General features: G+C 41.4%; 4 protein-coding genes and 1 long non-coding RNA gene across 13 annotated transcripts; 3 read left to right on the top strand and 2 right to left on the bottom strand.

The window, feature by feature from the left end:
- Window positions 1-1,981: 1,981 nt before the first annotated feature.
- Window positions 1,982-34,115, bottom strand: FRZB (frizzled related protein). 2 transcript variants are annotated; one of them, XM_030581068.1, is made up of 6 exons: window positions 33,191-34,113; window positions 18,375-18,422; window positions 10,209-10,274; window positions 7,580-7,784; window positions 7,227-7,290; window positions 1,982-3,357 (listed from the first exon to the last, which is right to left on the bottom strand). In XM_030581068.1, the coding sequence occupies exons 1-6, from the start codon at window positions 33,648-33,650 to the stop codon at window positions 3,247-3,249; spliced, it is 954 nt and encodes a 317-aa protein (XP_030436928.1). In that variant the 5' UTR covers window positions 33,651-34,113; the 3' UTR covers window positions 1,982-3,246. The 2 variants fall into 2 exon arrangements, with proteins under 2 accessions (XP_030436928.1, XP_030436929.1); XM_030581069.1 differs by lacking the exon at window positions 18,375-18,422 and having other exon boundaries at window positions 33,191-34,115.
- A 21,830-nt stretch (window positions 34,116-55,945) lies between these two features.
- On the bottom strand, window positions 55,946-180,435 carry NCKAP1 (NCK associated protein 1). 4 transcript variants are annotated; one of them, XM_030579635.1, is made up of 32 exons: window positions 180,258-180,435; window positions 159,894-159,911; window positions 158,611-158,721; window positions 141,750-141,842; window positions 141,451-141,507; window positions 138,160-138,302; window positions 137,981-138,071; window positions 135,843-135,980; window positions 134,757-134,805; window positions 133,020-133,176; window positions 131,365-131,421; window positions 120,674-120,770; window positions 120,381-120,487; window positions 117,365-117,497; window positions 112,212-112,293; window positions 110,938-110,996; window positions 103,782-103,927; window positions 99,910-100,042; window positions 96,227-96,346; window positions 91,129-91,268; window positions 89,675-89,806; window positions 85,719-85,937; window positions 85,167-85,297; window positions 84,649-84,746; window positions 76,111-76,204; window positions 74,741-74,823; window positions 74,161-74,241; window positions 66,453-66,546; window positions 64,899-65,015; window positions 61,266-61,375; window positions 57,498-57,587; window positions 55,946-56,888 (listed from the first exon to the last, which is right to left on the bottom strand). In XM_030579635.1, exons 1-32 carry the CDS (start codon window positions 180,363-180,365, stop codon window positions 56,772-56,774), a joined length of 3,405 nt encoding a protein of 1,134 aa, XP_030435495.1. In that variant the 5' UTR covers window positions 180,366-180,435; the 3' UTR covers window positions 55,946-56,771. The 4 variants fall into 4 exon arrangements, with proteins under 4 accessions (XP_030435495.1, XP_030435496.1, XP_030435497.1 ...); XM_030579636.1 differs by having other exon boundaries at window positions 141,750-141,836; XM_030579637.1 differs by lacking the exon at window positions 159,894-159,911.
- A 31,402-nt stretch (window positions 180,436-211,837) lies between these two features.
- DUSP19 (dual specificity phosphatase 19) lies at window positions 211,838-216,933 on the top strand. Its single transcript, XM_030580881.1, has 4 exons — window positions 211,838-212,270; window positions 212,738-212,784; window positions 214,501-214,653; window positions 216,201-216,933. The coding sequence occupies exons 1-4, from the start codon at window positions 212,045-212,047 to the stop codon at window positions 216,420-216,422; spliced, it is 648 nt and encodes a 215-aa protein (XP_030436741.1). The 5' UTR covers window positions 211,838-212,044; the 3' UTR covers window positions 216,423-216,933.
- A 4,576-nt stretch (window positions 216,934-221,509) lies between these two features.
- NUP35 (nucleoporin 35) lies at window positions 221,510-234,535 on the top strand. Of its 5 annotated transcripts, none has more exons than XM_030580026.1 (9): window positions 221,514-221,661; window positions 222,569-222,739; window positions 227,714-227,841; window positions 229,717-229,777; window positions 230,433-230,574; window positions 231,142-231,211; window positions 231,306-231,434; window positions 233,208-233,372; window positions 233,842-234,535. In XM_030580026.1, the coding sequence occupies exons 1-9, from the start codon at window positions 221,628-221,630 to the stop codon at window positions 233,917-233,919; spliced, it is 978 nt and encodes a 325-aa protein (XP_030435886.1). In that variant the 5' UTR covers window positions 221,514-221,627; the 3' UTR covers window positions 233,920-234,535. The 5 variants fall into 5 exon arrangements, with proteins under 5 accessions (XP_030435888.1, XP_030435886.1, XP_030435885.1 ...); XM_030580025.1 differs by having other exon boundaries at window positions 221,515-221,661; window positions 230,430-230,574; XM_030580027.1 differs by lacking the exon at window positions 221,514-221,661 and adding an exon at window positions 221,861-222,302 and having other exon boundaries at window positions 230,430-230,574.
- Window positions 234,536-237,219: 2,684 nt separating this feature from the next.
- Window positions 237,220-238,651, top strand: LOC115659614. The gene is made up of 2 exons (XR_004002609.1): window positions 237,220-237,647; window positions 238,592-238,651. It is a non-coding gene; the product is annotated as an uncharacterized LOC115659614 (long non-coding RNA).
- The last annotated feature ends 49,707 nt before the right edge of the window (window positions 238,652-288,358 follow it).

The raw sequence follows: 288,358 nt of genomic DNA, 5'->3' as shown, positions 1-288,358 counted from the left end.
TGGGGCAGAGGTTCTGGGGGACGGTCAGGAGACAGGGGAAGGGTAGGAGTCCCGGGGGGCCTGTCAGGGGTGTGGATAGGGGTCAGAGCAGTCAGGGGATAAGGAGCAGGGGGTTAGGAAATGGGAGGGGTCAGATAGGGGCCAGGCTGTTTGGGGAGGCACAGCTTTCTCTACCTGGTCCTCCATACAGTTTTGCAACCCCAATGTGGCCCTTGGGCCAAAAAAGTTTGCCCAACCCTGCACTGGCTCAGTGGTTCTCAAACTAGGGCCGCCGCTTGCCAGGGACTTTCCCTGAACAGGCCGGGCAGCTGGCTGCCCTTCCTCCAGCCCTCATTGGCCTAGAGCGGCAAACAGCAGCCAGTCGAAGCTGTGATCGGCTGAACCTGTGGACACGGCAGGTAAATAAACTGGCCTGGCCCACCAGGGGCTTTCCCTGAACAAGTGGCAGCCCTAGTTTGAGAACCAGTGATCTAGGTAATACTTAGTTCTGCCTCAGTGCATGGGACTAGACTAGATGTCCTACCAAAGTCCCTTCCAGTCCTATGATCCCATGATTACTCTTGAAAGAGGAGGCTTTGACCTCCTTCAAAATGAAGGAGTGGGGAGGGCAAGAAGGGAAGAGATCAAGCAAATCAAAGTGCCACTTGTATTTTAGTGATGGAATTCTGAGGACACAGAGGCAGAGTGTAGGGATTTCCATGCCATATGTGAGAAGTCACCCTATACCTCTAGGCTCATTCCATGAACTCCACTGAATAGCCATTGCATAATAGTAGGGCGGGTTGAACATTTTCCTTCTAAACTTTGACTAAACAAGTTTTTCATTAAAAGTGCCTGCTTTCCAAAGAGAATTTACATTTTGCATTAAAACCAAAATATTTTGATTTGGAAATGCTGCCACAGTGCCTCCCATGGGAGCTGTAGTTGGTTGTCTCACATCCTCCCATTCTGCGATGGGCTGGATTTAATTCTCCTATATTGCACCAACCAGAGAGCCCAAGCTATGGAGAAGAAAGGGAGCATCAACCATATAAACTACAACTCCCAAGAAGCATCAACGTAGCAGTTCTGAATTGAAATATTTTGATTTTCAGTAGAAACATTTTGGTATTCAAATTTCCACCCAAACACGAACTCTGGAGGGAGAGGAGGCATTTTTCAACCAACTCTAATAGTATTGAAATCTGCTACCTTGGCACACAAAGGCGGCTTTATATCTAGAGCTGTAGTCAGGACATTTTTGACAAAATGGTTCCACTGAAAAATGCTAACTGGTGAAAACCGAAACTGCTCAGCTTCAGACTTCACTAATCTCAACTCACAAAAATTAAAAAAAAAGAGTTGGGAGAAGCTTTGAAGTTGTGTAAATATTTCATTTTGACAATTTCAAAATGGAAAATTCTAGTTTTCCAATTTAAACTGATCTTTCATTTTGAAATGTAGCTAATTAACCTAAAAAAGGAAGATAAAGGATTGAAATCAGCATATAGACATCATATATTTCAACTGACCCAAAGAGAAGCTTCCCCCCCTCCTAACCCTCACCATCTCCTGGGTATTGAGATTTCCACTTTATCCTAATTTTAGCCAAATAGTCAAGGGATGACGCAAGTTTCCTGGCCAGCTCTATTCGCATCCCATTGCTAATCTCCAGTGACATCCAGTCCCCATCTGTAGTGTTACTTTGTTTTGTATCTTTTAAAATACTTTGTCTCTGTGTTGGCACATTATCTAGCACAATGGAGCTCTAAGCTTAACCTTTGGTTACTAGTGAAAACATTACATTATTAGAAAATATTTCTAAAGTGTTCATATCTTTACTGCTTTATTCGCATTTCAATTCAGTAATGTTTAACTACCTAAACTCAGTGGTGGTGTTTCCTGTGGATCAACAGCAACCAGGAGATACTGTATATGGGTGTCCTGGGAAAAGAAATCTGGTACTTACAACTAAAAATGCAGTAATAGTTTGCATCATAAATGTTTTATTTTCTGTACACTATAGCACAGAAGCTTAGTATTCTACTTACATCATTATACTTTTTTAAAAAAATGATTTCAAATTGTTGGCACTGACTAAAAAATTCTATTGAAGGAAGAAAATGAAGGGTTTTTTTTTTGCGCGCTGGCATACACTGTGGACGATAATAAATCATGGATTTTAAACATTCATTTGGTGCAAAAGTCAGGATAAGGTCTCTGACAACTATAATTTTTATTAAACATATTTTACTGAGCATTAAACACTGCTGTTTATGTAGGCACAGAAATAAGAATAACACCACAAAATCAAAACGATAAAGTGCAGACCTATTCTGAGAAGCAGGCCTGGTAAGTCAGTCTACTCCTACGATGGGGGGGAAGGGGAGGAGGGGGAAGGAACTGCCATTACGAGAGCAAGTATATTGTAAATTATGTTGTAAGTTAACAGAACTATACATTTCCCACAAGGATTAAAGCATTTAAGAAGTCCCATGTGTTTTTGTTGTGACAGATGTAAGTTAAGAGTTAACCTTACATAGTGGCTTATTTAAGAGTAAGCAAACTGAAGGGTTGTGCTGATTAGACCACCACTTTTAACATTAATCTCTTCCTTAATGCTGATTAGTTGTTTTTTTGTTGTTGTTGTTAGATAACTGTAGAGCTAAGTATTTAAACTGGTTTTCATCAGTCAAAATTTCCCTTACCACTTTGCTGCTGCTAACAATTAATTTTGCTCTTCAGTGTCTTTCCAGAAGTGCCATATAATTCTTAATTTATGTGTAGATATAGTCATTATATTTCAGATTAAAACTTATACATTAAAATAACCCAGTTGCTGCAGCCATGATCAAGCATGTGAGAAAAAGGGACAGGAGCAGAGAAGCTGGGTTAAAGTCAATTTTTTTTTTTTAAAAGGGCCTGGTCTCGCCAGATTCCATTCCTATGTTGAAGTCTCTCTCTAAGAACCGTGGCCCCACTGATAAAACCACCACCCTGTCTTAACTTCAGTAAATGTGTCCTCCTATTTTTACCTCATAAGGGCAGTTTTCTGCAGTTATTACTGAGATGATATATATAAATTTTCAGGATTTACACCCCCCCTTCAAAAAAAGGCAGAAAATGAGGGAAAATAACTAATTAGCTACAACATGATTTTGTAGTAAACAATAGAATATAACGTGCAATAGTGCAATTTCTCCCTTGCTGCTCCAACAATGCAAGTCTTAATATATAGTCCATTGATTTTTACATAGCTTTTCACATTTAGTTGCGTGTTTGTCGTGGATTACTGTTCTTGCCAGACTTTTGAGCAGAATCACTTTGTCCAGGCTCATTTTTTCCCTTTCCAGGGTGACGGAGTTTCTGATCCCAGCGCTGTACAATATAAGCAAACAAAACTAATAAATGGCAGAAAAAAATTTAACTACAGCTGCATGTGTTTCAGAATACCCTAACTCAGATATTTTTACAAAACTAGTTCACAAGTTACACTCAAATGCTGCAAAGTACTGGTAATATTTCTAAAAGATGCTGTTACCCCCACCAGAAGAGGAAAATGCCAGAGACTTTATAAAATAATAGTGAATGTGACTTAGATTATGAACAGAAGTAAGGAGTTCTGCCCCAGAGTGCAGAGCATAGTGACAGGAATGTGGCTTCCTAAATGTGTAACTACATAATATTACAGTATGAAATCTACAAATTACAGGGTAAAACAGGTCCTTGTTCTCATAGTCTAATGAACATATTTCTTAAACCTTTGTTTCTTTAACTGTTTTTTGGTAGAGATGTGCCATTTTAAAGGCTCAAATGTTAGCTACTTACTAAGGCTGTGATTCTGCAAGCTGATTTGTACAAACCCTCTTTACTTTAGCAGGGCTCGGTAGTAAGTAGTCAACCTACATGACTCAGCCTGGAGGATAAGGATCCAATCCTAAGAGGTGTTGAGCACTCAACTCTCAGAGAAGTAGTTGGAAGTTGAGGGCACTCAGCACCTCACAGGATCATGCCTTCAAATGCATAGCATGTTATTTACACAGACAGGAGATGAGTGACATTATACACACAGACCTAAGTTATGAATGCCAGGGTAGATTATGGTCAAAACATAGACTTTGAAAAAGTTATTTTACCAAAATGAATGATTTAAAATGTTAATGCATTTTTCTTTCAGTGAAAACAAGCTTGGTTCCCCCCCCGCCAAGATTGGACCTAAACATTCCCCTCCACAGGCTTGCAACCCAACCACTGCAGTGCTGAAAATCAGAGAGTGACTATAAACTATAGTAAAACTGTGTCCGTGTCCAAGCTGAAAGAAATACAAGTAGTAATCAAACACCACTGTGAAAAGCACATTAGATTTTAATATCTTATATTTAACTTTACTTATGAAACTAGCTTCATCAAACTCAAAGCCATGCTTGTGCTCAGCAGCCTAAGAACAAAACTTACGCACATTATTTATTTGCAGGGTTATTGTCCTCAGGTCTTACTAGAAACATGAGTAAGGATCTTTTTCAGTTCTTAGGGGGTTTTTAAACTAGTGTGTGGGTTTTTTGGTTTGTTTTTTTTTAAACAACTTGACAGTTGACTTGAACTGCTGGTTGCCTAAGAGATCATATTAACATGGAAATGAATGATCAGACACCATGATACAATGACAAGCAAACGTAGCTTATGTTTTTTGTTTTTTTTTAAATGTAAGTAAAGCCACCGGTGGACCATTTTAGGAAACCATGATAGAAAAGCAATCAAGTGATTCATAGAGCAGAGCTGGCATGAGGGAACTGTGTGTGGTGTAACAGATGGTAATGAAACTACCAGGGATGTAACAGTCACCAGTAACTGAAGTTACACTAATATCAGGAAACCAGAATTAAAGTACCAGAGAACAACATGAATTATCACATGTTCTCTGGCACTGGAGTAGAGGAGGATCTACCAGATGAGAATTTAAAACAAGTCATCCCGTCTAATAAAAGGCATATGGATGACAGCTAGATACAGAAGAATTTCAATTTGTATAAAAAAGTAGGATTTTCTCTGCAATGATCACTAAAACTGAAGAAAATAAGGGGAAACAGACAGACCAGAGATAGACAGCTGCAGCGGCCCAGGAGCCAGCAAACAGAGTTGTAAACAGGGGAGTTTGAGTGGGACTTCTGTTGGAGGAGAAGGTATTTGTAGCTATTTGTATTTGTACCTGTGGAGGCTGGTAGGGGCAGTGTGCTGGGAGAGAAGCTGAGCTCTGATTAGGGGGCAGGGCTTCTCTGACTAGGGGTCCTATAAAAGGTAGCCAGCCAGTCAGGCAGCAGCACAGACAGCTGCAGTGGTCCAGGAGCCAGCAAACAGAGCTGTAAACAGGAGAGTTTACAGAGGGAGTTTGGGGGAAGACTAAGAGGCAGGCAGAGGAACACACAGGCTACTGAAGGGGAGTGTGCAGTGTTCTAGCAGTGTCTTCATGCTTGTTGGGGGTTTGTTTTGCTGTGGGTGGTGGTGTTTTGGGTTGGTCTGCGTTTCCCAGATTTACAGAATTTAGATGGGAAGCCTATGACAGATACAGAGGCAGCAGTTGTAGTGACCCAAGCAGTGGAAGACACAATGAAGATGACTGGATGTGGAAGCTGCAGCATGTACATGATCCTGGATGGGGCACCTGCAAAGAGTTTTGTCTCCATAAAGTACCGCCTGATAGAGCTGATGGAAGAAAAGATCCGAGGACTATATATATCAGAGGAATAAATACCAGGGGGGGAGAGGAATAAGCTCAGTACCAATGTGGACACAAGAACAAATGGGTATAAACTGGACACTAGGAAGTTAGACTTGAAATTAGATGAAGGTTTCTAACCATCAGAGGACTGAAGTTCTGGCACAGCCTTCCAAGGGGAGTAGTGGGGGGAAAAAAGACATATCTGGCTTCAAGACTAAGCTTGGTAAGTTTATGGAGGGGATGGTATAATGGGATAGCCTAATCGTGGCAGTTAATTCGTCTTTGATTACTGGCGGTAAATATGCCCAATGGCTTGTGGCGAGATGTTAGATGGGATGGGATCTGAGTTACTACAGAGAATTCTTTCCTGGGTGTCTGGCTGGTGAGTCTTGCCCACATGCTCAGGGTTTAGCTGATCACCATATTTGGGGTTGGAAAGCAATTTTCCTCCAGGGCAGATTGGCAGAAGCCCTGAGGGGTTTTCGCCTTTCTCTGAAATATGGGACATGGGTCACTTGCTGGAAGGTTCTCTGAACCTTGAAGTCTTTAAACCATGATTTGAAGACTTGAATGGCTCAGACACAGGTTTGATACAGGAGTGGGTGGGTGAGATTCTGTGGGCTGCATTGTGCAGGAGGTCAGACTAGATGATCATAATGGTCCCTTCTGACCTTAAAGTCTATGATTCTATAACACACATATGCAAAAAGATGTGAGGAACTTTATTTATGTCAAATCAACATGTTGGAGAAATTGTTTTTAAAATAAATGCTTTCCATGTAAAAAGTGATGTTTTGTAATGGTGCCAAGGTCACTAAAACCATTTGAGGTCTGATGGGTGTCATATATGAAAGATAAAGCTCAGGGGCCAAAGTCTGTGTGGATGCTTAGCTTGCCCAATCAATCATTCCAAGAATTACAAGATATTAGGGCGAAGCATACATCATTTTTGTGTCTGCTCCAGTTCCTTCCTATTTCTCTACTTTCTTTCAGATAGGAACTCCCACACTTTTATTCCTCCCATGTTCTTTTTCTTCCTAACATATGTCAAATGTTTCCTTAGAGGAAGAGCTAAATCTAGGAGCAAGACCAAGTCTGCACAATTTAGATGAGAACTGTATTTAAACATTTAAAATCTGAGACACACAAGTCTGTAAATGAGGTAAGGCGGTGGCTTGTGAAACCACATTCTGTCCTTGGCTGTGTGTAGATGGTTCCCACTGAACTGAATAAAAGTGCATGTATGCATCTAAACGCAGAATTTGGCTGTAGAGCTTAATACAGATCCTGCTGACTGAAATAAATGATTCAGGTTTTAATCACTGCTAGACTTGTATAAACCTGGAGGAACTCCATTGATTTCAGTTATGTTACTCCAAATTTACCTGTGTGTAATGGAATCAGAATCTGACATGTTAACTTTCATGGGTGTAGAATTGGGCCTCATGTATTTTCTCTCCTTTCTTAAAGGCGAGATACAAACACTGTTTCCAATGTCAATTGTTACTAAGATCATGAAACATTGTCTTACCTTTACTTTTTTACCAAGACGATCCTTCCACTTCTCAGCTATGGAGCCTTCTACCAAGAGTAACCTACACATTTCAGATAAGCTAGTTATTTTATTATTGAGGAATGTGTATGCTGTACATAGCAATATACACAACGCTAAAGGGATCTGCTAAGGGGGAGAAGAGAGAGAACCTCATGGCACTCAGCAGTGACAAGACCAGGTAACTCAAAAGCATTGCTCATGAGTTCTGAAGAAAATTCTGCCCAATTTTCTTCAGAGGGAACAACGGTGGCTTCAAAATGAGGTCTCATGGGTGGGTGAGTAGAGCAGGGAAAGTAATTCTTTAAAGAACACTTTAAAGAATAAATTACCTGGAGCGTTCCTCATCTTCATAACCCATTATAATGTATTCTTCATTGGCACTGAGGGGTGGGCATAGACAGCCAGAGTTTGTGTAAAGGTTAACAGTGTCCTTAGGAATATTCACCAAGGAAGATTTTAGTATCTCCTTTACTTCAACAACTGCGGTGACATCATGACATTTAGTCTTCACCTCCTTCACTTTAGCCCGAATGACTGCGGAAAAGTAACAGAGTAGTTAACAGCAGCAAATAATGTAGGTCACCCGCATGCCATCCTTTATGACCTGGTGGATTAGTCTTTTGTGTGCTCCTTTATCAAAACCTCAGCTGAACTCCATCTAGATTTTACCCAGAGATTCCTCTCTTCCCTTATTTCTTCACCTTCTCTTCTATCAAGAGTAACATATATATTTCAGGTAGCTCAGTGTATAGAATAGCAATGTAGGTGCTCTGTGCAGGGAATAATTTAGCAATGGGCATTCCACCTTACTTTCTCTGGGATATAATTTTTTAGCTTTTTTCTTTTATTCCCTCTGTGTTTTTTAAATATGTAGTTCATACTTCATATTATTTCCTCTTTGTTCATTCATCTAATGCTACCACAACTTTTTTCTTATTTAGGTTTAGTACAGACTCTTAATTTGGCACCCAAAGCCTTTCACAAAATGGAAAATATACTTGAAAGCTTTATTGTATCACTATCCCTATTGGATGACAGGATCTTCCCTTTTCTCTTCTTCCTCAAGTGACCCAGCACCAATTTGCTCTGTTTTCCATGAACGCCAACGCTCCTGATCTTTACCTGATGACCTGTCTAATTGTTTCTTCTCTGATCCTATCATTCTCCCATGAATTGCATACTAGGGAAAGTTGCCTTCCAAGGGCAGCAATTTTTCAGGTCTCTCATGGCAACCAATGAGCTGACACTGCATGCAAATCCACAGCTCATACTTCAGGGAGTACTACATCTTGCCCTATTTTGAAATCATAGAATCTTTCTCCATTTTACATCCAAATTCCTCAGATTCTTAATCTCTTATAACTAGTGCCCCCCCCCCAAAAAAAGGCAAAATGGAAGAGATGTAATGAAAAATAGAGAAAATCCATTAACCCATCCCCACTCTCTCTCTCACTCACAGGTTTTCCACCCACAGATATGCTCAGCATTCTCTCAGCTAAGTTAAACACAACTATTCAACAACTCACAGGAGTTATACAGAGGAAAATTTTTACCCAAACTTTCTTAAATTAATCCACTTTCTTAAGACTTTACCACAAAAGCCTACTTTACTTTGGTACTCTTTCTACTGTGTTTCCAGAGGTCTTTACATTCTAAAGAGAGGAATGGTATAACAGAATATAAAGAGAGCCTGTGGTAAGTCATCTTCATTCTCTCCAACACAGCCCCCAAACTGTAGCTGTAGCACACTCAGTGAATCTCTGCCACAGGCAGCTTGCAGTATCTACTGGACAATACTCACACCAACCACCATGACATATAAAACCGCTAAATGAGGCAGAAAATCATAACCCTGCTGCTTTTCAATGAATATGAGAGTTCATTAATATAATTTAATAGGATTTATTTTATTGCCAAATTAGTGGATGCCATTTGTATACATATATGTACTTAAGAACATTGGTTTAACAATAAAATTGTATTCACTATGTCCTGGTCATGTAAACCCTTTTCATGAATTCAGTGAAACTAAGAGTAGCTACTCACATGAGTAACAGGTTGCAGATAAACATATTAAGACTTCAAGGGTCCAGTTCTGCATTTCTGACTCCTATACGTAATCCTTACTTATGCAAGAAATCTTGTTGACTTCATCAGGTTTATTTGTATAAGAAAGACTTGTCTGAATAAAGGCTGCTGAGTTGGACCCAGAGGATATTTGAAGAATAGAGAAATCTGGACAGTTCAGGACATAGTCTGAACACACAGGTGTTACTGACATAACTTGGCCTACAGGAGCCTCATTACTGGCAATGATATAGGAGAAGGAAAGAACCTAACTTCAATGTCAGATCCCAGGATGAGTTTGGGGGGATGATACTTAGTAAAAACATCTTTTTGTTTGTAAACTGAGCTAGAAATCAGAGAGAGATGAAAGACAGAATCCCACAATGTCATTTTTACCCAGTCATTTTTAAGCCTAGAGATGTTTTTCAATCTATAAACACTTAGCATTTTCCTGGAGCCAATGAAGTGGCACATCTCATACCTGACTAGAATTTAGGGTGAAACACAGCAACATTGTACAATGACATACACTGGGCTTGCATGTTAATGTTTAAATATTGGTTTTTTTTAAAAACGGTTTACAGAACATTTTAATCTCAAAAGCTACTACTGACCCACCCTTGCCTCATCCTTCTATGAGTGAATCAAGTTTTGATCTTAAAACATGAAGTAAAAAAAAGTTCTCTTTTTGTAGGTACTGCTAATGAATTAAATCAATACAATCAAGCCGAGCAGCTTCCTTAGTACAAATGAGTGTGAAATGATGACATGCTTAGGCCATAGCCCATCATTGTGGAATTTTTTCCTGTTGCATTACTAAATTTAGAGTTCCCTGAAAAACTTAATTTATTCCTTTAAAGGTTTGATATCTAGCCATGCAGCTGTCCTTACCATAGTTATAATTGTTCCGAAGATAGGTCTTCTGGGTAGCTTTAATAGGTTTGCATTTGCAACGCTCTGCAAAAGAGAAAACCTTTGCTTTAGAAGAACAAAGAATTGATTCAAAGACAAACTCTCCCATCCCCCCCAAACCCCCACCCCAACTGCCTTTAAAAACAATCAGAGATTGATGGCAATAAATAATTTATACATACATTCAGGTTTGATTAAAAACCGTAGGATATTATTAATCTCCTCCACACAAACACAGTGAAACTGAGCATCACATTGCTGATTTGAAGAAATTTACAAAAAGATCAAAGTGGAGCCTAAAGAAAATCAGAATTTCTGTCCTGCAGGAAATTCTGATGTTTCAACATTGATTTTCATCCCAAATCTGAATAAATAGTTGAAATAGCAATACTCTTAGGAAAGAAAATATTTTAAAAATTGGAAGTGGCAAAATGCTTTGTTTTGAGCCTGTTCAATGTTAAACAGTATTTTCCTATTGTGGCACATTACCTCAGGGAACTGTAGTTCAGGAATCACATGGCCTTGTTCTTCCCTGTGGATCAGACTCCCTACCCAAACTACACCTCTGCAGTCATGGGACTTCCATGATGCACCACTGAGCCAGTCAGATGAAAAACTGTATTGTATCATGGGAGATGATGTCTGGTGAGGGAGCCGAGCCCATAGGAGAGAATGGAGGGTGGAATTATAGCTCCCATGAGGCAATGCACCCCACTAGGGAAATGAAATTTAATATTGAACAGACTTGAAACTATACATTTCAGCCAGTTCAACAAACCAACTCAAAATGAGATGTTTCATTTTGATTTCCCCAACAGAAAACTGAAAATTTTTGCAGAAACTGCATTTCCTATCAAGAGATCATTTTGATGGAAAATTCCCAATCAATCAACTGTCAATCAGACTAAATTCTGCTTTCAGTTATACTACATCAAACCCAGAATAAATGCACCAGCAAAACTGAGGGCAAGTTGTAGATTCCCTATGGCAGCTCTCTATAGAAGAGTACAAATGTGAAATAACAAGCACGGCCAGCACATTTGTTACGGGAACACAATCCCTTTAAGCTCGGGCTAATGACATTTGTAGTCTCCAGACCAGGCACATCATTAAGAAATATCAGATGACTTAGCATCATGTGACTTCCTAGCGGCTACTGTATAAAGGAATGCTTCTGGCAAAGTCTTGTGAAGGCTGGTTCTGTGGCCATGTAATATGAGGCCTAGTAGATGTCCAGGAAGGCTACCCAGGGGAAAAGTCAGTCTTCTCACCCACCATCTTGATGAAAGGTCTTGTCTGGATGTTGCAAGTGTCTTGTATTATGTTGATCCTGGTTTGAAATCTCCTTGAAGTTAATAAAGCCAGCTGGGACTGAACTATCAATTGGGCTTTATTTTACCTTCCTTAGTTGGCACGTCTGCCCACTCACTGGCCTACACACGCTACAAAGGACTGAACTAGGATCAGAGATTTTTGACTAGTGCTCAGACAATTCTAATCACTGAAATGTTTGCATTTGATCTTTTTATTCTAACATGTACTAAAAAGAATCTTCTCAAATAGGTACCCTAAAGAAATATATGGCTAAAATATAATCAATCTCACTTCCCATCCCACACCAGAAAGGCAAAACAAAGAGCAAATTAAGGTGCTGATCCAGCAAACCTTACTCATATGGATGAGACAGACATGATATTTTGTATGTATATACTATAAATATTGGTATGAACAAGGCAATCAGCTTTGTTTGGATACTCTTCCATTTAAAATCTGTGTTTTACTTGTCTCAGTATGATCATGATATCTAATGTGAGTTTTTGACACTGACTTTTGTGAGAGCAGTTCCTATGTTTCTACTTCATTCAGGGAAAGAATAAGGGAAGGCTCTTGTAAGTAAATTAACATTTGAAAATTGCATGAATTATAATAAGTAATTGTGGAGTGCTAACTATAACAAATAACTACCCTATGCACTACTGCAGATCATTGGCTTGGGATGGGAGATGTGAGGATGACTTTTTTTTTGGCAAGAACCCTGGGGAAGGGCTCTTTGTAATCACTCCCCTCTCTAGATACCCAGCAAAAAGGAAGGTATAATTCAGCTCATAGAGAATATGCAGAACCCTGTGTACAATAATGAATATGTGGCCACATAATTGCCCTTTTGTCTGAATTTGCTACACAACTGTGCTCTAGAATCTAAGCTTTCATTATCACAGTGAGGTTACTAGCCCTTCTGGTTGCAAAGATAATTCAAAATATAAACCCATGCAGCGCTGTCTGCCTGAGTTTGCAGAAAGCTGGAAACAATAATACAGATGGGTATACTTCATTCATTTCAAATAGGTTGCTAACTCAGTCTGGAGCATTTACTCACAATTTTGCTATCTGAAGAGTTAACTATTGATCATTTTAGCAGAAAAAAATCAAGCTACTTCATTATTTTGGATGTAGTGGAAGTTATTGAGACTTGGTAGAGTGGAGCAGCTGATTGCTGTTGACAGTTGTTGGGGTAAACACCTCCACTCCACACACACCCCACCAAATTTACAGTACCATCCAGAGCCATACTCAGAGGCAGCTCCCTGCTGGCTCCTGCCACCCCCATCCAGCCTCTCCCCTCCCAGCTCTGCTGTGCCCAATAGAGAATTTCTCCCATTATGTTTGCTAAGCACACAACATTCTACTACTATTCAGAAATACATAAAGAACATCCTATGAAGTAACAACTGCATCAGTATTCTTACTAGAAACATCATGGTCCAAAAATAGGCATATCCTGTTATTGATCTGTTTTGGGGTTCTAGCTGAAGCAGCACATGATTCACAGATTAGAAGTCAAATTAGGAACAGAACCCAGGTGCCTGGACTCTCACACTCATGCTTTAAACATCTGACACTGCCTCCCAAGTCATGTATGCATCCTTCAATATTAAAAACAGTAAAACCCAACACAGCTGATTTATATACACTTAAGATCTAAAACAACAGTGCCCATTTCAGATATTTCAGTATAATCTGAAAAGAACAGTTCCAAAAAATAAACTTGTATTTTTGTGCTTTGAAAAAATTAGGAAACTATTGTGTTATTTATTGGGGTTCTCAGTTTATCATTTACTTTGGCTTCAATGTATCCTTATTGTTAAAAACAGAAAATAGTGTATACAGGAAAAAAGAACATTTCAAAAGGAAGACTGTTTCTCTTGAATTTCAAAATGCATCCTCAGAAATCTATGTATACACAGAGAGAGAGAGAGAGAATACTACAGAGTTGAGCTTTTCTATGTTACTGTTTTAAAATAAGGCAGAAAAGAGAAGTAATTTTTGGTTTTCATTAAGCCTATGTGAATTCATGGACACTTAGGCCAAATTATGGCTCATTTTGTGAACAGCCTCAAAACAGGTGCTTATAAAGGGACTAGTTCTGTAACCCTTATTCACGCTAGTTTCACATTTCAAATCAAAACAGAGCCAGACCTGTATCCAGGAGAGTTACCTTAACAACAGACTATGTCAATCCCTTAAAATTCCCCTTCTCTGCAGAACTTTATTCCACCACACTGGCAAAACAGAAGGTGATTGAAATTGACAGCAATGCCACCTATGGGTTTACACTCCTAAAACAATGACAATCTCAGAAACTGCTTTAATCCAAGGAAAATAGTTTACTGTTATTGTCCTAGAATATAATCAATGGGCTTCTCCCTGATCTCACTGAATGAATCTAATAACACTTATCAGCACTTTCAATTTGTAGATTTCAGAGAGTTTTACAAAAGAGGGTCCATTAGTATCCTCTTTAGAAATGGAGAAGCTGAGGCACAGAGAACTTAAGTGACTTGTTAGGCCAGTTATGAAGTTATCAGTAGAGTCTGAATGAGAACCCAGGTCTCCTGACTCCTATTATGGTGCCCTATCCACTGGATCATGTTGCCTTCACGGGGAAAATGATGTGTGTATAAAAAGACTTGATTGATTTGATGTCTCTTGCAGGGATGAACCTATCTGAGAGGAAAGGTCAAAAGCAAGCACACGCACACACACACACACACACACACACACACACACCCTGGAGGAGAACCTAGAAGAATTATGCTATTGAAAGGTAAAATGTCTCTTAGATTCTAGGGGAGCATGGAGGGTGTGAAGCAGTAGGGAGCAGGGTGGATTGACCTAGGAATGTCATTTAGTTTTACTAGGACTGTCTGCATGGAGGATGGGAGAGCAGCGGATGACTTTAGGTGAGAGACAGTACCTGAGCCTGTAACCTGAGCCAGGAAGAGGGGTGAGGCGAGTCAACACCTTTGCGGGGAAACTGGACAAAGGGAGAGGGAGAGAGGAGGAGGGAGAGAGAGCCTGCTGAAAGGGTTTTTGGTTTCAGTTTTGGGCTGGCTGGGAAGAGGCAGGGAACCCCAAGTCTGGGGTCTAAGATCCTTGCCCCCCAGAGGGACCTGGCTGAGCGGTCCTGTTTGTACCTACAAGCCCTGCTTGGGACTGTGTTCCTGTTGTCTAATAAACCTTCTGTTTTACTAGCTGGCTGAGAGCCACGGTAAATCGCAGGAAGTGGAGGATGCAGGGCCATGACTTCCCCACATTCCATGACAGAGGGAAACACCCCTTTCTATACATGTGTAACTGCAATAGAGAGTTATCCCCCATCTTATTGTGCAGGAGTATGGGACGTGACCCTGCCCACACTCTATCTAGCCATTCTCCTCTGGAGCTGCTAGAGCTACTGACAATGCTCCACCTACCTTCCCTCTAATACCTAGGGCACTGGGAACCAAATGGCAGCTAGACCCCTAACTCCACTGGGAAAGCAATGAAACATTCAATTTTTAAGAAAAAGTCAGTGGGAGTTAGGAGACTATGTGCCATTTGTGCCTTTGAAAATGTTCCCCTACAAATATATAGGGGCTTTTAAAAATAAAAATATATAAAATATGTCACTCCCATAAAACCTGGTTGTATTAATGATTAATATAAGTACTCAAAGCTGGCAAAAGTTTCGCTGAAAAAATAATAAAATCTGGAGAAACTTCTAAGCAACTTTAAGAGCATCTGATGAAATAGACAAGAATGTAGTTTCTAGCCAAGGAAGGGGAAAAGAATTATTTACATGCAGACTTGGAGGCAAGATTTTGCCAGTTGACTTTGCCAGGGATAAGAGCTGCTTTGAGTAGATTTAACACGCTGACATTACTTACAGGCAACAATATACAACTATTTGCAATATCCTTTATCATCATACAGAATGTCCAGTCCTGAATTTTTTAAAACACTTCATCGTAATACAACTTACAAAGGGTCTATTTACAATGGTGAAAGGACAAAAGCTGTTTTACTGAAATATAAACAAAGCAAATATTAAAAAATAATGATCTTTTCTCATGGGATTAAATTATATTTGTCAACTGAAAAAAATACTATATTGAGACTCAAAATGTGATTCTACACTAAAAAAATATTCAGCTTATTCTTCAGAGCTGCTCCCTGGGTGTTTTCACAATCATATCTGCTTTCTTTAGTAATGTATATTTTTATTGCTTTTCACTCCTATTAGTCCAACAGTGCCAACACAGCTAAAATAATTTAAACTGGACTCTCTTTTTTCTTGCCACATCACAACAAAACTGTTTAAATTCCAAGCAGTTAAATTTGAGTGACCACAATGAAGACAATGCGATTGGCATTGAAGCAATTCAGGGCCAGCAAAATATTTCATTACTGATGGTGCAACATGACGAGGAAAGTAAACAGTTTGACCTTCAGATCCCACAAGTTTGCAAGACTCATTATTTTTTAAAAAAAAAATCTTTTTACTTATAAACTGAGCATATCTGGTATGAAAATCAGTGAGATGCAACAAACATGCATAATATAATGTTCTTTTAACAGTAATTGGTAAGCACAAAACTGCATTTAGACTATGCAAAGATCATTTTTGCTTGGTTTAGAGTTAAGTGAAAAAAATTTACATTAGGGCATCTACAGTTATTCACTTAAATCCAGATTTAGGTGTTTAAAGCAACCTGATTATTATAGCCTTTAAGGTCAGAAGGGACCATTATGATCATCTAGTCTGATCTCCTGCACAATGCAGGCCACAGAATCTCACCCACCCACTCCTGTAACAAACCCCTAACCAATGTCTGAGTTACTGAAGTCCTCAAATTGTGGTTTGAAGACCTCAAGCTGCAGAGAATCCGCCAGCAAGTGGCCCGTGCCCCATGCTGTAGAGGAAGGCGAAAAACCTCCAGGGCCTCTGCCAATCTTCCCTGGAGGAAAATTCCTTCCCGACCCCAAATATGGTTAAACCCTGAGCTTTTGGGCAAGACTCACCAGCCAGCACCCAGAAAAGAATTCTCTTTAGTAACTCAGATCCCACCCCATCTAACATCCCATCACAGACCACTGGGCATACTTACCTGCTTATAAGCACCTCTTACAAAAATGCAGTTAGTAACTTAAATGTGGGTTTAGCTGCCTAACTTTAGATGCCCGAGTCTGAACCTTTTGGCCGTTGTGATTTGACCAGCAGCCAACAAGAAGTTATTGGCAAAAATAGTAATAGAATCCAGGAGCTCTGACTGTCACTCCCTAGCTTTAATTCTCAGGCAATACTTCCATATCAGATCTATCCATATGGGGCAATTCAATTTTTGTTTTCCTTGTATTACCTAAGAATGGTGGTCAACTTAAAGGGATTAAATCAGTTCTGACACAAAAACAAGACAATGGGAGGCTCAGTGGAGTGAAAATTCATGGATTCATAGTGTGAAATCCTGATACTATTAAAGTCGTTGGGAGTTTTTCTCTTGACTTCAGTGGGGTCAGTATTTCACCCATAAGTTTTAAGGCCAGAAGGGACCATTATGATCAGCTCATCTGACCTACAGAGTAATGTCAAAAATGGTGGTTGCTAGTAGATTTAATTAAACTTAATAGAAGAAAATTACACAGAAAAATTATTTGCAGTGATTTGTAATGTATTTTGCTGTAAAGTAAAACAAAACAAATTTTCCTTTCCTTTCTTAACAAAGCCCAAACAGGCTACTAAAGATTAACCCCATTTGACTGAAATTAATAAATCAATTAATAAAATAAGATGCATTAAAACAACAAGAACAAGAACTTTTTAGATCTTTGCTACAACTCTAGAAATTTCTGAAGCAAAGAACAAAATTAAAGTTTACAATATTTACAGGTCAGAAGGGATCATCATGATCATCTAGTCTGACCTCCACGTACCCGTGACTAATTCAAATTACAAGTTACTCAGGTATATGCTTTATATACTGTACAAGAAAAATTCTACCACTTCGCTCTACAGTTTCAAGGTCTGAAAAGCGAAACTGCTGGCATTTCAGCAGAGTGCTATATACACTGGGCCTGATTCACTACTGTTTCACTCCAGTAAATTAATAGCAGTCCTCCAACATAAAACTGGACACAGTAGTGAATTGGACCCTATATCATACAAAGAAACATCAGAGTAATTTGTAAGGAATCTGATTCACTAGAGATCTGCATGCTGAACAATGCACACTGGGTCTAACATATGTGGCACTGTTGATTTTTCTTTCCAATGCCAAAATGTGAAGAGAAGTGTTGTCCATTGCATTAGCATGCTGTAATGTAATATGTCATTCACCTGTTCAAGACAATGATTCGAAGTAACAAACGTACTTCTGCACACTGAATTTCCAGCTTGTGTGAAAAAATAATTAGTAGGAAGATGACTTCCAGAGTTGCAGGATCTGAGCAGCAAACCAAATCATATTTCTATAGTATGGAATGACACAATGAAAGTGGAAAGCACAGTAAGGGCTCAGTCCTAATACAGACAAGACCTCCCCTGAAATCAGTAAAGTCCTTTTGACCTAAAGGAAGTTTTGCCTGGATAAAAGCATCAGAATCAGCCCCTAGAAAAGTACTCAAAGTGAAATTCACCACCTAAATCCAACTTTCATCCACCTTGAATGTCTTATTGCACATGTAACTCTCATAGCAAACATTCAGTGTACAAAAAAATTGAGACAACACAACAATATATGCATCATTAAATACTGGTCTTATTTAAAAGTTAAAAGAATTTGAAAGAAGATAACTTATTAAAAAAGTTATATATAAAAATGTACTCACCATTGCCGGAGCCTCTACAGTTGCCATTATTAGAATCCATAGGGAAATCTGGTATGGATTCGTAAAATATGTAAAGAAATGTTAGTATTTTTAATATTGATTATTTCAATACAGCCACATTAAAATTGCTTAATTTTTCTCTAATATTTAGTATATTAAAATGTAAGACCCTATTAATGAAATAGAGGTTGCATCGTTTTAGAGTCCTCTCCTGTTCCTATTGAAGTCAGTCTGAATTTTGTCTTTTAGCAGGCATCTAATGTTACATGCTGAAGTGTCCTCTACATTATTTATAGTTCACAATAGAAACTGTCAAATTTCCATTGGTGACGGTGCACAGAGTAGCAGGATCTATACAAGAATGGAAATACGTGTCAATTCAGACATGAGTTTGGGGCAATTCTGAAATGTACATATACTGCTTCTCTACTCAGTTGGATGCCTGAGGACAATTCAACTTTGATTTCCTCAGTAACAAAAAACAAACCAACCACAATCCTGTCACTGAAGGGAAAGCCAAGATAAGCGTTTCAGTTTTCTCCCCTTAAAAATGTTCTGATTATTTTGTGAGAGAGATAAGGAATAGGGGGTAAGGGGGAGGTCATGATGCCCAATTTCCAAAGAACTGCATTTGGGGACATTCTAAATTGAGAATATGTGCCAAATTAATATTCTTATTTTCAAATCTATTATTTTTAAACACTACCAAAGTTTACATGATTTATATGCATGTCTTGTTAATAAAAATATATTAGCTGTTGCATATCATTCTCTACAAAGAAGAAAAACTGAAGGAATATATATATATACACATAGCAACAGACAGACACCCAATCTTGCAATTGGATCAATGTGGTTCTGCTTGCACGGAGCCCCATGGAAGTTGATGAGGCTCAGTATGGTGCAAGGGTCCCATTATGTGAATTCAACTGCAATATCAGGGCCATACGTTTTATTTACAAATGACATGTGCATGTTTGTGTGCACATGCGCATGTGCCTAAATATGGATTTAAGAGCCTAACTTTAGGCACCCATTTTAAAAAAAGTCTTGGATGTATCTATCTATCTATCTTATTTCCTTAACGTATATTTATACCTTGTACAGCATGCAATATACCTTATATAGATGGATAAAAGACATGTAGGATGAATGTAGATTTTCAAATATCACTGGTTTATTTCACTAAAATAGTAAACTTGGCAAACCTGAGACTTCAGCATCACATATCTGTATCAGCGTAGTATGCATAAGGGTAATGTCCTAGCATTCCAGGGCAGAATCCTCTTCTTAACAATGGCCAAAAACGGTTTGCCGCATACAGAAGTACTGACCCCTACATAATGCATTTAACTTTACAGTATTGCAATAGGGAAGAAATTTCTTCCTGATGTTAGCTTATTCTTCAACTACAACTTATGCTGGGAAGCACAGTACTTGTCATTTTTATGTTAACCAGTAACATTTCAGCTACTATTCTTATTCATCTTATCTGAGACTTTTCTTGAATCTTGCTAGGCTGTTCACTTCAAATAGCATCTAGAGGTGTAAACTCTACAGATTATACATGGCTTTTTAAAAAGTGTTTCCTATTATCCAATTTAATTGTGTTTTTAATTTTATGAAGTATTTCTTAACCTTTTATTATAGGACAGGATAAAAGGTATAATCCATATAGCCTTCTTCAAGTTTGTTATTTTCTTATATTGAGCTATCATATTTCCTCTTATTTTTCACCTTTCCAAACTCCAGTACATAGTCTGGGACCTAGCTCTGTTTTCTTATTCAGTACGTTGAATCGTGGCCTCTCTTTGACCTGTGGCAGTTGTTTCTGCCTCTCCTATTGTTACTACCAGTCTGATACTCCCCCCAGCAATTTCCATTACTAGAAGTCTTGTGAATTCTTAAAAAAGAAAAATCTACAAAATGCCCATAAACTGGATCTTTCTTACACATTCACAGCAGCCTGAACTATTGCTTACCCCTGTAACCTCTGTCGGTTTTTCCAGCCCTGCAGACTTGTCTGTTTCATAATGGGTAACAAGGGAACAGAAACAGACTCAAAAAGAGGGACGGAGAGAAGGAAAAGGAGAGAGACAGAATCTAGCCAGCAAAGAAAGTAAAAAAGAAACATCATGGGCAGCATTTTTCATATCTTCGTTCCCAAGGAGCGGGTATGGAAGAAAAAATAAGCAGCACTAAAATACACTCTCCAAAGAAAAGAAATGAAGATTTCCTTAAACCAACCAAAGCCCCAGCTCCAACGTCGCCTGAACGTTCGGGTGCTTGCATTTCACATTGAGATCTGCATCTGAATTTTTAGGTTGAGCCCATCTCCACATTAAAAACATTTTTTAGTATAGTGATCATGAGAAAGGCTTATATGCAGTGACACCTCTGGATTACAAACACTTCCACTTCCTTCAGTCTTTTTAAATGAACATGGAAGAACCCCTCTTAAAAGTTAAATTGCACTCAAAAAACAAATTCCAGAGAATTTTATTATTAATCATTTACACAGCACAGTAAATTCATATGACACTAGTTTAGATTCTGCCACTGGATCTGCTCTAGCACCCCCCTGCAGCTGAGCAAAGTGCCATTGACATCAGTGGTGTTATAAGTAGGATAAATTTCATAATGGGAATATTTTTCAATAGCTTTAGGACCAAATGCACAGCTGGGGTATATCAGTTTTGTTCCAATGTAGTTAGTAGAGCTACACCAGTTTACACAAGCTGAGAATCTGGCCTTATTATCCAGTAATATATAAAAAGCTTTGGGACTGAGAAACAGTTATGCATGATGTGTATAGCAATCCTAACACAAACCCCAAAACACACATAAATGAAAAATTAAGCCACCTAACACCTCCACCCACAGTACACCTTAGCATGATCACACCTTTCATACCCTGCCATCTCAACTCAGCTCCATTTTCAGCATGCTCTCATTTACCAGTTCATTTTTCTCCTCCCCCAGTGCTAGTAGTTATGGATGTTTGTTGTGCTGGCAGAGGTTAATTTGGGAAAGGGTTACGTGTAGAAAGGCAATTATAGGGGGTGATGTAAAAGTCTGGCAACCCTAATGGGCAGAGTTAAGATTGTAGTGTATGGTCTTACTATTACCACACACCGTAGATGTGTGTCTATGGGAGGAGGAGAAGAGGATATACAGTATATTATTAGGTGGCTTAACTTTTCATTTCCTTGTTTTGATGAGTTTGAGAGAGGCACGTCATGTGTGTAGCAACCTTAACTGCTTCACAAGGAAGATTTGTATGTATTCATCTCAATTTATTTCATGCTTATTTAGGGGTGGGCATTGGATAAGTGGGGGGATGACATGTGGGGCTTAAAGTACAGTGGGAGAACATTTGATCCCTTCTCTCTTGTAGAATACATTCTGACACAACAGTCTAGCTTCTCATAAAGAAGGCTTTATGTGCTCCCGGTCCTCATCCAATAGGTTTGCATGCAGCTCTCCCACCTCTCCGTCAACCAGTCACACTTGAAAATGCCCAGCACTTCCCCATGCCCAGTCAGTCAGACTTCTGTGCACCCAGCATTCCCTGTCAATCAAGCTTTAGTACACCCATCCCCAATAATCAGGTTTCTGTGTAACCTGACCCAATCTATTTAGTTTGCACCTAGCATCCATTAAGTTTACGTGCACTGTGCACAAACTTTTACTCATAATGCAAATAATGGTTTAAAACATTTGTTAAAAAGAACCAAAATAAACAAATAAAAACACTCTCCCTGTGGCCCTCAGGATCTACCTCTCTACCAAGTTCTGTCCAGACAATTGTGTACAGAAATTTCTGACAAGGAGAAACAGCAGGCCTGCCAAGGGAAAAATTTAGCACAAGCCCAAATTCAAAGGCTATTAACAAATTTGTTATGAAACACCAAACAAAAACTGCATCAAAAATTCAAAGGCCTAAAAATTAACTCTCTGTGAAATTTCACATCAATCTGCTATCAACTTTTAGAGAAAAACAAGAATTGATGCCCCATTAAGGCCATTTTAGAACACAAGCCAGTAGGCGCCTCCATAAGATAATATAGCAATAAACAGAACCATGTCTTGAAATAACATTTGATAGTAAATGATGATCATATGAGTTCCAAAGGAAAAGTGTAATCTCATTTATGTTCGAGATATGCAAAGCACAGACAAATCACAAATCTTCTCTGAACAAATGCAGACTCTTATCACTGCCAGAAACCGACAATGCTATGCTTTTAAAAACAATGGCCTTGTTATAAGGATCCCTGATCTTTCCTACAGCGCATTCCACCAAATCTATTTTCAGAGGAAAACTGTAAAAATAATTGGAAAAAAAGTATAACAAAATGCAACAATTCAAGGGCCAAAGAGTGGGAGGAAAGGTTTGAAAAGGGGAGACGGACAGAGGTGATTTGGTAGAAAACTTTGTTGTGAATAAACAACCTGTTATGGCTACAGGAAATCCAAGAATAATGTGATCCTGATTATTACTGCAATTAAAATGACATTGAGCAGCCTTACAGAAGCCATTTCAGGAACTCTGCTGGAAACAGCAAAGTCAAACTGAGGGGTTGTTGTCTGAGGACTTTCTTCAGTTCCTTTGAGAAGATGGGAACATTCCTCAGCACTGCTGACTAAGAAATCTTTCAATGTGAATTAATTTAGTTTTAATTATCTACTTCAGATATTTATTGTTCTTTAATGTATCTTCTTTAACTGCAAAATATTTGCATTGTACAAGTATTTTAGGATAGGGCATTATGTCATCTCTGAACTAAAAATGACAAAACAACTTTCAAGGTAACAGAAGATCTGTCCTTAGATTCACACAGTGAATCCTGACACCGGTATTCTGCTTAGATCTTCCACTGCATCAATGACAGCTTTGTGTGTTAAGATCCAACAGCAGTATCCAACAGCAGAATTTTGCATTTCATATGAAAATTAAAAATTTCTAGCTTTATTCACTTAAAATGATCACAGCCTGAGGTGGTACTTAACTCCACAAATCTTGACTTTGCACATAGATTATCAATACATACACCACAAAAACCATTTTTCCTACAGTTCATGCTATAGATATATTAAAGAGAGGCACTATACGGTCACCAGCAGCAACAATGTTAGTAAGGTTTAGAATTCTCTCTTCTTTAGCTCACAACTTTCTCAAAATGTCTCTTGTAAGGCTGGAAATACACATGTTCAGCTTACAAGTGAATATTTTTTCTGAAACTAAGAAAATGGTTTACTTGCATTTTTTATGCAGAGGACTAAAAAATGACAACTTTAAAATGACAAATCTGGCATGCACACAGTCTTCCCTTAGAAATGTGTGGTTTGTTACATGCAAATGACTGCCCTAACTTATACACTTGTACAATTTCACTGAAGTCCAAGGAGCTGTGCAAAGTATGTTCTGAGCTGTATTTGACCTTAAGTCTGGAAACAATTGGATTGGAAATAACAGAGCTAATAACATTTGCAAATAGTTATAATGAGCACGAACAGTTAATGCTTTTACTTATGTTTTAAGTGCTGCTAGTGCCAGGGTGGTGGAACAATTTTTGTAGTGGGGGTGCTGCTGCGGGAACCGTGGATGTGGTGTTTGTTGTTACTACTTCTAGCCAGGGGGTGCAGCAGCACCACTGCTGCTAGATACATATCATTGTGTGTTTACACATCTAGAGAGACAGAGAGGAGAGAAGGAAGACTTAACTGAAGCTAGTGTTTCTCCACCTAGCCAGTGAGACACAAAATATGTTTTACTCTGACCACAGAATCTCTAAAATAAAAAATAAAAAGGAGGAAGGGGAGGCACAATACAGCAAAGAATCTCAGACTTCCAATCAGGTGCCCCATAGTAAAGTGATCCTAGCATTTGTTTTACTTGCTTTACCTTCTGTGGTTGTGTTTCCTTCCCTCCTCCCCCCACCCAATCTCACCAAGGGCACCACACACCTTCAAGCCATGTTTTTATTTCCTTGTAATACTGGGTGTCCATTCTACATTGCTCCTCTTACAAGCTAAATGGACAAAGTTTTATCAGCTTGGGGAAGCCTTTCCTTTGATCTACTCTCTGGTCTACTCTCCTCTCCAAATGCAGAAATTCACATGTACCTTGACACTGCTCAGGAGTCCACTGATGTGATAGGCAATACATGGACCACCATTTAGGGGAATGGCTTCAGCTTCCATATGGAAACGAAGTAGAGTATCACTGGAGAATATGTTATGAATGCTACAAGAATGCTCCAATATAATTTAAGGACCTTGCCCCTTCATGATAGATGCAAGTAAAGCCAAGAATTAAATATATTATTTCTCTGAAATATTCAAAGCAATCAACCTATTCTCATCACATATAATCAAGGCAACTGTTTTGACTGAAGCATAATTCAAGACTCGGCAAAGAAAATATCCAGATCTACGAAGTTACACTTCCATGTCCTGCAGGTGCACCATGACACAGAATTTTTCTTTTTTAACAACTACGTTCCTGTCACTTCACATGAACATATCCCATTTTATAAATTGGACGTTTCCAGAGATAAATGTTCAGCTAGCCTAAACCAACTCTCTTATTTTGCAAGTGCCCCTTTCTATCTGCTGTTGTTTTATTGTTACTATTTGTTCAGAAAAGCATCCCTATTCGGGACTTCAGCACTGTCTTACATAGGGATAGATATAAGCACATCCTTAGGTATTTTCTTCAGTCAGGTCTTTAGCACTGACAGCATATTTGATGCTGCACTGTATACAAAAATAAAGACAATTCCTGCCTTCAAGCCGTTGGAATCTAAAAGCATGACACACAGGTGGCAGGTCACACTGAGTAACACTCACATCTTGCAGGCTTTGCAGAATAAGTGAGTTTTAAAAGGGACTTAAATGAACAGAGAGTGACTGTTTAGTAAACTGAAGTGAGACGAGCATTCGACTAGCAGGAAGTCAACGTGGAACAACACAGAGACAACAACGGGTGGAGGAAGCAAATGGGGTAACAAGACTGGCATGAATGGTTGAGCCACCTGTGCACACAATAGCAATTTAGCACATATAAAATGGTGTACCCCCACATCTGTGGGTAAAAATCGCTTACATGCGCAAAAGCTGGCGACAAAAATCAAAGGCCAGAGATGCAAATTTGGACCTTAGCACTCTCTGTTCCGACAACTGGAATGCAAACATGTTGAAAATATCATTTTCTTCTCCTTCCAGGATTGTCTTGATTTGGTTGATCCTGAAGACTAATCAAAGATATACAATTTCATACTGGCCTCCAGAGTCAGCTATAAACATTGATGTATTTAAAGTTACAGTATCTTCTAAATGCAGACTTGGAGACTCTCTTTTACAACAGTATAAAGGAATGGCACAAATTTAAGGGCCAAATTTTGGCTCATCTGCTCAGAGCTTACACAGAGCTTAGCCAGAGACCCTCTGCTCTGTGGCTGCCCATCTTGCTCCTTCCGTATGGAGAGTGGACTCCATCCTCTCCACTGACTCATAAGAACGGCCATACTGGGTCAGACCAAAGGTCCATCTAGCCCAGTATCCTGTCTTCTGATAGTGGCCAATACCGGCTGCTTCAGATGGAATGAATAGAACAGGAAATCATCACGTAATCCATCCGCCGTCGCGTAATCCCAGCTTCTGGCAAACAGAGGCTAGGGACACCATTGCTGCCCAACTCATATTCTCCCCAGATAATATCCCACGGTGTAGAGCGTAGTAAATAAGATCAGGATAGTGGTCTAGGATTTGAATCAAATCAAACTCATATGAGGTTTGCAGGGAGTAATATCAGAGGGGGTGGCGCCGCCTCCCCTGATATCCCCATTTAAGAGTGGATTCTCCCAGATGGGTGACTGCTGAGGAAACAGTGAGGGGGCTGAGTGATCCCCTTTCAGCCTCCTAATTCCATTTGTACAGGTGTGTTCTGCTCTGACTGGTCTGTTAAACCCTTGACTTACCTCTCTCCCTTCAGAAAAGGAGGCAATAGCTGTTAATGGCAGAGGATGGGAGTGGCACAGAGTAACTGAGATTCCCCTTCACAGCAGTCACAAGGCTGAGTGAATGGTACAGTAGTGGACATATCATTCCTTCCACAAGTAGGGGGCTTTGGAGTAACAGTAGAGAAAAGACACAGACAGCTCCTTCCAGGGCCGCCCAGAGGATTCAGGGGGCCTGGGGCAAAGTGGGGGAGCTGCAGTGCTTGTACTCACCCAGCGGCGGCGGCGGGGCCTTCAGTTGCTCCACATCTTCGGCAGCACTGAAGGGCCTCCGTCGCTGAAATGCTGCCGAAGACCTGGACTGCCACCGGGCCAGGGCTCATGGGTCCCCTGCGGGGCACGGGGAAAATTGCCCCACTTGCTCCCTCCCAGGCAGCCCTGGCTCCTTCCAGGGAAGTGGACTTTAAATCAGTCTGACATCATAGCCTGGATATGAAAGACAGAAGCCCTAAGCAGGGTCATGGTAGGAATCGCAACAGCCTCTCCCACGCAGCAACTAAGGATGGGCTTTTGGCTAGGGTGTTGCCCCAGCTCTCACCCAAGCTGGCCTCTTTATCTTTTGTACCCGTCACCGTCCAGTAGATTTCGTAGTTGGGTGTCTGGTTATATTTCAAGCTCTGGTAACACAGGCTCATGGGAACTCAAATGGACCAAAGGAGTTGGGCTTTGCCTTATGGGAGAACCCTGTACCGAGCAGGGAGCTAGACAAGATGATTTAATAGGGCTCTTTCAATCTTTAATTTTACAGTTCTCCTTAAAATGGCCACTAGAATGTGTTTACTGGAATGAAAAAATAGGTGGGAAAGACAGACCTGCCAGACCAGTGTTAAAGAAAAGCCTCTCTGTTCTTCACAGAGTGGAGAAATGATCAAATGACAGTTCACTCATGGAAAAATTTGGACCCTATTAGGGTGACAAGCTTAGAAAAGTCCCCAGTGATATACTACGTAAACGATACTGGCACAAGCCCAAGATGCTATGCCCATTTATGTAGTGGTCAGTTAGACCTGATTTATCTAACTTGTTAATTAGGGCCACTCCCCTGACCTTTTGGGACACAGACACTCACTGATTTACATACTTGACCACTGACGACATGTGCAACATAATCTCTGTGAGGAAGAATGTGCATTTTTCAGAATCTGTATCAAGATGCTGCACTTCATCAACTGTAGTTCAAACTATGCAAAAAAGTGCAGGTCTGGGAGAATGGAGCCCAGATTTAACTCTCTTCTGGTGAAGATGTTGGGTGCTAATTAGTGTGCACAGTTTTCCTGTACGTAAACTGCTTTGTATTATGCATTTTTCCTCCCTTTGTCCTATTATAATTATAAACCTGATGCAAGAACATCAGTCTCCTGAAAGCAAAGAATAAGAAATATTTTCTCAAGATAAACAGAAAACCAGTCCAGTTCTTTTACCCAGCCAGAGCCAGATGAAGAGTTCACCCTAGCAATCTAACAACTTGATCTGACTGCCAATCCACATGCACAAAAATGAGTAAAGAAACAAAATTTTATTTTAATTAAAAATACTATTTGCTATGTTGTGGATTAACTGGGAGAAACTCTGTGAACTGAGATTTTCTACAACGGGATAGAATATAAAGTTATTTCACACTGTGAGTCCATATACTGTAAATTGTTCACTAGGGAGGTGGTATGGTCTGGTGAGCAGAGAAAAGGAATTGGGCTCAGGGGCTCTATTCCTGACTCTACCACTAACTATGAGCTTGGTTATGTCATTTAACAACCCCATCCTTAATTTGCCCTTTTACAACAGAATGGACTGAATAATGCTTACCTTTGTCAGTCAAAGTTTAGAAAGAAATCTGTGATCCCTGGACAAAAGATGTGATAAAAGTGCAAAGAACTATTACTTTGTGGGTGATATTTTCATTTTGAATGATGAAAACCTTTTCAGTAAAAAATGTGAATTTACACATCCATTGACTGTGCATTTCACCAACAATATTAGCTGCAGAAAGTGCATTCTTAAGAGGAAAAAACTTAGGAGAAATGCCTTGTATACAAATCATTAACTAGTCTGTTCTTTGTATTAGTGATGTTTTCTACTGGGGTACAATCCTCTAATAGGATGATACCAGTTTTCTTCTGACCTTTTCTTAGATTAGAAATATTTCATTATATTTTTTAAAGGAGAGGATTTAGTATTCCTCAGAAGAATACCTTCAGTCCAATGGATAGTATGCTGGTTTAATTTTTAAATCCCAGAAATCAGAACATCATCAGGTTTCCAGACAGTGAAGTGTTCATGGATTTCACACTGGAATCATTCAAAGCGGTTATTGTGCTGCTGTGGTCCTCAGCAATAGGTAACTCGGGGGCAATTTTAGAGAAACCTCCTCCCTTCAGTTTTGAATGCCACTGCTTTCAAATATCTGTTGACTTGCCAAGCCTCATTCAGTTTGGATCCATTTTTTAAAGCAGTTTTGAAAGTATCTCAATGCTGCTAAGGAAAGAGTCTGTAAATATGCTTCAGAATGAGACATTCACAAACCTATTCCTAATTTTGGAATTCAAAACCAGCCTCAGTGAAATCCTCCTGCAGGTCTGCAGAGAATCAGCAACAACAGATCTATAGACAGACACGTGGAGTTAGAGGTGGGGTACAATTACAGAGGAAGGACAGGTTAGAAACGTATGAGGGAAAGGGTTAGTTATGGAAGTATAAGGAACAGAGTTAGCTTGAGGTATCGGTTAAGAGTTGTAGAGGGGGATCTCAGAGTTAGAAGGGGTGGAAATGGTAATTTGAAATGTTGAAGAGGAGTTAGATTGGTATGGAAATAAAAAAATATACGGGTAGGGGAAAGAAATGATGGAAGGGAAAGGTTAAATGGGCACACGAAGAGAAGCATGCAATGGAATAGGGTATAAGATGAGACTGGAAATGGAGAAAGCATTGGAGGAGGAATTATGGGGTTTGGTTTATATGGAGTGGAATGAAAGGTAAGGGTCAACAGAACGATGACAACAGTAATGAGTTACATACTGCACCTTTCATCCAAAGCACTTTGCTATGGATCAGAATCAGAGGTGACATCAATGGTGGTATAAGTGAATCAACAAATTGGTGTAAGCTGGTGTAACTTACACATCAAAGGGGCTGAAAGATGGGGCTGCCACAGAATGAGCAACTAACAGAAGAGTGTAAGTAGGTGTAAGATAAAGCACAGGTGCAAGCCTGCTCGATCTTAAAACTTCCTTTTCTCACTACACCATCCTCTTCTGCCAACTTTGGCATGTAAGTCAAACCACTTACCAATAGTTAACTTACACCATCACCTATGGTATCTCCAAGCGTGATCAGCGATATGTATTTCTCTCTGATGAGATGAACACTGAGATATTGATCATTTTGTAAATATGCAGGATTCTAGTGCCAGAGCCTTGACCAAATTCCAGTCCTAGCCAAATCCCCAAATTACATATTGCCTAATTTGGCTTATCTCAGCTCTTTCAATCGGAAATAAATGGGTTTCTTTCTCCATTGCTTGTCCTAGTACATTGTATTGCTGTGCAATGTTTAACAGGCTCCATGTTCCATCCCAGAGGCAGCAGCTCAGGGATGGCTGAAGTTGTATCTTTTTGTATTAAAAAAGCCAGCGCCCAGCCAATGAGAGCTTTGCAGTGTTCTGGCAGCACAAAGCAGTTGGAAAGCCAGCTTAACCAGCTATGTAGGGATTCTCCTGCAGTAAGAGGAACACCTAGATGGCAGTGAAACAACCACCAACACTACCTTTACAGCTCCAAGCATGGCCAATGAAAGGGAATGGGGCCAGAGAGCTGCTGTGCTCCAGAAGCCTCCAGTGATCTCCTGGGAGGCCACTACAGCCAGATACAACTTAGAGCATCTCTGAGGCTACTCTAATTTGAACTGGGGGCCAAACTGACCCTCATCTAACCCCAGGACCAGGAGACATACATGTTATCATGTAGCCATCTTTACCACACTCATCCTTCAGTTACATTGCCTGCAACCCTAATAGCTGAGGTTCTGGCCCAGTATCTATGCATGCCGTAAAACTAGTAATATTTATTATAAGTTTATCTTAAATATGCAACAATTATTTTCTGCCGCTCTTCCCCCAGCTGCTATTGCACATGTCCTTGTGCTACTGCTGGCACGGGAACAGGCAGGGGCAACTGCTTGTCCTACCTCGAGCCTCACTCCTCCTGGGGCCATCACAATCTCTCTCATGTTGACACCGCCACGGAAATAGAGGCACCGCCACCTTGCTCCCATCAGCACAACCTAGCTTGCAGCATGAAGTTCAACAAGCACACATGTGCAGCTACTCGTCTATGCAAAATAAAGCGAGTGCAGCCTATTCCGGAAGGACACATGGTTTTAGTGAGTGGAGGGCATGAGGAACTGTATACACAGTATTGGGTACATTTATAGTGTGGCAACAGCCCTACTATAGTACAGTTATATTTACAAAATACTAAAGCTGAGCTAAAATATGGGAAATTGTTTCCATTTTACAGGATTTCATTTTTTCAACAGTTTTTACAAAAAAATTAAGCTACTTTTTGAACAGAGAATGTTTCTGAATCTGTTGTTGAAAGTATTCATTTACCAAAGACCCATTTTTCAATAAACTAGAAATGCTGATTGTCCACAATGGCATTGATAAAAATTTTGACTGAAAAATGTCAATTAAAAAAAAAATCACAAGAAGTTAAAAATTTCAAAAAAGTAAGAATTTCTTATGGAATTTTTCAGTTTTGGAAAAAGGCCATTTCAACAACAAATGTCACTAAAAAATCTCAATCAGCTCCACACAAATGCTAAACAAGAGTAAAAAGTCAGAGGTAAACTATTTCACACAAAAGAGCATAAAGATACTATCAGAAGGGTGTAGAGTTGGATGGAGGTGAGGGTTAGATGAGAGGTAAGTTTAGCCTATGGTAGGAGACAACAGGAGTTGAGGGCAAGAGCTGGGTTTGGAAATGGGAGACAGGATCCGAGTGACAAGTTTAGAATTGGAGGAACAGGTGGCAGGGGAGGGTTATGTTCAACCACACATGGAAGGCTGAAAGAATTGGGTTTATTTAGTTTGGAAAAGAGAAGACTGAGAGGGGACATGATAGCAGTTTTCAGGTATCTAAAAGGGTGTCATCAGGAGGAGGAAAAAACTTGTTCACCTTAGCCACTAATGATAGAACAAGAAGCAATGGGCTTAAACTGCAGCAGGGGAGATTTAGGTTGGACATTAGGAAAAAGTTCCTAACTGTCAGGATAGTTAAACACTGGAATAAATTGCCTAGGGAGGTTGTGGAATCTCCATCTCTGGAGATATTTAAGAGTAGGTTAGATAAATGTCTATCAGGGATGGTCTAGACAGTATTTGGTCCTGCCATGAGGGCAGGGGACTGGACTCGATGACCTCTCGAGGTCCCTTCCAGTCCTAGAGTCTATGAGTCTATGGATGCAGTGTCCAGCCTGTTAGAAATAACATTACTGCAGGGCACTATTGTCCATTGTCTCTGCACCTTTATATGCAAGCATCACCTACCCACTCTCAGATGTCACCAGCATCCATGGAGTGAGATGGGAAGGCAAGGGGAGCAGAGGGGGAGAAGGGACTAGATAGGGGAAGGAGGGACAGAGATAGGTTTGGGAAGAGAGTGAGATGCTACAAAGGGAAGCGGAGAAAGGGAGGAGAGTGAGATTCAGGTGTAGGAAAAAGGTCAAAGGGGAGAAGAAGAGGGATAGCAGATGGAGCTGGCTGGGGGCCCATGAACCTAGGGTTGACTGAAGATTAGAGGTGATCTCCTTAACTATCAGCAAGGCATGAGGGCTGGGAGTTGGAACCAGAAGAGGATCACAAGCAGGGTGGGCTGGAGTTGACTGGGATCAGAAAGGATGAGAACCGGGGACTGGATTCACAGTGTGCTGGGCACATGCAGGGGGGGACAAAGAGGGTTCTGGGCTGGATTCACAGGGATGAGGGCATGGGGGGAGTGCAGAGACGGGTGCGGCAGGGCTCCCGGGGGTGCGAGCAGAGAAGGGAGCAGAGAGAAGTGCAGGATGGGCTCCTGGGGGTGATGGCAGAGAGGGGAACAGAGGGGGTGTGGGCTGGGCTCCTGGGGGAGATGGCAGAGCAGGAGCAGAGGGGGTGCGGGCTAGGCTCCCGGGGTGCCGCAGGGAGGGGAGCAGGGAGAGAGGCGGGCTGGGCTCCCGGGGTGCCGCAGGGAGGAGAGCAGGGAGAGAGTCGGGCTGGGCTCCCGGGGTGCCGCAGGGAGGGGAGCAGGGAGAGAGGCGGGCTGGGCTCCCGGGGCGCCGCAGGGAGGGGACCAGGGAGAGAGGCGGGCTGGGCTCCCGGGGCGCCGCAGGGAGGGGAGCAGGGAGAGAGGCGGGCTGGGCTCCCGGGGCGCCGCAGGGAGGGGAGCAGGGAGAGAGGCGGGCTGGGCTCCCGGGGCGCCGCAGGGAGGGGAGCAGGGAGAGAGGCGGGCTGGGCTCCCGGGGCGCCGCAGGGAGGGGAGCAGGGAGAGAGGCGGGCTGGGCTCCCGGGGCGCCGCAGGGAGGGGAGCAGGGAGAGAGGCGGGCTAGACTCCCCGGAGTGCCGGCGGGGCGGGGAGCAGAGGGCGGCCGGGCTGGGCTCCCCGGAGTGCCGGCGGGGCGGGGAGCAGAGGGCGGCCGGGCTGCGCTCCCGGGGTGCCAGCGGGGCGGGGAGCAGAGGGCGGCCGGGCTGCGCTCCCCGGAGTGCCGGCGGGGCGGGGAGCAGAGGGCGGCCGGGCTGCGCTCCCGGGGTGCTGCACTCACCGGCTCCCTCAGCGGTCACGATGGCCTCTGGGGAGATGCAGACGCCGCGGTCGTAGACTGGCAGCTCCTCGCAGGCCAGGCTCTCGGGCCAGGCGTGGCGGTACTTGATGAGGACGGGCTCGCAGCCGGCCCGGGCCCGCTCGCACACCGACTTGCAGGGCTTGATGGGCTCGTGCTGGAAGTCGATGGTGCAGATGGGCGCGTACATGGCGCAGAGGAAGAAGAGCAGGTCGGGGCTGCAGTGGGTGCCCAGCAGCCCCTCGAACTGCTCGATGGCCAGGATGGCGTTGGCCTGGGTGCTGTGGTGCAGGTGGTTGGGCATCTTGGTCATGTTCCAGGGCAGGGACTTGCACAGGGGGATGCGGACCGGCTCGCAGGCGGCGCCCTGGGCCCCGGGCACCCTGCTCAGCGAGAGCCCGGTCAGGGCCAGGAGGAGCGCGGCGGAGCCGCAGCACAACATGGTCCCGCCGGGCTCGGGGGTCGGGACCTCACACGCGCGCTCCCCGGACCTGGCGGAGTCGCCTCTTCGCTCCCTGCCCCTCGCCACAGCGGCTCCGGCTGCCCACCTGCCCCGGGCAGGCGCTAGGGGTCGCGGCGGGATCGGAGCAAGGCGCAGGGGTTGGGGGGGATCGAGGGGAGCTGCCTGGGTGCGCCCCGCTCCTGCCGGCGCCGAGCACGAGGGAGGGCCCGTGGGCGCAGCCCCGGCAAAGTTTGGCCAGGGCGGAGAAGCGCTTGGGACTCGCCGGGCCCCGCTCTGCAGGCTGGAGGGACGGGCCGGCTTTGCAATACGGGCTCCGTCTGAGCCCAGCTCCTTTTCCCTTTCCCACCTCCTGGCCAGAGAGCCCCAGCTCCTCCTCCTGGCCCTCCTTAACCCCGCTCCTCTGGGCGGCGGCGGAGAGGAGGGGGGCCGAGCTGACCTGAGGCTGCATTAACTTCCATCAGTATAAGACACCGCTTGTCCCGTCCCCGCACCCCCCGCCTCCTGTTTATCCCTTGGGAAGGTTGCGAGCTCTCAGTTTTCGCTGCAGCAAGGCAGAGGGGGGAAGCCAAATCAAGCTAGTTCTTGTAAAGCGACTGGAAAGTGCGGGCGCCGAGCCAACCCTGACAGAACCTCTTGAACCAGACCTGTAAGAGCTCACAGACCCACAAACTCTTAAATCCGAAAGGAGCAGCATGATCGTCTGACCTCGTGCACATTGCAGGCCTCAGAACCTCGCCCACCCGGACCCCTAGGCTCTGGCTGAGTTGCTGAAGTCCTGAGATCCTGGTTTCAAGCTTGCACGCTCCAGATCTAAACTTTAGAAACACACCTCTCCTCCCACCCTACAACGGAGGTAAAGAAGAGTCTCTTTCAGACACTCCACTGGACACAAGGAGGCGGGTTTTTCCTTCCCGAGTGTCTCTGTTCTGGTGTAAACAATCACGTCTGGGGCTTTCTTTTCAAACATAAGAGGTAGAGTTTCTGATCTGCCTTGCTGCACGGGAGCCGATACCTTTGTGAATTGCAGCCCTTGCCAGGAGGGCTGCATTCATTCTGTCACTGCCCACCCCTCTCCGGAGCCAGAGTCCTGCGGCAAACTTTCCCCACAGTAGCAGAACGTGGTTCTTTCTGTCCTTCAGTCCAGATGAAGTTAATCTAAAAGAGAAAATAGAAAGGCGATCCATCCCCTAGCAGCTTGCTCTCTCCAACTAATGTAACCTCCTGTTCAGGGCATAGTCTAAAATGACGTGACCTACAGAGGCACCTTCCCCTCTGCATTGGGGGGAGACAGAGAGAAACGGGCTTAAATTACCAGAGAAAAAGAGAATTCCCTCAAAGGGGCAACCAAGCCCCAAACATAACAGGAAATCACCTTTGCTCTGCACCATTAAAATGTGCCTTTGTTTCAACGCAGTCATTTCTCACAGCTGATCATTTTTTAGCCAGACCTATCCCTTTGGCTCCCACCCCCTCCCCCACCACACAGAGTGGGCTATCTGTTTCTAGCCCTGGATTTGACTTGAAGGCAAGATGTTTAAAAATGTAACATTCACTTGCTGTTTATATGGCTTTGTTATTGCTGAAATAATTCTGGACAATGGCACCATAAACATTTTTTTCCCCAAAGAAAAGTTTGTTAATTTGAGAACAAAGAATAACAGACTCTAAACTTGGATTAATTCAGTTGAAACACAGAGTGGCTTATTTTGGTGTAACTGTTTAGTATTTTTAACAACAAATAAATTAGGCATGAGAAATATTAGCACTAAATTATGTTGGAAAAAAGAAAATAGAGCCATGCTGAGATAAATACTCCCCTTCTGAATAGTAAATTGGGAGGTAGCTATATTCAAGCTAGAATGGATTTGGGACTCTCATTAGCAGAACTGTTCTGAGATGGAAGATGAGGACCTTCACACAGCCTACACTATTAAGTGGGAAACCACAACTATCATCATCAAACCAGCGACTGAACGCTGCCTGCCAACCTCCTGGTCAAAAGAGCAACAAAATAAGTCTGTCTTTTCAAGGCCAATGTACTAGGGAGATCAGACCTGGGTTAAAGATCTGCCAGGACTCATGGTCCAAGAGTGATTATCTGGAGAAAATATGAAGACAATCAACATCGATGTCCTCACTCTCCAGGAGACCCATATTGCAAACAAAGAAAAAGCCAATTGTTACAAAATCAATGGCTATAAACTCATAGCCAGCAATTACCAGCCAAAATAAGGGCTGGCAATTTACATAAAGTGGGAGATCCACCAATATCTGAGCAACGTCAAGGGCAAATCCCCCCTCCATCTCTCAGTCTGCAGGATGCCACATACAGCAGCATGGATTTGAGGAGACCACACAGAAGATGCACATCCTCTCTGCAGAGTGCATGCTTTCATATGGATGCCCTACACAGTTGCAGGAGACTAGGCGGGTCAGCTCCTGAAGATCTGCCCACCCATGCCCTCCCCATCCTGTTACAACATACACTAGTGAACAAAGTGTTAAACATGTTGGTACTGAAAGGAGACAAGAGTAGCCATGTTTAACATCTTGGTTAACCCTAGGGTGGATCATAGGATTAAACATGATGAGCTGACATAGAATCGTAGGACTGGAAGGAATCTTGAGAGGTCTTCTAGTCCAGTCTCCTGCATTCAAGGCAGGACTTACTATTACCTTGATCAGTGGTGAGCCACATGTGGGTAATCAGAGTAATCTGATTGTGGGCCATGAGACATTTTGCTGACATTGACCATCCGCAGGCCCAGCCTGCGACAGCTTCCAGTGGCCGCAGTTCACCATTCCCAGCCAATGGGAGCTGCGGGAAGTGGGTTGCCCACCTCTGACCTAAATCATCCCTGACAGGTGTTTGTCTAACCTGCTCTTTAAAATCTCCAATGATGGAGATTCCACAACTTCCCTAGGCAATTTATTCTAGTGCTTAACCACTCTGACCATTAGGAAGTTTTTCCTAGTGTTCAACCTAAACTGACCCTCCTGAAATTTCAGATCATTGCTTCTTGTTCTATCCTCAGAGGTTAAGAACAATTTTCCCCCTCCTCCTCGAACAACCTTTTATGTACATGAAAACTGTTATGTCTCCCCTCAAGCTGATCTTCTCCAGACAAAACAAACCCAATTTTTTCAGTCTTCGCTCATAGGTCATTTTTGTTGCTGTTCTTTGGACCTTCTCCAATTTATTTGTATCTTTCCTGAAACATGGCACCCAGAACTGGACACAATACTCTAGTTGAGGCCTAATGAGTGCCGAGTAGAGCAGAAGAATTACATATTGTGTCTTACTTACAACACTCCTGCTAATACATCCCAGAATCATGTTTGCTTTTTTTGCAACTGCATTACACTGTTGACTCATATTTAGCTTGTGATTCACTATGATCACCCAACCTCATCTCCATTTTTGCAGTACTCCTTCCTAGGCAGTCATTTCCCATTTTTACATGAGTGCTTCAATATGAGCATGTTCAGTTAGTGCTTCATGATCTGCACTGGCTACCTATGAATTTCCAGGTGGGATTTAAGGAATTGGTATGGAGCTATACATCTAAGGAATAATAGAACTGTTATCACACTAAGTCATTTCCTAGAGTATACAAGCCTTTAGTGGAGCTGAGGCCAAAGTAGGTTTGTTCTTAGAGTGGTTTATATAGAAATTAAGGGAAAAGTTGGATTATTATATCCTGCAAAATTTTGGGTAATCTACAGTGATGCAAAATATATCTTGTAGACCCAAACTGCCCTCAGTTACACTAGTGCAACCTCATTGAAATCAGTGAGCTCACACTGCCATGAGGACAGAATTCAGCTGTAAGTTGTCTGATAATGTTCAGAGCTGTGTGGATGTCTGAATAAGTTGATTAGGACATACAGATGTAACAGCAGTAGTGCAGATTTGACAAGAATGTGAAAAGGGATTGATTTCTTTATTCTTCTTCTCATAGCCATACCAAAGCGAGGCTAGGAAAGAAACTGCCTCTAGCTGGCTGGAATTAATTTGTTCCCTTGTTTAACTTTCTCCCCTTTCACTTCCCCACCCTCTTCTACCTCTCTCTCTCTCAGTAGTCAGTCGGCCAGTAACTGGATTAAAAACCAAGGTCAGAGTCATGGTGTTTATCTTAGTTATTAGAACTGTAAATTAGCAAAATCTCATGCTTTTAAAATAGATTATTAAAAAAAGTTTATAGACTGTTGCCCTTTCACATAAATATTTTACTGAGTAAGTGGTAAGAGAGGTTGAGTAATATGTGATCAGAAACAGAAAGTTATGATGCAAACTATTAGTGGGACAGTAGGAATTACTGGTGTGTTTACTTGTGCCTTAGTGTAACTGTTTATAGTGCATCATATGCACTAAAATGTTTTCAACAGTAAAAAAAAGTTTAGACAATTAGAAAGTGAGAAATGTCTTGTAAAAATACTTCACAGCTACAAAAATTTACTACATAGCTATAGCTTGTCTAAGAACTGACTAAAGGTTGGATGTAATAATAGTTTATAAATATCTGAAGGTGAACACCAAAAAGGGAAAGGAGTTCTTTTTTATAATTAACTGGAATACAACTAGGAGCAATGGGATGAAATCAAGAAAGGAAAAATTTAGACTGGATATCAGGAAAAAAACATGCAACAGTGAAATCTTTTAGTCAGTGGAATACTTATCCAAGGGAAGGGATGAAGATCCAGTTACCTAATTGATCAAAACACCCCCCCTGTTTAACATTCTACAGTAGGATGACCAGGTGCTAACATGACAATACCAGGTGTTTTCTACCTTTAGATTCAGATTCTATGATCAATCTTGTAAACATTAGCTAGTGAAGGTGTTTTGATAGCAATCATGGTTTTCTGTTATATTCTTTTGATTATTTTAGTAATACGAGACCCAGGTACCTTGGTAACGGGCTACTATTTCTAAAGAGCTAAACACATTTTGTGTGAAGCTCTAGCTAAGGAAAACATCCAATACGATATTTTTGCTTTTAGAAATCTGTCTGCTAAAACCAATTGTCCATTCCAACCATTTCTGTTTTACTCCATGTAGTATTTTCTATATCCATGTGTACACAGACCCAGACTGTTAATAAGAAAAGGTCATGTTGAGATCAACAGCATGTATTCAGAACAGGTTTTCACTTTCCTGAGCCTTTCTGTAATGATCTTAGTATTACTTACAATTTAATTTACTTATGTATCCAGAAAAAAACAGAATATTTTATACAGCTGTTACTAAAACCATAAAATCATTGACTTACAGAGTCATAAAAAGGGGATTTATTGTACATTTCCTGTTCCAGCCAAGGTTTTGTTACAGCTCCCTCAGGTAGATAAAGCACAGGAGACTATTAACTTACTTTAATAAACTTTCAACTTCTCTTTGGACAACTTACAAATAGAAAGGAATAAGAAAAGGTTCTTTTCATATAATCTTTTTCAGACCTGTAATTTTTCATACTGTTCGTTATTAACCATCCTGAGCCTTCTGGGTCTTTAATATGAAAAATCTGAAGCTGTGATGCATATTTTGCTCATATCTATCTCCCTGAGAAGTCAGGAAGAACGTGTTTTGCCCTAGAACTCCATATCCTTTGTTACTAGTGAAATTAATATTATGGATTTGGAAACATGCCCAGCTACATTTAGCTCTATACATAATTGACAAACATTGAAAAGGCTCATTGACATCAGCAACAGTTCTGTGCACCACAAGAGTGTAGAACATGCTGGTAAAGAGTCTATTTTAGCCTATTCTAGGTATGTGGCATACATGCACACACGTACATGTCGAATTTGGCAGGCTGAGAGTGTAAGGTGCTTGCGACTTTCCCAGATTTTGCAGCCACGTATGGATTTTAGCTCTTGGTAGGGTTTGCCAGCTGTAATGCAGCTTTTCAACATGGGCACAGCTATCTGTTTTGGTTTGCCTGTGTAAATTGACAGGCAGAGTCTTTATGTGGCAGGTATGCTTTTTTGGCATTTGGTCACACAGAAGAAACTTTCATCAAAGAATAAGAAGCTTGACAAATGGACAATAGAACTGCTTTGACAACTGGCCCGACTTTATCCCAAACACAGCTGCTAGGGACCCAGTAACTTCACTATTGTGTCTCAACATTGTTATAGAATTGCTCCATTTTACACTGTAACTGGAATTTATTAAGGCCCAGATTTTTAAAGGTATTTAGGCATTACAGTGCTCTGCGCTGCAATGCCTAATAACGTAGGAGCTTACGTCTCATTTTCAAAAGTGATTTAGGCACTTAGGAGCCTAAATCCCATTGACTGATACTGGAATCTGGGGTTTAGTCTCCAGGCCACATCAGTGTCTTGTTAAATACAGTTTTCAGTGTGGCAACTGACAACTGATGGTGCTTCCACCGTTTCACCTGGGAGAACATTCCATAAATTGACAGAGAAGTTGTTAAATTCTGTTTGTGATTCTGACACCATCCAAATTTTCAGCCATGACCTAAAACCCGTCACATTTTTCTCCCACTACTTTATAGCTCAGAACCTTTGCATTGTTTCAGGTTAAAAAAAAACGCTATAGAAGTTCCTGTATTATTGTAAATGGTAATTTGAGGTATGGTAGGATTACGCAAATTTAATTGGCCAAAAGATGTATTTACATTCAGGGCAGACATTTTTAATTTCACACTTAAGTGTATCAGAACTTATTTATATGTTCATGCTGAAAGTCTAATATGAACAGAACATTTCCCAGTGCAATCTACATTGATGCCAAAGTAGTTATATTCAGTTTACATTTGGATCATTATCTTTGCAACCACAAGGTCTAGAAATGTGAATGAAAAAATTTCAAATGTTGGTGCCTAAAATTAGATGCCTAAAAAAACAGCCTGATTTTGAGAGGAGATGAGCACCTGCAATGAAGTCTTTATATGAATGCCTAGACCCTGATTCTGCAAACACAAGCCTGTATGTAACTTTATTTATATGAGTAGCACCAATTAGTTCAGTAGGACTGCTAAGGTGAGTAAAATAACACATGTTTAAACATTTGCTGAATCAGGACTTCAGTCTGTGAAAAATTTTGTGTCCTACCAAAAACATCTTTGGGTCCTAACTGCAAGGTTGGGTACCATGGGAAGCCAACAGAGTTGAGAGACTGGAAGATTTTCCTGATATTCTAAATGTTCCCATTTTTAAGTTCCTACCATTACTCTCCAATAGTTCATTGGTCTGTTCTAATATGGCAGTTCTTCAGTGCAAAGTCAGAGACGGGCAATCCACAATCCCTAACTGTATTTACTACAGTCTAATTAGTGTCATCAACACAATTCCTGCTCTGATAACTTGACTGAGGTACATGAACCCCTAAGGGCTCCGTTGGAATCTGATTCACATTTACAATTTAAATACTTTAGGATCTGCATCTCCATTGAAGGGATAGAGACAAAAGGGGACAAAGTTCAGGGTTTCCTAAGCTTTTTTCCTTAGGGGGAATAGAAGACAGTTGCCTCAGTGATTAACACATGATGAAACAATTTCCTTTAACAATATAACCAAATACAGAGTTAATTAACAATGTTAAAAAAAACCAGCTTTTATGTCATTCCAATAAACCCAGACAGATAAAAGCCAAGCAGTAGATTAGAATTCACACAGATCTGCAGCACATCAAAGAGTCACATTAGTGAGGTGGCATTCAATTAGTTGAAACGTTTTCAGTTGCATAACTAATGTTTATTGTTGTCTTGAGTTGGGACCCATCCGGGCTAGCTGAGGGCAGTCCTCCCGAGAGCAAGAGTAAATTGGCTGCATGTTTTAAAGTAAACGAAGTTCTGTAATCTCAAGTGACCCATCCTAAGGACCGGAGAGTTCTGTTTAATGAGAGCTAGAGCAGGTGCCTTTCCCAAACTGCTCTAAAACAGAGTTCACAGACCTTGTAGAGCCTCTGACTCTGAACACTAAGGAGGGGGGTTTTCAAAAGCACCTGCATGATTTACAAACAGAAATCACCATGAAAGTCAAATTATTTACATGCTTTTGAAAATGTCACCCTAAAGGGCAACAAAGTTCAGTGGAAGCCTTCTTCTGTGGTTGCCCTTTCCTGGGGGTCCTGACCAAAGGATTGCTGCTCAGGTTATTTCCCTTCAGAGAACTACTCCCATCTCCTTTGCATCTGGTCAGGGTAATGAGCCATCTGCCTCAGTAGCCGCATCTTTAGCAGGAAAAAGATGCATTTTAGCTAATGCATGATAACTAACATAGGTTAAAATCCTATGGTAGACAAGGCATGAGTATGTATTAACTGGTCAAGGTAAATCCTAGGCTCCCCACTAGGTTTACCTCAACTAGATAACACATATTAAATACACTAAAACTTGCCTTGTCTCCACTAGGATTTCAACATGTTAGCTAGCACATGTAAAAATACACCTTTCCTGCAAGTGTAAGTAAGCTCAGAGAGTCCAGCAGAACCTACTTAACCCTTTGTCAGCATTATCAACCCCTGCTTGCTAACAGGACAGGGATTTTAAGGCAAAGATGGCCAGCTTGTATGGTTATGTCTTGTGCAACTTTTCCACATGTGCCCTCTGTAGAACTCATTTCAGATTAAACCCATACCCAAACCCACTGCAGGCCATTACTAAGACTTATTCCCTACCCAATGGCAGGGCCAAATTCCACCCTCATTTGCACCAGCACCACCCCATTATCAGAGCAGAGCAGCATTTTATGCCAGATCAATCCAATTTCTAAAATCAGATATGATACAGTTAAATTTTACTATAGGGGCATGATCTTGCAAAGTGCTATGCACCCTCAAGTCCTGTCGACTTTATTGGGAGCTGATAGCTCAGCACTCACAGGCTCAAGCATTGTCTCTAAATATGAGCACACATCGTTCACATATGTTCGGTAAGTATTTGTTCACGTACTTCGCTCTTTTCAATCTCTACAAAGAGCCTTACTTACATGTACTACAAAAATCTTATAATTTTCTCAATCTCCCTGTCTCTCTCTCTGAGACAGACAGACAGACAGACACACACACATAAATATAGTCCCTCCCTTTTGGCCAGTAAATGCTTAATAGCAGAATCCTCTAGTAAGGTCTCTTATTACCAAGACTCTATTACTTCCATAAAGTGTATTATGAAGTTTATAAATATAGACTACACAACAGTTTGTTAAAATTAGAATTATATAAAAATAACTACATTAAAAGAACATTAAGTATGCAGAGTCAAGTTCCCCAAAGTTAGGAAATGCCAGAATTAAGATGGCTTGTGCAACCTTAATTTGCCCCCATTGTGCATATGCATTATGATACAATCCTAAATGACACTGTCACATACCATTTTTTCCACAAGGCCCCCGTTTCATTCAGTGCACCGGATGGATGTTGCTCCCTGAACCTGTACTGAGTATGAAATTATTGATGGGTTTCCACTCATTCATGTGGATTAACAAAGCCCTTCCTTTTGCAGTTTATTTATTGATAGAGAAAACAGTGAGGAAGGGATGTAAATTCAAGGAGGGTCACAAAAATTAGATGCACACAGTGATTGTGTACAACAACTGATGATAAAGACTATTACCCAGTTAAAAAAACTACTAGCTATATACAACTGGGACTATTCCAAAACATATTTTAAATATCAATCTAAAAATAAGATCCTTGTCTCTTTAAATTCTTCATTCCTGTAGAGTTTTGTCCCTGTTCACTGGCTCTCCCAGGTTATTGCATGAGTCTACAATGTTCAGTATATCTGGTGATTTACAATTACTCTTTGGGCCATGGCTGGTGCTTGTAACAAAAATGGGTTTCTAAAGGTAAATTTGAGACCTTTATAACTTTAAGGTCTTGGGCCCCAATCCCGTACACACTTAAAAGCTTGCAGAATAAAGCTCAGACCCAGGAAATTATTTAAAATCATGTTTACCTTTTACCTAATTTTCTCACAATGTAATAATTATTTTGTATCTAAAACTATAATGCAAACAATTTGATGAGGAGTTTGCTGATTGCTGCCAAGTGCACTCTCTTACTTTACTGATATATAAACAAACCTCCTTGGTTCAGTTAAAAACAAAAAATGCAAAATTCAGTTGGCATGTTTTTCCGCATCTATTTCCAATTATTACAAACGTAGATAATTTTCTGATCATCCCTGACATTTCTGTTACAAGATCTATAAATCTAACCTCCGGACAATTTTTTTCCTCAGTCTAATTTTTTCCACAGTTAAATACTGTATATAGAACATTGCTTGCTTGTTTATTTTCCTCCCTGCAACCACAGGCTTGTTTACGAAAATTGGAAACAACCATTTTTAGCAGAAGAGCCAGCAAGCATACATACAAATATTTGCAAATCTAATGGATGGGAATAAATTTTATCAAGATTCGTGACTTAAAACTACTTATCTATATAATTAATCTACACACTAAAACCTAACCTAACATACAATGATTCAAGTCTCTGTCCTCAATACTGTCAATCATCGTTATGCTGGAGTCATTAGGATAAAGCTTTATACAAATATATTTTACCAAGCTGTAAAATACCACCACAGGATTTTTGATGACTACTTTTCCTTGACTGCCTTCTCCCTGTGGTTTTGTCTGCCTCCCACCTCAGCTCCAGGCTTCTGGTAACTGCCAGTGCTCTCAATGCCCCCGATTCTACTTGGTTCAAATAATTTATACTGTAATATAACAGTTACTTGGCAGTGCTAGTCGTTTTTTATTTTACTTTGCCTCCTAGTTTAGGATTTGATACATCAGCAGCCTGCAGACACAGGAGTAGTTCATTTCAGTTAAATTAACACTGAGGTACAAGTACCTAACCATAAAATTATGATCTGAAGATTGGTGCTTGGACTGCTTTCAGTTCCAATCTCACCTGTCCAAGATGAGTTTTCTAGCAAATGGTCAGAATGGAGAAACTTATAACTTGTGCAGTAGATCGTCAAAAATACCTTAAGGATATTGGTAGGTGATTTCTCTTTTCTTCATTAAACATAAGAACGATCACACTGGGTCAGCCCAAAGGTCCATCTTGCCCAGTATCCTCTCTTCTGACAGTGGCCAATGCCAGGTGCCCCAGAGGGAATGAACAGAACAGATAATCATCAAGTGATCCATCCCGTCACCCATTCCCAGATTCTGGCAGAGGCTGGGGCCTCTAATAGCCACTGATGGTCCTATCCTCCATGAATTTATCTAGTTCTTTTTTGAATCATTAGTGGTTTGGCCTTTACAACATCCTCTGGCAAAGAGTTCCACAGATTAACTTTGCGTTGTGAAGAAATACTTCCTTTTGTTTGTTTTAAACCTGCTGCCTATTAATTTTATTTGGTGACCACTAGTTCGTGTGTTATGAGAAGGAGTAAATAACACTTCTTTATTTACTTTCTCCACAGCAATCATGATTAATCCTTCTGCAGAAATTTACATTTTTGGATTATTCTAACCTGGTGCTTAATTGGAGTGTCCAAGGAACTCAATTAGAAAGAGATCTGGTGACCATCTTACCAAACTCTGGGTCTGATCCTCAGTTCATGTGGATCAAATGCTTCATTGAAGTCAAAGGAGATACACACCCACTTACACCTACTGAAGACATGGTTTTCAGTATCAAATGAATTATGACTCAACGTTATACTAATCAAAAAACATGAGACAAGCTTCAAATGGCTATTATACAAACTTAGGCTGCTATAATCTTTGTATTGGAAGGCAAACTAGCATACTGCTGTGACAATGCAGGTTCAGATACCCCAAAGGGCAAACAGAAGGTTCAAGCCTTGAGAATGAGCAATAAAAGTAATGGCTTGTAATACTGCATGCTAAAGATATATTGAGTAAGCTCTTATATGAAGGCTTGTAATGTTCTCCACTCAATAGTCATTATGAGCTATGTATACAGCAGTGATAATCAGGCGTCAGTTGTTCAGGACACAACTTAGTGATCAACATTACCGGAAAGTGCCACAGTAATGTGAATTCATGGTTTAATTTATACATATTCATAAAATTTCTCACAGCAAAATGACTGACCAAGTGTTCTACAATTGGTTAATAACATAGCAAAAGCATCCAAATTGGATAATAATGTAGCTTAGTTAATAGTTAAATCACACAGTGTTTTAATATGTGCTGCAAAGAGCTGCAGAGATACATTAAAGAACCACTTGCAGCTCCTGAGCTTCAGCTTGAGTCACTGGTATACACATTATGATTATGAATCTATGTATTTGTGTGTATAGAAAACTGGGCTCATAACCTGTACCACAACTTCAGCTACACCTCACAGCAGGATGGTGAGCAGTCAAACAGGGAGAGGCACCTCCCAAGTCAGCTGTTCACATGAAAGGAACTTCAAGTAAATATTCATTGTCCAATCCAGGAAAAGATCATGATGGACCATTACAGTTAACAGAAAAACATTGAGACATCCCAGCTATCAAGAGGGATTCCCCCCCCATTTAATAAACATTAGTCACAATGAGACGGGGGGGGGGCGGAGGTAAGTCTTTTAAAAACAGGCTTGAGATGAAGGTTTTTATCCAGTACTTGAGGGACAGTCTTGAGGCAGGTGGCTGTTTGTGAAACTTCGATCACTCCAATAGCGAGGAGGGGGTGCACTGAGAAACTGTTTTAAGGCAATAACTTGTATTAGAAAAGGAATTTTATCTATTATAAAAACATGATGCCTGAGATTGCATCTTTATGTGCATTTACTATGTAATTTCTACCTCTGCTTTCCATGTTTCATCTTTGAATCTCTGGTTTTTCTATTAAAAAATTTTGCCTATATTTTTCCCAAGCAGATCTCTGGTGTGCAAACTGTGGTGTGTGTCCTCCAAAGTGAACTGATAATGGGGGGCTGGTTTCATGCCAACCAGAGCGGAACAGTCTGAGGCCATGGCTACACTTACAGTTTTGCAGCGCTGGGAGTTACAGCTGTGTTCGTACAGCTGTGTAGGACCAGCGCTGCAGTGTGGCCACATTTGCAGCACTTGCAGCGCTGTTGGGAGTGGTGCATTGTGGGCAGCTATCCCACAGAGCACCTCGTCCCATTTTGGCGCTGTGGCTTGTGGGAAGGGGAAGGAACGGTGCGGGTCTTTCCGCTTCCTGTTCCAACGCCCCGTGGTGCTTTGCTACACATTCCGAGCATTTTGGCAGCATTGTGAGTCTGCAGCGCGATTTCGGAGATTTCTGTTACAAATGGAGCCTGAGCTGCTGAGGACCTTGCTGATGAATGTTGCCAGCACATCACGCATGGCAGTGGAGCTATTCCTTCAGCTGCAAAGTGACAGTGAGGAGTCAGACGATGATATTGAAACGCCTGACGCTCAAGACACTCAATTGCTTGTGGCAGTAACAACGTGCTCAGCACCGTGGAACGGCGCCTTTGGGCTCGGGAAACCAGCACTCAGTGGTGGGATCACATCGTCCTGCAAGCCTGGGATGACGAGCAGTGGCTGCAGAACTTTAGGATGAGAAAAGCCACTTTCATGGCACTGTGTGCTGAGCTCGCCCCTACCCTGCGGTGCAGGGACACGAGATTGAGAGCTGCCCTGCCAGTGGAGAAGCGGGTGGCTATTGCAATCTGGAAGCTGGCAACTCCAGACAGCTACCGATCGGTGGCGAACCAGTTTGGAGTGGGAAAGTCCACCGTTGGAATGGTGCTGATGCAAGTTTGCACAGCCATTAATCGCACCCTGCTAAGAAAAACTGTGACTCTGGGGAACGTGCAGGACATTGTGGATGGCTTTGCAGAAATGGGTTTCCCTAACTGTGGAGGGGCAATAGATGGGACGCATATTCCTATTCTGTCACCACCCCACCTGGCATCAGAGTACGTTAATCGCAAGGGGTATTTCTCCGTGGTTCTGCAAGCGCTTGTGGATCACCGTGGGAGTTTCACTGACATTTACTCAGGATGGCCTGGAAAGGTGAATGATGCACGCATCTTTCGGAACAGTGCCCTGTTCAGGAGGCTGAGGGCCGGGACTTTTTTCCCAGACCGCAAGATCACAGTAGGGGATGTCGAAATGCCCACTGTGATCCTTGGAGACCCCGCTTACCCCCTAATGCCATGGCTCATGAAACCGTATACAGGGAAGCTTGACAGGAGCAAGGACCGGTTCAACTACAGGCTGAGCCGGTGCAGAATGACTGTGGAGTGTGCTTTTGGCCGTTTGAAAGCCCGCTGGAGGTGTCTTTATGGGAAGCTAGATTTGGGGGAAAGCAGCATCTCCGCTATTATATCCGCATGCTGTACCCTCCATAATATTTGTGAAGGGAAGGGTGAAAGATTCAGTGAGGAATGGACCTCCGAGGTTCGACGCCTAGAAGATGAATTTGCACAGCCAGAGAGCAGGGCTACTAGAGAGGCCCAGGAAAGGGCTTCAAGGATTAGGGATGCCTTAAGGGAGCAATTTGATGCTGAGAGCCAACAGTAATGTTTGGTGCCTTTGCTGTGCTCCTTTCTACCTTGGGGTACAATATTTACCACTTCCTGCAATAATAAAACGTATTGTAAAAGCCATAAAATCCTTTATTCAAAGTACAGTACATAAAAGGCCAGGGGGGTTAGGGTGGTGGACTGTACATTCAGAGGTTTGAATATGTCCTGTTTGGATTACTGTTCAATGTCTGCTGCACATCAGGATTACTATGCTGCAGGGTAATGGGGGTGGAGTGCACAGGGTAAGAATTGTAGTTATCTGGGCTGGTAGGTGATCGTACAGGTGTTGGGGGCAGCTGGGGGTAATAAGAAACTGGCTGCTGGAGAAAGGTGTTTTGTGCAAATACTGGGGAACAAGAAAGAGAGCTTTGGGAGGGGTGTGGGTTACCACGGTACAGATCTGCCTGCATGGCTACAAGAGACTCGAAAGACTGAGTTTGGCGAGCCAGGAGGTTTATCATCTGCTTTGAGGTTTTTTTGGTAGCCAATTCCTTTCTCCTGCTGTTTGCCTCCACTCATACATTTTCTCTCTCCATTCCTGCGTCTTCCTACTTTCTCTGTTGTAGTGAATCATAACTGCTTTGATCAATTCTTCTTTTGATTTTCGCGGATTTTTTCTCAAGTTCTGCAAGCGACGTGAGGCCGGTTATCCGGCTGCATTAGTCAAGGTCACTAAAAACAACATAGATAGAAACATGTAATACACAGAGGCTACATTGTTTATTATCACACAGTGAAGGAGTTTTTAGACTTTTTGTAGCATCCTTCCCACATACCTAACATAACACAGAGAGGCCAGGGAAGCGAAGGCATGGCGAGCAATGGGGTGAGTGTTTCTGCCCCAACTGCACCTTGGAGGGGGAGTTGACCGATGGGTCACTGGGGTTTATCTGCACTGGGTACAGGAGGTAGCTGGTGTCCTGCACAGGGGACAGTAGTGAACAGGAAGGTGGCAAGCTGCTGGGGTGGAGGGGGGCGGTCCGCGTAACTGCCGGCCTGCTGGTGAGTGGGTGGGGGAAACGCACAGCTGTGCTGGCTGCCTGCTGGGAAGGGGGGGGGAGAGACTGGAGCGCACCGCGGGGCTGGCTGCCTGCTGGGAAGGGGGGGGGGGGAAGACCGGAGCGCACCGCGGGGCTGGCTGCCTGCTGGGAAGGGGGGGAAGACCGGAGCGCACCGCGGGGCTGCCTGCCTGCTGGGAAGGGTGGGGAAAAACCGGAGCGCACCGCGGGGCTGGCTGCCTGCTTGGAAGGGTGGAGGGGAAGACCGGAGCGCACCATGGGGCTGGCTGCCTGCTGAGAAGGGGGGGGGGAGACCGGAGGGCACCGCGGGGCTGGCTGCCTGCCTGCTGGGAAGGGGGGGGGAGAGACCGGAGGGCACCGCGGGGCTGGCTACGTGCTGGGAAGGGGGGCGGAGACCGGAGGGCACCGTGGGGCTGCCTGCCTGCTGGGAAGGGGGAAGGAAGACCGGAACGCACCGCGGGGCTGGCTACGTGCTGGAAGGGGGTGGGGAGACCGGAACGCACCGCGGGGCTGGGGGAGGACCGCGAACCTGGCGCCCTGCACTCAAGTATCCCTAAATTCTCAACAGGGTTTCCTACTGCCAGATATATCACTGCTGCGTGTTACCCGGGAAGAGAGGGAGGGTCTTCTACAGCAATGTGGATTCCGCCCTGGCCCCTATGCAGCCTGCCTGTGTGCAGCCATGGTCCCCCCACCCCTCGCTGCACAGTGGATCGGATGAGTTAGCCTGACCGGGACAAGGACCACGGTGGCTCTCCCGATAACCTTGAGAAAGCAAATTGCGCGCGCTCTGGCTGCAACTTTTCAAGAGATTACCGAGGCAGATTACAGAGACGTGATAGAGCAAATCAATGGGCTATTCCACGTTTAGGCATGCATGCAGGCAGCCATAACCCAAACCGTCCTCTCCCAAAACATAAAAATCTGCTTACCCCGAGCACGCTCCTCAGCTTCTTACTCACCAGCAACCAGCTGCTGCGACTGGCTAGCCTCCTCCTGGCTTGAGAAGAGCTCCTGGCTGCATGCCTCCTGGGACTCCGGGGTGTCTCCCTCCACCACAGTAGCCTCACTGTCGGCTTCCTCTACACCCTCCCCCACTTCTCCCTGCTCTGAACTCTCCATTGTGGTCCTCGGATTGGCAGTGGGGTCACACCCAAGTATGGCATCCAGCTCCTTGTAAAAACGGCAGGTTGTGGGGGCAGCTCCTAAGCGGTGATTTCCCTCACGGGCTTTGCAGTAAGCACTCCTCAGCTCTTTTATTTTGACCCTGCACTGCAACGCGTCCCGTTCATGGCCCCTTCTCAGCAAGGACTGCGATATCTGCCCATAGGTATCATAATTTCTCCAGCTGGAGCGCAGCTGTGCTTGCACAGCTTCCTCACCCCAAACACTGATGAGGTCCTGCAGCTCGGAATTGTTCCATGCTGGGGCTCGTTTGGGGCATGGAGGCATGGTCGCTGATTGATTGAATGATTGATTGCACTCCACACCTGGCTGAGCAAACAGGAAGGGGATTTTTAAAATTCCCGGGGCATTTAAAGGTGGGGTCAGCTGAGCCCAGGGCAGTGGAGTGTGCATGATTACCAGAGAGGCTTATAAGGTATGCTGGGATACCTCCTTATACCACGGAGGTCAATAAAAGCACTGGTGGGCGTCCACACTTGCTGACCAGCGCTGGATCACCAGCGCTGGAATCCCTACACCCGAGGCTCGACCGGGTGTACAGCCAGCGCTGCAACCAGGGAGTTGCAGAGCTGGCTGTGCTTTGCAAGTGTGGCCACATCCTAAGTTGCAGCACTGTAACCCCCTCACCAGCGCTGCAACTCTCTTGTGTAGCCATGGCTAGAGTGTCTCATACTTAAGAACTCTGGGAGGATGAATTTGGGAAAATGATTAAGTAAATTAAACTTCTGACATGATGCCAAATACCCTTTAATTAATCCCGATTGATAAAGGCAGATGGTTGTGTGGAGGGTATCACTAAACATGGCTGACAGCAACTTGCATTTCAAGGAGAGAAATTGAACTGTGTTCCAATCAGGATAAGCCACTTTCATGTTTCTGGGTGATGACAGTAACTAGATCCATATTAACATCTCACAGAGTTGCCTACTTGGTCTTGACAAGCACAGCTCCCAACCATTATACCTCAGAAATGTGTGTTCTCAGCTCTTTTCTCATATGTAAACCTAAAACACTGGAAAAAAACTCTTTCCCACTTATGGCATGAAAACTATAAATCTTCTCCATTAGGACTGCAGATGCAATTGCTAAGTCAAGGAGAGGCAATCTAGACTAATTCTCCAAAAAGTGCTGTAAGATATCTTCACACCAAAGTGGTGCCTAGCTAAGGAGCACCATAATGAGATGGATCCAAACCTTGTGGACATCTGGATCCTTCCTAGCTACTCCTATCTTCCACCACGGAGCCTTCCACGATCTCACCTTTCAAACACACGCTATTCCTCACACACAAGTTTTCCTAGGTTTCTCTTTCTTAATTCTCATGTCAAGCTGGCATAAGGTATATTTACAGTACACACTGCAAGATGGCAGACACACCTTTGAAAAACTGACATTCATGTCTTTCCTCTTCTCGCTTTTCCATGGCTATGTAAACACACATTATGTGTTACTTTACTTCTGCTGAAGAAATTAAATGTATGTTTTAAAATAACATTGCTATACACAAGCAGAGCTAAACAGGCTACCCTGTTCTCTGCTCTTCACCCTGGCTTCCCATAGATTACTGGCTCAAGTTCAAGGTCTCAGTACCTGAGTACCTATCCTACACAGTTCTCCACTTGCCTAAGCCATGCCTTCAAATCTACACTATTTTTAGCAGTGTAATGTCCTGCTGCCTCCTAGCTGCTGGACCCTTTCCCCTCTGCAGGAAAAGGTGGGCATGGGGTGGGGGGGGGAAGGGATGGTTCCAGCCCTGGCAGTGGAGAAAGGCTCTGCAAGCTAGAGCCTTTCACCACTGAGGAAAAAACTCCAGCAGCTCTCCATTGCTAAAGCCTTTCCCCACTGCAGGTAACAATCCTGGCAAGGGGAAAGTCTTAGTGAAAGCCCCTGACAGCCGGGAGTTGCTGTGAAGCCTTTCCCCGCTGCCTCACCTCCTGCCAGTGCCTTTCACTGACACATGCAGCTACACACTGCAGCAGGGGTGAAGCCTGCTTTTCAGTGTGGCATGCAGCTACACGTACCCTACATGCTGCCAAAAGTGGTGTGTAGAGTAGATGTAGACTAACACAAGGGTAAAGCTAGCCTGTGGTACTCTGAACTGCCTTCTCTAACAAACACTTAGCAACATGTATATATATAAAATACCCTACCAAACAAAACACTACACTGCATGCACAATTCTCCCCTTGGAGGAGAAGAAAGAACTAACTACATGAGGCAGATGTTACTAATATCGCTAAATAAATGATTGGAAAGCACTTAGATACTATGAGGTTGAGGGCAGTATAAGAACTTCTGTAATACCTAACTTCTGGAGCACTTTTCATCCATAGATCTCGGAGGAAATAAAATTATCCCCCTTTTACAATTGGGGAACCTGAGGCACAGGAAAAAAAGTGACTCACCCAGGATCATTCAGCAAATCAGTGGCAGAGCAGGAAATGAAATCTAAGTCTCCTGGATTCAAGTGCAGTATGCTATCCACAGGGCCAGAGAGACTAGGCTAAAACAGCTTCAGCACTGGACACGATTCCTGTACCTGTATGAGTCACACCACCCTCCACTTCCTTAAACGTGGTTCAGTAAGCAAAAGGTACGTGGTTGGAATAGAAGAGTGACAAAAGATTTTATAGAAAAGTGATTAGGGAGTATATTTTCTGTTCAAAAATCATAACTGCTCCCATAGTCCTGCCTATTCAGAAATAACAAGCAGTAAAGACCCATAGGGAGGAATGAAGTACAAGGGTAATTAGAACAAAACAGTCTTACTGCTTTAAAAAGCCTGCCAAAGGAATCACCATGGCAGATCATTTATTAAGTGTAATAGACATGAATTCTAGCACAGAAAAATTGTTGGGGCTTTACAGACCTGTCTCCTTAGATGTAGCTTGTAACCCTCTTCCCCCCACCCCACAGGATGCACCTGGGGTTCTTGAGTGTGCCTTCTGGAACAGTCTGGTTACAGGCCACGTAAAAGTCGCTGATGCAGCATTTAATCCCCCTTGCCAGAGAATACTTTGGAGATTTAGCCCCTTTGCACTGAGTAAAAAACACAAACAGAAAGCCTCACAGCTGCTGTGCAATTCAGCTGCATTCATATTGCTGACTTCGTGCCACAATTTGTTAAAGAATGTTGTTTGCATTGAAAGAGCAATTTACTTTGTTTATAAAAGGACGTGGAGTTAGAGTAAGTCTTGTGAGCCATACACGACAGTTTGTGTGTAGACAGTTCACGTTGCACACACGATTGTTACAAATGCTTTGAGACAAATAAGTTGCAATTATGGATTCAAATGTGATTGTAACAGCTTGAAGCACCAGAACTCATTTATTCGATGTGGCTATTCTGTTTTTAGAAATTTGGTTGGGGGAATAATCAATTAGAATTTATGTAGTTCTTGCACAGAGTATTTGGTGTAGGAGACACATCTGGTTGGCTCAAAGACTAGAGTGCTAGACCATCCTACAGTAATTCTTGTAGTGTTGGAATACTTGGTCTCCTGGGGTTGAAGCCTCTTTCTTTACATCAAAGGTTAAACCTGTGGCAAAAAGATTTTTTTAGATGAAGAGCATTTGGATGAAAATCACATTTTCTGCAACAGCCTAAATCATCTCTTTCAGCCAACATTCTCCTTTCAATTTCCAAACTATCAAGTTGAACTACTCTGTTTCTTGAAACAGGAGTCATCTTTGGCTATGTTCATGTCCGAGTGGTGGAAATAATGGCCTTTTTATTGCCACTATCTAGAATTTCTTTGGTGGCTTGGCCCATCGTGATGTAATGACGATAACTGATTACGTTTCCTTCCTTATTTTCAGAATCATCCTCCCCAATGTTACGGTAGGTCTAACTAATAATATGGTAAGGTCTTTTGAATGTATTTTCTTTGTTAGAAAGAGGTTGTTGCTGTGTTCCTTCGTGGTACTTTGCTTCACTTGATGTCTGTTCAGCACATTCCTTGTATTCTGTTGAAGTATTCAGGGTGCGGTGATGGGATGATGCTCCTTCATGCCCGAGACCTCTTTCCTTCGCATTGTGAAGTTCAGAGGGCAGGGGAGTATGTTTTCAGTGTTAACTTGTTCTCAGCAGTGTTTGGGAGAGTGATCTCACATGGATTGAGCCTTCCAGTCTTGAACTAATAATGCTACCTTGCTGAGGCAGTGTGGTGAGGGAGTGCTCCATCAAGAGTCACAGACAAGGTGTAAACACCAGAATACTGCCCTGAGGGTCAGATGTTGGCATGTCTAACACAGAAAGCAAGCTTGTTACCTGCCAAATAAAATTAAAATTTTCAATAATTTGATGTCTGAGTGTTTACAGCTGGCAGGTGTGTCGGAGAGCCATTATAAAGGGTGTGGCCAAACCAGGTATGATTTCCTGGCAGTAAAATTCAGCTACCTCTGGTTACACTGGAGAAGGGACATGTGCACTAATTAGGACTAGCGAATGTTAGGATTTAAAATACCATCGACAAAGATAAGTTGCCAAAAGACCAGTAGAGAATTGGCTAATAAACATCAAAGCAACCATTAAACATGCAAAGCTTCCCCCACCCCCCATACACAGCTGTGCTACTTCCTTAGCAGATTTTGACAGCAAAGCTCGAGACATGCAGGACCTGTTGTCAATTGGAAGATGGGAGCCCTTTTGCCACAAACATACTGCACTTCAACCAAGAGCTATTTTAATTAATATTAGGACAGAATTTTGACATCTTAAAACTAGGGTACTGAACTAATAAGCCGCATCAGATCTCCCATCTAACTTCTTCATAAACCAATTAACTTATCTATGTAATGATACTGTATAAGCAATATAAAAAGCAACATTTTTATTTCCCTAGTTTTAAAAATAGATTGAATAAGTAATTAATATGGATGTAATGTGCTACTCATTATTTCTATTTCATCCCACTGGCTTATTCTCCTCTGGACAGAGGAAACCATTATAACCGATGAGCACAGAACAGCTCTTTTATCACAGAAAAAGTTAGCAGTGTGTATATAAGTTGCATCCAAGAACAGGGGCCCTATACAATGTCCAGAGTCAGTGCTGTTGAGAACCACAATCTTTAAGGCACTGATCAAAAAGCAAACCATCTGGAAAACCAAATGAGCCAACTCTATCCTGCATGCCAATTTGCATGACTGACAAAAACAGATCTATTATATGTCTGTCTTGTTCAGTAATGTTTGATGTCACGGTTTTAGCAGCATTCTCTCAGATTCTACAATTATTTTAAATTTTTACTCTTTAGAAGGGCATTTTTTCCCCTATAGGTGCAACTGGTGTTGGTATGCAGAGATACACTTTTCTTGTTGTATCTTATAAAATGAAAAGTTGAAAGTCAGTGACATTCAACTGAGGTTTCATGTGTTTTTTTAAATTCCTTCCTCTAACGTTTTCATAAATTATCTACTCTACTGCAGAGCTCTACACAAAGCTGAATATTAAAAAGTCTTCACTTGGAAGGTTTAAGGGCTGATATTTAATCAATTGAGATTGGGAAAGCAATGCACAAGATCAGTGTTAAAACGTTAATGTGCTAGGATAAATTAATATTTTAATTGTAATTTTACATTAAAAATAATTCACCAGCATGTAATACAGTCTAGTGTTTATTGTATGTTATGGAAGTTACACTTGAATTTCAAAAATTTAAAACATATAAAAAGTGGTTAAGGGGTAACATTTTTTATCAACATCTGATAAATGTGTAAGAATGTTTATTATACAGCAGGGTACAATGGTAGTGTTAATGCCAACAGGGCACCAGGGAAGTTAGTCTAAAAATTTTTTCCACTTTGCTTTATACAAACAACACCACTTGCTGTTGCTTAAGAATATCGGGAGAGGATTGCTGTCTAAGGATAAGCAGTCCTATAACATTTTTAATGTTATATAGTGTCATAGTACTTAGTTTAGTGAATGTTTCAAAATAAAAAAAAGTAGAAATGCTGTAATTACTTCACAGAAATGCACATCCAATTCTTGTTTTCAATAAGAACAATAGGTACAGATTATAACTTTCCCTATATGAAATAATTTACACACAGATGAAAACTAGAACACTATCTAAAATAATCACTAAATCCATTTTTCTTCTTGGAAATAAACAAGCAATTATGGTTTTGCATGATCAAATATCAAAAACATATAGCAGAAGTAGTGTTTTTCTTTTAGAGATAACCGATACTCTAAAAATAAAAAAAAAAGTAGTATTTTCCATGAATGTGCAACCTAAAATCAATCAAGCTCATATTGTAGTACAACCATATTAAGAAACCACTGATCAGAAATACAACCTTATGGAAGAAAGTTTATAATCCACAAAACTGTTTGTCAGGCCATAAAGTAAAATAGCTCCACAGTTTACAGGTAAAACTGAGGCAACATAGATGCGTGCTATGTCTTTAGTAAGTAGATATTTATGCAGAGGATGTGACACTTTGTTTGTAGACAGCATGGTATGCGTTTCTCAGCAAGACATAAGGGAAACAAGACTCCAAAAGATCCATTGTCAGGAATGGAGACTCTTGCACAATCTGAAAAATACCAAAAACGTATCAAGATTCTCTAATGTTCAAAAATAAACTATCAGTTGATGAGAACCATCTACACTATTTGATTACTATCAGCCTGCACCACAACAGCATTTATATTTCTTAGGCTTAAAAAGGAAAAGGCAAATACTGCAGCATGTTCATCCCACAAAGTCCTTTCAAGTACAAAGTATAAGCAAACAGATACGAAGCTTTTCAAAGCTAGCTGCAAATACTTCAAACAGGCTTGTGACACTAAAAGAAATGCTCAGAGCAGACTGTCTCATGGGTTATCCTCACTGTTTAATTTGCACTAATTTAATGTGACATCAATATAAAGCCGTATCCACTAATCAATCGTGAAAGTTACTTGAATATTGCTTTAACTTTTTCTGGCATTTCTAGGCAACACAGAGAAAGATAATACTCAACAGTAAAGTACTTGTGGGGAGGGACGGGAGGAAAAAAATAATCAAAAGAACTTCAGTTCTTAATGTCATTCTATTGTCATGATGTCAAAAAGTATTTCTATTGGTTGATGAGTTACAACAGCAAGTGTGTCTGTCAAAAAGGCCTTTGTTGTTAGGAGTAACAATGAGCATGAGAACTTACCATGTCTAGCAGTAAATAAACAGATTCTCTGTTCCTTGTAGTAGTTTTGTCTGTCTCTTGACCAATTTTCAGTAGACTAGATGATGCAAGCTACAAAAAAAAATATTGAAAAATAAACATTTTAAAATATATCATATTTTTGTGCTCTATTTTAAGTTGATCAGTTTTTGCTACTTTTGTTACATTTCTTTTAACTACCCTCCCTAACCAGTGTAGTTATTAATACAACATAATACATAACGGAAAGGAAATACCATGACTGTATTACAAACGCGCTTTCTGCATACTGTGTTTTGCTCTGCAAGTCATGTGCATTTTTTGTACAAATTGAAGTAGTTTATCATTAGCAGTGTTTGACATGTATATTTGAGGAGAGAAAAAACAAGGTTATTATTGCACAGAATTTCTGGGTGAAATCTTGGCTTTCACAAAATCAGCAGTTTTGTCACTGACCAACTTTTTCCTTCCAATATGTATGCAAGTTTATGTACTCTTCTTGCATAATCAATACAAATAAATTTTTTAAAATTTATCATTCCATATCAAGGTCATGATGTGGTGGAGAGAAAAAAAAATCAAATGCTCAAACTCCAATACTACATATAAATTAAAGAAATGCATACATTATTATTTTATGACAACTGCCGGTTAAAGTGTAGGCAAACTAAAAGACTTGTTTCAGTGATAAAGGCCCAGATACAGCAAAAATGAAAGCACCTGCTTAAGTCTTTGCAGGATCAGGGTCACAGACTTCAGTAAAATATTTTGATCACAAATGAACTGCTAATTTTATTTTCATGAACTGTAGAATACACAAATAAGAAATAAAATTCGTTCAACTTCCAGAAGCAGAATTTTCAAGATATAGTACATGGAAATGAAGCAGCAGCCCCATGTCTAATACCTGTTCATAAATCTAAGTTTCTGAGTTGGGAATTTTCACTTTAAAATATTCTTGAAGACTGAATCACCATCTCTTACCAAAAAAGAGGTTAATACATTTGCCAAAAGAAAAAAAGTCTATTTTTAATCTAAGGTGATAGTATTCACATTTCAAAAAATCTTTTAGAACATTCCCATATTTAATTTCAATTGTTAAGAGCAATTAGGTTATCTAGTACATTCCTTTATCAGAAGATAATTATTTCCCACAGTATATTTTCTTGAGCTCCAGGCCTTCTCAGGCTAATCGTGGAAAAAAAAAATTCTTTAAAGATAAGAATTTGGAAGACACCAAGTTGAATAAAATAAGGTCAGTGACTACACTACTTTAATTACAGCCTGAACAGTCAAAGAAAACAGGTGTACCTTCTAGATCACATGACCAAAAATGAAATTCTTGTAGGAAAAATGTTTTTATATCACATGAAACTGCACTGCTTTCCTTTGCTTGTCAAGCATATACAACTTGACATAACTATTTTTCTTTTCATCTTTTGCTACCAGCAGCTGCAGCAGACCATATCAACTCATGAGGTCAATGGATTAAGATGCTTTTTTTCTTCCACAAAGTAACAATGTATTACCAGAAGTGAGACATTTTTTTACAAAAAGTACTGCTCATTATACCTCTCCAACTGTTAAAGATAAAGACAGATTCCCACCTCCCCAAATTCACACAAAAATATGTTTAATTTGCCCAAGTAAAGCTGTCATTTCTGACCACATTTCTTAAAGCTGGTAATCCAAAAACAAAGGCACTCAAAATCACTGGCTATTTTTGAAAATTGAGACCAGACTATCTACTTGGCAGTCTGTCATTTTAACCTTATGTACCTCGGAAGTGCCGAGAGCCAATTTTCAAGATGAATTTCTATTTTGAAAACACAGTGAAATATGCTAAAACTCATACCAAAAAAATCCCAAAACCATAAACCACAGATACATGTATTTGACAAGTTACAAAGATCTGATCCTAAAGCAGATACATGTTGGAGACAGATTTTAGAGCATGATGGCAAGTCAGGTCATTCTGGATTAATCTAGATATACAAAGCCAAAACATTACATATCACAGATAAGACCTGGACTTCCAATTCACCCTGAAGACACCACTAATTCTCTTACACAAGTTTTCTTGGCTCTCTAGAGCTCTATACTCCACCTAATGGTTACTGCACAAACAGAACTTCAGCGTCAAAAGAACAATCCAAAAGATACACCAAGTCAGCTAAGGTTACTTGTTATGACAGACTAACATATAATAAACTGAAAGTACAATATATCTTGTGGAAAATCTCTCAGAGCTTCAGAAGGATAAACTCTGCTTCCAATCTTGCATTACAATCTAGAAGATCATGTACACTCTCTCTCTCTACACACACACACACACACACACACCCCACTACAAAAATGCTACATGAGTTTCAGGCTCAAGTTTAACTTTCATGTAATGGCATATTATCTGACCGATGTTTAACCACGTCTTGCAAAATCACACATTTAATCTATACACATTTAAGTCTGTACTATTCATTTGTAGTCTGTGTATCAAAATTAAAACAATTTATAACAAGTTTAAATATAAATGAGAGTCAAATAGGTAGCTCCTTAAAATTACATTTTCAATCTGAATTTTGAAAGTATCTGTAGACCACTAAATCAGAGATTAATTTCTAAAGAATAAAGTACAACTATATACTCCTGACACAAAGTTTAATAAAAAAGGTTAGATCTTCAAGAAATACTTGACTAAGAAAGCTGGGCAAATAACTGATTTTTTGGTTTGGCCAGCAAAAAAAGAGTCAACAAATTGGAAACGCCCATTTCAGGATCAGCAAACGTACCCACGTATATCTGAGTCCCTTTATAACCTTTGGCCCAGAGGTTATGGCCTATGCCCAGGATGTGGATCTCCCAGGTTTGAATCCCCACTCTAGAGCATGGACTTGAAGTTAGATCTCTCCCTCAGCTATTGTCTATTCTAGAGCAAGTTACTCTCAATCTGTCCTGCTGAAACTGTTCCACATTGTACACATTTTTAAACAGTCACTGGCCAAAGAGAGAGTGTGATGATGATTCTATTGCCTAGTTATTAAGGCACTCACCTGGGAAGTAAGAGATGTAGATTCAAATCCCTCCTCTCAATCAGGCAAAAAGATGATTAGCCTATAGCCTGGTAGTTAGGATGCTCACCTGGGAGGCAGGAAATCTGATTTCAAGTCCCTGCTCCAGAGTGGAGATTCAAACCAGGGTCTCCCACATCCCAGTGCCTACGCACATGACTAAAGTTAATGGGGGGAAGGGGTGGCAGGGTGCAAGCACACACTCACTTTGCTGACTCTGGAAAACATTTTTCGGCACATAAACCATTCACTCAAAAAATTTCACCCAGCTCTAATGATTAACCAACTGATTGTGTCCCTATATCAGATTTTCTCCAAATGAAAATGAAAACATGAAAACGCTACTGTGAATAATTTAGCCTTATTCTCTTTAGCTTAAGACCAAAGGGAAAATAACTACCAATACTAAGCAAAGTACATATATACTGTTACATAAGAAGCAAACAGAAATTGCAGATCAATTGAAGTCACTTCTATTAAAATCTTTATAAATATTACAATGAAGATTACTGTAGCACTCTGTTCTATGCATGGGGAATACCACAGTAATATCTGTTTGCAAAGGCAAAATGTTGAAGATTTTAATAGTGACCACTGTACATCTAAAAGGCAAGTCTGAATTGCAACAAATGTTTAGGGTTTTGGTTTGGTTTTTTAGTCTGATTTTTGTAGCAGTCAACTCTGGTTATCAAACTGTACATACAGCCAAAAATTCTTTAAGACGGTCTTCAATGCTTCCCTTGTGGATGGTAAATAAAGCTGCAGCAATCTGGTTGATAGCTTTTGCCAGACAATGTATGTTGTTGCAGTGCCCTAAACAAAAACACACAGACACGTTATTACTTTAGCAACGCTCCTCAAAACCAAATGATTCTTTGAATGTTTTAGCCAACAGGAACATAATTCATAACTGCAACAGGGTCTAGGTTTTGCAGTGAACTAACTTGAAATCTGCTAGCAATTGTGAGAGTGCTTTGGACCTCAAGGCCACATTCAGTTAAGAGCTTATAAAGGAAACATGTTTAGAATTAATACAATGAAATACACTATTTTACTCCCATGTTGCAGGTAAGCCACATATAGCATACTAAAAATAACAGACATTTATTACAACAAAGGTTCACCTTATGCTGCCATTGTAAGGGTCATTAAAAATCACAAGGTGAGATATTTCAGTATTTAAATATTACATGGATTGAACTTGAAATCATACAGGTAATGAAAAATTCAAATCCTTCCCTCCTAAGGGCTATGATTATCACCATGCTTGGGAAAGATCTCAGAGACTCTTGGAATGAAGGGAACAGCCATGTATTGGAAAAATACTTAAGTTTCTGCAAAAATGAAAGATTTTGTAACTAGTTGGGCATATGGGTATGTACACACGGTGTCTTTCAGGTTCAATGAGCACAGGATTATTCATTTTCCATGTGGTAGTTGTGGAGCAAAGGAGATCCCTTGGATAAAGCAGGGGAAGGACCTTCATTTTCAATCTGGATTTTACACACATCTGGAGAGGAGACCAGTCCAGGATAGGGTGTAAAACAGTCTGTCCTCTAAAACTTTGTCAATAATTCTCTGATGGGTGAACACTAGTAACAGCTTTTGGTGTGAACAGTTTGCATGTCAAGACCGAGAGAGATTGCTTTTTCTCTGACTGGAGGGAAATATGTGAAGAGGCATTGTGGTAGACAGGGAAGGAGAATCTGACTGTGAAACTGGCATGAATGATCTCTGCTCATCTGTCAGCAGGTGACTGGTCCAAGTTTTAAGGAAAAATTAATCTCTGGCAATTAGTTTGAAATTTGGCTAACTGTCAAGATCTCAGTCTTCTGTTAGCAGGAGCAAATATGAAGGTTACTTTGGGTCTGGCTCTCTGCCAGGAGACACAGAAGGAGCCCTTGGTCTCGAATAAACAAACGGGAGGCACTCAGATATGGCAAGAATATCTTGAAGTCTGTATTTTTGAGATAACATTTTCCCTCTCTTTTGCTTGGCTTGGGAACTGAAGCTAGTTCAAATCTAAACTTTTTAGAGGGCCATATCCAGGATTTTGCCAGAGCTGAATGGCACTAAAACGTGCACAGCACAAATGAGACTGAATCTCTAGCTTACATCCAAAGCCAAATGCTATACTTCAGGATTGTAGAACACAGACGGGGAAAAAAAGTGATAAAAGGGACAAAAGCCGTATAAAAAGGGTTAAGTGTCCTGCTTTTAGTTTTGACTAACTCAGATGTAATCACCCAAGAAAAGGAAGCCCTGTATATCCAAGGCAGGCTATGGAGACAGAGTCCTCTCTTCAAGGATTGCTTGTCCACTAGGTAAAGGAGATTTGCCCCCCTGACAAAAATAAACCTCTTTTTTGTTCAGTCTTGAGACTGAGGCAACCAACCGAGCCTATAGCAAATTCGATGTGTTTATTCTTCTGATGTTGTACAGTCAGTGACAAGTCCTGATATAGATTATTTTGTGCTCTGGGTAGGATCACTTAAAGGGTCTGGGAAAGTTAATGCACTTCCACCTTTCCCCATTTTAAAGGGTTCCTCTTAGGGTCATCACCTTTGCCTGACTCCTCCTCAGAGCTGCTAAATGGAAGAGTCAGACTGCCATTGGAAGAGAAACTGGTGACAGAGGGTATTTTCTAATGCAATATATTTATCAAAATATAAACAAGTCCTGTTCATCTTCAAGAGAAGTGATCAAAACTACATATGAGCCACTCCACTGCAGTAAGACTTGGACTGCAGCTGAGAGAGTCAGGCCTGTCACCATGACTCAGTTCCCTTCTCTAGTTCTTGAGCTGTCTCTTCTCTTTTAGTACACTTTCTGGTCCTGTCTCCTCCCTGTCCCCCTGAACATTTAATCTGGGAAAAGTTTCCAGCCCTTACTGGTTTTGAAAAAAGTGTCCCAAAATGGAAAGCAATGCACTTCTGGCTTTCCAAATCTGCAGATAGCCTGAACTAATAGTTCTGAGGGTTACGAATTGTTCCCCCTATTCATCTAAGTAAAATGTTCACATTTAAATTTGTCATTAGGTACACCTAATTTCTGTTCATTACAGATAATGCCAGAAAAGATGCATGTATGTGCAGAGCTCAGACTATTACTCTACACTTACTATCTAAAAGTTACAGCGTACAAACCTATGCACCTTGACGATTAAAGAAAATATGTCTCCATCAAGGAAGTTCACATTGTTGAATTAAACAGAAGCTTGAAATATAAATTTCCACAAAAAAATGTGCACACATAATAATACATGGCAATTGCAATCTTAGTCTGCAGACTTAATTGTTGTATGCACAAGTGGCCAGCTATGCACACAAAGATTTGAAACACGGGATCTCGTGCATCTAAAATTATTACACACTATGTTTTCTTTAATTTGATATTCAAAACTTTAGAAATTTTGGCTTTTCCCTTGCTGCTTCTACTAATTCTGGGAAACCTGGGGAAGGAAACGATTGATACGCTAGATGTCCTATGTTAACTAAGCCTTGTCCTGTGCAGGATACGGTGCAGATTCTGGTAAAGACCAATAAAGAAAACTCTGTGGATCAAGTGAATGGACACAGACTCCAGGTATTCCTATCTGGACCATGGTACACAGCACTGAAGAAAAGTTTGAACTGTTGAAAAGTGATGTGTGTGTGTGTTGGAGCAGTTTTGACAATCTTTTCTGTTAAACTTAGTTGTGTGTGAAAGAGCTAAACATTTTTTTGTGTGGATTACAAACAAAGAATTTCCTTGAGGCAAAGATCTTTTCTTTTAATAGGAAAGGAAAGTAGCAAAAGATTCCTTAGAAGATGATTCTACTTACAATTCATTCTTTCTAGATTTAAAAAAAAATATTCTTCTTCTTAGTAGCTGAGATATTAAACTATTAAGTCATATGAATAGGCACAAATCCAGAGTAGTAGTAATAAATTAACAGTTACTAAAACAACACATATGCTAATCAATTTAAATTCTTAGACTAATCAAAGTGGAAAATATGTTTTAGGTTATCTGCTGTGTGCGTCAGTTAAACATTAACTCCTAAAGTGCATATTCTAGGACTATGTCTAGTCTTCAAAATTTCAAGTGGACTATATTAATTTTTAATAATCATATTTCAAAATAAGATTAAGGTAAATTATTTTAAAAATCGTGATTTAGATTCAGTTCAACCTGTTAGATCCATCCACCATAAAGCATATGATAATAAAATATAACTAAATTCTGCTACTTCGAAGTGCAAATATTTGAGAAAAAACACTTAAGATTCATAATTGAGATATTTGAATAAGAAAATATTCATACTGAAAATTTACCACCACCAAATGAACAGTACCTTCGATGGCAGGGCTATATTGAGACATCACGTTACTGGCCAAAGTTGGCAAGGAGACTGCCACAAAGACCATGAGAAGGCAGGCGATTTTATATTCTTCTTCTGGACTAATGTTTTCTGAAAAGAAGAAGAAATGCCTTAAATTTAAAAGCTAATCTGGGATTTATCCAATGGCAACCGAGCAGAAAGTTGCCTTTTTGGGTCTGTCATGATTCATGTCACATTTTCTATATTATTATTGCGGCCACTTATAATGGGATTGTAAAGTTTAAAAAGTCAAGTAGTGAATTACAGTATCTAGCACACTATTAATGGTCAGCATGTATTAACTAATTGATGATAGTAAGTCACTCCACCCAACTGCAGAAATAGATGGGAATGAAAATACAAGACCCCAACACCAAAAGGAATGAGTAAAATAAAATGCTATGTCCTGTTTATACAATTTAACTTCATCATAGTTACTAGAATATGTTGTTGCTAGAACTATCAAGGGACGAGATATCAGAATCACACAAATGTTAAATAATATTTACTAATGACATTTTAAAAAGCCATTCAGGTAGTTTGAACCCAATATGTGATTTACTATTAAAATAACAGGGACAAATGTCTTCAGGAACTTAAATGTGTTTTCCACCCCTACTGAGAAAATGGAAAAAAGTAACTTTAGGTAGGATCTCTAATGGTTCATGCTTTATAGACATCCAGCCAATAGCAAGAACAAAGCAAATAAAAGAAATATTGATAGATTTGTGTTACCACTGTTTCATCAGCTTTTTCTTGTGTACGGAATAATCAAAGTGTTTGATAAGAAACAGTGAACAAAATGAATATCTGCCAATTAGCTTTAAGAATTCCATTTATTTTTACCCCTCTAAATGGATACTGTCAGTCAAAAAAAATTGGAAAACTGAAGGATTTGCAATGGCTCTTTAAAATATATGTCGTAGAATCTGAAATTGTCCCAACATGCCTTGGATGCTTTCACAGGCATAGCTGAAAATGTTTTTGTCTGCCTTCATGTTAATGTTTGCATAAAACACAACCTTCATATACTTCACAATATTGGTTTGTTAACTACTTTGTAAAATCAAACTGACATTTTAAACATTAAAAGTAGAGAGGAATGGATTTAATAGTTACTGTGCATCAGAAAATAGACTATTTGCCTTCTGTTATCCTCAACATAACCCAATATTTTCCTTTCCTTAAACGAATCCAGTTTTTTCCCCAAAGGCATTACATTCATCCACGTTTCACTTATTATCCATTTCTACAGCAGTTTCCCCAATGCAGCTGGCTCACAAAACTCGTCTACATATCAGTGCATTTTATGCAGCACGGATAGCAAATGCTTAAGTTCCAAAGGAAAATTCACCTGGCAATGTATGTGGCTCATCTGAGGCAATACAGAAGAGCCAATAATCCACCTACAGCTCTTTGCCTACTGCTGCAAACATCTGCACACGTTTCTAGATTATTTTTTTTTACATCAAAAAGAGTCAAAGTGCATTCCTAACTATACTTTTTAAAGATTATATGATTTGTTACCTGATTTTTGGGAAGACAGTGCTACAACCAATGCAGGATCAATTTCACATGGCAATCCAGCAGCAGATGACAGCTCATATACATTCATTGCCACCTGAGACACAATATAGCAATTATTACAGGGTGAAAAACACTAAATGTTTCCTAAAAATCTCATTTCTGAACACAGCTGTACTGAAATGTTTAAACTGCAGAGTTTGAGAACACTAGGGAATTTCAGTCTCTGAAATATGATAAAGAACCTTTGGATTTGTATTATGTCTAACCTAAACTGAACAGCTGGTTCAGTACTTGGTGTGCTAGGAGGTTATCATGTCTTGCTGTCAAGACAAATGAAGGTTTTGTAACTTTCCTCAACTACCTCCAGCACACACATCTTAGCATCCAGTTAGCTCTTCTAACGGAAAAGAAAGATGCAGAAAGTAAAACTAACAAAGATGTAAGCAATCAGATCAGAAGTGTCAAACAATGCTTTAAAAAGTATTTTAAGGTAAATATAGCCAATTAAGACCATATGTTGATACAGTGTTGCAAATTAAATGCACAAGAGTAAGGAAAAAGTTAATGCCCCTATAATAATAATGTTAAATTAGGTGAACATTTTCAAAGTGACAAAAGATTTTGGGTGCTCAACCTAAGACATCTTAAAACGGTCCTCATTTTCAGAGGATGGATATACAGAACTTTCTGAAAAATTAAGTCCACGTAGGGTGTCTCAAGTTAGGAACTCACAATTCACTAGTTACTTTTGAAAAATCTTAGCCGTAGAATGTTGTACATCCTATGTATTTTATATTAAAACCAGTGATTCCCGATTTTGTTTTTGTTGAAAACCTCCTGTGGGACAGACTGACAGGTAAACACCCAGATTCCATACTCTTTTACATCATGTTCTGAAATATTTGCCTTTTTTCCTGTTCACTCTCGCTCTTGTTCTTTAATATCCCTTTAAAAGTAGATTTACTACCCTTCACACCCCTTGTACAATAGCTAATTTTTAATCATTAAGAGCATTAGTAAGACTTAAAAAGGATTAGACTGTTAGATGCTTAATGAGAATATTCACAGTTAAATTTAGCATTAAAAAAACATTTTTTTCCCCCTCAGAAAGACAAGTTTTCATTCTTCTGGCTTAAGCCAAACAATAGCCAACATGGGAAAAACTCTCCCTCTGGGCTGGCTACTCCATAAAGACCCACTACAGAGTTCCTGGCACCCTACTCTGAAGCATCTGGTACTAGTTTTAGGCCACTGGATCAGATTGGCTTCTGGTCTGATCCACTATGAAAGTCTCCAGTCTCCCAGGAGAGATTGCATATTTTTGTTAGAAGCTCAACCACTTCATTTTCAGGTTCTTTCCGAACTCCTGCAAGTAAACCATCCTGTTCTTATTAGTTTATTCCCCTCATTTATCTACCTGTTCCAGCACCACCTCTTGTGATATTTCAACGTCTGGAAGTACCTCATCATTATTTTCTAAAACGAGAAAGCATCTTCCTAACATGCTCTGTTGTGAAGGTTGATACAAAAATCATTTAGCTTCATTGCAATTTCCCTCATCTTTTTTTTAATTGCCCGTCTACTCTGGTAGTTGAGTAGGCCAACCACTTTTCTCAGGAGCTTCCTGCTTTTAATATCTGTTTAAAGCATTTCATATTGTTTTTAAGTCATTCAATATTTGCTCTTCTAATTCCCTTCTAGCCTTCCTAATTTTTAACCTTACATATTACATGCCATAGTAGTTTATGTTCCTTTTATTGGCTTCAAGCGGACTGCATCTCCATTTTCTCACAGATACTTCTGGTTTGAATAACCTCTATAACCTTGACATAAAACCATGCTATTTTTTCCTTGCCTTCCTTTTTGTTGCTGTTTATTGGTATACATATCTTTTGACATTTCTGTTGTAAGACTTTTTAAAAAAAAAACACATCTGGTGCTGTAAGGCTTGACATCACAGGGTTAACTTATAGTTTATTAGACTTGTACAGTTTGAAGAAAGATGATAAAGTGGCACAAATATCTTTCGTTACAAGCTGGTATATTAATAAAGTACAAGTGTTTGGCAAAGTTACCCTATAAAGTGGCCACTTTTTATAGTGCTCCTTAAATCTTAAACACACTTAAGCTCTAAAGCTTAATGTTTATCTTTACCCTCAATTGATCCTAGTTTGGTTAGATAAACAATACTTGGTGCTTCTTCAGCTAACAGACACAGGGTTCGGCATTAAGTTTTCTACTACAGGGAACTCCAATAAATCATATACTTTCCCTTACACATCTCATTCCTATATGAATAAGAGAGAAAACCACACCCAGCTTATTCTTCTAATGCTGAAATGTCTATGGCTGAAGATACAATTAATAGAGTACATCATTTATAAGCACCTAGAGGATAATACGGTTAATTAGGAAAAGCCAACTTTGATTTCTCAAAAACAAATCATGCCAAACCAATCTAATTTTCTTCTTTGACAGGATTACTGGCCTACCAGATTGGAGAGGGGGTGGGGAGAGAGAAAATTTGATTTTTAGTGAGGCTTTTGTTACAATCCCACGACACTCCCTCAGTAAACTAGCAAAATGCAGTCTAGATGAAATCGCTACAAGGTGGGTGTACAACTGGTTGAAAGACCAAACTCAGAGTAGTTATCAATGGTCTGCTGTCAAACTGGGATGGCACATCTAGTGGAGTTCCACAGGTGAAATTCAATAAAAATAAGTGCAAAATACTTCACGTCAGGAAAAATGAAATGCACTACTACGCAATGTGAAGTAACTGGTTAGTGGTAACTGTTGAAAAGGATCTGGGGGTTATTACAAATTGAATGAGTCTACAATAGGATACAGTTACAAAGATGACCAATATTCTAGGGCATATGTAAGACACGACACAACTGTCCTGCTGTACTTGGCATCGGTGAGGCCTCAGCTGAAGTACTGTGTCCAATTCTGGGTGCTCCGCTTTAGGAAAGATGTGGACAAACTTGACAGAGCCCAGAAGAGAGCAGGTTTAGAAAAACTGACCTCTGAGGAAATGTTACAACTGGACATGTTTGCTATTGAGAAAAGAAGACTGACGGGAAACCTGATAAGTGTCTTCAAATATGTTAATGGCTGTTATAAAGAGAATGATTATCAATTGCTCTCCATGTCCACTGAAGGTAGGACAAGAAGAAATGGGCTTAATCTGCAGCAAGGGAGATTTAGGTTAGATAGTAGGAAAAACTTGCTAACTATAAAAGATAGTTAAGCTCTGGAATAGGCTTCCAAGGGAGACTATGGAATCCCCGTAATTCAGTGGTTTCCAAATTTTTCAGGGTTGCCCCCCATCCAATACTTCTGTCCGCACTCCTACCTAGCCAGGGTGGGACCAGGGACAGTCCTGGAGTTGAGAGGGGGACATGGACGGGGTAAGGCAGCCAAGGCTGGGGACACAACTGGGGATGGGGTTGGCATCCAGGGGCAGGGCCAGAAGCGGAGCTTGGTTGTGGTTCCTTCCCTGCCCGCCCCCCCAATGGGGGCTGGCCTAGGCCCAAGCTGTGCCCCCCTGCAAACAGTCTTCTGCACTCCCTTTGAGGGGCACACCTCACACCCTTTGCTATATTCAAGAAAGGCATATGTTGTACATACCCTTTTCTGAAGGGTCAAATGGAAAAAACAGTTACTAATCTTTCCGTAACTGTTGTTCTTCAGGATGTGTTGCAAAGGTGTATGTGAGCTCCAGTGTGCAGTTTCTGAGTTTTATCCTTAGCAGTATTTGTCGGGGCTGCAGGAGTGCCCTCTGCTGTCTTTCATACTGTGTGCAGGCATATAGCAGTTTCCCCTGATCCTCCTCAGTTCCTTCCTACTGGACAGACTGATAGAGAGGACATGTAACACATCTCTAAGAACAACAATAATGGAAAGGTTAGTAAGTGTTTCTTATTCTTCGAGTGATTGCACATTCATGCCACTGAAGGTGATTCACAAGCAATCCAAACTGGAGACAGGCTTGGATCTATTTGAATAGGGATCGAAGGATCATTCATCCAAAGCTGACATCATCTTTAAACTGGTGGGAGATTGAGTAGTGAGAGGCAAACATATGACATGACGACCAAGCTGCCACTTTGCAAATGTCTAATACAGCTTGTGAGCCAAAAAGGCCGGCAAACCTGCTTTGAAGCTAGTTGAATGACCCAACAGTATCCGGAGGCATCACGTTAGTCAACTGGTAACTTAACCAAATTCAACTGGATACCAAGATGAGCTCCTTTGACTCAGGATACTTGGCAGCCTTTCATGCTATCCACAAACATGATAAACAGCTGTGTTGAAGACCTAAAAGGTTTAGTCTGGTTCAGATAAAAAGATGAAGTTCTTCTAACGTCTCTACAGCATGAAGCCTCTCCTCACCTTTATGACCAAGTTTTGGAGAAAACGGCTAGTAAAAAGATTACTTGGTTAATCTGAAGACTGGAAACCATCTTAGTAGGAAACCTTGGGTGTGGACGAAGGTAAACTTTGTGTAGAAAACTGTAGATGGAGGATCTGATATTAATGCCCTCAATTCCCCCAATCTCCTGGCTAATGTAACAGCCATAAAAAAATGCCACTTTCCTAGAGCAATAGGGAGCAGGTCGCTAGAGGCTCAAAGGAGGGAGTCATCAACTTTGCTAAGACTAGATACAAGCTCCATGGGGGAACAGGATCCTGCACCTATGGAAACAGTCTGGAGAGACCAGAGGATTGCAACCATGAAGACTGTTGCATAGTGATGGTTAGGCTATGTAGCGAGCCTGCATAGCTGTTCTAGAAACAACTTACACTCTTCCACTATAGCCTGAAATTATTGTTTAATATCATCTGGGAGCTCTCTCTTAAACATCAAAATTGTATCCCACAGGGTAAAACTGTAGCGCCTCAACAGAGCTTGCTGGTTCACGGTACAAAGCCATAACCTCCTGTGGAATAAAGTTTCCTTCTGAACAAGTCAAGTTTCTTAGCCTCCTGGGGGTTTTTTTTGGTTTGCTTTTTTGGGGGGGAGGTCTGAAGGGGGAACCGTGCCTGGTGACCCTGCCCCAGCCCACTTTCATTTGCTGCAGATACCACCATGAAGCCAGGACGAGGGATGACTGTAAAAATGTTCAAATCCCTGAGAGGGTACACAGTACATTCTCTCCATTCTTTTTGCAGTAGGTGGCAGGGACAATGGGGTCTGCCAAAGAACCTTAGCAGGATCTACAATAGCCTTGTTAATAGGCAGAGCTATCCTTAATGGAACCACTGATGTTAAAATGTCCACAGGCCCAAGGGACTTTTACTGGACATCCTCTGGATGGATGTCCAAAGCCAAAGCCATCTTTCTCAACAACTCCTGCTGGACTTTGTAGTCATCCAGCGGTGGGAAAATTGGTTCCACCACAACAGCTTCATGAGGGGATAAGGAAGAAGATATCAATGGCTCTTGGGGTTGATTCTTTTCCAACTCTTCTTGGGGTAGCTCTTGAGAAGGGTCCTGTCCTTGCCTGGTGCTGGGGCCAGTACACAGGGTGGGCTGCTTACAACATCTTGTCAACCAGCCAAGGAAGCAGGCTGGGAAGGAGATGTGGGGGTTCCCCCTCAATCAGGAGTATCCCCCACAAGTTCCATAAAGGCTGCTGATATGGCCTTGGCCCCCAACTGTGCACAGACCAAGGGTCCTTGCAGTATGCACCCTGCTGGAATTGAAGTTGAAAGCAGGGCGGGTAGGCACTGCCCACAGGTTACTGGACATATCCAGGCTGAGACACATATGAATGCACTTCAGAATCTGAAGAAGAATCTGATTCTTCAGACCATGGAGGAGCTGCCCCCATCAGTACCAGTGAGGTAGAATCAGATTCTGGAGAAGAGGATACCTGTGAGATCACCTGCAGCTTTCCCTCGACAGTATCATTTTAATCTGTATGGCTCCACAATGGTGTAGTGCTGAAGCGGTGACCATTAGTGCTGATGCCAAGAGAATCTTAAAGTGCCAGGGAAGATAGTACCAAGAGATTCAACAACTTTCTCACAGCCACAAACTCCTCAGGCATAGATGGTATCAGGAAAGCATTCTGATTTTGTGGCACCGGAATCTGAGGCAACAATGATGAACCTGGCACATCAGGAGTCGTCGTCACCTGGCCTGAATTAGGCTTTGGAGTCAACAAATTCCCATTTTGAGGCTTGCTCTGCAAAGTTTCTTCTTTCTGAGTGCACCTCCAAGTCCTTGGTAGGGCTCAAACCTCTTCATCTCCAATCTTGAGGTGCCCAGTACAGAGTGCTTAGATGACCTGCGGTACTTCTTGGCACTGGTGAAACCATCTCTCAATTCTGCCAAAGCTGAAGGAGCACTGTTGATCGATGCAGAAGTGCTTGATACCCAGACTGAAGAAGGTAGTTCCGATGGAAGATAGAAAGTACTTAAATTTAGCTGACCTATCCTTTTAGGATCAGGGCTTAAACCCCCTACAGATACTGCACCTGTCACTAATGTGAGCCTTCTCCAAGCACTTAAGGCAGCCAGGGTGCAGGACACTAACCAGCATTGGTATGCCACAAGAGTGGTAGGACCTGAAGCTCAGAGAACGAGGCATAACTGACATCAGTGCCCAGGTGGGAAGTGGTGTCAAACAATCTTTTTTTCTTCTTTTAAAAGAAACACAGTGGAATGGACACGTGCAATCACTCAAAATAAAAGCATCTCTTATACCAGGGCAGTCCATATGTACTTCAAATCTGGTATGCGGCCTCTCACAATAGGCCTTATCAGATCCTTAAGGGGAGAATATCCCCTATAACGAGGAGTCAGTTGTGCAATGTGGTAAATTTGAGGGATCGTTACCCTGCTCATGCCTTGAAGTATGAGAGTTAATTGTGCCTGTTATAGAAAACAAATACAAGTATCTTTGGTCAAGATTATCCAGCTCCTTTTTACAGCTAGCTAGAGTATCAGACTTATCCCCTTGTCCTTGTACAATAAATTAGCATAAAAAGCAGGGATTTATCAGTTTTCACTATACCCTACATGCTCTCGTACACATAATCCCATTAAGTTCAAGCCATTTTTTATCTCTTCCCGGGGGCTTTTCAATTACAGCTACATTTTTAAAGTGAGGAAACCAAGCTAAATGTAGTTCTCCAAATGATGCCATATCATTCGCAAATATCACAATAGGCTTTGTATTTTTTTATCCTTTTAAATAGATCAAACATCCTACTTGCTTTGACATTCCCCCAGTTTGTGGCAGCAATCTTCAAACTGTTGACAACTTCAGAGGTTCCTATCAACTCTAAATTCAGACTATTTTACTAATGTATTTATGCATTTTCCCTTTGGCTTCAATCCCCTAATGTGTTTAAACCCAAAAGAAGTTTCTGCCTTTTACTAGGCAAAAGAACTTTGTGTCATCAACAAGTTGCATCAACAAATCATTAATAAAACAGAAATGGTCCTTTTTCTGCTGCTTAACCAATTTAAATTCTTGATGAAACTTGCTTTTTAACCCTTTGTTATATATTTCCATAAAAGTCTTAGTGTTCTAAGTTTTTTATAATAAGGGTCACATATAAGAGGTTACATAAACACAATAGCCTAAATTCACAGTATATTCGTTTCTGGATTTTTCACATCAAGTATTAATGATTTTGCCCAATATTTTTAGTAAGCCATAAAAATGACTCTCTCAATCAAAAACATTACCTTCATGTCAGTCTCCCTTGGAATGTGATCCTTAAAGTCTTCAATTGAACTTACAAGGAAAGGAATGTGGTAGGATAAGACCTAAGAGACAAACAAATATGTAACTAGAAAATTCTTTCAATAAAAATAATCTTAAACACTAACTTATTACTGGATTTACTCTACTTTGTCATGAGTTACTATTTTATGCGTATCAGATAGTTTAATCTATGAGAGACTTGGAAGCATAATACATTCAAAACTGAGCGTAGCATTGACCAAGCGGATAAGCACTTTTAGACATTATTAAAGTTGAAAAACACATGCTGACACACTGTCAAAACTATCTTACAGATTCTAACATTGTCAGCAAAATGGTTTTGAACAGTACTCAATGAATGCTCTGTAAATGCCTATTTCATCTTGCAGAACTGGGAATCTTGGGTTCAGTATGTTTCTGCATATACTCATTTTATCCACAAGGCAACTTATTTTAAGTTTGGTTTTATTTTTAAAACACAAGACACTTGAATGCTGAGACATTTAAATACAACGTTAATTCATCTTAACATCATGCAGAATAAATTTAGTTATTTCTTACATCTCTAAGTGCTTCCTGTGCCAATGAGCGAAAAGACAAGATTACGCCAATAATGGTCATCCTCTTCAGAACACTGTCAACAGCTGAATTAGAAGAAAAATAGTGAACTAGAACAGCATTTCTTAAACTTGAAGTACTGACCCAAAATGGAGGTCACAAGGCTATTGTAAGGGGATCGCAAGATCACCTTTTCCTTGCTTTCAGAGCTGGGCAGCCGGACAGCGGTGGCTGCTGGCCGGGTACTCAGCTCTGCAGGTAGTAGCACAGAAATAAGGGTGGCAATACCATACCATTCCACCCCTGCTTCTGCACTGTTGCTAGTGGTGGCACTGCCTTCAGAGCTGGAGAGTCGAGGCTGCTGGTTGGGCACCCAGCTCTGAAGGCAAAGCTACCGCCAACAGCAGCACAGAAGTAAAAGTGGCATGGTATAGTTACTTAGCTCTGCAGGGATCCGGACTGATGTCATGAAAGCTATGTCCAGTACCAAAAGGGAAAGGGGATCATCACGCTGTGAAACATTTTCAAAGGGCGGCCCAGCAAAAAAAGTCTAAGAACCCCTGAACTAGAATATATCCCAAGATTTACAAAACAAGCCTTTTCAAACATTCTACCCCAAATTAACAGCAGCAGAAAAATATAGAAACAACTTTAAAGTATGTGACATTCGAACAAAGGCAAAAAAAAATCACAACAACTAAAATATTCCTGACAATTGTTTTTCGTATGCAGCTGATATTTGTATTTGGCAATAAATGTATAAACTCCTGTTGACTACTTCAAAAGAATGAGCTTTTTACACACAGATGTCAAAGTCTGGATGTAAGCACTCCTCTCTGCATAGTTTACAATGTCTCTGTTTAATACTTACTTTTAAACACTCCTGTTTTTCTCAAGAATGCAGCAATATACCATGATGGAATCATATTTGAAACAGGTGCATCCACATAACACTATTCAATTTCTGCTCTGCATGCATGTACTTCTACATGCCTGTACTCTGAAGAATTATATTTATGGCTATTAAAAGTGGACAACAAGATCTGTTTCATCCCAATGCACGACAGCCCCTATCTTTGGCAGAAAGGCATCATATTTTTGCACACACCCCCACCCCAGCTTTTCATTGTTATATTCAAGTGTCTATGCACTAATTTACACTGAAATCTCATTTTGTTTATACATGAACAGTCTGGATAAGTTTTTAAATTTAATCAGTTCACATACATTATGAGTCAACTCTAGTGAATGAAATGTACATTTCAATGTTCATGTATATTAAATTCAGAGAGGATAGTTTTCACAATGTTTTATTTATGCAGACAACTGCAGGGACAAAAAGAAAAAGAAAAACAATATTGCTAGTTACCCACATGATAATCTTTTGAAGAGTGCTGCCATCTGGTCTGGTTTGTCAAAGCTGGTCCTCATTTGTGTTAGCACTTCAACATTCTCCACCACAAGTTTCTAAAGAGAAGCAAGACCTCAGGTCAGCCGTAAATCTCAGCGTGTTAAAAAGATAGGTGCATGCTTTAGGACATTTCAATCTAGCAAGCAGGAAATCAAGCTCATGAAATCCAGATGTTCTGCTATATTTCTTCTGAAAGAACTACAGGATTATTCTGGTAAATGCTGATTGTACACCAAATAAAGCTCTGAATGACCAAGAGAGGAAGAAAAACTGCTGATGGGAATGCAGTTTATATTTTCAGAAGTATGTGCAATTTCACAATCTTAGACTAAAACTTAACAAAATAAACCTTGTATAAATATAATTAGTATAAAACATCTTTAACGCCAATAATATTCTTACTCATATCTCAATAGCTTTTTTCGTAAAGCAGCCCACTCTCTTGCTCTTTTTCACTAGATGTATGCTTGGGTGACGGTTGGATTGCAGTGAATTTAGGAAGCCTCCTTAACTGGAAAGCAGTACCTCTCTCAAAATTTGATTGCTTCACATTTTAGTGTAAAACAAGAGAGGTTTTATTTTTTTAAATAATCTGGTCCTCATAAATTATTCAAATATTAAATATCAGCGCAGCTTTCCTAAGATTATTTTCTTTGACTCCAATCACAAAAAGAGAGTATTAAAGAACAAGGAATAAGAAATTGTTTATTTAAATCCATGCAATTTAGTCTTAAGCAGTAAGTCAACTTTAAAAGAAAGCCAGAATTCTTCTGCATGTCAAACACAGTTTGGCTGAAACAATATGTAAAGGAAGTGTTTCTCTTTGATCCTTAAATAAACACACATGAGCTAGAGATTTCCGTAGCAAGTATGTAAGTGTAATAATTATTCTCCAAATATATAAATTACAAGGGATTTGAAAAACTGTGAAGCTGCATAACCATAGCTATAAAGTTGAACTTCTTGGATCCAACAAGGAATGTTTTGTACCACCTGGTAAGGCACCTATGCTACCTCAAGTCCTCCAACCACAAGCAAGAAGTGGTTATTTTACTCTTATAAAAAGGGAACCTACAGTACACGAATGATAATCCATTCAAATGTTTATCTTTAGAGATAGAACTATTGTCTTGAATATTAATTGAGCTTCTTACGGAGAGGTCAACCTTCATGTAGCTCTGCATACTACTAAGTGGAGGAGAGATTATGCCTACTTCTCCCTAGACATCACTCTCTAAGGCCATGGCTACACTTACAGTTCTGTAGCGCTGGTAGTTACAGCTGTGTTCGTAGGGCCAGCGCTGCAGCGTGGCCACATTTGCAGCACTTGCAGCGCTGTTGGGAGTGGTGCATTGTGGGCAGCTATCCCACAGAGCACCTCGTCCCATTTTGGCGCTGTGGCTTGTGGGAAGGGGAAGAAAGTGTGCGGGTCTTTCTGCTTCCTGTTCCAACGCCCCGTGGTGCTTTGCTACACATTCCGAGCAGTTTGGCGGCATTGTGAGTCTGCAGCGCGATTTCGGAGATTTCTGTTACAAATGGAGCCTGAGCTGCTGAGGACCTTGCTGATGAATGTTGCCAGCACATCATGCATGGCAGTGGAGCTATTCCTTCAGCTGCAAAGTGACAGTGAGGAGTCAGACGATGATATTGAAACGCCTGACGCTCAAGACACTCAATTGCTTGTGGCAGTAACAGACGTGCTCAGCACCGTGGAACGGCGCCTTTGGGCTCGGGAAACCAGCACTCAGTGGTGGGATCACATCGTCCTGCAAGCCTGGGATGACGAGCAGTGGCTGCAGAAGTTTCGGATGAGAAAAGCCACTTTCATGGGACTGTGTGCTGAGCTCGCTCCTACCCTGCGGCGCAGGGACACGAGATTGAGAGCTGCCCTGCCAGTGGAGAAGCGGGTGGCTATTGCAATCTGGAAGCTGGCAACTCCAGACAGCTACCGATCGGTGGCGAACCAGTTTGGAGTGGGAAAGTCCACCGTTGGAATGGTGCTGATGCAAGTTTGCACAGCCATTAATCGCACCCTGCTAAGAAAAACTGTGACTCTGGGGAACGTGCAGGACATAGTGGATGGCTTTGCAGAAATGGATTTCCCTAACTGTGGAGGGGCAGTAGATGGGACGCATATTCCTATTCTGTCACCACCCCACCTGGCATCAGAGTACGTTAATCGCAAGGGGTATTTCTCCGTGGTTCTGCAAGCGCTTGTGGATCACCGTGGGCATTTCACTGACATTTACTCAGCGTGGCCTGGAAAGGTGCATGATGCACGCATCTTTCGGAACAGTGCCCTGTTCAGGAGGCTGAGGGCCGGGACTTTTTTCCCAGACCGCAAGATCACAGTAGGGGATGTCGAAATGCCCACTGTGATCCTTGGAGACCCCGCTTACCCCTTAATGCCATGGCTCATGAAACCGTATACAGGGAAGCTTGACAGGAGCAAGGACCGGTTCAACTACAGGCTGAGCCGGTGCAGAATGACTGTGGAGTGTGCTTTTGGCCGTTTGAAAGCCCGCTGGAGGTGTCTTTATGGAAAGCTAGATTTGGGGGAAAGCAGCATCTCCGCTATTATATTCGCGTGCTGTACCCTCCATAATATTTGTGAAGGGAAGGGTGAAAGATTCAGTGAGGAATGGACCTCCGAGGTTCGACGCCTAGAGGATGAATTTGCACAGCCAGAGAGCAGGACTACTAGAGAGGCCCAGGAAAGGGCTTCAAGGATTAGGGACGCCTTAAGGGAGCAATTTGATGCTGAGAGCCAACAGTAATCTTTGGTGCCTTTGCTGTGCTCCTTTCTACCTTGGGGTACAATATTTACCACTTCCTGCAATAATAAAATGTATTGTAAAAGCCATAAAATCCTTTATTCAAAATACAGTACATAAAAGGCCAGGGGGGTTAGGGTGGTGGACTGTACATTCAGAGGTTTGAATATGTCCTGTTTGGATTACTGTTCAATGTCTGCTGCACTTCAGGATTACTATTCTGCAGAGTAATGGGGGTGGAGTGCACAGGGTAAGGATTGTAGTTATCTGGGCTGGTAGGTGATCGTACAGGTGTTGGGGGCAGCTGGGGGTAATAAGAAACTGGCTGCTGGAGAAAGGTGTTTTGTGCAAATACTGGGGAACAAGAAAGAGAGCTTTGGGAGGGGTGTGGGTTACCACGGTACAGATCTGCCTGCATGGCTACGAGAGACTCGAAAGAGTCAGTTTGGCGAGCCAGGAGGCTTATCATCTGCTTTGAGGTTTTTTTGGTAGCCAATTCCTTTCTCCTGCTTTCTGTTTGCCTTCTCTCATACATTTTCTCTCTCCATTCCTGCGTCTTCGTACTTTCTCTGTTGTAGTGATTCATAACTGCTTTGATCAACTCCTCTTTTGATTTTCGTGGATTTTTTCTTAAGTTCTGCAAGCGACGTGAGGCCGGTTATCCGGCTGCATTAGTCAAGGTCACTAAAAACAACATAGATAGAAACATGTAATACGCAGAGGGTACATTGTTTATTATCACACAGTGAAGGAGTTTTTAGACTTTTTGTAGCATCATTCCCACATACCTAACATAACACAGAGAGGCCAGGGAAGCGAAGGCATGGCGAGAAATGGGGTGAGTGTTTCTGCCCCGACTTCACCTGGGAGGGGGAACTGATTGATGGCTCACTGGGGTTTTTCTGCACTGGGTACAGGAGGTAGCTGGTGTCCTGCACAGGGGACAGTAGTGAACAGGTAGGTGGCGAGCTGCTGGCGGGAGGGGGGGTGGGTCCGCGTAACTGCCGGCCTGCTGGTGAGGGTGGGGGAACGCACCGCGGGGCTGGCTGCCTGCTGGAAAGGGGGGGGGGGAGACCAGAGCGCACCGCGGGGCTGGCTACCTGCTGGAAAGGGGTGTGGGGAGACCGGAGCGCACCGCGAGGCTGGCTGCCTGCTGGAAAGGTGGGGGGGGGAGAGACCGGAGCGCACCGCAGGGCTGGCTGCCTGCTGGAAAGGGGGGTGGGGGGAGAGACTGGAGCGCACCGCAGGGCTGCCTGCCTGCTGGGAAGGGGGGTGGGAGACCGGAACGCACCGCGGTGCTGGCTATGTGCTGGAAGGCTGTGGGGAGACTGGAATGCACCGCGGGGCTGGGGGAGGACCGCGAACCTGGCGCCCTGCATTCAAGTATCCCTAAATTCTCAACAAGGTTTCCTACTGCCAGATATATCACTGCTGCGTGTTACCTGGGAAGAGAGGGAGGGTCTTCTACAGCAATGTGGATTCCGCCCTGGCCCCAATGCAGCCTGCCTGTGTGCAGCCATGGTCCCCCCACCCCTCGCTGCACAGTGGATCGGATGAGTTAGCCTGACTGGGACAAGGACCACGGTGGTTCTCCCTATAAACTTGCGAAAGCACATTGCCCACGCTCTGGCTGCAACTTTTCAAGAGATTACCGAGGCAGATTACAGAGACGTGATAGAGCAAATCAATGGGCTATTCCACGTTTAGGCATGCATGTAGGCAGCCATAACCCAAACCGTCCTCTCCCAAAACATAAAAATCAGCTTACCCCGAGCACGCTGCTCAGCTTCTTCCTCACCAGCAACTTCCAGCTGCTGCGACTGGCTAGCCTCTTCCTGGCTTGAGAAGAGCTCCTGGCTGCATGCCTCCTGGGACTCCGGGGTGTCTCCCTCCACCACAGTAGCCTGACTCTCGGCTTCCTCTACACCCTCCCCCACGTCTCCTTGCTCTGAACTCTCCATCGTGCTCCTAGGATTGGCAGTGGGGTCACACCCAAGTATGGCATCCAGCTCCTTGTAAAAACGGCAGGTTGTGGGGGCAGCTCCTGAGCGGCGATTTCCCTCACGGGCTTTGCAATAGGCACTGCGCAGCTCCTTAATTTTTACCCTGCACTGCAATGCGTCCCGTTCATGGCCCCTTCTCAGCAAGGACTGTGATATCTGCCCATAGGTATCAATTTCTCCTTCTGGAGCGCAGCTGTGCTTGCACAGCTTCCTCACCCCAAACACTGATGAGGTCCTGCAACTCGGAACTGTTCCATGCTGGGACTCGTCTGGGGCATGGAGGCATGGTCGCTGATTGATTGATTGCACTCCACACCTGGCTGAGCAAACAGGAAGGGGATTTTTAAAATTCCCGGGGCATTTAAAGGTGGGGTTAGCTGAGCCCAGGGCAGTGGAGTGTGCATGATTACCAGAGAGGCTTATAAGGTATGCTGTGATACCTCCTTATACCACGGAGGTCAATAAAAGCGCTGGTGGGCGTCCACACTTGCTGACCAGCGCTGGATCACCAGTGCTGGAATCCCTACACCCGAGGCTCGACCGGGTGTACAGCCAGCACTGCAATCAGGGAGTTGGAGCGCTGGCCGTGATTTGCAAGTGTGGCCACATCCTAAGTTGCAGCGCTGTAACCCCCTCAGCAGCACTGCAACTCTCTAGTGTAGCCATGGCCTAACTCTTTAAGAGTTCATTTGGTGCCTTATGCCCCTGAAAATACGGCCAATGCTGGAACATACATAAGGAAGATGTAAGAAGAAAACAGGACACGCTTTGGATTGGAAGATAATAAGCAGTCTCAGAATAGCCAATATGGAATACAAGTGTCCTATTGCAGCAGACTTCTGCCAATACAGATCAGCTACTAAGCAGCAGTAAGCCACAGCCTAAAACATGAAGGAAAAAATGATACCTCATTAACAAGAGTACATATAACTATAAAAACCTTGACTTTTCATCTGTACTCTAAAGAGAAGAGATGGACTCCATGATCCTACAACCAAAGCAGGCTCATGAAGAGATTACAAGTTGTATCCAAGCACATTTGGGGAAGGGGATGTAAGGCTCAAGTAGTGACTTTTGCAAACATCTTTACAAGAGGCCTTATAAGTCTTCAACAGATGTAGTAGACAGAGTGAAACATTAATTAGTAAGCATGGAAATTCAACAACAGATTAAAATAATAATATGAACACAAACGAGACACAAATACCATAGTATTACTCTATGTAACTTGACAAAATTGTTTCCCACCCCCTAACTACCTGGCAAAGTTGTTCCACTGCAGACTTCAACTAGCACCAACGACTGGGTACTACAAACCTCAAGGTGTTTGTGAAAGTCATGCCCCCATGCCCTCAGGCCTGCCTAGGGATTTGAGCTCCCCTCCTCCACACTGAAGGCAGGAGAAATAACAGAAGGGAACCTACAAGCTGTGAGAGACTGAGGCATACTCCTTAACCATGCAATGCTGTGCCCAGGACCAATGTTCAAATAGCTGACGGGTTAGGGACCTCAAATGGACCCCTTATAATCTACCAACTGCATTGTAACCGCCGAAGTTGCAACAATTGGAATGTAAATCCCCTAAACCACCCTGGAGGTCTTTCAGACAGAAGGTGAAAACCCATACAGGTCGTTTTCCAATTCTGCCATCTGGGTAAAATCCCATAATTGGCAATCTGCCTACCCCTAGGCATCACAAGAGATTTAGTATCTCAATTCAAGGATGGGAACGTTAAGTCTGAAACAGAGCTCAAAATGGCTACTCAGCTAGGCAACAAGCAGTAGCCACTTCAGTTCCTCAGATAGGAACTAATATGTTGCCAACTTCACTGCCCATTGTAACAGCAATGGCTCCAATGCCCTGAGCCAACATGAGATAACCTACCCTCTTCCCCAAGCCATGCATCATGAAGAAGAGAAAAGAAAACAAGTACCCCCCCACATGCTGAAGTATAGTTTGAATCAGTGGCATCCCAGCACACCAGGTGACACCCCAGGGGGCTCAACCAGTCATACATACTGTTTAGGGAAATGGGAAAGCTTGCAATATCTCTGCTTAACTTCATATTTTCAAGGGTATCATACACCCTGACAATTCAATGTCATTGAAATTCACTTAAAGGAAGGAAAATGCGTATGGGTGGGGCTGGAGAGACAATGTATATAGATGTGCACACACTTTAAAAGGGTTATGGTATTCTAAAAGGATTTTTTCAAGAACAAATGTAACTGGAAAACAAGAATTCTCAAAGAATTTAAGCTGTCTGTTTTTAAAAACAGTAAGACAGCATCCATCATCAGGCAGTATGTTCCAAATAAATGCAAACCCATCATTAACTGCAATGGGAAAAAAAACTGAGTGGGACTCAATATGGCTACTAACTTGCTACTAAGTCCATAAATTACAATATTAGAGGGGTCAATAACAAGAATAGCACAGATTTTATAGCCCACAGTCTATTTGCATAAACAGGCTACTGTCTGGCAAAAATACCGGAATAATCTTATTAGATATTTTAAAATGTTCACCTAACAATAGTTAGTATAAATATGTATTAAATGTACTTTTCCACTCTTAGTGTTAATGTATGTCAATTTGGTTTCATATGTAGGAAACTCCTTGCATACCTACTTATAGTGTTAATTTCCATTCAACTTTTGCAGAGCACCACACTAGATTTATTGCCTTTGTATCAGTAGCAGATGCACCCTCCCTTTTTAATAGGTGCACTCCTCTTTCTCCTCTTTGCTTTGCTGGGGGCGGAAGCCCCAACCACCCGCAGCAGTACATCTGCCCTGGCACTGCAATTCTAACACTAGTTGTGGAAGGGAGGGCCGGAGGAAGGAGAGTGTGCTGGAGAACAAAGCCCACCACACATTCACTCCTGCAGCACTGGGTCCTGTCCCAAAGGGTTGGACCTAGCTCCCTGCTCTAGGCATAATGACAAGGCGCATAGGGTTGCAGTGCTGCTCAGGTTTGGCCTGGCAGCCTGGGTGCCAGGTCACAACACCAGGAGCGGGGAGCCAGGCCCAGACCCTTGGGACAGGTGCTATTACTGCAAGGGTTTCTGTGGATGCAATTACTCCCATGAATCCTGATTAAAGCTGCCCCGGCTTTGTAAAGTAAAATGGTAATAGTAGGTCTAATTTTGTTTAGAACAGAATCTTTCAAGTTGTACTTGAGTACACTGGACTACTGGGTCTTAACGTTCAGTTGGAAAACACTGTAATAATGCAGTCCCAAAGCACTCAAACTATTCAAATCCCTGAGGACAACGTGAATTTGAACAGGTATTTCATCAGCTTGAACAAAGTTCAGAATCTATTTTAAAGGAAAACCATTCAAACTGGAAAGGATAATTTTGTCCAAAAATTAAGAGAGCTTAAAATAGCAAAACAGAAAATAAAGCCTATTTGAAATTAAGTGCAATCAAAGTGAGCAAGATATGCTAATATAGTAGCAGATTCTTAATGTTAATTTAAAGGAAAGGGCTCTTAGAAATCAGGTGTTTTGGACGCAGTCCAACCATTGAGAGAATATGATACAGAGATATGCTCAAGTGTACTATGTGTTCATAGATGACAGATACGAATGAGAAAAAAATATCCATATGTTTTCAGTTTTAGTGTGGTATGGTAATACTCAGTGAATAACACGCAAAGCATAGCTCTTAAGCACTATAAATAAAATGTGCATAGGGAAAAAAATCAAAACATAATTACCTTAAGTTCAGCAACCTGTGAGGAAATGTGCCACATAAGACTTTCACTTAAGAACTTCATGCCATATGGTCCAAGTAGTTCTGAGAGGGCCCTCATTTCTAAAGGAAGAAAAAACAATTGTCTTTATGTTGACATTTATTTTGCAGTGATTTAACAACCATAACACATGTAGCAATACCATTCTATCAAAGCAATCTCAAAACTGGATACAGAGTAAAGCTTAAGTTGTAACAGTGGGGTATAAGTTCACCTACTGCATTTACTTACAACAAATCACATATACATAGCCAGTAATTGTTTCAGCAAGAACAAGAAAAATATTGGTACTTTTTCCCCTGGGTAGCATAACACAAAAACAGCAAGAAGAGAACACAAGAAAGGCAAAATTCTTCTGTATATTACAATATTTCTCTAAAAACAGCACTGGTATTCCACAATCTCTCTAAAAGTCTTAGTCTCAAGCACATGAAAAACAGCCCTCACAAGGAATATCTAGAACCATGTCATAAAAAGTGTACCTGATATGTCAGAGTATTCTTCAGCATTAAACGTCAACTCATTTTCTGTGGGCAAGTTCACAAATGCCTTCATTGCTGGGAAATATGCTATATGCCCATTGCTGACTTGCCTTAGCAAGGTTTCCAAATACCTTAGCAGGAAAAAAAATTTAATGTAAAAATATTAGTTCGATGAGAATTATACCATGCTACTCATAACATTAAAAAAGTTTCACTGATCTGCAAGGGTGAAATTCATCATTGTGGAGAAGGACAGCATAAGGTCTACACACCACTTAAATTCCTTTTCAATGGTTTAACTGTGCACAGACCTGTCTTGCCCTCTGCAACAAGAAGAAGAATTTCACCTTCAGTGAGTTTTTGGACTCTTTTTTAAACACCTATTGGTAGAAACAGTAAATCTGTCTTGTTTGAAACTTGCAAATTTGCAAGTGTTCATGCCATACACAATTCCAATTTCCTGATGCAAGCTATTCAGTTTAATTAGATTTTAAGTGTATTTAAACGTAAAACAAATTGCTCACAATAGATGTTAATATGTTAAATTCTTACCAATTTGTGTACAGACTGGTAATAGTTGGCTCCCCGTGACTATCCAAATGCTGGGTTTGCTGAAGAAGAACATTGTTAAATACTCTTGTTATGTCAATCTGCACATAATTTTCTATTGACTGGAGTACTGTCATGTAGGCTCTTACACTCGTTAACAGCTCTGAAGGTTTTGCAATCTCTTGTGTTGCTTGATTATACATAGTCATTCCAACAATTGACCTTTTAAAGAGAAAAGAGTTACCTTTGTACATTAATGAAGTTAAGCAGTATTTAATTCTTCCTGGTTGTATAACGGATTGGGTATTCAAACTTTTAGATAAATATCTCAATGAGATTTAAAATATGATAGCAGCACTTTTCAAAGAGAAATCAGCAGGAATACTGACTCATAATCCATGTTCTCAGATAAAATTGCATGGGAATTCTTAACACAAACACTTAGTGAACAGTATGAAGACACCCAGGGAAGTATGATCTACAATCAAGTGAATGACCCATGAACTAGAAGATTTAAACTACAAGCAATTTGGTCAAGAAAACACTCCTAAAATACATTTGCATGAGAGAAACTAGCTGTAATTATCTACCACAAACACATACTTGGGCTTAAAAGGAAACACCAGCCAGTTAATCTATAACCATTCTCAGGAGCACCATTTAGGACAAATTCTTTGTACAAAGGTACTGTTATAGTTTATGACCATTTCTATATATTTTTAAAGGGTTTAAAATAAAATTTATCATTAAAATAAGCACAAAAGGAAATTTAACAACAAAACTGAAAGTAAAAGAATTAACTCATGCTGGGGCCTCAGATCAGCTTGTGATCTAATTTACATGCACTGCAAAACAAAGAAGACAACCAAGCATATCAAGAACGGACAATTTAATTTCCTGAATCAAAACATAATATATTATGTTAGAAATGGAGTCCTAGTAAATAATCTAGCCCATTCTGTGCAAGTGCCGTACTCTTCTCAAGACTAGAACATATCTATAATTAGTCTGTCAAATCTAATTTTAATTGTCTTGTTTAATGGATCTTCTACTACTGCTCTTGGAAAATTATTACCACATCTCATTGTTACGAAGTTTTTCCTGATATTCATTTTTAAAAATGGATTAAAAGATACCACTTCTACATAAGAAGTGTCAGCCTACTGGGCTCCCCTCAACCGTGTTAGCATTCATTATTTTAGTGCTAAGCATTTGTCAGTGGTGTCATGGAGTGTGGGGGAGACAAGGTCCTGCATCCCTGGCTTCCTGCAATTCATCATGACTCTCAGCCAGCCAGAAAAACAGAAGGTTTATTTAGACGACAGGAACAGGGTCCAAGACAGGTCTTGCAGGTATATACAACAGGACTCCTCAGTTAGGTCCATCTTGGGGGGCAGGGAGGCCAGAGCCCCATCTGGGCTCCCCTCCATTTCCCCAGCCAGTTCCAAACAAACTCCCTCCAGCCATCTCACTCAGCCTCCCACTGGCTTCTCCCTCACCCTTTGTCCAGTTTCCCGGGCTGAGGTGTCACCTGACCTCCAACCCCCATCCTGGTTCTCATGGAAAGTCTCCCATCCCCAATGCAGACAGTCCCAGAAAAACTCCCTTGCAACCTTCCCAGGTCAATACTCCCCATCCAGTATTCAAAGAACATATTAAGAACATTCCCAGTTCGTCACATCTGGACTCTGCATAAGCATTTCTTGGTTATACAATTTTAGCCACAAAAGTGATTTTTATTTCCTACTAAAATGTCTGAAAAACACATGACACTTAAATAGTGCCTTCCATACGTAGATCTCAGAGTGCTTTATATAAGCCAAGTAATCACTACTAAGGAAGCAATTTTGCCTCGGATTCTGTGAGTTCTTCTGGGGCAGGTCTGCAGCAGCTGTCATCCCAGGGCTTTCAGAAGAGCAGCGGGTAAGGGGGGGGTGGGTGAGGGAGGGGAGGAAAAGGGGGGAGCACACCAGAATGGACTGTAAATTCGTGGGCTTTTGTGAATTTTTGTTTATTGCCTGCAACCTGACCCTGATTTTTTACTAAAAATACCTGTGACAGAACTTAATCTTAATCATTAGCCCTAATTTACAGACAGGAAAACTGCAGTAAAACTTGATTTGTCCAAATTCACACAATAAGTTAACAATACTAGGCATGAACCATGTATCAGACTAATTCAGAGACCCATGCTGAATCCTCTAGAGGACAACTGCCCGCTTAGACTCTGATCCTGAAAGATCCTGAGCATTCTCCACTCCTATTAATTTTAGTGGGCATAAAATGTACTCAGTACCTCAAAGAACTAGGCTTTTATACAGTAAATAGGGTCAAAGAGCTTGAGAAGTAATTCAGTATTTTGGTAATCATTTTGGACTCAATGATTATAATTACACACTCAAGTTTGTGCTCATGGTGATATACATTATGAAGGCAGGACAAGAAGAGCTGGACATGAAATGATTGTTTTAGCAGAACTGAAGTTTGTTTAAAACCAAATGTAATTTTTTTTGTTTGTTTTGAAGAAAGTGACATTTATTGTTGAAATGCTTTACTATTTATTTTTACAAGTTTGCCTCTGATGCCATCTTTCTTTTTTAAACCTATTTCAGGAAGTGCTACTTTACAAAATAAAGCTGGCATAGCAATATAAGCAATAGTTCAATCACAAAAAGAAATATACAAGCTTAAAGTAGTAAAAACTAACATGTTTATATAGGATAGGAAATCAACCCTTTGAATAAAAGATAAATTGCAGAACTCTGGAAGAAATACCACTTAACATCAGAAATAGAAAAAAAATTAAGACATTGCAGTCTCTGAATAGCAAATCCCATTCCTAGTTTGGGGCTACCCTGAGTACCCCCTCAAAACCATCACTCAGCATTTTTGTGGACTTGCTACCCACCCCTAAGGCAAAAAATAAAATTACAGAGAGCACTGTGGTTTAGGGACTTAAACCCAGGACTTCATGAAAAGTCAACAATTTTTACCCTTTTTATGTCACCATCACTTCTCAGTGTATCAAGAGAACATTCTAGACAAAAGTCTAGATCATGTCCTGATCACTAGAGACAGAGCCGACCAGAGGAGGGGGCAAGTGGGGAAATTTGACCCGGGAGCCCTGGCGAGGGTCTTCGGCAGCATTTTGGCGGTGGGGGGCCCTTCAGTGCTGCCGAAGACCCGGACTACCGCCAGGTGAGTACAAGCGCCGCAGCTCCTCCGCTTTGTCCCAGACCCCTGAATCCTCCGGGTGGTCCTGACTAGAGACTCCCTAAAAATCTTATGTGAAATACAGAAGATATAGTTCGAATCTCTACCAAAGCTGACTGTCAGCATGATCAACAGGGATGGCTTTTACAATGAGAAATTCTCACAAGAGGTTGAAATTTACCTTTCATTACACCCACTTACTACAGGGAAAAGTCAAGCCAAGAACTCACCTAGTAGTGCATCAAGCAACCATTACACCAGCCCACAACACTTTTTATTTTAAAGCAAATATGTTAAAAAGTTTCCTTTTAGGTTCCTTGCCAGGTCCTGAGTTCATATTTCTAAGTCCCCACCTCCAAACACTGGTAAAATCCAACACCGGAAACAAGGTTCAGCACTACAGGGATGTGGCAATGTGAAGAGAATCTCTGTAGTATTAGGATTTGTAGTCATGGACTCCTATGAAGAATATGAAACTAGTACTCAGAATCTGGGAGGTAAGTAGAAGAAATTTATTTTCAAATATTTTGTTCTAAATATAATTTCAATTTAAAAAATGTTGTATGCCTACATATTTATTCTAATTGATCTGCAATCTTGGTTCTTAGAATTTGCTATTTTAAAGCTTTGCAGTTCATGTTTAAAAATAGTCTTGTGAAATAGATACACACCGTATTTTTAACGTTAGAACAAAAAATGATTTATTTTCCTTGGTTAAGTAAAAATTTAATTTTGCAGTCTCTTACTTGGTAAAACGGATTTCCAGGTGAGATGTTAAGTACTCCCTTGGGGTAAATGTATGTTCCCAGACAACCATGTTTGGTACGTAATTGATTGAGAAGCAGAGCTCGGAAAGTGCAGTGTGCAGTTTGTCCAGGCTTAAAAAAAATTGACATACAAATTACATAAGAAATTACAAAACTATTTCAAAGAAACACAAGCACACATTATTATTGGGGAGTGTTGCTGACAATGTTTACGTAAGTAAGATCAACTAGTTCTGTCCTTTAAAAATAAGTTAGAAGTGTGCAGTAATCATATGAGGAAGCTTTTCACACCTAGTTAGTTAATTTAAAATCAGATTTTGGGAGAAAACTGACTAATGCAGGATGCTACGGTTCTGTGTTGCTTTATACTGTGCAGAACAAAAGAAAGACTGTTGCACAGTTCACCAAAATGAAAAACTTCTTTAGGGGGTTGCTTAACTTATGTTTTGTAATCCAACAATCACTTCAAGAAACTACATGTCGTAACCTCTGAAAGTTATTAAAAAATTCTTAAGATTAAAACTAACTAATTTCACAAATTCTAAGGGAGCCTTTTCTCTCAACCACTCCACTCACGCTAGCCATCTGATGCCCCACTGCTGACTGTGGCAGCAAGCTTTCCTTCACAAAGTGCACGCACATACTCAGCATTTCCAACTGTAATGGTAAGCAATGGTAAATGCTTCTCAAACTTTTTAAAAGTATTTAACACTATTATAAATACTGGAGGCAAGGTGGGGTTTGGGATGGAGGCTGCCAGCTTGTGACTTCCCATGTAATAACCTCGCGACCCCCTGAGGGGTCCCGACTCCCAGTCTGAGAACCCCTGCACTACTACTTCCTTTCCATCATTTCCCCTCATCCTGGTGTTTTTGTCCCCTTTACCATATGCACTCTTCTCCTGCTGTGTTCCTATCACATTGCTTTTCTAATAATTTTCAACCCCCCCGTGGCAGCTACTATTCAGAGAAGATTCCCTGACAGATGGGGGTGCAAAGGATGGAAGGAGACTAACAATCTTGTAGGCACCTCAGCTCACTTTATTTAGTGCTTCATCAAATCAGATGGTACTTTGGTGGCAATGTGCAACTGACACTGCTCTCCTGCCCCACAGGCTAGCCAAAATTCTGAGTGGGACAGAACCACCAGGTGGGATTGTGCTGCCCAGGAGAGAGAATGCTGAAGGGGTAGATTAAAGGATGTGTAAACCCCACCTTCTCCACACAGCCAATGGGGAAGGGAGGAGAGAGACCGACCCCCACCGCTTTATTTACATGGCTGTAAATTTACTCAAAAGATAAAATGAAAATTCCATTAGTACTGGTCCTAAAATTAACCATGTAAATCAACACAAAGAAAACATCCATGTTTAAACAAAAGGATTGGGGAGAATGCAGGAGGAGGAGGAAGAAATAGCAAGAGAACATGCTTACTTGGTCACCACCAATCTGTTTTTCCTCATGCTTTCTACTCCCGGTTTCTCCCTCTCCGGTTCCCCTTTCTTTCCAGTCTGTTTTTTTGACTTTTTGTTCACTGCTTGACTGATTGTTTTGGCACAATGCTTTGGCAGTAGCTAAAAGAGGATGGAAAAAAATCTTAGCTACTATTAGATTAAAAATAAAGTTATGGTTCAGGTGGAGTATTCATCACAAAGAAATCCACACTGTACATGTTTAGGAAAGTTCTCCACCCCATCCTCATTCACTTTCAAGATATGCCCAAAAGGAAAACTGATTAGGAATACAGCTATGAAAATGATCTCAGAGTGTCTGAACACTTAGAGAAATAAATAGAAGAGAATAAATGCCAGGGAGTAATTTGATAATATATATTTAAAAAACTGTGTGTATTTATATAAAGAGGTGGGAAAATAACTTGTTTTAGTTCGCTAGCATTTCTGAAAAAAAATTCAAGTCGGGTCAAACAAAATGAAAATTAAAAAACAATGAATCTGAAAGTCAGCAAAAAGTTCATTTCTGGTGAACAAAATATTTTGTTTGGCCTGGGCCAGATTCACAAAACAGTTAAAGGAGGAGGTGGTGATGGTGGTGCCACGTCCCTTATAATGTACAGCCCGGTGCTTAGGGCACTTACCCACATTACCCCCCACCCACTTCTGCCTAGAGAAGGACTCTGAAGTTGGGTCTCCCACCACCCAGGACAGCGAGTTTAAGTCCCAGAAAAAGTATGTTTTGGCTTATCAAATTCATGAATAGTTTCAGGTTGACCAAAGCTATGCTTTTCAGTGAATAAATTATTAGTCAAAAAAATGTCACCCAGCTCTACTGGTATATAGATGTGCACACAACCACAAGTTTCTTGATGGGCTCTGTAGATTTCTCAGATGTATTATGAACTATTAACCCATGTTAAATAAACAGCAGATAGTACACACACACATATACATACAATGAAGTGACTTTTCAAAACACTTAGCACAGGACTGTGGAAAATGTTAGGTTGTAACCAACCTGTAATATAGCATAATCTTATTCCTAGTAGATTTCAACACCGAAGATCAGATATTTGCTTTTCATGTTCTCCATCACCACCAAAACCCTCTTCACCAAAGTGCCAACCTTATCTTTCCCACATAAGGCATCTCTTCCTAACCAAATCTTTGACCAAAGCTCTTCTTTCTTCCTATACTTCTTAAATATAGCCCTTCAGAATTACTTGCCAAATTCCGATCCTCACAATCTTAAAGCACCTTCCTTCCCCAATCAACAAAGCAACAGTCTGACAATCCTTCCATACCTAAACCTGTCCCTGATCTTGACACCCCTAAGTCCATATTACATACAAAAGTTGCAATATTGGTCTCTAGTCTGGTGAATTACTTAAAGCTTAAACTGCTATCCATTCAAAGATGTGTTGTCAGTCAAGTTCTTGGAAATAAAGGCGTGACATGGTTTTAGTGTCAATTATGCCATTATTCCTGTTCTTAATGGTGATTTTTTAAACAAACTTTCCTTCTCATAGACTCATAGGTCAGAAGGGACCAATCTGATCATCTAGTCTGACCTCCTGCACAAGGCAGGCCACAGAACCCCACCCATCCAATTTTATAACAACCCCTATCGCAGGACCGAGTTATTAAAATCCTCAAAATTGGTTTGAAGACCTCAAGCTGCAGAGAAACCACCAGCAAGCGACCCGTGCCCCACGCTGCAGGGGAAAAACCTCCAGGGCCCCTGCCAATCCGCCCTGGAGGAAAATTCCTTCCCGACCCCAAATATGGCGATCAGCTAAACCCTGAGCATGTGGGCAAGACTCACCAGCCAGCACCCAAGAAGGAATTCTCTGCAGTAACTCAGTTCCCATTCCATCCAACATCTCCACGCAGACCATTGAGCAGACCTATCTGGTGGTAATCCAAGATCAATTGCCCAAATTAACAATCCTATCATAACATCCCCTCCATATACTTATCAAGCTTTGTCTTAAAGCCAGGAAAATCTTTTGCCCCCACTACTTCTCTCGGAAGGCTGTTCCAGAACTTCACTCCCCTAATGGTTAGAAACCTTCGTCTAATTTCAAGTCTAAACTTCCTAATATCCAGTTTATACCCATTCGTCCTCGTGCCTACATTAGTACTAAACTTAAATAATTCCTCTCCCTCCCTAACGTTAACCCCCCTGATATATTTATATAGAGCAAGCATATCCCCCCGTAGCCTTCTTTTGGCCAGGCTAAACAAGCCAAGCTCTTTGAGTCTCCTTTCATAAGGCAGTTTTTCCATTCCTCGGATCATCCTTGTAGCCCGTCTCTGAACCTGTTCCAGTTTGAATTCATCCTTCTTGAACATGGGACACCAGAACTGCACACAGTATTCCAGATGGGGTCTCACCAACGCCTTGTATAACGGTACTAACACCTCCTTATCCTTGCAGGAAATACCCCGCCTGATGCATCCCAAAATCGCATTTGCTTTTTTAACAGCCGTATCACATTGGCGACTCATAGTCATCCTGCTATCAACCAGTACCCCAAGGTCCTTCTCCTCCTCCGTCGCTTCCAACTGATGCGCCCCCAACGTATATCCAAAATTCTTATTATTAATTCCTAAATGCATAACCTTGCACTTTTCACTGTTGTATTTCATCCTATTTCTATTACTCCAGTTTACAAGGTGGTTCAGATCTTCCTGAATAGTATCCCTGTCCTTCTCCGTGTTAGCAATACCCCCAGCTTCGTGTCATCCGCAAACTTTATTAGCACATTCCCGCTCTTTGTGCCAAGGTCAGTAACAAAAAGGTTAAATAAGATCGGTCCCAAAACCGATCCTTGAGGGACTCCACTAGTGACCTCCTTCCAGCCTGACAATTCACCTTTCAATACGACCCTCTGGAGTCTCCCCTTTAACCAGTTCCTTATCCACCTTACAACTTTCATATTCATTCCCATCTTTTCCAATTTGACTAACAGTTCCCCGTGCGGAACCGTGTCGAACGCCTTACTGAAATCTAGGTAAATTATATCTACCGCATTTCCTTTATCTAAGTAATCCGTCATCTTCTCAAAGAAGGAGATCAGATTGGTTTGACACGATCTACCTTTACTAAATCCGTGTTGCAATTCGTCCCAATTACCATTGACCTCTATGTCCTTAACTACTTTCTCCCTTAAAATTTTTTCCAAGACCTTGCATACTACAGACGTCAAGCTAACAGGCCTATAATTACCCGGATCACTTTTATTCCCTTTCTTAAAAATAGGAACTACATTAGCAATCCTCCAGTGATACGGCACAACCCCCGAGTTTATCGATTGCTTAAAAATTCTCGCTAACGGGCTCGCAATTTCACGCGCCAGTTCCTTTAATATCCTTGGATGGAGATTGTCCGGGCCCTCCGACTTCGTCCCATCGAGCTGTTCAAGTACGGCCTCTACCTCAGTTGCGGTAATATCCACTTCCATATCCACATTCCCGTTTATCATCCCTCCATCATCGCAAGGTTCCTCACTAGTCTTATTAAAAACTGAAGCAAAGTACTTGTTTAGATGTTGGGCCATGCCTAGGTTATCCTTAACCTCCATTCCATCCTCAGTGTATAGCGGCCCCACTTCTTCTTTCTTTGTTTTCTTCTTATTTATGTGGCTGTAGAACCTTTTACTATTGGTTTTGATTCCCTTTGCAAGGTCCAGTTCAATGCGGCTTTTAGCCTTCCTCACTTTATCCCTACATGTTCTGACCTCACCAAGGTAGCTTTCCTTACTGATCCTGCCTTTCTTCCACTCCCTGTAAGCTTTCTGCTTTTGTCTAATCCCCTCTCTGAGTTGCTTGCTCATCCAGTTCGGCCTACAACTCCTGCCCATGGTTTTTTTCCCCTTTCTTGGGATGCAGGCTTCCGACAGTCTCCGCAGCTGCGACTTAAAGTAATTCCAGGCCTCCTCCGCATTTAAATCCACTAATTCCTCCGTCCAATCCACTTCCCATTACTCATTGCCTCCCAAACCTCCATCGTTGATCCCCATCTTCGGAAAGCTTCTCTGCAACTTTTACTATTAACGCTCTTTTTCTCCACCACCACAATCAACAAAGACCACACAACAGCCTTTTAAGCAACACCAATCCTATTGTGACAGCATAAGTCCTCTTCTTGCATAAAACACAGTTTATAAATAGGGCCCTACCAAATTCACCGCTGTGAAAAATGCATCACAGACCGTGAAATCTGCTCTTGTGTGTACTTTTACCCTATTCTATACAGACTTCATGGGGGGAGACCAGCATTTCTCAAATGGGGGTCCCGACCCAAAAGGGAGTCACAAGGTTATTGTAGGGGGGTTATGATGTTGCCACCTTTACTTCTGCACTGCCTTCAGAGCTGGGTGGCTGGAAAGCGGTGGCTGCTGGCCAAGTGCCCAGCTCTAAAGGCAGTGCCCTGCCAGCAGCAGCACAGAAGTAAGGGTGGCAATACCCTGCCATGACATCTTTACTTCTGCGTTGCTACCTTCAGAGCTGGGCAGCCAGACATTGGTGGTTGCTGGCCAAGGACCCAGTTCTGAAAGCAGCAGTGCAAAAGTAAGGGTAGCAATACCATACCATGCCATCCTTACTTCTGTGCCTCTGCTGGTTGCAGCGCTGCCTTCAGAGCTGGGCTCCCAGCCAGCAGCTGCTGCTCTCTGGATGCCCTGCTCTGAAAGCAGCACCACTGCCACCAGCAGCGCAGAAATAAGAGTGGCAATACAGTGACACCCACCCACACAAAATAACCCTGCAACACCCCCCCACAACCCCGTTTTCGGGCAGGACCCCTAGTTACAACACTGAAATTTCAGACTTAAATATACGAAATCATGAAATGTACAATTTTTAAAATTCTATGGCTGTGAAACTGAACAAAATGGACTGCGAATTGGCAGGGCTTAATTCAAAACTTAAGCATAAATCATAGCTTAAAAATTAATGGTGGATAATATTTATTTTAAATCCAACATTTACAGTGTACGTGGAATTGAACTAAAAGCTTCTCAGAACTGTCTCAAATGAATAAAACATATTTCTAACAAAAAATTAATTCTCACCTGGTCACTCAGCGTACACTGTTCTGTGCAAATATCTGTGATAAGATTTCGAGCCTGCTTAGCCATTTCATCCAAGAACATGTTACACAAGGAAAGACTGCGATCTCCAATGTGATGTCGCTATCAAAAAAGAAAATAGAAAAAAAAATGGTTTTCCAAATTTCTGCCAATCCTATAATATACCTGTAACAAGTCTATGTTCTGCAAATAGGGGAGTTAGGACAAAATTCCTGGTCTTTTAGCTCCAAAAATAAAACTTCCATCATTTGAGCTAAGGGGAGATATTCCCTAGCTACTGCAATAGTAACATAACCCTTATCTTCTTCTCAACCAGCTAGCCAATAGAGGGCAGTGACTCCTATGTATGCACACATACCACCAGTATATTACATACGGCTGTAGTACAAAACAATTATTTTGGGTGTGGTTAATAAAGGAGACTAGTCAAAGAAAAATTCTCTATATCTTCTTTCCCTCGTCCATCACAAAAAAGCAAACAAAAAAACCAATCAAGTTAAAGAAAGTGTTTTTAAGCAGCTAATTTAAATGTTAGCACCTCCTTAACCGAAAGGCTGGATATTACAAACCAAAACACAAAAATCTCAAACATTTCCAAAGGGCATGCAAAAACATGAAAAAATTGAGTAACTTCCTAGAATTGTTCTCTTCTTTTGCATTTTGTTACTTTTCGTTCACATCCAACAGCAAAGAGTTTTATTTTATTTTAAGCATTTTCAGTACTGTGCAAATCACTAGAATAATCAATGATTGGTGGGAAACAACCCATGTCTGGTTGTTAAAGCTGAAAAATAAACCAGGAGTAGCTGACATATAAGATATACTGGAAGAAAAAAGAATGTGAAAAGCTTTACTCCGATACTTCCTGTGGTAGACAGATTATGCTCTCTGAATTATCAATGCTATTGAAGCCAGGAGAGAAGGCACCCAATTAAAATACTCTGTGACTATTTATTTAAAATACAACCATAGTTTAAACTGGGCTAGGTCACACATGTTTACAGACAAATATGCACAATAACATACCTCTGAAGTAGGTCAACTGTGACTAGGGAGCCCTATAAAATGTATTTAAACTGTCTAATCTCCAATATTTGTTAAAAACAAATGAAAATTCCAGCATGGGCAATGATGGATCCAATACTTATCTGAGATACCGCATGTTCAGAGCTTAAAGTTACTGTCAACATTCAGGCATGCAGAAACACATGTAACCCACTGATATTTCTTCCCAGATACATACACCATTCTTCAATAGTTGCTGAACACTGTCAAAGCCAGTGAGACATGGGCTATCAACGTTGCCAATGCCAGTGGAACTGCACTGCTAACAGTGGGTATTTTTTGTCAAAATTCCCAAAGTGCAGAGTAAACTTTAATTTAAATGCTCCTGTCCCTCCTTCATACATCAAAGCAGCACATATGCCCTCTCCTCTCATTACTTTTTGCGGATCACCTTTAAGTGATTAGCCTCAGAATCACTGCAGTCTAGTGGATTAGTCAAGGATATGCACATCATAAGTCCTTAGTCCTTATATTTCTGGCACAGATTAGCTGGGTATGCTTGAGAAAGTCACTCGATTTCCCTCATCTGTAATATGTGGATAATGATATTAATCTACTCTACAAATATTTAGTTAGGCCTCTGAACACCACTGTAAAGTTAACAATGTCAGCCACAAGAGAGATGAGAGGTGTTCTGGGTTCCCAGACCTGTGCTGCTTATGCTAGATCATGTGACCTGCTGGGATGCTGGGGAAGTAGGGAGTGAACCACCACCACCACAGCACTTGGTAGGCCTGGTGAACGTTTACAGTCTGTACAAGTTTGGAGTGCACTAAAGTACTGCACAGTGGCTTCAACATTTGAAATAGTTGTATATTAAAACAGAAAGATAAACCTACTCTGCTTGTACATCCCAAACACACATTTTAAACCACAGATCAAACAAAATCTTACTGCACATCTAAAGAAACTTACAATATTCACAACTTTAAAACTAGTAAACCAATTCACACCTCTCCCTAGGCTTCAGAGCCCAAGCCACAACATTTACATAGCTATTTTTAGCACTGTAGCAATACTCCAAGTCTGTAGACCCCCAGCTCTCAGCCTCACTGCCATGGGATCCTGCTTGCTGTGTACGCTTAGTTTCACTCAAGACACTGAACAGATCCACCATGCAGCTCTGCTGTATGCAGCTTGCGGGATTTAGCATATTTGGTTTTTGCTCAGCACAGCTCTAGCATTATGCCTCAATGAAAACCCTTCTTTCACTAGTCATTTTTACTTTTTAACACTTACACTACCATTCATTATACAGTATAATAAAGATTAATTTTTCAAATTGGAAATTGTGACCAAAATACACAATTAATGCACTAAATTCAAGCTGTGTGTTAGCCGTAGCAGCATTTTCTCGCTACAGCTAAATTTACAATAACTACTGTAGAGCAGACAGCAACTGAATCTCTTCACTGTTCCTATAAATTGTTCTGAAAGACACTTCTTGTCTTGAACGGAAATTTCCCTGGAAACTTTTTTGTGGTTCTCCAATGTAAATAAAGTTTGCAGCTGTTTAAAGCTGAGTGAAAAGAGGAAAGAATGGTATAGATATACTGGGAGAAGGAGTTTAATGTTTAAATAAGGGAAATCCAAACCATGCATATTTCAATAAATCTCTTTTATTCATTTAAGTGTTTTCAGATTAGTTCTGAGCAGTACTAAGGAATACTTCTACTGGCCCCAAACAAAGATTCATCCCTGGTGTAATTCCAAAGTCAATGAAATTATACCAAGTCTATTGAAGGATATATTTCATTATAGCATGAAAATGTAAACAATTCTGTGGGAATAATCCTTGTTTTTCTTTATCATTCTATAAAGGTAGGTCACAGTGTAATGAATACTTGCATAATACTATAGCTCAGAGTCAGTGCCTTACAAATATTGTTCAGATAAACTGTTATAATTTATAACATAAGGCACAGACATCAGCTTGTTGTTTCCTTTTTCATTATATGGATACAAGTTTTTAAATGTTTACAAACCATTTATAAGAACAGTCTTTACATTTTAAATGCACATATGGCACCAATTAGCATCCATAACCAGATACAATTGATATATCAGGAACTAAGCCGATTAACCTACGCACTTCAGTCCATTCCCCTCACCACAAACCAAAACAAAATATTTTTAGATGAATACTTAACTTTAAATATTTTATTTTACCAAAACTTAAGTTATTTAAGAGAACTTTACAGAAGCTGATAGGACAATGTAGTGAAGAGATCTCAGTATTACTCAAAACTCCACCATTAACCCACTGAATAACCCAAGGAAAGTCATTTAACCCCTGCACCTTAGTTTAGTTTCCTTTTAGTTGAAATGGTAATAATAATGCTTATATATCTTGGTAAAGGAGGGATAACATAACTGCTAATTATTAATAAACCAACATGTGATCAACATCAGTAATATGCTGCTTTATTCCCATTCACTCTGAATCTCTGTAAGCTAACAATGGTATTCCAGATGCATCATTTCGGTGATGTATCCGTGCGGTGTACTTTAAGCATTAATTAGCTGCAAATATTTTCAACAAGGCAGTATAGATAATTAAAATCTCACAAGAACATCCACATGAAGTATTTTGAAATTACCTCTTCTGGACACAGCTCATGGGTGCAACTCATAAAGTGGGTGCAAAGCAGCGGGAATGCAATTGAATACCTCGATTGAGAAGGTAGCTCCAAACACTGCTGAAACATCTTCTCAAAAGCACGACTATAAAAACTGTTTAGAAATGGAAGTTAAAATTTAATATTAATGTAACCTGATGGCTACCTTTCAGCAAACAAATATTGTAAACACTGCCAGAGGCTGTAATGCGGTCTTCATTTACTCAGATTAACTCTAATGATTACAGTTAGACTTCTACCAAAACATAGTTCATCTGCCAGGTAAGAGTGTGTGTGCGCGCACACAGAGACACCAGAAATGTCACTGCAAGGCTTTACAGCTATGTACACCTCTACCCCGATAAAACGCGGTCCTCGGGAGACTAAAAAATCTCACCACATTATAGGTGAGACCAGGTTATATCAAATTTGCTTTGGCCCCCCGGTCCTTGTTCCATGACCCCCCCTCCCTAATTACCCCCAGGGGAGGTGGCAGAGTGAAGCAGGCTGGGGCCGCGTCGCTCCACTTCCTGCCGCCGGTGAATGCGGGGGGCATCCTTGCCCCAACCTCCTCACACTCACCAGCGGTGGGAAGCGGAGCAGCCCAGCCCCAGCCAGATCCACTCCGCCAGCTCCCAGTCATGGCGCTGCACTTCCCGCTGGGCAGGTGAGTGCAAGATCTTTCCCCAGCTGCCCTCCAGTGACACGGCTAAGGCCCAGGCAAGGAAAGCGGAGCAGGCTGAGGCCATGTCGCTCTGCTTCCCACTGCAGGTGAGTGCGGAGAGGTTGGGGAAAGGATGCCCCTGTACTCACCTGCAGCAGGAAGTGGAGCGCTGCAGCTGGGAGCTGGCAGAGTGGAGCGGGCTGGGGCCGGGTTGCTCCGCTTCCACCGCTGCAGGTGAATGCGGGGGGATCCCTTCCCCCAAGCCCTCTTCCCCGAGTGACACGGCTGGAGCCGGGGCGAGGGAAGCAGAGCAGGCTGCTCCCAGCCCCCCACTAATCCCCCGAGCCACTCTGGGACTGTGAGGCCCCCAAAAGTGCCCTTCCACAGCTCCTGCCCCCCCCCCAGACTCCAGGAGGGGAGGGGGCCCTAATCGCCCCTGAGACTCTCTGCCCCTTATTAAACCCCTCGGCCCGGCACCCTTAACATGCTGCTCAGAGCAGCGTGTCAGAGCTTTACCGCCTTGTATGCGAACCCACCTTATATCAGGTCGCGTTATATCAGGGTAGAAGTGTATTCAGTCTGTACTTCTCAGCTATGAAATACTGTATGATTTTTAATGCACCAAACAGCTTTTTTTTTTGTTGTTCTGAGATGTACAACCCTACAGTTGGCCATAGTGGTTTGAGCATTGGCCTGCTAAACCCAGGGTTGTGAGTTCAATCCTTGAGGAGGCCACTTAGGGATCTGGGGCAAAAATCGGTCCCGCTAGTGAAGGTAGGGGGCTGGACTTGATGACCTTTCGAGGTCCCTTCCAGTTCTAGGAGATTAGTATATCTCCAATTATTTTTTTTATTACATATTACTTGCTTATGCCCAGTTTACAAAGTATTCTAGATTACTCTGTAAAAGTGACCTCCTCTCTTCATTTACCATTCCGCAACATGTCATCTGAAAAATTTATCTGTAGTGCTTTTATGTCTTCTCACAGGTCATAGATAAAAATATGAAATAGTGCCAGGGCCAAGAAGCGATTCCTGAGACACCCCATTAGGAAACACCCTGTTCAATGATTCCCTGTTTTAATTACATTGAGACCTATCAGGCTAGCCATTTTTTAATCCATTTAAATGTGCCATGTTGATTCTGTGATCAAGCATAGTACTCTCTTACATCATATCCCTCAAAATTGCTATAATTTTCCTCACTGTCTGTAGAATCGACTAAAAATTATTTTATTTCCAGAGATATTCTTGTTTAGTTTTTATTGTCCCATTAATGTAGTGTCCCATCAAATAAAATGTCTTTGTTAACAGAGTGATTCAGAAGTGCATAATATTAACCTAATTTGGTCCTCAAGGCATTAAACTAACAAAAAGGAATGGTGAAAAGAGTTTAGCACGAAATTTCTAGATGTCAAGAACTAAATTAAGCTACGCACATGAAAAGACGAAATTCTATACACCAATGCTAGGAGTTTTGGTAATAAACTAGAAGAACTGTTCAACTATGAGCATAAAGTCAATCTAGTTAATAACTGAAACCTGGCAGAAAGATTTGCAAGACTGGAATGTTAAAAATAAATTGTTATGACCTATTTAGGAAGGACTAACTGGGCAAAAGAGGAGGGGAATATAGCATTGTCTGTTACTGGTGCTAGCTAGATTTAAGCTAATACAAGTATGCCTACTCGTGTTACAATCACACCTCCACTTGCAGTGAAGACATACTCTCAAGGAGTTCACTCTAGTTGATCAAGTCATCCTTTAATATTATCTTTGATAAAAGTCTATAAGTACTTAAATAGGGAATGGAAATTTGGTAACAGAGGGTTTTTCAAGCTAGCCAACAAAGTACAAGATCTAATGGCTAACTGCTGAAGTTCGATAAATTCAGACTAGAAACAAGAGACACATTTTTAGTAGTGAAGGTAGTTAACCAATGGAACAACTTGCCACTGGTTGTACTGGATTCTCCACTGCTGGATATTTTAAAATCTGGAGGAGATTTTCTCAAACATATGCTCTAGTTGAAGCACAGCTATTGGGCTTAAAGCAGAGATTAATTCACAGAAGTTCTATGGCCTGTGTTATGCAGGTCAGACTAGAAAATGACTTATGGTTCCTTTCATTCCTAAAATCTATAAAGCATTTCTAATGTAACGTTTGCTATTGAATCAAAACTTTGCTTCAACTTCAGTGCTAATTCTAGGAACTTTGGCTTTTTGGGGTGGGGGATACAAAAATAAATACTGAACATAGCTATTGCTAATTAACACTTTGTGAATAAAAGAATTGCTGAATGACGTGCAAGGTTTGAAGCACCAGTTCAAGTCCAAGTTTTGGACACCTGATAAAATGTATTCTTTACCAGGCACTTGACTCCAGACTGATTTTATAGCGGAGAAAACATGCCTTGTTTTCCCCTTCTCTTGAACATCACCCCCCAGATTTGCTCCAGTTAGCTCCCAATGGACCTGGAGGGTAAAATTGAGTCCTGAAGTTGAAACTGTTAAGGCAGGAATAAAAGTGATTTACAGTCTTCTATTTGGCTCCCATAATGCAGAAGCAAGCACTCTCTCTCAATTAAAACAGGGTGAAATATAATTTACAATCTGTAGCTGGTGAAAAGCCTTTTTCCAACTTACATATACTACTGTTCTGAACAAAGGATTTTGTTTTTAAATACTATAAAGTATTATGGGGTTAAATACAGCTTACTTTGGGAGGAGAGGGTATTTTTATTTTAGCTGACACAGATTGATGAATTTTATATAGTTTAATATATTTATTAGCCAGGACCCTTATGATAAATGTACTGCAAATGTATAAATAAGTAAATAAAAAGTAGAGTTATTGCCTGCTTATCAGCTTTGTTTGAGAAACTTACATGTTGAAGGGCAAACTCCATATCAGCTAGGAAAATGATGGATAATCACGGAGACTGCTATTGTCCTTTGAATGAATCAAAGCATACGCCTGCTATATGGATTTTCAATGAGGAACGAACACACACACACACACAAAATCACTGCTGTAGAAAGTTACTGTAAACAGAAAATCAGGAACTATCATCCACTCTCGCATTGCTGGATCTTCCTAGATGATATGCTGTTTAAAAACTGCACATGTAAGAGGCTTAAAGTAACCAAAGTTATAAAGACAAAGCTTCTAGAGCCAAATTAATGACATACCAAAATATAGAAAGGTCTGATGTTTCCACCAACATCTCCACCAAGGAATCTACCATTTTTGTGTGGAAAATAATTGTATTCATCATCTTTCCAAGTTCTCTGTGGTCTGCAAGACTAAGTGAAGCCTTAGACACACTGGTGTAGGCCTGTAAGAACATAATAGAATAAGGACAATAGTTTAATAACATTAAGATTCTTATATTTATAATTAACTCAGTCAGAGTTAATGTGGATATGTAGTTGCATATAAGTTATTAATGCTTCTTTAAACTTCTCTTCAGTCCAGTGTAATTTTAAAGAGTGGCTGAACCATGTATATGACCTATGCTTTTTAAAAATATCAAAGCTTGGAGTAAACACCTGTTTTCATCCTCCATCCCATTTTTTTTTTAAATTTAGAACCCACAACACTTTACAATCAAATTTCCATATTAAGGTGTTGTCATACCATACCTTCAAACAGGAAATCATGGCATGACAGGAACACTGGGGTAAGTTTCTGGACCAAAGCGGTACTCTCACAGCAGAGGAAAGAGTGTTCCCACATAGCCACTGCTAAGATACTTTTGGCTACAAGACTGTACGCATCTACTTCTCTGCCTCTTCCCTTAACAAATCAGATTTGTTGGAGAGGAGAGTCTAGACTGTGAGAAGATATCAAGTTGCATAGGAAAAAGAGCATGGGCCAAGAAATATGGAAGCGGGGTGTGCATAGAAACCAAGAGTGAATTGGATGTAGCTGCACAGGTATGTTTGGGGGGGGGGGGGAGAAAAGGTTCGATAGGGTAGAGATCAAGTGCAGGAAAGTTCTCTGTGGGGAAAGTTCTGTGTGTGTGTGTGTGTGTGTGTGGGAGAGGTCTGGATGCAAGGGTGTTGGGTGGATGGGGGCCAAGCTCCCCATAGTGACTTTCCTCTCTGCAGCTAAGAAGTGATGGAGGCAGGAAGCAGGGGAGGGATGTGGTGCTTCATGCAGCCACGGAGGTTCCTGGGGGTGGGTCTGACCCAGACCCAGCTGTCCCAGAGAAAGAAGAAATCCTGTCCTCTCCCTCACCCCCCAGCAGCTGAACCAGGCGCAGAATTCCAATTCCCACAGGAGTAATTCACTGTCACTCACTTGGGCTGTACGATGCAGACGCTTGGGAAGCAGTTAAGCCGCCTGCCTCTCCTAGGTCACAGCTTTCCTGCTCTCCCCTAACACAGCCCAAGAGGGAGAAACTGACCTGCTATCAGAGAACGCCTGGCTGACCCCTCCCTCCAACATTCCTCTATGCCTCCCATTAGAATGAGAGGGTGCAGGGGCAAACAGCAACTCCAGGTGCTCTGTGCCTGCTGGTCAGTTTCCCCACATGGGTTGTGTGGTGAGTCAACAGGAGCTGCTCCATGCCCTCCCCTTACAAAGCCCACGTGGGCACAGTGACCAGGAAGCACAGAATGCCTTGTGTCTTTGCTCGCCCTGCCTCCTCCACTTTCCTTCATGAGGAGAAAGCAGACTATGGGAGAAATCTGGGCACCGCCTCTCCTCACGCATCACCTCTGAGATGTATCCAGTACGAGGGATGCCCCTCTATGTCCACCCCCCGTTCCCCAATCATTACCCATGGGTAGGTGAGAGACTATAGCATGGCCAATTGGTTCAAGATAGGCTTTGTCTTTACTGCAAGAAGGAAAAAAAAAAGTGTGCGTTATAGCATAACTAACGTACATTAGCTATCACACAGTAAATTCCTAGTAGACATAAGATATTGATGGTAGTTCATTAACTGAAATATGAGTGCTTGTAATGACTGGAACCAATCCCTGGGCAGATATATTTTTTTCTGATCTGGAGTTGATCTGGGCTCCTGCTAACTACCATCAGCAATGGCATGAGTGATTTTTTCCTAGCTTATTAGGTGGCCCAGCCAGATGTACAGGGATACAGCATATTCAAGGCTCATTGGTGCCTCCTGCTGTAATCCGCTTCTGATTAGCCAGTCATCCAAGTATGGGTAGACATGGACGGAATGATGAAGGCAAGTGTTACTATCCTGAATCTGAGGAGGCATATCTATCTATATATCTGTCTATATATAGATATATCTGTTCAGTCTTCTGAGTCTAGGATAAGATGAAGATTCCCTTTCTTCTCTGGAATAAGGAATTACCAGGAATAAAACCCTCTCCTCCTATATTACTCTACACAGGAGCTGTAGAAGAGTTTGCAAAGTATTGCACTTTTTAAATTTTTTTTTTTTTTTTTTTTTTTTTTTTTTTTTAAGGCTTGTGAGAGGTCCCTGAAGAGGGATTGGAAAGTGAGGTGAGTAGAGCTAGGAGGGTATACTAATGGATGGGATAACAATAGGTGATGATATCCAACATCCATTTGTCTGAGGTGACACTGGGCCTAGCCTGATGGAATGAGGCATGGTAGCTCCCAAAGAGTTATATTCGGCAAACAATCCTGATAGTTATCATCTCTTTCTTAATTCAAATCATTTTAATAGGTTATAGTAAATTCACACAGATTGTCAATTACAAATTTAATTTTAAAGAAGTTTATTTTTAAAAATAAACCCATATTTAATTTAAAATTTAAAAACATTCAATTTAATATTTTTTAAATAATCGAGTTTTATTCCCCCTGAACCAGAAAAATCGCCAACTGTGGCCATTAACCAGGAGGATAAGTCCGGCCTGTGTTGGGCAGGGTTTAAACCCTGATAGTTTGCAGTCTGCCATGGTGGGAAGCCCAAGGCATCTATCCCTGCTATAAATACTGAAAACTGAATGAAGAGGATGGGAGGTTTTTTGGGGGGCAGGGGGAGGGGAGAAAAAGATGAAATTTACAGATCGAAAACAAGGAGGGTGAAGATAAATTTGCTTCAGCAAATAGTTTGGAAACTGCTGAGTCTGAAGCTCCGTAGGAGTAGTAGGTCAAATGTTTGCTGGGTTTTGTCTCATCGCCGCAGGTGGTAAGATACTAAGGGAGGAGTTGCAGTCAAATTGCCCTTTATGCCTTTGCACGAGAAGACACAGGTTGCATGCACGGCCCTGATGGACACCGCAATTCAAAATAGCCCACTTCGCACACATCAAGTACATGTACACCTACAGTGGGTAGGGTGACCAGATATCCCGATATTATAGGGACAGTCCCGATTTTTGGGTCTTTTTTTATATTGGCTCCTATTACTCCCCACCCTCTGTCCTGATTTTTCACATTTGCCATCTGGTCACCCTAACAGTGGGATCCAAACTAACACGATTGGTTCATCTACCACACTAAGAATCGGAAACGAGAAGACTTTGACAGACCAAGAACCTCTTTCCTACTAACTATACATGTTCTCTTGCAGATGTAGGGAGAGGAGTAGATAAGAGGAACAGCTGGACCGAAATCTTCCAGCAGTCCCTGACTGAAGCTGTTCAAAAAATCAGAGGCTCAACCTCACTTCCTGCTGCATGCCTGCATAAGCCGGCAGCTACCTGGGCTCTGCAAAACCCATCTCTTGCAAGTAATAAGAATCTGAACAACGCCCATTTGAAAGCCTGCTTATTAGTAGAAGCAGAGGGAACATCTCAGCCAAAATCGTATCTCAGCTTAGTCTTTGGACCGTGTTTTGTTAATTCCGGGAGCTCTGCTATTTCCAGATGTTATTAGCATATCACCTGCAGGTCCTGCCTTCAATCAAGAAGTGGACGTAGGAGCTAGAAATGCAACAGTGGATCAAAGCATTAATACCAAGATCGGTCTGTGCTAAACAGAAGTACCTGCCCTGAAGAAATTACAATCTAAAGGCAGTAATGAATATGACAGCACAACACAACATAGAATGCTTTATGGCATAATAGCTTCCAAAGATTCTGAAAGAGCAGAAGGAAGAATCCAGACACACATTTTATTGCAAAGCCACTCCAGGTGCATGTGGTACTGTGAGATGAGGAAACTGTGAAATCAGCCAAGAAGCTTGAAGGGGCAGGTAGGAAGAGATGGAAGCAGAAATGTACGGATGGGTGGAGGCATGAACAGCTTTGAAGATGCAAAAAAGCAGCTTGACTCTGCAAAGACTGAAGAGGGTAGGAGACAATCATCCTCTCCTGCATCTCCAGCTATTAAATAAATCTTACAGTTTTAAATCCCAGTTAGGATTCTACTGTAAGTTTCCTATTTTAAAAAAAAGCATAGGTGGGCCAAGACAAGGCTAATTTACCCAAAATTTAACTTGATAAATTTTCCTGTATTTCTCTGTTGTTTCTATCTAATTCTTGATGTATAGTTTTTAAACAACTACTTCAATTCACTTCTTAAAAACAAAAAGACATAGTACTCATGAACAGCCTTCTAACAACATATCAGTGATTGATGGATGAAAAACAAATGGGTGGCAAAAAATACTTCAGTTTTGTGCTTCTAAGTGGTAGCTATAATCAGAATTTTTTAAAAAGGTTTAAAAGCTTTAACAAATGTCATGTACTGTCCTTTTTAACATGCTAGCAGTGATAGCCCAACTCTGTTGAAGTGAATGGCAGAACTCCCAGGAAGTTCAGTGGGGCCAAGATTTCAACTTAGATATTTTATGGAAAATTTGATATGTAGTGGCTTTAGGAAAAATCTGCTTATCTAATCACCATACCCAACAAAATCTCTTGAATCACTCTTTTCTGCTTTCCATTTTAACTCTATATATGTAGTCTAATCTTAGTACAGTAAAATAAGAAACGGTAAATCCAGCTTTGTTTTTGCTATTGTAATAAAGTACACAACAATTACTATAACTAAGATGAGAGAAACATTAATTTTCTTTATTTTTCAGTTTCCTTAGTTTGTGCAGCCCACAGCAATTTTTGGATCATAAGCTGCGTGTTTGTATGTATTTTCACACAGTAATTGGAGAGACAGACACCTGTAAAATGTAGACAAATTATTAAATAAAAATTGACATGGAAATTCAGGAAAAGATGTAGTAACAATCTAACTTTTGTTTTTAAACTAGACATTACTAAATTTCAAGTTGCCAGTGGCCCTCTTGAGCACAGTTATTCTTTTTTCATATCAGTAAAGGGTAAGTTACAAAGCAGAATTTACAGTATGCCTGTATGAAATTCATTTACAGAAAAGTGCTGAAAAAATGCAAGGCAAGAACTATTTGTCATCAATGGCTCACAAGTTATTACAACTTATATTAGCTTCAATTTATATTTAAAAATAAATTGCACCCTTCCATTTAATGCACTACAGGATAAGAGTCTGATATGTAATGGCATTCAGATTTATGCTTAATTTTAACTAATAACGAAATCTAGGTTCCCCCACCTCCGCAAACCAATTTTTGTTGAAAGTTAATTTTTTTTAAATAGATGTTTTCTTATTTCTATCACAACAAAGATCGTTCATTTGAGGATTTAATACCTCAGATTTGGCTACTAATGTTCTCTGTTGAAGAGACCTTCCAGTTCTTTTTAAAACAAATATTGCTGCAGCTCCCTGCAATTACCAATAAAAATGTGTTTTTCTGCTACTGTTTCAGATGTTACATGCGAGTAAGGTAACTTAAGAATTTCAGTCACATTACATGTGTAGCCAAAGATTTCCTGGGTGCATGTGTTCAATTTGTGAAAAACAGTTACATGAAAAGGGAGATCATGTTTTTCCAATCCTGTTTTTACAGCTTCTTTGCACAGCTGAGGAAAACCAGGCTCTTTATGGTATCTTAAAAATACTTTCCCAGAAAGACGATTGGCCTGCCAATTGACAATCTGGAATTTTGCTCAGGAAAGCTTGCTTGAGTATTCTTTGCAATAAAACACTCAAGAACAGGCGGTTTGGAATATTATTCTCAATATTTGGAGGTCCACAGTGATTTTGCTAAAAACTCATGTCTATGCCAAATTTCATTTTACCTATCTAAATATTCTTCCATGTCAACAATACACAGTATTTTTTGCTTTCTCGCTTAAATGGTTGTGTGGTATTGCAATGTGATGCTTAAACAGATGTCACATTTCAGGGAAGGGAAAGCTCTACCTATAAAAAGTCTGTATTTCAAATTTACATTTTTAAAAGTACTTTGAGGTCTACTACAATTATGGGTGTGATAAAAGACAATGAAAAGTGCGGCCATACATTGGCAAGTGACTATGAAAAACAGCAATCATTCAACAGATTTGCTTCACTGTGTGTATTCAGAATTGCATCTACTTACTCTACAAACAAAAAAGTTTTAATTACTTTTTAATCCTGTTAGCACTGCAGAGCCAATATTACTGGCATTCAGAGTGCTGTATTCTATTTTGGTTCAAGCACCAGATTTGTTAATGAAGTTCTAATGGTAGGGCTAAATTCTGCCATTAGTTACATCTGTGCAGACTCATGTAAGAGAAAAATTGTACAAGTGTTAAGAAGATCAGAACATAGCTTGAGGAATCTGTATCACTGGTGATAATGCAAGAGCCAGAAAGCCACAACTTTCAGATCCAGGGTTGAATTTCTAGTGCTGATATTTATGTGAAAACCAATACGATAGTACGAGCTATGCCATTTATACTGATTATCTCAAATGCAATCAATGAGCAATGCAATGGAACATAATACAGTTATATACACTGGCACCTTGTTAATATAGCTGGCCACACTACAGCGTTAAGTATTTAGACACTTGAGCGTTCATTTTTTAATTCTTAGTTAAAAACCTTAAGATTTTCTTTCTGATCTGTAATAAATTCAAAGCTAGAGTAGAAATTTCCTGCCTGGAAAAGGCTTATTCCATTTGTGAAGCACCGTGTAATGTAATTAAATGTAAAGTAACAGTTTTACCAGATAGAAATACATTGCATTATTTTCTTACACTATAAAAAAAAGTCTATCAATTCCTTTGGTTGAATCAAATACCAGTGTACCGTGTGGTGTATTCAGGTGTCAGTACCATGTTGTGTTCGGTATATTTGATTTCTAAACAGTATTAACTGTATTAGGTATTTACAAAGACACAGAAAATATAAAAAGAATTAAAATAAAATAAACCAATGGATTATCCTCTTAAATTTTATTTATATTAAGTTGTCCTCCTTTGAATATCTGTCACACATTTGCAAGATAAACACAGTTAAATAGGCAATAATTTAAAAACAAATGATTCCTTACAACATACCTGCAAAAGTACACACATTTAAAACTTACCTGCAATCTAAACCAATCTAATCTCATTCCTCTGAAGTCAAACACCTCCCCATCTTCAACTGCATCAGAAAAAAAATACAGACTGTAAAATAAAATCTTTAAAGAGTAAATATGAACACAAAAATTCACTCGCATTTTTTTAAGGACAATTTTAACAACAAGGCTCTTAGTGACCACTTTCTTTAGGAGAATAAGGTTAGATTTGGTCTGATAATTTACTAAAAATTATTCCAATCCAGCATATATGATCATGGGAATAAAATTGCCTTTGAGTGGATAAAGCATTTATCTGTATGAGTTATGAATAAACACTCACTTTAAATGAAAAAAAGTGCAACTACTACAAGAAAAACCACAACAGTTTTGTCACAGCTGCAGCTGCAAAGGCTTGTGTGTCTATCCTAAGCCTGGTAAATGTATAAGGACAACACAGCTGCTTTGCAGACCTCTTCCTCACAGCTTAACAGGTGAAGTTGCCTCTCAAGGAATGGACTCTGGTCCCCTCATTGTAAGAAAAGCAGTAATACAATACACGGTTACCCTAGATTGTGTGCACCGACAATGGTAACTAAAGATTAAACTGAAGGAGTCCCTTAGGTTAACAACATGCCTACCAGAAACTGAATTTATTGTAGTCTAATTTGACATACCACTACATGAAATTTGACATACCACCATATGACATTGCCCTGACATGCCCACTGGGCAATAAAGATGTTCTGCCCACTGTGCCTTTTACAGAGAAGACAAAGTAATTTTTAATACTTTCAACATTCTATTATCCCACCATTTTTCTTCCTCCTCTTTCACTTAATCACTTTGATGCTCTGTTGTGGCATTCCAAATTCTGTTCACTGAAACCAGTGGAACACCATGACATAATGTATGTGCAGCAGCAATGAAAGCGCATTTTGTCTGATGTAAGTGTTTCACTCCTGCTTAAGATTCCAGGTACACTCTTTCCCATTTACCATGTGTCAGCAACAGCAATGTGAAACTTACTTGAATACTAATTTCTGAAAATCATGGAGCAGGATTCCTTCCAGCAAATTTCCCTTTGCTGAATGTGCACTGATGTATCAAGCAGACGGGTTTATATAAGACAACAGAAAGCAAACAGGAGGAAGTAGAATGGAGAGAAGCAGCCATCATGCAGAATGGAATTAAGAGAAAAATATCTCTGATCCTAAAACACCAGAAAGCCTGAGCTTCAAGGTAACAGAGATTGAGCTTCAGTTGACTTTTGCTTGAGCTCTTCATCTGAACAGCCTTACCTTGTTTCACACTCAGAGAAGTCATAGTGTTTACAAAGGAGGACATGATGATTGACTCATCTTCAGGGCACACTGAAAGATTCTAAAACAATGGAAACACATCAATTGCTTCACAGAAACAATATCAAGAATAATCAAACCCACAAATTTAGTAAATACACACCAGAGTGTTTTTTTTAAAACTTATTTTTAAAAAGTTAACTTTAAGAACAAGAAAACAATCTCTCTAGAGGCAGCCTTAACAGGAGACTGGTGAAAGTGGTTCTGGAACCAGTAAACTGGAACTAGTAAACTTTTCCAAGTTGTCCTCAGCTAGTGATGAGAAAAAAAAAATATTACAACCCCTATGTAGCTGCAAAGGGATTACGCAATGCTTTAGTAAAGAGTGCACTGTTATGAGCTTTCTAGGTAAAAAGCCTCCACACTCTCCAGCCTAGTCATTCATGCAATAGTCACTACACATTTTTCTGTTCCTAGTATTTTGCTGATCTAGATGGCCACCTGAGCTCTCTGCATGCAAAAGTCAGACGAGACAAGCTGCAAGACAGACTATTAAACACATGATCACACTAGCTCACCACCTTGCTTCCCATTAAATCCCACTTCAACTATGATTTCCACATCTAACAGTTCATAAATTGACAGTTAGATGGGATTTATACCAGTAGTTTTCAACCTGGAGGTCCACAGACTACATCTAAGACTTCCAAAGGGGTCCACACCTCCATTTGAAATTTTGTTGGGGCCCGGAAACAAAAAAAGGTAAAAAACCACTGATTTATACCATTTGGAAGATGAGATATGACATTTTCAGACAATATAAAAAGTATTGTTTCACAGAGATAGCAGTTGTTGTAAACGCTAAGACCATATTGCAATGGAAGACTACTAAACCACAATAGTAATTTTATATAGTTCTGATTAGGGTCAATATTCTTGGGTTTTCTTCCAGACCTGGAGTTTCAAAAGATACTGGATCTCACCACTTAATGATTTCAACCTATCCCTCTGTTTCTAGTACTAAAAGTAGTTAGCCTCAGGACTCAACCTGCTATTATGATCATTTCCTCATTTCATGGCTCATCTTAATGTACATTTGTACAAGGAGCTCAAATGTCATTTACTGCGTCTAGGATATCATCTCTCACTGATCACTGATGCCAAATTCAGAAAAATGTAATCTATACCATCACTCTGGAGCATGCAGATGTGAAGAAATAAGGGTACAACTTTTATAGTCATAACTTTTCCAGATAGAGAAGGATGATCTGATGACAGGTGGAATATACATAAGCAGCAAAAAGCAGGTATTTAATTGCTAGAAGCAAATAAATCATTCCAAATCAGTAACTCCAAGTATTCCCTTAGTTTTAAATAACACAATATAAAAAAAAAATTAAAATGTAAATGAGAGTTATTTTTATTGTTTTACAGTATTAAGTTCAATAATTAAAAGAGAATTTACAACACATTCAACCTAACTATAAACCTACAATCTAACACACACTAAGTAACAATCTAATTAAATAAGGCCATGTCTACATCTAAAATTTTGCAGCGCTGGTTGTTACAGCTGTATTAGTACAGCTGTATAGGGCCAGCGCTGCAGAGTGGCCACACTTACAGCAACCAGCGCTGCAAGTCGTGTTAGATGTGGCCACACTGCAGGGCTGTTGGGCGGCTTCAAGGGGGGTTCCGGGAACGCGAGAGCAAACCGGGAAAGGAGACCAGCTTCGCCGCGGTTTGCTCTCGCGTTCCCAGAGCCACCCAGCAAACCGCTGGGAAGGAGACCTGCTTGCTCGGGGTTCCGGGAACGAGAGAGCAAACCGGGAAAGGAGACCAGCTTCGCCGCGGTTTGCTCTCGCGTTCCCGGAGCCACCCAGCAAACCGCAGGGAAGGAAACCTGCTTGCTCGGGGTTCCGGGAACGAGAGAGCAAACCGGGAAAGGAGACCAGCTTCGCCGCGGTTTGCTCTCGCGTTCCCGGAGCCACCCAGCAAACCGCAGGGAAGGAGACCTGCTTGCTCGGGGTTCCGGGAACGAGAGAGCAAACCGGGAAAGGAGACCAGCTTCGCCGCGGTTTGCTCTCGCGTTCCCGGAGCCACCCAGCAAACCGCAGGGAAGGAGACCTGCTTGCTCGGGGTTCCGGGAAGAGAGAGCAAACCGGGAAAGGAGACCAGCTTGATTACCAGAGGCTTCCTCCTTCCTCGGAGGTCAAGAAAAGCGCTGGTAAGTGTCTACATTGGATTACCAGCGCTGGATCACCAGCGCTGGATCTTCTACACCCAAGACAAAACGGGAGTACGGCCAGCGCTGCAAACAGGGAGTTGCAGCGCTGGTGATGCCCTGCAGATGTGTACACCTTCAAAGTTGCAGCGCTGTAACTCCCTCACCAGCGCTGCAACTTTCTGATGTAGACAAGCCCTAAGAAATGAATGTATTCATGTGGACGGAAGTACAGATTAGCAAAATGTGAGCTCCATCTACTGGTCACACAAGAGTCTAGTCTAAATACAGTAGATCACCATTACATACCTTTGTCATGTTCTAGGTGAAGAAAATAATTTGACTAATATTGTATTAATCATATTAATTTCCAATTTCTTTGAGCTTTAAAAACAAAACAATTTTCATGTGATACCAATTTTATTCCTGGCAAGTTATTTTACATAAACCCAAAACTCGTTCTGCTTTGCCTTTTGCTTTGGAAATATCATTTGCTGAATGTTATCAGCATATTTAATACTATCCAAAAGAGACAGGGTCCTAGCTTTCAAGAATCACATAGTGAAGTCTGATGCTGAGTTCTGTTGCTTCGTCTCCCCATGCCCTTGGCAATGATGAGTGAAAGTCACTTTCCAAATATAAACACACACTATATATATATAGTCAGTGGCTTCTTTGATCTGAGTTTGGAGCCATCCATGCTCTACTACTCTGGTTTGCAGGCATGGCCACTCGTATTTTAGGTATAGCTACTCTGACAAAATAAATGGAATTTTCTTGTCATATGTCTGCATTCTCTGCCCTACTGGCTTGTCTTTACAGGCAAGAGATATGACACTAGTGAAGAACCTCATCTCCAGTTACATTTACTTCAACAAACTCCTTTTGAGCAGATGGGAGAACTTGAGGCACCTGCCTTGAAGCACTGAACCTCTTTGTTTCTACCCTTTCAGGAGCTAGTGAAGACAGGGACTTGACTTGGGAGATGATGTGCCCAGGTGCTATATCATCAAATTTGGAGAAACCTTCAACCTAATGGGCTGAGCACAATCACATCCAGTAGGGATGAGAAACAGATCTCTCTCAGATAAGGCATTATCAGCATCTTGGAACACACATTTATCCTCAGATTGGCCAGGCTTCTTATCTATGAAACCGTGCAAGGTGTATGTAAAAGTCCTTCCCTATGAAATAGCAAAGATATCCATGGATCTCAATGTCCATCTCCATGGTACAGGGCAGTCTCTCGTGTAAAAAAACAGCAATAAGTAGAGGTATTGCAAAGAGGTCCATATATTGAAGGTGGCTCCAACACCCCCTTGAGATGGGAAGGAATCAGTGAAGTTTGTGAGCATGTTCTCCTTTGCAGTCAGAAATTTCTTTTGAGACATCTGCAGTTCCACACCTAAAATTTCCCAACAAAGATGACAAAATGTCTCTCCTTTCTCTCTGAAGTAGAACATTGGTATGACACTCAGAACCCACTGAAGTCAATCGGAGTTTTGCTCTTGATATAGATGGGGCCAGGATTTCACTATACTTGAACTGTAACCACATTTTAGAATACCGGGTCTGTTAGTGTCCAAAGAATATACAAGATCTTTTTGGGGAACGGTTTCGTGAAGAGGGATTACTAGTGACATAAGCACTGAATCCCTCTGCCTGTACTTTCCACTTCATAGTGAGTGCTTCCATATTTACAAAAACTGTGAACTCCTTTCCTCCTGCTGCAAAATGACCCTCAAGCTAATACAAAAGCATAACATCAGGCCCTTGATCAAAAAAACCCCAACCACCTCTCACTAATCCTTATCACCTCATCTCTTTTGTGAGGGGAAGCTGAATAGAGAAGATTGCGGCAAAGCAACTTGTAACAATACCTACAGTCCCAGATTTCCTTCACATTGGCCAATCTAGTGGTAGGCGTGTGAGTGAGAGTCCACCAGCATAATTTGCAAGCTTCTTGCTGATAATGGACAAGAACCAAGAATTCACAAAGATTATCAGATCTGTCAACTGTCTTTGATACTGCTGATCATGAAATGTTGCTAGCGTAGTTATGGTACCTATTGGTGGGTGGATGGATGGATGCAAGCTTATAAGGGGAGCCAGAGGGCTCCAGTCAGTCAGCCTCTCCCTTCTATTCAGCATATTTGTGAAGTAGTATGGGCCAAGGTGTCTCCATTATGCTGATAAACTACATCTTATGACTACTCTCAGGGCAGCAATTGAGGGCACTGTGCTGCTTCCCGGAGATCTTATAAAGAAGAAATATCACAAAAGAAAAAAAGACTATCTTAGTGCTACTAGAGGCATCAAGCTTTATTGCTCTGTGTGGACAAATAAATACATATAAACATTTTAAAGTGAGATCAGAAGCAATAAGGCACAAAAGAATATTATTCCTGAGGAAAACTGTCAAGGGAACTGTTGAGAAATGCTGAAAATACAGCTGAAAAACCTAAAGTATTTGCATAGTCTAGATCCTGTCAGTTCCTTTTTCACATTGACAGAAGCAGGAATGTACTATGCACTGGCGAAATGGTTCAACAGTTTTACAACTCTGAAGCTACAGGCGTTCTTGCCAGTCAGTTGGCGAAAGAACACAGCCAGGAATCTTAACCTATTTCAGTTTGTACCTTTGGGAGAATACAGATTTTTTTCACCAAATGCAACAGAATTTACATTTTTTTTTTACATTAACAACGTAATCAAAGTCCAATCTCTATAGCACGAAGCTGAACCATGAACTAATTTGGTTTGTTTTATTTTGCAATATTTATTATTTAAACAGCACAAATGCAGCAATCAAAGTTTTATACAAAGTGAGATGCTTTTCTAAATACCACATCAGAGGCAACAGCTAAACAAGCTCTTTGGCAAACCTGCACACGTGTTTATATAAACAAATGAACAAACAACCTCTCACCTGCACAAGTTCATTTAAGACCACAGCATCAAAACCTGAGAGATACTGCACATAATATCTCTGCATCACCGGTCCATATTTTCGCACATGAGCTCTGAGCTCTTCCATGTAGAATATCAGTTCAGCTATGTGCCTTAGGAAGAAAAAAAAAAGGAGAAGTTTACAAATACAAAAACATACCCTTCGTGAAAGAAGTTAAGATAGATCCCTCTCCACTAGAAACACTTGTCTACAAAGGATTTAGAATAGTTTATTGGCTTTCAGCTTTCACTGTTTTCTTTTAAAAAACATTATTTACTAGAGTCTTTCAGTGAGCAGGGAAAACCAAGAAACTATTGGTCTCACCTTATAGATCAGAGTTTCTGTAAGAAGGCACACCAAGAGGCCAAACGGTAAAAAACATGAAGCTCTGGCCCCAAAGGAATGCTTTTAGATCAAACTCTATTTTCCAAAGAAGCTCTCCCTCTCCCACTAGTACCCCAATTTAAATGTCCATATGGTTTCAGAGTAGCAGCCTTGTTAGTCTTATCTACAAAAAGAACAGGAGTACTTGTGGCACCTTAGAGACGAACAAATTTATTTGAGCATAAATTTATTAGTCTCTGAGCTGCCACAAGTACTCCTGTTCTTTTAATCAAATTGATTAATTCTGTGAAATACAACTTAAACAATAATTACAATGGTGAGGCTTTCATACTGGAAGTTCTCCCTACTAAAAAATAAATCTGTTTACAAGATAAGATCAAAGTTTCCTTATCTGCTGGATGCTCACTGGACTGGAAACAGGCTATGCCTAGCCGTTCCCACAAGTGATACTATACAATGAAGGAGCAGCACCATCTCAGGGCCTGTCTACACTTGAAACACTACAACAGCACAGTTGTAGCACCGCAGATGCACCACTGTAGCGCTTCATTATAGAGATTCATTACAGCAATGGGAGGGGTTCTCTCATGAGCGTAGTTAATTCACCCTCCCCAAAAGGCAGTAGGTAAGTCAATGGAAAAATTCTTCTGTCAACCTAGCACTGTCTACCCCTGAAAATTAGATGTCTTATCCGTCACTCAATGTTCCCGAAGTGATGGACCTGGATAGACTTAATTTTTTAGCACAGACCTAGCCTTAGACTATGGCTCCCAGTATTGTCTGAAAATCGTATCTGTTAATGTGCTAAACATTCACTTAATAATTTCAAATGAAGCGGTGAACTGATTGCCAGGTAGTTACTTGGTAGATTTAATCCATAGAGATTTTCTGTTCTACCCAAAAGACAGTGATTTTTCTGGTGGAAGGTGTCTGGACACCCAAAAGGAGCTTAGTATACTACTTTAATACATATGATGGAGTCACTCTGCTAGGATATGAAGGCCTCTCCTCACACTTGGAGCTACTGAACAGAACAAAAAAAAACTCTTGACCTGCAGAAGCCATATCGCGAAGTAACTAGTTAAAATTCTAAACTAGGACCTTAAAATTCTAGACTAAATCTAGGTTATGGCACATATGAGTAAGATAAACACAAGGTATGTTAATGGTAATTTTTCTGGTTCTAGGAAAACTACTGTCCAGCCTGTAAATAAAGTTAGGGATTATCCAACAGCCACCTTATTGAGGGAGCATTAGGAAACTCCCCACACTCCTTTCCGAGGTAACGATCACTACGAATGGTTACCTAAAACAAGTAAATGGACACACAGATTTGAGAAAAGGAACGTGAGTCCATTCAGCACTGTAATTAATCTCCATGCAAGAATTACCCAGCATGGGCTTTAAAACAGGTTCTCCACTGCCCTCAGATCTGCATAGTGAGGGGTGCCACACACAATGGACAACATCCACAGAAGGGCCTCTGATGGCTCCTCAAACGCTGAGTGCAAAGGGTTTTTGCATACCACAGATGGCACAGGATTAAGTTGTACACACCAAGGTAATTTCTCCTAGGTAAGGTAATAAAATTAAGGTGGATACCCTTCTTGATATTAGCACTGAAGAGATCTGACAGCCAATATTGTTAGGAGTTTTCTTTTCATAAACCAATCCTTTACATGTAGTTTTTCTAGTATTATACAGAGTCAGCATATAAAATTTGTTGAAAGAAAAATATTAGGATTAACAGCAAATGGTGCCAGCATGGTGTAGTTAGGATCAGATTTTGTCCAGTTTTCTCTCTCAAAACCTATGGAATCAAGTGTATGGGATGTCTCAGCTGACTCTCCCCAGTGGATGGAGAATAGATCACTGGTTGAATCACAGGGTTTCCTATTCCAGTTGTAGAGCACAGAAAGCTCAATCTTCATTGGTGTGAAGAGATTCATGGTTAGCTTGCTCTACTGACAGCAGACCTTCAAGGAACTTAACATTCAGTTTTTACTCTTGTGGGAGAATAGATTCACAGTGTAGCTAGTCCACTTGAAGACTGAGAGAAGTTCCTGGATTGGCTACTAAAGGAAGCTGGCGCTGTTCCCCCACAGTCCGCCAGAATCATTTCTTTATCCAGGTATCCTGCGGCCACCTTGCTTGTTTATATATGGCACTTTGTACAACTGGATTAGTGCTATCTGATTTAACATTAGTCACTTGAACTTCTCCATAGGATTGGGGTATTAGTAATTTTACAATGCAAGGTAAATTTAAAACTAGTTTATATCCATATAATTTTCTGTTACATTGCTTCAACAAAAAGTATAAGCAGCTGGTTTACATAAACCAAGGCTAGTCAAAAATTTTCCATCTGAACTGTTTCCAAGATAAATTGGGGTTTTGACTAAATTTTTCATGAAAAGTGTCAGCTTTTTGCACAAAAGTTTTAAGTTATCATCAAAAAGTTCCAGTTTTTGGCTAAAATTTCAAGTTTTAGTATTTCAATGAAAAGTTGAAATTTCCACTTTTCTGAACAGCCCTAATTCATGCATACAGCCACAATGATTCCTGCACAGGTCATCTTACATTCAAATATATTTTCCCTGTTAATTCTGCATAAAAATTTGAAGTACCACACTAAATATCATTAACCTACTTATCTATGAAGTCATCTGCACTCTTTTTAGGCATGTTATCTGCATGACGAAGAAGCCAAATAATTTCATCACGAGCAAATGATAACGCCATAAATACAAAAAGTGCCTGGAAGAGAAAAAATATGAATTAGTTCCTAAAATAAACACCTTATATATGTTTACCTTTTTACCAGATTTTGCCTTTTTTAAAGTAGCATTTTTTCCAAGATATGTTAAAAATTAGCTTATTGTAAGAAGTTTGAAAGAAAATGTAATAGACTATATACCCATCAAAAATAACTACTGCAATTACCTTGGGACCTAACAAGCCTGGCTGATCGGACAGGACAGTAGCTAGTTCTTTCAGTGCAGATCGTAAAAACTTGCGTCTTTCTCTATGCATTGATCCACTGTATTAAAAAAAACGAAGATTGAAATTCATTAGTTATCAATATCTACTCTGAGTCACTATAAAAATGGGTTTGGGGAAAGAATTTTATTTTTAAATTAAGCGTCTTGGTCTTAAAATTTACAGTTCATATTTCATCAACTTCAAAGACAATTCAGTAACTGAAAGAACACAGGTCAGAATAAAAATGTCCCCTCAATTACTAACACTTTAAATCACTGAGAAGTTTATTAACAATCTACTCTTCACAACTCACACTTGTCAATTTGTATTTCATTCAGGTTTCTACCTAGTTACTTTGAGTTCTCATGCATTAGCATAGCAATGCTCTATTGTGGAGATTCCAAAAAATGCTGGGGGAAATGCATAAATTTAAAAAATTGTCCCTTGGAAATTGGAACATTTATTTTTGTTAAATAAATCTAGATTTGGGGTATAAACTACCTGCCATGGTTTTCTTGATGATGTATTATTTATAAAGTCTTACACCCCCACTGAATTTTGTGCTTCACGGAAAAATAGCAGGAAATTATTTTCAGGTATTTGGGTCTTAAAATGAAAAAAAAAAAAAAAAGTTGAGTTTTTAGAAGTCTAATTTGCCATTAAAAGCCAAACCTGTAGATGGCTATTAGGATAACCAGTGTACGGGTCTTAAGTATGATATGCTCCTATGTATCGGAATGGTCGTGGGGAACATCTAATTTTCGGCTAACCCAAGGTTCAGATAAACTGAGTGGTATTTTGAGGTAGATTTTAGCTACAGACTAGGAGGCAGAAAAGGTCAAAGCACAGCTAAGAGTAGAAGGCTCAAAGAATCACTCGGGGTGCTGCTTTACTCAATTGGCTTCTATTGTTGCCCTTCTGGGCTATGAGCCAATGGCAGCACTCTGTCCCTCCCCCCACACGTACCCCACACCTGCTCTGTGACTATCTGGGTCCTCAGGCTGCCTCTGATCATCTGTGGCTGGACATGGACCCACAGAGACTCCCATCCGCTCTGTTCTTAGGAGAGGTGCCCCTGGTTGTAGGGTTTCATGGCGTATTCCTCAAAGAGAGGAAGAGGGTATAAAATAAGACCTATATATGACCTCTCCTCACAGTAGCAGGACTGTTTGAAAGACAGAGAACCATCATTGAACTAGGGGGGAGTGGTCCTAACTGGAAGGCTTTCCAGTTAGTATGGACTGCTGAAAGTTTTGGGTGAGAGAAATCCTTTTGCTTTCTATTATTATTTAGATTACTAACGTTTAGGAAATAGCCTGAGTGTTTATCTTTTGTAACCAATTCTGACTTTTATTCCTTTACTATTTATCACTTAAAATCTCTCTCTAGTTAATAAACTTCTTTTATTATTTTTGTGTTTTGATTTAAGGGTTTGAAGAATCTCTACTCAGGTTAAAAAAGCTGGTACATAATCATTCCCTTTGATGAAATGATGGACTTTTAATGAGATTACTCTGTTTGGGAGTGGAGGGGTCCTGAGCAGTGTAAGAGACACATTCCTGGCATGCAAGGCTGGGGTATTTGTGGGCGTTGCCTTGTTCATGAGTAGCTGGGAGAACACTGACATAACTCTGCTAATGGCTGTGTGTGAGCAGAGCCTTGAGAGGTTGCTTGTCACTAGCAAAGCAGTGTAAAAGGCACCCGGGGCTACAGGGAACATAGTGGTTTAACAGTCCAGATTGTACCCTGGGGAATGTCACAGCAGTACCAGGGCAAATGCCTTACAGAAGTCTAAGAATATTACCTTATCAACCAAACTTGAAATCTCCTTAAAAAAATCATCAAGTTAGTTTCACAGGATATATTTTCCTCATCTCCAAGCTGACTGACATTTATTATATTACTCTCTTAAATATTTATTAATCAGCTCCTGTGTCAGCCACTCAATTATCTTGCCTGGGATCAATGTCAGGCTGATAGGCATAAAATTAAAGAGGTCATCCTGTTTACTCTTTTTAACTATTGACACAAAATTGCTTTCTTATAGTCTTCTGAAACATCCCCAGGTCTCCAAGACTTAATGAAAATCAACATTAATGGTCCAGTGTGCTCCTCAGACAGCTTTTTAAAAAGAAAAGGAAAAAAACCAACCAACCAAAAAAACCCAAAACATTCTTGGATGCAAATTGCCTTGACCAGCTGATGCTACTTCAGTAGCTGCTGTTTAACATTATCCTAAGAAACTAGTGAAATGGAAAGAGTTATATGATTAGATTATCTCATCTCCCCCACCCCAATATAGAACAGAAATATTTAACATCCGTGTTTTTTGTAGTATTAGTAATAATTTTACTATTTCTATCTTGTAATAGACCAATACTATTGTTAGGATTATTTTTGTTCTTAATACACTTTAAAAACTCCTTTTTGCCCTTAACTCAACTGGCCACAGATTGCTCGTGTCTCTTTGCTTCTCTTATCAATTTTCTACAGTTCTTACAATCTGATTTATATTCATTACTATCAACTTCACCCTTCTTCCATGTGTGTCTGTCTGTCTCTCTCTTTCTTTCTCACACACACGTTTTATAGCTGCCTTCATTTCTGCTCTAAACCACCTTTTTTTTTTAACCAATATGGCTTTCCTCTTGAATTCTGGCTTTTTGGACATCTATGAAAGTGTTCTTAAAAATATCTAATTCCTTCAGGCAGAGCTATGCAGTGCAAACAGGCTGAGGTGCACTGGAGAGCTGGGGGCGGAGGGTGAAGGATGACTGGGATGCCAGAAGGTTATGACGCATTAGCTGAGTGAGAGGCTGGGGAGAACTGGCACAGGTGAGGGGCAGAGCGTTGAGGTGCACTGGTTAACATGGGGGGTGCAAACGGTAGGGTACACTAGCAGAGCTGTGGAGTACAGGAAGATAGGGGTGCAATGACACAGCTGGAGGGTGCAGGAAGATGGGGTACCCTGGCCAAGCTAGGGGCTGCTGTACATGTCTCCCGACACCCCATCCTCTCTCACCTCCACTATCATCCATCCACATTTATTTCCCTCTCCATATGACCTCAACACCACTCCCCCATATTTCCCTACACCTCTACCCCCTCAACACCTCTCCACTCCCAAGAAGCAATCATGTATATTTCCCTCCAAATAGTTTGCCTATATTCCCCCCAAAACAAAACTGCCACCCACGACTCTCAAATTACAGTAACTCGAAGCCAAATCCTTTTGTATTAGATGGGGGCTTGTGATTAATTTATCTTTAGACGTGTTAACTAAAGGGTGAGATCACAGCAACCAAGAGGTCTGTGATTCATCCAGTTATTAGTACCTCTCTTTTTAACAGTACAAGGCACCTGATGCTTTTGGGGAGAGAGGAAGGGAGGGGAGATGTAACACTGGAACCCCTCCGTCAAATAACCCCAAATTTGAATCACTAATACTATCATGAGCCACCATGAGGCACATCAAATTTCACAGCAATCTGAGTAGCCATTTGGATTTTAGACCACTTACAAGAGTTGAGTTTAAAACATAAAATTGTGGGAATGGAAACTCTCTAGCTATTTTTTGGCATTGGTGTGTGTATGTATTGCATAAAATATACATTTTCTTAAATACAGTTTTCCATTTGGGTCCCCCAAATATAGAATGAGTGTCATGCACTACCCGGGGTAAAACATTACAGATTGAGACTATTTTGACCCACATCACATCTCCAGTGCTAGGCCCCAAAGAAATAAAAAATTAAATGGCTAGTATTTTCCAGGAATTATATCTTCAGGACTCCTGGCTCAAATGGCTCCAAATTTGGATCACAAACTTTACCTTGCACCTCCTGAGGTACACCAAATTTCTCAGAAATCCAGCTAAAACAAGTCAGTTTTAAAGGACTCAGAAAGGTCCATCTCTGAACATGTCATGACACAACCTTAACTATAGTAGTGCTCCTGTGCCACTGTTAAGTTTCTACACAGCTACAACTATTCAAAAATTAAAGGAGACGGTTACTCACCTTTGTAACTGTTGTTCTTCGAGATGTGTTGCTCATATCCATTCCAGTTAGGTGTGTGCGCGCTGCGTGCACGTTCGTCGGAAGATTTTTACCCTAGCAACTCCCAGTGGGTCGGCTGGGTCACCCCCTGGAGTGGTGACACCATGGCGCCGGATATATACTCCTGCCGACCCGACCGCTCCTCAGTTCCTTCTTGCCGGTTACTCCGACAGTGGGGAAGGAGGGCGTGTTTGGAATGGATATGAGCAACACATCTCGAAGAACAACAGTTACAAAGGTGAGTAACCGTCTTCTCTTCCTCGAGTGCTTGCTCATATCCATTCCAGTTAGGTGATTCCCAAGCCTTACCTAGGCGGTGGGGTCAGAGTGAGATGTCGCAGAGTGTAACACTGCGGAGCCAAAGGCTGTGTCATCTCTGGACTGCTGAGCCAGGGCATAGTGAGAGGCGAAGGTATGCACAGAGGACCAGGTAGCTGCACAACATATCTCATGGATGGGCATGTGAGCCAGGAAAGCAGCAGATGAGGCTTGAGCCCTGGTAGTGTGCAGTGAGGTGGCTCGACGGAATGTGAGCCAAGTCGTAACAGGTGCGGATGCACGATGTTACCCAGGATGAAATCCTCTGTGAGGAAATGGGAAGGCCCTTCATGCACTCTGCTACCGCGACGAAGAGTTGGGGGGGTTCTGCGGAAGGGCTTTATCCGCTCGATATAAAAAGCGAGCGCTCTATGGACATCAAGGGAGTGCAGCTGTTGCTCCCTGCGCGATGATTGTGGCTTCGGGAAGAAGACCCGAAAGAAGATCTCCTGGTTAATATGGAAGGCCGATACCACTTTGGGGAGAAAGGCCGGGTGTGGTCGCAACTGCACTTTGTCTTTGTGGAAGACAGTAATACGGAGGGTCAGCTATGAGAGCCTGGAGCTCAGAAACTCGTCTAGCCAATGTGATGGCTACAAGGAAAGTGGTTTTCCAGGAGAAGTAGAGAAGGGAGCAAGTTGCTAATGGCTCGAATGGAGCCGACATAAGTCTGGTAAGAACCAGATTGAGGTCCCAGGTTGGGGTGGGGCGGCGTACTTGGGGGTATAGGCGCTCCAAGCCCTTGAGGAATCGAGGTATCATAGGATGTGAAAACATGGAGCGGCCATTCTCCCCTGGGTGGAAGGTAGAGATGGCTGCCAAGTGCACCGTCAAAGAAGATACCGCTAGGCCCTATTGTTTAAGGGACCAGAGGTAGTCCAAGATGGTGGGGATGGGGATCTCAGTGGGAAGGACGTTGTGCTCTGCATACCAGCATGTGAAATGCTTCCACTTGGCCAGATACGTTGCTCTAGCGGAAGGTTTCCTGCTACCCAGGAGTACTTGTTGCACTGGGGTAGAGCAACGCAACTCAGACTGGGTCAACCACTCAGGAGCCATGCCATGAGATGGAGGGACTGTAGGTCTGGGTGACGCAGTTTGCCGTGGTCCTGAGTTATCAGGTCCAGGTGCAGAGGTAGTGGGATAGGGTCCGCTACTGACAGGTCTAGCAACATGCTGTACTAGTGCTGCCTGGGCCACGCTGGAGCGATCATGATCAAGTGGGCTCTGTCTCTGCGTACTTTCAGTAGGACCCTGTGGACAAGCAGGAACGGTGGAAAGGCATATAGCAGGCGAATCGTCCACAGTATGAGGAAAGCATCCGCTATCGAACCCTGTGAGAGGCCTTGAAAGGAACAGAACATTTGGCATTTCCTGTTCTCGCGGGATGCGAAGAGGTCTACAGGGGGAAATCCCCATTTCCAGAAGACTGAAAGAATAACGTCAGGCGAAGCGACCACCCGTGGGAAAGGAAGGATCTGCTGAGGCGATCCACCAGAGTGTTCCGAACCCCCAGGAGAAAGGACGCTATGAGGTCTATAGAGTGGGCTATGCAAAAGTCCCAGAGTCGTAAGGCCTCATGGCAAAGGGTCGAGGACCTTGTCCCACCCTGTTTGTTTATATAATACATGGCTGTCATGTTGTCGGTGAATACTGACACACAACGGCCTTGCAAGTGCTGTTGGAACGCCTGGCAAGCAAGGCAAACTGCTCTCATCTCCCAGACATTGATGTGCAAGGCCAGTTCCTGAGATGACCAAAGGCCTTGCGTGCGTAGATGTCCGAGGTGAGCACCCCAGCCGAGAGATGACACGTCCATCGTCAGGGACATAGAGGGCTGGGGCGGATGGAACAGCAGCCCTGCACACACCGGGGGGGCTCAGCCACCATTCGAGGGAGCCTAGGATGCTCAGGGGAATAGTGACAATCATGTCTATGGCATCCCTGCCTGGTCGGTACACTGAGTTCAGCCACGATTGGAGGGGATGGAGGCGCAGTCTGGCGTATTTCGTCACAAACGTGCAGGCCGCCATGTGACCCAGGAGACTGAGGCAAGTGCGTACCGAAGTCAACGGGGCGGCTTGCAGACTCTGGATGATCACCTCCATTGCATGGAACCGGCGCAGCGGTAAGCAGGCCCTGGCGATGGTTGGAGTCCAGGGTGGCACCAATGAAGTCTATCCTCTGAGTGGGAATCAGAGTGGATTTTTCTGCATTGATCATTAGGCCTAGATGTAGAAAAAGGTCCTTGACAATGCCAAAGTGATGGATCACCTGTGCCTCGGAGGTTCCTCAGATGAGACAGTAGTCTAGATACGGAAAAACATGTACCCGACGGCGGCAGAGGTGAGCGGCAACTACAGCCATGCATTTCGTGAATACTCTTCAGGCCGTAGAGAGGCTGAATGGTAGGACAGCAAACTGAAAATGTTGGCAGTTCACTACAAATCGGAGGAATCTCCTGTGAGGTGGGTAGATGGCGATGTGAAAATGAGCATCTTTCATGTCAAGGGTGGCATACCAGTCTCCAGGGATGGGATGATGGTCCCCAGGGATACCATATGGAACTTTAACTTTTATCATGTATTTGCTGAGTTCTCGCAGGTCCAGGATAGGTCGAAGACCCCCTTTTGCCTTGGGGATTACGAAGTATCGGAAATAAAACCCCATGCCCCATTCGTGTTTTGGTACCTCCTCTATGGCTCCTTTGGCGAGGAGCATTTGCACCTCCTGGAGGAGGAGTTGCTCGTGAAGGGGTCCCTGAAGAGGGACGAAGAAGGGGGGTGGAAGAGGAGGCGTAAAAATAAATTGGAGGTGATACCCAAATTCCAGCATGCATAAGACCCAGCGACCTGATATTAGTCGGGACCACGCAAGGAGGAAAAGGGAGAGGCGGTTGGAGAAAGGAGGGAACGGATCGTTTGATGATACTCATATGACACCCTCGGGTGCACCTTCAAAAGGAGGGTTTCTGCCCTGTGGCAGGTTTGGGGGACCTTGGTTCTGGCCCCCTTGGTCGCCTGCCTGCCTCCGGCGACTGGTTCTATCCTGCCTTCTAGCAAAGTCCTGTCTCTGTCTGGGCTGAGGGTAAGAGCGGTGTGGCTGGGGGCGGAACTGCCTGCGCTGAGTCACTGGAGTATGCATGCCCAGCGAGCGCATAATCACCCTGTTGTCTTTTAGGCTTTGGAGCCTAGGGTCTGTTTTATCTGAAAACAGGCCTTGCCCTTCAAAGGGGAGGTCCTGGATTGTATGTTCGAGCTCCGGGGGAAGGCCTGAGACTTGCAGCTATGAGATATGCCTCATAGTCACCCCGGAGGCTAGAGTCCTCGCCGCTGAGTCCGCTGCGTCCAGGGAAGCCTGGAGGGACTTTCTAGTCACCCTTTTTCCCTCGTCTAGGATGGCCACAAATTCCTGTTGGGAGTCCTGCGGGAGCAACTCCTTGAATTTGTCCACCGCCGCCCAGGTATTATAATTATAGCGGCTAAGGAGGGCTTGTTGATTAGCCACGCGGAGTTGGAGCGCCCCTGCGGAATAGACTTTGTGCCCCAGTAAGTCCATGCGCCTCGCGTCTTTTGATTTCGGGGCTGGGGCCTGCTGGCCATGGCGTTCCCTCTTGTTGACCGACTGGACAACTAGGGAGCAATGAGGGGGATGGACGTACAAATATTCGTAGCCCTTGGAGGGCACCATATATTTACGTTTCACTCTGCGCACAGCAGGTGGGACAGAGGCCGGAGACTTCCAGATTGTGTTGGCATTGGCCTGGATTGTCCGTATAAAGGGAGGGCCACTCTCGTGGGGACATCCGATGTTAAGATGTCCACTACTGGGTCCTCTACCTCCGGGACCTCCTTGACTGGCAAGTTCATGTTCTGCGCAACACGCCTGAGGAGATCCTGGTGGGCCCTCAGGTCGACTGGTGGAGGGCCTACCGCCGACGTTCCGGCCACTGCCTTGTCAGGGGAGGAGGATGAGGAGATACCCAGGACAAGCAGGTCAGTTGAGGGCTCCTCCTGGTGGACAGCCTCTGTCTCCCTAGGGATCTGGGAGTCCTGTGGCTGGACTGACACCTCCTCCGAAACAGAAGGAGGAGGGTGGCTAATAGTGGCTTCCGGCACCCAGTGTTCTGATGTGGCAGAACGCAATGGGCCATAAAATGCTCACTGTTGAGGTCCGTGATCCTGAGCCTGGGGCTCGTGGAATAGCGCGGTGGGCACATCCATGTCCCTGTCTTGGGCATACGCACTGTCTGCCTGAGAAGACACAGAGGGGTGCCGGGACGGCCAGGGAGGAGCTGAGAGGCCGTGGTAAGGGTCTCTCTGTCTCTCCGTCGGTGATCTCCTCGGCACTGAGGATCGGTACCTGGAGTCATACCGGTGCCTAGAACAGGACCACAACCGGCACGGTGCCGGGAGGTCGACCTGGATCTTGAAGGTCTACGATATGAACGGCTGCGAGAGTCGCGGTGCTGGGAGCGGTACCGAGAGTACCGTGGAGGCCGAGACATTGATCTGTGCCACGAGTACGACCGGTACAGGACAGGACAGATTGTCGAGATTGTGATCGTCTATAAGATCACAAACAGCGCCGGGACCTGGATTGTGATCGGTGCTGGTCAGCCGGGCCAACTGAAGGAGGTCTCATTATAGCTGGCTTGCCTCTAGAGTGTAGTACCCACACCGGTGGTGCCAGGGGTTGAGGCAGGACAGACTCCTCATGGCAATAAGGTCCCTAGCTGCGGAGAATGTCTCCGGCGTAGAGGGGACCGAAAGCTCAACCACAAGCCTCGGCGGGGAGCTCTCAGGGACCGGACTCGATGGCCCTCGCGGGACTGGAGTTGACGGTACTGCAGTAGTCAGTGCCCCGGCAGGTGCAGGTGCCAGGCGGTCCGACCGAGGCTGCATCTGTGGCGCCGAGGGGACAGAGGCAGCGGAAGACTTCAACCTCTTCTGCTTCAGCGAGAGAGATCGGTGCCGAGCAGCTCCCTGTGCCGGAGAAGGCCGGTGCCGCGGTGTCTTCGCAGTACCGGGACGGTCCGGTGCCAGAGGAGCGCTGCTATGCTCCGCGCTCGGTGCCGAGGACAGAGGGTTCAAAGCGGCCTCCATGAGGAGAGTCTTTAGGCGAAAGTCTCTGTCTTTCTTTGTCCTCGGTTTAAATGCCTTGCAAATATGGCACTTATCTGTAATGTACGATTCCCCAAAGCACTTGAGACGCGTCGTGGGGATTGCTTGTGGGCATCGGCTTATGACAGGCCGAGCACAGTTTAAACCCCAGTGAACCGGACATGGGCCCCGACACCGGGTGCGGGGAAAGGGCTAATGCCCAAACCCCACTAAACTATATACACTATCTAAGAACTAACTAACTATAACTATAGATAAACCAACTATATACAACAAGATAGCGAAGAAACAAGGAGTAGCTAGGGAAGTGGAGGACAGCTAAGCCGCGCTCCACTGTTCCAACAACTGACATGGGCGGTAAGAAGGAACTGAGGAGTGGTCAGGTCGGCAGGGGTATATATCTGGCACCATAGCGGCACCTCTCCAGGGGGCGACCCAGCCAACCCACCGGGGGTTGCTAGGGTAAAAATCTTCCGACGAATGTGCACGCGGCGCGCACACACCTAACTGGAATGGATATGAGCAAGCACTCGAAGAAGAACTTCACGTTCCATGTTTTATTTACAATAGTTTTACTCTTGAAGAAGCTTGATGAAATAATGAATACAAATATACCTCTACCCCGATATAATGCCACCCGATAGAACACGAATTTGGATATAACGCAGTAAAGCAGCACTCCGGTGGGGATGGGGCTGCACGCTCCAGCGGATCAAATCAAGTTCGATATAACGCGGTTTCCACCTATAACGCGGTAAGATTTTTTGGCTCCCGAGGACAGCATTATACCGAGGTAGAGGTGTATATTTTGATCTGACTTAATATGAAGATGAAAAACTCAATTCTGAATTTAGGAAAACTTCATGCACAAAAATGTCAATTTAAAGACTTTGTTCAAGTAAGGGTTTGGTTTGTTTGTTTTTAAACAGCAGTACACAAGAAGATACCGCTCTCAAGCAGGAAAAAGAAAACAAGGCCAAGAACAATAAGCTTAGTATGACAGGATAGCTCAGTATAAAGTTCCATTTAAATGCACTCATGATATAAAAAAATTCCAGTTAAGACTGTTGTTGGTTTTAAGCTTTTTACAAAAGTAAGCAGTACTCAAGTCTGAAAAATCACAGCATACTGTGGTTTTATATAAGATACTTACGCATGTGATACAGCAGCTTCTTTGCACTCTCTAATGTCATTAATCCGTTTATTGTAGCTGTGAGAAAAATAAGATGAAATGTCAACAATTATTGGTAACAGCCTTAGAAAGAGCTAGGGCCCTATACTTTCTGTAGTTTCACAGCAAAGGGAATTTGCCTTTAGCAAACAGCCCCTGGATAAAGACTACCTTGCTCTGGTTAAATGAGATGAGCCACTGGACAGGAACAGGAAATACCTATCCTTGATCGAGATCTCAATTTCCTGTGTTTCTACATATTTTATATTTATATTTTTTACACTTGATTATTTGACAGACCTTTAGAAATCATTAAAATGTATCGTGATGCTTCCTTCCTCACTGCGAAATACTGAATTTCAATATTTTAGTGGTTGATCTTGCAAAAACTGTTGCAGATAGCTGTAGCTTTCAGATAACACAGATTCTTCTTCCTCTACCCCTTCCCCCCCACACCACCACCAGAATCTCTCCCGTTTATTAATATGGATAAGGCATGGTGATCGTGACCCTCTGACACCTTTTGAAAACCCACAGAATACAGTTACATTAACTCTTGCTGCTTGACAGATCAGCTGCCAAATCATGTCTGAATTGACATGAAAATAAAGAACACAAAACTCAGAATAGGAATCCTTCAGTTCATGCACTGAAAAGAAGCAGTCTATGATTTACGCTAAGGCTATGGCTACACTACAAAGTTTACAGCAGCAGTTCAGATGCTCTAAGCCAATGAGAGAGCTCTCCTGTTGACCTACTCCTATTAGCAGCAGTAGCTATATTGGGGGCAGCTTTCCCAAGGTCAGAGTAATATGCATCGCTAAGGGGGGTGGCATATTCACCCTTCTGAGTAACACAGTTTATACCGACTTGAGCTGTAGTGTAGCCTAAATGTTGTAAATACTGAAAATCTGCATGCAGAACTTTCATCTAACAGGTAGATGCATAATTTTCTAACCAACTGTTCAAGCAATCGTACGTTTAAACAAAATCCCTGGAACACACTTCTCAGTTTTGATCCAGCCCTCTAGAGATGTATGTACAAGGACTAAAAGCAATCCACAAACAAGTGCTCAATTTAGGAACTAAAGCACAGTTGGAGGACCGGAGGGGCTTTTGTTTTGTTTTTTTCATTGCTAATACCTCTGAAAGATGAGTACCTATGGCAAAAAATATATGGAACAAATTATCAAAAAATATCAAAAAGTGTATATATATGTTTTCAAAAAGTGCCTTTTTTATACAAAATAGCTCTACATTTCATTGTATTTTCAATACTACTAACATGATCTTAAAATACATGTAGCTTTCTAAACAATGAAGGATTAGAAAAATACATTCTGAAAAAAAGGAATGTTTCTATTTCAAGACTTCCAAACATGTCCAAGTCATGAAAAAACTTACAAGCTCTGACATAAAAGAGTTAATTTTTTACCATAAAGATGATAATGAAACAGACATGAGAATCTAACCTCCTACTTCCCCTCCAACAGTATTTCCGTATTCTAAAACCATTAATCAAAGCTGTAATATAATTCTCATCTTGACACAGCACAGGGCTAGAATAACAATTTCTAACTCCATTATTAGCAATGAAGACAGTTTGCTATCACAATACATTCATGAAAATACCATACCCTCTTATGTTCACAAACAAGTCTTCTGCAGCTTTGTGAATATGGAAAACTTCATCTCGAAATAGAGACAGGCAAGAACTGCTTTGAAGAGCGAGTTTCCAAAGGTTCAAAGCTGTAGCATCACTATTCAGGATTCCATGGCACAAAATAAACCCAACTTCAAAAGAAAATTCAAGATGGATGTAAAATATCACAGAGCAGAAATACAAAGACAACATGAGAACCTGAACTACTGAATGGACTACTGTGGCCAACTGCCAAACCAATAGTTTTTAAATATACTGATTTCATGTATAGTTGTATGTGTGACATCGTCTACCCAGTTGTCAGCTCAGGACAGGGCTGCAGGCTAATTCACACATATGCTAAAAGAAATCAAAGGAGTGTCAAAAGATATTGTAGTGTAATCAGACCAATTCACTTGTGTAAATAGTTTATTTCAAAAGAAACGTTAATGGTATTGCCTTCACTTATTTATAATCTGTTGATTGCTATCCTATTATACTATGTATACTCATGTAACTAATTAACCCTACATCAAAAGTGTGTTAGTGTAAAGATGAAAATGTACTTAATGTGTAAACTTCATGCAAACTAATGAAGGATTGTTGTTTGCTATTACTAACATTTCCACTCACATATAACCCTGGAACTAAAGTTACTCCTCAGAGAAACCTTGTAAAATGTTAATGAAGGACTTAATGGCTGTAACAGGAAATGCTAATTCCAAAGCAAGGAGCCAGGCAGTAAGTAAAAACACTTGTCAGAGTGTTATCTGAGGAAAGAAAATACAAATACTGATTCAGAGGAATGATTCTTCATCTCTGGACTGCTTGGATTCTAACAGAGTAAAATATCTGGATAAGACGACAAAGATCCCCAGTTATTCTGGGTAACCCTGGAAGACTTTTGGGAAATCAGCAGATTACTACATCTCTGCTATCATTTTGGATTTACAAACTTTGTAATGTATTTTTCCTGCTTTAAACTATCAATAACTCATTTCTTTTCTTAGCTAATAAATCTTAAATTAGTTTACTAGAGAATTGGCTGCCAGCATGGTCTTTGATGTGACATCCAGAGTACCAAACTGATCTGGGGTAAGTGATTGATCCTTTGGGATTGGGAGTAACCTGATGTGGTGTGATTTTTAGTTTATGTGACCATTATTCACTAAGTCCGGTTTGTCTGGGTGGCAAGATGGGCAGGGGAGCTTAAGGGGATTGTCTGTGACTCCACAGTAAGACTGATATAGTGCTCAAGGAGTTCACATTTGTTGCGGGTTTGGTGAAATCTAATTATAGAATATACCACCAGTTTGGGGTGTTGGTCCTGTTTTCTGACAGTCTGACCTTAGATTGGCACTCTCAGTTGTGAGCCACTCTAGATAGTGTGACAGTATATGCACCTTATTTTCTAGTACAGCAATGAATAATCAAAATGTCATTGGTATGAATTAATTAATGGTACTGCTTAAATTATTATTAATAATAACTCAAACACAAATTATGGTCACAAAATCTGAAACTCAAAATTCAAGTGTAATATATGATATAAACTAATTTTTTGAAGACATACAAAAGCACGATATACTGTATAAGTGAAAGGATCTACAGGGTCTAGTCAAGCCACATTCTACAGAATACAACTGCTTTAGTACAGCATTCTGAAAAGTTAATAGTCACTTTATAGAAGTAAAACAATTAAAAAGGCACAATCTCTTAAAGCTGTACTTACAAATAATCCATTTTTCCATTGCATCCAAAGAGAGGTATTCACATGGCATCTATTTGAAAGAATAATTTGTAATAAACTAATGATACATAGTAAAAAAAATTTCTAATGAATACATTTTACAGAATATAGCTTTTTACACAACAGCAACAATTTAATAAGCTTTTCCTCACAAAGCCTGTCAGGACATATTACCCTAATATCAAGAACAAAGAAGATTGCTTATGTTTACTAAACTGCTTTTAGCTTAGCTGATGCTTAAGCATCAATAGTCTTATATACTTTAGAGAGACTGAACTCTTTTCAAGTACAAAAAGCCTACTCAGTCTAAAATCAGTTTCTAATTCCTGGTGAGTTTGACATACACTTATTTATGTCGCCAGTCTCTTGAGCAAAATGATAAACAATTGTCAATTTTTTATAATCTCAAAAAACCACACACAATTTAGTAAATTAAATTTCCAGCGCACAAGATAATGTGGAAAATTAAACGAAGCTACGCAGAACCTTTTATAAGAATATCTAACTAATATTTCTAAGGTAAGATTTTCAACAGTGACTAGTAACTTTGGGTGACTATTTTTGAGTGCTCAACTTGACACCTAGAAGGGGGCTGATTTTTTTTTTTAAACAAATTACTAAATGTGCACCCAAAAACGTAAGCATCCGAAGTCACGTCTCACTTTTGAAAAAAATCTTGAGCCTGAAGTCCCGTCTGTTTCCCTATCAACATGCTAAATACTACACAGAATTCTATCTCCTGCCCTCCCCATCCAATACAATCCACAATATTTTCCCTCAGAGGATAATTACCAAGAACTGGGGATAGAGGTATGTGTTAATACAAAGGATATCTTACAATTAAATAGGTAATTAATTCCATTCTGCACTGCAGGTATAAATACTCAAGTGTTACCAAAGTGATTATTGGTTCAAAAATGGCCCAGAAAAACTGAATTCTAGACAGCGAATTAAACAGTTAAATCTAGTAATATGTAATCCTAGATCAAATATATATATACACACAATTAAATTATTTCACAGAAACTCATTTAATACTACTGTATTACTCAAGGTAAAATGTCGTACTGTGTCTGACTGTGCAGGATTAAGCATTGTACTCGGGGCACTGATGAGGCTCAATAGTTGTGCATTCCTCCACTGGTCAGCTGACAGATTTCTGCGGGGATAGACCATCTGGAGTGAAATTAGAGCATCTGAAAGGGACTAGGAAGTAAGAAAAATATTTAGTTAGAAGAACTCTGCAAGACAAAATGCTTTAATTTAGCAAATAGCCAATATATGTACTTCATTTGAAGTCTTCTTGTACAGTAATAATATCTAGACACAATTGTTAGAAACTATTCTACCTCATTAGCACAGTATTCTGTTCCAATAGCAATCAGCCAAATAGTTGCTATTTTCAGCAGTTAAATAGCTAATGACTAACACTGGCATTCAAGCCTTGATGTAATCTAGCATAAAAACTAACTAATCTCTAACAATTTGATACTATATGTCCATTCTTGCAATAATCACAATTGTCTACTAAAATATTTGAGGCTAAATACTACACTAAGCCTTGAATTAAACTAAAGCCAGTTGTTGCTCACACAGAAAAAACAAGATACTCTTTTTTTAATAATGGAAAACTAGTAAACTATTTTAAAAATACACTGCTACCTCGATATAACGCGACCCGCTATAACAGAAATTCGGATATAATGCAGTAAAGCAGTGCTCTGGGGGTGGAGGACAGGGTTGGGGGAGGGAAGGAATGTGCACTCCGGTGGATCAGAGCAAGTTCAATATAATGTGGTTTCACCTATAACATGGTAAGATTTTTTGGCTCCCGAGGACAGCGTTATACCGAGGTAGAGGTGTACAAGGAATCAGGGTACATGACATTAAAATAAAATGAAAAGACAAGGGCAGAAGATTTTTATTTTATATATACTCGATCATAAGCCCGTTCATTTATAAGCCGACCCCACCCCAAGATGGATAACTAAAAATGGAAAATTTTTATGACCCGTTCATAAGCCAACCCTATAACTCAGAGGTCAGCAAACTTTGGCTCCCGGGCCATCAGGATAAGCCACTGGTAGTCCAAGATGGTTTGTTTACCTCGAGCATCTGTAGGCAGAGAGGTAAATCTAAGTAAACAAAAGTGTCTTGGTGTGCCAGCTGCTCACCCTGACAGGCCGGGACAGCAACTGGTGGGGAAATTTTTTTTGGGGGGGAAGGGGAGCTGGAGGTCCAGGAAGTAACCCGTGACTACCCCCCACATGACCTCACCCACCTCTAACCCAGGACCCCCAGACTCTCCCCCATCCCATCCCTTCCCACCTTATCTGCAGAGGGTCAGGGGAGGATGTCTCTGGCCTGGCTAGAGCTGCTCCAGCAGGCTGGGCAGCGTGGCAGCAGCCTGCTCCAGTGGGCTGGGCCAGGCCAGGCGGCACGGCCACAGCATGTTCCAGCGGGCTGGGCCAGGTGACATAGCCACAGCATGCTTCAGCGGGCCGGGCGGCCACAGCCTGCTCTAGGGGCCAGGGGGAAGAGCAGCATGGCCAGAAGGGGAGAGAGACTCTGGCCTCACCTCTTCCCTTCTGGCTCTGCTGGCTGTGCTGCTTCTCCTTGTTCCCTCTCTATACCCATTCATAAGCCGACCCCCTTCTCTAGTGCTTCCCTTTTTCACTTAAAAGATTCCCCTTATGAACAAGTATATACGGTAATCCATGAGTGAATAAAAATGAAATTGGACGCATCAAGTTGTTCATTAGTTCACCTATGCAGCCAGTTACACTGGTCCTGCCAGCCAATTATCCCCCCATAGATTAAGCTCACTTTTTCCATCTCATCTAAAAAAAAATTAATAATAAATTCTATGGTCTTACTGTGAAGATGTCTGAAGGCAGCACATTGGGGTACTAAACCTGAATGGGGCCTCTAGGCTACCATACTACAAATGAACAGTAAGTTGTTTTTATCTATTACACAGTCAAAAAGCATAACCAGTTTTGGTTTAGTTTTACTTCTGTGAGGCAGAGGGGCGATTTGGCAAAGCTTATAAATTGTCTGTCTCTGTTCCTATAACTGCTAAAACAACAATTTAATTTCGTAGTTTTTTTTTTAATAGTAGTCTTATAACCTGTACATTTGCTTTCACATATATGCTTCTTTCAAGCAGCAATGACTATAAACCTGTGAAAAGTATTCAAACATACCTTGCTGTGAGGTACAAATTCCTCCATCATCTTCTTTAAAGGATTCTCATAATCCACAATCATCTGTCCAAGACGTGGATATTCTCTATCACTAAAAAGCGCAATAAATAATTTACCCCACTGCAGACAAAATCATGTAAAAAATACTATTTGTTAAAAAATATAAAATGGCTTTTTACCTTGCTCCATGCGTCATTTCATGAGCATAATTGTACAATCCAATGATTGCCTTCCTTTCCTCAATTCGAGACAGCAGTATCATTAGTGTTGTGTAGGTTATAATCAAATCTAGGTAGTTCTTTGTTAAATCAAAGTTTACAGTCTAGAGATAAAGTACAAACGGTTACAGGTTTTTTCCCCATTCTGAAGACCTTCAGTAGCAAAAATATTAATATATATACACACATTGGTGAAAAAAGCCTAAATCATACTCAAGAATTATCATCAATTAATTTTTTATGCCAAAATGGAAGGTCTTATTTTTCTTGAACACTTATGCACAAGCTTAATTCAAGCACTTAAATCACTGGGACAAGTCAAAATGCTTGAAGATAAGCATACGTTTTTGCAGCATCAGGGTGTTAGTGAATACCTGTTAAATGCTGTGTAAGGAAAGAAAAAACCTGGAAATAATTTTTCTCTGAAATTACAAAACAATCAAAATGTGAATGTGTTTTGTCTATAAAACTTTATTGCATTTTAAAAGATGGCCTGCAAAGGACAAAAATTGGGCTACTACCATTTTGATTCTTAATGACATATAAAGATCCCCTGAAGGGGTTCATCTGTGCCTCTTTGTTACATTATATATCCAAATTTGCCAGACCTAAAAGACTAATGACTATCGAAACAGTGAAATGACATTATAAAGGTCAAGAATGAAAGCCAAAATTAAGAACAGCCATACTGGGTCAGACCAATGGTCGACCTAGCCCATATCCTGTCTTCTGACAGCAATGAGTGCCAGAAGTTTCAGAGGGAATGAACAGAACATGCAATTTCACCTGATCATCCCCTGTTGTCCTGTCCCAGCTTCTGACAGCTGGTGGCTTAGGGACGCCCAGAGTATGGGAGTGTGTCCCTGACCTAACAGCCATCAATGGACCTATCCTCCATTAACTTCTCTAATTCTTTTTTTAACCCACTTATACTTCGGACATTCACAACATGCCGTGGCAATGAGTTCCACAGGCTGACTGTGCATTGTGTGAAGATGCACTTCCTAATGTTTGTTTTAAACCTGCTGCCTATTAATTTTAACAGGTGACTGCTAGTTCTCACATTATGTGAAGGGGTAAAATAACACTTCCCTATTCACTTTCTCCAGACCATTCATGATTTTATAGGCCTCTATCATTCCCCCTTCCCCCTAGTTGTCTCTTTTCCAAACTGAACAGTCCCATTTTTTTAAATCCACATCACTAATAATTTTTGCTGGCCCTTTCTGTACCTTTTCCTATTGTAATATATCTTTTTTGAGATGTGGCAACCAGAACAGTGTGCAGTACTCAAGGTGTGGCCGTACCATGGATTGATATAGTGACATTATGATGTTTTTGTCTTATTATCTACCTTAATGGTTCCTAATATTCTGTTAGGTTTTTTGACCGCTGCTGCATATTGAGCAGACGTTTACAGAAAACTATCCACAATAATGCCCAGATCTCTTTATTGAGTGGTAACAGCTAATTTAGATGCCATCATTTTGTATGTATAGTTGGGATTCTTTTTTCCAGTGTGCATTATTTTGCACTGATCAACACTGAATATCATCTCCCTTTTTGTTTCCCAGCCATTCAGTTTTGTGAGATTCCTTGGCAACGCTTCATAGTCAACTTTGGATTTAATTATTTTGAGTAATGTTGTATCATTTGGAAATTATGCCATCTCACAATTTACCCTCTTTTCCATATTATTTACGAATATGTTGATCAGTGCAGATTCTTGATGGACCCCTCTATATACTGCTCACCATTGTGAAAACTGATCATGTATATTCCTACCCTTTGCTTCCCATCTTTTAATAAGTTACTGATCCATGAGGGGACATTCTGGCTTATTCCATGACTGCTTGCTTTGCTTAAGAGCCTTTGGTGAGGGATTTTATCAAAGCTTTCTGAAAGTCCAAGTAGACTATACTCACTGGATTACCCTTGTTCTCATGCTGGTTGACAGCCTCAAATAATTCTAATTGACTGGTGAGGCAGAAGCCAAAAGGGAAATGGGTTTTCTTTTTTTAGCTTTTTCTACACTGGAATTTTAGCCACTAGTGTAGCTGCACTGGTGTACAGTAACTCCTCACTTAAAAGTCATCCCAGTTAACGTTGTTACGTTGCTAACCAATCACAGAACATGCTCGTTTAAAAGTTGTACAATGCTCCCTTATAACGTCCTTTGGCAGCTGCCTGCTTTGCTCACTGCTTGCAGGAAGAGCAGCCCGTTGCAGTTAGCTGGTGGGGGCTTGGAACCAGGGTGGACCAGCAGCCCTCTTATCTGCTCCCCATTCCCAGCCAGCAGGCTATCAATTGCCCCATCTTCCATAGGATGGTAGTGGGGGAGGACACAACAGGACTCAGGAAGCTTCCTGGCAGCAGCTGCCGCCTCAACTTACTGATCTACTTAAAAAGGCAATATACTTAGAGTGCGGACAGCATACTTAAAGGGGCAATGCGCATCTCTCTCTCACACACAGGATGTGCGTGTGTGTGTGTGTGTGTGTGTGTATGTGCGTGCGTGCGTGCGAGGCTGTCTCCCCTCCCTCCATTCATGCTGACTTGCAGAGTGTGAGGCTACATTAACAACGAGTTAACCCTTAAGGGCTCAGCCAATTGCTAGTTCATCTTTTAGCAGTAAGGCATTCCCTGGAAAATATCCCACCCACTTCATGACCTCAAACAAGCTTCACAATCATCATTCCTGTGTACCAGTATTAAACTGTTTAAAAAACTTATACTGTGTGTGTGCAGCTCTAAGCCTTCAGCTGACAATTAACCAAGTATTCCTCCACAGCAGACAATGAACTTGTAGAATCAGTGCGACAAGAGATACGCAGCTGTGTATCATTAGTGGCTGACAATACTGTAGCCACTACTCAAAAGTGGTCTTGTTAAAAAGTAAGCTAGTCTTAAACACCTTAGCAGTTAAGTTGTGGGCATAATAAAGATCCATGATTTACAATAAAATTAGCCTGACTAGGTCATACACAAGTCTACAATCATAAAACCATGCTATAAATATCTAGCAAAATTTTTGTTAATATATCAATTTTCTAGCTTTTGTAACTATTCTAAAGCATATAAAATTCTGAAAAGTTATAGTTATACTTGTAAATGTATGGAAATGGTGAAGGATTTTGCAGAAACTGAGTGAACGCAAAAATAGTTCTTTTTTTCTATATGTAATTACCATTTTTAGTTTCTAATGGTATTTGAAAGCTTATTTAAAATATTTTGTAAAAATCAGAAACTTACAATATCAAAGAAGACTTGGCAAACATCAATAGTATTCAGCAGCTCACAAACATGGTCCTTACAAAAGAAAAATCCTTTATTTTAGTTTAGAAATCTTAAACAATTATGTCAATATATATTGCCAAAGAAATCGAACACATTTTGAGTCCATTATACACAAAACTAGAAAAGCAGCTATTTCATTATACATGATACACTACTGCAAAAATAGGTTTGATAAGAGACCTATTTGATAGGACACATAATTTACTGCAAAATCAATCCTAATAGTGATCCGAGTTGCATTTGCCAAGCCCTACCTTAAATTCCATAACATCAACAAATGTGAAGTAATACAAAGCCAGATTCTTCAGAATCTCTGATTTTTCCTTCTGTAGCTGAGCAAGCTGTTGCTGTAAAAGAAAACACAAATGTATGTATACTGTTCTCACCAGATTATTAACAAAACTAGCTAGAAAAAAATGACACCAATAAAATATCTGTGAGGCGCAGATGAACCACTAAGCTTGCTATGCAAGAAAATGCTTTTTTTTTCTATGACTGAGGTTCTTTTGCATTTGTTAGGTATTTTTTGTACACAGACAGAGTAATATAAAACACTTAAGACTGACCACTTTAATCGCCACTGGCTATCATTAGTTTTAAGATTAAAGCCAAATTAGTACACATTAGTACTGAAGTCATTGTTTAGTGCAGCTTGAGACAAAATTGGGAAATGTTAAGAAGTGTTAACACACGTATAATTAACAAAGGCACAACAGTACATGAGCACATGTCAGTATGACAAAAATAATGACAGATTACTTGAGGTGGGAGAAAAGGTGGCAGAATTTACAAGTTTTACTACAGAAAAAACAATTTGCTTTTAAATTCTGAACTTACCAAAAAGAATATCCAGGCAAAGCCACGTTAAGCATGCAAAATAAAATGTAGATACAAACATAAAATACAGTAACGGTTCTTTGACTAGTTCCATATAAAACACAATACATTAAAACAAAAGCAACAAAAAAAACCCAAAGAAATGAAAAAGAAGCAAAACACTAGCATTAGACACTGGCGGATAAATGGAAGAGGCAAATGTGAATACAAGGGCATAAAAGTAATTCTCATTAACTGTTTTTTTTTAATTGAGACAATGACAGCTAGTTGTATTTTCACAGAATTTTTTTTAAATGATTTTTAGGCTTGTCAAAATTAACTCTAGTAATGATCATAATAACTGTAGCTCACAAGTATAACAAAAAACTTGTTGTCAGTTACTTAGCAGATGCTCTGTTCACCCATATTACAGCCTCTCATAGCATTTCTGGGTCCAGTTATGTTATGACATCAGAATTCCAATTAATCATAGTTTAAGTTGTGACTTGAATTTTAAATACACCGAAGCAGTCTTGAGACTCAAAAAAAAAAAAAAAAAAAAAAAAAAAACCAAAAACCCTCAAAAAATCCATAATATTTGAAAATAAAGATAGCTTAAATTACCTTTTAAGGTAACCCACCACGATTATATTTTCCTCCTTGGTGTAAACTAATCTTTAAAAGGGAGGGGGAAGATCACTTCAAGATTGACTAATACATCTTGAACTGATATAGAGAATGAGAATTTAACACCCTCACTACTTTTACTCTTATTTAGATGAACATTTTGCGCAGCCAGACTAGAGAAGACCATCTACTCATTCCACAAAGGTGCACACTACTCCACTTACTGACACGTACACATTGTATGGTACAGTCCCCCACATATATCTGGCAATTTATTTTTGAACTTTGCTTCACCGAAGATAAGTCTCTTTTCTCTGCATTTTAAAGTGAGGCACTGGTCATTAGCCACAAGATTCCCATTACAGCCAGTACGAATTTTTATCCATGTTTCCTCCTATCAACTACTTCAAGGCCTAAACTCCCAATCCTGAAAGACTTTTGCACATACTCAAATTTAAGCTCATGCACAAGCTTTAGCCTGTAAGGCCTGAGCCTGCAATGTTTGCCCAAGGTGGTTTTTCAATTTCTTTTATATCACCCACTCAAATATTAGACAAAGAATAGCTACTACAAATAACCAATTTTTTATGTGACTGGCATATTGTATGTCTATCTTTTGTCCTTGCTGTTCTTTTCAATTTCATGAGACTGATGTGTGACAGAATCAGTTTCCCAAGCACACACCTGAAGAGAAGTGTTCTCCTTCAATCCTCAGCTTGAATTCTCTGTTTACTTCTCACACAAATACTCAAAACCATCCCAGCCTCATGTTTAAAAGGTAGATGAGCACCAGCAATCATCATTCATTCAGTTTCACAAGCTCATGTGGGTCTCCTCATTTCTCCATTAAAAATGTAACCATAAATTCTGATGGCTTAGCTCAGCCATCTTCTCCAAAGAAACAACCCCTTAGGATTTTCAGCACTGCTTTCGTAGGCCACAGTTGTCATAACATGAAAATCCCATATCAAAGTTAGGTGGTTTTATTCCTCCTTCTGACATGACAATTTTTTTAAATAGCTAACTTGATTTTTAAAAACCTCCCTTTTTAATAAAGTGTACAAATGACTGAACCAAAAAAAAGATTATTTGTTGTTTTTGTTGTTGCTTTAACTATCGCAAAATACATGTCTGAGTGGATATGCTTGAGAAGTCACTTCATCTCATTTCAATGACCGTAAGCTACATGAATCTCGACTAGGAAAGTTGCGATTCAGAAATAAGTGTACTCTATACGTTGCACCAACAATTGCATTCTCCCCTCCTCGGAGGGTGTGGGGGGGAGGATAGAGTCAGACAGATTGGAAAACAGATCCAATCATCCAAAACAGATCCAAATTGGCTCCAAGGGACAGTACTGGGCCCAGTGCTATCTAACATACTCATAAATGATCTGGGAAAAGGGGCAAACAGTGAAGTGGCAAAATTTGCAGACGATATAAAAGTTACGTTCCAGGTAGACTGTGAAGAGCTACAAAAAGGATCTCTCAAAACTGGGTGACTAGGCAACAAAATGGCAGATGAAATTCAATATTGATAAATGCAAAGTAATGCACATTGGAAACATAATCCCAACTATATGTAGAAAATGATGGGGTCTAAATTAGCTGTTACAACTCAAGAAAGATCTTGGAGTCATTGTGGATAGTTCTCTGAAAACATCCACTCAATGTGCAGCAGCCGTCAAAAAAGCGAACAGACTGTTGAGAATCATTAAGAAAGGGATAGATAATAAGACAGAAAATATCATATTGCCTCTATATAAATCCATGAATACTGTGTGCAGATGTGATCTCAAAAAGATGCATTGGAATTGGAAAAGATTCAAAAAAGGGCAACAAAAATGATTTGGGTGTATGGAACAGCTGCCGTCTGAGGAGAGATTAATAAAACTGGAACTTTTCAGCTTGGAAAGAGATGACAAAGGGGGGAACATGACAGAGGTCTAAAAATCATGACTGGTGTAGAGAACGTAAGTAAGGAAGTGTTATTTATACCTTCTCTTAACACGACAGGGGGTCACCAAATGAAATTAATAGGCAGCAGGTTTCAAACAAACAAAAGGAAGTATTTTTCCACACAATGCACAGTCAACCAGTGGAACTCCATGCCAGAGGATGTTGTGAAGGCCAAGACTATAACAGGGTTTATAAAGAAAAACAAAACAACAACAACAACAAAACTAGATAACTCCTAGGATAGGTCCATCAATGGCTATTAGCCAGGATGGGCAGGGATGGGGTCTATTTGCCAGAAGCAGGGAATGGGCGACAGGGAATGGATCACTTGATGATTGATTACCTGTTCTGTTCATTCCCTTTGGGGTACCTGGCATCGGCCACTGTTGGAAGACAGGATACTAGGCTAGATGGACCTTTGGTCTGACCCAGTATGGCTGTTCTTATGTTCTTAAAAAGAACCTGATCTCTCATACTGACCAACTTTGTGAAGCATTAAAGATAGTTATTTAAAAGGAACTTAAGTTGCATATCATGTATCACATTGCATTACCAAAAACAAAAACACCTAAAGAAAGTCAAATTAAAATATATATTCGATATCAAACCAAATACTTTTCAATGCAGAATTTAATGTACAAGTAGAACACACCTCATCTAATTAAAAAAATCGGTACTAAATCCAAAACAGCATAATTTTACTCAGCACATTTTCAATACCAAAGAGAGGGAAGATTATAATAATTATGCTTAATAGGGATGACACACAAAATATAACAGTTCTGTTGTAATAACAGTGATTTTTATTTTTATAACATACAGATACATATATGAAAGAGAGAGAGAACGACCTCGAGCGAGCATGCTTTTGCTGCAATTCCATCAGATCTCAAACTAAGCAAGGTTCAAAGCTACGAAGGTATACATAGGTGTTACTGCAAGTGGCACTGGTGATTCAGCAATTACTTTTCCCTCTAACTCTACTGAGGAAATATGCCAGTACTGTGTAAAGAAGCCAAGATTAAGTACAGCTGGAGGTATTATGGGGATGAGACAAACTATGGGAATCTCCAGAGTTATTGGAAATCCCATAATGCTTTTTTGCATAAGAAGAGAAGCTGGGGGCTGTTACATTCCGCACACATAATTCCTTCTTCAGAACAGCTCTAAATTGTCATGGAAGCATTTTCATTCCAGCACTGGTTTCATTTCAGCAACACAAAGATGACTAATATGCCCTAGGACCCTTTGGGATGCTCTAGGCTATACTTAAAGCAGGATATTAAAAAGCACAAGATGCCAAGAAATATGTACTCTAAATCACCTAGAATACAGTGGTGGTAATTTTAATTTTCAAAACAGAAGATTGAAAACAGCTAAAAAACAAAGCTGATATTATGCAGCGTCTTAGTCATTTACTTGGGTTTTCAGCACTCAGGAATGTGGGTGTAGTTCTTTCCACACCCGTGCAACAAAGTTTTTCCACTACTAATTTCTAAGCAGTTGCTGAAGAGCAATATTTAATGCCATCTTCAGTGTCAGTTTTGTACTTTGCAAATATAGTTGATTTGCATAAACCCATAATGCTCATTTAGGAAGCTTTAAATATTTCTACTTTCCAATAAATAGTGTAGTCGTACAGAGTTTGGAGAGCAGAAACAGAATAAGTTCAAAACTTCAGAAAGAACAATTCCAATTACAGATAATCATAATGGCTTCTTGACTGAAACACTACAAAACATTATATTTCAAAATATTTTAAAATAGTTCAAAATATATAAACCAGGAGAGAAAGTATTCTTGAGGAACAGAGAGCATGTGAAGTAAGAGACTATACTAGGGTTCAATAGTAAGAAGAAAAATGCAAGGATTTTAGTACAGAAGTTTTAACACAAAAAAAAAAAATTAAGAAAAAGTCACCTGCATCGGTTACCTAAAGTCTTCATCTGATCTACAATCGTGTTGGAGGAAGAGCTTTGAAGCAGTTAGCCACTGGCACTGATTTTAATGCTATCAAAGTAAGGTCAATGGTGAAAGTTTTTGGGAACAGCATCCTTTAGAAGCTATTCACGATTTGATTGTCCACCTAGAAGTCTGATGGAACATTTGTGCTCCTTGATTATGGAACTTTGTTCTACACTAGGAACTTCTTTTCGTGATAGTGTGATTCGTCTTCATATGCTACATGACTAGCTAATCATAAGAAAACATTTTCCTGACATCTCTTTTCCTTCCTCTCACTTCAAGAAAGTAACTAATCCAGGATACAAAAAAAACCATACTCTTCCTCTCCAAAATGCTTTGTCAGGGCACTAGATCAGCTGGACTGCTCCTACTAAGTCTCCATGGTCAAATTAATAGTTTTAAAATCCAGAAGGGATCATTATGATTATCTACTCTGACCTCCTGCATAACAGGCCACAGAACCTCTCTCAGGAATTTCTGCAGGAAGACCATAACTTATGTTTATTATCTGCATTTCTGCAGCACTCAGAAACCCTAGTCACGGACCTGGTCCCCAGCGCGCTAGATCCTGTACAAAAACAGAAGAGACTGTTCCTGCCTCAAAGAACTTAAAATCTGAGTATAAGACAAAAGACAACAGACTGATACAGACAGAAAGACAAGTAAGTACAAGGAATTAATGAGACAATATTGGTCAGCATGACAGACAAAGGTCTAAACACAACAACAACTGAACCATTTTTCAGTTTTTTAGTGGTATCATGGTAAAGGAGACTTTTAAGGAAAAATTTCAAAGATGACAATAAGGTAACTTAGCGGATGTTTACAGAGACCTCCAAGCCTGGGGGGTGGGGGGAAGCATTAAGGTACTTGTCTGAAGATTTAACAAGCAGGCAATGAAGGCTGACATCATGAACCAATCTGAGGCAGGAGCCAATATTTTGACAGTGAACCAGAAATGACTGGTAAAGTTGGCCATGAAAAGCCAGGACGGGCCTTGAAAATGAATAAAAGCAGCTCATGTTTCGTGTGAAAGAGAAGGGGAGGACAGTGAAGGGATGCAAAGAACAGGGTGACAAGATCAAAGCACCAGGCAGGTATTTCTTAGAAAGATCAGTCTTGATTCAAAGACTTCAAGTGAAGTCCTGAATACCACATCCTGAGTAATTTGCTCCAATGTTTATTTACCCTCATGTTAAAAGTTTGTGCCTTTTTCTAGTTTGAATTTATCTAGCTTTAGCTCCCAACTATTTGAACTTGCTATGCCTCTTTCTGCTACAATAAGCAGCCATCTACTATCAGAAATCCTTCTCATGTAAGTGTGACAGATATGACCAACACAGGCATATATTTTAGACTATTGCATCGACTTTATAAATGTTATCTTCACCTCTGTGAGTCAGACTGAATTGCAACTCCATGAGGGAGATTTGCTGAACTATAATCAGTAAGAGGCAATTACTGCAAACCCTGGGACCACTATAAAACTCTAATGAGGTACCACCATTTGGAGATCTGTGCATGTATTAGGTAAGACTGAGCCTGAGGGGAGTAAGAAAGGCTTTTGATATAAAGGGCCAGCCTAAACTGCGTAGGCTTTTGATCAGAAAACTGACATGAACCTTTAACCAGGAGTGTACACGCTGCTAAGGGTTTGAAGGACTTTGACACCTACCAGATCCCCAACATGGAAGATGGGTGACCTCTTGTAAGTTTAATATGTGTTTTTACTTTGTTTTATTATATGATTTCTGTAATGCTTTGGTCCTTAAATAAATTTGCTCTGTTTCTGAAAGCTGTTGGTAAGCCACTATCATTGTCCCTGGAAAAACAGTGAAAACGCAGGTACTGAGCTAGGTCAGACCTGTTGGGAAATACATAGTGCATAGCAAGAGAAAGAGCAGGCTAAATCCCCAGTCTGAAGAGAGAGCGTCATGGGACTTTGCTCATATAGGCACCAGCTTGATACTTGAAACCTGAAGGGGGCAACGCCTGAGCAGACCACCGCGGAGTCAAAGGTGCAGTTACCCCAAAACTGTGACAGTATGACTTAGACACCACAATTCAAGTTACCTCTTAATGTCTGCAAACTTTTTAGTTTATCCAAGAGCTTTCTTAAGGCTCTCACTTAAGTCAAAAATACAAAAGACACTTAATGAAGTAAAGGACATAGAGAAAGTATGCAGAAGATATTTTCAATGAAGGCCCCATAGCTCCCAAGTTCTCCCCAGTCAATGCAAAACTTCTATTCAACCAAACCTGTTTAGGAACCATCAAATTAGTGGGGGTAAGATGGTATGCTCATGTTTTAGACATGTATCTCTGGATACCTGAACAGTTAGAATTACAAATGTTGGATTATGCAGTGTAGTCATCACCATGTAGGTCCCAGGATATTAGAGAGAAGGTAGGTTAGGTAGTATCTTTTACTGGACCACAGTGTCTGGAGTGGCTCACAACCATGAGTGCCTACCTCTGGGCAGACATCTCAACCCCTGGTGGTATGTTCCATAACTAGATTTCACCAAGCCAGTGACAGATGTGAACTCTTGGATCACTGTAACAATCTTACCATGGAATCACAGTCCCCTTAGATTCTCCTCCATCCTGCCACCCAGACAAGCTGGACTAAGTGATAAATGTGATTTTTGGTGTAAATGGCCATTTAAGTACAATAAGAAATGTATTTACTAACTACACTGAAATAAGTTTCAGCGGTAGCAAGAACTCTACTATTCAACTGCAAAGGCATAATGAACATTATAAGCACATTCTACTCCCAACAGTGACGGGCAATCTAGATAGCTGGCACCTACGCAGAAATTAGTTCAGGTATCCAAGACTGATGCATCTTCTTAGTACTGCACAGGAAGAGCATTACAAGTCATGGGTGGTGGTAGGATAACAATCATGTCACCTTAACCTGCAGCAAATTCCCTTTATGAGGGAATTGCTGCAACAATGGACTTTGGAATATCAATTTCAATTCAGTACCAAATTAGCACTACAATCTACATAAGTCTGTCCAAGCATAAGAGACAGAAACTATTTAGTTACATGTCTGAGGAAGGAATGATATGCCCCAAGGCAGGGCTTCATCCTGGAAAAGGAGTTTTATCCCATGATCATTCCTGATCCAGTAGCAATTTATGTAGTATAATGCCAAGCTCTTTGCAGTTATAAGGCTGCAATGATCAGTCTGGGAAAGAGGGTTTCTTACAGCTGTGAGAGATACAATACTCCACAGAAAATGGGGAAAGAAAAGCAAGTTTTTGGTAAACTTAATGTTAATCCTTTTGACATTTCAAACTGGAATTGCTTCTTTCCTAGAGAGCAGCCTGCCCCAGCCTTTATGTTGTGTGTACATATTGATTATTGTATTGTTTCCTCATGAGCAAGCAACTTCTCTTAAACACATAAAACAAAAACAACCACCACCAAAAAAAACAAACAAAAAACAAACACACACACACACTTTTTGGAATTTGCCAGTATGTGAAGCAGCTAGGTAAATTACACTCTGAGCCTCTCACCCATAACCCATTTTTTTAAATGATATTTGAATTACCACTATAATATGCTCAAGTACTAAAAAATTTCATCAATTTCAAATTTCCCTTTATGCATTGTGTTGCCTTCAGGGAATCTTAGCAGTAAATCTGAAAAGCAAATGAAGGGCTGCAGTGATATATATTATTCAGGTAAGTACTTTGTACAAGAAAGATGTGTTTATTAAAAGTATCTATATCTCAAGAAGTTCAGTTAACATAATGGCAACTTGGCAACTATACAATGTTGTTTTAAGTACTGCATTGAACATGGAAGCATGTAAGTGGTTTATCAGTACAGTGTGATAAAGTCTTCAAAAAATCCGGTTTCTGTAAAATCTGAATAATCCCATAGTGTAGACACACCCTAAGTTAGATCTCTGGATGTCTTATGCTAGGGCCTTGGCCTTTTGTCTCAGGATGATCATTGCTATCAAACTAGTAGGTCATGAAATGGAATAGAGAGAAGAGAATCACCTAGCTCAGTAGTTCTCAACCAGGGTTATGCATACTCCTGGGGGTAAGCAGAGTTCTTCGGGGGAACATCAACTCATCTAGATATTTACAACAGGCTACATAAAAAGCACTAGCAAAGTCAGTACAAACTAAAATTTCATAAAGACAATGACATGTTTGTACTGTTCTATATACACTATACACTGAAATGTAGGTACAATATTTATATTCCAATTGATTTATTTTATAATTATTTGTTAAAAATGAGAACCAAAGCAATTTTTCAGTAGTACTATGCTGTGACACCTTTGCATTTTTATGTCTGATTGTGTAAGCAAGTAGTTTTTAAGTGATGTGAAACCTGAGGGGTAGACAAGACAAATCAGACTTCTGAAAGAGGTACAGTAGTCTGGAAAGGTTGAGAGCCACTGAACCTAGCTGCCTGAACAACAACATGCACTGAGAACTACAATGGAAGGAAAATTAGTAGTGGTGACAAAGAAAGTGTGACATCTTTCAATATTTTCTATCTATTGTCAGAAATGGGCCTGTTCAAGGCACGGGGTCATTATTCATTATTAACAACTATAGTTTAATTATTTCATTATTATTACAGTGTAACAAGAACATGATAAAAAATGAATGATATACATCAGTAATAGTCAGCATATTGAAATCCTGCTTACTTATTCAGGTCAGCATTTAACAGGTTTCAGGAACACTACATCTCAACTGTTTTAAATTACTGAATCAATTAAAATAATTAAATTTAAAGTTAAATGTAAAGCTTATCTAATACATGGCAAATACCATTTTGAAGAAGAGAAAATATAGCAATATTTTTAGCACCCACTCACACATCCTGAAATAATATATACACACACAGACACAGAAACAGACACACACTATCCTCATCAGGTTATATTCCACACATTTCAAGAAAGTGGCCCTATCCCATTCAGGCAGAAAATCTGTTCTTGCTTGGCCTTGAATCTTAAAAGACTTTACCCTGTGGTTCTGGTAAGCCCTGCCTCCTCTAACCTTCTTATGTAACACAGTAAACAGAGGAACAGCAGAAGCAAGCTGTGAAACATTGCCTTCTAGGAAGTTAGGTGTGTGCCAAGAACAATGCCAAAGGGGGTGAGACAGACATTAACTTAATTTTCCAGTCATGCAAGATAGCTGAAAAGACATATGCTCACAGCTATTCAAACCCATAGGAACCATTGAAAATTACACAGGTATTTCTATCCTGGGCATTTCTAATGCATCAATTAATTAAAAGCTGTGTAACAGTTTACTAAGCTGCTCGCTTCACTAGTTACTAGCTAAAATCTCAATGCGTACTAAAATAAGGACACACTTTCTCTATAAAAGACTTCCCAACATAGTCAATAGGAAACTGTTACCCACTTTGAGATCTCTTCAGTTTCCTCAATTTGAGAAACAATGTGAAAGATGTCAGTAATTATAAGGATCTCCCCTATGGAGTTTAGCAGAACGGCATGGAGATTGGATCCATTACACACAATCAGATGCAGAATTAAAAGGGATATCCTTGGAGGTAGGAGGATCATTCAGATCCCACCTTGACTCCACAATAACTTGGGGAGAAGTTGTCAAAAGGAAGCTAAGCTTCAGTAGGTTCATTTTCCAATGTCATCAGTTTGGTGGCAGGTCTTCAACCAGCACTAAGGAAGTAAAGAGGATAGGTAAAAACAGAGCCATAAACTGCTATACTTTTTATTTTTTTGGTGGGGAAGGGGAGGAGGTATAAAAATATACAGAGCTAACTTTAAAAAAAATCTCCCTCATTTAAACTCCCAAGTTGTTGAGTGCTGAGCTCTTTTGAAAGTCTGGCCCAAAAAGACTAAGCCCCACTACAGTGGAATTTTGCTACTGAATTCAATGCAGTCAGGATTTCACCTGAAGGTCTATCTAGTCCAATTAATTTTTTTAATATTTGTAATTCCAATCAAGACACAGGAAAACAGAAAAATTGAATTTTATTCAATCAGAAAATGGCATTAGTTATCAGCTTGATATATAACAGCAGTTAAAGTAAGAAAGATAGGCTTGTTTATAAAAGAGACTACTGTGACACCTGATAGCATTACTCCAATACATGATGATAAAAATCATAATGACGAGTTATGGCTCTAACATCTAGAGACTCAAGAGTATGAATCTGCTTGTTCAGATCAAATGCAACAAGTAAGGTTCCCAATCCTACATCAGGTCCTGTATAACTGTCATTCTTGCATGGCTTTGGCATGGTACAGAAATTACTGCTTTAGGTTCTCTCTCACATATCAGTAACCGGGCAGTCATTTGAAGCTTCTCACCACCAGAACACCTTACCTATATTTCCACTAGGAAACAAGTGTCATATATGCAGGCTAGCCTAACTACCCACTGCTAAAGTTTGTAGTGCATCATTACTGCCAGTCTTAAAAGGGACATAAACTAGGTCTGTAGTTTTAAAAAAATAAGTTAAAACTACACATATATTACACATACCTCAGACTCCCTCTCCCAGTTAATGTTTTTAAATCATATTTCTTTTATCTATTGCTGTGTAAAATGCCAATAGGAATGTGTCTATAAAGGCAAAATTATTAGACTACTTAAAGGTGCTGTCAAATGCACAAAATGTGGGAATAAAAAATAATTCTCACTAATCTTTCTTATAGTCTGTTATATATATATAAAAGATGAAAGGTGTTCAGGCAGAAGAACAATTTTATAATTGGCATTTCCTTTTTAAAAGCATGCCCAATGAGCATTGATTTTTCAGCAAACTAACTATAGCTTCCAAATGTTGTCCAAGCCTGTCCAAGGATTTTGACTCATATCTATCTCCTAGTTCCAAGTAGGTGTCAGCTTGCTTAAAAAAAATGAAGACTACTGTGTACTCAGCTACTAAATATCATCTACCACCCCTTTCTGTAATCTCTCCGTAATGAATGTCATGCCAGGCAGGGTACAGGTGTATTGCTATTCTCACCACCTTGCTAGTCTCACCAGTAATCTTGGTGAAATATGCCCTAGTAGAGAGATCCAAAAATAGAATTTCAGAAGCACTGGAATAAAATCTTTCCCTAATCATCCTCACTTGGTTACAGGTTATCACTTCTTCAGATGAGGAAGGAGGGTTAAGTTGCTTATAGTTTTTTGCCATTTCCCATATTCTCTTTTTGTGAATGTGAAACACCTCAGAAAAATCCCAGCCTAGAGGGTTTATAAAGCTGGCATTTTAATTTCTGTACCAACCACTGTTATTAATTTCTATACCAACATATTGATTTCTGTACCAACCACATGATAATGCAAAGACTTTTCATACTAGATATGTCATGCTCAATTTCATTGGCAGATTGATATCAAACTATTCTAAAAAGTAGAAAGCAAAGTGATGAGAACATCAAGACGTATGTCTAACGCAGTAAACCATAAAAAAGTTATAGAAATGAGAAAGAATGGGTGGTGATGTTTGTGATTGATGAGAGTATGGCTAAAGGGTAGAAACAAATGTCACTGGATTCTTAAGAAGGGAGCATGCGGAGTTATGTATTGGGGGGGAGGGGTCTTTGGTTTGTTATAATCTAGAATTATTTTGGAAGATAGGCAGGGCACCTGGTAGTTTGGATCTTCAGAAAACCTGCTGTCACATTTTATTTTTTGACTTTCATAATACTGGATTAATTAGGCTTTTCTCCCCCTCATTCTAATTGTAGTAAATATAAAGTTGTTAATCCATACTGAAATGTGTGATTAGCATTTAGTGATATCTGACAGCGCATGAATTATTTGACACAGCCTGTAAAAGTTTAAGGAAGTGGTAGGAAACCAGCGAATGAATAAAGAAGAGTCCGAATAAAAATTTAAACGTTGTCAACAATCAAATTGAAAAATAAAGATTGACAATCATTTCAGAGGCTGCAAAAATTTAGTCTAGTATTCTTCAAGACATTCCCATCAATAAAATTCTGTCTAGTGAGATTCAAGAGCAGAACACTGAATGAGACATTTTCAACACTGCTAACTTTATCAAAACTTTGCAATGACGACAATTTAAGTCAGATTCCAGGCTTTCCAGCAGCTCTTCAGAAACCTTGTCTGTTCATCTTTGACACCAAAAAATGGCAAAGATAATTCAGAGACTATGCCATTAAAAACAACTGAAAGACAGACAAACTTGAGCTGCAACCTTCTTATTCTATCCTTGCCTTCAATATAGCACACAGCGAGGAATTTATAACGCAATGATTGCAGCATTTCCCCTTGGCTCCACTAATCTAGAAAGATTTTAACTCTCGTATCCACTCGATCCTGCAAGTGAAGAAAGAGCAACAACTAATTAAAAGACGCAGCAACACTGAAGTGAGGTGACTGGCTGAATATGAAAAACGCCAAGGAAAGAGTGTTTCCACTTACTGCTATTAATTCTATGTGTAAAAAGAAAGGCACAGAATACTGTGACCAAATAGCTGAAGATGCTAGAGACACATGCAAAGAAGAGAAAGATGATCTTTTCCATTGTATAAGAGAAGGTCAAAAAGTGAGTACGGGTTCCTATATTTCAAGCATTTCAAAGTGAAGATCTAGATTTCTATACCTAAAGCATGTTTCTAAAGGAGGCTGTGTCACAGTTTACTGCATCAAGATGGTGGGAAAAAACTGAATTCAGAATCATGAGTTTTAAGACCCCATACTGCTGTCCAACCACAGTTCAGCATCAATTGAGTATTTTTAGTACACTTCAACTGACTTGGTTAAAACTTTACATACATTATGGTAGGTACTAAAATGAAAACAAGTTGGTAAGTGATTAATATCTTAGGGCAGACAGAAAAAGTGGTAGGCCTTACTAGTTACTGGACTGAGACTATCAAATTCTTAAATTTTACTGAGAATTATATGCTATTATTTTGAATTAAGGGTGAAGAATAAACAGTGAATCAAATTATATGATGATTCAAGATTCATACTGTATTTGTTTAATGAAATTTGTGGGTTTTTCAATTTCTCATTTTGTCTTTAATCTGAATTATGGGAATGGGTGGGTGTGGTTCTGTGGCCTGCAATGTGCAAGAGGTCACACTAGATGATCATGATGGTCTATTCTGGCCTTAAAGTCTAGGAGTCTAAAAGTGTTTTTTTCCCCCTCAGATTGTGAAAACAAAACTGCCAACATGAACTGCATGCTCATGATTTTCTGACTACACAAACTTACTACTATTGTCTGTAAGCAGATGAAATTGCCAGCTGAGTATCAAATTCAAAGGTCCGGATGCATTGCACTGAACAGTGGCAATTGCTACGCTTGAAACTGGAAAAATTCAAGTCTCTATGAAAAGCTGGTAGGAACTCTTGTTACATATGTTAAGATTACTTAACTGTTGTCCCTCTAGTAATGCTCAATAGAATTTTACTTGATGACTCTTCTGTGCCAGTGAACTCCTTGTCCCTTGTGAGTCTTTGAACATCTGCTTCCTTAGCAGAGAACCTCGTCAGTGTGCTCTGCTACTGTAACGTCCACTGGAACTTGAATTGGGAGGAGGAAGAGGAAGGAGGGAAACCTGGCCCCTTCCTGCTTCCCACTGAGTCAGATATTCTTAAATTTTAAAGAGGTTTCATTTGTGAACCAAAAAATAGTTCCTTCAAAATAAGGGGTGCATTGCATCCAACATGGAAACTTGATTTTGGCCTCCTTAGGTCCGTGTCTTTGTGGTAAAAACCTCCTTTCTGCAACTCTGAAGTTTCTGTATCACATAGATGCTAAATATCAATTAAAAACTCACTTCACACTCTCCAAAATTAATTTTAGGTAGGTAACTACTTGGTGTTCTGATCACAGAGGCAGAACTTCTGAAGATAAGAAAAAGTGCAAACTACTGCGAGAACAGGTTAAATGTCCTTAAGCACTAGAATACAGATTAATCTTTAGAAGATGTAAGGAGGGTATATTGTAAATAATGCAATTTTATTTCAGGGATAATGAGAAAAGGATGCAGAATTTACTCTCTCCATATACAGCCAGGATGATATAATGACCTCATCCTAAAATAATTACAGATTGTCACAAAATGGAAAGTCAACAAACTCAAGTTTTTTACAAAACTGTGCTTATTAAAATATTTCAGCCAGCCCTAATCTACATATTCGATCTTCAGAGAACCAACTTCTTGAGTGTATAACATTATCTAAAATCTAATTCAAATATACCCAGGTATGACAATCCACACAGGCTATTTGCAAGAGTGTTTTAACTGAAGTTCATTTCTTGTGCTCAATACCTAGCAATGTGCCATTTTATTTTTAATAGGAGATGAGCTGTAATAAAACGTTGAGAATTATAGAGGTTTCACTGGACCTGGTTTAAGAAAAGTGTAGGTATATTTTTTCTTTTTACATAAGTCTAAGACAGATGTTTTCATATATGTTACTGAAAGACAAAAATTCAATACATGAAGATAAGCAATCTTAAGAATGGTAAACAATGCAAACATATTCAAGAATACAAAAGAATTCATTGCTGTGCTTAAATAAAAAAGTTTACTTATTTAAAAAGAAAATACACTTTTATAGGCTTTTGTTGGCTTTGCTAGAGATACTACTTGGGACCACTAGGAGCTATTGTTAGCACAAACCATAAAAAGAAAGAACTAGATGCAGCTTAAGGCTGCCAAAATGGAAACTGCGGAAACAGAAGAATGCTCTAAGTGAGCCTAAATAATTGCCTTGAAAATGGGAGTTCTCAAGCAGTCATGCAAATCGTTGCATGCATGAAACATGCAAACCCATTACCTACCTCCCTTTCCTCTTCTGGAAAGAAAAATAAGCATGTAAAGAAATCTTCCCCTTCACTTTACAATTCTAAACAGTAACAGAGCAACTAATGTGTGTAGATCTTTCTGCTCCTAACAGAAATCACAGCAATCATACATTAGTCTCTCTAAAAGGTTACAAGCTAAATTCAGCAATGCTGGTAGAGTGATCTAAAATATACTTGCTTGTATCAGCAAGCTCACTGTATGTAAAGCTGGAGGGGAAGAACCCTTCCTCTGGAAGAAAACTAGGGTTCCTGCTGTTGCACTCAATAAGGATTTTTACTGAGTGTGTCGAAGCATCTTTAATCCACACAGGGACTCTCCATATACATTCTACTAGCATGAGTATCTGTGCAGAGCAACTAAACTGTCTTAACTCCCATCTATCTGAGTTGTCTCAGTTATGCTGGCCAGTTCTCTCATATAAGTAAGGCCCGATTTAGTCACGGGTACATTTAGTAAAAATCATGGACAGATCACGGGCAATAAACAAAAATTCACGTCTCGCGACCTGTCAATGATTTTTGTTAAAAGTACCTGTGACTAAATCTTGGAGGGGGTGGGGGAAAGAGTGTCACCTGGGGACCGCTGCTGAGGGCTGCCGACAGCAGCTGCTCTGGCCACACTGGTGGACTTGGGCAGTCCCCAGGGATGGCAAGTCTATTGCAATAAAAAAAAACCCTAGAAATACAGATTAATATATTCTTGTCTTTCCCTGCTTAGACAAACATAAATGCATTGTCACACTAGTTGGACCAACAGTCCATCTAGATAGGTAATCTGTCTCCAATAGACATCAACAACAAATCCTTGAGAAGAATGTGTAAAACCGCTACAAAGCAGAGTTATGCATCAAATGCAACAGGTTTTTTAAGCAGATTGCATATTTACAGAGTCATTTGGGTTACTTACATTGTTGTTGCGTGTTTCTACAGCTGGAAACTTTCTGACTATGAATTTGACAGCAGATTCCAGGTTTTTGTCGATAAGATAGGATGGTTTTGCCTTGGGGTCCCCACATGCCTACAAAAAAAAAAAAGTGAACTAAAAATACATTCATTCATCTGGCTAAAATTAAGTAATTGTAGCAAGTCTCCAGTCAGAAACTAGAAAGACTTATTGGGTTTTAGTGAGCAGGTGATAAAATGAGTAGGCAAAGTGCAGGGATTGTCATAGCTGGAATATGCAATGGGAGACAGTACAGAGATGCTCTTCTACTGAAAAAAATGCATGGAAGTTTCAAAGCAGTTAGTGCAGAACAGCAGTGAGGGGAAAAGCTCAATCCTAAAAGAAGAAAAAGATATTTTACTTCTATTCGTGGTTTGAGGTAGGGTTGTATTCATCTGACGCTAAAACTGTTGGAAAATCCAATCATATAATCATCCATAGAGGAGAGTGCTGGGCATATTAAATGATTAGTGTATCCTATGTGAAGAAAAATAGGAAACAACCTGTATTTAAGTTTTTCTCCTTCATTGTATTCTGCAAGACCATTCTCCCTCCTGAAATTAAGCTACCAATATTTGCCTCATCTAAAGAAAAGGACTATTTCCAATAGCATGTTAAATCTACTCTGATTGTAAATTAAATTTTAATTGTTCCCCTGACTCTAAGCAAAATTACAGTACTGCTGCGGGCTGTACTTTAAAAACAGTACTTCAAGCAATTATACAAAATATGATATAATACATGGTTCTTAAATGAAAATGTTAACTCTGAAGTAACTGATTTGGCCACATCAGCAGTACAGAGTTCTCTGGGCAACCAACCAATCAATCATCTTCATCAGATGACGGTGATCCTTGCAAACCTAAGAGAAAGTTTCTTTAGAAACTTACTATTATGAACTTCAGTGACAAACTGCATAGACCACTGAGCAATGCTGTACTGTTTAAGTGTGTGAGAAGTATAATTAAAGGAGTGTTATCTACAAGACAAAACATTGTGCTCAAACTGTACTTCCATTCAAATATTTAGTTTCGTATTTCCCATAGGAATTAATATAATATCTGTATCTCATGCAAACTAAATCACATGCTATATGCTTCTACACAGGATAGTGACCTAGGATGATAGCTCATTTTAATACTTTTTTATATTGATTTCTATGGCTGTCGTGGATTATAGAGACAGAAGTCATGGAGTATGAGACTGATCTGAAAGCGGGCAGAGGGAAGGTGAAAAGCTTTGCAAACCTTCCAAACTTGTCCTTGCTGGGAAAGCATTGTAACAGAGAGAGAAAAAATTACACATAAACAAAATATTCTCAAACTCTGGCATTATTACTTTTAAATGAATTAATGCACTTATCTATATTCAACAAATTAAGGTTATGGCTATATTTAACATACTTTCTGCTGGACTGCCATTCTAAATATACACAAACTATTACATTTAGTTATTACAATTAGACTGCTGTACAACAATGTTCCGAGTGCAATACATGTTGCATCACGTCAGTTCCCCCTTTTCAAACCCAGTTTGAGGAGTAAGTGGGGTTAACAAGAGACAGCACATGCAGCTATAAAAAACTGGAAAAAGACTGTCAGTGAATTTTACATACCTGAAAAAGAAACGGTAGCCAAGAATGAAAAAAAAAGTCGTCATAGTATAATTCTAAAATTCTTGCTCATATTACATAGACTTTCTGGAAAACCACAGACTATGCAAATATATATACACCTGAGCACCACAGCTGCTAGTTGTCCTGTGGAGAACAAATTCAATACTAACCTTCCTTGAACTGTCACCTCTCTACAATACTTCAAAAAGTAGTTACAATAAAAATAAAAAAGTGAATGCACACATTTTTAATTAGGAACAATAATTCTTGCTTCAATAGTCTCACAAGCAAGCACTATAAATTGAAATTATTTAAGCATATAGAGAATCAGTCCATACTGTACACTTCCTTTAGTTTTAAAGTTATTTTTCCATTTTCAATAAAGTGAAAGCTATTGCATTATTGTATGCAAAAGAGTCAAGAAAGTAAAAAATTTAAGCTTTCAAATTTAGGATTCAAAACCTTAGAGGTTGTCATGGGTTCACCTGCATCTCCATGGAAAATCATCTCAGTTTAATTTATAATCATTTCACATTCATATTCTTTCCTCTCTGAAGGCAGGGCCAGAGACTAAGAGCCTTTTCTTCAGCTACTGGCTGAGATCTCAAACCAAAATTATAAAATATACAATACTAGTGTCAATTTGATAGATTCAGAAAGAAAAAATGTGTAGTCCTTTTACTTAGTGGCGTAACCTGAAAGTAACCTCAAAATTTCTCCCTATGTATACACTGCAGCTTAATCACATAATTTAGGGCCTGAACCAAAGCCCACCTAAAGTCAATGTCACAACTCCCACTTACACCAATGGGCTTTGGATCGTACCATTAGCCTTTTAAAAATTGTTGTTGGAACCGTGAGGCAGAGAAAGATAAAAACATTTTGTAACCCAGCTAGCAAGTATTTATATGTTGGTTGATCATCAAAATATGAACTGTAAGCTTTTTTTGGAAACATTTTGCTTAGAATTTTCAATATTAAATCTGTGGTTAGATACTCAAAAAACTTTTCAAATCTGAATAATTCCTTTGAAGACTAACAACAATTTTTTTTAAAAGTGCTTCAATTTCAAAGTTTTCCACATTTTCTTTCCAAAAGCTTGCCTTCACGTTCTGAAGAGAGCTACATGGGGTCTCTGGTTACGATGAGACACAGAATCTGTGATGTTCAGGAGAGGGTAGAACACAGCAGTTTTGAGAGCATTTCTACTACACCACATGCTTGCTGAACACTTCAATGAGTAACATGATATTTTACTCCCTACCTCCTTTTCCAATATTCCAGGGATCCACCTGAATGTCCACCTAAGAGCCCTAGCATTTGATTTGGAGTTAGGAGACTGACTACTCCTTAGGTAGCTGGCATAGCAGCCTAACTGCAGTGCATCAACACTTAGCTGGCTTAGGGCCCATCTAGTGTCTGTACCAGCAGCAATTCCTCAGAAGCCTACCAGAAGGAAAGGGGAAGTATCAGGGAAGATTTCTAGGCCAGCTGGTGGGGAAGCAGCTCTTATTTTGGATGGAAATCAAGAGTAACAGCAGATGCATTGGCCAAGAAGGGATCAATACCAGCCAACAGTTCAGCCTAGACATCCTCTATATATCAGTGAAGTTAGCATGTATGTAAACTCCACTGATACTGCAGCTCACACACAACTTGTGGGGACTGTGTATCGAGTCAGAAGATGCACTAGCTTCTTTACTATTGCCTCCTTCCTCAGAGCTAGGGCTTTCAGGAAGTTTATACGGAGAGCTGCCTTTTCCTGTCCACATGAACAAATTGTTCTAGGGCATTTCCAGGTTCATCAGTCTCCCTGAGATGGAGCCCTTGGATGAGGTAGCACGGTGAATATCCTGTAATTCCCAGCACTGTTCTAGCAAGCAGTAATGTAAGATATAAAGCTATCTTTAAAGTTACTCTGCGCCTGTTCTACATTTCACAGGTTCTTGCTCCAAAGTCCTCACCACTAAGGAATCCTCAAAGACCTAGTTTCAGTCACAAGGAACAGGAAACAAGTTTAGTTTCTGGAAAGAAAATAGAGATACAAAACTTAGATTAAAAAAAATTGTACTAGAAGAGTGTTGGACTACACAGTTTTAGCAAGTGATTTTTGGAGCGTAGCCACATTTTAGAAGATCATATGAAAGCAGGCAAAAGATATGGAATCTTCAAGTAGCTTCCACAGTGCATCTAGATTAATGGTGTCATGTGTGTCACTTTAATCTAATACCAAGTTCACTACAAACAGTTTTAATTTAAACATACTTTCACATACACTATTTCTTACTCCTGTAGTGAGAAAAATAGATACCATTTTCTTCTAATACGAGACAGGTTCGAGTCAGTAAGCTTTCATACTGAAAACTGAGTTCTATGTGAAGTATTACATACAGCGAGACCTCAACCTGCAGGGAAAGAGGCCTGAAAACAGAAAACTTCTGACTACTTTTCCCAAATCATCATAAAACTGAAGTTTCCTCAAGATTAGAGCACCGATTCAACATTTCAGAACTTATGTTTACCTATGTCAACCCTTCTGTTTAGGTGATCAGTACTGTCATTGATAAAATCTGCAAGATGAATACAGAGATACAGATAAACAGAACTTGGCTTAATTGGGTAACAATACATCCAGAAGATATAAAAAGTAACCAATACTGTAATACCTCGGATTCATATATTTCTAAAACTGAAGTTTTTATTTAGACCTAATCAAAGACTAATGTTCACCCGTTCAAGGAAATGCAGTGCACCAGACTAAAGGAGTGTGTCAATGCTTAAAGCAACAGGATCCATCTCCCTTTATCATATACTTTTCCTTCCTTTCTTCCATGCATCATGATCATTGCTCAGTAACTGATCTACTAATCCTGCTTTCATTCAGAAACAGTTTTCACAGGATGACATAACAACCACCACTCTTCCACTGGGCGAAAGCAAAGTCTCAGCACAGTTCCCAGACCATTGTTGGCAGATGGAGCAAGGAACCAAGCTTGGTTACCAGGCCAGCTAATACTACACCAACATCTCTTTCACCCATGTGTGTGACACCGCATGCAACTTCATTTCTGTACCCTTCCCACACTAGACCTCTTGTGACACTCCCGGAGTTGTCAAAGGACTGCATGTATGCAGCTCATGCCCAGAACATTCACTCTACTACCCAGAAAAAAAGAGTGAAACTGAGAAGTCCTATGCTAGTGTCCTCTGCTGCTGCTACTGAGGAGTCAGTAGCAGAATTAACAGTATAATATTATCTGGGTGGGGTAGTAAAGAGAGAAAAGACAGGGATGATGAAACAACACTCAGAATAAAAGTCCAAGTAAATAGTGGGTAGTGTTTGTTGGCTAATACAAGTGCAGCGTTAAGAACCAACTTTAACCCCTCTTTTCCCCACTGCAGCAACCAGGGACACTATGGTGCAGTGTATGCCCAGTCTGAGACAATTTGCCTCACTTTGCACTCTAGAATTCACCTTAGGTGAACTAAAAAAGCAACATTAATAGATTTCAGTAGGAGTAAGGGTTAGTCTGCTTAACAGTAACCGCAACACCACACAGACATCTTTTCTCCCCCTAACTACTCAAAAGAGGGAAATCGAAAGTAAGAGAAGAAAGGTTCTGAGACAGATAAAAACAACTGGATAAAGAGAAGTGAAAAAAGTGAACAACTTTAGAAGAAAAGTAAGATTTTTAGATACCAGTCAAATAAAAGTTGGATGTAAAATTTTTTAATCACCCATTTGACTGTGTGGTGTATGGTGCTGAGAATATAGTCCAATAAAAATCAAACATTTTGCTATTAAATCAAAAGCACTTGATTTTTTTTTTTAAAGATTCAGTATCTTTAGATGCTCTTCAGGCTTGATATCTGGCTAGATGCAGATGCCCCATTCTTAACTAAGTGGGTTGATATAATTATGTATTTTTGTTTCTGATCTATGGCCACAGAATGCAATGGTGACTTTCCAACACTTCCAAAAAATTAAATCAAGACCTTAAAAAAAAAAAATTTACAACTAAAGCAGCATTCCTGGAATACATCATTCAGAAGCTATGAGCTTCCAGCTGCTTCAGAGCTAGAATACTATGCTCAAGGAATCTTCTCCAAGTCATTTCCAAATTCTCTTCTATGCTACTTGACAGATGTAACATAATTATGCTGGGAAAGATGATGCAACAGAAGTATCAAGATCAATACATGGAACTGCTATTTTAGAAATAAAGTCTCATTAAATAATAGAGACATTAGATTCCTATCACGTTACAGAGCATGTGTTTCCTCAGCATCTATACTAGGATGGTAGCTTGCTACAGTTCGTGTCCTCACCTTAAGATAAAGATTTTTCCCCATAATGAAACAACATCAAACACAAATCTGGAACAGAGTCAAAAATTATATCAAAGGATTTTAGTTGCTACATTTTCATTCCTAGCTAATGTGTGCTTATGAAAGTAAAAGCAGATAATTTTAATTTGATGTCAGATAGTCTGACCAAGATCTATATAAGCACAATTTGTCAAATGGAGTTTGTTTTAGTGAATAAAGAGACACCGTCAAGTCTTTTTAAAATGTGTTTCCTTATTTGTTAAGAAAAGCTTAGACAGTTTTGAAGAACTTACAGTAATAAAAGGAATCAAGTAACATGGAATAAGGTATCTCAGTCTGGATAAGGAAAACAATCTAGGCAGTTTCACTTTCTGGTTCACATTCACTAGGACAATACTGCAATATTTGGGTAGCAACACTGCAAGGACATATCCAGGGAAAGGCTCTTTTGTCTGGTATAATTACACCATTACAATAAGAGTTAATTTGGTTACAGCAAAACACAAAACCTAGTGTATTTTACTCTACTGAAAAGATCAACCAAATTACTGTGTGTGGCCATACAGGTCACACAATCAGGTCATAATCAGACAAGATCAAAGGAGCTCACATATAAAAGACACTATCAGTCTTTAAGATATGGCTACATGGTCTAGTGCAGACGCGGGCAAAGTACAGCCCGTGGGACCGTCCTGCCCGGCCCTTGAGCTCATGTACAGGAAGGCTCGCCCTGGCTCCTCTCCTCCTGTCCCCCCCTCCTCTACAGCCTCAGTGCGAAGCAACACCAGCGCGGGAGGGGGCTGCACTGCGGGGGCAGGGGAGAGAAGGAAGGGAGGCTCACCTGCTGACTCAGGGGAGCAGGTGGGGTGCAGGTGGCGGGAGCTCAGCGAACGCAGGCGGAGGACTCAGAGGAACACCAGGCAGCCACGCAGCCAGCTAGAGAGAAGCGGCACTTTGAAGAGGAAAACATCGCTTCTCTCCGGCTGCCCCTGCTCCTCCTGAGTCCTGCGCCCATGTTTGCAGGGCCGCATTCTGAAAGGGGCTGGGGTGGGTGGATGGGGGGGGGGTACCAGGGCAGCTGTAAGGAGGCAGGGGTGTGAATAGGAGTTGGGGCAATCAGGGAGCAAGGGGGTTGGATGGGGGTGGGGTCCCAGGAGGGGGTGGTCAGAGTACAAGGAGTAGGGGTGGTTGGATGGGTCGGAGGTTCTAGGGGGCAGTCAGAGGGTGGGAAGTGGGACAGGACAGACAGTGTTAGGGGAGGCAGAGTCTTCCCTACCCAACCCTCCACACACTTTGGAATCTCGATGTGGCCCTCAGGTCAAAAAGTTTGCCCTAGTCTAGTGGATCAAGTATTGAATTGGAATCAGGAGACCTAGAGTTATTCCCATTTTATCCTGCTTTCCTGAAGACATGTCAAGTCTCACTCACCGGATGTGAGACTCACTCATTAGCATGCTCTCTCTCATACACACCTTCTTAAGATTATCTCACTCATTTTGAGTAAATATATAAAGATATAAAATACTTTTACTCAGGTGCTGAAAGAGACAACAATACATCTGGGGCCTCAGGCATGGGGCTTAGAGCTTGGAAAGCAGCTTGTGTACTGTCGTAAGCATGGAGACTACCAGTTTGTGTTCTACATGCGCGCAAGAGGAGACAGGAGGCTACAAAGAGAGAGAGAGAGAGAGAGAGAGAGAGTGTGTGTGTGTGTGTGTGTGTGAATGAGAGAGAGAGAGAAAATACCTGACGGTCAAAAAAATATGAGTTCACCCACAAAACAAGCAGGATCTGATCGAAAGTTTGCAGGTTCTGAAAAATATAGTTCAAAATTTAAATCACAGTGGACAAATTCATGGCCATTGTCCCGGCAGCACACCAGACTTAAAAAAAAAAAAAAAAAAAAAAAAAAGTACTACTTTTGTCTGTCCAGGGTTGCCAGGCCTGTTTTAGTTTTATATGATTCAAATGCATGAGAAGAGAGTGTTCAGTCTTGTTCTAAAGAGTAAGACACCATTCAGACCAAACCTCTGACTAGATGCGACACAGTTCTCTATTATCCAAGTCAAGCTGGAAAATCCTAAGCCATGTTTCAAGTTTGAGCCACCAAAAGTAGTCATATAAACCACAAAGGGAGCCATATGCAACATAAAAAGCACATGAATAAAATGTGAAAGGTAATTAGACATTAAAAGAAATGTGGAACCTGAATCCTTTATCTACGGTTTGTTAGTTTCAAATTAAATAAAGTCAATTTAATTATTTTTACAGTCATTTAATGTATTATTGTATTTAATTTTAATTATTTAATTTTAATTTATTTTGGAATCTGATTACGTTTTGCTGTAAATGTAATATGAGCAATCATATACAAACCTAATATTTGTACTGTAGAGTGTTTTTCAAATGGATGATCATTACGACAAGGCAACAGGCAAAATAAACAGTGTATTGATAAGAGGTTTTTTTGTTAGGTTTATATAAGAAGGGTTTAGTTTTGAATATTTCTCTTTTTGTTCCAATCAATAATTGTTTTTATGAAAATCCACTGGTTTGCATTGCTTACAGAATTTTCACATGCCTTAGTAGTCCCCAAACTTTTTACCTTGCACCCTCCTTGCCCCTGTCTACACACCCCTTCCTGAGACAAGGTGGGGAGCAGGGCCACGGCTCCAGGAGATAGGGGGATGCGGACGAGGGTAAGGGGCCCAAGGCTGGGGCCACAGCTGGGGATGGGGCCGGGGTCAGGGCCAAGGCCAGGAATGGAGCTAGGTGGCACTCCCTCACCACCCTCAATGGGGGCTGACCTAGGCCCCAGCTACATCCCCCCAATGTTCCTCCACACCACCTCCCAGAGGAGTGCACCGCACAGCCTGCCCTAATATGAATTAGGACATTTAAGGGTTTTGTATGCAATAGTAACCAGTGTACATATTAAACTATTAAACAGCTGGTTGGATTGAAAACCTGGACTATTGGATGTCGCCAGTGATCAAAGATGAGAGTCCATGTCTTAAGCAATTATCTAACACATGACCAGGAAAGTCTCACCCCTTTGGCTTTGACTCTCACCCTTTGGAGCTGTACATCTCACTCTTAAGGACCGCCAACCCTTGGCATCTCTGGATCTGCTGTGCGACCCTAAGCAGACCACTCACCCCCTATGAATCTGTCTCCCCCTCTTCCCCTACCTTGCTAATTTAGATTGTAAATGTAAGCATCTCAGGGCACAGCCCAACACTTAATATGTTTGTTCAGTCTCTAGCACAGACTCTAAATCTAGGTTGGAGCCTCTAGTTGATACCCTAACAAATAACATTTTACAAAGAAAAACACTGAGTTTTAAAATATTCCAGTGCAATTTGAGAAAAATGCATAATTGTGAACAAGGAAATAAATGCACAGAGGATACATCAGAGCAAGGGTATAGCAAATTTATATTATGTTGTTTCTACAAGTCAGAAATACTTTTTTTACCCTACTACCCCCTTCTCCTCCTTTCAGCTACCTTAGTCCAGCCCATTCCCCTTGCTCCAAATGATGTAGAAGGGAAACATCCCCAAACTTTGTATTAGTAATAAAGGTGCAACTTTCGGCTGGCCAGAAGACAGTTGGAAATTACATCATTATACACTTCTATTCTCCAACAGAACCTACACATCTGTGAATGTTCCTGAACTAAAGGGTCATGCTTAGAAGCACAGCACGTTCTCACTCCTACATAAACCACCAAAACACATTCTCTCTTTTCTTTCTGAATGCAATTTTAAAGGAAAATATTGCTATTGACCGTAACTACACTGATCCCCAAAAAACTAAATTTAGCTTTTGATCAGATAAGTAATTATTTCATATATAAAGAAATCACAACAATGCATGGAGTAATTTGCACTCCAAAATAACGAACTATACATACGTTATTGTATTTTTAGTGACAACAGAATACTTGCCATCCACTGAGGCTGCCTTTATAAAAAAAGCTTCAGTTGCTAGAGAAATCACTTGTGTAAGATAAACAGGAACTAAGCCCTATGTTTAAAATGATGTAAAAATGGCATAAAATGACAGAAATTATTAAAATGTGAAAGTAAAGAATTGGACTGACACAGTATCACTCTGCATTTAGGATCTGTAGCCTGTGTCAGAACCAGTAGATTAACCACATGTTGATTTAACCCAGGGATTGGCAATCTTTGGCACGCAGCCTACCGGGGTAAGCCCCTGATGGGCCATGCTGGTTTGTTTACCTGCCGTGTCTGGGAGCCAATCGCGGCTCCCAATGGAAATTTAGGTGCATAGAGACTTTTGGTGACCCCAGAGTTAGGTGGCAGTTGAGTAGTGGTTTTCAGGATCTCAGTGCCACCTAAATACTGGACTTTAGCATGTAAGTCCTTTTGTGGATCTAGCTCTTCGTATTCTTCCTCTGCTAGCTGCTGCATACACAAGGATGCCCACAATCCAAAACTCAGCCACAGTGTCATATTTCTTGACTGCCAGCCTTAATAGTTTCCCTTTAAATAAATCTATTGAGTCCAAGTGCCCAGGTAAATCAACTTTATGCACAAATCAGTTAAATCCATATGCCAAATGCCAAACAAACTAAGGGCTGAAAAAAAGAGAATCTTAAAAAATTGCCCTGCAAAATCCCCCACCCAATGAAACTTCACAGAGGTGTCCTGGTGTAAATGAACTACCTTTGGAAAAAGTAGTTAGATTCTATAACAGCTGGCATGAAGATTACTAAATATCTATGGACGCTATCTAGGAGGATAGAACTGTTCACCATGTCAAAAGCTACACTGACAAAGAAAGAGCAATGAGCAGAAAGGAACACTCATCAGATGGAGAACTGAAGTTTGTGACCGCAGTGAAAGCCAGACTGGGAATTCATTGAAACTATTAGCGCAGGGCTAAGCAATCTATGGCACGTGTGCCGAAGGTGGCACATGAGCTGACCTGGCCACCGGTCTGGGGGGAGTGTCTGCATTTTAATTTAATTTTAAATGAAGCTTCTTAAACATTTAAAAAAACTTATTTACGTAACATACAACAATAGTTTAGTTATATATTATAGACTTACAGAAAGAGATCTTCTAAAAATGTTAACATGTATTACTGGCATGCCAAACCTTAAATCAGAGTGAATAAATGAAGACTCGGCACACCACTTCTGAAAGGTTGCCAACCCCTGTATTAGTGCAAGACATGACCAGAGGAGTTAGTTTCTCAGGCATTTATAAGAATATAAAAATGGCCACACTGGGTCAAACCAAAGACCCATCTAGCCCAGTATCCTGTCTGCCAACAGTGCCAGTGCCAAGTGCCCCAGAGGGAATGAAAAGAACAGGTAATCATCAAGTGATCCACCCCTGACGCTCATTCCCAGCTTCTGGCAAACAGAAGCTAGGGACACCAACCCTGCCCATCCTGGCTAGTAGCCATTGATGGACCTATTCTCCATTAATTTATCTAGTTCTTTTTTGAACCCTGTTATCACAACATCCTCTGGCAAGAGTTCCACAGGTTGACTGTGTGTGATGTGAAGAAATATTTTTATTTAGTAATTGCATTAAATTTCTATGACATTCCTCAAAATTTGCAATTAAACTACACAATGCTAATTACAAGATACCCTAATAAGAGATGTAGATGTACAGTATTGCAAAACATCCATACGGCTTTCCAAAATTTAGGGTATGTTTTTAGTAATTGCATTAAATTTCTATGACATTCCTCAAAATTTGCAACTAAACTACACAATGCTAATTACAAGATACCCTAATAAGAGATGTAGAAACTCCTGAGCCATTGCTATCTGCTGTGTGGTAAATTCACTTGCCACACAAGAAAATCATGGGCAGCGTTTTTACAATATGGAGGGGAAAAAAACAAACAGTTCAGTCAAACTTCTGTAAGTTGCCTTTTATGTATGAGTGGCCTGAAAGTGACTAATTTAAAAGTTAGGCAAAAAGGTAATTCAGAGATAGAGTTGCATCATCACCTCTGAATTTCCCTAGGTTTGTCAGTTACTTAACCTTTGTTTGCCATTTATTTAAAGCTAATTATCAGTTAATGTCTAATTTTGAAAAAGTCAAAACCCTGAAGGGGAGGGGGAGAGGGAAAAACAGCTATTCTATTGAAAAGCTATACTGGACGTTCAACGTATAAAGAAACTCTGTACACTATAAATGAACAAATTAAGATTAAAAAGTGATTGCCTTAACATCGCTGGTGAAGGCTGCCGCAGCTGACTCATTCTCTTAAATTTTCCATACTGTGTGGAAGTCTACAGTTGATTAATCAACAGGCTTGTTTGCTAAAAAGCTGACGTGAATGAGGGCTTTCATGCGAGAACTAAACAAGTTGCTGTGAAAAGTAGTCTGTAGTATATCGGCAAATTATTTCTCACAGTAAAGCTTTGAATGCTTTGATGTTTCTTAAAAGCTTTGACAAACTTCCTCCTACAAAAGCACATGCTTAATTCTGTGTCACAGAAGTTCCATGAGTTATTTGTATTGTGTACAATCAAAAGTTCCACCAACTAACCTACAGATACAAACATGCCAAGGGACTCTGTTATACAGTTATTCCCTTCACCTAGTTACAATTTTTAGCATGGACTAAACCCCTCCATTCTGTAACTGGATCAGGTACATAAGATCAAGCTTTGGACTTCCTTAGTGAAGTCACTGAAGGCCTTGCAACGAGGATAGGTGTCATCCATGTGACAAATTTTAATGTTTTAACAGGCTCAGACAGCAATTTGTAGCGTAGGCAGGTTCAACTCTTCAAAATATTTCCTGAATACTAAAATTAAATCTACCACCTGTCATTTCTGATGCAGCAATTGAAGTCCAACCTAATGTCTTCTAGAACTAGACTAAGACAGAGCATGTGTTTCCCAGGCACAGACACTTACAGCAATGGCATTTTTGTGTCAAGAATGGCTACAAAATCAGACACTTTACACTTAATTCTAAATCTAATACAGCCCATCACAGAAACCTAATACATTTTATATGGTTAACTCTGAAAAGTTGTAATGTTTGTAAATATCACAACTGATCAAATAGAAAAGGTTGATTCTACTAATTAAGTATGAGGGCAGTGTGACAGGTAATGTGAAGAAAAAATAATGGGCTTAAATTGCCACAAAATTTCAACATCTTAATTTAAGTGTCTTGTGATCTGCCCAAGAAGCAAAAAAGTTGTTAAAACTTTCTCTTTCGTTCCCAAAACATAGACCAGCTCTTTTGGGATGATTTTCAATTTAACGTGTAAATCAAAAGAGGCGCATTAGCCTCTTCAGCTGCACCTGATCATCCTTTGTACATTAAAATAAACTTATCTTTACAGTAACAAATTAGTCACCTTTGTAGAATCACATGACAGACTGAATAATGAACAGGGTGTGGAAATGAATAGGCAATCTGCAGTTTTGTAATAACAGGATTTCAAAGTTCTCCTCAATATTTCTAAAACCCATAGCTGAATATTCAAATGAATCCTGAAGCACTGCTTGCTGTGGCCCTACTCCAGATATAACACTCCTGTTCCCAGCCTGAGGCCTTGTCTACACTTACCAGAGGATCGACACTGTGGCGATCGATGGATCGGCGGTCGATTTAGCGGGTCTCTAGATCTCCACCTGATCAAGACAAGTAAGGGGAGTCAATGGGAGAGTGTTTTCCATCAATGTTGCACAGTGTGGACCCCGTGATAAGTAGAGCTAAGCTACGTCTATTTGAGTTAAGCTATTCACATAGCTCAAATTACGTAGCTTAGACTGACTTTTGCCTTTAGTGTAGGAAAGGCAGTCACAGCCCAAGGGCTGGGAATGAATTTTCTGAAGGCAGTATTACAGCTGTCTTCTGTAGTACCTATGCTGACTGAAACCCTTCTCCAGCCAGAATTGGGGATTTCAGGGACTCTGTCCTTATATCAAGTGTAAAGGGGCTGGAGCAGAAGTGAGAACTTCACTCACTGTCTGCAATGGTGTTCCTCCTTAGAGACTATTCCTCCTTCAGCACCATTTTTATGCTATATATTACTCTTCTGAAATAATGTGTACCTGTAATTATGGCAAAAGTTAAATAAGTGAAAAAGCACTCACCTGACTTATGAGTAAGTGCTGGAAATTTGACAAGTGGTACTATATCTGTTAATATAATTAAAAAGCAAAGCTTTAACAACCCTGATTTTGAGATTGCAAAATGGAGGATGTAATTTGCTACACAAGGCTTTAAGCTCTGATTTCACAATAAGCTCTATATGGGATGTCTCTTCACCTCCATGCAGCTCACTGTGGGATCAGGAGCCAAGTCATCAGTTTAGAAAGCTAAAAGTAGTCTTAAGTTAGAACTAATATGTAAAACAATTTGTTCTTTGTCGATCCTAAGGCTTAGTTTGGTTATGCTTTTCACATTCAATATTCCTATTAGGTAAATACATTTTAATACTATTATGATCTGCTATTTTGTACATTAAACTACATATCTTACTTTATTTTCCAAGATGGCCCTTACCGACCTACAAGGAAATTTAACAGAAGTTAAGCAGATACCAATATTTCAACTCCTACTACTGATCAGTTGTAATAATTAGGCCTATAAGTTTACTCCACTTATGAGTCTAACTGTGGAAAGTGGTTAAAATGTGTAAACTGTCACAATAACTATAACAAATGTGGATGGGAAAAGGGGCAAAGTGAAGACAAAGACTAAATTAGTCTAAAAAACAAGAAGACCTAGTGATCTAACTCAAGGACTGAGTTAAGTCCATGCCTGGCACATAGGAGAAGTGTGGGACCAGAACTCAATGAACCAAAATTAGTGTGATGGAAATTAGGCCTAATTGGTGAACAAAACCAGGAGGGAAAGGGCTATTCCAGTGGTTCTCAACCAGGGGTATGCAGAGGTCTTCTAGGGGGTACATCAATTCATCTAGATATTTGCCTAGTTTTACAACAGGCTACATAAAAAGCACTAGCGAAGTCAGTAAAACTAAAATGTCATACAATCTCTTGTTTATACGGCACTGTTGTAAGTACAATATTTATATTCCAATTGATTTATTTTAGAATGATACGGTAAATCAGAAAGTGAGCAATTCTTCAGTATAGTGCACTGTGACACTTATGTATATTTGTGTCTGATTTTGTAAGCAAGTAGTTTTTAAGTGAGGTGAAAACTTGAGGTATGCAAGACAAATCAGACTCCTGAAAGGGGTACAGTAGCCTAGAAAAGTAAAGAGCCACTGGGCTATTTCACCTACCACTCCCTTTTTGGGTCCTTAACATAAAAGACTTTGGAGAACAGTTGGCTACAGCAACGCTGGCTGATTTGAAGACAAAAGAAGGGGAAGGAGGCAAGGTTCATCATCATGGCTGCCATTCCCATCATCTCCTGGAACCCCAAACCTTTTTTGCCCTAACCCTGAGAGATGTCCTGACCAGAGATGAGGCCGCCACCATTGCCGCCACCACCACCTGGAATGGGAGTCTGTGTCACATATATCCCACCATGTGTCCCTCTCTTTTCCTACCTCGTTTCTTTTCTTTCCTATTTCTCTCCTTTTTTCTTCCATCTAATAGAGAGTCTGGCTACACCAGTCAAGACTGTATATTTTGCAACATTAATGTAAGTCTGTGACCAGAACAGCAGCTAAATGCAATGCCTTAACCAGACCAGTGTTGGTAAAACTTTGCCAGGTCTCAGAGTGGTGGTTAAGAACATGTGCAGTGCCTGTGTTTTTCCAACAGCAAGGCTGCAAGTGAAAGTAACACCAGGGACAGAAATTTCATTTTATGTCTTTGCTGTTTTTTTCCTTCCCCTTCTGTGTAGGTCTGTCATTTTTCTCCTAGGAAATGGGATCGGACTTCAGGAACCACATCTCCATTTCATCTCAACTAACTTCTTCCCTTTTCCCCAAAAAGGACAGCTACTACCATCTTCAATACCATGGAACAAAGGATGTCATTAAAATGAGAACCCTATTTAATACCTTGCATTTTAAATGCTTTAACTGTTTTTTTCTTTTCCTGTATCTTTAATAAATGGTTTAAAAGATTTTAAATGACACATTTGCCATGTTACCAAACAGAATGAAGTCACTATGTACCAAATGCCGAGCCTTGTTTAAAACGGTTTAATTTTGGAAAGCTACAAGGTCATGTAACAGCTTTAACCTGTGCCCATTTTTTCCTTCTAAGTTAAATACAACATCTTCTGACAACATCTTAAGAAGAATTTTGCAAATTCTGTACACAGACACAAAAGCTCTGCTTTGGAATTGGATATTGAAAGCACAATGACAAGAAATGCAATTAAAATATTAAAAATACTGATTTCTGATTCCTTATTTTTGGAGTATTATTCTGTGACCTTAACTGTATTATGTTGCTCTGACATTCATTAAAATAATTTATTCAAAAACCATAAGAACTTTAACACCAACACTGGCTTCCATCATAAATTCCAGTCTTGGTTTAGTTAGCTATTCCAGGTATTTAAAATTCACCATTGAATCTTGTAGCAAATACTACCTGGCAACCACACACTTTTAAAAAAAAAAAGAAAAAAAAAGTCTCTAAAAAGAAATACCCCCACTGAAAAGAATTGTTCCTGTGTCACTGCTACCTAGAAACGTAGGAGCATTAACAGAGAAATTTACAGTCTAATCATTTATCTTTGCTGCTCTTACTAGAGGCAAAGTCACAAGCAGGACAGCTTTTACTTGTGAAGCATGCTTTCAGTAGAACAGAGGTTGGGGGAGAGCATGAAGAAAAGTTACTCACCTACAAGCATAGTAGCTAAGGAAGTTCTGTGTGAAAAGCATCATCATCAATATAATTCTTTGAAGAGCTGAAGAAAGAGGCAGGCTCAAATGATGGAAAGGAACAAGGGAAGAGAGAAAGTGTAGAGGCAGCATATTCAAACTCAAAATTGAGATTGGTCTCAATATCAAGAAGGGTTGGGACCACTGTGCAGACAACTGCGATCCTGTAGAAACCCACTCCTGGTACAGACCAGACATAAAACAGATGGTCCACTAGCAACACACTAGCAGTGTCTTACTGCAACATACACCACTTTACTAACCACTCTTCATACTACCCACGCCCTGAGCTCTCACCATAGGGGGGAGTGAACCATTCACCTGGTACTCTTCCTTACTTCATGGCATTCTTGTCCCCAAATCACTGTTGCTAATCAGAATCCTGTGGGCAGTAGTGAAACCAATGGGGATTACATTAGCTTAACTCTGCTGCTGGAGAGAACTATGAACAGAAGAAGAAGACAGATCTTTTCAGTGCCACAAGATTGGAGAAAGTAGAGTAGTAGACAGTGTACTGGCAGCAGAGAAGGGGAAGAAGAATAGTCTAGTGGATCCTACAACCACTGCTTCTGTGCAAACTCATTTAAGAGCATTAAGATTTCCAGATAACAAATCAATTAAAACTGTTCACTCATATGCAGTATTAAAAAAAATAAGAACATTAGCAAGAAAGATGAATGATAATCAAGTTTTGCGTAAAGCACATGCTGTGTATTACATCTAAAAACACTGAAGAACCTGTGACCTTCTTCATTTATTAAAGTTTGTGCTATTCAAGATAGACAATATCAGTTCAAGTTGTTAAATTTAATGAATTCCAAAAAACAATGTAACAGCAGGAAGTTTCTGCAGACCGGAACTGAAGAGCAATCAACATAAAAACTGAGATGTTTACATACAAAGATGAAGCACAAACTCAGGTTTTAACCATTCCTGATAACTTCTAAAATTACTTTGGTGCGAATATTTTGTTTAGCGCACTTAAAAAGGCAAGAAATTTCTTAACCATCTTTTAAACATCCGTATTCTCTAAACAATGATTACAGCAATTTCTCAGTCAGTCTTATCACTTGATCTACTATCACTTCCTCTTATTAAAACCATCTTAACCATTTCCTTTAACCACAGTACCACATACTGACTAGTAACACCTAGTAATTTGAATTTCCAATTCTCCTCTTCAATAGTTAAAGGGAGTTTCAAAACTAAAAACACTAAGATTCTTTCCTCCTGCAGAGTTCTCTGAAAATTCAGCAAGTTTCAGTTTGGTTTCAGACACAGTCTCCTCTTTGAGGAGAGGTTTGCAGTCACAAAGAGCTTAGGGCATGTGCACTTCAAGCCCAAGATTCATGGGAAACTCTAGGCCCAACCCTATGGAAGCCCCCCCATCTCACTGAGACACCATGTTGCCATTCAGTTACCACAGTGATGAATGCTGTTTAAAAATAAAATGAAATAAAAAAAAAAAACAGTTATGTAGAAAAACAAGCAGCTACATGAACTCCCACATAGATTTCCATCTGGGACTCTACAGTAACTCCTCACTTAAAGTCATCCCGCTTAACGTTGTTACGTTGCTGATCAGTTAGGGAACATACTCATTTAAAGTTGTGCAATGCTCCACTCTTACCTTGTTTGGCTGCCTGCTTTCTCCACAGCTGGCAGCCTCCCTACATCTCCCCCACCCCACCCTCATGCCTCCCGCCCGCCGGCAGACCCCACGGATCAGCACCTTCCCCCCTCCTCTCCCTGCCCACGGCAAACAGCTGGTATTTTGGAGGCAGGAGAGAGGGGGAAGGAGGAGGAGGAGCAAGGACTCAGCACACAGGGTCCCCCTCCTTCCTGAATGCCGCAAGCCAGCTGATTGCCCAGGGCAAGAGGCGACGGTGGGGGAGCCTGAGCCAAGTCCTCGCTCCTCCCCACTCTCTCCTGCTTCCTAAGCGCCGCAAGCCAGCTGACTGCCCTGGGCAGGAGGGAAGGGGGAGGAGCAAGGACTCAATGTGCCTCCTCCCTCCCTCCTGAACGCAGCAATCAGCTGGCTTGCAGCGTTTAGAAGGGAGGGGAGGAGCCAGGATGCAGCATGTGAAGTAAAAGGGGGGGGAGAAGAGGTGAGTTAAGAGTGGAGGCTTGGTGCTTGCAGAGAAGGGCAAGCTGCCCTAGAACCTTACCCCCCTGTTTACATTAATTCTTATGGGGAAATTGGATTCACTTAACATCGTTTCACTTAAAGTCTCATTTTTCAGGACCATAACTACAATGCTAAGTGAGGAGTTACTGTACCAACTTTGCAGTGGAGCACGCAACATAGAGCTGAACTACCTACATACTCCTAAACTATCTAATGTTTGAACATGGGATATCTGCAGGCATGACGGAAGTCCTGTCCTCCCTAAAGGTGCATCAGCACTGGGAATTTTGGACACAATGGGCAGTTAAGCACTTTTACCATCATGTCATCTGGAGCAGATGCAACTTTAGAGCCTTGAAGGGCGAGTATCTTATCCCCAAAAGGGCCAAGTAGACCCAGCCCCAGTGAGTCACTGTTGGTGACTAAAGCCAGACCTACCCTTAACACTTTTGCCTGCATAGATATTATTTTCAGGTTGAATTTTTTTTTTTTTTAGTAAGACAACATATGTATATGGGCAAAAGCCTTGACTTAACACAGATAGTTATAACAGTGCAAAAAAAAGTGCTTACCTGTATAATGTATCTCACTCACCAAATCAGCATAAAATATACTGTTAAAAGATTATTGCCAATATAACTGTCTACACTAGGAGGGTTTTGCCAGTATACCTACACCTGCAAGTTTTTAGACTTCATAGAAGTGTAGATAAGAAAGATTTAATAAGTATCTTGAAGTCATTTTCCCTGAACACAAGGTTTCTCTGTTTTACTATAACTTTATATTGTTATATTTATACTGCTATTAAACTGAAACATCAGAGAGAACAGCCTGGTCACTTCCCAATACACAAAACTGTAAGCTAAGAGCACCTTTATATAGATATACGTGCTCTTAGCTTACAGTTTTGTATATTGGGACGTGACCAGTGTGTTCTCTCTGATGTTTTAAGTGAAAATCTGCTCCCAAATGGACAAACTAAATAAGTCCTAAATAAGCATGTCCAACACAGCCTTTTTGCACCAGTTTAACTAAATCAGTTACAAAAAAAAAACAAAATCCCACAGCTTCAGCAAAACTGATATTCTCACATTACAAAGCTATTAGAAAGCTACTGTGGCACATTACAATTTAACAATGTACACAATATAACTTCTGAAGTAAAAATGCTTCCTATAATGTAGAAGCTATCTGACAAGAAGTGTGTTGCAGCTCATAGTTTAACCAGGAATCATTCAGTTCAGTTACTCAGTACTTGTTAAATCCTTCAGTGTGATTCTTTTTTCATGTATCAAACCCGAAGTATTTTTTAAATAATGAGTGCAAAATCTGAGTGTGCAGAATTACAAACTCATAGAATAGCTTGGGGAATGTAAGGCCTCAATCCTGCACACATTTGCACATCCTCAGAATATAAAGACTAAATCAAATGAAGTGCAATCAAACTATGCCTTCTAGAATACACTAATTAGATAAAGCAGAACAGAATAGGAGTCGTAGTAAAATCTTAGTTAACCAAAATTCACCCTTTCAACTGGATTCATTAGAAAGCTCAAGTTCTACCTAGTGTCAGTCTGTCATTGTTGAAGAAATTAAGCTAACAACAAATTTAGAATATGTCAACAAGAACTCAGTGCAACTAATAGCTGACTAAAAATGGTCACTAATTAGTCGATAAATACAAAAAAACCTTGCTTCAAAACTAAACAAGGTAGAACTAAATTTGAGAAACCTTTCTGAAGAGGGAGTGGCGATTTTTCCCTACATGATAAATCATAACATATGTTTACTTCCTGAACCTCTGAACCATTTTCCTTCATCAAACACACTATTTTCTTTCCTTTATTTTTCTAATAAAAGTAAAACCAACGTGGAGACTAGCTGTTACTAGTCTTTTAGCAAGGAGAACTCAAAACATCTGTTACAGCTGAAACCAGCAGCAATCTTTCTAAACAACCACCTGACCTGCCTCAAACTTGTTGAGATCAAAGTATATTACTTTTAATGAGCCCCTTTCTCTTAGGCAGCCGGGAACCTTTGGCAGGTTGGGCTGGGAAGCTGACCCATACTCTGCCTGGTGTCATGACTCACAAGCAAAAAAAACCTGAGGGGAAATGCCTGCTTTACACCCTGTTGGGCTCTTCCCAAGAAGTGCCGTGGTCAGACGGGAGACAATCAATTCATTTCTCGGTGCGGGCGGCTCGCTGCCCGCTTCCCTTGGGATTGTGGGTGGTCTCCCAAACCTGCCCCCACTTTTGTACCTCCTGGGGAAGAAACACCCACTCCTGGACTCCACAGTTCTGCCCGATCGGCCTCCATCCTGGCGGCGGCCCCGGGGAGCGGAGGGGTCCCTCCCCGCGGCGATCTCACCCCAGTGCCTAGGCCGACGCCAGACGGGAAGTTTTCCCAACGCGACCCCGCTTCCCTCGCAGGAAGCCCCGACCCCGCAGCCCCCGCCCAGCGCCGCAGCCGCGGGCCGAGCCTGTGCGGGGACCGGAGCTCTCGCCGCTCAGGAAAGCTCCATTGGGGAGCGGCTGCGCCCCGGGCCCCGCAGCTAGGCCGCGGCGGAGCCGCCAGGGTCCCGCTGCAGGAGCAGCGGCGGCCAGATCAGGCGCAGGAGGGAGGCGGCGGGGGCCGCCAGGGCCCAGGAATGATCGCGGCGGCCGTGATTCCGCCCGGCTCCCCGCCGCGGGGCCCCCGCACCTTCTTGATGTTGTAGAGCCGGGTGAGCATGCCGATGCCCCGGTCGTTGAGGATGGTCAGCTTCTCCGCCAGCTTCTGCTGACTGGGCTGCAGCACCGAGCGCGACATCCTGCTGCTGCCGCCGCCGCCCCGCGCTCCCGGCCCAGGCTCCGCCGCCACCTCCCTGCCAAGCTCCGCTCACAGCGCCTCCATCGCCCGCCGGCCCCCGCGCTGCCCCTCCGCCCGGCCTCGCTCGCAGGCTCCGCTAGGCGTGGTGGCGGCGGCGGTTCTGCCCGCTGCCCACCGCCAGGCCGGGCTCTGCCTCCGCATCACATGACGCGTCTCTCTCTGCCGCCCCCAGTGGCCACCAGGAGGAGACGCGGCCGCCTGGACAGGGCGGGATAGGCTGGTCTTGCTTAGCCGGAGTCCTGCTCCGTGCTCCCCGTCCAGCCCAGCGCTTGACAGGCCCGATTAACTTTTTGTGGGCCAGGCTTCAAACATATCTGTGGGCCCCCATGGGGAATGATTATAAAATACAGGAGAGCTACACAGCAGGAGTTGTCTTTGACACAGCACACAGCTGCACAGTTTTATTTACAGGTTTAAATTGCAGATGAAGGTGGCTGCCATTAGGGTACCAGAAATGGTAGCCCTAGGGCAAAAGAAATACTTGTGCGCATAAAATCAGGGGCGGCTCCAGGCCCCAGCACGCCAAGCGTTGGGTGGCATGCCTGCAGACGGTCTGCTGGTCCCGCGGTTCCAGTGGCCCTCCCGCAGGCATGCCTGTGGAGGGTCGGCTGGTCCTGCGGCTTCGGTGGCACGCTTGCAGGAGGTCCACCGGAGCTGTGGGACCGGCGACTGGCAGAGCACCCTCCCCCCCAGCATGCCGCCATACTTGGGACATCAAAATGCCTAGAGCCGCCCCTCCATAAAATAAATTGCTAATCCTTCCCTCCAGGCCAGTGTTGCCCACAGGGATTGAAATTAGGGAAGGGAAATGTTCAAAAATACTGGGGGGGAGGAGGGAGGACCAATGAGAGGTGAGACTATTAGGGTGAAGGGGACTGTATGGCACTCCAGTAAAAACTGAAAAATGTTTCATGACCATTTTATTAGATTTAACTTGTTTTTAAATCATCACACAAATTAAAGCTGGCTACACAAGCCTACTATGAAGAACTATATCTACATCCTTCTTGGTTTCTTGTTATAATTTTAAACAATGCTGTTAATGAACTTCTCAAATGCAGTGCATTCATTTTTGGTGGCTTCTCATCTGGTACTTCCAGGCCTTCATGATAGGCTCATGATCGTGCAGAAGGTAACTTCTTTCAGAACCCAAAATTCTATTCAATGAGGACAAAGAATGCTCAACTGTAGCTGTTGTGAGTGGGACTAGAAAGAGATGAATTCCTACTTTTTTCATCCCAGGAAACAGCACAAAAATTGGGTTGAACCACTAGTGAGGATAAAGAAGTTGAAGTCAAATCTTAATTTGTTCATCGTATGGTATTCCACTTTGTGTTCGAATTCTCTGTTAAGGTGACCAGACAGCAAATGTGAAAAATCGGGATGGGGTAATAGGAGCCTATATAAGAAAAACCAAAAATTGGGACTGTCCCTATAAAATCGGGACATTTGGTCACCCTCTGGTAATGCCTCACTCTGCTCAACTTGGCATTTTATAAAACAACCATCTGTAAAAGCTATGTAGAGATTGATAGAATCCATAAGTTGCTGTTGTAGAGAATCAAGTCTGTGTACTTTACTTTTTCAGCTGGCTTAACAAACACTTCTTGTCCTCTTTATTTAAGGAGTCAATATAAGTGCCCTAAATAGTCAACTTCTGAAGTCTTTGCTTCTTCCAGTACGTTTTCAATGAATATCTCTCTGATTGATCCAAGTGTAGCTTCCATTTCTGGACAGAGATCTACTACTGTTGTAGCAGATGCCCGGATGGCATTGTTTAATGACCCAAGTGGTTTCAACAGTAGACTTACAAGAGATATTGGTGATTGTCTTCTCTGAACTTAGTGGCAAAAGTAGTCCAACAGCCTCACTACTTAGATCCGTCCCATCTCGGTAGATACCTTCCAAAACCAATAATAATGGTGGTTGTAATTTTAAGACAACAGCCAAGGATCGCTCATGAGAAAGTCATCAGGTTTTCCCAGGTTGGACTAATTTGAACTTCAGTCCCAGTTAGGGTGACCAGACAGCAAGTGTGAAAAATCGGGACAGCGATTGGGGGGTAATAGGAGCCTGTATAAGAAAAAGACCCAAAAATCAGGACTGTCCCTATAAAATCAGGACATCTGGTCACCCTAGTTCCAGTGTACCTTCTATATTTTACAAGACGTTCAGTCCTTTTGGACTCTTGCTGAAAAAAGAGTATAATAAAGACATTAAATGTAGAGCTTTTTAAATCTCTTTTGAAGATTCTGTAGCTCATACTAGTGCTAGTTGGAGTAGATGGCCTCTGCAGTGTGTATAGGAGAGCTTAGAGTTACACTTTTCTTTGATAAAACCTTGTACTCCACTATGTCTTCCAGAGAAGTTTGCAGCTCCATCAAACGCACAAGCAGCCATCTGTTTGGAGTCCAATTGAGAAACATTTAACTCTTCTAAGACATGGGTTGTCAGAGATGCAGCCGATCTGTCTTCTATAAACTGAACATCTAGAAATTCATCTACTGGCCTACCACTGACCTCAAGATAATGTATGCAGTGACTTAATACTAGACACCCATTTACATTGGTTCATTCATCAGCCATATATGCACATTTTCTGAATGCGGTGAGAGAGTTCTTCAGTTTTTCAACTGCTGAGTCTTTCACTGTTGCACTGCCTGCTTCCTAGCAGTCAGTTGAGTGTCTTGCAGAAAAATAGTGAGCGTTTGCTGATCTTGGTCTGAACCAGGGTCCAACTTCAGGATTAACAAATGATAATGCACTTCACATTGGCCTCCAATTTATAGTGTGTGGTATCTCTTTCTTAAAGAGAAAGTATGATGTGACAGTCATGTTTGTTTGAATAAACTGTCTTGTATCTCCAGCATTTTTAACAGCCTCATTAAGTACTTCTAAAATTGGCTTTGACAATGACTGGCTTATATGGCTTTCTGCATGTCAGTGCAGTCCAGAGGATTGGTGTTTTGCAGCCTTTTCACATAGTTCGTCAGCATTGGCTTTGCTGATCAGTCTGGCAAACCAAGCTCCTCCACTTGTACTATATAAATCCATGATATGCTCTAGGGTGACCAGATGAGAGACATGAAATATCGGGACATGAGGAGGGCGGGGGTTGGGGGGTCGCTGCTGCCGGAGCATAGGAAAAATTGGTGGGGACTGAGTACCCACCAGCAGCTCCCCACCCCACTCTCCACCATACCAGCTCACCTCCGCCTCCCCTGAGCGGGCTGCCGCCTCCTGTTTCTCCCCCCTCCCTCCCAGCGCTTGCATCGCTATACAGCTGATTCGCGCAAGCCTGGGAGGGAGGGAGAGGGAGGAGGAATGGGGCATACTTGGGGAACAGGCGGGACCAGGGCTGGGATTTGGGGAAGGATCCAGTGAGGCAGGGAGGGGGCAGAGTCGGGGTGGGGCCAAGGCTGAGTTGGGGGCATGAGCCCCTTCTGCCTGTGTGCAGAGTGCAAAGTATTGGGACAATTCGCGTCCTGACTGAACATCGGTCAGGATGTGGGACAAACAAGTAAATATCGGGACAGTCCCGATAAAATCAGGACATCTGGTCACCCTAGATATGCTCACATCTTGAATACTGCAAGCAGTTCTAGTCACTCCATCTCAAAAAAGACATATTGGAGTTGGAAAAGGTACAGAGAAGGGCAACTAAAATGATTAGGGATATGGAACAGCTTCCATATGAGGAGAGATTAAAAAGACTGGGACTTCTCAGCTTGGAAAAGAGAGGACAAAGATGGGATATGATAGAGGTCTATACAATCTTAACTGACATGGAAAAAGTGAGTAAGCTCCTTCACATAAGAACTAGGTTCACCCAATGAAATTAATAGGCAGCAACAAAACAAACAAAAGGAAGTACTTCTTCACACAACATACACTCAACCTGTAGAACTTTTTGCCAGGGGATGTTGTGAAGGCCAAAACAATAACAGGGTTCAAAAAAGAACTAGATAAGTTCATGGAGGATATGTCCATCAATGGCTATTAGCCAGGATGGGCAGGTATGCAACACCATCCTCGGAGAGCCTTTGCTTGCCAGAAACTGGGAGTGGACAACAGGGGATGGATCACTTGATAATTGCCCTTTTCTGTTAATTCTCTTTGAACCACCTGGCATTGGCCCAGGGCTGCCCAGAGGAACAAAAGGAAATGTGTTTAAGAAAGAATAAAGATTCAAACAAAAAAACAGTGTGAGAAATGGGAACAAATGGTTACATATAAAACAAAATCATAACATGCATTCTCGAGTTTGAACTTAATTAACAAGTTCTCCTCCTATCCAGAGAATTCTATTGCACACAAAGTTCTTTCAGCCAAGTCTGGCTGAGATCCCATTTTCATGAAGGAAGCCCACTGTCAGTTTACTTCCTAGGTAAAGGATGGCAGGGTGTCTGCAGAATTTTAAAATACTGTGTGCAGAATTTTTAAATTTTTTGGTTCAAAATTTCCCCAGGAGCAAATGCAATATGATCCACTATAGAGGTAGGTGCATGGAGGAGTTTGTCTCAAGACACGCTATCTTCGGGTGACCTTTTTTTGACTACATACCGATAAAATATATTTTTGTGTGTGTGCGTGTATACACTGTGATAGACCCAGGCCAGTTGGGAACAGCAAAGTAGTAGAAGGGAGATATACTGGCTACTGGATAAGCAGTTTTTTGTTCCCTGAGTGACCAGAGCAGGGGCTGCTCCAGGCTAATGAGAACACCTGACTCCAATTAACCTGCTAAGAGTCATTTGAGGCTGTTAAGCACCTGACTCTTAATTAAGGCCCCTCTGATGCTGTAAAAGGGCTCACTCCAGTCAGGCCAAAGAGAGCCAGGGGAGAGGAAGTGTGTGTGAGGAACTGGGAGCAAGAGGCATGCAAGAAGCTGAGAGTGAGTAGGCATACTGCTGGAGGACTGAGAAGTACAAGTATTATCAGACATCAGGAGGAAGGTCTGGTGGTGAGGACAAAAGGTGGTGTTGGGAGGAGGCCATGGGGAAGTAGCCCAGGGAGTTGTAGCTGTCACACAACTGTACCAGGAGGCACTCTAGACAGCTGCAGTCCACAGGGCCATAGGCTGGAATCCGGAGTAGAGGGCAGGTCCAGGTTCCCCCCAAACTTCCCAACTCCTGATCAAACACAGGAGGAATTAACTTGAACTGTGAATTCTACCAGAGGGGAAGGTCTCTGGGCTGTTTCCCAAGCCACAGGGTAAATCTGTGAGGTGAGCAAATCTGCCAATAAGCTCAGGACCCACCAAGGTAGAGGAGGAACTTTGTCACAACACACACACACACTAGAGATGTAAATAGTGCTTAAAAAAGCGACCATTAAAACTATTAAAATTTAGGGCTGTCAATTAATTGCAGTTAACTCACACGATTAACTCCAAAAAATTAACTGTGATTAAAAAAATTGATTCCAATTAACTCACATTCTTAAACAATAGAATACCAATGGAAATTTATTAAATATTTGTGGATGTTTTTCTACATTTTCCAATATATTGATTTCTATACAACACAGAATACAAAGTGCTCACTCAAAAACAAAACAATGTAAAACTTTAGAGCCTACAAGTTCATTCAGTCCTACTTCTAGTTCGGCCAATCGCTAAGACAAACAAGTTTGTTTATACTTACAGGAGACACTGCTGCCTGCCTCTTATTTACAATGTCACCTGAAAGTGAAAATAGCCATTCTCATGGAACTTTTGTAGCCGGTGTTGCAAGGTATTTACATGCCTGATACACTAAACATTCATATGTCCCTTCATGCTTCATGCCACCATTCTGGACAATAATGCTTCCATGCAGATGATGTTTGTTAAAAACAAACAAACAGTGTGTTAATTAAATTTGTGAATGAACTCCTTGGAAGAGAATTGTTTGTCCCCTGCTCTGTTTTACCAACATTTGCCATATATTTCATGTTATAGCAGGCTTGGATGATGACCCAGCACATGTTGTTTGATTTACAAACACTGTCACCACAGATCTGACAAAATGCAAAGATGGTACCAATGTGAGATTTCTAAAAATAGCTACCAATCGCTATCAACAGCACTCGACCCAAGGTTACAGAATCTGAAGTGCCATCCAAAATCTCAGAGGGACGAGGTGTGGAGCATGCTTTCAGAAGTCTTAAAAGAGCACCATTCAGATGTGGACGCTACAGAATCTGAACCACCAAAAAAAAATACCAACCTTCTGCTAGTGTCATCTAACTCAAATGATGAAAATGAACATGCTTCGGTCCACTCTACTTTGGATCGTTATCGAGCAGAACCTGTCATTAGCATGGATGCATATCCTCCGGCATGGTGGTTGAAGCATAAAGGGACATATGAATCTTTAGCGCATCTGGCATGTAAATATCTTGCAACACCAGCTACAACAGTGCCATGTGAATGCCTATTGTCACTTTCAGGTGAAACTGTAAACGAGAAGTGGGCACCATTATCTCCTGCAAATGTAACCAAACTTTTTTGTCTGAGCGATTGGCTGAATTAGGACTGAGTGGACTTGTAGGCTCTAAAGTTTTACATTGTTTTATTTTTAAATGCAGGTTTTTTTGTACATAATTCAACATTTGTAAATTCAACTTTCATGATAAAGAGATTGCACTACAGTACTTGTATAAAGTGAATTGAAAAATACTATTTCTTTTATCATTTTTACAGTGCAAATATTTGTAATCCAAAATAAATATAAAGTGAGCACTGTACACTTTGTGTTCTGTGTTGTAATTGAAATCAATATATTTGAAAATGTAGAAAAACATCCAAAATATTTATATATATGGGATTTTATTGTTTAACAGTGCGATTAATCACAATTCATTTTTTTAAACACACGATTAATCACCATTACTTTTTTAATTGCTTGACAGCCCTATTAAAATTGTATCAGTTAAATGTTTAATAGTTAACAAGTTCACAATGAATCTACCACACATATATATTTTCTTTGTCAAGTGCCCTTATTAACAACAAAAACAGCCTGTCTTATGTGTAAGACCCACCTTTTTTGTTTAAATTTTTACATAATATCCCTGAGCCATCCAAAACCACAAAAGGTCCGATTAAAATTTCAATTCTACAGCTGATTTTTGTTAAGAAAAATTAACATATTTACATGCTCTGGTGTCAGTCTTATGCGCAGCCGATTAACAGTAAGGCCAATGTTGAAAAACACACATTCTGCAGGCACAGACATTCCTGGAATGCATTGGTAACTCTTTACCAGTTTTCCAAGCCCTGAAAAATACTTTCCACCTTTCCAATGGACTGTATTCCAATGAAGAACAAGGCTGCCTAAAGCCATTTCCCAGTTCATTTTTTACTGGATTCTCCTATTTGGTATAATCTTCACCTAAAAGCATCACTACAGCACTCTTCTCATTTTCACGCATTTTTTTCAGCTCTGTCAGCTCATCCAGGTCAGCACTTCTCGATTCAGCCCTGGCACTCAGAGGTTCTTCTATTTCTAACATCGATGCAAGTTGCAGAAGCTTTGTTTTAGCAGCGATCTGGACAACAGGTGAAAGAAACTGCATGTGTTTATGGTGTGGCTCTAACAAGGAGGCAATAAGTGCAGGTTTGGCAGGATCGTTGGATTTCATGCGATAATCTAGAGAGTAATGAACAGTAGCCTTGAAATCAGTAACTTTTCCATTTTTGACAGGAGCTTTGCTTCTGAGATGAGTTTGGAGAAGACTGTTGCAAATTGCATAAATATTTGAAATTGACACTGACTGTTCAGCAGACATGGCAGTTGTAGCACATTTTAAAGTGGAAAATAGCGGCAAGATGTCCTCTATTAATTGCCAGTGCTCAGCTTGCAGCTGAAGTGCTTGGGCATCAGATTGTTTTGTTACTGAGCTATCTGAAAGCACAGCTGTTACAGCCCACTTTTGCTCACTGAGTCTTTTGAAAATGTCATATACCGAATTCCAGCATGTTTTACATGACTGGATCAGACGGTGTCGCTTGTACATGACTGGATCAGACGGTGTCGGTGAAGCTGTGTTTGTTTTCTTTCGAGCGCCTTTGCAGCCACGGTGCTGTGGTGAAAGTGTGCAAATAGTCTACTTGCAGCTGCAACAGCACGATCCACACTACTTGAAGAAAACCCATCATTTATGGCTAGCTGAAAAGTATGGGCAAAACCATTGACAGATTCCCATGTAACATACCTTGAGGTGTTGGTGAGCACAATGTTGTTTGCATTATCATGTACGCACAGCAAGACACGGCCTGCTAGACCCCATCTTTCCACTGTAGCATTTAATTTTTCAGTAAGGTTTTCCACTGTATGTTGTTCTACCATACTTTCAGTTTGTAGAACTGCGGATCGAAGCTCCCAATTTTCAATATAATGGCAAGGGACAGTCATGTACCGTTCTGTAGTTAATGATGTCCAGCAATCAGTGGTGAAAGCTACTTTAATGGCATTTTCCAATTTTTCCCAGGCTGACTTCACACAGTCTTCATAGCACTTCTCTAGTTGTGAGGCTATAGTCTGTCTCATAGGCACATGGTATTCAGGTTCTACAAAACTCATCAATGCATGAAAACTTGTGCCCTCAACAATACTTACAGGCAGCATATCTGTAGTGATCAAGGTGCTCAACAACTCCATTAGTTTTTCATCATGTTGCGTGTTGTATTTTCTTGAATTGCCAGAAACAAATGCTGTCAGCGTTGTTTGATTTTTGCCTTCTTTTTCACAGAGGGATGTTTCAGCTTCAGATGGTTCAGCATTGCTCCGGTGCTGTTTGTTAATTAACCCAGAGTAAGTATTAATACCTGGGGCGGGGGCAAACAGCTAAGCATATCTCTCTATCAGTGTTATAGAGGGTGAACAATTTATGAGTTTACCCTTTATAATACCTCAGCTCTGTATTACTGTTTACATTTAACGGTGTCTTCTGTTATTTTTGTGAAATGATTCCAGGCATTACTTTTTTTTGATTGCTCCATCTTCACTATGGAACAGTAGTTACCAAAATCGGGATAACCTACATTATGTTGTTTGAAGGTTTATCACTACCAAAGTGTGATGTCAGTTGCTGACTCCTAACAATGCGGAACCTAGTTCCACATACATTATGAAATAGTATTGCTGCGGTGTTTTTAATGTGCACGTTAGGCATTTAAATGGTAACTGAATGCATTACCGGTAAGACTAACGTTTATTGGTTAACCAGTTAACATTTTACATACCTAATACATGGAAAATATGTGAAGCGTTATATATTTTACATTGATCATCAAGACAGATAGCTGTCTAATCTAATCTAATCTAATCTAATCTAATCTAATCTATCACAACAATTATGATGACCAATGTAACATAGGCTTTCAGAAGGAATCTTATATGACGTCTTTTGGTGAACCTATGAGGTCCCTGTACTTCTATATACCTCCATGCCTTCTGCTAGATGTTATCAAGACATGCTTGGGTCACTGTGACGGGTTGGATCACAGAAACCCCCTTGGGAACTGACAACTGATATGCCAAGACTACTTCTGCTTCTGCTTTCCCTGCCAGCTTGAGATTCCAGCACCCCTTCTTACTGAGCCAGACACTCCAGTCTGTTCCACTACAGACTCGGGGTCTGAACCATGTGCCCCAAAGCTGAAGACTTAACTGAAAGCAACTTACAGAAGTATTCCTGTCTTTAACACTCAGATGCTCTACTCCTAATGGGGTCTAAACCCCAAATAAATCCATTTTACCCTGTATAAAGCTGATTCCCAGAATCTATTAATGCAATTATTGTTGCCAGGGTTACCATCCTGAATCACTGTTAGAGGACAAAGGTGTTCAAAGTCCTGAGATCCAGAATTGGTCTCCACTTTCTTCTTTTCCTGGGAACCAGGAAGTATTTGGAATAGAACGTTTTTCCAATGAAATCAAGTGGAACAAGTTTGATGGCCCCTAAAAGCAGGAGATATTCTATCTCCTGACTTAAGAGAGCCCAGTGAGAAGGTCCGTAAAAAGAATGGTGTGGTGGAGTGGGAGGGAAGGCTGCAGGTGAACTGGATTGAATAGCCTGTCGAAACCACCTCTAGGATTCATCTGTCCAAGGTGAGAAGCTCCCAGTAACTCAGGAAATTGGAGAGTCTCCCTAGGGTGGGTGAAAGATGCAGCAAATGATCCAGAGCAGAGAGCGATTTGTGACCTTCAACCAAAATGATTGCTTAAAAGAAGTGGACAACTGGGAGGTCACTGTAGATTACGATCCCTTCTTAGGAAATGTGGATCTCTTGCTTGGTGTTTCAGTCAGTTTCAGGGAGATCTGGCAGTGAAAAGGGTGAGAGACAATCATGGATTAATGCCTGGCCCATGGGGAGCCCCCACAGAAGTGCCAGAACCTGTGTAGAAGCGGGGGGCCCACTGGTGCCAGAATTATGGCCCTGCCCCTTGCTTCTTCTCTTCTGCCCGAGGCCCTGCCCCCTGGCCAGGTTAGAAGCCAGAGCTGGGCTGTGGTAAGGGCCGCTCATGGAGCCTAGGCCACTGTGGGCAGCCATGGGTCCTCCAATGGTCCTGAGTGGGTGCCTGAGAGCAGCCTCCAGTCCATGTCCCCACCCTGGTCCTCCATAGAGTTTTGTAAGGCCAGAGGATTGCAAAGGCCAGAGAATTGCAGATATGATGCTTGATGCATGAGTACAGCAGTTACCAGAGAGTGCAAAGCTGTGTTCACCTCATCAGGAGAAGCCTGAAGAGAATCCTTTGCAATCATCTGGCCTTCTGCAATGAGAACTTAAATCTGCTTCCTCTGGACTTGAAGCATACGTTCAAAAAAAAATTTTTTTGTGTAATTTGTAAATTCATATTTTGCCATCAAGGCTGATAGTTGGCTACTCTGAATGGTAGAGCAGCTGAAGAAAAGCTTTTGTGGCAACCAAGTCCAGAAACTTAAGGTCTCTGTTGGAGAGGGTTGATCTAGAACAGGGGTAGGCAACCTATGGCACGCGTGGCAAAGGTGGCACGCAAGGTGATTTTCAGCAGCACTCACAGTGCCTGGGTCCTGGCCACCCATCCGGGCAGCTCTGCACTTTAATTTAATTTTAGAAGAAGCTTCTTAAATATTTTAAAAACCTTATTTACTTTACATACAATAGTTTAGTTATATATTATAGACTTATAGAAAGAGACCTTCTAAAAACATTAAAATGTATAACTGGCACGTGAAACCTTAAATTAGAGTGAATAAATGAAGACTCGGCACATCACTTCTGGAAGGTTGCCGACCCTTGATCTAGAATGATATTGTCTATTTCTCTTATTGACAGCATCAACAACCAAGGAGTTAGGGACAGGAGAAAAGTTACTCTGAACCCCTGGCCAGACACAGTACTTCTTATCAGTCTATTTACATGTGGTGGTATGGTTACTAGCGCTTGCTGTACAATTCAGGCTGGTGGCAATAGAACATCATTAGAGTGTGTCAGAAATATAAAGGGAAGGGTAACAACCTTCCTGTATACAGTACTATAAAATCTCTCCTGGCCAGAGGCACAAAATCCTATAAAAGGGTTAAGAAGCTCAGGTAACCTAGCTGGCACCTGACCAAAAGGACCAATAAGGGGACAAGATACTTTCAAATCTGGGTGAGGGGGGAGGCTTTGTTTTATCTGTTCTTTGTCTGTCTGTTCTGTGTGCTTCCCATAGACCAAGAAAGCAAGCAATCCAACTCCATTAGGATTAGTAAGTACTAGAAAAGGAATGAGTTAGCTTACTTTTATTTTGGCTTGTGGTTTTCTCTGTGCTGAGAGGGAGGTGTATTACTTTTGTAACTTTAAAGTTTTGCCCAGTGGAAAATCCTGTGTTTTGAATCTGACTGCCCTGTGAGATTACCTTCCATTCTAATTTCACAGAGGTGCTTCTTTTAACTTTTCTCTTTCTAATCAAGTCCTTTTTTTTAAATCTGATTGGTTTTTTTTAGCGGTCTAAAAAAGCCGAAGCTTGGTTTGTGCTCATCTTGTTTATTCTCAAGCCTCTCCAGGAAAGGGGGTGTAGGGCTTGGGGGAATATTAAGGGAAAGTAGGAACTCCAAGTGATCCTTTCCCTGAGTTTTGTCTAATCATTTGGTGGTGGCAGTGTTACCTAATCCAAGGTACAAGGGAGAATTTGTGCCTTGGGGAGTTTTTAACCTAAGCTGGTAGAAATAAGCTTAGGGGATCTTTCATACGGGTCCCCACGTCTGTACCCTAGAGTTCAGAGTGGGTAGGGAACCCAGACAGTGTGCAAGACAGTCTCGTCCTGTGGGGAGATATGTAAGATATCCAGCAGGGAGTGTTGAGGATCTTGTATTTCCTTTGATGGAATCCGCAAGGCCTCTGCTATCCTTTTCATGAGGTCTTGAAAGCCTTGAACTGAAAGATGGCAGAGGAGACATGTAGTGCAGTGGCAGTTCTCCTTTCCCTCTGGGTCAGAGGGAGGCCATACTACCTCACTATGTCACCAGGGTCACTGCCTAATATCAGGGACAATTAGCAAGTCAGATGCTTGTGGTCTGTCCTCTCTGTGGGGTGGAGCACCAAACAGTCTATGGTCTCTCTCTGGTGTGGAGCACCAAACAGTCTATGGGCCCTCAGGCGGGGGCAGAGCAAACAAGCAGCCTGCCGTCTTAGTGTTGGCAGATGGCAGACAATGCAGGTCTTTGGGCCCATGGTAGGGAGACTGCCACCGTAAGGGAGGGGTTGACAGCATGGGGTAGGAAGACCTCGGCCCACTCTACTCCACCAAGTCGCAGCCTAGGGCCCTAACCGTAGCAGAGTGTTCCACCACTGGGTCAGCAGGGATCTGCCTTAAACACGCTGACCTGACTTCAGGCAACAATGAAACCACCCACTGTTTGGTACCTCGGCTCCATGGGTGTCTGCTGGCTCACTGAGGTAGATTGCCAGCAGCAGTCTCAACAGCTCTTCTGTGGTCTTGACTTGGCAGCAGAGTCAGAGGCCTGCAGCGAGCAAGGTAAATCTGCCTCCTTCCCTGGCTGGGCTCCAACTGAGCTGGAGGGGCTCCACCTTTTATACTTCCTGTCCTGCCTCTCGATTTCTGGTGGGAGAGGTGAGCCGGCCTGATTCTGCCCATCCGGGCATAGAGTGTGGTATCTCCAGCTCCGGCTCAGAGGGAGGCCACACTGCCTCACTATAGGACATAACTGCCTCATCTGGTCTTCAGGTTTCGTATGTGTTACATATCAATACCTAGTATCAGAGGGGTAGCCGTGTTAGTCTGGATCTGTAAAAGCAGCAAAGAGTTCTGTGGCACCTTATAGACTAACAGATGTATTGGATGCATCCAACAAAGTGGGTATTCACCCATGAAAGCTCATGCTCCAATATGTCTGTTAGTCTATAAGGTGCCACAGAACTCTTTGCTGCTTATATCAATAGCTAGATTGTTCAGCCATCTGACTGCTGCATCATGCTCATCTGGTAAAAAGAAAATTCTGTTAGATGGTCTCCTTTATTTCAAGCTCCTGTTCTTCTGGAAGCTGTTATTGAGGAAGACAGTCTCTACGTGTCATTGGCTGCTGGTCCTGATGGGTGGTCTTATACGAGGGCACCCTATAGAATGGGTCACCATAAGGGGCCCAATGTTTCCCAAAAGCCCATTGTGGTGGTACATAAGGGAAAGGGGCAAGAATCCAGGAGTGCTCCTTCCAAGACTGATGGTCAGTTATCTACTGAAGGGGAAATACGTTGTCTACATGTCCCCTGGAAATATGTTGAGGGAGGAATGCAGAAAGATGGTGGCATCTTGGACAGCAGCTTTGGACTCTGAGGAAATGTCCCTTCTTGTGTCGCGCAATGGAGCTACAGGTGTCAGTACAAGGGATCATCAGCCCAGAGGGGCTGGCAACCATGTCAGGACCAGCATCTGAGTCTTGATTTGAGGATAAGCTGGTTCCAGAGGGTATATTGGTACCAGTAAAAAAATCCCTCTTGAAACCCCTTAGCAGAGAGAATTTGGGCTCTTCCATGATACAAAGATTCTAATAGGAGAAGAATCTGGTCAGAATTGATGAATGTGAGTACTGTTCCTAAGGGGTAAGTATGTCTAGTGGTACTAGGGATGGTACTTATGGGTGATCAGTATGCTCTTTTCTGGAACCCTAAATAAAATGGTACCAAAGATGACTTATTTGAGGAGTCCTTGATCTTTGGAGCATCTGTGCATTTAGGGGCTCCGATTCCAGTAATGATGAAAGTGTCACACAGGGCTGCTTGCAAAGAGACTTTTCAATACACAGTGCACTGGAAGTCTTTCTAATCCGTTCTCCTCCAACTCCAGGGAGACCAAAGTTAATGAGCAAATCCTGAAGATATACAATATTGCTATTTACCAAGATGGTATCCTCTTGCAGCCTTTGTGAGAGTGGAAAGGAATCACTAGCTCAATGAGTGGCCTCAAGAAAGTTGCATTGCCAGGCAATGTGTGTGCCAAAATAGAGCACTGCCTTTGCCTTCAATTCTCTTTTATAACACCTCTAGATTAGAACAAAGTGCACTAAAAAATAAACAAATGTTCCCAGTAACTGGTTTGAAGACAAAGTAGTAACAATGCTCAGGAGATAACTAAAAATGACTTGCAATCTCTATGAATTTTGGAATGCCTCTGTCTCCTGATTTTGGCAATTTACAGTATTATTTTAGGTGTACCTAAAATCTCAGTGCACTGCTACAGCTATAACCTAAAATACATTTTTCTACTGCTTTTTCTGTTTCTGACACTGCTGCTATAATAAGCATGCCTGCTATAGAATGTGACTGATTTTTAACCCCCATAGTGCCAACATGTTGAGTGGGAAGTGGGTGAGGGGGAGCCACAGTGGACTGGGGCTGCACATGTGGCTGGCTGATGGTGGTGGGATTTGATACTTTAGAAAATAATACCATGCTAAGGCTCCAGCATAGACACCATTTTTAGTACACTGGGTGGGAAGTGTTAAAAACTGAGCAGATGTCAGAAGAGAGCTGGTACCCAGAAAAAATTGTTTAAATAGGGAGATTTACATTGTATTATAGCACAGTGCATAAGACTTAATGGTAGAGTTCCCTGCTGTGGCATTTTCTGGCTGGCTGTTGGCAGACCTTTCCTTCACATTATTTTCAATATGGCTGTATGTAGGGGGCTTTCGGGTAATCTCAAATCTACAGTTCATGGCTGCCCAGAAAAATCTCCTCCTGGTCAGATCCAATACATGGATTCTAATGTACTTGTTGTCATTGTGTCTGGGATGCTTTTTAGAAAACTACAAGGAGTCCTTGTGGCACCTTAAAGACTGACAAATTTATTTGGGCATAAGCTTTTGTGGGCTAAAACCCACTTCATCAGATGCAAAAATTCAGTCCAGATGCTCATAGTATGGACAGGTAGTGAGAGCATTACTGGATGTCCGGTTCTTGTTCCTTGCCTTCAGGTACTTCAGCTGGAGACAATTCAGGTATGAAGCAATGCAATGTGGAATAGCAGTGGGAGGACTAGTAGAATCAGAATAGTTAGGAATGCATTCATACAAACTCACTGCAAAGTAGAATTACTTCTCTTCCAAAGAAGATTAATTACTGTGACATAATGCCAAATAATTCTATTTTTAAAAAATTGTGTGTTCACGCAAGGAACTTTAATGTGAAAAAACTAAAGTTAATTGAATGTAACACTACAGTACAGATAAGTCCTTAGATGCTGTGGTCATCTCCTGGTTTTTTCTGCAATGATATTGTGGGAGTTATCTAGCTGCCCACTTTCACTCTTCTCATTCATTGTATTATCAGCTAATCTGGGCTTCTCCTCATTGACTTTTATTTGAGTCTCCAGTTTCCTCTTTGGTTATTCTGTGTGTGCCTCAGTTCTCCTCCACAGTCTCTCCAGTTTCCCACTTTGTCTAGGAACCTTCATAAAGTAATTCTTCAGTCAGTACCAGTTGCTCACAGTCAGTTATATCCATGATAAACTGCAAGTCAGTGTTTTGTGTATATTAATAGTTATATCAAGTCTTTGGAAAGTTCCTTCTTACCATCCAGATATTTTTTCTGCCAATAGATTCTATTCTGCTTGTAACTTAAGGCCTAATTTAAATGTCAGATAACTTCTTATTTTCAGGAATCTTGGAAAGGGCCATTGGCTGCGTCCCATGTTTTTGTAATAAAACTTTTTTAAAATGCTAACAATGGCTAAACTTTAACATCTTTAATGCTACAGAAGCTGTGCATGATCAATGGTAAGGGTAAGCTTCCTTTTAAATATATATAAATAAAGCATATAAGACATATGCTTTATCATTTTTATCTATTTTCCTGTTTGTAGGAAAGTCATAACATCAGGGGAGTGGCAGGATATCAGCAGCAAGAACAAAAACCATTGTATCTTAATCAGTTTTACGGAAATAACAGGTTTTCGAACCGATTCTCCTGGTGTTTTGACAGAGCACTTTCATAGAATATAATGACATTTTAATGTAGCAAGAGGAAAAACACCAGTTCACTCTTCCATATAGGAAATGGTAATTATGATCTAATTGTATTATGTAGTCAAGAACTGACCTGAGATATAACAAAAACAACTTCCTGGCATTTAGACTGCTGTCTTTGTTATAGCTGGGTGGTCAGTTACCAGTGTGTATCTATGTCACAGGTGCACAGGCTCGGTGCTCTGGAACAGCTCTGAATGAAGTTCAGACAGGCCTGTCCTGTAGTGTGTCTCCCCTCAGGGCACACTCTCATTACAGCAAACCTCCTTGGCTTCAGTACCTTGAGGGTCTGACCTCAGAGCAGTCAGCACCCTTTTTTCACACCGTGAGTTTCTAACAGTGAGTCTATCTGAATAGGACACCTGGAGAAGACTTACATGTCCCCGGCCATAGGAACCATAAACCTCCAATTTCATAGTCAGCAGTGAGCCAGTGTTGTAAAACAGAAGGATATATTAGTAATCTGGAACATAGCTAGACCAGTTCTTGTTAGCACAGAAAGTAGGAACATTCAGCAAAGCCCATCTTGAAGGGGGATCCAGAGCCCTAGGCTCTTTCCCTTGAGTCCCAAACTAAGGGCTTGGCTACACTGGCACTTTACAGCGCTGCAACTTTTGCCCTCAGGGGTGTGAAAAAAACACCCTCCTGAGCGCTGCAAGATACAGCGCTGTAAAGCCTCAGTGTAATCAGTGCCGCAGCGCTGGGAGCGCGGCTCCCAGCGCTGCAAGCTACACCCATAAGGGATGTGGTTTACGTGCAGTGCTGGGAGAGCTCTCTCCCAGCGCTGGTGCTCCGACCACACTTACACTTCAAAGCGCTGCTGTGGCAGTGCTTTGAAATTCCAAGTGTAGCCATACCCTAAAAGACTGACTAGCCTTCAGCAGCCCACCCTCAGTCATGCCCTGTTAGCCTTCCTCCATCCTTTGTCTCTTTCCCAGGGCTTGGCTACACTGGAGAGTTGCAGCGCTGGTGGTGGGTTTACAGCGCTGCAACTTAGTAACTGTCCACACCTGCAAGGCACATCAAGCGCTGCAACTCCCTGGCTGCAGCGCTGGCTGTACACCTGGTCTGCTTGGGGTGTAACAATTGCAGCGCTGGTGATGCAGCGCTGCTCATCAAGTGTGGCCACCAAAAGCGCTGTTATTGACCTCCAGGGTATTAGGAGGTATCCCAGAATGCCTGCTCACAACAAACCGGAAGAGTGGCTGAACTCCGAGCTCCCCCAAACTGCTTATTTAAAAAAAAAACACAGCTCCTGTTTGCTGAGTGAGCAGAGGCAGGCAGGGGAATTGCTTTGGAATGTTCACAGCTGTTTGCTTGAAGAGAGAAACGGCACGCTCACACGGCAGAGGGGGAGGGGGAAGTCCGTGTTGAGCAGCTGCTTATGTGGTCTGAAGGCTATTTAGGAGTGCACAATTTGCATTTAGTGAATAAGAGAGGGGTGGGGGAAGGGGTCAAAACTTTTAAAATGATTCAAGGTAGGTGCTGTGTGTCTTCCAGTCCTTAGAACTTGCAAGGCAGGGAGCTGAGAACAGTGTCAGCTCCAAAAATCCACTCTCTCTGTCTCCCCCACACTCCCTGTCACACTCCACCCCACCCCCCTCTTTTGAAAAGCACATTGCAGCCACTTGAATGCTGGGATAGCTGCCCATAATGCACCACTCCCAACAGCGCTGCAAATGTGGCCACACTGCAGCGCCGGTAGCTGTCAGTGTGGCCACACTGCAGCGCTTTCCCTACACAGCTGTATGAAGACAGCTGTAACTCCCAGCGCTGTACAACTGTAAGTGTAGCCATACCCCCAGACAAACAGGTCATCTGGTCTTCACCTTTTTCTTTTCTCCAGCTCTCAGCTGGCTGGCTTTTGCAGAGGAGCCCTGGCCATCAGTTGCCAGGATACAGTGTCCAGTTATTATCTGTGCGCAGGCAGCTAGAGGCAGTCAGATCGGCCCTGTAGGGTCTCTGCAATGATCATACACCCTTGTTCCACTGTGACACTGTACCCCATATTCTTCACAGTGATACTATTATGATATGATATGAGTATGACACAATTATGATGTATTTTGATGCAAGATGAGTCGTGAGGTGTAATTGAAAAAGATATGATTTGCTAAATATGATTTTCCTATTTGTATGCATGTATCACTTTTGTGTCTGAAGTTATGAATGTTAACTATGTAACTGTATTTCAAATGTAGTTACACCTGGGTAACACCCACTAGACAAGATGCTTTCATTCTAGATAGTGGATGGGGAAGAGCCTATGCAAGGCAATGGGCCATTAAGAAAAAACAATAGGCCTTAGGAGAAGCTTATCTCTCACCTGGTGAGCCTTCCTGAGAATGCTACAGACAGCCTCCAAGTAATGGCCAAGGCCACCCAGAGGATTCAGGGGGCCTGGTGCAAAGCAATTTCAGGGGTTCCTTCCATAAAAAAAAAGTTGCAATACTATAGAATACTGTATTCTCATGGGGGTGCCTGCGGGGCCCGAGGCCTGGGGCAAATTGCCCCACTTGTCCCGTCCCCCCCTCAGGCGGCCCTGATAATGGCTGCTAATGTGATGAGACCACATGTCTCTAGACTCCATCTTGGGATGTCAGTATTTTTCCACAGACTGGAGTGGGAACCAAGCTTTTGGAACAAAGGGTCCCTAGCATATACAAAAGCTGTATAAGGTAAGGAGTGACTTTATCTGGGATTCTTCACTATCCACACAGCGAGACTCCTGGAAACACCCAAGGAACAAAGACTGAACTGGGGGAAGTGCTGAACCCAGGCTAAAGAGATTTTTAGCCTGTGAATGAAATACCTGGGATTCCAAGTTGTAAAGCAAGTGCAGCTTTCCCCTTAAGAATCTGCAGCCTGCTTGTATCTCTTAGGGTGAGAATCTCCTATCATAGCCAATCTATTTAGTATATTAAGCTTACTTTGCATTTTTTTATTTATTTGCTAGGTAATCTGCTTTGATCCGTTTGTCACCTGGTCACTGTGAGGGTGGCAGTCAGGCAGCCTTCAGCGGCGTTTCTGTGGAGGTCCGCTGGTCCCATGGTTTCGGCGGCAATTCGGCGGCAGGTATGATGAAGGCGCAGGACTGGCAGATCACGTGCAGAAATGCCGCCGAATTTGCGTGACCAGCGAACCTCCTGCAGAAACACCGCCGAAGGCTGTCTGACTGCCATGCTTGGGGCGGCAAAAAACATAGATTTTAAGTGATTATAAGTGACAGCCAGGGGCGGCTCTATCTTTTGTAGATAATAAACTTGGTTTTGCTTTATCTAAACCAGTGAGTTGGAGTGAAGTGTGTGGGAATCATAACTCAGGAGCAAAGGCTGTTACATATGCCTCTCCACATTGAGCCGGCGAATTGAGGGGGCGAATTTTATGAGCTTACGCAGTACAGTTCCCTGTACACTGCAAGATGGTATAATTTTGGGTTTACACTCAAGAGGGGTGCATGCCTGAGGAACTGAGAGTTGCCTTAGCTGTAGCCTTCCTATGCTGGTCAGAGAGCCTGCATGTAACTGCAGCTGGGTGTGTCCCTATCTGTATGTATGCTGGTGAAAGTGCAGGCTGGAGGGCTTTGCAGCTTGTCACAACAGTAGAGTGTGAGAGGGAGCCCAGGCTGGTGGGTCAAGGGGCTCAGAGTGGTACCCCAGTTCCAGGTGGCACCCTGGAGGGACACCCATCACACTCACCACCTAAATACTTGTGCGATACACAGGGGAAACTGAGGCACACACAGTATTCATGCAAAGCATTAAGAAAATTCCCACTTTGGCACAGTCTACAAATGTTACATCAATGACATGGTTCAGCTAAAAGTACTTTTCAAAACTAAATGTGTGTTACAAATACTGTGAAGGGGATGCTCACCCGCTGAATGCCTCTTTGCTGCTGGGTGTGCTGTTGCAGTCCTTTTCCTGCTCTTGGAACTTCTGTAAGTTGTTGATCTTGCTTCCTTCATCTTTAATGGCTCAGCCATCATACGGTCAAAATCAACCTCTTCTGGAGTAGCAAAGAGTCTAACAAATGAATAGTCTACCTGCCCTCACTAAGATCTTCATCCCTGACTCTGTGTTATTTAAATTCAGCCTTTCACTTGGACTTCCAGACAAGCCCTGTGCCCTTCTTTGGGTTTACATCACTTTAGCTGTGGCCTGAGAAGAGCCCGAGCCCACCTCTTACTCTGGGGTCCAGCCCAGGGGCACTATAAACAGCAGCTTAATTCAGTTTCTTGTTGCTACTTTCCTGGGCCCCTTTATCTTCATCCTTATTCCTGGGCCAATGGTCTCAGGTACCTCTCTTCCTGCTAATTTAGCTAGGCAAGTGCAGCCAGAGATAAACTATGGCTAAGCCTCACACTCCTTTGGCCAAAGAGGGAGCACCCATCCAGACTCTTCTGGTCCCAGCCAGGGACTGTATTGCTAAGGCCCTGCAACTCCGTTTATCTGGGCCTTCTGGGCTCTGATTGGGTGTTGCTAGCCCTTTTAGCCCTTGGAGTACCAGGTCTGTTTAGTTTCCAAGATGGCTGCTCCAGAAAGGCCTCTCTAGGCAGGCTTGGAGGACTAATTTTTCCTGTTCCTTTTGTCCCACATTGCTGATTACTAGGGTCAGACGTAGTAGGATTGTTGGGCTTTCTCTAGGAAATGGCAGAGACCAGGTACATGCAGTCACAAATACAAAACTGCAAGCCTAAAGAAACACCCCCAAAATGGCAGAATGCCTTTTTTTTTAATCCTTTTCCAAAAAGGCAGATCACAGTATACAAATACACACACTCTATTTTGTTAAGCCCCTGCTATTGTAAGGGTAGGACCCTTTAAAGTCACGATTATACTAGGATTATACAAAAACATTCAACCCACTTCTGCCTATGCTGATAGCCTTAGTGTATCTAGTCCAAGTTGGTGGTGACTGACAGTTATCATCATCTGAAAGCTGCTTGGTGGCCTCGTGTTAGTTTCTGTTAAGTTTTTAGAGGACAAGCGACCACTGCACAAAAGCATCACCAACAATGTCCACTATGTTGGCAGGATTGGCAGAGAAGCCAAGGATGAGCATGGAGGGTGACCTATCCTCTCACTGACAGAGCTGGTCCTTCCAGGGCAAGTCAGCACAGGCAAGCATTTACTATCATATTATTATTATTATTTTATTATTATTAACATAGCTCCATAAATGTAGATATGTGTACAAAGACAGGATCCTTACCTTGAAGAGCTTATAATCTAACTGCAGCTAACCATGCTGTACCTGTTTTGTGGTTCTATGGAGGATTTCAAGTTTCATAACGATCAAGCTAGCACTTTTCACAACCACAAAATCTACATTGTTGTGGCTGTGCATGTTGTTTTGCTTGTTTTTTTCAAATTGGGACCTGCATGTACAAAATTGCTGTCCATTTATCCTTAGACGTCCAGCGCTGGATCCTCACTGCACCAAGCCAATGCTTGGCAAAGCCTGGGTGGGGGGAGCAGAAATCATCTTTCCACCTCTCCTAGTCTCACGGTTGACTGGCACTAGTTAGAGATGCCACAGAGCCATTCTAACCTACAGTAGCTGGATCGAATTTCCTAGAGACGATTCTGCTAGCACAGGATCACCAGAGAACAGTATACTCCAGTTCAATCCCTTCAACCTCTGTAATAGTCCTCTTCCCACATTGGAACATCTCGTACATGGATGTGGTGAGAGTGGGGAGAAATGGGTCACTTAGAACTAACTACACATGCTTTGGACAACCAAGGAATTTCCCTATTTCTGAGGAATCCTCAGCTGTTTCTCTAAGGTAGCTTTAAGTCCCATTGCACCATTGGAATGGCCCAAAAGAGTCTTAGCCAAAGCCAGTGAACAGGCCTCTATTGTCTAACTTACTCCAAATTTAAAAGGAACTGCTGCCAATGGATGCTACTGGGGCAGAGCCTGCCTTAGCCCCACCAACTGGGAGCCGCCCAAAGTAAGCAGGGCCAGGGGGCTACGCGCGCTGCCCCCTCCGCGAGCCACTCCCGGAAGTGGCCAGCATGTTCCGGGGCAGGGTGGGGGGCTAGGGGGCTCTGTGTGCTGCCCCTGCCTGCAGGACTGTCCCCACAGCTCCCATTGGCTGTATTTCCCGGCCAATGAGAGCTGCAGAGTCAGCGCTCGGGGTGCAGGCAGTGCATGGAGACCTCTACCCCTCCAGAGGCCGCAGGAATGTGCTGGCTGCTTCTGGTAGTGGCACGGGGAAAGGGCAGGCAGGGAGCCTGCCTTAGCCCTACTGCACCACCGGATTTTTAGCAGCCTGAAATCTCCCAGATTGGCTTCAATAGCCTCTGGGAGATAGAGCCCGATTCCAATAGACTCCCGGCAAAACCTGGAGGGTTGGCAACCCTACCCACAAGTAATGACTATAAGTGTTCAGGACCTCTGGTTTAGGTCACTTCATATCTCACTGGTAAGATAGAACCTACAGCAGCAGTTAGAACCTACAGTTTCCCACCTTATTCCTCAGCAACGTATTGGAGAGGACATCTACTAAGTCTCCAGCACTGCTTCCTGCAGCATCCCATTCAAGTGTTGCCAGATTCAAACCTACTACAGCATCAATGATGTTGATCAGGGCCAATGCAAGGATGTTTCGTGTCCTAGGCGAAACTTCCACCTTGCACCCTCCCCCGTCCCCCCTCTACCCTGAGGCGCCCCTCCTGTGGCAGCTACCCATCCCCTATCCTCCGCCCTGAGGTACGCCCCCGGCCCCAGCTCACCCCTGCTCCGCCTCCACCCCGAGCATGCCGTCGCCGCTTCACTTCTCTCGCCCTCCAGGCTTGCTGCGCCAATCAGCTTAGGTGCCGCAAGCCTGGGAGGTGGGAGAAGTGAAGCAGCCACAGCGTGCTCAGGGAGGAGGTAGGGCAGGGGTGGGCTGGGGCGGGGAGTTCCCTTGCGTGCCGCCCCCCGAACCCTTACTTGTTGCAGGCGGCCCTCCCTGCGCTCCCCTGCCCCAGCTCCCTCCGCCTAAATGCCGGTGGCGACCGGGGCGGCCGAAGGTCCGGCCACTGCGGTCGCTGCTGAAGAAAATGCCACCCCCCAAATCCTAGTGCCCTAGGCGACCGCCTAGGTCACCTAAATGGTTGCACCAGCCCTGAAGCTGATGTGCTCCACACAGCACAGAGAACTGTAGTACTAGAGCTGAAAACAGGCTCGCATCCTTAATAGGTATAGTTCTATTAATAGCTCATCCTCATTACGAGTAATAACTCAACCTGGAGCTGATCAGTTCTGTGAACGAAGACAAACATGAACTTGATTACGAGGAAACTTTAAACCAGGGGTAGGCAACCTATGCTGCGTGTGCTGAAGGTGGTATGTGAGCTGATTTTCAATGGCACTCGCACTGCCCATGTCCTGGCCACTGATCTGGAGGGCTCTGCATTTTAATTTAATTTTAAATGAAGCTTCTTAAACATTTTAAAAACTTTATTTACTTTACATACAACAATAGTTTAGTTACATAGTATAGACTTACAGAAAGAGACCTTCTAAAAATGTTAACATGTATTACTGGCACGCAAAACCTTAAATCAGAGTGAATAAACGAAAACTCGGCACACCACTTCTGAAAGGTTGCCGACCCCTGCTTTAAATAATTATATCCTACTCTAAGTTTCTATTTTACTAAGATTTACTTCTTAATAATTCTAACATAATTTTTGCTTATTTTACATGCTTTATTATTTACTTTTAAACACAGTATTTTGTGTAAAAAGAAAAAAGCTAGTTCGCCATGCACAGTTTGTTTTTTTTCCTCATACATCATCTTTGTTAGTCAAGAATCTTAGATAACCTTTCTCTCCAATAAGCTGCAGAAACTATTGCTATTGGTAATCTAACTACTGTAATTATACTGCAGAGAGACTGAGTTTCTAATTTTAAAAAGTGCTGATATTCTAGTGGTTTATTCCCTGGAGGAATGTTATATGATTGCATACATGGGTATATAAAGTAGAGCACTAGATACTGAAGAACTAAATTTAATGCTGCTTTCATAAATTTAATTGAACAGCTGATTTTTGTGCATCAAAATTCACAGTTAGATAAAAAGCAACGTGTGAAATGGTAATACATATTTATTATTTTTTTAAAGAAACTAAAATAATTAATTATGAGATTTATACCATTTTGTTTTTAACTGTTACCAGTGGATGATCTTCTGAAACTGATTCTTTCTGCTGGATCTAGAGTTTTCAGAAACCTTTCATCTTTGGCCTTACTATTTGTAAAGTTCAGTTTTTATTTGGAAAGACAATTGAATAGTCTTGTATAATTTACAAAATTGATGGCCTGCAGGTGTAACACTGTGAAAAATTGTGTGTGTTATTTATAATATATTGGGTGTGAAGGAGTTGCTGGGGGTTCTATCCTGTTAGACTAATGGAACCTGAGACCTCAGGATCAGCATCTGTACACCTGCTCCTTCCCCCAGTGGAAAAATGGTAAAGAAATTCTGTGAGTTGAATCACATGGTGTCTCCACTCTCTGATATGGGTCATTCCTGTACAGGGAGGATGGGATCATACATGACCTAACAGACCCAACCTGCGAGATCTTAGCTTTTCCATTCATGAGACACAGATTGTCTGATATAGAAGTCTAGTACCCAGTCATCAGCTGGTTCTGTGTATAGTGTTCAGAAAAATACCAGTGTAAAGCTAAAATATTTTACTTCATCTTTGACCCACGTCATGAACTGAACCCAGGACTGGAGCTGTTGAAAGGCTGTGCCTTCTCACTTCACAGAACTTTATAAGTATTTATTATGATGCATAAACTTTTACAGTATTAGCAAAAATAAAAGACCAAATTCTAAAATCCTTTCTTAGGCCCTAGGCAAAACTCTCATTGAAATCACTGACTTTTGTGAGAGCCAGGACTTAACAATTTGACTCATTATATATGTCATTGTACACAGATCACTGTTCTTATGGTGGATGTAGGTGTTCTGATCACCATCTGTCACATCACCTGATTTTCTTCAAATGTCTCATGTGCTTTGACAACTTTATTAACTTTATGGAAATCTTGCTTTCATAGATTCATTCATAGATTCATAGACTTAAGGTCAGAAGGGACCATTATGGTCATCTAGTCTGACCTCCTGCACAATGCAGGCCACACAATCTCACCCACCCACTCCTGTAACAAACCCCTAATCTATGTCTGAGTTACTGAAGTCCTCAAATTGTGGTTTAAAGACCTCAAGGTGCAGAGAATCCTCTAGCAAGTGTCCCGTGCCTCAGGCTGCAGAGGAAGGCGTAAAACCTCCAGGGCCTCTGCTAACCTTCCCTGGAGGAAAATTTCTTCCTGACCCCAAATATGGCAGTCAATTAAACCCTGAGCATGTGGGCAAGATTCACCAACCAGCAGCCAGGAAAGAATTCTCTGTAGTAACTCAGATCCCACCCCATCTAACATCCCATCACAGACCACTGGGCATATTTACCTGCTCATAATCAAAGATCAATTAATTGCTAAAATAAGGCTTTCCCATTATACCGTCCCCTCCATAAACTTATCAAGCTTAGTCTTGAAGCCAGATATGTCTTTTGCCCCCACTACTCCCCTTGGAAGGCTGTTCCAGAACTTCACTCCTCTAATGGTTTAAACCTTTCCAAACACCCTCAATCGCACTTGAAATGTTTCTGCATACAATGGTGCCCACAACAATGCACATATTACACATGGTGCATGTCTAATGTATGCACATTGGCAAGGGGGAGAGTCACTCAGGGGGTGGAGGGTGGGAAGCAGTTTGCCTTGGGCCCTTCAAACCAAGTGGTTCTGCGACCTTGTGCTCTAGGTCACAGTGCCACTCAATGAAATTTGACCCAGTGGCCCCTCCATCACACCAAAGGGCCAAACCTGAATGACATCATGCTAAGTTAAAGTGACAGTGGAGAAACAGATACAGGAACTGCTCCCCAGCCCCAAGAGGATGTACTGGTGCTCACTTACCTGTGGTGAGATGAAAGTATCTAGCAGAACACAGAGACCGTGTCATTGGAGCATTTAGAAATAAACTAGTGTACTGTGGGAGGTGGTGAAAGAAGACCAAAATGATTAGATTGTATTTTTTTCTGGGAAGGGCTCTGTACAGCACTGAACATGTTGTCAGCACTCAGTAAGGGCCTGATCCAAAACACATTGAAGTTGATGGGAGCCTTTTAATTGATTTTGATGGGCAAAATGTAGGGCTGGAAGGGACCTCAACAGGTCATCAAATCCAGTCCTTTGTGCTGAGGCAGGATCAAGCAACCCTAGATCATCCCTGAAAGGTGTTGGTGTAACCTGTTCTTAAAAACCTCCAACAACAGGGATTCAACAAGCTCCCTTTGAAGTGTATTCTGGTGCTTATCTATCCTTATAGTTAGCAAGTTTCCAATATCTAACCTAAATCTCCCTTGCTGCAGAGTAAGCTGATTACTTCTTGTCCTACCTTCTGTGGACATGGAGAACACCTGATCACCATCCCTTATAACAGCACTTAACGTATTTGAAGATGATTATCAGGTCCCCCATCAGAGTCTTCTTTTCTCAAGACTAAACATACCATACCATACATGTGGTTGTAGGACCTATTTAGTCTTAATCCACTCCTTCCACTTCCCTAAAGACACATAAAAGGATTTTCCATGGGGAATGGTTCACTCTCAGGACCTATAACAAGAGATAAGATTTCAAATAGGCAAACCATCAGTTAGGCTTTGATTCTCCTCTTGTCTTCAATGGAGTTACACTGTCATAGTGAGAGGAGAATCAGCTCTTTAATTCTGTGTGTATAGAAAACTTTAATCATCTACCATATTGATTCTTCAGACTGCATAGCTAGCTTTTTCAAGTCAGCTACTTGGAAAGTCCCATGATGATCTTCTTTATTCTACTTTTACATCACTATAGCTCTATTAACTTTATGGGAGTTACTTCTGATTCACACCAGTGTGAGATAAGAATCATGTGCAGAGTCTCTGTCTACAAGAATTTACAATCCAAGGCTCAGATTCTGCCCCCTTTATTCATACTGATGAGATACTATTCATAATGAGTAAAGGCAGGAGAATTTGGCCCTAAATGAAGACATGGATCACAGGAGGAGATGAAAACCACAGGGAAGAGCTGAGGGAGGGAAGTATCAGCGTGATAATAATAAGATCATATGGTCATCTAGAGAAGTTTTATTTGCTTTTTTTTTTTTAAATATAGAGACTAATATCTAACATATGCCCCTCTGTTTGTACAGGTCCTTTTTCACTCTGTGAACTTACTAACAATGAAGGAGACTGTTCTGTCCTTGTGATTTTCCACTTAGATAGCAAGGCCCAAATATTCCAAAAATCCACATTACTGATATTAATGAATTGTTTCTGCTCTCAGGAAAAGAGAGCTGAATGCCAACTGGTGCATTCAGGACTGAGACATGATGGGTCACCAGAGGGTAGACCCTTGGATTTCAGAGCTCCATTTTACTAAATTTGAGTACTCCTTTTAAATTTGACCTCTGAAACTAGGTTTTCTACAGTGTATACCTTAAGCTGCCACTAGGAGCAGGGGCTGGCTACTGGGCCTTAAAAATTGTTTTCTTTCCAGAGAGAGATCTCTTAAAGTATACAATTTATTTTAAAGTTTTGGACCACCATGGGCTTTAAAAAACAACCTGCTCCAATACCCTTCATACTCTAGCCAGTAAATGATGGGCTAGAAACACTGCTATTTAAATAGCAAATGATGACAATGTTAAGGGTTTTATTATATAAATTTAGTACAATTTATAAAACTTCACAAACTTTTCAGCTGTTACAAAATCTTACACATTCATCAGCTTTATACTATGTCCCATCATGCTATGTCCCATCATGCAAAGGGAAGTAGAGCCTGTACCTATGATGAACATAAAAACCTACCATTAGGTTAAAATATTCAAACATAGTCATTAATGTTTAGCCTGCATGAGTCAGAAACATTCATGGAGTTGAAAACTCAAATAGCATTTCTGCAGTGAAAGGAGTAGTTACATGATCTGTTTATTTTTAGACAAAGTACAAGGCCACCTAATATTGCAAAAATATACATTGAATTTGAGGTAAATCAAGATGTTTTAATATATTTTGATTGTTTTTAATCTGTTTTAACATTTCTGTCTTAACAGTTTGTCTTGGGTCAAACAGCACATTGGGCAAGCCACAGTTCAAAAAATTAGAAGGGGATGAATTCCTAATTCTTTATGATCTGAATTCCCCTCAGTATTGCCCTAGCATTAGATGTGCAATTACTCTATACAATTCTGTAAACTGTCTTTTCAGCTTCACTGATCTACTGAACCAGGTAGATAGAATCAAGTTAATGTCATTGTAAACACACAGACAGAAAATCCACCATTAGAAAATGTAACAGTGAAACTGAGCCACCCATATGAAAATGAAACAAATATGAATTACACAATTGCCAACAATATTCATTGTTGATATGTTTTTCTCTTTGCAGGTTTACACAAGTCCATTATCAATTTTGTGGATCTGCCAAGACATCAAGATGGCTTTTTTGAAATCTGTTTTTCTCTCTCCCACAATAACTGATTAATCTTGCAACCCACTGACTTCAATGGGAGTTGAAGGCATTTATCAGCTTGCAGAAAGTGCTCTGCACCTCAAAGGATTAGATCATCTGTCTGCAAAAACTGGGTATGGATTACTGGATTATTTATGGACTTCTGTTCACAGACGCATTCAATGATGAAATAGTTACCATAGGGACAACCACATCTTATATGACTCCAGTACTCATGATGCAGATCCCAGAGCATGACAAATATATTGTTCACATACATACACTTTGCAGCACATTCATCCCTTTCGGTAAACTAAAAACAACAAACAATTTCATGTGTAGTGCTGACATCTGGTGGCTAAAGCAGCTGCAGCAATTATACACATTCCTCACAGTACGTACCTTCAATTAGTCAGCTAGGGATTAGCTGATTTTATGTCAACCCTGCCCCAAACACCTTTACTCAAAATAGAGACTCTAAATCAGATGTTAAGCCTGAATGGTAAACACTTGCAGGCTTTTTGTTTAGTTCTGTCAGAAAGATGGAGGTTTAAAAGATTTAGGGCCCAATGTTGCAGACTCTTACTCACATAAATAGGCCTCACACACACACAAGGCAGATATCATAGGTCACATGGGCTGATTTTTTTTAGGGGCACTTCTGGCCCAACCCCTTTCACCAAAGGTTTTTTTTCTACCCGTTTAAAGGCACCTCACATCATCAACTGGGACCAGGGGCCAAAACACCAATGCAGCTCCAGCCCAGCCACCCCTCCAGCAGAGCTTTTGAAGATAGGGGTTCTTAGGACAGACAATGTCCAGCTCCAGCCCTACTCCTGGATTTCCATTAATTTCAAAGGGCCTGCTTGAGTATGCATTGCTGAATTAGGTCCCTATTTCCTTAATCAGTTTGGAATTTGAAATGCTACCCTCGCCCAACTAAAATACATGGGTAAAACAATAGTGTGGAACCTTGTCTGGGAGAAGAACAGCCCCACGAACATACCCTCCAATCAGAATGCCTGAAAGTGTATGTGTATGAGAGTGAGTGAGGGGGAGATCAGAGATGAGAACATCCTTACTGCTCCCATTTCTGTCTCTCACTATGATTACACCAGTGCTGTAAGCAAGAGAGTCCCATCCTGCTCAAGTTTTTGGTGTTTGCTCCATAAGATTCTGGATAGAAATACTGAGATATAAAATCAGTCTTCATAACTATTCCATTTTAGTGCTTAAGGGTTTCTTTCCTGCAGGCATGGGATTTTTCCAATTACTATAGTTGGAGCTGCAGTGAAGACTTTAAATTATTATGGTTGACACCAAGTTACACTGCAAATTAACACTAGTAGTTTCTGCAAGCTTTTTTTTTTTTCCACACCATCCGTGGCCACACACTGTCATAAAGAACTTCTCTCCTAAATTATCCAAATTACCTGAACACACATCTTAGCAGTCAGGGCATACAAGCAAAAAATATATCTCCAGCCAACCATTTACAACAACAAATTAAACAAAATGGTATTCTAAAGACAGGCAGATTACAGACTGATGGGGCAGTATGGGGAAGCTCACATACATATCGAGTCAAATTTTTTCATTGGACAAAAAATTGAGCTTTTGTCAAAAAGGAAATTTCCACAGGAAATGGTTATTTTTGAAGAAATTGGTTGAGTTTCTCTTGGAAAACAAAGAACTGCAAACTCCAGCAACCAAAACCTGAAACATTTCAGTTAGTCAGACTAAAGTTTCCACTCAAATAAAAAATGTTTCTTGACTGCCCAAAAGTTTTTGGCGTTATGTTGCTAAAAACTGATTTAACAATAGATTTCTGTTGCCAAAACCCGGGGGGGGGGGGAGTTTTCCAGGGAAAACTTGAAGAAATTTGTAGGAAAATGTCAACACAATGATTTCCTCCCCTATGCTTGTCAACACTTTTCATGGAAAAAAATCACTTTCCAACGAGCTGTTGCCCACCTTTCTGTAACACAGGTAAATAACGGAGTTCAGTCTCCGGGCATGTTGACTTGCAATGTTGACAAGCGCTGACTTCATCTGAAAATATTTTAAATTAAAACATTATAAATCACAATCCAGTTTTACAGCTTCCCCAATTATTTTACACAATCTGTAAACAATTGTGTAGCAGTCGACACAATCAACTAAACAAACACAACTAGAACACAGACAAATAACACGCGTGATGAGATCAAAACATGACTGCACAGAGCTATTTTTCATTGGTGCCTGAAGTACTACAGATTGAAAGCCAGCTAACAGGGAGAAGAGATTGTAAACCAATCGGGGAACGCTTTTCTATGACCAATCAAAAGCTGTCTTGCACAGCCGTTTTAGAAGAATGAGGCTTAGGGTGGTAGCCTTGTCTTCTGCCTGCTGCTGTTGCCTGCCCACTCCAAGCAGCAAGGAGCTTGCTCGGTCGGTGCAGACTGTGCCACAGGCTAAAGAGAAGGAGATTGGCTTTACTGAGAAGAATTACAGGCTGTTAGGTTTGCCTGCGTTACTTGCTAGCTGGAACTAAGTTGCCTGCTCATGTAATGCACTCACTCACTCAGGAAATCAGAAGCTTCTCTAGGAAAAATCTTAAGAAGCAATGCACAAGGGTAACAACTTTAACGGGGAAGAGAATTATAGAGACATGGAAAGATGCCCGAATGCAGGTGGTGGAAGAAGCAGAGCCAAGTGATGGGTTCGGTTGTGGTTACATACAAGACCTTAGCTTGGACCTGCAGGTTGGCGTTATTAAGCCCTGGTTGCTGCTAGGTGAGTACATATTTGAATTTAAATTTGCATCCCTGTTAAATGCCTGCTCCTGGAAGGGTCTGAGCACCAACCACGGGGGTGCTTAGCTCCCACGAAAGTCAACTGGAGGTGGCGCCGATACACATTGTTCATAAAGTGTTCAGCACTGCACCATTCAGGGTCAAGTTCCTTCCAAGAGATTGCTATCTTGGCATTCATAATATGACTTTCTTCATGCTTGCCCTCTTGCGTTCCTGCTCACGTTGTTTTATCCAGTTAAGCAGATGGAAAGTTGGATTTATTAAACTCAGATGAGAAGTTACTATACACAATGTAAACATATTTAGATTGCATTATTAAAAATAACTCATTGTCCCCAGGGAAAAACAAATAGCTAACTTCTTTTACAATTAAGTAGAGTATTTGCTTTGTTTATATTTTGACAGCTCTGTGCAAATAATGCAATAATGAGCCCCTTCTCTTTACAGGATCACAAGATGTTGCTCAGGATCTGGAGACAATGAAAAAATATGGGGTAAGAAACTGCCTAACAATGACTATAGACTGTTTTATATTTAGCATTTGCTAGTGAGAATGATTTTTTAATCATTAGAGAATATTAGTTTTCTGACTTTTCCCTTTAAAAATGAGCTATATTTTATATCTAAATAAGGTTGCTACTCAAAAGCTTGCATCTGATCCATGCACACGTGATGAGTGTTTGTGGGTTTCACAAGAAATATGAAATTTCAAGATTAGCTGTGGTTTAAAGTTTGCTTTATTATAGAACAGATTATATGCATTTCAAACAGTGTATTCATCAGTCCTCAAATACTAAGCAGGGTCAATGAGCCTGCTCAGTGTTTGAATGGGAGATATTCAAGGGGGGGACGACATGGTCCTGAGTCTTTCCCCAACTTTGGTCCCTTTCTAGATCACTGGTGATTTAATGAGAGTGGAATGTACTCCAGGGGGATTCCCCTGCTGCAGGCCAATACTCTGGCAGTATAGGGACTTTATGGATAGCCTTATGCCACCTTGCCATAACTTACAGTAGTCTCCAGCCAGGCCAGAATTCAGACAGCGCAAAAATGGCATAAGGCCATCTTTTCCCTGTCCTGCCTAGTCTGTACTTGCTGCACCATGAGGCCCCATACTCCAGTAAGCAATGCTGGTGACTCAATAAGTGCACTGTTAACCAGTTCTCCAATGCCCCAGCATAATGCTAGGGGACATTTTGCTGATGGAGGTGTTGCCTCCTCAGCTGTAGGGCTGGCTAATATATTGCAGCTAATTTTCTCTTCTTCTCTTGTGTTCTGCTGTCCCCCTCTTCTGTTTAAAATCCTTATGCTAGCTGGTGTAGTTAGGGTGTGGGCAACAGATATTCTCTCTTCATCCCCTGCCCAACAGATATTCTCTCTTCATCCCTGTGAGGGGAAGCAGTAGCTCTTCCATCATATGATTCAGCATGAGAGCGAAGGCCCATTGACAGATCTTTCCCCAGAGTGCCTAATACTGCTAGCAGGCAAAGGTCAAGTAGAGGACCAGTCAGCGCACCCAGAGAGCAGAAGACCCTCACAGTCTTAATTTAATTTGGGCCCCCTCCACATTCAGCTGGGATGTTTTTGCTTACTCATAGTCATTCAAGATCCCATGGCTCCTTTCTACAAGGTGTCAGTCTTGCCAAATTCAATTTGGTTAATCAGATTCGACCAGCCTAAAAATTCCCTTAGTAGTTTATTGGATATGGAATTCTTCATATTCTTTCATTATCTGTTACATACTGTGGCTATGCACTATTAAATAGTAGGTTCATTCCACCCCCGAGCTGGCTATGTTTCAGTGATAAGTGAGGGGATTCCTATAAGTGGTTTGCAAAGGATTTTGGGTGCCTTCTTTATGAAAGGAATTAGATAACCTAAGATGCAAACTTTAACCTGTAGCAACAACTTCTCAAAGATTCATTTTCAGAAGTTAACTTGAAAAATCATCATTATCCTAATGCTTAATTCTTCTTTTGTTAAGATGGACTGAAGAAAACTGAAATGCCGCTTTATACATTTTAACACTATAAATAAAATCTTAAGTGGATTCAAAAAGAGAGTTAAATCAGAAACACAGACAGAATGTCTGAATAAAATTGAGTACTACTATTTGATGTTCCAACTGATGTCTGCTTAATGGATACTGCTATTTTTTGTTCTTGTCCATTTTGCTTGTTGTCATCAAACTACTTTTTTTTTTGGCTTAGATTACTCATGTCCTAAATGTGGCATATGGAGTTGAAAATGCCTTCCCCAATGACTTTATATACAAGAATATTTCTATATTGGATCTCCCTGAAACTGACATCACATCGTATTTCCCGGAATGTTTTGAATTTATTGAGCAAGCTAATATGCTGGTAAATCAATATTTCATACTATTAGTTATCCTGGGTATGTGGCAATAACTTAACAGTTTCCTATGGTTAAAAAAACAAAAACACATCAATCATGCTTTTCTTAGAGTGATCAAATATTGTTTACTATTATCTACTATTTTTTTTGTGTGCAGTATTTCTTAATTTGATCTAGAGCAATGAGTGACTTTTTGATAAGCAAGTCTTAACATGGGTTCAGATCCCTCTTCCAGGAGTAAAACCTGCAGAGGAAAATGAAAGCTCTATAAGCTTCCAGAATTCATCTATTAGGGAGGCAGTGTTTTGACATACCAAAGAAACAGGGAGTTTGGCAGTGCCCCTGGAAATCAGTGGGATTTTTGCTGGCTTCCTCCAGCTGTCAGGGATACCTCAGCCTGCTACTGTCCCTTGAACCTCCCTTAAAAGTGAAACACAGTAAACTATGAATTCAGTATAAAAATAGAGTACACGTTAGTAACTGTAACTGTAACCAAAGGTCCTGATTCAGCAAACCATCCCCGTTCAGCAAATATTTACTGAACAGGGATAGCCATAAGTTTGTGTTTAACTGCTTTGCTGAATCAGTGCCTAACTGCATGCCAAAATTCCTGTAAAAGAACAAAAGTAGGAAATAGAAGAAAACTTGCATGGCAGCTTTCATTTCTGATATTCTGTTCTGTGTACATGCACTGGACTGGTCTCATTTCTACAGAAGTGTGAGACCAGGAAATCAGAACTGAGATCTACATAGCAAATCTAGGAACAGAATTTTGCTCTGTTTTAGGTTGATTCCTTTTTCTACAAGAATTAAGGCAACGTCAGGGTAGAGAGGGGAAAAAAAAGATGTCACATCTCATGCCAGAATTACTAAAAAGCTTGGCAGGCTCTACAGATAATCAAAGTCCTTTCTAATTGTTATATGTTGAATGGCCTGTATAAAATATAGTAATTGACTTTAACAGTGCAAGAAGAGAAAATGCCTTGAGAGTCAAACCTGGTTCTGGCTTATTCCACCAGATCTATCATGTTCATTATTTACATAGCTTAGGATAAAGGAAGGTAACATTGCCCCATCCGCTTTGGGGCACGTAGTATTCTTTCTTTCTAACATATCATTTACAAGTTACCTGAAACGGGGTGTCAATGACCTCCTTCAGGTTTCCAGTTACGATTTCCACTTCATTCCTAAATGATACTTGCCAGCTTAGTGTCACTGCTCCACTTCAGAAGTTAATTTTCCAGTTACTTCTCTATAATCAGATCACTGCTCCACTTCAGAAGTTAATTTTCCAGTTACTTCTCTATAATCAGAAGTATTCTTATAAAGCTTTTCATGGTAATACTAATATTTCTATACTGCAAGATGTTTAGGGCACTTTATCCTTGTTTGTAGGTATTGATATTTATACAATTGCTTAGAGCTAGATAAGGTGCTTTTAATAAACCTAAATAAACAGTAGGAAATGATATATGAAATGCCACTGCCTCTATAATAGCCAGTAGTAAAACAGTATCTTAAATGACTAATGTGTTTCATTTTTTTCTTGAAGGATGGAGTGGTGCTGGTTCACTGTAATGCAGGAGTTTCTCGTGCTGCCGCAATCATCATTGGTTTTTTAATTAATTCAGAAGGACTCAATTTTGCTAGGGCATTTTCTTGGGTGAAAAATGCAAGACCTGCTATCTGTCCAAATCCTGGCTTTATGGAGCAGCTTCACAAGTATCAAGAGTGCAGTAAAAAGGCAAATGGAAGCATAGATGATCACAAATGATAAAATAAGAGAGATGCATGCAACTATCTGTGTGGTTATTCTGTAACAAATGTGCTGGCATAGCATACCTTAAACGGTCATTTCTGAATTTAAATATCTGTGTATGAGGGGAGATTAAATTCCTTTCCCCTACAGTTCATTCTTCAGCTTTTTAGTCTAAATAGACTGTTACACTAGTTGGTCCAGACATTCAGTTGCTAAGAGACCGGCTTTTTCCGTGATAGTCTTCCACTGACTTCGGAGATGATTTGGCCCAAGGACACATTTTTCCCAGAGTGGTGAGAAAAAGATCAAACAAGTGCTGGTTTGTTTGAAACATCAGGTGGAACAGAATGGTAGGTTTTCATTGAACTGACTGTGGAGGTAGCAATAGAAAAAGAAAATAAATTGCAGGCTCAGATAATAAAGTGACCCCATCTACTTTAATACCAAGTCCAATCTTTATCCAGTCTAGTGGGTTATAAAATCTAGATAATAAAGTGTTCTTATAACAAACTGCCTCTGTTTTTTTCTTAAGTTGACTTTGCAAGGTAAACAGGTTTTTATTGAATTCTATGGGGTGGCCAGACAGTAAGGAGCCTTTTCTTCCCTCACATCCTGTTCAGGGGTCAGCCACAAGCCTCCTTAAGAATAAAGGAAGTGCTTCCTACCAGAGCTTTCAATGATACTAGTCACCAAAGCAGGAGGGGAAAACTTACCTCTCTTCCTCTTTATCTCTTGAAACACATGGTATAGGTAGGCTTGTTCAAAAAAGTTTACTTTTTCAAAGGATGCTGTTCTAATGTTCACTCCCCAGAAGCTGTCCACTCTGTAAACCCCAGAATATGGCTAAAGACTTAAAACCTACAATGTTGTGTACACTTCCTTACAGAACAAGGACAAAATACTGCCCTCATTTACACCCCTTTTAACCAGTAATATAAACTGGTTTAAAACTGAAGATGGAGATGACATAAAGAAGCAGTGCCAAAAACAGACGTTTCAAGCTGAGATACCTAAAAGAGAAAGGATGGTGGAACAATGAGTAATTTTTTCTTGAAATTTCTTTATCTCGTCATTATCCTGCCAGCTCTCATAATTGACAAACAACTCAAAATGAGAAATTCAAGAATAAATAGGCGTGAAAGGCTTTAAAAGATTAATTTATTTACCATAGGCAGTATTGTTGGTTTTGTGATTCAACATTTCTGGTCTCTTAATTTGCAGTAGAAATGAAATAACACAGGATTTGGGTGGGTCAAGTATAAATGTGTATGTAAAATGAGAGACAGCTGAGAGATTTGTTATAAATATATAACATGCCTGCCTTTGGGCACCGGCAACTTGACTTGCAGTATTTCCTACAATGGGTTTAGGAAATGCCACGGTAAATTTAATTATATTAAGCAGTAGGTATTGGTATTTTTAAAAGGTGACCATTGTATTAGTGTCTCAGTATTAGTATGTATATTTTGACAAACTAATCGAAGTAGGAGCTTTTATCAAAAGCTAAACCAGAAAGTGTATCTCAAGCATATTATCAGTAATGTCAACAATGTTCTCACAGCTCAGTAGGGTTTATTTTGTCCTAAATGGCCATGGTCCTGATCCTGCAAGCAGATCTACATGAGTGGAACCCTGGGCCTATGTGAAGTTTTACTGAAGGCAGTGATGCTTCACATGGGTTCAAGAGTGGACTCACTTGCAAGATCTGAGTCTATATCTGTTAATTCCAGGAGATTCCAGGACAATCCTGGAGGGTTGGCCACCCTACTCACAGTGTTTGTCGTGTGTGTGTTACAGTTTCCAGGGCAGAGGTGACAGTTTGCTGTGCATGTTAGTCTTGGGTATGAGGGAGGCTGTTGTGGATGTTCATCTCCTAGGGGAGGGAGTGTAGGTAGGGTTACCCTTCCGCCCCCACACAAGGTAAGCCAGATGTAATCCCAACCACAAGGCAACTTCGCAACTCCCCCTTCAACAGTCACTTACAGTATCTAGTCACATATATAAGATTGATAACATCATTGAATGTGGTGTATGTTGCTGTGTGTGTGTTACAGTCTCATAGGATGGGGGTATTTGTGTGTGTGTGTTAGTCTCACAGGGTATACATGAAAGAGGTTGCTGTATGTGTGTTACAGTCTCACTGGGTAGAGTTTGCTGTGTGTGTTACAGCCTCACAATACACCCAACAACCACCACTTGGCCACCATGAGACTGTAACACACCCAACAACCCTTTTCACCCTTATGAGACTGTAACATACCCAACAACCACCACATGGCCACCATGAGACTGTAACAAATCCAGCAACCTACCCTCACCTGTGATACTGTAACACACCCAATAACCTCCCCATTGCCTATATCAGTCTGAGACACACCAGGCAACCTACCTTCACCTCCTGTGACACTGTAACACATGCAGCAGCCCCCCATCATCCTAGTGAGATTGTAACACACCCAGCACCCTGTAAGACAAACACATCCAGCAACACTCCATCACCACCCATCACCCCCATGAGACTAACACATTCAGCTACCCCATCACCCTCTGTGACACTGTAACACAACCAACAACCCCCCTTCACTCCTGTGAGACTGTAACATGCCTGACTACCCTAATCATCCCGACTGCACACCCAGCAAACCTCACTAACCTCTGTGACACTGTAATGCAGCCAGCAACTGCTGCCCCCTCCTCTGAGATGGTAACCTCCAGCAACCCCAGAAGACGAACACACACACAGCAACCCACATAACCCCAGGTTCCATCAGATTGTAACACACACACACACACCAATCTCCTGAATCCTGTGAGACTGTAACAGACACCTGCATGACCTCATACATCTATGAAACTCACACACACACACACAACAATCCCCACTCCCTTACAGTCTCACGGTGGCCAAGTGGTGGCTGTTGGGTGTGTTACAGTCTCACGGTGGCCAAGTGGTGGCTGTTGGGTGTGTTACAGTCTCACGGTGGCCATGTGGTGGCTGTTGGGTGTGTTACAGTCTCACGGTGGCCATGTGGTGGCTGTTGGGTGTGTTACAGTCTCACGGTGGCCATGTGGTGGCTGTTGGATTTGTTACAGTCTCACGGTGGCCATGTGGTGGTTGGTGGGTGTGTTACAGTCTCACGGTGGCCATGTGGTAGTTGTTGGATTTGTTACAGTCTCACGGTGGCCATGTGGTGGTTGGTGGGTGTGTTACAGTCTCACGGTGGCCATGTGGTGGCTGTTGAGTGTGTTACAGTCTCACGGTGGCCATGTGGTGGTTGGTGGGTGTGTTACAGTCTCACGGTGGCCATGTGGTGGTTGGTGGAGTTGTTACAGTCTCACGGTGGCCATGTGGTGGTTGTTGGATTTGTTACAGTCTCACGGTGGCCATGTGGTGGTTGTTGGATTTGTTACAGTCTCACGGTGGCCATGTGGTGGCTGTTGGGTGTGTTACAGTCTCACGGTGGCCATGTGGTGGTTGGTGGGTGTTTTACAGTCTCACAGTGGCCATGTGGTGGCTGTTGGATTTGTTACAGTCTCACGGTGGCCATGTGGTGGTTGGTGGGTGTGTTACAGTCTCACGGTGGCCATGTGGTGGTTGTTGGATTTGTTACAGTCTCACGGTGGCCATGTGGTGGTTGGTGGGTGTGTTACAGTCTCACGGTGGCCATGTGGTGGCTGTTGAGTGTGTTACAGTCTCACGGTGGCCATGTGGTGGTTGGTGGGTGTGTTACAGTCTCACGGTGGCCATGTGGTGGTTGGTGGAGTTGTTACAGTCTCACGGTGGCCATGTGGTGGTTGTTGGATTTGTTACAGTCTCACGGTGGCCATGTGGTGGTTGTTGGATTTGTTACAGTCTCACGGTGGCCATGTGGTGGCTGTTGGGTGTGTTACAGTCTCACGGTGGCCATGTGGTGGTTGGTGGGTGTGTTACAGTCTCACAGTGGCCATGTGGTGGCTGTTGGGTGTGTTACAGTCTCACGGTGGCCAAGTGGTGGCTGTTGGGTGTGTTACAGTCTCACGGTGGCCATGTGGTGGCTGTTGGATTTGTTACAGTCTCACAGTGGCCATGTGGTGGCTGTTGAGTGTGTTACAGTCTCACGGTGGCCATGTGGTGGCTGTTGGGTGTGTTACAGTCTCACGGTGGCCATGTGGTGGCTGTTGGGTGTGTTACAGTCTCACGGTGGCCAAGTGGTGGCTGTTGGGTGTGTTACAGTCTCACGGTGGCCATGTGGTGGCTGTTGGGTTGGGTGTGTTACAGTCTCACGGTGGCCATGTGGTGGCTGTTGAGTGTGTTACAGTCTCACGGTGGCCTGTGGTGGCTGTTGGGTTGGGTGTGTTACAGTCTCACGGTGGCCATGTGGTGGCTGTTGAGTGTGTTACAGTCTCACGGTGGCCATGTGGTGGCTGTTGGGTGTGTTACAGTCTCACGGTGGCCATGTGGTGGCTGTTGAGTGTGTTACAGTCTCACGGTGGCCATGTGGTGGCTGTTGAGTGTGTTACAGTCTCACGGTGGCCATGTGGTGGCTGTTGGGTGTGTTACAGTCTCACGGTGGCCATGTGGTGGCTGTTGGGTGTGTTACAGTCTCACGGTGGCCATGTGGTGGCTGTTGGGTTGGGTGTGTTACAGTCTCACGGTGGCCATGTGGTGGCTGTTGAGTGTGTTACAGTCTCATGGTGGCCTGTGGTGGCTGTTGGGTTGGGTGTGTTACAGTCTCACGGTGGCCATGTGGTGGCTGTTGAGTGTGTTACAGTCTCACGGTGGCCATGTGGTGGCTGTTGGGTGTGTTACAGTCTCACGGTGGCCATGTGGTGGCTGTTGGGTGTGTTACAGTCTCACGGTGGCCATGTGGTGGCTGTTGGGTGTGTTACAGTCTCACGGTGGCCATGTGCTGGTTGGTGGGTGTGTTACAGTCTCACCATCTCGGAGCAGGAGGCATCTTGCCGGTGTAACGCGGCCGAGGGGCCAGGGTCAGTACGGACCAGGACGCTGAAGCGGGGATAGGGCCTTGGCTAGCGGCGAAGCGAATGTCTGAGCGCGACACCGTCACTGTAACCACGCCTCTTCCTGCTCTCACGTCACGCTCCCCAAGATGGCTGCTGGGCAAGGCAGGAAGTGACGCACCCTAGCGCGCCCCGCGGCGGACCGAATTTCCGCTCTATGTGAAAGTGTTCGCCGCGGCGGCTGCTGCTCGTGTCTCGCGGTTCCGGGCCCGCAGCGTGATGGCCGCTTTCGCCATGGAGCTGCCGCCGGCCGGTAAACAGGGTGTCGCGGGGCTGGGGCGGCTCCGGGTGTTACCGCGGCGGGTGGTGCTGGGCAAGTCGCGGCCGGGAAGAGGGAGGGACCGGCGTGTCAGCGGCCTGGCTCCCCGCCGTGTGCGGCGCTGCACGGCCCTGGCCGCGCTCTCCACCTGGCCAGTGACGGTATCGCAAGGCCGCGCTGGCTCTCCCGTGTCCCGGCGTTTAGCGCTGCCGTGATGGGCGGCGATCCGAGGGGTGCAGCTGCGTACAGGCCTGGCAGCGCCTGTAGCTCCCTGGTGCGAGAGCGGCTGCGGGGCTGGCCTGGGGCAGGACCCATCATGGCTGCGGGATCGCAGCGCCGGGGAGCGCTCCTCTCCTGTCCGGACGGTGCCAGTCACCACGCTCCGCACGTCGTGGCTGAAAGCTGCACACACAAGCTACAGCAGCGCAGCGTCAGATCGTTAACGGCCCGTGGGCGCTGGATGCTTCGTTACTTTGAAACATCCGGCCCCCAGCGGCTGTCACTTGTGCAGTGACGTGACTGGGCCGGGCGACGCACCGAGCTAGGGAGGGGGGCTGGATTAGGCCCTAGAAGTTCCTGGCTCCATCCCTACAGTGTGAGCGCTCTGTGCTGCAAAACGAAACGAGGAGCAGGAGGAAAGTAATATGTAAAGTTGGTTATTATTTCTTTAAAGTGATAAGAAATAACAGCTGCTGTGGTCACTGAACATGCAGTTTTAGCTGGTATTGTTTCTGATTATAAAAGTAAATCCGTAATGAGGAAAGTTCTTTCATATCAATTTCACAGCACTAATTTTAACTTTCTCGTAATTTTCCATCAGACGAATTCTTTATCCTTAAGAACTGTGGTATGTTGAATCACAAAGATGTCTAGATTCTTAAATTTTGTTTTACTAATACAGGAGCTGAACCAATGACTCTTGGTTCCCCCACCTCTCCAAAGCCAGGAGCTGGAGCTCAGTTCTTACCTGGATTTTTAATGGGCGATTTACCAGCTCCAATGACTCCACAACCTCGCTCTTTAAGTGGCCCTTCTGTTGGTGTGATGGAAATGAGGTCTCCTTTACTTACAGGTGAATACATTTTACTATGAAGACTTTTGTAGAAGTAGCTGTGTATTTTTTTTATTTAAAAAAGGCTAGCTTTGATTTACCAGTCCAGTGATTTTTTTGTTCAGATTTGAGTCTCCATCATTTTCCAAACTGTAGTTGCTAAAGATGGCCTCAGACATACTCAAATTAGTTTGAATAGCCAGTTATTGCATATACTTTTTTAACAAGTTTCACGGTGATTTAACTGTGATTGTTTCCATCTAACAAAATTTCCTCAAGAAGTATAATGTGAGTTTCTGCTGGCATAGGTTCAATCTGAGGTCGGACATTTGACTTGTCAAAAATAATTGGTCAGTTAAGTGGTCATAAATGGTCAAATATTTTAAAGCGCTAATTAATATAACTGGTAAAGTGAAAGCAACTTGAGAAATAAAAATTTTAGCATGTAGGGATTTTTATTGATATGAAATAGTATAGTGCTGGCATAAATAGCTCTAGCAAAGTATGATCAAATTCACTTTCCTGGTCAGAGGGTACACTATCCAAAAAACCCCAATAACTGATTTTCCGAACATCTGAAGCCTTTCTAGGATTAGGCGTTTTCAGTGCTCAGCCAGCTAGAGTAGCAAAAATCTTATTAGAGGATGAAGAAATGGAATTAGCTTGACTTTAAAAAAAGGAAAAAGTGGGGGTTTATTTACACAAGTATTTAATGAGGGTTGGTTGTTTGCTTTGTTGAAGGTGGGAGAAGTGTTGTGGAAAGTGTTAATAGATATGATACTTTTGTTTAAGGGAGAGGCTTACATGGCTGAGCATCTTTCCTCTGAGGAAGGAGGTTTAATGAGTGGATGCTCCCTCCCACATTCCCTTTTTAATTTCTGTAAATTTGTTTAGAGTGTAAAATCTTCAGGAAAGTAACCATATGTTTATCTTGTTTTAATGTACATTGTAAACACCCATGTGGATTTATGGTGTGGTACACAAGTAAAGATATACATAGAGTGTTCTAGAAGATTCCAGTAAATCAAGATGCTCAGCTGTCAGTTTGCTTTTTCCCATACTCCTTTAAGTATATCTACAGTGTGGGGACTACAGTGATATAGCTATGGCTATGCTGGCATGCTGTGGTAGTGTAGACACCGCTTACAGTGACAGGGATTTTCTGTAGTTTTAGGAACACTATCTCTCCAAGTGACAGTAGCTAGGTTGATGGAAGCATCTCCATCACTAGAGGTTAGGTAACTATGCTGGTCAGCACTGGAGGTGGATTTATCACAATACTAAGCACCATAGCTATGTTAACCTAAATTTTAATTGCAGACCAGCTATGAGTGATCAAGACCTTAGGCAGGCTTGTTACAGATGGCACCATCATGCAGTCAAAAAGGTAGTTCTACTGCCTGCATCAAGTTGGCCAGAGCTGGGCCAGCTGGAGTGGCCTCGGTTAACTGGTTAACCAGTTAAACAATTAAAATTATATTGTTTACGTCCCTAATTCAATCTATACTAAAGGGAGTTTGGTTTCCCACAGGTAGATTGCTGGTAAAAGTAGCTCCTCTGCTAGTTGGGAAGTTGTTTGATCAAAGCAGTGATCTGTTGTGCTAGCACAAATAAAATGAAGCTTTTGGAAACTCTTGATTTTAAAATACTGTATTTTTAAGGAAGACATTACTAGTAAATCTGCTTGAGAAATTGTACATAGATAAAACTGTCATTGGGGAAGAATTAAAAATCCTTTTCAGAATATGTCACGGTCTCTGACTCTTTGTTTTTGTGAGGTGCCTATTAGCTCCATTAGATGAAAGCTGTCAAGTTAAATTGGGGATATATGGGAAAATTATTGATTACATAGGCATTACTGATTACATAGGCACGTAGTAAGTAATGTATATCTACTGTTTTCCTTCCTGGCTACTGGGAGAATTGTGTGACTCTGTTCTCCATCCTGACATTTGGGTGTGTGGAAGAGGCTTTACCCCTCTCTCTGCTCTTACCCAAAGGAATGCAATACTGTGTCAACTTTTCTCCCTTCCTGAGACACACTTACCAGCTTCTACATCTCTAAATCAATGTATTCAATGTTCCAGATGAAGTAGGAAGTATTTGTTTCACTGAATCAACTGCATGGGTATAGTGTGAGTACTTATTGGGTTTAGCACGCTAGTGCCACTGGGCAAAGGTTCCATTATGGAGGAGGGGGTTAAAGGTGCAGAATGCAGTACTGACATGTTCTGTCCCCTTTGAGCTATTGTGTCAATATTTCAGTATAACTGGTCTAAATATCACTTTGGACTGAAATGTGCTGTTACTTTCAGCTAATTAACTAATTGATTAGTTTTTTAAAATGTGCATAAATAGGAATTTCAGCAGTTTATGTTGCGTTGTCTGTTAAGGACTTGGGGCTCCTGATTTTCTTAAAATACAAACTCTTCAGAAAATTACCAACACAAATGTAGAATAACAATGTAGATTTAACTTAATCCTCCAAAATTAGGAGTTACTGCAATAGGGAATAAATTGCCACAAATTTGACACCCTGCAAGACAGTGAAAGTAGAGCTTCCATCTAAGTCTTGAGGGATGGTTGGAGGCAAGCCATCAGATAGTCTTAACTACAAGACCCAAAATGGGGCAAGATTGAACATGTCATATTAAATTTGGGTTAATTTAAGAGATGAGTAACCTAGAGGCATTAATTTGTGGATGCTCTATATAGTTCTTTATAGCAACTTCTGGACATTTTGAGCTATTACAGTATAAATGATTGGAGGACTTTTGGAGTATGTCTAACCAGAAGCTGGGAAGTGTGATTCCCAGCTCAGGTAGATGTACATGTGCTAGCTCGGCTTGAACAAGCACCTAAAAAAAAAAAAAAATGGTGGCTACAACAGTACAAGCAGAGTCTTGAACTAGCTGCCCAAGTACCATCCTGCCTGATGTCCTCAGAGCATGCGTGGCTGGCTATCTGTTGAAGGAACACACCTGCTTTAAGGCAATAGCTTTAGTAGAGCTATCAAGTGTATACCCATCAACCCCCTCAATTTATGTATAGATATACCCGCTGCTTTCTGCGGCTCACAAATAATTCATTCATAGGGAGTCTTGTAGTGCAGGATTGAGAAATACATTTGAATTGGATAGCAATAGAAGTTTAGTTTAGATATTGTTGACTTACCAAGTTCCACGTGCATAACTATTCTCTTGAGCATGCCCATGTAAATGTTCTCTTGGGTGGCATCAAGTTTCTTTAAATCAGTTTAATTTCTTGAGCTACTCTTACTATATCCTTGTGTTGTGGTGGCACCCAGTGGCTCCAGTCAGATTTGTGGCCCTGTTTTGGTTAATGCTGTATAAATTCATAGGCAGTTAGTCTTTGCCCCAAAGAGCTTACAATCTAGTTTATGACCTAACGCAAATGTTACCAATTGGAGGGAAAAGATAATTTGAGCAATGATAATGAGATTAAGGTGTGCATGCAGTTAAATGTTTCAAAATCCTTGATGATTACTCATATAGATGTCTTAATCTCCCGTGGCCCTTTGTTGTTGATTAAAGTCTCATGATGTGTTCTGTTTCATGCTGTAGTGCAGTTGGTTAACATAAAATGACCGTTGTGAATACTACATTGTTACTCTGCCATAAAACAGCTAGAGGTAACTGGAAATATAGTTGTTAAATAACATTAGAAATTAGAAGAAAATGAAAAGGAACATCTAAATGGATTTGGGTTAGATGGGTTTAGAACAGGGATCGGCAGCCTTTCAGAGGTGGTGTGCCGAGCCTTCATTTATTCACTCTAATTTAGGGTTTCGCGTGCCGGTAATACATTTTAACATTTTTAGAAGGTCTCTTTCTATAAGTCTGTAATATATAACTAAACTATTGTTGTATGAAAAGTAAATAAGGTTTTTAAAATGTTTAAGAAGCTTTATTTAAAATTAAATTAAAATGGTGGCCAGGACCCGGGCAGTGTGAGTGCCACTGAAAATCAGCTCGAGTGCCGCCTTCGACACGCGTGCCATAGGTTGCCTACCCCTGGTTTAGAAGTTCCTCTAACTTTGACATTGCAAAAATCAGTGCAGTTGTTGTAAACTGATCCTGGAGAGTAGTCTTACGTCTTTAGGAAGTGTAGTTCATGACTATTTAAAAAAAAAAATCTGTGATTATCCTCTTGTACATTCATACAATGGTAATCTTAGTGCAAACAGTCCTCAAATCCTGCTATTGTACTATATCCAGATACATTAGGCATCTAGCATTTCATATGTTGTCCAAGCATCAACAATGAAACCAAGTGACAAATTAGGGTTGGGATGTTTGTATTACTAGCTTAATATTAACACTTGTACATTAATACTATTTTTCTAAAAAAGTACATAGATCACACTCTGACAGTGTCCACAGAAATGCAAAACAGAACTCGCAATTTAAAGTCACTTCACTTTCAGTGAGTGGATAGTAGTAATCAAAACTCGTGTCATATAATCTTTGAAGTTACCGGATATATTCCCCTATTGCTGTAGTGTTGTGCCATATAGTATTTTTTTCATGCTGTGTTCTGTATAACTTTAAATGTTATAATCAGCAAATGCATTGCCACTGGAAGACCATTGGGTAATTATTAGGGACTGGGTTTTGATATCCTTCCTCATGTTGAGTAGTACTCTGTAAAATGTCCCATTTACTTCAGTGGGACAACTGAAGGAGTTAAAGTACTACTCAGAGTGAGTGATAGTGTCAAAATCTGGCCCTTTGATCTATCCGATTCTGAAACAAGTGTACTGAAAACTGTCCAAACAAGTGGTTGAACAGTCTGTTCTTATTTTATAGAAATTAGGTGTTGAGGGAGGGGTGGGGCGGACAATTAAAAAAACTAACTGGACAGTCTGATCAGATGATTGCTAAGTGTTTGAATGTCAAAAGGCTAGAGGTTCAAAATTAATCTGGTGGAGTAAATGGAAATGATAGGCTTTCTACTTGCTCCTTTCCGTTGCAGGTGGATCTCCTCCACAACCAGTAGTTCCTACTCATAAGGATAAAAGTGGTGCTCCCCCTGTTAGAAGTATATATGATGAATTATCTAGTCCAGGACTTGGATCTACACCTCTAACCTCAAGAAAACCAGTAAGTGGTAATCTTAAAGGTTAGTTGCAAAGCTAAACTGAAACTTGAGTTAACTTAGTGAATGTCTTTACTTCCCAGGTTGAGTGCAGGCATTTAATTCATACAATTTTTATTTCAGTGTTTAATGCCTCTCATGCTCTGGTTAGTGAGGGGCATCAGCTCCTGAATCTTAACTTAACTCAATTTTCACTTTAGTCTGGTTACCAGCTGCTTAATCTGACAGACAAGCACTGCAGTATTAGCATGTATCGCCTTTAGTTTTTTTTCTTCTTTCTCCATATGACTTTGGAGGGCGAAATAGGAAATCAAGGAATTTCTTTTGAAACAAAACAGTCAAGTGTCTTACATCAGACCAGAGGTTACATATCTTTACGTGTTTGTCACAGCTTAATTAAGACTTAAAATACAGGAAGACAAAATATTTTTAATTTTTTGGGGGTATCAATAATGCAACAAAAAATTAGCGTAAATGAGGTGGCAGCATTCTGTTGCAGCAATGGCGCACTGCCAGCAATAGCAAGTCATCTTCATGCTTTTCAGTTAAATTCTATTGAGTGAAATGCCTGGTTAAACTTTCAGTTTCTGAAGCAGGCAATCATCAACAGGTCAGAAGTACGATTTCTGGAAGGTCAATTCAGTAACCTGTCATTCAGTCTCTTGATTCGTAATAAGAGAGCAAATACTTTCACTAGAAAACTCTTCTACTGCTAAAGAGAACCGACTTAACTCTATTGACTTGTGCTTGATTCTGCATAGAACATAGGCATGTTTTCTAGCATAAGGATCTTAAATTGAAAATAAGTTTTTTATGAAGGGGAGAAGCCACTAATGTAGACTGAAGGGCTAGAGACTTCTCAGAATGCATACCAGTTCTTTCACTCTAGTTAATAGCGCCTGTTACATTTAAAAGTACTTCTGTTTTCTTAATTATATTTTGTATTTAAGAAAAAACATGCTGCCTTTAATGTTGAAAGGGCATTGTTGAAGCCCTTACTTAAAAAACTAGCTGTCTCAAAAGGAAATGTCAAACTTCTGAATCCTCTGTTTCAATTTGGAAGGGGGTAAAGAAGAGAATAGGTAGCATAGGGTAAAAGTCATTCAAGGGTCTGTAATCCAACTGAGTGTTCTCGTCATATCACAGATGTTGCCGAAGTTTACAACTGAGTGAAGGGAAGGGGACATATTAACTTAAAGAACTGATTGACACAAGTGAGGCCTCTCATTTGATATGTTTTGTGAATATTTATTAAGCTGTTGCAGTGAATTATGTTAACTTAACTCTTCAAAATTATGGAAGTTCTTTGGATATAGATGCAAAATACTTATTCATTCTTGGCAAAACATTGCTGTTTATAGGAAAGCTGACTTTTACTTGAGTAGTTCAGAGGCCCCTCAATCTCTGGTGTGCATAAATGTCCTTATTTTATGATGATTGGTTGCTGTCTAGATGGCAACTGCCTTATGAACAAATTTATAAGCAATGTGCTGTTCACAGTGTTTCCCCAATATGAAATAGTTACTAGGGGAGTAAAGGAATAGGAGTTAGATACTTAGTCAGAAGACCTGTAGTCAATTGCACTTTATTCCACAAGGATAAACATTCATTCATTCATTATCTACCAATTGAGAGTTATTTGGATATACAAGGAATTTACTAGGTTATATGAATTATTGCATGTTAGGATCCGCTTACTGGGTTTGCACAATTGTTTCACTAGCTGTACGCAGAAGAATATTTGGTTTAAATTGATATTGGGGCAAAAATTTAACCTTTTCTCCTGATTTTTAACAATTGGACTGAAAACTGGTCTTTTCTTTTCATAGTCAGTATGTACCTGCAGCTATGATTTGTTACTCTTCTGTATTTTAATGCAGCCCAGCTATTCTGTAATGCAGAGTCCATTGGTTGGAACTATGCCAGCAACCCCTGGAACAGGTAGACATCCTGTCAAACTGCTTGCTATACTTCTGTTAGCATGGTAGAGGGCCAACTGTGTCTGAACTCTTTCACTTTTTTGTAAATTTGCATTGCAAATAAGTAGCATTCTTTCCGCTTGCAGGCCATAAATGTGAGCAGGAAAGTACTGCCTTATTTGTTGTTACAGTACTGCAGCCAGAACAAGAACTATGCTGTAGAACTCCTTCTGCTGTATTGAACACAGAGGCAGAAGTGGCTGCTCTTAAGGAATACTACGGAGGATGAGACATGGTGCCACCATTCTAAAGTCTCCTCATTTCCTTGTATGAACCCAGCGATGTCTTGTAAAGCTTTCTGCTGGGTTCTTGTTCCCACAGTAGCCTCTGCACAGTAGATGCAGGATCAGGATTTGGCCCCATTTCTAGCAGCAGCCAACAAAGGTGTGGTAAGTAGCTCAGTCACAGAGCTTAGCAATGTGTTTTAAAATTTCACTAATCTGAAGCGTGAGTTAATGTTGTTCTACTGTGTTTTATGAAAATAAATCACCTAATTTTTCCTACTAAAATCATCTTGATATCAAATTTATACTCTTAGTGCCTAGCTTTCTACACTACTCTGACTAGCTTAGTTACAGTAGCAATTTATTGAAACCAATCCTATTTCAATTTAGCAGCCACCGGTGTATTTAGTCCTGCAAGTATTGGACAGCCCAGAAAGACTACGCTGTCTCCTGCTCAGCTGGATCCTTTCTTCACTCAAGGAGATTCTTTAACCTCAGAAGATCATCTTGATGACACCTGGGTAACTGTATTTGGGTGAGTGATCTGCAGCATTTTTCGAAGAAATCTAATGGCAAAGTCCTTATATTTGGCTATTCTGTTTGAGTACCAGTACATATAGATGTACAAACTATACATTTTTCAGTGATGTATGAGTTTTAATTACTTCAATTTTCTACACTACAGTACACTGAAATTTAACTTGCTTCTTAGGAAGTGGGTGAGAGTGGGGAGTGCAAGGCCAGAAAGAAGCAGCAGTAGGACATTGTGTTGGAGTACTAGCAATCACAGGACTCGATCCTCAAAGCCAGGAGACAGCAAGTGAATACATCTGCTAAACAGTAAAGTGGCTTTCTTAGGAAATCTGCACATCGTTCTCTTCATGCAGAAGTGTAGATGATGATGAGCCAATAAGATCTAGAACATTCTGTTATCTTAAATACTGTTTCAGAATCAGTGCTTAATGAACAGTTCAGCTGATGATGTACTTTTGGGAATTCTGCCAAGGAGAGATATTTCAGCAAAACATTATAGAATATTTAGTGTGTTCTATAATAGTTTCTCACTGAACAGCATTTTGAGTATCTTGTCTACTGCTTTCAGGTTTCCTCAAGCATCTGCTTCCTATATTCTACTACAGTTTGCACAGTATGGAAACATATTGAAGCACGTGGTAAGTCTTATGTTGACTATCTCCTAAAAACTTATGCTAATTTGTTCATTCTTCAAATACTAAATTTCACTACTTCCAACCAAAACCGAGACAGATGTCCAATACAGGAAACTGGATGCATATTCGGTATCAGTCCAAACTGCAAGCCCGGAAAGCCTTAAGCAAAGACGGAAGGATTTTTGGTGAATCTATCATGATTGGAGTCAAGCCTTGTATAGATAAAGTAAGTTAGCCATCCATTCTGTGTGGAATGACAAATTAAATTATAAGTAATCTTTGTTTTGGTCTCTTCCTTGCTTTTTCTTTTCCAGAAGCATGTAGATGGGTGGGAGGGAAGGGGGGAAGGATTCATATGTTAAATCGGGTGGCATACATCAGTAATTTGCAGTAGTAGAGTCCTTTGTTATCTGAGGACTTAATATGGAAACTAGAATAGTGTACAGCAGTGTTCCACCACACTTAAGGCTGTGAAGTGGGTATATTAATTCATCTAAAACTGCAGGGGAAATGTAGCTGGGTAGAATGCATTTACCCGAGTTGGAATTTGATTCACTAGGATTAACACTTCGCTGATTACTAACTACTGCAGTTAGTGGTTCTGCAATTTCACATTTGAGTTCCTTCAGAACTTTTGGGTGAATACCATTTAGTCCTGGTGACTTACAACTTTTTAGTTTCAGTTTGTTCCAAAACCTTCTCTAAATGACACCTCAATCTGGGACAGTTCCTCTGATTTGTCACCTAAAAAGAACGGCTCAGGTTTGGGAATCTCCCTCATATCCTCAGCCATGAAGACCAATGCAAAAGATTCATTTAGTTTCTCCACAATGGCCTTGTTGTCCTTGAGTGCTGCTTTAGTATCTGGATCATCCAGTGGCCCCACTGGTTGTTTAGCAGGCTTCCTGCTTCTGATGTACTTAATATTTTTTTTGGCTATTCTTTTTGTGTTTTTGGCTAGCATGTATACGTTGGCAACTATATATTCCCATCCAAAACAGTACAGAGACACTTTGTAATTGTCTCCTCTACACTAAGAGGAAAGCATGCCTACCTGTTTAAACATCAATTCCTGCAGCACTCTGGCTATCTTGGCAGTCTTATCTATATACTTGCTTGAGCTGACTGTGCTGTCAGATGTAATAGGGTTCAAATGTGGCTGTAAACCATCTAAAGGGAAGAGTTAACCTACATACCAGACTAAAGAGGGTGAGGGATGAGCAGGAATAATGTAGGACTGGGGAAATACAACTGAATGGGAGTAGGCGAATGAACGATTCTGCTCAGAAAATCCTCTAAACAGCACTGAGACCTATTCTTGCCCCAGCTCTAATGGGCTGGCTGTCAAGAAGCTTGTCTTGTGTTGCAGAATCAAAAAATAAAAGGAGGAAAAAAAATCTTTGGAAAGACAAAATATAAACCTCTGTTCTGGAAAAAGCCATCGGATCACTAACTCTGCAGATAACCCAGGATTGTTTGGCAGTAGACTCATGGAAGGATGAAGGGTTGAGTTGACACTACCCAGGTTTGAATCCATAACGTTTAGGTATTTAACACCCAAGGTTGGACCCGATACAAGCTTGTTGAGACTTGCTTTTAGTTTATTTATAAATCACTAAAATCATGTTATCTGTACTGTTTTCAAATTTGGTCGTGATGTTATCCTGAAGGCTAGTAAATCATTAGTTCACTAGCTTATACTAGCATCATTCAGTTCTTAAGCATTTTTCTTACTGCTGCTCTGTGCATTAATGTTCATCATAGAACATGTACTGATAGTTCAGTGTCTGGTACACTGTCTGTAAATATCTTACATACTCCTTCATTGAATACATAATGCCAACTTTATTAGAGTCCTGGTCCAACTTGAGCTACTGGGTTATTACTTTTTGTCGGATCAAATCCAGTTACTGCATTAACTGGAATTAAACTGATATGCACCTAGTATTTGCTTCCAGTTTATTGACATTTAAATAGCGTATTCCCCCTCTCTTTCAAGAGTGTGATGGAAAGTTTTGACAGAGGCTCTGCATCCTCCATGTCTTCAGTCTTCACGCCACCGACAAAAACCTTAGGCACACCGATGCAGCCTGCAAGTACTCCAAGGATTTCTACAATGAGACCTCTTGCAACAGCATATAAAGCTTCCACTAGTGACTATCAGGTATTTTGAGAGGGTAGAGAGCGACAAAGGTTACAAAATACGTAAGCAGGTTTCCAGAAAAGGAATTTGTATTTTTCTTGACTTTCTCAAGGTAAACTGCAACAGAAACAACTAAGCAAAAAGACACGCTGAATGCATGTTTGTAGTTTCTATACTGAGTAGTGGGGACATCAGCACATCATTCTAGACGTAACTCATTTTTCATCTCCACCTATACTTTGCTCCTTTCCCACTTGTCAAGGCAGTTTTTTTCAAACTTGCCTACATAGCTTATCCATCTGTCAAAAAGCTTTCAGAATGACTTTTTTAAAGAAGGCTAGCTTCTTACCTCATCTGTCCATTCCAAGAAGTTGAATTTGTGTTGAGCCCCATAGATGCCCAGTTTTACAGTCATAGTAATTCTAAGGGCTGGGGTATGTAAACAGAATGAATGCATGCTGGATGACCAAGTGTTTTTTGTTTCTTCCAGGTGATTTCTGACAGACAAACCCCAAGGAAAGATGAAAGTATTGTATCTAAAGCTATGGAATACATGTTTGGCTGGTAATAAGCAATGGAAAGTATTACACTAAAACACAGGGCTACAAATAAACTGCCAGCTTCCTGGTTAGTTGTATAACCACTCATGGCAGTATTTCAGCTTCCCTTCATACCAGTTATGCCTTCTGAGAGGAGAATTCAGCATTCATTGTTTGCACTTTAAATGATGGCAATGTACACAGCATTTTAAGATGTTAATCTTAAGCTAATCAGTGTAAATACAAGTGGTCACTTGCTGTGTGTGCTCTAGTGCTTGCATGACTTCAAGAAAAAAGTCAGTACTGATTTGCTATAAGTTATGGAATTGTGTTAATTATACTTTCCAGTAAAGTGAGAATGTATAAATGATAACACAGTTCACTGTTTCCCAATAATGTAACAATGTTTCTTAATCTTTTCTGGAAAGATGGTAAGTTTTTGCAGGATGAACACTATGTATTCTAGTAAAATAAGGGATTTTTCTTGGGCTACCAATTTTAAAATGAATGTTAAATTTTAATTTGGATGCTGTTTAATACATCTCCATTTATATAAAGTTCATCTTGGAGTCCCATTCTAAATGTTCATAACAGCCTTTTAAACTTTTTAATTTACATTTTCCTAATAAAATTTAATTAAGAGTTTGCAAAGTTGAGTTCTTTTAAAAGCTTGAGTGACCCATGTGTTCATGAACTTCCCATTTGTCTCACAGGTTTGAGCCAGGCATATTGCATGTACCACCTGAACTTAGATGGCACTGTGTCAGGGTTGAGGTAGCCAGTAAACCAAATGGATGAATTTAATTTGCGTAAATTGGAATTGGTAACACTATTAAGATTTAAATTTGGAGCTACTAAGAAACTAATATAGTAGTGCACTGTACCATTTATTAATACCTTATGCTTTATTTAGAGAAGATCAAAAATATGCTGCACAAACTTGTATGTTTTACCAGGACTAAAATACATCCTCCCCTTGAATGCACAAGACATGCCCACTTTTCACCATGTTCAGCACACTACCGTTTGAAACAAGCAGTTAAAAATATCCAATGGCAATGGCAAGTGGAAAAAATTCCTAAACTGTAACTTGGCCAGAACAAGGACTAAACTAAGTACTGCAGGGGGCCAGAGCCTTTTTCATCATAAGACTTTCTAATGAAGAAGCTATTTCTGGTATGTTGGCAGAATAGCGAATCAAAGGGTAGAATGCTGTCTTTTGAATTACCAACATACTTTCCTTCAGTACCCAGGACTTTCCTGAGAGGTGGCCTATCCGGGACTGAGGAGGCTTCACCCTGCATTATGTGAGATCCCTGATCATAGATTGAGATGTGGTTAAATATAGCTTATTTTTTCTACACTTACTCAAAGGGAAAAATCTTGCCTCCGTACACTACTACCCCTACACACAGTTACAAACTTCATCCTCACTGTAAATTTCCCTTTCTCAAGGTGCTTGAGAGGAAACTTTTCTCTCCCCTCAATAACCTTAACATTTTTCAGTTCGTTTTGGGCTCTAGTAATAACTCCTCAGAATTCAGTTCTACAGCTGATGGCAATTCCTTTAGCTTGGGGCAGCATGTGGCTCAGTGCACCACTGATATTGTATCCCAGCAGTTTGTACTTGGTTCCAGAGTATATCAAAGAAGGTGCATGTGTCTTTACTCCCAAATAGAAACCAGCTATACATGGTATATCCTAGAGCTTACACAAAGTTGGGAACATAAAACCATGTGGAACATATGCAGTCTTAAGCCTTGTCTAAATATGTATTGCACCAGTTTAAGATAAATTGGCTTTTAAACTGACTTAAACCAGTGCAAAACACAGCAGAGACTCTATTAGTTTAGGAGTAGCTTATGGTGGTTTAGTTTAAACTTGTTCTTAATTGACTCAAGCTAATTTGATATGAAAGATTTATTGATTGAAGGGCCCACATAGCTTTGTGCACTAGTTTAACTATATCGGTTTTAAATAACCTTTATACAAGCAGTTTCATCTGCTTAACTAGACCAGCCCTGTGCTCCTTTTGAGAGCTGTTATAAAGAGCTATCCTTTTGTTGGAATCTAAACAGGGGCAAGCAATCATCTGTTGTCTATTAATCAGTATGTTGGGTTCCAGTTGCTCCTTAATTGCAGTCCCCAATTCACCTGCTCAAAATGCAATACCTTCTCTCTGGCCCCAGCTTCCAAACAGCCTGTTAAACAGATGAGCCCATACAGAAAACAGGTAATGAAACTTTTTTCTGACAACTGGCCAAGTACAATCTTTCCTCCTATAAACTCTCATGACTTCCACAGAATTCTTGGTGTACTGTATTTAGCTGCTCACTTTTGATCTCCTGAGTTCCACTCAGATCTATCTCCTTTCTTGCTCACTTTCCCTCCCTTCACTGATCTTAGAGCTCAAGATCATTTGTTCACTAACTAAACTGCTGAACAATTTGATGGCTCACACTGTTCCAAGCATCAGATTTTAGTTTCTTGACTGCTGCTATTCTTTTGTCTTGTTTCTCGTGGAGATTAGGATGACTTTTCTGCCCAGACTGGCACCTTCTCACACTCTCTTCTCTTCCTCCCTCCCCCCCATTGATGCTGTCTGTATGTTAAAACTGCCTAGGAATGTTGGATATTGGTTCACTTCTCTCTGTAGGCAGGGAGAAAACATGCTCAGGATCAAAGAATCAATACACTTTGCTTCTACTGTCTAACGTCTGCTGTTCTGTTGCTGATCTAGGTTCTTCCTGGACTGACTTGAATTTGTATCCCACACTTATTACAATATGTTTCTCCAAATAGTGTCTAATGGTGTGCTGAGTAGCTGTATTCATTTTATTTGTAGACTAGCTCACTTAAAATGGAATGCTCACCATGAATGTAGTAAGAAATATTTAATGTCTTACACACTCGAAACATTGCACGAAATGTTCATTTTTTAGAATATGTTGCTGGCAAAAGAAAGCATCTCTGTTTTACAAATGAAGAAACTGAATGCTAAGGGGAGGATTTTCAAAAATGCTTAGAGCATTTAGAGTGTTGTAGTCCTGTTGGTTCCAGGATGTTAGAAAGATGGTGGTGAGATAATCTTTTTCTGGACCAGCTTCTGTTGCTGAAAGATACAAGCTTTTGATATTGATGGGTCCTGTACATGCTTATCACTACATGTTGGGGCATTTAGTGCACACATTGATGTGGGTGAAAGCGGACAATCATCACATTCTTGAATGAACTCTCACAGAAAAATAAAAAATAAAACCCACCATATTACCTGTGGGTGAACACTTTTTTCACAAAACAATCACTCCATATCTGACCTCTCAGTCCTAATCCTCAAAGGAAACCTGAACAACAACTTCAAAAGATGAGCCTGAGAGTGTAAATTGGTATTTTGCTAGATTCTAAAAATAATGGTCTTAATAAAACACAGAATTTTGGCTTATTAAAAGAATCTTTAACCCACTAGCTCTTTTTTGGGTTCTATTTTTGTCTTTCAGGGATGTTAATGGTCCACTTTACCTTGAATGGTATATGTGTTAACTACTTATACTAAACATTTTGTTCCACCTTGTATTTAGGTGACATTCTGAAGAATGACCTGAAGAAGCTTGTGTCTTTCACCAACAGAAGTTGGTCCAATAAGAGAGATTACCTCACCCACCTTCTCTCAAGTATTTAGAGACTTCCGGGGACTTGTGCTCCTAAATCCCATAGGTGCTTTTGAAAATCTCCAGCCTTCTTTTGTCAAGGCCAGAGGGTGAGTTACAGGAGAATTGGCATTAGAAATTTAGGAGTTGTTCCTGTCCTGTGCACTTAGTACTACTGCTTTATAGTGGAAAAGTATAGGTACAGATAGCTGACTTGCATTGTACCCTGGAATTAAGGGGCCATTTTGTAAAACTACTATAAGCTACTCTTAGTATTACCTTTTATGAGTGATGTACTTGAATATTTGGAGGCTAATACTTTAACTGAACCACTGAATTCATTAACCTTAATCTTGGATATTGTGGATTATGTACTATACATATTGTATGATTTTTAAACCACACTTTGTACTTTTGGATAACTTAAGCATTATACCCAGATGTGCAGACACTCTCTCCTTGACCTGTGTATTATAAAATGTTAACATTTAGCTTTAATAAATTTTTTAAATCTGTTCTTATTCAACGTCAGGTTCCTGTAAGCCCCAGTCCTGCAAACCGAAATGTATTCGGCTCAATTGACTTCAGTGGGGCTTTGTGCTGACTGGGAGATCTACCCATGTGGGACCAAGGCCATAATTTTAAACATTTTTTTTTCATAAATATTCAACATATTGTTTAATTTTTCCTGCTACAACTGAGTCAGCTTAGTCAAAGGCTTGATTGTCATATCTACTATTATGTCCTAATTCTATACAATTTTAAACTCTTCATTAGTAGGGTCCTGTAGCCTCTGCTATTTCATGCCCATTTCATGAACAATTTAGTTGGCAGTGTCCTTTTTGCAGGCAAGTTCATTCCTTGGTAATAGATGAGATTGTAACCACTTCTTATCCCAAAATTTACAACCTGCTTTTAGGTAACTTTCAATTTTGTAACTTTTTGCCCAGATGGACAACTATAGAACACAAATGTGAATGATCAAAAGTTATTTTAACTATAGTATGTATGTGTTTATTTCTCTAACTGAAAATACAATTTCTACTTGTTGTAGACTATCTCCACCTTGTGGCAGCTTTTCAGAACTGTCTGGTTTGCAAGCTTTATAACTGAATTGGAGGTTAAACTTCACACAACAGCAGTTAATCTTGATGTATCAGTGCATATGCCCTATTAAACCTATGTGCGTAAACAATACCAGAAGAAAAAAGCACGTCTTTTAAAAAAGAAATATAATAAGTTTTCCTCTAGACCAGCAGCAGCGTGGGAAAAAGAGAAGGAAAATACAGAGCCAGTGTATATATAGCAGAAATGTTCTTACTCTGTGTAGCAAACAAATTACAAGGGATGGCTTATGTGTCTAAATGTTAGGCTTGAACTATATTGTGTCTGGAACCTCACTTAAGTTCCATCAGTATTTACTCATTTATTAATTTTCAAGAGAGATTCTTATGCTCAGATACTGTTTTTGTCTAGTGAACATTTATTTATTTGTATTGTAGGAGTGCCTACAGCTACCACCCAGGGCCCCAATGTGCTAGGCACTGTTCAAACACACATCAGCATTCCCATGATTCCTTTTTGTAAGGGTATAAGGGGTTGTCCACTTCTGGTTCTTTCTTTTCTCTCCTCAGTACCTCTCTAGCTCAATAAAATAAACTGCCTTTGTGGTATGGGTAGCTTGTAAAGTGCCTTGGGCGAAGAGTTTTTAGATAATGTAAAATAGTATAAGCACTGTTCTTGGTAAAAAACCTTTTAGTTCTATAAAATTGTGTTTTAAGTACTAGAAAGGCCATTAATATAGATTTTGCCAGCAGGTGCCGAGAGAAATAACGTTCATCAGGTGTACAAATGCACCTTGAATGCTTTTACCTGCCCTCATAGTAGCTGCAACCAGTTAAGAAAGACACTAACAGTGTCCCACAAATTAGAACTGATGGCCTCGCACAAGAAGTGTGCGTGCGGTGATTTGAATGATGAGAGGGAAGCTGTTTGGTTCACAAGGGAGGGAGATGCATGGGAGGAGGCACAAAAATGAGGGGAACGAATACAAAAGGGTACTCAGAAGAGGGAATGAGACAAGCATAGGCAACAACAGGAGGAGGAGGAATTCCACCTAAGCAGAAATATAGTCACGGCAGATCTAGCAGAGCCTTGAAGGTGAGGATGGGAAACATAAATATCTATAGTGAGTGGACCTCAGTGAAAGGATTCAGAGGGGCAATTCTTAGAACATAGATATTCAGGCCTGCCTCTGAAGGCCTATGCTTTAAGAATTTAGATATATTTTTATCACTTAGCTCAGGAGCGGGCAAACTTTTTGGCCCGAGGGCCACATCTGGGTGGGGAAATTGCATGCAGGGCCATAAATGTAGGGCTGGGGCAGGGGGTTGGGGTGCAGGAAGGAGTGCAGTGTGTGGGAGGGGGTACAGTGTGCAGGAAGGGTCTCCTGGCAAGGTTGGGGCAGAGGAGAGGTGTAGGGTATATGAGGGGCTCAGGGAAGGGGGTTGGAGTGCAGAAGGAGTACTGGGTACACCAGGGTGCTCAGGGTGGTTGGGTGCAGGGGGGTGTGAGGTGCAGCAGGCGGGGTTCAGGAAGGGTCTGGCAGGGAGTTGGGGGGAAGGGTGTAGGAGGGGGCTCAGGGCAGAGGGTTTGGTGCAGGAGGAGTGCGGGGTGCAGCAGGAGGAGTGCGGGGTGCAGCAGGGGGCTCAGGGCAAGGGGGCTGGGGTGCTGGCTCCGGCCTGGTACCGCTTACCTGTAGTGGCTCTGGGGTGGCAGCGGCGTGCACTGGGACCAGGGCAGGCTCTCTGCCGGCCTGCCCTGGCCCTGTGCCGCTCCCGCAAGGAGCCTGTACCACGTCCCTGTGGGAGAGGGGGCAGAGGGCTCCATGCGCTGCCCTCTCCTGTAGGTACCTCCCCGAAGCTCCCATTGGCCACAGTTCCCCGTTCCTGGCCAATGAGGGGTTTGAGGGAAGTACCCACGGGTGAGGGCAACACGCGGAGCCCTCTGCTCCCCCCTGGGGCCGCAGGGACGTGGTGCTGTCCGCTTCCGGGAGCCGTGCAGGGCCCATGGCGCCACGGGGGTGGCAATCCTGCAGGCCAGATTCAAAGCTCTGAGGGGCCAGATCTGGGCCATGGGCCGTAGTTTGCCCACCCCTGACTTAGCTAGTTACAGGGGTATGAAAACAAATAATCAAAATCAACAGTCCACCTGTGTATGGGCCTTGTCTCACTAGGATAGTCTGAGGCCTTGTTCTTAGGCTAAGGCCTTTGGCTAAACAGGGGAAGCCATAAGCTGGGAAGCGTAGGATCACATCCCAAACCAGTCGCATTGAAATAAGGTGATATTGGGCTGTTAGGAAGACGTGCCTGTTACCACCACTAGATAAAGAAAGAGATCTTCAGATGGTTAAAGAAAACTCAAGTTTGATAGCATCCTGTCTGGCAAGAAATCACTTATCAATGGCTATGGTTGTGAAACCCTCATTTCTATATTGTTTTATCTTTATGGCCCCCACTTTTCTATTGTTAATCTGTCTGGTTCTCTAATTGTTTGTCTGCTGTATAATTAATTTTGTGAGGTGTAAGTTAATTAGGGTAGTGGTGTATAAATGATTGATAATTATGTTACAACACGTTAGGTTTGGTTAGTTAAATTTCAGTAAAATGATTGGATAAACTATAGCTGAGATTACTATATAAAATGAGGGCAAACAGGAAGTGGGTGAAAAAAAATTGGAATCATACTTGCTGGTAATTAACCCCAATAAACATCGCATTGTCTGCACTTTGGACTTCTGGTCTCTTGCTGGTTGCTGTCTGCATGACAAGAACCAGGGAAGTGGGAGGGGAAGCCCTCTAACAGCAGTGACAAAGTCAGAACAGCAGGAGAGGAAGATAATTTAACAGCAGCATTTTGTATGATGTGGATTAGGGCAAGATGAGATGTGAAGACAAAGTTTCAGTAGATTAGAGGTGGCAAAGGCAAGGGCATGTATTTTAATGATAAAGTTGGAAAGTAAAGAACAACTTTTAGAGATGACACATAAGATGAAGTGACCAGATCAGGTAAGAGCCTGGAAATGTGGGAAGAAGAGAGATTGCCTGAATATGACACCAAAATTGCTAGTTTGGTGGGGAGGCTGTTGAATATCATTATTGATATGGTTATAGGTCAGGATAGCTTAGCCTGAACTGTTTTGTTTGTTACGTACGAAAATACAATTTAAAAACCACCGTTAAAGAACTGACAATGAAGAATGAGGAAATTCCAAGATAAGGTTTAAGTTTGCAATTTTGGGGGTTTAAATAAAATCTTAATGTTTCTTACATGTAATTTATTTTTTTAAATATTGTTAATAGCACTAAACAAGTGTAACAACAACCAACCCTCCTGCCCCCCCAATACCTTTTGAAATATCTGTAGAATTTTTTGACTTGATAAGTGAGTAGGCCCATTCTGGTGATTCTTTTGTCCCCCATTCAATGTAGCAGTTTTGCACAGCTGTTAAGCATTGACAACATACATAATAACCTGCAATGAGTGTTGTGGATCCATTATAATTTTATGACTACCTTGCAATATAGAGTGTATTGAAAAGTACTGCTGTGCATTAGCAGTTAGTTCTGCCCTAATGTGGATAAGTGCTGTTCAAATGTATACCTTTGTGCACACATTATTGATTAGTAGCATGCAAATGTTTGCTATTAAAATGGAGTAAAACTTTTTACTAGGAGGGGCTTTTATATGCTATCTACCTAGGAGTAGGTAAAAATAGGCCAGTCTTATTTGAAGAAAAAAATTAAACTACTACTTCTAGTCTGCGAATTTATATTCCAAGTTTCAAAGTAAGGTCTGATCTACAGTTTTTGTAATCTGTAACTATTCTAGTTAGTGGTGTGATTTATATTTTTACTGATATAGTTATGCCAGTACAACCCCTAATGTGGACACAGTGATGCTGTTATACCAGGAATGCCAGTATAGGAATAGCTGTACCAGTATAAGCACATTTATACCAATACAATTGCATGCATACTGGTGTGTGGGGGGAGGGGCGTGTTGGACCTCCTGTAACAATTCAAGCAGTACAACTTTGTGTGTAGAAAAACTGCATTAAAGCAGAGATGGCACCTGTGCTATACTACGAGATTAGTAATGGAAGAAGAAACAAATGCCATCAGGATGTTTATTTTTTTATACAGGCTGCCATTAGGCCATAGATTATGTGCTCTCCAAAAAATGTGCCTGTGATGCAAGGGACAGATAGCTCTGGCTAGATAAAGTAAACAGCGTTAGCTGGGCAAGGTAGGCCTCTCCGATTAGTGCTATGAAAGCACCTTAGACATGACCTGTAATGCCCTTGCTATTCCACTGTTGTGTTTTGGGTTTCTTTTTTAATAGGCAGCAGTTATTCTATCTTGGAATGTGATCTCTCCAGATTTCATATGCTAAGCAGGGGAAACTTGGTTGATAAGTGGATGGGAGACCTCTGAAAATCACCTAGTTTTTGCAGGAAGTAGTGTTGGTGATTAAGCAGGTGGCAGTTTTCTCTCCTAGGCAGTATCAAATTAATGTCCTAGGGAGCCCTGTGCAACTGGTGCTGTTTTTTGAGTGAGCACTGAAACCAAGCTCTTGAGCACCTGTGGTAGTTGAAGATCCCAGAGTTCTTTTCAGGGCCGGCTCTAGCAATTTTGCCACCCCAAGCACGGCGGCACGCCTTGGGGGGCGCTCTGTCCCTTGCCGGTCCTGCGGCTCCGGTGGATCTCCCGCAGGCGTTTCTGCGTAGGGTCCGATGGTCCCACGGCTCCGGTGGAGCTGCTGCAGGTGTGTCTGCGGGAGGCCCACCGGAGCCACGGGACCAGCGGACAGTCTGCAGCCACGCCTGCGGCAGCTCCACTGGAGCCGCCTGCCGCCCTCCCAGCAACCGGCAGAGCGCCCCCCGCGGCGTGCCGCCCCAAGCATGCCCTTGGCGCGCTGTGGCCTGGAGCCGGCCCTGTTTTGTTTTGTTTTTAATTTTTCAAAGCCTTAGGGATGTGTTAACCTCAGTATCCTGGAAACTTCCAGTGTGGGTAGTCCATATCCTCCAAATGTTCTCTTTGTAGTTTCTGTTATATAAGATATTCTTCATATCCTCTCCTAAATAGTCATGAAGTGTTTCTGTGCGCTCTTAGTTTGCAATCATTCCTACAGGTGGTAGCTGTGTTTCAGCGATAGATGAAGTAATATATACACACATGCACACGTCACCATATTCTTCCATTGTTTTTCATGTAGAACTTCCATTGCAAACAGTGTAAGTTTAGCATAAAGACCAAGGTTAGATTTGGCCTATGCAGTGCTTTGTGAATCAATTTGTAAAATGCATTGTGATCCTTCTGGATGAATAATGCTCTATAAACTTAAGTCATATTATGCATGTAAAGTAGCCACAAAGGATTGGACTTCAGACCAACTGCATCATAAAGTCTGATTTGATACCAGATGTCCAGAGGAGAAAGACAAGTTTGCAGACATGCTGAGTTACTTAGCATCCAAATATAGACTTTACTTTAGACTTTAGTCCAGCCTATGCTTTGCTGCACATTGGGCTACCCACATTTGCCATCCTTGCCTGTCAACTGTCCTTCTCTCCAAATCTTCCCATCTCATGTTGAGGTGCTTGATGTTGTTCTGAACTGTTAGTTTCCATGTTATACGTGGTCTTCCTCTCTTTCTTCTTGGGTTTTCAGGCTTCCATTCAAGGGTGGTATTGACTAAGTGTTCTTTTTCCTTTCTCAGCACGTCTCAGCCACTGGTGAAAACGTCTGTTAGTCTGTTAGTCTATAAGGTGCCACAGGATTCTTTGCTGCTTTTGTAGATTGTTTGTTTGTTAGAGGGTGCCTTGTCCAATAATTTTTTTGACTTTTTCATTCGTCTTCCTATCTCAATATGTTATTCCCAGTATTCTTATCAGACATTTGTGATGAAATGCATCCAGCTTTTGTGAATCTTTCTTGGTAAATTGCCATGTATAAGTTTGAGAGAGAATGCAAAGATGTGTAAAGTCATGTTAATGGGGACTACAGGGACAGAAATTAAAATTGGAGACTCTTGGAAGTACATATCTTGGAAGTACCATCAGCCACGATGATACTAGTTCTGAGGAAATACGAAGAATCGGGAAGGTAAACAGTGCATTTGGAAGACTCCGAAACATCTGGCAACTCAAAAACATCTCCCTCAAGACCAACCTGAATGTGTGCAAAGCAATTGTTAACATATATCTGTGAGATGTATTTACAGTTTACAGGGAAAAATCCCAGGATTCCTTACCATGCTGCTCAGATTTAAGTAAAATGAATTGAACTACTTACAAACTTTACTCCAAGATTAATGAACCAGATTATAAACCTTGAACTGAATGGGAACAGTCAATGGAGTAAGCATTCTTTATCCATAAAGTAGAAATGTTAACCCTCAGGCAAATTTGTGCATCTTTGGTAAAGCTGTATTTTTAGATGATCGGACAAGAGAAAAAGGCCTGCCTTCAATTGTAGTACATAACTATTAATAAGCATTGAAGTACTAACAGCACTGGCTGTCAGGCTTGTATGTATTAATGTTTATGAATGAGGTTTTTGCCTCCCACGCGGAAAACAAGTTGTTACAAGTTCAACAATAATGAGCCAAGTACTGGTAACAACAGTTTTGATAGAAAGTCTTTAGTTTAGTGAAGTGACCTTTAAAAATGAATGCATAAATAATATGAACATAATCAGTTGGTAAAACATTTTCAGTCTCCTGCTAAACGCAACTAAAGTATATCATCACCTGATGCTTATGTACTGTGCTTCCTCAGATAAAGCTACATCTGCCACCATACGAGAGGCAAAACTCATACTGAAGCCAGCGGCAGTTTTGCCTGAGAAAGGACATCAGAATCCGACCTTATAAAATGCCCTCAGCAGACTATATCCTGATGATATTTGAAAGCCACCAGAGAGGGGTTTTGTCATTGTTTCATAAATATATAAATGGATTTGTACCTTAAATAATCCAAATTCACTCCTGGCATAATGATACAAAGACAATGAATTAAGTGGAATTGCAAATTTGGCTTTTTGTAGATGAAGTATATATTTTTTATAGCAAGGAAAGACCCTTTTCTTTAAATCTTCAGATTATATATATGTTTTAGGAAAAAAAAAAAACAAAAACCTGTTGCAATTATGCTGTCTCCACAGCAGTCCAGGAATAGTTTTGACTCTACTCCATGGGGACTGCCACTTTGAGCAGTTTTTAGTTTCATCCTGCTGTCTTTTCTTACATTCAGGCTTAGGGTTGTTTTCACTTCCCAACAACTCCAGTGTAGTTCTCCACAGAAACCCATTTACTCAGGCTTTGTTCATAGTAGGGGTGAATTTTATCCTTAGTAGGAAAAGTCCTCCTTTGCAAGGACATTATCTTTTTCCTGTGTGTCGCCATTTAATTAACATCTTGCTAGCGACCACCCCAGCCTTCTATATTCTGTCAAAATCCATTCCTTGCTGCAGAATTGTGCTCCAGAATCTCAGCTTCCTTTGTAAAAAAAAAAAAAAAAAAAAAGTCTTTGCAGCCCATATGGTTGCAAAGATAACCTTGCAAAAACGAACCAAGGAAAAACTGATGTACTGATATTTGTCTAAGCCTGTAGAAGGCCTAAAATAATAGCTCGCATGTGTGAACCACCTCATTAATCAAAACTGGTTATTCACCCTGAAACCTAACGATGGCACTATATTGGTCAATATTAACTATTTCACTGCTGATCATTTTAGTAGAAACATTCCACTAATGCACTTCTCACAAACCCAACCTTCCTCAGCAGATGACAGCCTCCTGCACAAATGCCAGTGCCACCAGTTTTCCTTACAACTTCTAGAGTGCAACTATCACTATCTCTACAAAAACTGAAGCACACTGAATGCCAATAATGTTGGACAAGGTAAAATAAATTGAATTTAATATGCAAAAAACACAGCTACTCTTCAGAGTCCTACCTCTCATTTTCATTTTTAGTTTATTATAAAGCTGCATTTTTTAAATTCAATAATACCACAATTTCTAGTCTGCTCCATGCATTCCAAAGATTGTTGCACAGTTTAGGTCCACTTTACTGTGGAATGCATGGCACTTCACTATGATTACAGCTGGTTGACATTATGGTTCAAAATGGCTGGTTTGGAAAATTCATTTTCACAAAAGCAATTAGATATTTTCATTTTTTTCCAATTTTTCAGAAACTTTTGACAAACTATTAGTAATAAAATGTAGTCTTTTGTTTTTTTGGTGCACAATATGCTAGTTGGAGAGGAAACATGTTGGCTTACTGGTTTCTTCCTTTCTTACTTTTATGAAAAGTGTCATGTGATCTTTAATGTCATTGCAGGGAAGAAAGGAACTTGGATTTTAGTTACATCTTGAAGACCCCCACACAGCAAGCTGTCGTAAACTATATTTTCCACAGAAAGATGAAGGGCTAAGTTAAACTTGGTAGAATTGAAAATCCTGGCTTCAAAGAATCTAGGGTTATGTCTACACTACGGGATTATTCCAATTTTACATAAACTGGTTTTGTAAAACAGATTGTATAAAGTCGAGTGCACGCGGCCACACTAAGCACATTCATTCGGTGGTGTGCGTCCATGGTCCGAGGCTAACGTCGATTTCTGGAGCGTTGCACTGTGGGTAGCTATCTCGTGGCTATCCCATAGTTCCCGCAGTCTCCCCTGCCCATTGGAATTCTGGGTTGAGACCCCAATGCATGATGGTGCAAAAACAGTGTCGCGGGTGATTTTGGGTAAATGTCGCCACTCATTCCTTCCTCCATGAAAGTAACGGCAGACAATCATTTCGTGCCCTTTTTCCCTGGATTGCCCTGGCAGATGCCATAGCACAGCAACCATAGAGCCCATTCAGCTTTTTTTCACTGTCACCGTATGTCTACTGGATGTTGCTAACAGACGCGGTACTGCAGCGCTACACAGCAGCATTTATTTGCCTTTGCAAGATAGCAGAGACGGTTATCAGTTGTTCTGTACCATCTGCTGCTGTCATGGGTGCCCCTGGCTGAGGTCGGCCGGGGGCGCAAAGACAAAAACGGGAATGACTCTTCGAGTCAATCCCTCCTTTATGGTATCTAAAAATAGTCAGTCCTGCCTAGATAATGGTGCAAGTGTACTACAGAACCAGTTTACCAGAGAGCACAGCTACTCTGTGTCAGATCCCACAGAAATGATGAGCTACATGCCATTCACGGGGGATGCCCCTGCAACAACCCCACCCATTGCTTCCCTGCTCCCCCAACCCTCCTGGTCTACCATTGCAGTATCCCCCCATTTGTGTGATGAAGTAATAAAGAATGCAGGAATAAGAAACACTGAATTGTTAGTGAGATAAAATGAGGGGGAGGCAGCCTCCAGCTGCTATGATAGTCCAGGCAGGACATTAAACGGTGCGGGGGAGAGGAGCCCAGCATCCCGCTGCTATGCTAGTCCAGGCAGTACAGAATCTTTTCTTTAGACATGAAAGGAGGGGGCTGATGGAGCTCAGCCCCCAGTTGGTATGATGAAGACGGTTACCAGCCGTTCTGTACCATCTACTAGGAAATGACCAGGAGTCATTTTTACCCAGGCGCCCCCAGCCGACCTCACCTGAGGCCAGCCAGGAGCACTCACGGGCTGATGATGACGACAGATAGCAGTCATATTGTACCGTCTGCCACTGGGGAGGGGAGAGGATACTGCTGTTCACTGCCGCAGCATCGCGTCTACCAGCAGCATGCAGTAGAGATAGGGTGACATTGAAAAAAAGTCAAGAAACAATTTTTTCCCCTTTTCTTTCACGGAGGGGGGGGGGGGTAAATTAATGAGCTATACCCTGAACCACCCCGGACAATGTGTTTTACCCTCGAGGCATTTGGAGCTCAGCCAAGAATGCAAATACTTTTCAGAGACTGCTGGGGACTATGGGATAGCTGGAGTCCTCAGTAGCCCCTCCCTCCCTCCATGAGCATCCATTTGATTCTTTGGCTTTCCATTATGCTTGTCACACAGCACTGTGCTGTGGACTCTGTATCATAGCCTGGAGATTTTTTTCAAATGCTTTGGCATTTCGTCTTCTGTAACGGAGCTCTGATAGAACAGATTTGCCTCCCCATACAGCGATCAGATCCAGTATCTCCCGTACGGCCCATGCTAGAGCTCTTTTTGGATTTGGGTCTGCATCGCTACCCGTGCTGATCAGAGCTCCACGCTGGGCAAACAGGAAATGAAATTCAAAAGTTCGCGGGGCTTTTCCTGTCTACCTGGCCAGTGCCTCCGAGTTCAGATTGCTGTCCAGAGTGGTCATAATGGTGCACTGTGGGATACTGCCCGGAGGCCAATACCGTCGATTTGCGGCCACACTAACCCTAATCCGATATGGTAATACCGATTTCAGCGCTACTCCTCTCGTCGGGGAAGAGTACAGAAACTGGTTTAAAGAGCCCTTTATATCGATATAAAGGGCCTTGTTATGTGGACGGGTGCAGCATTAAATCGGTTTAACACTGCTAAAATAGGTGTAAATGCGTAGTGTAGACCAGGCCTAGGTAGAATAAACCTGGAGCCTCCTCCTGCTCCCACTAAAATCAGTGGAAGTTTTGCCACTGATTTCAGTGACAGCAGGCTTGCTCTGATCACTAGGCAACCTCCTCTTTTCAGTGCTCCCTTGTTGCACTTCTCTTTCAGTTTCAGTAAGATATTCAGTTTTCCCCAAGCCCGATATATCTATTTTTAAAAAAGCTCTGCGGCTTTCTGTCTTGCCTTAAAGAAGAATTAAATGAGGCATCTTTTTGCCAGAAGTCTTAAATATTACTTACTGTGTCTGATCAAAATTGATTTTTGTAAGACCATCCTATAATTTCCCACTGGAACTCTAAAAGTCTTCAAGAAACCCAGATTCAAAATCTACTAAATAGGTATGCAAAACATCAAAATTGATCAGCAAATTGAGTTATGAAAAAATATGTGATTGGAAATGTACATCTGTTTTGAGTTAAATGATGAGATTACATGAATGTACATATTCTTCTCTTTGTCATTTTGAATAAAATAGAAATAATGTTTGAAATCTAACTGGACGTTTTCTTCCAATATGTTTTCATTATTATTATAGCTCATCCTACAATCATATTTAAAATATCTTCAATATTTTTAACTATTATTTTTATATTGTGTCTCTCACTTCTTTTGAGTTTTACATGATTTTATCTCCATTCTCTGCATTCTAACCATCTACCTCTATATTCTAAGCCCCTGAGTGCTAAATACATGTCCTCCATACTTAGGATCCAAACTAAACATCCTAAACTAAATGTAAGGGCAAGGAGAATTCAGGATGATCAGTGTCTCACTGGATTTGTCCCCTGGGGTTTTGTCTTCCTCCCTTTGCAGTGAACAAGAGTATTGTCATAGATTTCAGTAGGAGCAGGCTGAAGCCCATATGAATTTCCAAGCACATAGTACAACAGCACATAGTCTCATATTTCAGTACATTAAAGGGAGCTGAAATTACCCATCATGGTGGTACTGTAATAGGCTATTGATTTTAGGGACCATTTTCTATTTCTTCGTAATTGAATTGTGCTCATGAACATAAGAACATGTTCATGAAGATAGTGAAGTGAAAATTGCACATAGGGTCAGCTTCATTATGCACAGGCTAGCGAACAGTCAAATAAACATTAATTGCCCTATTTTTTTCAAATGACTACATTATTAAAAATGGAATTTCCATGCATATTGAATGGAACATTACTTCATGCTTACTAATGCCAAATTAGACACCTTCTTACACTCATTCAAATCCACACATTTATTTTTATGTTATTCATATACAGCAAATTCACATTCTGTCAAGCCTTGTGACTACTTCCAGCAAGTGCAAATCTCATTTAGGCTAGGAAGAAATATCAAACCCTGAGGTTTGAAACTGTTATTTCTCACTCAAGGTGTACTGTGTGCGGGGGCAGGGCGCACGACACAACAAAAACAAACAACCCAACACATCTAGGCCTACAGCATCTTTCTAAAAGTGAATCTAGCAGAAGGCAGGCACAAAGCTAGAAATCTAGATTTTGTATGTTGATTAAATCCATATACACTATCATGATAATGTACAGGTAAAATTACGCAGGAAGTTTAACTATGAAGCAACTAGTTTGTCTTAATAGCTATGCATTTATTATTAGTAATAGTACAATTTATTTATTTAGACTGATGTGCCAAAATGTGACCATATGGCAATGAACTCAAAATGTGCCACACTCTTTTCAACCACAGAAGAGGATAATCCCTGTCCAAAGATCATCAAGACAGGGAAAAATTAAAAAAACAAAACCAAGGGCTAGTGGCAGACACACTCCACACACCCCTAATCTTGCTGGAAATGAAATAAGAGTGAAGGGGAAAGACTTAGGCATGGCTTTCCACCTTCATATTGTCATTTTGGTGATTTATAGCACAATTTACAGATTATCATTGCTTTTCAGTAACAAAACCTCTTTTGAAGAGGTCTTCTCACTATGGAACTCACATTCACCATATCATTCCCTGCACAAACATCATCAGCAGGGTTTGACCTTCCGCTTTAGCTCTGTTCTGTACTAGTTGAGCTCCTGGAGTAATTGCTAGCCCTGCCGTATACCATCCCCTGCAGGAAGTTTTGACAGACGCTTTTCCTGTACATCACACAACTATTTACTAGTTAGCAGTAGACTATAAGTGATCAGGAATCTGGATTCTATCCCTGGCTTTGGAAGAAGAGTGAGCTGTATCGGGTTTAAAGATATGATAATCTAACTGGCTTGTTGTTCTGAAAGGCAGTGTGGTGTAGTAGTGAATAAGCTTGAGTTTATCATCATAATATGGGGGAAGGAGCGTTGCATGAGAATTTAAACCCCATTAAGAAGAGGTGATATTTGAGCTCTTAGTTTCCTCTATTCTAGCTCAAGGAACTTTCCCCAAACTTACAGGAGTATTTGACAAAAATGCCTCTCTTGTTTTTTTGGGGCCACTGGAAGCTAGTGAGAGTGTTTGTACTATGGCAGGGTAAGCTTGGTGGGCATATTTTCCATTATGATGAAAAGTTATAAAATTCTCTATAGACAAAGGCTACCCTTCTATATTGGTGTGATATTCTAGGAATCAGCACATGAGCTGCAACGATATGGCCAAAGGACAGGTTCTCTTATTCTCTCTGTATCAATTCATTTATCATCAAACCGCTTTGAAAAATTCAAATAGCGCTCGGAGTTTATATTCCATTTTGATTTTTTGGCATTTCAGTATGATTTTTAATAAATAAACGTTTAATGCTTCTTTTAAAATTTAACTTTGTAATTAAACTTTAACTATGATACAGCTACCATTAATACATATAATGACAGCTACCATTGTACCATAATACATATAATGAATGGGGTTGGACAACATTTTATTTGCTTTCAGACCTGCCATCGGTTGAAAGAGAGTAATGTTCTAAGCAGACAAACATGGCATAACTGTATCCCCCCCAACTTTTTCTCTATCCTCATTATTCTGCTTCATGTGCAATCAGAACCGCAACATGATTCAATCACTGAAGCACTGTCTGTGTTGTGCCAAATGGGAACTGTTGGCAATCAGAGTGTTACAAATTATATTGCCTGGAATGGTACCACTGCTTTCCTCCTTCCCAATTTTCTCTCTGATAGAAGAAAAATCCCCGTTCTGCCTAGTGATGAACTGGAGGGGCATGGCAGCACAGCCAGTCTTTGTCAGCCAGAAAAGAGAGTTTCAGCTTTCATATAAAAAAAACATACAGCATCTAGTCCTTTTCCTTTTGAAGATAGCTGTCAAGGCTTTGAATGCAGAAGGTGGGTCCCGCAAGGATTCTAAAAATTAATACTGGCCACTCCAGGCTGGTTTTAAACTCCTAAGGTTACATCTTTTCTCTGACCTTGGATGGGTAGATGCTGCCACCACCCAAATGCAAAAAACCCCTTTGAACCCAGGAAGGTGCACTTGGGAATTCCTCCCTGTGGGGACCCTCAAGCCCTTTCACCCCCACTCCTGGGAAGAAAACAAAGGAAATCAGCTGTTGCCACCAGCTAATTAAACAACATATGCACAAACCTCTTAGGACACAAAAACCCAATCCTGTTCTTAAAAAAGGTAAATTTTATTAAAAAACAAAATGAAAATACATCTGGGTTTTAGTTGTTTAGGGAAAGAAGCACCACTTTTTCCCAAGGAGAGCAGCCCTTAGACAAAGACTTTACAAAGTCTCTTGGTAGCAGTGCTTCCTGTGAGCAGTATTTTAACCACCAAAAGTTGGGATATAGATCTGCGTAATATCTGTTTGCTAGCTATGTCTTGTCTTCAGATGCCACTGCTGAAGATCAGTTCCTAGGAGCTAATAATCATGTAATGAAGCACAATTTTTTCTTGAATAAAATATTGTTATTAGGAAACACTTATATAGTGCCAGAAGTGTATACAGCAATTTACAGACATGGATTAAAAGATGTTCTCTATCTTGAGGAACTTACACTCTAAGCTAGACAAGACAGAGGACAAGACATCAGGAGTGGCAGTTATCTTGCTGATGAGAGGAAGGTGTTCTTGAAGATAAAGGCCTTAAGGAAGGATTTGAAGGAACAGAGATAGGATGTTTAGTACATGTGCCAGGAAACTGTTCCACTCTTGGGAGAGGGCAACCACGGTGACTCAGCTTTAATTTTTGAAAATGCAGAGCATGCAGACCATTTTGTTTATAGATATACTATATCTTTGTATCTTTGTGCAGTGCCTATAAAATGGGGCCCTGATCCCTGACTGGAGTCATTACATTTTAATTACAATAGAATCTATAACTACTACTAATATTTGTGACTATACTTTGAAGCTTTTAAGAACCAGAAAATTTCTTTGTGATAAAAAAAGCATTTGATTTCAATACATAAACTAAATTAATTCCTCCTTTAAAGTAATGAAATAATTTTCAGATGTTTAATAATGTATATTGTTATGGATTGATTACTCACCTATCATGCATTTAATTAGGAGACTGGCTTTCCTTTAAAGGCCGATCTCTAGAAAGGCTGAATTGTTTTTGTCCACTCACCATAGGCCTGACCTAAATCCCATTGGAGAAGTCAATGGAAAGACTCTCTTTGACTTCAATGGCTTTGGATCAGGGCCCAAAATAGCTAGTGTTTGTGAACTTTGTAGGAAATTTAAAATGAATTGGGAATGTTTATAACTAAGGAAAGTTGTTAGTTCAATAACCAGCTAATAAACAAAAGTTTAAACTCTTTCAAAGGAAAAATTCAATAAGTAAAGCATAGGCTTTTATTGCAGTTCACAATCTAATGGAAAAAAAAGGCCCAGCATTTTTAGTTGTAAATTTGGGAACTTAATTTTAGCTTTAACACTGACACATAATTTCAGCAGCTGCAAAAAGAGTCTGGCACCACTGAACCTAATATAGCAAATTTCCCTTATATTATTGGAAACAAAGAAAGAAGAGTACCAATTGGTAGCTATTTAAAAGCAAAACCCAACAGGAGTGAATCAGCTAAAGTGTTGAAAATTCTGCAGCAACACATTCTTACACATTAAGTCCAATCGGAATTTGCTTCAATTAGTTAGGTCTCAGTCTTTGACACATATATACCTATGAAATCTTAGAACTGAAAAGAGCTGCAGTAAGGCAAAGGTGTGACAGAATGTACCCCTGTATTCACATCTTATACTCTGTTGTAATAATCTTTGTACATAGTATGCCTTTAAATGTATCATCTGAAAATTCATAATTTGCTGATTGGTATACTGATAAAATATGTGTGGCAACACTGTATGTGAAGTTGTAAGATTTCACTGCATGGTGTTATTAACACATTCTAAACTGAGGTTGGCAAACAGGTCTGTCTCACTAGGTACAGCGGAGACTGTGCTTTGGATTCATAATCAAAAGCCCCCTCAAAACACCCTCATAGTAATGGTACATGGGTTGGCAGCAGATACCTTTTTCTTTTAATTTTTTAAATCTTTTTGTGACATACCAGGGTACAATCCAGACTAATGAGCAGCTGTGTCCATCACCTCTGGCTTGTAACTTTGGATGCCTTATGAATTTTCCACTGTACCTAGTGATTTCTTTCACAACCTGATCTCGATTAATGCTGGAAAGAAACAGTTTTACTTACTGGAACAAGTGTTTATTTATAGTCATCAAAATAGAAGAAGCCGACCACCAAGGCACTGACTGTTACTGTCCTTTTCATGGCCTTTCACAAGGGTGTTTCAACTTGCATGTAAAGCTTTCCCCTTTGTGTTGTATCAGAGTATTCACGGACTTTCACCGATCACATCCACTTCCATTACGTCTCAGGCTGACCTTGGAGTTGTAAGCAAAGCCTACCTCGCTATTTAAAGGGATCAGTACCTATAAATAGAATGTCAGGCTATTTTCATCCTATATCACTGAATTATGGTAGATCTATGATCAAGCCAATAAGGGGCCAGTAAATGTAAGAAGATGCTACATGACCTTTACAACAGGTGCAAAGAAAAGAGTGTACGTAAGCAGCACATCAGATACAAGCATGATGATTTGGGAATCTGTCTGGCCAATAAGGAGTGCAGATACATTTCTTTTTCATTATATCCTGAGGACCTATAAATTTTAATAATAATAGGTCAGCTCTTATCTCTATATGGAAATATCGATGTAGGGACCAGAAAACTGTTCTTGTGGAGTTTCCTATGAAATCTTCTGTGATCTAGGGGTTCTCCTTCCCAACGAAAGAAACCAGGGCTGCATTCCACAATCCATGCAGATCTCTCTAGAACAGTCCTCAATACACCACAGAAATAAAAAATCAAAACTTTCCACTCTGAAAATGTTCAAACATCCCATACTGATTTTTCTGAAATTTGTCTCCATTTTGTTTCGAGATGAACGGTCATTAAAATTGATAAGATTTCAGTTTAATCAGAATGGCATTTTCTGAAAGAAAACTGTTTCGACTAAAATATTTTTGAAAGATTCTCCTGCACTGTCTAGCTGTATCTCTCAATCCAGTTGAAACCATTTAAATACTTTTATTGCTAGTTGCATTGGTACTAAGCAGCACATAAACCAATGACTTTTCACACATTCCAGTCCCGCCCTGACAGACTACTGTGCGTCTGGCAGAGTTGAACAGTTGATTGGCATTGGAACAATTTACCAGTGGCCATGGTGGAGTCTCCATCACTGGCAATTTTAAAATCAGGATTGGATATTTTTTCTCTAGGAAAATTCTAGGAATTATTCTAGGAAAGTTCTATGGCAGGGATCGGCAACTTTTGGCAATGGGCACATCCCTCGGCCGCCCCACTTCCCGCAGCCCCCATTGGCCTGGTTCAGTGAACCGCGGCCAGTGGGAGCTGCAATCAGCCAAACATGCAGATGTGGCAAGTAAACAAACCGGCCCGGCCTGCCAGGGTTCTCTGGCCTGTGTTTATGCAGAAGGTCAGACTAGAGGATCACAGTGGTCCCTTTTGGCCTTGGAATCTCTGAACTGCATAGAGCTCAGTGCCCTACTGGGGCGCATGCGTACTTGTGTAAAGGCTCAGTGTTTCCAGATTGCCTCTAGGTCCCTATTATTATTAATATTATGGGAGTACCTAGAAGACCTCACCAAGATCAGGGCTCCATTGTGCAAGGCACTGTACAAACACATAACAAGAGGCAGATACTGCCTTGAAAAGCTTGCAATCTAAATACACAAGACAGAGGATGAGAGAAGGGATAATAATATAACCTCATTTTACAGATGGGGAACTAAGACAGACCGCTTAAGTGACTTGTGCAAGGGCACACAGGGACTCTGCAGTAGAGCTCAGAATTACATCCCACTTCTCAGAATCACAGTCCAGTAATTACACAATTATCCTTCCTCTTCCTTGGTTCTGCCCCAGCTCCCTGCTAGTGCATCTATCCAATTGGCATTTCCCTCTCTTAGGGAATTCCTCAGTGCAGACAAGCCTGGAAAGTTAATGTGGCATATGGCTATGGTAAGTGTCCTATTTATCCTTTAGCTGCTGTATGTAGAGAGGGAGGTGGGATGCATATACCCCCATTGCACTTCTACTCACTCCCTGTTTGCAGCTAACAGGAGTCATGGAGTGCCCTCCACAGGGTCTGCGGAGTGTGGGGAGTGGGACTTAAGTCCCTTCTGTGTGTGGTGAGGGAGTTCTGTACATAAGTCTAGTCCAATAGTCTTACATTGATATAGCACCTTTTAGCGTAGAGAAATCATGAGCTATATACATACAGCACCACTGAAAATGCAGGAGAATAGTAGCCAAGTGGTGCTCAGCACACTGCACAATAATGTCATTATTGATCCAGGACACAGGGGCAAATGCCTACTCTTATGAAAAGTGCCACAGGCACTTTTAAAGTTCACAAAATAGAGAAAGAATCTCAGTGGTTAACCCCCAGTAAACTGCATGATACTGTTATCAACAGTTTGTCAGAAAATATCTGAGGGGAGTCAATTGTTCCAGAGAATCCAGGTATTCCCAGTCTTAGGTTTAAATGTCTAAGGTCCCCCCTCCATATTTGTGTTTGTAAACTAACTGGACATTGGGGATTATTAACATGGTCAGAATAATCTGATTAACTGAAATTTCAATGAAAAGCAGAAATGAAATTCCATGAACATTTTTGCATTCCTCTCACCTTTTTACACCAATCTCTAGGGATCATTTTATATATTTACCATCCGTCTCCCTAGGATGATGCTTAAAGTAAAGCAGCAGCAGCTGACAAGAGCAAATTTTCTCTTTTGTACCATCTGTACCTGAGGAAAGTTTATCGCATCAAAGACTTTGCAGGACGTGATCACTGGAAGGGACTTGCATTTTGAAAAGTTGGCAAAGATGATTGCAAAGAGTAATGAGCTCATGACCCAAGGTTTTGATGCTTTGCAGGAGACTGTCTTGGATATTGATCAAAAATCTGTAGTATTTTATATCTCAAGTGTCTGCTGCAGATGAGAAATTTGCCAGGTTTCGAATTATGCTTGGTGGCAATTTGGTTTTGATCACGGACCTAAGAAACTGAAAATGAGATTCGCAGGGGCAAAATGGGCATTGACAAAGGTAAATGCAAGGTGAAAGCATGGAATTCCAGCAGTGACTGGAATAGGTTCTTTATAAAGTGGTTACATAAATTTGGGTGTTTGTCCTAGCCCTTTTCTGTCACTATATGACCTCATCTAACCTCTATCTGTTAAGAATGTGGAAGACTCGTCACTTTCTGACTGACCCTGACCTCACTAACTCCAGGCTTCCTCCACTGACTTTAGTAGTTACAGCAGTGGCATTAAATTAATATTCAATTGTCTGATCATCCACTGTTTAGGCAAAAGTAAAAAAGATTGAAATAAACAGGTCAGAATTTGGTGGTAAAAAGTTTGGATAGTATAGGAAGGATATAGGTGAATATAATTAGTATACCTGCTATTGTTCCAATAGAGCCTTTAATGGTTCTTATTTACTCACAGAATGCATTAATCATTCACTATGTATACACATAACACTCTACAATGTAATCAGTATAATAATGAAACTCATCTTTATATTTCCTCTCATTAGACTTTACCAGTGTGTATTCTTCCATTGCTTATCCAGGGCCCTGAGGGGGACTCAGGACAGAATTCTTCAAGACACTGAGCATTTCACAAGATCAAGCCCCCAGTAAGGGTGCAATAGAAAATATAAATCTCCCAATCAGTATCTCATAGGGAACAAATATCTATGAAATCAAGTCACAAAACTGTCTTCACTAAACTCTAACATTTGAGGCTTGTAAAAAAACCAATATTCAATTTGCTTTAGTCCTCAGCAACTCACAATGACATTCACTATTTTTGCTGCATTCTTAGAAAAGTCCAGGCATATTGTCTTAGTGAAACAGTTACAGTATTACTGGAAACTGAAGTACAAAATAGATGGTGTCTCTTTGGAAACAGAAAATCCATTATTGTTTATAAAGTATATTGGTCCAAATCAGAGTCTAGCCATCCATGGTGAATTTATCATCAATTGTTGTGCTGATTATGGTTCCTAGATATATATCCTTCACCATTATGAGCCACATCCTGCAATTATTTACTCCTATGCTTATGCTTTCTCTGGGTGTATAATCTCATTTACTTTAATAGGGCTCTGTGCATCATTGCTTGCAAGGCGTGACCCTATGCCTCACTGAGTTGTGCAAAATATTGAACAGTAAAAGCTGTTTCTTCTTCAAGGAAAATTCTTGTAAGCATTAGAAGAACAATTTGCTTTCCTCTGTGCTGGGTGCCAGAAGAAGCAGAATTTTCAGACTTCAGCTATGTGCTTAAGTCCCATTGTCTTTGCTGCATGGCAATGCTTTGCTGAATCAGGGCTTAGATCTTGTTGGCTGAACCGGTTTTACACATAGGACTAGATCTTCATCTGTGTTGTTTATATTTAGGATAGCTGAGGTAGGGCTGGGAAAAGATGGCTCTGAGATATCTTTCCATTCTCTTGATCCTGGTCGGGGCCAAAATGGCCACTGTGTAACCTAAAACAGCACAGAGTCCATAGGGAATTCTTCATTGGCTGAAGATTGGCCATTAAAGTAGAAGGCACAGACGTTAAGTGACTTGTCCAAGGTCACAAAACAAGTCCATTTCACAGCCATTATTGGAATGCATAAATTCCTGACACCAGTCCTATGCTAAGACCACTAGACCTTGCCTTTTTCTGAACTGATGACTTTGTGCCTGACTGAGCTACCGTTGAAATCAATGGGAGACTGGATCAGAGCATGTAAGAATAGTGAAAATATGAAATGAGTGGAGTTTTTAAAATCAAGGCTAGAGCTTGGGGTTTTCTAAAAACTGAAACAAAGATTTTTTTGCAACATAAATTAAATAAAACCTTTTTTTCGTATTTCCATTTTTGTTTCCTATTGCTAGCCATAAAAAAAGGGCTTGATCTTCAGATGTTAGCTTCTTGTGTGCATGCATCCTTACATGTGCATGAACCTACATGTGTGCTTTTCCTGCAATAACACATCCAGATGCAGAGGATAGATTCCAACACCTGTGTATGTGCAAGTAATAGAATTTTTATGTGCCAAACCTGCTTGTGAAAATGTTATTTCCTATGCAGAGAGGTGTTAGTGCTTTGTAAGTGTGGGATGATGTGTGTGCGCACAATTACATATGCAGAGATGGAGTTGAAAGACCACTGAAAATCAATCTGAACATAAATTTATTTCATGCAGCACTTCACTTGTCTCCTTTTGCAAACTGAACATACTGTAACAGAAAGAAGCTATGATATAATTGTGTTATCAAAGTGATGTGACGACAAGACCCAGTGTATACAGAATAGGGTGCGTTCTCAAGGAAAATTTTAAAAATGTGTTGGGTGACAGTTTAAACCAAACAAGCTTTATGACTGTAAAAATCTAGTCTATCATTAGCTCTTTATGGTTCATTAGTCGTAACATTTGGAAGTTGAATGCCACCTGGGTAAGAATGCATTAGATTATTTTCTGCAGTGCTGTCTCTTGTGATATAGTGCTGACTCTGTTATTCTTGCATCTAATGTATTCAAGTTGGCATGGACGTGAAAGACATAATTCTCATTACATGTACTAAGCCAGGCAGCAAAGGAAACAAACCTGACTAAATGCTTGGATTTCACCCAATGGTGCAGTAAACTAATGTTGATTCTGAAAATGAAAACTATTATTGTATTCTTCACTTGGAAATGTCCTGAGCTTTAAAGTTAAACAATAAGCTGAGGCCATTGTTGAGTGAGTAAACCCTCTTCAGTTTGAAAGCACTGACACAAAGATCTCTGTGAATAATAAGGTTGCTAGTATCACAGAACAGTTTTTGGTGATCTAATGCTGAAGAACATATTGTGTGACATTTTTATTTTGAGCTGATGCGCTCCTTGGCAGCAGCAGACAATAAAAGTGGCTAGAAAAATTTTCAGTCCTACTAGCTGTTCAAAGAACTCTTGTAGGTCAGTTTTGTAGAATGTGCTTTATAGCTAAGAGAGTTGTATCAGCAACGTTCCAGTTGTCCTTGTGAGCTTGATGCACACTTTGAACTTTTTCACTGCAGCGCATAATTGTCCCACTGTGTTTGTGGGCTGGCATTACTCTTATTTAGAGCACTGGCCTGTTGCTTGAAACAAGCTATTCCCAGTTAGACAGCTCGGCTTCCTCCATAGCTTAAAAGCTTTCTTGTCTTTGTTGTTGGGTTTTTTCTTTTTCCAAGAGCCTGCAGAGTGCATGGCTATTTATTAGAATGTGTGACAGCTTAAATGGCTCTTGTCAACAATTACCCATTTAGAAAAGTGGCAGGCTTCATTTATGATGCTATCAGGAAAACTGATCTCCAAAGAAAAGTCTATTGTGTTTTTCAAAATACAAAGCAATGGCTCTACTGTATATTATGTAGGAAGCTGACAATCATTCAAAGAGTAATTTGTGCTGTATAACAGGTCAATATGGAATACAATGTTAAGATTTTCTCAATATATCTCTTCAGACTAAGTTTTTGGTTTTCACCAGCTAAGTTATGGATAATGTGGCCTCAGATGAATTCTACTGGTTTTAGCGATGATTTCCTTGCAAGTGTACTGATGTCATGGGGGGCGGGGACAGATGCAATCCATAGAAGGGAGAGGGAGAAAGAGAGAGAGACTTCTGAATATATTCGAAGTGTTCCAACATATTTATCTCTCAGTGGCAGTTCTCAAACTACTTCTCAGCCTTTCTTAAAATCCTGGCCCCATTGAAATCAATGGGAAGTTTGATATTGACTTTAAATGAGGCCATGGTTCCATTCCTTTGGATTGAGCCTTCACTCTGTTACACTATTACACACAGAATGGAGACTCAGGCCAGGTCTACACTACAGACTTATAGTGGTGTAACTATGTTGCTTAGGGATGCCCCAAATCCAACCCTTATAATGACATAACTCCTGGTGTAGACAGCACTATGTCAGCAGGAAGGCTTCTCCCATCAACATAACTAATGCCTCTTGCAGAGGGGGTTTTACTATGCCCAAGGGAGAAGCTGACCCATCAGCATAGGAGTGTCTTCACTTAAGCGCTACAGCTATGCAGCTGTATCAGTGCGGCTGCGCTGATGCAGTGTTTTAAGTGTGACCTGTCCTTAGACCCCTAAACTAGGTGCAGAGTTTCACCTTCAATGTCTCTAAAAGTCCATGGAAACCCCTAAATATAGAATGCATTCAAGATGGCAAGTTATTCAGTAAAACAGACAGAGACAGACAAGTAAAATGATGTCAAGTATCAGAGGAGTAGTCGTGTTAGTCTGGATCTGTAAAAGCAGCAAAGAGTCCTATGGCACCTTATAGACTAACAGAAGTATTGGAGCATGAGCTTTCATGCATGAATACCCACTTCATCAGATGCATGATATAATTCCAAAATGTTTAATGGGTATAGGAATGGGAAGAAGTTATTATTTGGGAAATACATCTAAAGACAATTGTATATTCAGTCATGACATTCTAATATTTGTAGGCATGGGAGACAGATAACTCTGGCCCTAAACGTGGTAACAAAGAGCACAAAGTCAATTATCAAGGTGCTGTTTCATGATCCTGCAGGGCTTTACACAGGCAAGTCTTCCACCTATTCTCTGAGTAGGGATATCTAAACTGAGCCCAAAATGCTCCATGGGAAGTGATTATTTTGTATTTCCACATACAAATACCAAATAATTAATTTCATCCTGGATAACTTTTATTATTGATTAAAGAAAACACCAAACAGAGAAAGAACAAACAAAGTCTCCATTGACAGCAGAGGGTGTCTCACTCTGTAAGAGTGACCATAGTGAACTACCTCACAGTATATTTTGCTCGCAGTTAAATCTGTGTAATTCCAAAGGTGGAAATGGAATGAAGACAGAATTTTCCCCATAATTCAAAACAGGGAAAATTAAAGATATTAGGCCAGATTTTGCATTCACCCACTGTGATGGGTTGAGTGACAGAAACTCCTTCAAGACTGTCATTAGATGTGCTGGGATACCACTGAGAACAAACCCCCCTACCAGAAGAGCCTTCCCTCCAATCCTGTTTTGCTGAGTTAGACACTTCAGTCAGCTTCAGCACAGACCCCTCTCTGCACTTCTCTGAACTTCACTGAAACTGAGATTCACTCAGCTCAGGGACCTCGTAGTTAACAGTGACTTTCCCAGCACCCAGTATTCGTCTTTAAATTCGTTTTACTCTGTATAAAGTTTATTCAGGGTAAACTCATAAATTGTCCACCCTCTACAACACTAGAGAGATATGCACAGCTGTTTGCTCTCCCAGGTATTAATTACTTACTCTGGGTTAATTAATAAGCAAAAGTGATTTTATTAAATATAAAAAGTAGGATTTAAGTGGTTCCAAGTAATAACAGACAGAACAAAGTAAGTTACCAAGAAGAATAAAACAAAACACACAAGTCTAAGCCTAATACATTAAGAAACTGATTACAGATGAAATCTCACTCTCAGACATGTTCCAATAAACTTTCACAGACTAGACTCCTTCCTTTTCTGGGCCCAGGCCTTTTCAGACCAACGTTGTGGTGTATGGCCTGTGTCCAGCAATCACTTACCCCCCCATAATTACAATCCTTTATTCCAGTTTCTTTCAGGCTTCTCTTTGGGGTGAGAGACCATCTCTTTAGCCAGTTGAAGACAAAAATGGAGTGGCTTTCAGCGCCTTTTATATTCTCTCTCTTGTGGATGGAAACCCCTTTGTTCTTCTGTGCAAAATCACAGCAACAAGATGGAGTTTGTAGCCACCTGGGCAAGTCACATGTCCATAAATGATTCAGCTTTTTGCAGGCCGATGCCATTGTTTATGTGTTAGTTTGAACAGTCCCAGGAAAGCTCAGATGTGGATTGGCATCTCCCAAAGTCCACTGTCAGTTAAGTATTTCTTGATTGGGCACTTACTGAGAATAGTCCTTTCTCAAGAAGCTGACCAAATGCTGCACTGAGGCTACTTAGAATCAAACACATTGAGCTACAAGTACATAGCCAATATTCATAATTTCAAATACAAAAATGATACACGCATACAGACAGCATAATCATAACTAGCAAATTACAACCTTTCTATAGACACCTTACTTGACCTCCTTTGTACACAATTTGGTGCAACTATATGACTTAGTTGCAACAATGATCTATACGGTCACAGTTCATGTCAATAACATCACACCCACACCCCTGTAAAAATCAAGAGTTATTCTGGTGTAAATGAAATCAGGATCAGTCCTATTACATTTCTCTCACCCCCTCTTCCCCTCTCTGTTACAAGTCACCTAACTCAAAATTTCTGCAGCTATTTGTTTCGGTCTGGTAACAAACACTTGCTCTACATGCAAGTAGAGTGGTGCTTCCCACACTTAGTGGATCTCCATCTTTTGGATTCAGGTTTAGCATTTTTAACATTTGTATTCTTTTTTATTATTATTATTTATGTAGTGCCAAATGATACTAGATTTTGTTCTACAAACAAATAAAAGAAAAAAATGCCTGCTTTGAAGATCTAGTTATCTAAACAGATCAAATATATAAGAAGAAGAGAAGGATGGGATGCACTAAAGAACACAAGAACTGGTTGCAAAATGTATCGCCTTTTGTGAGTTCCACATTTATTACTATTTTAATTGCTGTTAATTTATGGACACATCTTTTATGGGAAGAACTGAATTTTGAGGAGGACCTGGAAAGAGAAAATGGAAGCACAATGGACTGTGTCAAGGAAGAGCATTTCAGAGTGCATTTCAACTACGAACAAAAGTTATGAGTCCCATGTAGTATCTAATGATTAGATATTTAAATGCTATATTACAAGGAAAAATCATTGACCATGTCTTCCTAACCCACCTCTATCACAAACAAATAATTAATAAGAGAATCAGAGACTTTAAGGTCAGAAGGGACCATTATGATTGTCTAGTCTGATCTCCTGCACAATGCAGGCCACAGAATCTCACCCACCCACTCCTGTATCAAACCCCTTCCCAACCCCAAATTCCTTCCCAACCCCAAATATGGTGATCAGCTAAACCCTGAGCATGTGGGCAAGACTCACCAGCCAGACATCCAGTGTTAAATAAGAGTGAGGGGAAAAAAAAAGACATCTATGGAATAAAATAGCTTTATTACAGCTTCTGCAAGAATATTCCTGTCCTGTGACCTTCATAACCGGACACATTATTGATAAATAAGCCTTTGTGGCAGTCATAAATTAACTGTCTATTAAGCTCTGTTCCATGGAAAAAAATGTGTGGCTTACTTCGTGAATAACGAATGGACTGCATTGATTAACCTGAAAACAAAGCTGGAGATGAATTGTCAGTATGTTTATTTTTTAATTGTATCGGAGTGATGCCTTCTATTGCTGCTTGAGGCTATACTAGCACCCCAGGCCTGGTGCAGTGTGTCATTATAAGCACTTTTGTTGTTTTTTAACAAATACAAATTTATAATTTTCATGGTCTTTCAAACAGCCCAAAATTGGCATTAATGTAAGCAAACAATGTGAAGCCACACTTCACAATCAATACCTGGATCCAGCAAAACCCTTAAACACATATGTATCTTAAAATCCTTGGATTATTCACATGCTTTAGTGCCTTTTCTGCATCAGGGCCTAAATTATGATAAATATCTTCTAAATGCTGAGAAGTGTTTCCTTGTGCCATTTTACTTGCAAGCAGGTTTGATTTAAAATGTCACACTCAGCAGCATGGAGTGTTCCCATTTGTTATGTTTTAAAGGGACTCTGAGAAAGAAAAGTTGCTAGTTTAGTTATAATAAAAATACAGTGCAAGAAAATAATGTACAATTTTCTGCCTTTGCGGATCTGTTGCAACAGTTAACAAAGAAACCTGTGGGTAGGACTTAGGACCCACATTTTAAAAATTGGACCCTGGATGTCATTGGAATTTTTGAAGATGATTAAAAGTTAATCAGTGTACTCAGCTTTTGGGCTAACAATCATTAATGTTTTTTATTTCTAATGAAGCAGAAACTCATAAGGTTCTGTTTTGCTTCTTTCCTTCTTTGTGCCCGTGCATAATTTAAGAGCACGCTCTGTTGGCTGTCAGCTGAAGAACACTTCATAGGGGCTCAAAAAAACTACTATGAAAACTCCACTTTAATTTCTGTTGCCAGCTGACTACAAATAATTTGATTATATATTAGAAATCAAATATATTTGCAGATTTATGCCTCAAAAGCGCACACAGATTATATCAATAGAGAAAAATATTCATGACTGAGTGATTATAAACCTCCAACATTTCACTCTTAAATCATTTCAATAACTATTCCTGCCCCATGATCTAATGCACTTTGATTTAGAAATGGCATCTCCTTCAAGCCAATAGGATAAATAGATTATTATCTCCATGCTCATATGGTCTTTGGTTGGCAGTGCTTACTTTATGGAAGAACTCAGAATAAATGGAAGTACCACTGTCAAGCTGGAAGGTGTGTTAGTATTTTGAATGGATTCAATGATGGGCTGAATTGGAAACACAGAAATCCTAGGAACATCATTCCTTTTCTTTGGGCTGTGAAAGAAAGAAAAAGGAAGTTGAATACGTATTGTAAAACTTACAAGAATTAAGGTCACTTTCCTCCTCACATACATGTGAAAGACCCCTCACTTCATACAGCCCATTGGTACATATACTCTTGGCAAAATGAAGAAAAGTTAAGGTAGATCATAATGAAGGAACATCAGGTATGTTGTTAGATATTGGAGATTAGTGGCCAGATCCTCAGCTGGTGGAAATCAAGGTAACCTCATTGAATTGACTGGAATTATGCTGATATACATCAGCTGAGAATCTGGCCCAAAGATTCCTGCTGTAAATGAGAGATGAGAGTGGGGAAACCTTCTTTTTGTTTTAAATAAAAGAGCAAACTTCTTAGAATGTTATGGAAACACAAACTAGAAACAGAAAACAAACAGGACTGATCACTGTATTTCTCTGAAGATGCTCATGAGAAACAAAAACCTTGATATGGCCATGAGCTGCCATGTATCTGAGAGGAGGATAGAGCCCTGATGGTGACTGAAAGATGGCTCTGTATGAGATAAAAGATTCACATATGAGTGACCTAATTATTTTAGTGAATTTTGTGCTGCATTGCCATTCATGGATGATGAAATCCTCTGTTTCAGAACAGAAATAGTATGAGCAGCAGCAGTGCAAGCCTCTTAGTGTATCCCTGATGAGATACGTCAGCACTGTTTTGCAAGGACTAGGGGAGAGAGAATAGTCCAGTCTTTATGACCATTTCCATCTGTGGTGTCTCTGCTGAAAATACCAATTCTGTGGAAGGTTCTTGTAGTGTACATACTTCTTAGTTGTAAACTGAACTGAGACTATAATGCTCACTTCACATTAGGGCTGCCAGAAAATGAAGTTTCCATTTCAATAAAGTGGAAAATATTGCAAAAAAATGAGGTGAAATATGTTGCAGTTTTGAAATTTGTTTCTGTTCTGCACTGGAACGAAAATGAGACCTTTTGAGGAAAAAAACAAGAGTCCCACCCCAGAATAGCCAGCAGCTTAGTGGACTTGAAGCTGGATCTCCCACATCTGAAGCAAGTACCTTAACTATCAGGCTGTGGCCTATTCAGGGCTAGGGGAGGGTCTCTCTTATTGGACAAATAAATCTCTGTAAAAAATTCTGTTTTGACAAATTGTCATTTTCTGACAAAGGTGTACTGTACTGTACTTGTCTGAGGCAAAACAACAGAGGTGATTTTCTAGACTAAAGTGATTAGTTTACAGGTCTGTTGCATCTTACGCACATTTAACATGCGCAATTTCAGCTTTAAGCGGTTGGCAAAAACAAAAAGAAAGAGAAAAACAACAATTTTAATAATGTACATGTAGCGCGGATGATTCCGCCTGCCAATCAACTCAATGTAATTTTGATTATATGCAGTTTTTGCTTTATGCACTAACCGCGAAACGGAACCCCCTCATAAGATGAGACTCACCTGTATAAGTATTGGGGCCAGGGGAACAATCCATTTTAAAACTGGGGCCCTGTGCTCTCTTGCTTCTTGGATCATTTGATGTTTGATGAAGACTAATTGATTCACCTTGTATTGTATGGGAAATATACAGGCTGCTAACGTTTCCGTTAATCTATGCCTGGAAGAACTATTGCTATGCTGCAATTGAAAGTGCTGTGCCCTGTCACCAAACAGATAACTAGCCTCCATCATCTTCTTCAGTTCATAACTCCAGTTGTACCATTCCCGTGTGCTTAACAACTAGTCAAGCGGTTTGGGACACTACTTTGCTTACTGAGCAGGGCCCCATATAGTCTGGATTCTCCATGCTGCAGAATTGTCTCCCGTTCACTATGGACTATACAGGGCCTTGTTAATAAACGCAGCAGCAGAGGCAGCAGTTTGAGAAATGTGAGAGGCAGGTAGAGAGGAGAAAAGAGCTTTGCACCCCTGCTCCACAAAATATTACATTGTAATAATCTACGGGGTGGGTTAGTAGTCTAAATGTATGGTTTTAAATACCTAAGGATAAATTAACTCCCTGGAGTAGGGGGTGTCACTCAGGGGCGGCTCCAGGCCCCAGCACGCCAAGCACGTGCCTGTGGTGGCAAGCTGCGGGGGGCACTCTGCCGGTCGCCATGAGGGTGGCAGGCAGGTTGCCTTTGCTGGCATGCCTGCGGAGGGTCCGCTGGTACTGCGGCTTCGGTGGACCTCCTGCAGGCATGCCGCCGAATCCGTGGGACCAAGGAGCTCCCACAGGCAAACAGCCAAAGGCAGCCTGCCTGCCGTGCTTGGGGTGGCAAAATACCTAGAGCCGCCCCTGGTGTCACTTCACTGAAGCCAGTAGAGTGATGCCTGCTTTCCCCCCCAGGTGGACTATTTTTTGTCCTTAGACTTCCTAGAACTACATGTTGAAATCCTAGCAGTGTGGGTTCAGCTCCTCTTCCATGCAAACACAGGTAAAAGGAGAACCCAGGTTCTGTCTGGTCTTTGTAGAGACTGAACATCCCCTATGGCACTTTGGTAAAATAAAGGATCTGTCCCAATGTCCTTGGCAAGGGATTATCCCTCTCCTCAGTGCTGCTTGAATGCTGCTGTCCACCCCAGGCCTGCTGCTTCCTGCAGTTCCAATTGGCTGGGAACGGCGAACTGCAGCCACTGTGAGCTGAGGAGGATTGTGCCTGCGGATGGTCAACGTCTGCAGAATGTCCTGCGGCCCGCAATCAGCTTACCCTGATGGGCCACATGCTGCCCATGAGCTGCAGGTTGCCCTCCACTGCACTAGGGCCTTGTGTACACTACAAAGTTTTGTCGGCAAAAGTTATAGTGTTTAATTAGAGCGCTTTAATTAAAACTGCTGTTGCATGTCCACACTAGCTCCTTGTGTCAGCAGAGTGCATTCACACGAACAGCTTTTGTATCGACACTGAGAGCAGTGCACTGTGCAACTGGCCACAGGGTGATTTGGGCAGGGTTTGCAATGCCTCATTGGACAGATTCGGCATCACATGAGTTCCAGGGGCATCTTAGTAGATTGTCAGTGGCTTTTTCAACTGAAGTCTGTGCGTGCGGGAGGGGCTGGAGGAGGGAGATGAGAGTGGTGTGCCTGGGGCGGGGCAGACAGCAGGCTGGCTGACTTATCCTGAGGCAGGGAGGTCAGCCCCCCAGCTCTGCTCAGCACAGCAGTCTCTCCTAAAGCAGCCCACTCTGCCTGCCTGAGTATGGTTCTGTGATTCCCTTTGAGTTCTCCCACAGCCTCCTCAGGTGCCAGGAGCATCATCCTGAGCAGCTCTGTGAGCTTGCCGTGGTGAGCAATGGCAAAGCAGCAGGGCAGACTCTCCTACACTGCCCGCAGCACCGGTCTGCCTGCGCTGTGTTTCTAGTGTAGGGCAGAACAGGAGCATTCCACCTTAATGATTGGCTCTTCGTTCCCCAAATGGAGCAGCAAGCTCAGCTGCCAGATAGTTCAGGGAGCTTTGAAAGGGAGGGGTGCATGCCTGCAGAGCAGCAGAGATCAAAACAATGAGCAGAGCGGTCACAGCAGGCATTGTGGGATACTGGCGGGACCAGTTATGTCAACAGAACAAACAGCAGTGTCTGCACTTTGTTGCTTTAACTTTGCTGCAATAAGCTCTATGCCTCTCGTTGAGGTGGTTTTGTTTCCACCAAAAGTAGCTTTGTAGTGTGTATCCCTCCCCTGTTTTGTCCACAAAAGGCAGCTTTTGCCGACAAAGCTTTGTAGTGTAGACAAGGCCTTAGTTGGCAGTGGGACCATGTGTTTCTGCACCTATTTAAGGGAAAAAAGAGGCATTGGCTACTGAGAGACTGCAGGAGAGAGCAATCATTGGCAAACTGGAATATTTCCCCCCTGTTTTGTATTTAAAGGAGATCTTGGGATGGTTTATATTAAGTCTCTTGCTCCTTCAGGACAGGATAATAATAATCATATATATTTATGAGTGTTTAAAAACAAGGAGAGAGAAACAGAGAGTGTCACACTGGCATGTTAGCAAAATCCGAGAAGAAACTGGGTCATTTACTGTGTATTTAAAGAGCCTGAAGCTTCAGTCTCTTTCATTTGAAAGTGACATATTAGTAGCTGTGAGTTCTAGAGGAAGACAATCACCAGTCAGTAACCCATTCCTTTTTGCTTCTATGTATATGTAAGGAAAAAGACACACTAGCCATTACCTGAGTCAGAATGAGGTTCCCCCTCCCTCTGATTTTGAAATCAGGAACACGCACAGGGATATCTTTGGGGAAACCGCTCTGTGTTGTGCTGTGAATGTAATACTGTTTAGTGAAGGGGAATCCTCTCAGTAAAACAAAAAACAAAAAAACATTTTGTCACTGCTAAGGACTCAGTACTAGAGCCCTTAAAAGAGAGGGTTTAATATGGGGACAAATGGTCTGGTGGAATTCTGCTCTCAGATATGTAGCCATAATACCCAGTGGCCATTGTGGTCACTCATCTGAGGCTCAAACAGGTTTTTGGACAGAAAATGATTATAATGCATTCAGAAAGAAAATGAAGCAATTACTGGTGCCTCTGACTAATAGAAATGTGAATGAATGGACACTTTAACCACCCCTGAAAGTTAATTGCATCCAAAACTATGAACTGATGCGAATTCTTAGAAATGCCTAATGAAAGCCTGACTGAGAATCTCATTCCTGCTAATAAGCTGTTCTCTCAGGAAGCTTGTTCCTGGCCCACACCTATAAGCTTCAGGAGCTGACTTTTCAATGGGAGCTCCATGCACAGACGTTTGTAGCCGTGGGCTCTCTGTTGGTAATCCAGCTGGCAGTTTGATCAAACAATATGATTTAGGATGATATACTTTCTGGGTTTTGTGGTAACAATATTTTATATACAGACATCCTCCTTTCCTTCCTGGGCTAGTAATTCATTTTGGTGTTTGCATAGTTGTTTTTATTACTGATAGTTTATGCATTATAGTAGTGCTTCAAGGCTCCAACTGGGAGTGGGTGCACATTGTGGTAAGCACTGTACAAACAAGTAACGAGAGATGTCTCTCCTCAGAGAGCTTAGAGGCAAAAGGGATGACAGTGACAGGGTAGGAACAGGAAACAAAGACATTGAGATGAAGTGACTTGCCCAAGGTTGTACAATAGATCAGTGTTAAAGCCAGAACTAGTACCCATGTCTCCTAAGTCCCAGGCCAGTGCCTTATTCACTAGACCACATTTCCTCTCTAAGGGCCCTCAAATGGAGGCTGTTGTGCATGTGATGATGGCACGTTTTACCCAGCATGGTTCTGATGATAATATGAGGCAGACATGATAGGAACCAGAAAGAAAGTGATTAAAGAAGCTGTTATGTGGTATTTCAAAGGCTTGTTGGTCAGGTTTTGGACGGCAGTTAGATCAGGGTTCCATTTTGTTCTAAGCCTCAGGACTGGGTCAGAGAAGGAGGAGCAAGTGGTAGTTCAAATAAGACAATCCTATTTTGTGTTCTTTTTTCTAACCTTGACCATTTAAGCCAGTTGAGTGGAAAAAGGTTTTGCTGTAGGGGCCCCTGCTCTGAATTTAATACTTCAGGCTGTGTCCTTTCTACTCCTTGTGCATGCTTGGCTGCAGTACAAGAGTCTGGGTTTTATTCACCTGCAAAGTTCCATGCACAAATCAACAGGTTAATGTAAATGTCTGTTTCTTCATAGTACAAAACTCTCAGCCACTTTAACTTTGCTATCATTCTTGTAATTAAGGGCCAAATTCTGCCCTTCATTATTCCACTACAAATCACTAGAGTTCCACTGGCTTTACACCTAGCTAAATGAGAAGTCTCTGGGTTGTTTCACAGCTCAGTGCACCTGATTGATTTTAGTGGAGTTGCTCTCTGTTTACACAGTTGTAAATTAGAACAGAATCAGCCCTGCTATCTGAAGAATAAAGCATACCTCAAAACTGGCTTTTCTGTGATCTCACACTGCAACTAGGGGCCAATTTCTGCCCATAGATCAATGCATAAACATCAAGACAGTAGGAGCAGGGTGTACATATATGAAGACAGACTAGATCCTTACGGTGTCCATATCTGTGCTCAATTTCTAGATACAGTACTTTCTCAAAAGACTGTCAAAGATTAACAATTCAAGATCATGTCCTTGGGGTGAGAGTAGGTACCTCACTTACATCTTATGTTATCTTCTAGGCTCAACTCTGTGGTCTGGTTCTGTGATACAGAATAGAAACCTCTGGCTGTACTTTTTAATGAGTCCACCTCCTTTGGGGGAATATAAAGTAACCTAAATAAACAAAAATACTTCACCTCCTATTCCTTGGACTAGGGAGAGGGAAGCAGTCTCTCAAGCCCCACAGCCAGTCTCAATTTCCTCTCCTTAATGCAAGTAAAGGTTGGAGCTTAATCCTAGGTGAACTTCCACAAAAGAGAATCAGCCCAGCCTGTCTTCTTCCTCATGGGGCTTAGGGGCAGGTGGTGTTTACAAGCCATAGGTCAATTAGTGCCACAGAGCCCTCAGTCTGAGAGCTTTGACTGTTTCTGAGGGCTATATCCATTGGCGCATAGTTCCTCCTTTTTTTTTTAAGGGCCTGCCTCCATGCCTGACAAGCCTCACAGGTGTGGCTTATTGGTGCTGATTGTGACCATAGGAATTTCTTAACTTTTGCCCAGCTGTTGCAGGTGTCACCTGCCCCATCACAGACTATATGATTGATTTTTTATGTATTTATTTATGTTAAAGTACTGTGGAAAGGAAGAAAGACATTCCCATGATTAAAGAGGTAGCAAGTGCTGCTTTATTGGCTAGCAAGTGCTGCTATACACACTAACTGTATATAAAATGCTAATAACCTTTAATGTGTAAAGGGTAATTTCACTTCAAGATAACTCTGGATATGTACAGAAAGATGTTCCTTCTACATTTTGTATGAGTCTGCCGTACTTTGCAGCAATAACTAAAGTTAGCGTGCATATTCTTTTGTCTTCCACAATGAGGGAACGATATAATCAAGTTCAAGCTGTAGGCAGAGCAATGTATGTGCACAATAAGCTCCCATCTGTCAATGCCTTCTTTATATTGGAACCATTGTCACCACCAATCAAACAAACCCTCTGTTGTAAGACAATATTGAATCTCTGTTTTTGTTAACTCAGAATAGTGTATGAAGTGTGATCAACAAGGAAGTGTCCTGGAGGGAAGCCAGCTTCCAGAGTTTCTTCTACATATGAAAGAGTTCCATCGTGCTGTTTAAAAATGAAAAGCCAAATGCAACTCCTGTATGAGTGAGTGCAACACAGAATCAGTGGAGCCGCACTTGCTTACATTAAGGCCTTAGATATCTAAGCTCACCTCCCTAAAATTTTTCCAGATAATTCTCATTGACATTAATGGAACTGCCAAGCAAGTGCATGGATTCACAGTGGGGCTGATGCTGATTCCACTGAAGTCAATGAGAAGTTCCTATTGATGTCAGTGGGAACAGTACTGGGCCCCAAAGGAAGTTCTGGCTGGTAACTAATCTAGAGTGCCAAGGGTCAGACTCCAATTTCATTGTCACTACTGTAAACATACAGCAACTCAATTGGCTCCTTTTTGAGATTTGTGGTTCATTGTGCACTCCTATGCTGTTGACCTTCAGCTGATGCAAGAGTGAGGGAGTAGAAGGCTGGGCCTCAGCCATATTCTCGAGGCCATGTCATGACTCTTTGGCTGCATAGTGCCTCTACAGTATGTGGGTGCAGTCATTTGCCAGGCTTATCACTTAATCATTTCCCTGCCATTGCAGGGGCCTTGAGCACTGGTGCATCTTGGTCCCTCCTATTCTCTGCCTGTGGCACACAATCTAGTCTCCTGTGGGCTGTGATACTTCGGTCTCATTTTGATTGTTGGGTTTAGCGTGCAGATGTTGGTAACCAATGATATATAGGAGGACAGACTAGATAATCTAGTGGTCCCTTCTGGCCTTAAACTCTATGACTCTGATGCTATACAAGGAACACAAACACAGCACTTCCAATTGTGGTCTGCACAGGGCTTCTGGTATTCCCTTTCTCCCCTTGTGTTCCCACAGGAAGGGCAGTCTTCCAAAAGTTGTAACAAACCAAATGTTAACTATAGTTACAAAATCATTGCCTGTCCATTGCATCAACAACTCCATTTGAAAACTGAGAATTTTAAACACTGTTTGGCAGATGCAAATGAGCCCAAATCAACTCACACAGCTTCAGACATGTTCAGCAGCTAGGATAGTTTTCACTGGGTCATTTAAAACACTAAAGAAGGGAGCTAGAGAATACAGATGTACAGTATGTTGTGAAGAGATTGTGTTGGTTCCTCTAAAAAAATAACTACAATATATTTTAAAAATAACCTCAGCAAGTGAGACTATGAGTTTTTTTCTTTGTTACCCTGGTCTACTTCTGGATAAGAAACGTTTGGACATGATGGTTAATTAAACTGCTCTGGGAATTTCTGAACTGATTTATCATCCTCAGCACACTCTCCGCAAAAATCATAGGTATTATCACATTCTTTAATCTGTAGTTTAGCTGGAAACAGTAGGTGTTTCTAATACAGTGAGAAACTCTTTCTGCTAAGGGGAGAGAGGGAAATTACTTTGTGCACAGCACTCTTGGGCAGGTTAGTGAGATTGGATTCATTTACCTTTTTGTTTTGTTTCCTTTTGCTTGATCTGCCAGCAATAGTCTGCCCTTGTCCTTAATGTCCATGAGTCTCAGGATAACAGCATGTCCCATATCCGAGTTATTTTTATTCTTACCTCCTGGTAATCTGTAGTCACTCTCAGCCAAAACTAGGTCACATTGAATATTAAATAATAGAAGTTTGGGAATACATTTAAAAAAAAGTAATTTGGTTTATTACCTTTTTGCCCCGTACCAGGCCCTTGACTAAGAGGAAGTCTTTACCATCCCAGAGATGATTCTTGATTAGCTTGTCTTCAGTACTTTTAAACTAAAACAAAAATTCTACAACGTTCATCATGTTTTGCATGATAACAGGATAACGAATTTTTTCACATCAGCTGTTTAACCACATTTTTATGAGTAAATGGTTAGAATTGGTGCAATGTTATGAGACAGAATAACAGTTTTTATATATATTTTATATATATATTTTTATTCTGGTTTACAAGAATTACCTACCATTTGGTAAGCTAGAGTTACTCCAGAGTTATACTGGCGTAACTAAGAGCAGAACCTGAGTTCATGACTTTTTCATTAGTGGATTGATATATAGAATTTTCTCTTGTGGGAACCCTAGATTTATCACAATAAGTTCGTTATCTTACCCTAGGGACAACCAAAGTGTGATTGAAAGGGTCCTAAATATGGCCTTTGATTGTAGAACATTTGTCTGTAACAAGAGCCAGGTCTACATTAGGGAGGGGGATCGATCTAAGTTACGCAACTTCAGCTATGTGAATAATGCAGCTGAAGTTGATGTACTTAGACATACTCACTGCAATGTCTTCACTGCAGTGAGTCAACTGCTGCCGCTCCCCCATCACCTCTGCCCGCGCCTCTCACAGTGGTGGAGTACAGGAATAGACAGGAGAGTGCTCGGGGGTCTACTTATTGTGTCTAGACTAGACACGATAAATCGACTCCTACTGGATTGATTGCTGCCCACTGATCCGGCAGGTAGTGTAAACATACACTCAGAAATAGAGGTATGTTCCAAGGAGTGTAGATAGTAATGCAATACAGTCCAAGTCTGTTATTCCCCGCAGTACCTTGGATCCTGATCCAGCACCAGTTTAAGTCAGTTTGAGGTTTTCTGTGATTTCAGTGAGTGTTGGATCCCTCGGAAAACATGATTTTTTTTTCCTTTGAAGGAGAACTCAGCCAACAAAAGCAATTTCTTGTTCTCTAAGGCAGGTATAGGAATAAAAAAATGCACCCAACCAAAATATTTCTAAGTATGGAAATATATTTGCAGACCTATGTTACCAGGCATTGCTTGGCATTGATTGGTGTCACAGTTGCTGGGCAGGCTGCCCCTTCTCAGACTCTTTCCCAGTCCCGTGAGTGAACCCTTTGTAAGGATTTGATTAAAAATATAAACAATGTAAAATATAAACAATTAACATGATTAGCAATATTAACAATGCCTTTTAATTACTAAAGGTTATACTGACAAGCATGCTAGGTTTCACACTCCCCCAATGTTCCTAAACTAAAATATCTTCCCCTTTTAGTTCTCTGTCCCTCAATGTCTCTGGTGCCCAGGCAGTGCGCATGGAGACATAGAATCATAAGACTGGAAGGGACTTTGTGAGGTCATCTAGTCCAGTCCGCTGCACTCATGGCAGGGCTAAGTATTATCTAGACAATTTCTGAGAGGTGTTTGTCCAACCTGCTCTTAATAATCTCCATTGATGGAGATTCCACAGCCTCCCTAGGCAGTTTATTCCAGTGCTTAAGCATCCTGACAGGAAGCTTTTCCTAATGTCCAACCTAAACCTCCCTTGCTGCAATTTAAGACCATTGCTTCTTGTCCTTTTTCTCTCTCCTCCTTGTAACAACTTTTTATGTACTTGAAAATTGTTATCATGTCCTCTCTCAGTCTTCTCTTTTCCAGACTAAACAAACCTAGTTTTTTCAATCTTCCCTCACAGGTCATGTTTTCTAGACCTTTAATAATTTTTGTTGCTCTTCTCTGGACTTTCTCCCATTTGTCCACATCTTTCCTGAAATGTAGTGCCCAGAACTGGACACAATACTCTAGCTGATGCCTAATCAGCATGGAGTAGAGTGAAAGAATTACTTTTTATGTCTTGCTTACAACACTCCTGCTAATACATCCCAAAATGATGTTTGCTTTTTTTGCAATAGTGTTAAACTGTTGACTTATATTTAGCTTGTGGTCCACTATGATCCCCAGATCCTTTTCAGCTATATTCCTTCCTAGGAAGTATTTCTCATTTTCTATGTGTGCAACTAAATGTTCCTTCCTAACTGGGCCGGTGCAAGGATGTTTCACGCCCTAGGCGAAACTTCCGCCTTGTGCACTCCCCCCCCCGCACCCCTGCCCTGAGGTGTCCGCCCCATGGCATCTCCCCCTCTCCGCCCTGAGGTGCCCCCTTGTGACAGCTCCCCACTCTCTGCCCTGAGGCACCCCCCCGCCCCAGCTTACCCCTGCTCCGAGCATGAGCACCCCAAGCATGCCATTGCTGCTTCACTTCTCCCACCTCCCAGGTTTGTGGTGACTAAGCTGATTGGCGCCGCAAGCCTTGGAGGCAGGAGAAGTGAAGCAGCTCACCCCTGCCCCACCTCCTCCCTGAGCACACCGTGGCTGCTTCACTTCTCCCACCTCCCAGGTTTGCGGTGACTAAGCTGATTGGCGCCGCAAGCCTTGGAGGCAGGAGAAGTGAAGCAGCTCACCCCTGCCCCACCTCCTCCCTGAGCACACCGTGGCTGCTTCACTTCTCCCACCTCCCAGGTTTGTGGCGCCAATCAGCTTAGGCGCCGCAAGCCTGGGAGGCAGGAGAAGTGAAGCAACCATGGCATGCTTGGGGAGGAGGCAGGGCCGAGGTGAGCTAGGGCGGGGAGTTCCACAGCGTGCCGCCCTCCCCTTACTTGCTGCAGGTGGCCCTCCCTGTGCTCCCCTGCCCCAGCTTTCTCCGCCTAAATGCCGGCAGCAACCAGGGCGGCCGAAGATCCGGCTGCCGCGGTCGCTGCTGAAGAAAATGCCGCCCCCCAAATGCCAGCACCCTAGGCGACCACCTAGGTCACCTAAATGGTTGCACCAGCCCTTCCTAAGTGGAGTACTTTGCATTTGTCCTTATTGAATTTCATCCTATTTACTTCAGACCATTTCTCCAGTTTGTCCAGATCATTTTGAATTATAATCCTATCCTCCAAAGCACTAGCAACCCCTCCCATCTTAGTATCGTCTGCAAACTTTAAAAGTGTACTCTCTATGCCATTATCTAAATCATTGATGAAGATATTGAACAGAATTGGACTCAGAACTGATCCCTGCAGGACCCCCCTGGTTAGGCCCTTCCAGCATGACTGTGAACCACTGATTACTCTCTGGGAACAAAGTAGGGTCACCAGATGTCCCGATTTTATAGGGACAGCCCCGATTTTTGGGTCGTTTTCTTATATGGGCTCCTATTACTCCCCACTCCCATCCTGATTTTTCATGCTTGCTGTCTGGTCATCCTAGAACAAAGTGATGCATCTGAAGAAGTGAGATTTTTTACTCACAAAAGCTTATGCCCAAATAAATCTGCTAGTCTTTAAGGTGCCACCCAACTCCTTGTTGTTTATCTGAGAACGGTTTTCCAACCAGTTATACACTCACCATACAGTAGTTCCATCTAGGTTGAATTTCCCTAGTTTGTTTATGAAGTCAAGAGAGACAGTATCAAAAGCTTTACTGAAGTGAAGAAATACCACGTCTACCACAAGGCTTGTTACCCTGTCAAAGAAAGCTATCAGGTTGGTTGGAAACATCACCATTGGTCATCAGAGTTAACACTTCATTAATATAAAATGGGAACATTCACACCTCCCTTAGAGCTGGTGTTTCAGGCTCTAAGTCACAAATACATCTGTATATATTTGGAAGGGTTTCTTTGGAACTAGAGCTAGAATGGCCTCCAAACAGAAAGTTTGCATTTTGCAGAGTGCAGAGGCTGGATGAATACTTTATGGAGTTTTGGCCATGGGCTGTGCTCTCTGACACCCTTGCTGCAGTCTGTATGGTCACCTGACGGTTTGGCATTTTAGTCAGGGACATTAGTGAGTAACCCAAGCAGAGACAGTAGGACAGGAAAAATAAAGGATTTGAGACATTCTCAGGTTTCTTCAGGTACGTTAGCAACAAGAAGAAAGTCAAGGAAAGTGTGGGCCCCTTACTGAATGAGGGAGGCAACCTAGTGACAGAGGATGTAGAAAAAGCTACTGTACTCAATGATTTTTTTGCCTCTGTCTTCGTGAACAAGGTCACCTCCCAGACTGCTGCACTGGGCAGCACAGTATGGGGAGAAGGTGACCAGCCCTCTGTGGAGAAAGAAGTGGTTCGGGACTATTTAGAAAAACTGGACGAGCACAAGTCCATGGGGCTGGATGCGCTGCATCCGAGGGTGCTAAAGGAGTTGGCAGATGTGATTGCAGAGCTGTTGGCCATTATCTTTGAAGACTCATGGCGAACGGGGGAGGTCTCGGAAGACTGGAAAAAGGCTACTGTAGTGCCCATCTTTAAAAAAGGGAAGAAAGAGGATCCGGGGAACTGCAGGCCAGTCAGCCTGACCTCAGTCCCTGGAAAAATCATGGAGCAGATTCTCAAGGAATCAATTCTGAAGCATTTAGAGGAGAGGAAAGTGATCAGGAACAGTCAGCATGGATTCACCAAGGGCAAGTCATGCCTGACTAACCTAATTGCCTTCTATGAGGAGATAACTGGGTCTGTGGATGAGGGGAAAACAGTGGATGTGTTATTCCTTGACTTTAGCAAAGTTTTTGATACAGTCTCCCACAGTATTCTTGCCAGCAAGTTAAAGTATGGGCTGGATAGTTGGACTATAAGATAGTGTGACAAAGTTCCTCCTCAACCTTGGTGGGTCCTGCGCTTATTGGCAGATTTGCTCACCTCGGTGATCTTCCCCACAGTCTGGATCAACTCCTCTTGTGTCGGATCAGGAGTTGGGAGGTTTGGGGGGAACCCGGGCTTGCCCTCTACTCCGGGTTCTAGCCCAGGGCCCTATGGATTTGCAGCTGTCTATAGTGCCTCTTGTAACAGCTGTGTGACAGCTACACCTCCCTGGGCTACTTCCCCAAGGCCTCCTCCAAACACCTTCTTTATCCTCACCACAGGACCTTCCTCCTGGTGTCTGATAACACTTGTACTCCTTAGTCTTCCAGCAGCACAGCCTCTCACTCTCAGCTCCTTATGTCTCTTGCTTCCAGCTCCTCATACGCATTTCCTCTTCTCTGGCTCCTCCTTGCCTGACTGGAGTGAGCTCCTTTTTAAACCCAGGTGCCCTGAGTAGCCTGCCTTGATTGGCTGCAGGTGTTCTAATCAGCCTGTCTGCCTTAATTGGTTCTAGCAAGTTCCTGACTGTTCTAGTGCAGACACTGCTCTGGTCACTCAGGGAACAGAAAACTACTCACCCAGTGACCAGTATATTTGCCCTCTCCCAGACTCCTGCACCCCACTGGCCTGGGTCTGTCACAATGGATAGAAACCTGGATAGATTTTTGGGCTCAGCGGGTAGTGATCAATGGCTCCATGTCTAGTTGGCAGCCGGTTTCAAGTGGAGTGCCCCAAGGATTGGTCTTGGGGCTGGTTTTGTTTAATATCTTCATTAATGATCTGGAGGATGGCGTGAACTGCATTCTCAGCAAGTTTGCAGATGACACTAAACTGGGAGGAGTGGTAGATACGCTGGAGGGTAGGGATAGGATACAGAGAGACCTAGACAAATTAGAGGACTGGGCCAAAAGAAACCTGATGAGGTTCAACAAGGTCAAGTGCAGAGTCCTGCACTTAGGATGGAAGAATCCCATTCACTGTTACAGATTAGGGACAGAGTGGCTAGGCAGCAGTTCTGCAGAAAAGGACCTAGGAGTTACAGTGGATGAGAAGCTGGATATGAGTCAACAGTGTGCTCTTGTTGCCAAGAAGGCTAACAGCATTTTGGGCTGTATAAGTAGGGGCATTGCCAGCAGATCGAGGGATGTGATCATTCCCCTCTATTCAACATTGGTAAGGTCTCATCTGGAGTACTGTGTCCAGTTTTGGGCCCCACACTACAAGAAGGATGTGGAAAAATTGGAAAGAGTCCAGCAGAGGGCAACAAAAATGATTAGGGGGCTGGAGCACATGACTTATGAGGAGAGGCTGAGGGAACTGGGGTTATTTAGTCCGCGGATGAGAAGAATGAGGGGGCATTTGACAGCTACTTTCAACTACCTGAAAGGGGGTTTCAAAGAGGATGGATCTAGACTGTTCTCAGTGATAGAAGATGACAGAACAAGGAGTAATGGTCTCAAGTTGCAGTGAAGGAGACTTAAGTTGGATATTAGGAAAAACTTTTTCACTCAGAGAGTGGTGAAGCACTGGAATGGGTTACCTAGGGAGGTGGTGGAATCTCCTTCCTTAGAGGTTTTTAAGGTCAGGCTTGACAAAGCCCTGCCTGGGATGATTTAGTTGGGAAGTGGTCCTGCTTTGAGCAGGGGGTTTGACTAGATGACCTCCTGAGGAGGTCCCTTCCAACCCTGATATTCTTTGATTCTATGAAAAGGAACTAGAAAACTAAAATAAAAATTTTACTCTACAGATAACAGGTCAGGCATCTTAAAGTACTTTGGTTCCTGAGAGATTAAGCAGGTTTGCCAACATTCATTGACAAACGCATTTGTCCAGGATTGTTACTCGCAGTTAAGTCACCGCTATGGGATTTCACAGCCAGCATTAAAGTTGGAATTTTTTGAAAGATGAGTTTATTTTCCCTTAACAAGATACAAACTACTTTAATACTCTGTAATAGGACAAGAAAAATGATTCTGGCTTGGAACAAGAAAAGTAAGTGGGAAAAAAAATTACAGAAAATCCCTAACCTCTCGACAATCTATAATCTGTCTTAGGTTTCTACAGCACTTGTCACTGTAGTGCAGAAGCACTTTCCAGGTAAACTAAATCTACATGGTGAAGTCTTTGGTGGATTAGTCTCTAGGGTGCCACAAGTACTCCTGTTCTTTTTATGGAGTTTTCTGCTCCTCTTACCATCCTTGGTTACAGGAAACCCTGCTGTTCCCTCCTTGCAGAAGCAATGAGGGAGGGGGTGGGATGCATGCGGGGGTCATGTGCCCCCATTTGCTTCTTGGCTTGTACTGAGCATGCTCACATGGACTGCCCATGTTCAGTAACACTGCTGAAGCTGGCTACCCTCACTCTGCTCCCCTCCCCCCACCACTATTGGCATGCACCAATCCTCTCTGCCTCCTTGGTTAAAAGTTTCCTGTAGTATCTGCTTCCCAAAACATGTGGCAATATAAGAAAGGAGGACACAGTATGAGTAGCTTATTCATGCCAAGCTGGAATCTCATTTTTGAGTCTTTTCAAACCCAATGAGAAAGCATTTTAGCCATGGTAATGGAGAGGTGACAAAATGCACAGGCACGTAGAGATACATTTTTCAGAGTTAGAGGCACTACGGTGACTCACATTTCTGTTAAAAGTTTGTGTACTGGGGCCAGACCTACAACTGATGTAACAGCCAAACAAGTTGAAAATAACAATCTGTTTCCATTCTGCCTTATTTAAAACTGGGTGATTGACACCTCAGATGAACTTGATGGCTGAACTGGAAAAGAAGTGTTTTTTGAGCAGCTGAGAGCCAAGCCATTTAAAGCTTTATCAGGTCTGTGTTTGGAGCCCATCTCTATTCAGTGTCTGCAAACTCTAGCAAAACTTTTGGTAAACATGAGTAAAATTTTGAATCTGTTATAAAACCAGAAGAAGGGTTGAATGGTTTCAGCTTTCATAACCAAAGTTTTGCTTATAACTGTTGTCAAAAGGACACCCAAAGGCAGCAGTAAGAGTAGCAGTCAGGAACCTGTTAAAGAAGGAGCTAGAGAAGCACTGGCGGTGGATGGGGGGGAGGGAACCACTACAAAATACAACTGCTGAACAGAAAGGTTAACTGGCTGGCTGCGGATGGGCCTCATAGGCTCCTGCTCTACCAAGATGTTACCAGTGAGCATGGGTTGTACCATTTGCCTATCCCTACCTATACCAGACTGAGTCTTGAGAGGAGTAACACCTGTGCATGACTGCTTGGGTGAACTCTAGCTTTAAGTCTATTTGTGGCAGTGCTAACTACATGAATCCCAAAACAAAGGGGACAGTTTTCCTCTCACATTGATCTCAGATTTCTCGCAGAAGATCACAAATACTGTATTTCAGAGGAGTGCTGGTGTCTGACTTCTGGATTCAGAGAAGAGAGGTGAGTATATTTGTGGGTATGATGAGTTAGTTTCTATATCCCAGCTGAAGAAATGTCCAGCAGATGGTGCAATTTACTTTATCATTCTCTTCAACCTCTTTGACCACCCCCTTCCACAGAAGTCGTGAGGAGATTTCTTTTCTATTGCAGTTATCTTATATGGTCAGCTCTAAGTGTACCATTCTAAAGAATTTATTTGAATGATTTGTAATCATATTAGTGAATATAAATGTAAACAATTTGTGCTTTTTTGCAAGCAAATTTAATTCAGTTTGGATATATTTTAAAAAGGCCTTAGTATTATAAATACTTCTGAAATCATGGCGTCTGAAGCCCTGGAAAAGCCATGGGTTTGATTCGCCACTGTGGGTGCAGGAAATGCAATTTGTAACCACCTGTACCTCTGGGCTGCACCCACAGAAGTGCTTTCCCTCCAGGGAATCTGCTGCATCTCCAGGGATCTGCTGGGGAAAGCTGCTTTATTCTCTGTGTGGGCACTGATCTGAAGAGACTGTCCAGGGGATGCATTGAATCCATGGAATTAACTAGTTCCTAACAGAATACAATAATGGGAGTTTAGTACTGGCCACTTTTTCAACCCACAGGGCAATAGTGTCCTACTATAAACATCAGTTCCCACCAAGAGCTTTCTGAGCTGGGGAATAAGGATCGTCATACAAGAATGCAAGATTGCTTTTGATGCAAGCCACTACCTGCTGTTCTATTCTCCCTATCCCTGCCCTGTACACCCATGCATATATTGTAGCTACGTTTTATAGCAGAAACATGGAATTTTAGGGACAGATAGATATATGAGCAAAAAGAATAGGAGTACTTTTGGCACTTTAGAGACTAACAAATTTAACAAAACTAACAAGTACTCCTGTTCTTTTTGCTGATACAGACTAACACGGCTGTTACTCTGAAACCATAGATATATGAGACTCCCTTACATCTTAGACTCCTTTAAATTGATGTACATCAAATCCACACCCCCGAGCGACATAATTATACCGACCTAACCCCCAGTGTAGACAGCACTATATCTATGGAGGGCTCCTCCTGTCGACATAGCTACCGCCTCTCAGGGAGGTGGAGTACCTCCACCGATGGGAGAAGCTCTCTTGTTGGCACAGGAAGCATCTTCATTAAGCACTGCAGCTGTACCATTGCAATGCTGTAAGTGTTGAGAGGCCCTTAGATTTCTTTGAGCTCAGTGGGGCCAATCAGGGGTAATATGTAAAGAGATGGGAATGTAAATTATATATTAGTTGGTGGGTGCGAGTCTAAGTTAGTGCAACAAACATTCCTTGCTACACTTAGACTCATCTCTGAATTTTGCCCAGCACATTTAAAAGACCCATTAGATCATCCAGCCCATCCCTTGATAATACAGAAAATTACTGATAGAACCAAAGGACTGGACAATGAAGATCAATTGTGCAATCTAAAGGGCAATACATTTTTTTGCAATCCTGAAACAAGTCTATAAATATTTTATTAAATCCTTTTAAAATGTTGTGTTTTCTAACTCCCCATTGTGAGCTCCCAAACCCAGCACTAATAGGGGTGAAGTGCTTCTGGGAAACCCAGGAAAATGCAATCAGATTCTATTTAATACCTGCACTGCTTGCCTATGTCTTTTGGTTTTTTGTAGTGCATCATGGACTGGCATCTTATTGGTAAAATATGAATGCAAGTATCAAGACTAAATCCTGAAATCAAAAACTAACTTCCCAAGGGGAAGACTGTAGAGTCAGGGTGCTTAGTGTTTCTAGGAGGAAACATAGCTCTTACTGTCATTTTCCAGAAACCTTCTCTGGCTGATTAGGGGCCCAATCCAGCTCCCTTTGCTATAACTGATAAGCTACTCAGAGAGAGGTATTCTCATTGGAAGCATTCGCACTATGCCACAGGCCTTATGAGTGGGTGAGGATGGGGGATCCCAACAGACCTGCCACTTTTCTCGTGGCAAAAATCCGAAATGGAGTATGTTATGGTATTCAATTTTTAGTCAGTGTTTGGGGTTGTCTATTCAGTAGTAGTCCTAATGGTTTTAAATAAATAGCCAGTATCTTTTAATCTCTTACATTAAAGCCATTGTTATTTTCACAAATATAATCAGATTATTTGCCTGTTTGATTTAAAGGTTTATAAAATAATGTTGCTGCTGTCTGTATTGAGTGAATAGAAAGCATGTGCACAAAACCCATTATTTTCTAATAGGTTTGTTGTGTATGGAACATTTTAAATTTACTTTGCCAAGCCTGGCAGATCACCCACAATCCTTCCCCCTGTCGTCTCCCCCCCAGTATAACAGATAAAAACATCAGCTTAGATGTGACTGACTTCTTACTTAGATGAGAGTTTATTTAAAATTGTCCCATTTGGTTATAGATGTCAGCCTGAAACAATTGACTTATTATGCTAGAAAACTGTGCATTCCAAAAATTAGCATTACTATATATTTAACCTTTTAGTTTTAATTATGGAGGCATCAGCAATGACTCCATAGTCAGGGGTGCATTGAAATTTTCTCCTCAAGCAGAAATAAAAGTCCTTTGTTTCATACTTGAATGATTGAATTTTGTCTTTAAATTTGGCATAAAAACTCTTCAGAGGACAATCGAGGTGGCATTATAATTTTTAAAGTGAATATTAACTAACTTTTTGTAGAGGGAATGTTTTAAAATGTTCATTGTGAAGTTTTGCCATGTTTCCTTATATTTCTTCGAATACTTCTAACTAAACATACATAGTCCTCACGAACTCCACCCTTCCACTGCTTTGGGCTATTCTGGCAACACAAAGCAGCCATCATCCTGGCTGTACTGGCCACATAACCTGGGTTTACAGCTCTTGCATCACTGGAATGGCTCAAAGCAGCCACAGTGCACTTAAAGTGTTATTCTCCTTACTAGCGTAACTGGAATGAGATTTGCCAAGATAAGCTGACAGAACTGTCAGGCTCCAGGAGCTACTTTTGCTTCAGCCTTCCTTCTTGACTCACTAGATCCGCTGGTGAGCCAGGGAGGCAGGTTGGCCAGCAGGAGGTGTGAAACAGGGAGCTTGGAGAGGCATGAAGGAGAGATGGGGCTGTCTGGAGAAAATGAGGGTCTTGAGAGGAGTTGTGAGAGTACAGAGGAATAAGGGGGCTTGGAGGGGAGACCAGCAGAGCAAGAGAGGAGCCCAGTCTGTATACACTGCTGCCTCAGCACGTACAGCCTGGGCTCCCCACAACAGTGCTGTATTGTGTATCACATATATTCCCACTACCTCTCTGGGAGGTTTTTACCCTGCACAACTGTAGTTCGAATGTGACAGACCTGCTCAGGTGGCATGTGTTAGGCCAGAACTCCCCTCTAGGGAGTAGGGCGGCTCTAGATTTTTTGCTGCCTCAAGCAAAAAAAATTTGACTGCTTCCCCACCCCAGCTCTGGGCTCTCACCCCCCACCGGTGCCCTCCCCCACCTGCACCCCCTGCCGCCCCATCCCTGGGCTTTCTTCCTCCCCCGCCCATACCCCCTGCTGCTCCAGTGCTGGACTCCCCCTCCCGTCCCACCTGCACCCCTGCTGCCCCAGCCCTGGGCTCCCCCCAACCAGTGCTGAATCTGCCCGCTCCCTCCTTGCCTCCAGCCAGTCCAGCGCTGGCGGGTCCGGGTAAGCAGCGGGGCTCTTGAGTCATGCCTCAGCCCAGAGTCCCTCCAGCCAGGGCTCCCACCTCCAGGACTGGCCGGAACCTGGGAGGGCAGAGCTGGAGGACTGCCCTGGCAGGGGGCTAAGGAGCTGGGGCAGGATAGCCCCAGAGGGAGCAGAACCCTGGAGAGTGGGATGCAGGCCCCGCGTGGCAGCGCCCCGCCCTCTATGGCCCTGCTGCTACTGCTGCTTCTGCTGGGGGGCAGCCACCCTGCGGCACCTGCAGGCAGCTCCATGTGCCCTGTGGGGCAGCCTCCAGCCCAAGTGTCCCCCGCTCGGAGCCTGCCTGGCCCAGCCACGAGGTGTGGGCACTGCTCCCCCACGGCACAAATGGCAGTAGCCCCAGGCTGCCCCCCACGCATGGCACACTGCTGCTCTAGGGCTGGCTCTAGGCTTTTGCCACCCAAAGCAAAAGAAAAAAAAGGGCTGGAATGCCGCCCCTGAAAATGTGCTGCCCCAAGCACATGCTTGGTTTGCTGGTGCCTAGAACTGATCCTCCTAGGGAAACAGGAGGGAGAGGCTACCTTAGGAGAGGAACTGGAAATTCTTTTCCTGAAAGCCCTTCAGCTGTAAGTCTCCCTATCCCTGTCCCCTACCACCATATCAGGGGGAAACTTGCTGCTAAACATGCTTCAGGAGTGGACGTTATGAAAGCCGCACAAGCCCTCTATTAACCATCCAAACAGAAGAATACATCCACCATCAGTAAAGATGATTGGAGTCCAAGGGGGGGGCCACTCCTTGCTCAGAATGTGGGTAGACATATCGGGGGTAGAAGGCAGGTTGCTGAGGTTGAGAAGGGGAACTGATGAGTAGAGCGTTAGGCTGTTGAATGATGTAATTGCTCATTTCCTTGCTTTTTTTTTTTTTTTTACAGAGTGCATTGGTGGCTTATGCAATTCAGCACCTTGAACATAAAGTTAATATTTTTTTATTTTTGCGGGGGCAAAGGGGATATGGTTATAGCAGGATTTCAATCTGCTAGATAACATTTGGACATTGTCTGTCTCCTTCCAGAAAGGCTGTTGTTGTGGCTCATATTAATGGAAAAAAGGTATACAGGGCTGTTGACATAAAAACATTTCATTATGCTACCTGACAAATTTCCTCTGTATAATTGCACACTTTGTTCCCATTGTCATACACTTCGGTTAGCATTAGTAACTGCCAGGGGACTAGAGAACTCCCAGGAACTGAAACCCATGTTTGTTGTAGTTGTTAGGATCTTTCCACAGATTTTGTTTTTTTTCCGTAATGTCAAAACTTTCCTTAAAAGCCCCCAACAAATAACAAGAGGCGTCTCACCCTTTCTGTAGCAAAGGAAATCACAATATGTCACTGTTGCAAAGGTAACCTTTATGTCTCTACATTAATACACTGCTACACCATAAACCCAGTGATGCAGAAAACTGTCCCCAGCTAAACAATAGCAACAGCAAAGGTCTGAACTGTATCTTGATCCTTCCCCAGGCCTTAAAAATCTGAA

Source organism: Gopherus evgoodei, chromosome 11, assembly GCF_007399415.2.
Source record: "Gopherus evgoodei ecotype Sinaloan lineage chromosome 11, rGopEvg1_v1.p, whole genome shotgun sequence".
Classification (NCBI taxonomy): Eukaryota; Metazoa; Chordata; order Testudines; family Testudinidae; genus Gopherus; species Gopherus evgoodei.
Note: the sequence above shows the minus strand (reverse complement) of the source record. Positions and strands in the feature narration are given on the sequence as shown.

Bases quoted from the DNA above. Each gene is read 5' to 3' on its own strand.
- NUP35 (XM_030580025.1), top strand. From the start codon at position 221,628: ATGGCCGCTTTCGCCATGGAGCTGCCGCCGGCCG. The intron at 229,778-230,429 runs GTAGACATCCTG...ATTTCAATTTAG, and splicing joins GCCAGCAACCCCTGGAACAG to CAGCCACCGGTGTATTTAGT. The intron at 231,435-233,207 runs GTAAGTTAGCCA...CTCTCTTTCAAG, and splicing joins TCAAGCCTTGTATAGATAAA to AGTGTGATGGAAAGTTTTGA.
- DUSP19 (XM_030580881.1), top strand. From the start codon at position 212,045: ATGCACTCACTCACTCAGGAAATCAGAAGCTTCTCTAGGAAAAATCTT. The intron at 212,271-212,737 runs GTGAGTACATAT...TTCTCTTTACAG, and splicing joins TAAGCCCTGGTTGCTGCTAG to GATCACAAGATGTTGCTCAG. The intron at 212,785-214,500 runs GTAAGAAACTGC...TTTTTGGCTTAG, and splicing joins AGACAATGAAAAAATATGGG to ATTACTCATGTCCTAAATGT.
- FRZB (XM_030581068.1), bottom strand. From the start codon at position 33,650: ATGTTGTGCTGCGGCTCCGCCGCGCTCCTCCTGGCCCTGACCGGGCTC. The intron at 18,423-33,190 runs GTGAGTGCAGCA...AATCCATACCAG, and splicing joins CGTGACCGCTGAGGGAGCCG to ATTTCCCTATGGATTCTAAT. The intron at 10,275-18,374 runs GTGAGTACATTT...TCTCTTTTGCAG, and splicing joins CTGTAGAGGCTCCGGCAATG to AGCGTTGCAAATGCAAACCT.
- NCKAP1 (XM_030579635.1), bottom strand. From the start codon at position 180,365: ATGTCGCGCTCGGTGCTGCAGCCCAGTCAGCAGAAGCTGGCGGAGAAG. The intron at 112,294-117,364 runs GTGAGAGGTTGT...CCATTGTTTTAG, and splicing joins TCTTAAATGAACTTGTGCAG to AATCTTTCAGTGTGCCCTGA. The intron at 85,938-89,674 runs GTAAGAGACTGC...TCTCTTTAAAAG, and splicing joins CTGGAAATCCGTTTTACCAA to GTCAATTGTTGGAATGACTA.